General features: G+C 45.0%; 10 protein-coding genes across 28 annotated transcripts; 4 read left to right on the top strand and 6 right to left on the bottom strand.

Moving 5' to 3' along the window:
* Positions 1-3160: 3160 nt before the first annotated feature.
* Positions 3161-13850, bottom strand: RBM18 (RNA binding motif protein 18). The gene is made up of 5 exons (XM_082295472.1): positions 13625-13850; positions 7888-8014; positions 6987-7073; positions 5138-5223; positions 3161-3774 (listed from the first exon to the last, which is right to left on the bottom strand). Exons 1-5 carry the CDS (start codon positions 13735-13737, stop codon positions 3615-3617), a joined length of 573 nt encoding a protein of 190 aa, XP_082151598.1. The 5' UTR covers positions 13738-13850; the 3' UTR covers positions 3161-3614.
* A 16-nt stretch (positions 13851-13866) lies between these two features.
* MRRF (mitochondrial ribosome recycling factor) lies at positions 13867-27031 on the top strand. Of its 6 annotated transcripts, none has more exons than XM_082295467.1 (8): positions 13867-13901; positions 14647-14846; positions 15097-15252; positions 16473-16591; positions 19372-19463; positions 24957-25116; positions 26530-26603; positions 26783-27031. In XM_082295467.1, exons 2-8 carry the CDS (start codon positions 14696-14698, stop codon positions 26796-26798), a joined length of 768 nt encoding a protein of 255 aa, XP_082151593.1. In that variant the 5' UTR covers positions 13867-13901; positions 14647-14695; the 3' UTR covers positions 26799-27031. The 6 variants fall into 6 exon arrangements, with proteins under 6 accessions (XP_082151593.1, XP_082151592.1, XP_082151597.1 ...); XM_082295466.1 differs by having other exon boundaries at positions 14644-14846; XM_082295469.1 differs by lacking the exon at positions 13867-13901 and adding an exon at positions 14166-14324.
* Positions 27032-35423: 8392 nt separating this feature from the next.
* PTGS1 (prostaglandin-endoperoxide synthase 1) lies at positions 35424-47840 on the top strand. Its single transcript, XM_082294973.1, has 11 exons — positions 35424-35558; positions 40881-40997; positions 41127-41267; positions 42012-42155; positions 42497-42678; positions 42766-42849; positions 43153-43399; positions 43926-44212; positions 44880-45027; positions 45331-45706; positions 45787-47840. Exons 1-10 carry the CDS (start codon positions 35450-35452, stop codon positions 45684-45686), a joined length of 1815 nt encoding a protein of 604 aa, XP_082151099.1. The 5' UTR covers positions 35424-35449; the 3' UTR covers positions 45687-45706; positions 45787-47840.
* A 1165-nt stretch (positions 47841-49005) lies between these two features.
* PDCL (phosducin like) lies at positions 49006-54293 on the bottom strand. Of its 4 annotated transcripts, XR_014227009.1 has the most exons (6): positions 54234-54293; positions 53708-53751; positions 53243-53417; positions 52443-52624; positions 50896-51532; positions 49006-49547 (listed from the first exon to the last, which is right to left on the bottom strand). XR_014227009.1 is itself a non-coding variant. In XM_082295225.1 (5 exons), the coding sequence occupies exons 3-5, from the start codon at positions 53412-53414 to the stop codon at positions 50981-50983; spliced, it is 906 nt and encodes a 301-aa protein (XP_082151351.1). In that variant the 5' UTR covers positions 53415-53417; positions 53708-53751; positions 54234-54293; the 3' UTR covers positions 49897-50980. The 4 variants fall into 4 exon arrangements, 3 of the variants coding, with proteins under 3 accessions (XP_082151351.1, XP_082151352.1, XP_082151353.1); XM_082295225.1 differs by lacking the exon at positions 49006-49547 and having other exon boundaries at positions 49897-51532; XM_082295226.1 differs by lacking the exons at positions 49006-49547; positions 54234-54293 and adding an exon at positions 54138-54232 and having other exon boundaries at positions 49897-51532.
* On the bottom strand, positions 53374-81290 carry RC3H2 (ring finger and CCCH-type domains 2). 5 transcript variants are annotated; one of them, XM_082295224.1, is made up of 22 exons: positions 81152-81290; positions 73789-74085; positions 72309-72426; positions 71625-71858; positions 70583-70758; positions 70286-70486; positions 69774-69906; positions 69414-69532; positions 68927-69039; positions 68032-68340; positions 67044-67258; positions 65654-66081; positions 65063-65233; positions 63799-63954; positions 63314-63527; positions 63064-63148; positions 62461-62542; positions 61929-62063; positions 61259-61366; positions 60701-60849; positions 53708-53751; positions 53374-53417 (listed from the first exon to the last, which is right to left on the bottom strand). In XM_082295224.1, the coding sequence occupies exons 2-21, from the start codon at positions 74017-74019 to the stop codon at positions 53745-53747; spliced, it is 3384 nt and encodes a 1127-aa protein (XP_082151350.1). In that variant the 5' UTR covers positions 74020-74085; positions 81152-81290; the 3' UTR covers positions 53374-53417; positions 53708-53744. The 5 variants fall into 5 exon arrangements, 4 of the variants coding, with proteins under 4 accessions (XP_082151350.1, XP_082151348.1, XP_082151347.1 ...); XR_014227008.1 differs by lacking the exons at positions 53374-53417; positions 53708-53751 and adding exons at positions 54733-58416; positions 58987-60087; XM_082295222.1 differs by lacking the exons at positions 53374-53417; positions 53708-53751 and adding exons at positions 54733-58416; positions 58987-59036 and having other exon boundaries at positions 60720-60849.
* An 853-nt stretch (positions 81291-82143) lies between these two features.
* ZBTB6 (zinc finger and BTB domain containing 6) lies at positions 82144-85216 on the bottom strand. The gene has a single exon (XM_082295378.1). It carries the CDS (start codon positions 85103-85105, stop codon positions 83822-83824), a length of 1284 nt encoding a protein of 427 aa, XP_082151504.1. The 5' UTR covers positions 85106-85216; the 3' UTR covers positions 82144-83821.
* A 1029-nt stretch (positions 85217-86245) lies between these two features.
* On the bottom strand, positions 86246-93030 carry ZBTB26 (zinc finger and BTB domain containing 26). Of its 2 annotated transcripts, XM_082295255.1 has the most exons (3): positions 92975-93030; positions 92695-92757; positions 86246-90823 (listed from the first exon to the last, which is right to left on the bottom strand). In XM_082295255.1, exon 3 carries the CDS (start codon positions 90811-90813, stop codon positions 89497-89499), a length of 1317 nt encoding a protein of 438 aa, XP_082151381.1. In that variant the 5' UTR covers positions 90814-90823; positions 92695-92757; positions 92975-93030; the 3' UTR covers positions 86246-89496. The 2 variants fall into 2 exon arrangements, with proteins under 2 accessions (XP_082151381.1, XP_082151382.1); XM_082295256.1 differs by lacking the exon at positions 92695-92757 and having other exon boundaries at positions 92975-93022.
* An 8-nt stretch (positions 93031-93038) lies between these two features.
* On the top strand, positions 93039-156027 carry RABGAP1 (RAB GTPase activating protein 1). The gene is made up of 26 exons (XM_082295254.1): positions 93039-93135; positions 99527-99728; positions 104611-104845; positions 105261-105465; positions 106075-106249; positions 106554-106711; positions 107558-107668; positions 108330-108396; positions 109392-109494; positions 110675-110844; positions 113436-113610; positions 114239-114332; positions 117184-117334; positions 138787-138900; positions 139619-139693; positions 141877-142002; positions 142462-142605; positions 144150-144191; positions 144517-144645; positions 147367-147459; positions 148437-148547; positions 151237-151341; positions 151814-151897; positions 152731-152802; positions 153291-153488; positions 154289-156027. The coding sequence occupies exons 2-26, from the start codon at positions 99579-99581 to the stop codon at positions 154409-154411; spliced, it is 3210 nt and encodes a 1069-aa protein (XP_082151380.1). The 5' UTR covers positions 93039-93135; positions 99527-99578; the 3' UTR covers positions 154412-156027.
* Positions 124514-125649, top strand: GPR21 (G protein-coupled receptor 21). Its single transcript, XM_082295217.1, has one exon. The coding sequence runs from the start codon at positions 124527-124529 to the stop codon at positions 125571-125573; it is 1047 nt and encodes a 348-aa protein (XP_082151343.1). The 5' UTR covers positions 124514-124526; the 3' UTR covers positions 125574-125649.
* Positions 156028-174438: 18411 nt separating the features above from the next.
* On the bottom strand, positions 174439-224320 carry STRBP (spermatid perinuclear RNA binding protein). Of its 6 annotated transcripts, none has more exons than XM_082295120.1 (18): positions 224238-224320; positions 201975-202150; positions 198989-199206; positions 198099-198264; positions 196256-196400; positions 190873-190967; positions 190363-190458; positions 189533-189644; positions 188862-188959; positions 188321-188432; positions 187532-187624; positions 186427-186626; positions 184283-184444; positions 183368-183502; positions 182694-182834; positions 182006-182129; positions 180089-180133; positions 174439-174960 (listed from the first exon to the last, which is right to left on the bottom strand). In XM_082295120.1, exons 2-18 carry the CDS (start codon positions 201975-201977, stop codon positions 174866-174868), a joined length of 2040 nt encoding a protein of 679 aa, XP_082151246.1. In that variant the 5' UTR covers positions 201978-202150; positions 224238-224320; the 3' UTR covers positions 174439-174865. The 6 variants fall into 6 exon arrangements, with proteins under 6 accessions (XP_082151246.1, XP_082151247.1, XP_082151250.1 ...); XM_082295121.1 differs by having other exon boundaries at positions 190873-190964; XM_082295122.1 differs by lacking the exon at positions 174439-174960 and adding an exon at positions 177083-177558.
* Positions 224321-246664: the final 22344 nt, after the last annotated feature.

Raw genomic sequence — 246664 nt, 5'->3', positions numbered from 1 at the left:
CCGCCGCTGCCCGCCCCGACGGGGCGCACGGGCCGGGCCGGCCCCGCAGCCCCCCTCCGATCGCGGCAGCGGGGATCGCGCCCACCGCCGCGGCGTCTGGCCGCCCGCCGCTGCCCGGGCTTCATTAGTAACCTGATAATTCCCCAGCAAAGCCCCGGCAGCGGTGCCACCGCCGGGTAATTGCAGGACGGTAACGTGAGCTGATGGCGGCCGGGGATGGATCCTCGCCGTTATTGATTGTGACAGCTAAATTGTTAACCGAGAGGGAAATCAGATGAAAGCCATTTTAGAATAAATACAAGGCACTAGGTTTAAACATCGAGGCTGCAGGAAAGCCTGAGAAACCCCCAGGAAACGGAGCCCAAGGCCTGCCAGCTTGTCCTCCCCTCTGTCCCCAGCTCTTCAGAGGCCGAGTGCAGGGGGACATGGACAAGTGCAGAGGCAAGATGCTGAGAAAGGACAATTTAAACCCTTCGTCTCACTGGCAGGGTCTGAATTAGCTCTGGCTGCTCCAGAAGAAACACGTAGGAGTTTTCATGGACACAGCCATGAAAGCTGTCTGTCCCCCCTACGCAGCACTGGTCGAGGCAGGGCCGTGTGGGGTTTGTTTGCATCCCCAGAGTGGTGCTGGGCTGTGGCAGCCATGGCTCAGCACCACGGTCCAGCACCATGCACCCAAGCAGATGCTGGCACTGCTCTCATGATTACAGACCAGGCTCTCTGGACCCCACAAAACCAAAACAGGCTCAGGAACTGGGTGACTCCAGCCCAGCTTCTGCCTTTCCGCAGCCTTGGGAGTAAGTCTTGGCTCTGCAGGGTCTCCTGCTCTCACTGCCTGCTGAGAGCAGACAGATCTCCAACACGCATCTTGCACCAGGAGCAGGGTCTGGGCAGTGACTGGTGAACGCAAAGCACTGGAGCTAACAGGTATCAGCACCGAGCCCATCCCTGCTCTTACCCCCATGTGCTCCCTCCACCACTGCTGGAGTTTGTACAAGGCAGCAACAAGGTGGCAGCGTGTCAAGCAGCAGCTCGGCCAGAATCCCAGAATTTTGGGTTGGGAATGTTCTATGTTCCCAGAGTGAAGATTCCACACCAGTCCCAAGTGAGGACGGACCGTGTCCACAGGCAGAATGGTTCAGCTACCAAGGAAAACCCCACACTGGGGCCACGGTGAACATTGCCCTCAGTCACCCACCTTGCTCCCACAGATTTGCTGGAAACACAGGGGAAGCAAGGAACCCCCTCAGAGGACAGGACTGTAGGCTGGAGGTGAGAAACAGCTCCATTCCTCTTCACGGGAGCCAGGCACCAAGCCCTGCTCTCCTTCCCACCACCAGCTGCCAACCTCCCTACTTACGGCTCCGGCGCCGGCCGCAGAGATGCCGCGCTCCCCGGTGCTCTTCAAATCTCTTTTACGACGGTGTTAAGCCAAGTCCCAGGGTTGATGCTCATGGAAAAAAACGTTTCTGAGCATTTCCCTCCTCCCAGCTCTGGGGTTAGGAACTCTGGGTTCGCTGCGCTATCGGTGCTGGCCTGGGGCCGCAGGGAAGCCGCAGCGTTCCCGGGAAGCGCAGGCAGCACCAGCGCCTGCCAGGCCGGCGGCAGCAGGAATGACCAACACAAACACCGACCTGCAATAAAGCTCCCCCAGGTCTGAGTCTGGCCGAGCGACAGACAAGGCACTTCTGTTAGCGACCGTGGCAGTGCAAAGAAATAATTAAAAAAAAAAAAGACTGATGCTATTGTACCCAGATTCTGTCCGTGGACTTCGGCTGATGCCAAGCATTTACCACCCTCACTCACTTCCTGCTTGCCACCCTCGGCTTTCCTGGAGGAAAACATGCATTTTAAATGTTTATTTAGAGCTGTAAGAATTTCAACAAATTGTATTTAAATACAAATAAATATCAAAGTATGTTTCTGATGGGAGCACAGCCACACACCCATTTGAAATCAGGTATCTTCTAAATTCCTAATGGGAACAGAATTCAGAGCTGTTCTAAACAATGCAGATACAGACCCGGAAAGCTACAAATGTTAGACCACGCAGGAACAAACACAGGCTGTTCACAGAGAAATGCAAATGGGTGTCACTGACATTCAGAGGGGTACAAACTCCCAAGAATAGCACTTTTCCCTCTACTCAGGTACCCAAAAACTAGGAAACAAACATTAACAGCACAAGACCTACTTTTGAACAATTCAGGCTTTCAACAATCCTCCACCACAGACAGGCACGGCTCCGTTCCAGGTGCTCGGTTCGGCAGCAGGAAGCGAGCTCTGCCTGGAGGGAGGTGTGCTGCTGCTGCAGGAATACAAACCTCCCTGGGCTGTGCCACTGAGCAACTCCTGCCTGCACAAACCAGGTCTGTTTCCAAATTGTTTTCCTCCTCCTGTTTGAGACCACCATTAAGCAGCTTGGGGGAGCAGCTCAAGAGTGACCGATGAGGTCTGACAGGGCTGGGGAGGGCAAACATTGGAAAATCAGACCAGTGTCACCTGGACCTGAGCACGTGAGCTCTCTGACATCCCCCTGGCACATGCAGTCACAGCACTGTGTGCACAAAGGAGAAAACGCTGCCAGAAAATGTTTTTTCCTCAGATTTCTATTTTGCAGACATTTAGGGGGAAAACGTGCTGCGGATCAGATGGTTCAGAGCAATGCCTTCCATCAGATCTGTGGACTTGGCCCCTGGGGCAATCCCACTCACAGCAGGACCAGCTCACCACAAACACTGGTGCCACCTCACACCAAGAGGCAGCTGACCACCTCGACCAGCCAGTAGAAAGCAAAGCTGGGCAGGACAGGGGGCAAACACCAGGCTCATGGCTTGGCAGATGTCTCAGAGGCTGCAGTTACTCTCACACTGTCACATCTGGCTCATGAGGAGCTGCCACCGTCAGGGACCACTGAACACAAATGCCAAAGCTCAGGGCACAGCACAGACCTCAGTGGTGTGTAAATACACTAATTCCTACATGCAGGCACACACCTACAGCCTAAATGACACTGAAAATACCTGTGCTGTGTCATTAGCTTAAGGTTATCACGTCATAAAGTAACATTCTGGAGTCTGCAAATCAAAATGCAAAATCAATTGGCTTTGGTGCATATAAAATATTGCATGCACAGTTACTAAAGGTGTTGCAAGATCTATTTAAAATGAGTTTTATTGAGATGAAAAAGTTTTTCCATGATAACTACAGCACATGTTAATCAAAACCAAGCGCTTCTCCTTCCATTAAAACACGAATTGGAATACATTTTGTTCAAAAATACTTTAAAAAGTAATCAGTTAAATGGAGTATTTTTGGATGTGCTTTACTCCGAATGCTGGTTACTGTTTCTAATCTGGCTAATGAATGCACACTTAACGAGAGGTTGCCTGTGTGTTCATCAGAGGCTTTGAAGGGAACCTATTTCTCTGAACAGCCTTCAGCTGTGAGCTGCACTGGCAGGAGGCGCAGACCCTCAGGTGTGACAGAGGGCTGTGCTGGCCGTGCCCTGCTCAGGTGGCATCGTCCTTCCCACTCTACAAAAGTACAAAAGCATTGGAGGACTCCAGGTATACAAAGCAGTGTTTCTTGCTACCATCATCCACTCATAAGCATCATCTTCTGGATTTCCAGGCAGCTCTAGAGTAAGGAGTAGTCCTTTTCTTATCCGGTGGTTTGAAGTAAGAATAAACAGGTGCTGCAGGATATTCTGCGTCTGGATTTTCTGCCATCATTTTCAGCTTGGCTTCAATGGCCTTTATTTTTGCACTGACACTGGAAAGAGAAAAAGCAGAAGGGAAATTGAGCTTGATCTTAGCATGAAACCCAACTACAGAAATCCAGAGATTCTGCTGACATGAGAATCCTCACTGCACAAGGAGGGGCCAGACAGCCCCCACTGCTGCATCCACAGTGAAGCAGGAATGCACTGCCCAGAGCCCACACTGCTGCATTTCAACCTCTGCACGGGTTTGCTCCTCCAAGGGACACCTCAGCACCCCAAAATAACGGCCCCTGCACCTATTCAGAGCTTTCTTGAGGACACTGAGTGAGACAAGAACATGACAAGCCTTCCTACTTCATGTGAAATGATGTCATTTCAGGAGGTCTGAGCATGTGCAGCAGAGCACAGCTCGGAGCAGGCTGCTGGGAACAGCAGAGAAATGAAAGCCAGACTTCCTCCCAGCTACAGCCCGCTCGGGATGGGAAAACCCCAGACTCCAATTAGGTCAGGAAGAAACATTATTTCAGCATTAGCAGGGTTTATCCCAAAGGGAGAAGCTATCCTAGGTTACACCCCAAATTCCTAGGACTTTTGTTATTCACTATCCTCCACTGGGTATGGACGGGGAGGAATGTTCCCTTCCCTGCGGTGGCTTCTTGCACCATCCATCCTCACTAGAGCAACCCCTTTGTGCCACTGATGCAGTTAACAATCTGCATGACTCAAACCCCTCTGCTCTTTACCTTCTAGCCTGTTACTTCTGAATTCCAAGCTCATTTTATCTCTGGGAAAATGCATTAATCTGGTCCTGGTTCCTCACAGGATTCCAGTGACAGAACACAGAGGAAAACCACACACCCTTTCAAACAAACTGAATTAGCAAAGCAGCACCATGTGCTTTAGGTAAATGCAGAGGTTGGAGAATTTAACTACATCCCACAGACAAGACCTACACAGGCAAAAAACCACTGACAAAAACCAAAAAAAATAGTTTTATGTAAAGTACTACCCGTGATTTTGTTTTAATCTTCAGCCACTATAGTAGAACTTCTTGCTCATAAGCATTTTGCTGAAACAAATTAGTACAGTAAAAACCCTCTCACTGAAATCCACATGAAGTGCAGTGATTCTGGCCACAGGAGCTGGAGTGCTACACATTCCCAATTCCCCTCCTCACCTCATTCCCTTCCTACCAGCCACTGGCTTTGCACATTAGAAAATAAACTTCCAGTCTGAAGTATCCCTCATCAAGTGAGGGACTTCACAGGCACTGCCCTTTCAAAAACAGCTTTTTTGCCATGCTAGATTTTTAACACAAACAATGCCAACAACTCTAAATCTTACTGAAAGGGAAGAAGCTGGTTCCCTGCCAGCCCCACAGCTGGGTCACCTCTCACCCAACCCATCTCCTACCTTAGGTTGGATTGGGGCGGCTCTGTGCTGGAAGATGGCTCCAGACTGATTGGAAGGATCTTCTCATTTTTATTGTGATCATATCTCTGCAAGCAAGAGACCAAGGACTGAGTCAGCTGCAATTAGGAACAAAGAAACACTTCCCACAGATGGACTTTAAAGCTGGATTAACATAGCCTCAGGTTTTGTGGAGCTTTTGCTAGGAAAGATTTTGGTGGCCAAACGCTGAAAGAAATCCCAACCACAGTATTTGGTTAGTACCAACATGGAATGCAGACTGGATACTGCACAGTTATGTGCACTGTACTGTGGATCCTTAAACCTGTCACTTCTTGTTCCCCTCTATGTAAGGCAGGAAGCAAAGATGGTAAATTTGAAGGTAACTACTGTACTGTTTGCTAAGCTCTTTATGTGCAGAGCCAGAAGGTAACCCGAGCACATGACTGCACGGAACCGGGCAGTGCTGGGAGAAAAGGTGGGAAAGAAAAGAAAAAAGACCAGTTAGGAACCACCTCCTTTCTGTAGAAGGCAGCTTGTGAGTCTGTCATCTCTGTGGGCAACGGGCCTCCTGAACTATTTGCAGTGTTCTGCTTCCTTATTTCGCTTGGCACAGAGTCAGGTTTGTTTTTCAGCAGAGCTGCTCAAACCGACAGCGTCTGGTGAGCCTTGGCCACTCATCTCAGAGCTGCTCAGCACCGTGCTGGTCTTGTCTAAAACAAACTCTTGTTACAATAAGCCAAAGTTTTGTGCTGTTAAGTCTTTCCATTCAGGGATTAGAAAATGCCATGTGAACCGAGGTGATTATTTATGCACATTGCTCCCCAGACCCCGGAGCAGCTGGGCAGATACTCACTCCTCCAGCTCAGACTCCTTTCGTGGCCTGATCATTCCTCAGGCATCTGGAAGCATGTGGCACTCCAGTAGCTCCACGGCTACAGAAAATGGAGACTGGATTTGCACAAGCTTGGATGTGCAGACAAGAGCCCTTGAAGTCAGTAACTAAAACAATGTGGTCTCCTTTAATGAAGATACCTGGTCTGGTTTTTTAAGCATCCGAAACAGCTGCACTAATATACTTGATAAGACAGAGCAGAAAGCTGCTTGGAGGATAATCAACACACGCTAAAAGAGAACTACCCAAAAGAAAATAGCAACAAGCATCTCCTCTCTGCCTCCCCCAAAATCTGTTTATCTGCAAAGAAAGTTATTCAAAATAAATTGCTTTATCAAAGACAAGATAGTAAATAACTGTAGGAGAAACAAGACAAGAATTTTAAAAAATTAAAATAAGGATGTTCCAGAAGGTACTGCCTAAGTCAATCTTAAAAACTTGATTGTTTATGTGACAGAACAAGGAATAAAAGGATATTTAGCTTAGATGCAGAGTATGTTACTTTAAAGTCAAAACTAATTAGAGCTGCTGCCACATAAGTGCTTTCAGAAGTGGAACAAAGTAACACAGTAACCGGTAATTGGGAATTTCCATACCTCTCCTATCCAGAAAACCACAAAGGGAAGGATTCAAACTTCCAGCCAATTACTCACTAAGTTTGGGAAAAGTTAAAACATGGACATTTATAGAAGTAATCTGTTCACACTGCTCTGACCAGAAACCCCCTCCCAAAGAACCCCAGGTTAAAGGGCCTGTCCTCACTCACAGCTAATCCAGCACAGTTTGGCTAGACAGGAGAAGCTGTAGATTGTAAACATCAACTCTCCAAGTTATTTCCTAGAACAGACTGAAACTATTTTTTGCCAGTCCAAGACAGACTTGATAAGAAGGCTTTAGTATTAAAGTTTTTCAATTTTGCAAACTAAAAGCAACTCTTCTTTCCAGCAACCAGCTTACCTTGACTTGTGCGTGTGCCCATCGCACCACCAATTTCTTGGAAAGGGCCAGCTTCCCATTGAGACACTGGATTGCCTTCTCTGCTTCCTGCACAGGAAGACAGCTCCATAAACAAACCAAGCCTTTACTCAAAACTGACTTACATGGAAAGAGCCTTTTTTTCTTTGTTATTCAGCCTACTGTAAGTACAGCTCATTGACAGCACAGAAGGTTTATCCCACTGTATCCCAATCTAGGGATATCTTCAAAAGACTCCCCGTAACCAGACTTTATCAGCCTTGCTGTTTAATTCTTTCATTTGTTTTGGGGGACGAAATGGGGAAAATACTCAATTTTGAAAATACCAAACGTGGAGGCCCTGGGAACAGCATTTGGAGGAAGGTTTCTGGTGCAGGAGAAAACACTGTGACTCATTCCAGAGGTTACCTGTGTGTCATTAACACCTACCCCTGCTCAGTCCAGACCCCGCTCCTGTGCACTGGGACCATGATCCACTCCGTCCTGTTCTGGGCTCAGCAGTTTTGGGACACTCCCATAAAACCTGACTCACAGCAGCCGAAGATTTATGGCAATGCTGCTCCACCTTGCTGTGAATAATTTTCTAGAGCTAATGCACAGTGTCAGGGCTCTTCTGACATCCTTATCACCAGCTGCAAAATGGACCAAAGAACTGGCCCTTTCTGGTTAGCATTAAAAAGCAGGATTCAGGAAAAGACAGCAGAGGAGAATCACTACTGCTACTTCCAGGAGCAGGCACAAAGTGGCTGTGACAGAGCAGAGCTGTTAGAATCTGTGGGTTTGTGTAGACAAAGTACTGAATTTATCCCTTCCTGTTGTAGTTTTAAATAAGGGGAAAGAAGTCAGTCATTTGTATCAGAACTTTAGATAAAGAGCAACTTACCTGTTTGGTTTCAAAGTTGACAAAACAGTAACCCCTCGGCTGCCCTTCCAGAGCACCAGACTTGTGGAAGAGAAAGTCAAATTGCTTTACTTTGCCAAACTTCTGAAGGAGTTTGAGGAGGTGGTATCTGAAGAGAAAAGAAAACATTTGTGACATGGTTCATCCCACTGACAGTGAGGAGACAGAGAGGAACCCCCGACACACACACATGCAGCTCACACTCGGTAGCAATACATTCAGCTGAGTCACACACATTCCCCAATCCCTGCAGAAGTGGGTGCCCTGTGCAGCACCCCTTCAGCATCCACAGCTCTGAGCAGTGTTACCAGTGACTTTCCAAAACCCCAAGGCACAAAGCTCCCTCCCAGCAGTGCCAGCTGAAGGGCACACAGAAGATCTATTAATAGCTGCCTTTTGGACTATTATGCAATGACTCCCAAGGGGTTTGGGAGGGCTTTGCCTCCTGCCTCACTAAATCACTCCTGCTTTTAAACATAACCCCTCCTGTCTCCCCCTCTCTAGCCCTGATGTTACCACCTGAAGCTCCCCCTGTATTCTTCTCCCAGCACAAGAAGTCTGAGCCCACAATCCACAGCACCCTGCATCCCTCAGGATCCTGCTCCTCCTGCTGCCCTCCCTCTCCCTGCACAAACCCATCCCTTCCCTGTGCCAACCAGTGTCAGTGCACTGGCAAGGACACCCCAGGGCACACAGACACTTGCCTGGAAAAGATGGGGATGTAGGAAAACAGAAGAATAAACAGAACAACCTGCAGCCAGGAATTGCCAGTAGACCTCAACAAAAAAGGCAAAGGCACCGGCCAGCCCTCAGTATCATCCAGCCCAAATCTGCCAGTGCTTCTGGCTCAGACAGCTTTTCAGTGACATGTTCATGGAAGTCAGACACTTCTTTAGCCAATTATCTTCCTGCCATCCAGTGGGGAGTGTACTGTTTCCAATAAAACTGGGGAAAGCCAGAGTAAATCTGTCTGCTTAGTATCTACTGCATTGAGCAACTTAAAACAAGGAGCACATTTGCTGTACAGGCCACATCTAATCCTGAAAGTTCTTTGCAGCTTTTTTTGGTTCCCTGGGATTGAAGTGTTTAACAACACTGGCTGGCCTAGGAGAAAAGTGACACTCATTGTTCCTTCACCACCTGACCCCATCCCTGGCCTCTAAGGATTATTTAAGTGTTTAATAAGGGTGTCTTACACAGGACTCATCTCCCAAGCAGCTGTACAGTGTTTGCTAGCAAACCACACAGTCTAACCCCAATCTTTAGTGTTTAAGGTAACACTCAGAGCTCACAGAGCTTACCAGGATAACAGCAGGCACCGGATGAAACCTCCCATGTCCAGACATGAATGGTCAGTAGTGGTCCAAGACAGCCAAGTGCACCAGGCGACTACAGGGACTGTCCAAATGGGAAGGGCAGACAACATTTTTCCTAATAAAGCCTGATAGGATGTGTGAAAAGGGCCTTAGCCCTTTGTTAAGCCTCAGAAGCCAGGCAAGAAAGTTCCAGGAATGTGAGTCATCCCACAGGATGGTCACGGTGGACATTCAGGATGTGCACTTTTAAAGAGGTGAAGGTGCAGCATGTGTACAGATGAGCGGTGCAGAAGGGCCAAGTTATCCCCCGGGGGAACACACACATTGTCATTGATTATGGAAGGCTTCCTACATCCTTTGGAATACAGATGAAGTGCATGGTCTTCCAAGAAGCCCATGAGCTCTCAAACTCTGCTCAGAAAGCAAGGGAAACACAAAAGAGCAGGGCGAAGAAAAGGAGCTGATTACACAGTAGCCAAATTTCACCACCTCACACTTCCAACAAGCAGACACAGATGTGCAAGTGAAAAACTGACTTTGGAGACATGATGTATAAAAAACTCCACATGTTGGACTTCCAGAGCCTCCAAAATATGTAAACGCACCTCAGGTTTGTTTCTGTAAACATACTGCTACAAAAAAGCCCTCGGAATTTCAGCAGTATGGAAATAAAGTCCTTACCACCAGGATGCTGTTGCCCTTTTGGCCATTACAGAGGCAGGGGAAGGGCAGGGAAGATTCTCCCTGAGTTCTGCACTAAAAACCTTGCAGCTGCCTTGCCAAAAGGAACTCTTTGGGGGTGTTTTTTTTCTGAGAGCATCTGTGTTCAAATAGTACTTTCTTAGCAGTGAGGTGATAGTTGCTCCTTTAAAACAAATTTCATCAACAGTCTAGAAGCAACTTATGTCATCTATTTTATTTAGAATCCTTTTTCCAACCATGCCTGCAATTTTACAACTGCAGGTCACCTCCTCAAGGTGGAACAGCTCACAAATCTCGTGTAATTAACGCTTCAGGCTGTGATTATGGTTTGTTATTGTTAAAATAATGAGGGCATTAACAGTAACTCGACAAGTAGTTCTTCAGGCCAAGAGGTACCGAAGAAGAAAACTGTCATGGAAAACCCGAAGCCTTATGAAAAAAAAAAGGTGAGAAGATGTAAAAAGCTTTACTATGGCAACAACGTGGGTCATCCAGAGCTTGGAAGTTGTTGGCACCGCTGCGGCCCCACCACGCTGCACAGATCCCGCGGCCAACCTCCATCTCCACTTCCTGTCATCTGATGTGAATGCGAGACAAACCTGCAGCTCCCCCATTTCCTTTTCCTCCTCTCTTCCTCCTGGCACCCCGAGCGCTATTCAGACGCAGGCAAGGCTTCCTCTGAACAATGCTGTCCCAAGGATCCCGCGCGGGGACCGGGCCACATGCGAAAACTATTATTGTGAGGAATTCTGCCCCACTGGGAGCCAGCGGGGGTCTGTAACAACAGCTTGTGCACACATTGTTTTCTAGGTGAGACTCATCGAGATGGGATCCTCGACAAGCAGCACAACAGCTGAGGAAGTTGAACACCCGCTACTTCATACCCGTGGAAAATGAATGGGCATTGAAAGGCTACGGGAAATCAGATAATGCGAACCAGAGAGCTGAAAATGAAATCTTTGCCTGTCCAAAACCCTGAGAGGTCTCAGAAGGCTCTACAAACAGGAATGGGCACAGGAGGCAATTCTACCCCACCTGCTACACGCAGAGGTAACGAAACCACGTGGATTTGCCCCACGGGATGGGAGCACTGAGGGGTGATGAGATCACACAGCTGAGCCACAGCACAGCCCCTGCCCTGCTGTGCAGCTGGGGCACAAATGCTGCACCAGATGCCCATGGTGACAGTGGTGACACCAAACCACAAGGAACCACCTGCTGCTCTCCTCATGCAGACCCCATGGCAGGGACCTCACAGCTTCTGGATCGCCTGGAGACACCGTCCTTTGTCATCAGCAGCTGTGAGGTCCCTTGGTGCCAGCCCTCCTCCTTCCAGCTGCTAAGCACACACTCAGGAGACTCCCAACACCACCTGCTTCCACAGGTAGAGAATCCCTTCAAGGATGCTGGATAAAAGAAGTCACCCACAAACACTACCAGCAAGGAGGAATGCCCAGCTGAAGAGCCACTGTAACCCAGGGTATGCCAGCACCCCCAGCTGAGTCACAGTCACTCAGGGTGTGCAATAACCTCCCAAAAGCATCAGCTCCCAGGCTGTAATTTGTGGGCAGCCCTACATTTATAAATGCCTGTTCCTGCAGCTTGTGCTCCAATGTGTAACGCCCCAGCACGACTGCAGCTACGGTTTGCTCTTTAAATGGAAGTCTTGGATTGATTCAAGACTTTTTGATCTCATTTCTACTTGAGAGTGTCACAACCACTTATTAACTCTGCCAACAACTCAATCAACCTTACTCTGTCTTAAACAAATCCAACATAGAAATAACAAAGGCAACTCTTTAAAAACAGATAAAAGCAGCAAATGCAGAAACATTTCATTTTCAGGGGTTTGATTTAGTCATGTGAATAGTAACCTCAACAGGAATAATTCAGAGGAACAACTAGAACAAGAGATGTAAGCCCTTAGCATGAGAGAAAAAGGGTCAAGATGATTTATAGAAACTTACTGACCACACACTTTCTCTACATTGACAATGTGTTAAAAGGAGCTTCCTCTTCCTTTATTCACAAGGAAATGGACATACAATATCATTTGCAGGAGAGAAGAGCCATTTTAAAGCAAAACAAAATAGAAGACACAGAATTATAAAGCCTGAAATAAGCAGAAAGCACTGTCACTCATCACAGGGCAAACTTTAAACATTCAGGAGCATGGAAGCCCTTTAGGTTTGAGAACCCTGGAGGAAACACCAAACTCACTTCCATCCAAGTGATGAAAGCAGTAAATTTTGCCATATAAAGCTATTACTTATCTGGCCAAGATTAAAAGGAGCAACCTCTACTGAACGGGTCTGACAGCACTGAGGATCACCCCGGGGAGTGGAGGATCCAATGTCCTCCATTCCTCTCCTCACACTAACCCAGTTCCTGAATCCCTAAGGACCCAGCAAACAACACTCAAGAATTCCTATATCTAATTTTATGTGGTCAGTGAATGTGGACAGACCACAGTAACAGAGCTGTGGGATAGACGTGGTAATTAATGCAGAAACCTCCCCAAGCTGAATGGCTGAAATCACAATGCATTAATGATTCCATTTAGAGGCTATTAGGGAGCTGCTCTGTTCAGATGAACCACACTCAGAATAAAACCCCAGCACCTGCACACACACAAAAAGAACCAGGAAGAAAAAGTATTCCACGGCAGACACACACAATAGTTAATCAAAAATGCTTGTTTGTTATGAGTGTGTAAAGCCCAAATTGTTTTGGTTTGCTTTCCTTTTTATACAACCTAGTGATTTCACAGCACACTATCCAAATATTGGACAGCACATCATGTCCCCTTGACAATTTAGCTGTTCAAATGTTATGCTTGCTCAGGAGATAATTATCTGTAGCCTGGAGAAGACACAAAATGCTCACACACGTGTTTGATTCATGCACTTACCCACCACAGCAGCCAATCCCACCACTCCCCACCATCCACTGCTCCAGCCACTCTCCTCCGCTGAACTCACACCCAGCAAAATACCAAAACAAGGCTCTTGTTTGACACAGATCCCTGGCTGTCAGGTCTTCCCTGCCCACTCTCATTTTTCTGCAAACCCCAACCACTCGGGGTTACAATTTCCAGGGCTGTGCCTTGCTTTACCGTTGTTTGTACTGCTGTCACCCTGGAAGTCTTCAACCTGATATTCTACACTTCCCCACTTTAGAGAACAGGGATGTTTTCAGTCCCTGGGCTCCCAGCCCGAGCAGCGTCTCAGGGGGTGGGTGCTGTTTGCAGGAGCCAAGGACCTGCCTCTGAGCCCCTCGGTCTGTGGGGGACACCCCACGTACAGACACACCCACATTTTAGGCGACTCCCTGCCTGCAACAGCGCCCAGCAGGCACGGGCTGCTCCTCAGAGTGCAAATCTGCTCGAGTGGGCGACTGTCACCTCTCGCTGCGGGGTAGAGGCAGGAGCTGGGAGTGCTACAGCAGCCTGTGCTGCCTGCCGGGCACGGGAACACCCCCAACACCCCGGAGAGGTGCTGGCACCAGAGATGGAGCAGTGCTCGGGCTCAGGCTGGGCCCTGGGGGCAGGGCAGGGCCCGAGGAGGGGCGATGCGGCACCGCCCGGGAGGGCTCGGTGCTGATGCGGGAACACGGCCCCGTGCGGGGCGGTGCCGCTGCGGGGGCGGCGCCCGGGGGGTTCCGCAGGGCGCGGATCGCGGCGGTGCCGCGCGGTCACTCACTCGGTGATCTTGGGGTCGAGGTTGCCGATCCAGAGGCGGTGCCCGTCCTGCAGCGCGCCCTCGGAGAGGATGGAGGCGTTCTCCAGCGGCAGCGCCTGGCGGCCCGGCTCCATGGCTGTGCGGAGGGTGCGGGGGGCGGCCCGGGCCGCTCTCACCACCCCCGCGGGGCCGCGGCCGCTCCGTGCCCGCGCAGGCCTCGCCCCGCCCTTGGCGCCGCTCTGTGACGTCACGCTCGGCCCGCTCCGATGACGCTGCTGGGACGCGCGGGGCTGCGACGGTGAGCGAGGCGCTGGCGCCCGCCCTCCCCCGCCTTCCCCTCCCCTTCACCGCCCCCGGGCCCCGATCCCCGACCCCGATTCCCGATCGCCGGCCCCCGATGCCCGGTCCTCGGCCCGGCTTTCCACGGGGCACCGGGGCCAGCGGGCCGGGGCGTCCTGAGAAGCGGGGGGTGGTGTGGGCGGGGCCGAGGGGCGGGGCCTGTGCGGGGCCGGGGGCACCGGCGGGGACCGGCACCGGCACCGGGGAGGAGGGGCAGGGGTCGGGTGCCCCCGGCGCAGGGAGGGCCTGTTCCTCCGGTGGCCGCCCGCGGCAGCTCCCCGGGGACCGAGTCCCGTCGGTGTTGCCGCAGCTCTGAGCGCAGCAGAGCCGCAGCTGCCAAAACTCCCCGGAGCCTCGAACGGCCGAGGCTGGAATAAAACCTGTGAGTGTGGAGGTGTCAGACTTCGTGAGACAGAAATTAAAGTTTCGGCCCAGCTGATGTGCAAGCACCCGATAGATACCGTGGTGAGCTGTTTCCGCTCAGCAGCCGTGGTTTTTGTGTCAGACCCGTCTGGACAGATGTGTGAAGGCCGTGCTGATACCGTGGGCACGGGCTGGAAGCCACCGACCCCTATTCACTTTTTGCCCGTTGGTCACTGCAGAACCCCAAACCTGCTGCCCACATCACTGAGCTGTCACCTTGCCCCCACCTCACCCCCCCACCTTGCCCGCCACTAAGACCTGAATCTGTTTGGTTTTAGCAGCCCACCTGCCTTTCTCTTCTCCACGTGGATCAGAGAGGAGCTGTGAGCAATGGCTTTGGCACTGAGGTGCCTCCGCCCTCTCCCGTCCCTGCTGCACCGGTCCTCGTTTGCCATGACCAGGGGGCTGCCCCAGGCTCCCAGAGGCTGCCCAGCCTGTGTCCAGCAGATGCTGCTGAGCAGACAGCTGGCTACCAAAAAAGGTAAAAACAACTGGTTTTTTTCATGGTTTTGCAATCTCTCAATATTTATATAATTTTATATATTTATTTTTTTTGGCTAACATGCTCAAGTGCTGAGCTCTTTACTCATTAGAAAATACAGTTACTTTGGTTTTACTTCAGTTTATCTTAGACTCAATTGTAAATCTGACCAGGCCTTTAATACCTTCTTTCTACTTTCTAACTAACTTGTCAGAAGTAGAAACTAATTTTTTTTTTGTGTAATCTGCAGCTAAAGGTAAAGGGCAGAGTCAAGCCAAAGTGAATATCAGTGCTGCCCTAGTTGAGGATATTATCAATTTGGAGGAAGCCAGTGAAGACATGCAGGCAGTCATAGAAGCTCTGAAAGAAGACTTCAACAGAAGTCTCAGTGTTAGAACCTCACCAGGTTGGTAACTTCCTTGTATGTAAATAAGGATACAAATCCTAGTAGCGGACGACTCCAATTTTTCCAAAATTGGTTTTCTTTTCCTGGAATTATCCGCTGGGCATCCAGTTGCTACAGCCCTGACATCCCCAGCTAGAGGCTTTCTTCACCCTGAGCTTGACCAGGAAGAATCCATTTTTGTTAATAGCTTCCTGGAAATAGCTTTTTTAAGTGGGAGATGTCAAAAGTGTCTAACTGAACTGTTTGCAGATGTGATGGAGAAGCAGGTTGTCAGCTAATGGTGCAGTAGGGCAGGAAAAATCCAATTGCCATTAAATTAGCCTTTTGGAAATTGCCATTGGGCTGGTGTCTGGCATATACAAACTTTTTCTCTGCTGTGCATCTTTGTGGGTAGTGACCTGTACAGGCCTCGTTCATGTAGTGGATTTTGTGTTTTAGGAAGAAATGTGGATATGTTTGACTAGGCTGCAGTTACCGTAGCACTCTGAACATACGCATTTGTAAGTGTATCAAGTTTCAGGGATAAAATTTAACATTAAACAATGACCAAGTTTGAATCATTCACCACCCCAGCTCTGGCAGGGGCGCTTCTGTCTTTAATGGAGCTGGAAAGCATAGCTCAGTCTCTTAACTATTTATTTGAACCATAGGTATTTTTTTTAATTGCACTGATAAAGTACCTCCTGTCCCATGTGCCTTTTGGCCTGTTAACATTTTGCAGCAGAAAGTAGAGAGCAGATTAAGAGTAGCTCAGGGAGAAACTGAATACTTTAAATTAGGCAGTGTACAACACCCCTCTGGGGGCCTGGAGAAAAAAAAGAGGAGTTTAAGAGAGCACTGCTAAGTTAAAGACAATATTTGTCTTGATTTTTATGGCAACATTTTGATTTTCTTTAAGCTGTAAGAATTAAAAAATAACCATTTCCCTTTAATTCTTAACAATCCTGCTTAGTTTTCCTATTCTAGCAGCAAAAACAAACAAGAGATTTGTTTTCATGTTTTTGTGCTTTAAAGCAGCTTTGAAATATTTAGCTTGTGAATACACAGGGGATGCCTGAACACAAACAGCACCTGAAGTCTGAATAAACACCATTTTTTCCTTTGTAACCTCTGTATTCTGCATGGCAGAAGGGAAGTGGGACAGTGTGGATGTGTTTTTCTTCAGCGTCGCTGCACACTGGTTTATCACACTGAAACTCCCTGTGTTTGGTTCTTTTGAGGGGCCCTGGATCACATAACTGTGATGACAAAAGATGGGAAGTTTCCGCTGAACCAGCTGGGGCAGATCTCACAGAAGTCACCGCAGCTTATGATAGTGAACATGACCGATTTTCCAGAGGTAAGGGCACATTGGGAGGGGAGATAATTGCCATGGGAACAAACAGGTTGATGCTGAGCAAAGGAGCGTTTAGACAAAATCAGTCAAACGTGGCAGGGCTGCAGACTCAGGCTGGGCTGTGTCACTTTGTGCTGACACAGAACAGAAGGGGCATTTTGCTGCTGACAGCAACTCCCCAGCCCCATGTGGCTCCCAGAGCAGCTCACCTGCAGCAGCACAGGGTCAGAGGAGAGTTACGGAGTGCTGTGGTTGCTCTCAGGGTTGTATCCAAGGAGTGCCATGGTTACAGGGATTTGCTTTGCAGGTGCTTTCCCCTCAGTTGGATCTGCAAAACAACACGAAGCATCATGGACCAGATGCCAGGATTACCTGTGCCCTTCCAGCCCTCCCCATTTCCCATGCATTTATGGGAAGTCCTGAGCACACACAAACTTACCTGAACTGCGCACATGGCTGCAATGCTGTATCAGCCCCATTGTATTTATTTCAGTTCCTTGTCAAGATGTAGCCATGCACAGAACCAGATGTGTAATTGGAGTTTTTGCTGGGGACTTCTTCAGATGCCTCTGAAACTTGCTTATGTATCACCAGGGCTGTGATACCCCAGAGAGTTCATGGGAGAAGCTTCTGATGGAGCCTGTGAGCTTCTGAACAGCTTCCCTGGTGGGACTGAGCTGGCTCATGCTAAGTGCTGTCAAAGAGCTTGACTCGGGCACTGCTGAGGTTGGCCAGCTCCTCTATTGGCAGCACCTCCAGGTCAGAACCCTAGGCTCTGATTTATCTTCTGTGAGAGACAAGTTCTTTTAATTTTCCGCAGGAGCCTTAGACCTGCCCCTAAATGAGGCAGCAAATCCAAATCCCAGCTCAGGATCAAGCCCTTGTGATGCCCTGCAGCAGGTCCCACCGACGGAGCCGAGCACGTGGGAGCAGCAACGAGCGTGAGGTTAACGATTCATCCCGCTCCAGGGCTGGAGCTTTGCCAAGGCTTATCTCTATTTATTTTGCAAAGGCTTTCCCCAATTAATTAAGTCAGCAAAGTCTCAGAGGAGGTCAGTGTAAGGCACTTGATGCCTAAGTGTTTCTTAAAGTGTATCCCGTGTGCATAAAGGCTCTGAAGAATGGAGGCCCCTCATCAGCAAGGTCTTGTGGAGTGTCGGCGCTGAGAGGGCTGGGGAAGCCCCTCCATGGCTTATCCCATGTCCAAGCAGGAGCTCAGGCTGAGAAATGGGCATGTGAGAAATTAAATCTCCTCTACATAGCATTGCCTACATTTGATTTTTAAGCCAAAGGACCACTTGTCACTTGAGCCATTTCTCTCAATACTGTTGTTTTATACCCATACCTGTTTTGTGATAGACTGAACTAAAACCATCACGGACACAATCACTTGATGTCATTATTTACAGCATATAGTCAGTACTTCATGACACTGAGAAGCAAATAAAATTGCTTGAAGAGTCTGAGAAATAAAATAATCATAGAAAAGGACTTGCAGAGCCAGTCTGTTTTCCCAAGAGTTACAAAACCAAACACCACTTTTTTTAAATACAGTTATTTTTTTCATGGGCTGCAGGAGGATGGGGGCAATATTGCAGTATTTTCCTTCTCTCATTATTTTCCTCTTCTTCTATCTCCTCCAATATTTATGTTAAGCAACTCAGCTTTTACTGAGCCTTTCTTTCCTGCAGAACAAGCACTGTCCACGGAATAATACATTTACATTCCTAACGTGCTGAGATCACTTTGGTTGCATTTTCTCTGCCCTTGTAGTTTCAGGGGACAGCAGTTGTCTCCTACAGAACACCAACAGAGCATTCAGTGATGTCACACGTCAGGAACCTGAACAAATCTGCAGAGTTTTAGTTTGTGCCTCAGTTGGCAAAAGCTGAGCTTTATAAATACAGTTTAAGCTACATAAATACTGCAGCAGCCTGGAGCTAAAGTTAATGATGGCAAAAAGTATCAGAAATAGCATCGTGCCTAGTAGGAGATGTGAGTGCCACAGGAAAACAGACTCCTGGGGCTTTTCAGAGTCAAGAATGAAGTGACCTGGCAGAGCCCTGTGGGAGCTTCCAGTCAAACTCTGCTTTAACCCCAAAGCATGGAACACTGTAGAGGACCACCCGCACCCTGTGATGGAGGTGAAGCCTTTTAATCACCTTGCAGTCACCAGGCAAACCTGCCACCCCACCTTCTAAGCAGAGCAGGGTGTCAGCCAGCAGCGGGGGAGTTTCGAGAAGTTAATCCTCAGTAATAAGCTGTAAAATAAACAGAGCTGGGCACAGGCACTGGTTCACAGCCATCTGCTACTGCCCTGCTGTTTTGTGGTCAGGTTGTAGTGCTGAAGTGGTTAAGTTCCTTAAGGTTTCAAAATTGGCACTGGGTGATTTCTAGGGGGAAACATTCAACTGGAATTTTTAAATGCTCAGAATCTTTCATCTCCTTTGCCACAGTCAGGCCCTGCCTTGGGAATTTATTGCGGTTTCACTCTGCGTTGCCTCAAACCATTCAAATAGTTTCAAAGAAGCAAAACAGTTTTCTTTTGTTGTTGCTTCGCTTCCCCTCTCCCCCTCCGTGCCCCCCTACCCCAATACGAGCGGCCGTAGTTTCCCATTTGGTTTGATCAAAGCTCTCTGCACCAATGTAACTTCCTGATCTTACTGGTAACAGAAGTAAATGTTTCCATGTTCCATGGAGATGGATTGCCAACTATTGACAGAGTTCTGGCATATGGGAATGATTATTTCCTAATTCCCTTTACCTTTTGATCTGTTTTACAGAGCACAGCTGCAGCTGTGAAGGCTATAAGGGAGAGTGGCATGAACCTGAACCCAGAGGTGGACGGGACGATGATTCGGGTGCCAATTCCCAAGTGAGTATTGATGCCCGAGCTCATCATCATGCAGGATAACACAGAAGGTTGCAGTGAGTCCCCTTCAGAGGGTAAACATGCATGATTGCTGCATATCCCCATGCAGCTGCTTTCCAAAGAGTTCAGGTTCGGGAAAAAATCAGAGCCCTTAAAAGCATCTTGTGAAACCTCTTCCAAGTGTCTGAGCTCTAAGTCACCACATCTTGGCATCTGATGATTGGTCTTATTTTTCATCTTCCCTCTGCAGAGGAAGCTTGGTCCTAGCTGGCTGCAGCACTTTGAAAGAGAGAGCCAAAGGCTTTTGAAACTGTATTGCTTTAGTTCAGGAACTGATTCTTTGCTGCCCTGCTCTAAATTCCTGGAATTACACCAGCACAGAACAGCAGCAGTGAACCTGTAGTATTAGGGGAGAGTAGCACCTTGCTGCAGAGAGCACTAAAAGGAACTGATGAAAGTGAAAGGCAGGAAATTTATAGCTTTGAAAGAAAAATCTGCTCACACTTTTGTGTAATACACAGTGTGTAACTGATGGCTGTGTGGAAAATTTGGTATAGGGCTGGAAAAACAGGCTGCCCCTGGGCAAGGGCTGAGCATCACTTCCCTCACCCAGCACAAGTGTCTCCCAGCCCTTGGACAAGGCAGGAGGTGCTTCTGCATCCGTGCTTCAGTTTGGATCAGGAGAAGTGATCCTGGCTCTGCCTGGAATGGGGGTCCATTCAGATGAACTTAGAGAGCTCCCAGCAGCTCCACTCGCTGGCACACAGAGCCTGTCACAGGGCTGGGTGGCACAAGGAAAAGTCATGAGTTCCTGTGGGTGCTCAGACCTTATGGAGCATCTGAATACCCTGGGCAGGTGTGGCTGGGCGTGGTTTCACACCATGGTAAAGACAAACAGCTCCCACACAGGATGTGCACAAACCCCTTGCACAAGCAGGTGACTTCTTGGTAATGATGAACCAGGTATTTCTTGTGCTGTAAATCTCCTTTAAAAATTCTGTGGAATTTTACCCAGCATTTTGATCAGAGAAGTCTAATTGCAGCCTTCCGTTGCTGTCGGTGAGAGGGAATGACATTATCATTCTATCTGCTGATTTTCTTTCCCTGTGCTCCCTGCCCTTCCCCCATTCCTCAGGAGAGGAGGCAGAGGAGGAGGAGGGCACCATTATCTTCGTAATTGCTGAGGCTCCCGGGTTGCTGCACAGTGGTTTGATTGTTAATGGGCACTTGGGTCATCCTTGAATACGAATTGCAGGGGAGGAAACTCCAAAACTGCAAATCCCGAGCTTTAACAAAATACCGTGTTTTTAAACAAATGCGTACGGTCTGTCACTATCTTCTGTGGTGCTGCAGAGCGAAAACAAGTCTTCTCTTCCCAGGGAAGCTCTGCCTCGTGTGCTCCCGTGTTCCTCTCCTGTGTCAGGGTTGCAGCTCTTGGTCCCGTCTTGGCTGCTTGGGAGCCTGGGAAGTCCTGAGTTAAGGATTTTGGCGTGAGAGCTGTGCCCTGGGGGTCTGCCCTCACTGGCATCTCCAGTCCCTTTTGCTCTCTAGCTACATGTCCGGGGCTCTGGGAGTTTCAGCCACTTATCAAAAAGACAAACAGACCGTTCCAGCCTTTTAAAGCCCCCTAATGAAAAAGGCAGGGCAGAAATAATTATATCCCTCATTTAATTTTTTAAGTTTTCAAAGTTTTGCATTATTTCCAGCACTTCATGAAAGAATATATGACAGACAGATGCAGTGAAACTGCAAAATTACATCAGGTGTGCAAAATAAGCAACAAATCAGAAATGAAGAGACAATATTAATATTGGTTCTGCAGACTTTGGTTCTTTCATGAAGGGAGGCATAGTAAAAATAAAACCAAATCCAAAGTGTCCTTACCTGTTATTAAAACCACTCTTTAGACTGACCTGTCAGCTGGACACACATGTCATATTTTCCCTTGTGCAGGTCCATCTGTGCTCCAGAGTGTTTCAACAGAGCATTTAAAAATAGAGCTTGCTTTTCAGTATTTATTCTATCAGTTTAGTTTTTGCAATGCAGTTTTAACAGAAAAAATACACTCGTGTCGTTGGTGTTTACTTGTGCCAGGATCTCTCTGCTCCCCAAGGCATTCTCCTGTTTGTGTGGCTAGCACTGCATAGGCAATATTTATTTGTATAAAAAGTAACCTCTGAGGGTTTAAAAATAAAAATTAAAAAAAAAAAAAAAAAAAGAAAAAAAAGAAAACCAGCCATGGGAACGTTTGTATTGGTTGATCTCTTGGCCGAATTTGACCTGACCTTGTCTTTTATGGTATTGCCTCATTTTTAGATTCATCTTTTTTGGACCCATTGTGTTACACTGGATATTGTTTGTAAATCAGTAATATTTTTACACATGCTTTACTGAAAGCCAGATGACTCATTTGAAAGTTTAATGACTCATTGTGAGTCCTTTTTTTTCCCTTTGGCCTTTAAGAAATACGCAAAGATACCTACTGTGGGGAGAAAGGACCAAAAAATGTCATGTGAAAACACCCCAAAGCTGTTTTGAGCTGCTCCTGCTCATCGTCAGGAGCCTCTCGCTTGCCTTTTATTGAGCAATAAATGTTGCACCCTGTGTTTATCTGCAATTATGAATGCAGAGTGTTTAGTTTAGCTGCTTTCCTTTAACTAATCCCTCTCCTTCACAGGAAATTCCTGGTGTTGGAGGTACAGAAATTGCTCTTACCAAGAGAAATGTCTTGTGTTGAGCCGAGCTGGGTCATATCCTCTCTGAGGGTCTGCTCTGCCACACGCAGGGGTGGGACATGGAGGGCTGCAGTGCTTAAACCCCTGGAGCTGGGGGAGGCAGAAAAAAAGATGTTCCTTATGGTGTGGTGTGTGTTGTGACCCCCCTGACATGTCACTCAGCAGGCTTTGCCCTGGTCCAGGCAGGACAAGGCTGTCCCTGGGGGAATGGCAGGGATTGACCCTGGTGCTCCATGGGCTGCAGGGGAGGGCAGCTGGGTGGGACCTTGTCCTCATTCCCCATCTGACACTCTTTCCCCAAGTTCACTTCACACTTTGTTTTGGCTTTAAGAGGGGGTAGGGGCAATGGTTACTAGACAGAAAAGAAAACATACCTAAGAACAGCTTAAAAGTCCCAGATCTCAGGGCAGGATTAAAACAACTGTCCTTAGAAACCTCGGGCCTGGCTCGTGTTGATGGATTCCTTAACCAGAAACAGCATCTGCTTGGAAAAGTGTCCGTTTCTGGCATTATTGGTAACATTGCTGAGAATTTACACACAGTCTGGCTGGAACATAAAACCCGCTGAGAAACTCCCCGGCACTGCGCAGTGATAAAAAGAAATTGGTGTTAATAAAGACAGACAAGGAGGCATGAAAGCTGTGACCCAGTGCCAAGAAGCAGAGGAAATCTGGCAGCGCTGCATAAACAAAAACATTTCCTTCAAGGCTCGGCAGCCCCGGGCAGGCGAGTGATACCCTCGGCACAGCTCGGATCGCCGAGCTCGGGCTCCCACAGCTGAGCAGCCCTGCTGCCGAGCGGCTCCCTCCCACCCAGCAGGAGATGGGAGAGATTCCCAGCTCCCTCCTCCAGGCTGAGCAGCCAGGATTGACTCCCCACCCCCCCAAAAAGCTGCCTGAGAGCGTGACCTCATGCAGACCTGTGCCTGTGAGCCGGCTTTGGGGGTTCCAGATGTGCCGTGGGGCTCTGGCTGGGAGGTCAGACATGAGAAGCCCCAGAGGTGTCGATGTTGGGGTGCAGGGGAACCACGAGGATCCCTGCTCGCTTCTCCTGGTCAGGCATTTGGGCCAGGCTCGAGCCTCTGCTGACCAGAAGCCTCCTGCCACATGAGGCGAGTTAGGCTGGAGATGAGGAAAAGACTCTTCCCCCAGAGGGTGGTGGGGCCCTGCCCAGGCTCCCCAGGGAATGGGCACGGCCCCAAGGCTGCCAGAGCTCCAGGAATGTTTGGACAACGTTCCCAGGCACAGAGTGGGATTTTGAGGTTGTTCTGAGCAGGGCCAGGAGCTGGACTCTTCCAGTTCAGGATATTCTGAGATTCCATGTCCCTCACACAGTCCCTCCACAGTCCCTCAGCAGGAAAGGGACAGGCCGGGCTGCCCTGGGTTCTAGGGCTGGGTGCTGCTCTCTGGGTCTGCCAGCTTTCCTAGCGATCCCAAATTCCTGTAAGTGCTAGCTGGTTCTGGGAAGCCTCTTCCCTCTGGCACTGTGAAATAGGGATGGCTGGTGAGAGGCCAGTGCCTCTGCAGACACTGCTGCCAAACACCTGGCTGTGGGGACGGGCCGAGGGTCCAGCTGTGCCCCCAGAGCCCCCTGTAACTCACACCCACTGTGGAGCAGAGCCCAGGGACTGTCATCCCACATTTCCTGAGCTCTCTGTGGAAAGAGTCCTGGCCCCAGGGTTTTGGTGACCCAGGCTGCTGCAGCCAATTTCTAAATACTCCTGTGAAATGTTTATTTTGCAGTATCACCCCCACGCGTTCTCCTGCTAGTGAGTCTCAGGGAGTGCACCAAGGTTTTCCTTCTCCAGGCAGTCTGAAAACTCCAAGAGCTTTGAAAATAATTTAAATATTATTGTTAAGCACCAGCAGTTGACAGTGGTCAGCTGTAGGTGCTGGAGCTTGACCCAAGCTGAGGGGACACATCAGCCATTCCTGAGCCTTTTTGATGGCCAGACCCACTCATCACCAGTTTTTAGTTTGGGATAGAAAATTGAACATTTTCTTGTGGTCTCACATCAGGGGGAAGGTTCACCTGAAATTCTCCTCTGCTGAGTTACCTGTGGCTTACCATGTCCAGCAGCATCCTCTTGTCAAACCAGGTGTCCATATCATCTTGGTGGGAAATCCAGGTCATGGTGAGCTGGAATAAGATTGAGTGAAAGAAAAGCTCTGTAGCTTCCAGGTACGGAATTCAGGCTCTTCAGCTGCAGGGAGACAAATCTGGGTTTCAGGAGCGGACTTTTCCTCCCAATTTTGCAGGATTGTGCTTTTTAGGGTGACACTTTTCAGTTCCATCTTTCGGGTCTGGAGCTGGATTTTTCCTCTTTCCCACACATGCTTTGGCAGCAGGAAGTAAGGAAAGTCTGAACATTGCAAGATGACTTTCAGGCACTGCAGCAACAACTACAAAGCAAGATTCAGTCCAAGATCCCCAGCTTAGGGCTGGCCTGGAAATTTTCCATTCTAGGCTCCAGACTTGCTTCCCTGGGATGCTGTGCAGAGCTGGCAGATTTTCTCAGGTGGACCACAGCAGAATAAAAACGTGCCCTGAGCTATTCAGTCCCTCTGCCCTATGACACAGGGTCTCCACACAGAGCCAGCTCCATCTAAAACCAGAAGCTTTTGTGTGTCCCTGGGCATTGACAGCACCAGTTGGAGAGGCTCACTCATTTACCCAGAGTCCTTCACAGAAAATAAATCTGGCTGTGCTACATATGACACTTCTTTTCCTTTTGGTGTTTTTCCTCTCCTCTCTCTCCTAGAGTCACGAGAGAGCACAGGGAGAGCCTGGTCAAGCTGGCCAAGCAGTCCACCAACAAGTCCAAAGAGGCCCTGAGAAAGGTGCGAAGCAAAAGCATCACCCAGGTAAAGAAGTTCAAGAACAAAGTGTCAGAAGATACCATCTGGCTGCTGGAAAAGCAGGTAACTTTTCTTTCCTTCTGCCGTATGATGGTGTCTCACAGCTCTGTGGTGTGTTTGTCCCAGCCCTTGCTGACAAATCCCCAGCCCTGAGAACCCAGTGGGAGAATGGGCAGCCCTGGGATGAATTTTTGGAGTTGGCAATGACATTTGTATCTGCTTTGTGAAATTTGGGGCTTCAATCTCAAAGCCAGATTTATGATATGAATGATTGTAAGCTGACACAGGAAAAAAATTCCCCTAAAAGCTTTTATACTATGAGGGATTGTTGCATAAACCAGCAGAATTTAGGGAGCAAAACAATCCATGACCACAGCAGTGCCTGGCCACTGCAAACTGGTGTTAATGAGCTTTGCTCCAGTTGTTATTAATGAAAAGGCTTGCAAGATTATCTCTGTTCTGCGTTTTTGGCTCCAATTCAGGAAAATACTTAAGCACATGCCTAATTCCCTAAGAGCAGATGTCACTAAAGTCAATTACTTGGGCATAAACTCAGGCACAAGCCTAAGTGTTCTGCTGAATTGATGCCTCTGAAGGCAGGCCATTACTTCTTAGCTGTTTGTTTATTAACAGCTAAAGTTAGATACATCACAAATGCTCCAGGACAGTTCTCTGTGTGCTCACAAAAATAAACATCGATATACAGAGCGTTTGTGCAAGCAGGAAAAATGGCCATGCCATTGTAACCAAATCCTGTTGGGAAGCAGCTCTCCCAGAGCAGACAGATGGTTTTCTGCATTGGTAGAGGTAACATCTCCAGTGGAATTTTTTTCCTGTACCCAAATTTTTCATCATGAGCAAAGGTCATTGTCAGACCTTGGGACCAAGCAGATGTTAATCCTGTGAAACCAGTGCATAACCCCTGGTGTGCTCGAGTCTTTACCTGCCTGCACATTTTCATCTCTTCTGCGCACTGGCCATACCCATTTCTTGTTACCGAGAGAGCTGATTCCTGGGCAGGGCTTGAGCAATCACCATTTTCTTTTTACAAGAAATGAACAGATTGTTAATGATGTGTGAATTCCTGGCACGTGCACAGGCTGTTACCACTGTGTTCCGATAGTGCTGCAGGAGGTAACAGCTCCTCTTCCCTGGTGCCAGCACCAGCAGGTCTCTGCCTCTGCCCTGAGTCTCTGTTAAACCTGACCAAGCCACTTAGCTCAGCCAGGAGCTTGTGTGGGCATCTCTTTTTCAGAGCCTTTGACCAGTCCCTGCTCTCACACCTTGGGTGCCACACTGGCACAAATTCCCTGAGGGCTGGTGGGAATCCCGATGAAAAGCCACTTATTGCCCCAGCTCTGTTGGGGTTTTATTGGGACTTCAAGCTTTGTTCCAAAGGGTGATTCAGTCACTCCTTTCCCTTTGAACTGTGGCACCACCTCCCACAGAACTCTGACTTGCACTGTCTTGCCACAGATCCAGCAAATGGCAGATGAGGCTGCCACGGAGATGGACAAGCTGCTGGCAGCAAAGACCAAGGAGCTGCTTGGGTAAACAGCATCCCAATGGCCACACTCCCCCTCGAGGAGGAGTGGACTGCCACACACCCCAGCAGCCTCAGGGATGGGCAGGGGCAGCTCGAGCAGCTCTGTGCCTTGGCTGCTCACTTTGGCCACCTTGGGGTGTGCTGGAGGGAGCGGGGAGCTCTCCTTGCTTGTCCTTCATTTAGGTGGGAGCAGAATTGAAAAAACTGAGATCAAAAATAAAATATCAGGAAGGAGAACTGGAAACTGCTGGAGGCACAGAGGAAGGACTGCCCTGCTCACCTCATGGCCCGTTTGTGCCCTGCACCATCAGCCCCCTGGAGCCAGGACCACGCACAAGAGGAACCCTGCCTGTCCTGCTGCAAACCTCAGCGTTTGTTTTTGCTTGAAATAAAGTCAAAAGGAGGTGTGGAGCAGCAGCCTTGCAACAGCCAGGTCCGGGTTGGTGTGTTCCCTTGGGTTCTTGTGCTCCAAAGCGAGCATTTGCCCCGTGCCATGGCTGCAGAGTGGGAAGGGATGAGGGAGCTCAGCACAGGGTGGGCAGGGGACAGGGGCTCTGTGGTTCCCAAGACTTCATGGGGAGAGAACTGAAACCAGAGCTGTCAGCACAGCTGCTTTAGCCAGATCTGAGAAGACCTAAAGCCAACACAGGAACTTCCCAAAAGCAGCATCTACATCCCCAGCCATTTACAAAAAGCTCGTGTGAGTGTCTGGCACCGCAGTTTAGGGGCTGGAGGAGGTACAAGCAGAGCAGGTCCTGAGCCCATCCCACTGCTCAGCTCCTCACTGTGAGCAGGTTCTTCCCAAGGGCAGCAGAACGGCCTCGGTGGTGGCAGGAGCAGGAAGGTGGTGGCAGCCCCCCAGCCCTGCTCCCAAGGCATTTGGGTTCAAAGAGCAGCGAGTGCTCTGCACTCCTTAAATAAACAACTCCCCAAAAGTTAGTTTGTGTGCCGTGGGGAGGGGGAGGAGGATGAAGGATTTGCTCTGCTAGGGCCCCACATGTCAACAATTTCTCTGCTTTGTGTATTTTGGCCAAAGCCCTTACCATGATAAATGAATAAAGGAAGATGGCAAGCCCAGGGCGGTTCCACAGCTCGGGAAATTGCTTTCAGCCGATTACTGGATTTCTTTTGACATTTATCAACTGGGCTGTTTTTTGCCATTGTTGCAGCCTCAGCATCCCCACAGCAGCCAGGGCTGGAAGGGTTTCCCTGATACCTGCCCAGGAGCAGCAGCTGCTGAGCTGGGAGCACCACAAAGCCAGGGCAGGTGGAGAACTGCTGCTGCTTGTGGAGGCTTCTCCAGCCTCTTCCCATTCTCCAAGCCCTTGGGGTGGCAGCAGGGGGCTGGTGGAGGCAGGCAGTGGAGCTGCAGGAGGTCATTGCACAGAGGAATTTCCCAGATATTTACCACTGCACCTCACAAGGAATAAAACCTATGGTAAAACTGCTCTGGCCCTGGGCTGGGGACGGAGCTGCCTGAGTGGCTGGGGAGCCCAATTACCTGCATGCCTTCCTCAGCCCTGTGTCCTGCATCAGCCAGGAGCAGCCACAGGGCCCACAGAAACTGCTCTCAGTCCTGGTACCACCAAAGCAGGGCAGATGGCACGTGAACCTGGGGAGCTGTGCCCTCATAGTCCATCCTGCTCCCTGTGGGACCTTGCACTGCAGGACAAGCAGAAAAAAACAGCCCCAGTACCTTCCAGTCCCACAGAACCACAGCAGAACCACCCAGGAGAAGAGAGAATAGGCACTCACCACCAGCTGGCTCACAGGGCAGCCCTAGAGAGGTCCCACTTTCCCTTTGCAGTATAAATCACCTGCTGCTCCACATCAGGAGCTGCAGCACAAGCTCTGCCTGCTCCAAACACTCCTCCACTGGCACCAGCAGGAACCTCTCACTTGGTTCCAGCCTGGATTGCACCCAGAGCTGATAAGAAGCTGCAGCTGATGCTGTTGGCGGGTGGGAAAGGAGCTCCAGCTGTGCCAAATAATCCAGGAGGGGAAGGGACATGGGCCAGAAAGCGGCTGGGCTGCTTTCATGTGGGTTGGTGTCGGTGACGCCACATCGGCCACCAAAAGGTTTGGTCTTGGCCGCAAATGCCACAGGCGGTGCAGGGCAGGGGGTGAGGGAGGGCCATGGCCGGACCCCCTGCTGTGCCCTGGGCTGTCCCCATCCTGCTGCCCTCGCAGGGACCCCTCTCCCAACAGCACCTGTCGATCTGGGGCACCAGCAGGTTCCCACCTGGCGGGTGCTGCTGTGGCCTGGAGGGGTGGGGGTCCCCAAGGGGGTCACACTCCCAACATGAGGAATACATCCCTGTGCACATCCCTGCTCGGGACAGACCTGTGCCCTTCCCAGGCTGCCCAAAGCCACACTTAGCTCCACCAGGATGTTCCAATCTGCTCCAAGCTGCTGGACAAGTACCAGGGCAGACACTGGGATCCTGCCAGCTCCTGGACTGAGCCCCGTGGCTGCAGGGACACGCGAAACGGAGGCAAAGGGAAGGAAAAACTCCAAGGAAGCTGGAAGCTCTCGACATAGTTAAAAAACAACATTGCTCTTCAAAATAGATGTGATTGCGCTCCTTGTGAGTCATCGAGCAGAGACACCAAGATTGCTTTGTGCCAGGGACGAGCCGGGCGCTGATTGTGCCGCCCGGGTTTGTATCCAACAGACCCTGGATGGCATGTCAGAGTTTACAGCGCGCATACATTTTCAACAGTGAGCTTTGCAAAATGTATCAATGTAATCTCTGCCTCCTATATTCCGTGTTGATTAGACACGATTTCTGGCTGGATTTTCAGAAAGCTCAAGTGCTTTTTTAATCACTACAGAAGCTCATTATTGCTTTCCAGTGACTCTTATGTCCTTCACTTCTCCTTTCAGATTAGAGTCTATAGTCAGATGAATATTGGATGATTTCATTACATACAAATGCAATCAACAGTTTTGCATAAATTTCTCCTCTTTTCTTGAGTTTCAATTGACCTCAGCACCCGTGGAGGCAGGCGCAATACACATGTAAATGAGCTGGCGTTGCTGCAAAGACACGGATTCGAGAAACAAGATAAACTGTCAGATAATATTCAGGATTTTTAAGAGATCAAAAAATACTTCCTCCTTCAGCCCAGCCGTAAAAATGGCACCTTCAGCTGCCGGGGAATTTGCTTTTGTTTTGCTCGTGTCTGGCTGTGGACAAAAACCAGGAGTGGCACCAGCAGCCGAGCGGGAGCTGAGCAGAGCCGGGCTGGCCAGCAGCGGTGGCGTGGGGATGGGAATGCGGTGTCTGTGGGGTGCAGATGCTGGTGGCACGAGTCTCCTGCCACAGAGAAGCCACTGGTGGAGTCTTGTGCCCCCACCACACTGGGGAGGTGCCCACACAGCCCAGTGCCGGCTTTGGTGGCTCTACCAGTGGTGGTACCAGTGGTGGTACTGCCATCCCCGTTCCTGCCCTGGTGGGACCATCTCAACGGGATGCTGAGTTCGGACCCCTCGGACCCCTGACCCCTCTTGGGCAGTCCCAAGCACCAGCCCAGCAGTGGGGGCACATGCTGTGGCACAGGGCTGTGGCACAGGGCTGCCCCCCTCACCCTGTGCCACCATGCACAGGGAAACCACACATTCCAAATATGTTTAAGCTAACACTCCACACGAACAATCAGGGCTAATTTTAGAAAACTGTAATTAAAAATAAAAGACCTCTTGGTAGGGAAGTCGGGGTAAACTGTCAGCGGTTACTTTGGATGTGAAGCCCTTAATTTTAAAAAAATCATTTTTGTGCTAATGTGAGCAGACCAGCACTCCCACACTCGCCTTCGGGGGGCCTGTGGGGAAAGAAACTCGTGGGTTTCTTTTGATACCTTTACGTGCTAATCTTCTTAACAGATTTTTAATTAATGGGAACAGAGCACTTTGCAGCCGTGAAATCTATTGGTGTAATTGCCTGGTGGATTAGTCCCATTAACCACACAAATTACCTGTCTCCAGGCCGCCAGCCCCACTGGGGAGCTCCCTGTGCTGGACACACCGAGCAGCCCCATTCTGAAGCAATTTTGATAAAATAAACTCTCTAATCAGGTAAATAATTCCATAAGGGAAATTGCTGCCTTCCCGCAGCCCCCCTCCAGCGGGACCTGGCTACTTTCAGGGGAATGCAACACGCCTCCAATTACAGACAAATCTCCAGCTCAGAGACCATTTGGGAGAAGCCCACGGCACACGGGACCCCCTCAAACCACAGCGACTGAGGAATTAAGGCATTTAAGCTGTCAGCTGGAATCTGGCCCGGCCCCTGATTACCTGGGGGGACATGCAGCATATTTAGGTTCGTGTCCGTTGTAATTTCCTGACCCCCAGCGTTGATCCCGACTGACTTGCGTCCGTGTCAGGTTCCTGCCCGGGGTCCCTCCGACACGTGGCCCCGGGCTCGGGGACACCGACCTTTGGGCAATTAAGGACATCCAGGCCAGCCTGAGCATGGAGAAGTGGGAACGTTCAGCTGTCCCCAAGAGCTGCGGGGTGAGCAGAGGCCCCTGTGCCCACTTCACCACCGCGCTCGGCGAGGCTGCGTGGCTGTGCTGGCTGCCATCACCCCTCCGGATGGATACCTGGACCCTTCCCAGCCCTGTCCGTGGGTTTCCATGTGCCATTGTGATTTTGGACCTGAATCTGACAGAGACTCCCACAGCTGTCCTTTGCTCAGGGCCTGAGGTGGGGATGAGCTGCCCCAGGGATATGGTGGGACCCACCATATGTGCACGGCCAGCACAGTAGGGTGCAGGGCCCCCAGGTGCTGTCACACGGTGATGCACAGCCCCAACACGCTTCCCACTGCTTGGTGAGGGGCTGCCCAGTGCCCCTCTGCCAGCCACTCGGCCAGGATGGCTCCAAACCTGCTGTACCAGCCGGGGTCTCTCTCCACCCTCTGCCCGGCACCAGGGAGCAGGGAGGGGGGTCCCTGTTGTGAGCTCCTGTGTGGGGACAGCCTGGGAGGGAGTGACAGCAGTGACATGCTGGTGCCTAGCGCTGGTGGGGATGGCCATATGGTGTGAGGTGGCCTTCAACCATCCCCTGAAGTGCCCGGGTGATCAGTCCCAGTGCCGGTCCCTGATCCGGGTTGGAGGAGCCCAAAGCGCGGGGACACAGGGCTGTTCTTCCCCCTGTAACAGAAGACTGAAACTCTCCCCTTGGCTGCTCCCATCGCTCCTGGCGCTGTGAGCAGAGGGTGATCCTTGGGGCCACCCCGAACAGGAGGGGACGTGTAGGTGGCCGAGCACGCTGTGGCCGGGGCAGACCTGGGCGGGAGGGTCGGAGCGCAGGAGCCGCCTCGCTGCGCGGGGCTGGCCGGGGAACCCTACACCGCGGGTAATTGGCATCAGATGCTCCCTGACCTGCCGCATCCACCGGGAAGCTGGAAGCATTTATTTGTCTGAGCCGGCGGCTCTATCTGCGTGCGGGAGGCGTTGGCGGTGGCGGGGCCGGGCTCCGCGAGCCTAATGAGCCTGAGCTGAAGATGATGAATATGATTGCTGAAAGCGCTTTCCTGAGTCCTCCTTTCCTGGGGCTCAGGTTACGAGTTCCCAGACAGCCTGTCCAGCCCCGGCTTTTCAATTCTGATTTGTAGCCCCCCAAACTGTCTGTCAGCTCCCCATGCCGGAGGAAATGCTGGGTCCTCCGCTGCTGTGCCCGGCGGAGCTGGGGAGGGGGCCGCCAGGGCTGCTCGGCCATTGGGGAGGGTTTTGCCCCCCGGGCTGCCCCGCTGCTGTCCCGCTTGGCCCTGTGCCCCCACAGCCCCCCTGAGCCCAGGCAGGGGGGACCAGCCCTGAGCAATGCCCCGTGCAGGGTCTCCAGCCACCAGCATCTGCTGTGCCCTTGTTTCTGTGGCTATCGGGGACCTTCCCCACGGGGACTTGGCACCAGTCACCTCTTAACCTTACAGCAGAAAAATGCGGGGTTCAGCTTCCGTGTTCTCTGCACATCCCCTGCAGCCCACGGTCAGTTCCCCCACTGAACCCCATCCCAGAGAAGCTGCTCAGGGATGGACAAGGATGGGTCAGTCCGGGGATGCTCCACGGCCATGCAGATCCCCTGGGATTAGGGGGGGACACTCCCGACAGGCACGGCCACCCCCGGAGCACTGGACTGGGGAGGGGTGCCCCTGCCTGGCTGCCCCGCAGCTCTGCTCCCTGAGTGAGGCTCAGAGTGGGTGGTCTCCCTGAGCTGCCACTTTGCCCCCTTTGTCACGGCTGTGGGGCCACAGCACCAGGTGTCCCCATGGCTCCAACATCCTTGGGAAGATGGGGGGAAGGATTTTGGGTGCTGACCCGCCGCAGGTTCTTGTGTGCCGCTCTCCTGTTCCAGTTACATTTCAGATTCCGGGGGCAGCACCACCCCAAATGCGGGGGATGAGGGTCTCAGGGAACCGAAGAGGAGATGCGGGGCGGCCCAAGGCAGAGCAGCTCAGCACCAACGATGCTTCGTGACTCCCAGCGCCTCCCAGCGCCTCCCGCCGCCGCCGCCGCGCTGCCATCGGCGGTGTTCTGCTGCCTCCCTACGGGGGACGCGCCGGCAGCACCGGGGCCCCGCCGCCCCGCCGGGACAAACACGCGTGGCCGTGGCAGGACAGGTCACCGGGGCGGTGACCCCTCACCGGTGCCTCGGGCGGGGCTCCTGTGCATTCCAGCACGGCTTCGAAATTGCCTCCTCCTTCCTATCCTACACTGGAGCCGAAGCGCCGTGGCCATTCCCGTACCCATCCCGTGGGTCTGGCACCGCTCATCCCCAGGGCAGCACCGACAGCCTTCCTGCTTCCCCCCACTGCCAGGGCATGGCAGTGAGGCACACGTGGGACTTAGCAGCACCACACTGGAGATCCTCCTTCTATTCCAGAGTGGTGTCAGGGCATTTGCTGGACAGACCCAGTGCCCAGGTGGCCAAGCCTCTGGCAAACCCCCAGATGTGCCCTCCATTCCCCAGGTGGCCCTGGCCTTGCACCAAGGCTGAGTTCTCTCACACAACGCCCAAGCAGCACCACCCTCCCTTGCCCTGGCTGGGGACAGGAACTCATCTGGGCGCCCAGGCTGGCTCCCATCCTGGGACTTGAGGTCAGACATCGTAGGCTGCAGCTCAGACAGAGTCACAGGATGGCAGCCGGGGCTGGCACCAGGGAGTTCAGTGGCTGCTGGTTTAGAGCTGAGCAACCCAGTGCAGCACTGAGCACTGGAGTGAGGGGTCTGGGTACTCGAGAGATACGAGGAGTGATGGGGGTCTGCAGGGCAGCCCTCCCTGGCCCAGAAGCACGGGGACAGCCCCTCCATGGCAGCCCCTTGGCAGTCCTGGCGAGACAGCCGGTCCCGGGCTGTTGCAACCATTTCCCGTATTGTGCAAGAGAGCGGTTATTAAAACCTGATGAGAGGGAAAGGAGGGGGCAGTGAGAAGGGAGCACTGCTGGAGCGGGACATCCCCAAGGACTGCTGGGCTGGCCAACAGTGGGAGGGGGGTCACACGTGCTGCGGTCAACAGTGTCAAGCATCAGGTGCAGGACGGGAGGGGGACGGGCCAGAGCTGGGGCTGGTGGTGCTGCAAGAGGGAATGGAGAGGAAATACCCACAGGGTGAGCCACTGCTTTGCTTGGGGCTGTGACCCCACAGGGAGGCTGGCAGGGGGCAGGAGCAGCCGTGGCCCTGGCACACACTGACTGCACCAGCTGCACTCCTACAGCAAAACCTGCCCCAATTCCCTGCTCGAGTTCGTCAGTGGGAGGCAGAGACAGTGTCCCCACCCTGCATCGAGCAGAGCGCATCGAGAGCCCGCTGAGCTCATGTTTATGTCATGGCTGGTGCATTTGCCTGCTGAAGTGAGATCTGAGGCCCTTGTTCATTTCTGGACACCTGCGAAAGCCACTTGCCCTGTGAGGACACTCCCTCCCTGCTGCTGAAAGCCTGCAGAGGAATCAAGCAGGATCCACGCAGGAACTGCTCACCCCCAGCTTGCCCGGACTTCCTGCAGCTCAGCAAAACCCGAGATAATCCTCACACACAGCCAGGCCTGTGCTGGGGTCCCTGCCGCTTCCGCAGTGCAGCACAGAAGAGGGTCAGCAACCGCAGGCTCTGAGCTCTGGGTTCCACCAATTTGGGGACATCCCAGCAAGGTCTGCAGCCCACCATGCTCTCACCTGCCCCAGAGCCATGCAGAGCCTCTCCCAGCCCCACACGATTCCTGTGGGGTGGCTGGTGCCTGCCCGGGCTGGGCTGGCTGGATCCTGTCCCTGCTGCCAGCGGCTGGTGCTGGGAACAAAGCATCTGGCAGGAAACACCCAGCGATGGTTTCACCGATAAACTCAGCTTTTCTGGCCACTGGCGGCTCTGGGCAGCCTGGCTCCTGGCACAACCGGGCAGCACTGCCAGGGCAGCCCCTTGCGACCAGTCGGAGGAGTTGAGCCAGGCCCAGGGGATCAGGGGGTGGGCATGGAGTGGTGGGGGAGCTATGATCGGGGTGTGAAACAGGGATGCAGGGCAACGTGGGAACGAGGGCATGGGCGTGGGGATGCAGCGGGATGTGGGGACCAGAAGCTGGGTATGGAGATGCTCAGGTAGGTGGGAACTGGGAGGCAAACGGGGGAACTTGGGGTTCCCGAGAGAGACAAGGATCGGGGCACGGCTCGGGACGCAGGTGTGGCCAGGGGCACCAGGGGAGGGGAGCGCAGCCGGGGCAGCCCCCTGCGGGCCGGGCTGTCGGAGGCGGCCCCGTCCCGTCCCGTCCCGTCGGGGGCGGGAGGCGGCGCGGCGGGGGCGGGGGCGGCGGGGCCGCGCCGGGTGCGACCGCGGGACGCGGCGGAGCTGCCTCTCGCCATGGGCGGTGGGTGCCGGGCCCGGGCCCAGCCGGCCGCGGGGTTGCGGCTGCTGCTCGCCCACGCCGTGCTGTTCTGCGCCGCCGGGAGCGCCGCCGGCACCGGCTCCGGTACGCGGGGCGGGACCGCACCGGGAGGGAGGGAGACGCGGGGGTGTCGGTACCGGTGGAGCGGCGACATCCCGCACCGGGGGCATTCGGCACCGGGGGGCGCGGGGGAGCCCGGACCCGCAGGGTCCGGTACCGGGAGTCCGGGGACGCGGGGGCGCGGGGCGGGCGCTGCGGGATGGGGCCGCGCTCCGGCGGGTCCCGGGCGGGATCGCGCTCGTCACCCCCGGCTGGTGCCCTCGGTGTCCGGGGCGGAGGGCAGGCAGGGTGGGCAGGGGCCGCTGGCGGGAGCCCCACGACCACCGCCCGGGTCAGGGTGCCCGCAGCGCCCGGAGCCGCAGGTTTTGGCCAGTCACGCCTGGCTGGGACCAAAGAGCGCGGGTAGAACAAACTTCTCCTCCGCCTCCCGCAGCGGCCGCGCAGGGACCACACGCAGGGCCTGGGGAGAAATCGCTGGCCTGAGGCAGCCGGAGACTCACGACAGGGCTGGACCCCCGCCAAGACCGGGGCCACCCGGGGCTGAGGGGCAGTGCCTGGCTGCTTCTGGCAGCCTCCCGGCCGGGACGAGGCTTCTCGAAAGAAAGAGGGACAATACCCATGTGTGCTGGCAGCCAGGCCCCTTCCCGCTGTCCCCGAACACACGCCCGGTGACACTGCAGTGGGGAGTGAGGATGGAGGGCTGGGAGCTGAAGGGATGGCTCCGGTGGCCTCAGCCATCATTTTGTTCCCATGCCCATGTGCTGTAGAAGTTCACCACGTGCTGCCCAACCTCAGGCACACCAGGAGATGTTGAGGAATAATGCTGATTATGGCAGGCACCCATGGAGCATGTGGTTCAATAAAACTCTTTCTCGAATCCCATCAGCTCCATCCCCAGCCCCTACAGTGCAGATTCCTCCAGGTCCTTACCCATGGCATTGATTCCAGTTCCTCTTCTGTGAAATGACCTTCCTCCCTGAAGAAAAACAGCATGGACTTGGGGCCCTTGTCAGATTTTACAGTTCCTCTCTAAAGTAACATTCTGAGCAAAACAAGCCCAGGCACATGGGCTGCATCTCTCAAGGGTCTCTGGCCACCTGTGTTCAAATGGTGCTGATGGTGACCCTGTCTCCAGCAGCCTGCTCAGGTCTACCTTCTGCTGTGGGAAGCAAGGTGCCCACACCCAGGAGTCCCCAAAATGTGCACAGGCTGAGCATGCAGAGTGCAGCAGGCACTCCCATTGCAGGGGTAGTGTGACCGTGGCAAAAGCAACCTGAACCGGGTGGGTTTGGGCTGAGCAGAGCTGGGTGCAGAGCAGGGTATGTTGCCCTTCCCACTGTCTGCACCCCCTCCCACCCCATCCTGCTGGGAGAGGAGGGCCTTCTCTGTGCTGGAGCAGCTGGTCCTGTGCAAAACCAGTGATCTCAAGGTGCAGACTTTCCTGTTTTGGCCGTGAACATTCCAGAAAGGGAACATGACCCATGGCTGAATGGATCCCATGGCCATGCAGAGGGCAGCCATGCCAGCTCTGCAGGGGACTCCAGGAGTTGGGCTATGACCTGGCAGGAGGTGGCAGGTCCAGCCACCAGAAACAGTGGAGCTGGGTGACCCCAGTGCTGAGTGACCCCATTGGGTCTGGGCAGGTGGCAGGCACCCCACTGCAGGGCACATCAGCCACGTCTGCTGAAAGGAGGTCCCCCAGGGGATGGCTCTGGCTGTCACCAGCTGGGCTGGACCACAGGTGGTGGAGACAGGCAAGGGACAGCCTCTGCACAGCTCCTTCTCCGGCTTGGCCATCTTTTTGCATGTGTCTTATCTTCCTGAGAAGTTCATCTGGGAGTTGAGGACAGCTGGCCAGCATCTGTGTGTCCTGCTGAGCACAGGACAGGGCTGAGGACATGCCGGGGACCCACATGCCTGAAGAAGCTGGGGCAGATGCAACTCTGGAATGGTGCAGCCGTGGAGCTGACTCCTGCACACCACGATCAAAGCAAATTTCACTATGTGGGGGGAAAAAAGTACCTGGGATACATGATATACATGAAAGGACGGCTCTTTTCCAAGCCTTAATTAGGGAGGGAGATATCTGATTGAGAAATTAGGGGAACTGTGCTGTGCCCCGAGGTGCTGTTAGCAGAGCGTCTGGGCTCTGCTCCTTCCCAGTGTTGTGCCAGGAGGACCACAGCCCTAATCTAGTCCTCGGATCTGCTCTCGAAGACCAAATAACAGGATGTTGGGCTGAGGCTGGGATCTCCTGCTCACTTGATGTTTGCTGCTCAGAGTACTCCCCTTGACTCCTCACCGGCTGCACCTTGGCTCTGAGCCATGGTGTTTGTTCTCCATAGACTTTTCCTCTGGCTGTGAGCAGAGCCAGGCTGGTCCCATGGTGTTTCTCAGTTTTCCCTGCAGATATTGCTCTTGGCTGCTAACTTGCCTTCAGGGGTGCAGTTTTGTTCAAGCGTTCTTGCAAAGTAAACCTGACCGTCCTCTCAGCAGCCATTGCACGGCAGCCACGCTGCCGAACAGGAGCAGTGGCAGCACCCCAACATGTCCATGTGCCCCAGCCACGGGGCAGGTCGGGCACAGGCCCCGTTGCGTGAGGGCAGGGGGAGACCTCTGGCAGAGCTACTTTGCATTCATGCCTGTTTACAATGCCTGTGGTCTGTGCCTCCTCCCTGCACATCCCCTCCGCAGTGCGCCTCACTGAGAGTCAGCCCGGGCTGCAGACTGGAGCCAGCTGCCACAGGAGAGCCCTGGGGCTGTGTCATCCTTGTAGCCCATCCCGGGCGGGCAGCCTGGCTCAGGTGCAGGGGGAGGATCACTGAGACCACGTGGAACACAGCTGTGGTCCTGGCATGCTGCTCCTGCTCCTGGTGCTGTCAGAAGTGGTTGCAGATGACGATCTGGCTGTGGCGTGTGTGCTGTGAACAGTTCATGGGCCAGAGAAAACCTTCCTGGATCAGAAAAACAAGTGCGTAAGCGTTTCATCGTCTACAAAGCCTGCGGCCGTGGGGCCATGTCCCATCGAGCGAGCCCGGCTCCATCCCGGTCATGATTCACGCCAGGTTGCTTTGGCTGCGGTCTGCAGAACGGATGTTGTCCCCGAAATCTGGCATTTTTCAGCGGTGATGGAGCGTGTGCACCAGCCCTGCCGGCACGGAGGGGCCGCGCTCCCCGTGCGCACTGGCAGCGGCTTTCCCCATACCTGGAGCCGTTCTGGCAAGGCCAGCGCAGGATTCCTGGCCGGGGCGGGGAGAAGCACGGAGCTGCTGCAGAGGGCGGCTCCGTAAGGGTGTGAGGGGGTTGGTGTCGCGGGTCAGGACACGCTCTATCCCCTTCCCACCCTTTTGGCTGGAACATGCTGCTCCCACCCCACCTCCGGGACCCCGCGGCACTGACACTGCGGTGAACCGTGGGAGGAGGCGGCCCGGCCGAGCCCGGCGCGCTGCCAAAGCCGCCTCGGAGGAGGGCTCGACACGACTGTCATCGAGCCCCGCACCGGGGAGCGTCCTGGCAGAGCGAACTTCTCCTGACTCCCCGTATCAGCTGGAGAGACGGGGCAGGACCGGCAGTGCCGGAGCCTGTGGCACGGAGCATCCTCCCAGCCCTGTGGCTGCGGCGCCCACAAAAGCCCCGCTTCTCCCGGGTTGCACCGGGCACGGCACGGGGCTGCTCTTTGGGGCTTTTGCTGGGTCTGCAGCAGAGCCGAGTGTGGATCTACCGGCGTGGGAATTGCCCAGAGGATGCTCCAGCTGTGCTGCAACACCTCCCCCTTTCCAAAAATTCCCATCTTGCAAAAATCTGAACGGGTGGTCTGACCTTAATTTGTCTGAGATAAATAAGATTCTGCCTGCTGCCTCCCGTCTGCAGACATGAAAAGATCTGAGATGAAAGGGAGCCTGATGGCAGTGCTGGGAGCTGAACGTGTCTTTGCGAGTCAGGCTCTGTGCCGTGAGGGATTTGGGGCCACAGGGCTGAGCACAGCCCGGCTGAGCTGCCGGCTGAGCCCCAGGCTCCCAGGCCATCCCTACCCTGCCCCGAGTGTGTGGCTGTTGTGAGACAGCAACTTCACAAAATTAGCTTTATTTTTCAAAGATGTTAATTTTTAGCTGCAATTTCCTATGGAAAAATGTGGTTTGTGTTCTGCATGCCCATCTCTCCACCCCAGCATTGGAACCTGTTCCCAAATTCCAGAAGAACCTGAAGCAGGCCTGGCAGGGATCTGGGGAGCTCACGAACCACATGGAGCAGCTGATGGACTCAGGAGACCTTCCTCCATCAGCTGTGACACTGGGCACACAGGCAGTGGCTGTCGGTCTCTTCAGCACTGAGGGTGCTGCCCGTCCCCCCATTCCCACAGCCACCAGCTCCAGAGCTGGGCATTGTGTTGGTGGCACCCTTGTCCCTGAGTGCTGTGTGAGCCCGTGGGGCTGGTGGCCTTCAGTGCACTCTGACACTCAGACAGGTGTGCTCCAGGAGGTCTGGGCTTTAGGCATTTTCCTCCTCCTGGCACAAAGGCTCTGTGCAGGGTCTGTGGGGACAGACCTGGATTGGTGAGGTTGAGGATGCCACTGGTGAGGCTTTTGGGAGGCAGCTGTGACAGAGGACATCCCCATTTCCAGAGCATTCCTAGGGCTGATGGAAGGCAGAGGAGTCTCTGGCCACCATGGACTGTGTTTCTCTTTCTCCCGACTTTTGCTGCTCTTGGAGGGGCTGCAGATGGTGGAGTTACCAGGATCTTCCTGCTCAGGGATGGACTGGAGGGGCTTGGTGTGGATGGTGCTGCCCCAGTGTGGGAGCTGCTCTGTGCCAGGGGGTCTCCCTGTCCCACGGGATCCCACTGCCCTGGGACGGGCGGGAAGGGGCCCTTATCTCATCCCTGCAGGCTGGGCATGAAGGTGGTGGAGGAAGGGGCTGGGCGGGAGCCGGGAGCGAGCCCAGAGAGGCCCTTTCCATCCGCTCGGGGCGGCGGGCGCGGAGGGGCCGCCTGCCAAAGCAAACTGCCCTGACAATGGCTGTTATTATTAACACAGATGCTGTTTGCACGGCTTGATCCTGTGCTGGGGCTCCAGGGGCACAGCAGCCCCCCAGGCACGAAGCTACGCCCCCAGGCATGGGGGAGACCACCAAAACAGGGCAGTGCTTGGCTCCTGCAGCACGCTGTTGACACCAAACTTCTTGGGGTTTGGGCTCATGGAAGTGGCTGCATCAAAGCACCTCCTCTCCTGAGCTGGGCCTGGCTGGGCTGGGTCCGAGGCAGTGTTCCCCCTTGAGGAGCAGGGAGCCACCAGATGCAGTGATGTGGTGGCTGGATGGTGATGTCTCCCTCTCTCTCCCTCCCTGCAGTGAATCCCTGTTGCTATTTCCCCTGCCAGAATCAAGGGGTGTGTGTGAGGGTTGGCCTGAAAGGATACGAGTGCGACTGCACACGGACGGGATACTATGGGGTCAACTGCACCTCCCGTAAGTCCCTCTCCCCAGGATCTGGCACCCGTGGGTGCCAGGGCAGCACTGTGCCCGCAGCACACACTGACAACAGGTGTGGGTGGGCTGGGAGTGGGAAGAGTGATTTACTTGGTCTGTTTCCCCCAGCTGAGTTCTGGACACGTCTCCACAACCTGCTGAAGCCCAGTCCTGCCTTCTACCACTTCATCCTGACCCACTTCAAGTGGTTTTGGGACATTATCAACAGCACCTTCATCAGGGACACACTCATGAGACTTGTGCTGACAGGTGAGGGGTTGGAGAGGGTCTTGGGGTTTAGCAGGACTCGAGGACCCCCTGGCATGAGCAGAAATGTGGGTGCAGATATCAGGGCTGCAGCAATGCTGAGCAGCTCCTGTGGGCAAGGTGGGCACTAGGCTTGAGTCACCCCACCAGGAGACCCAGAAGGCTGCCACCCTATCCTTCCATCACCCTGTCACGCTGTCACTGTGCCCAGGGGGGCTGCCCAGCTGGGTCACAGTGGGGTGTAGGGGGTCCCCAGCACTGTGCCAGGCTGCCAGCTGGCTGGAGAACATGAGCAGCTCTTGGCATGCTGCGCTCCCTGGGCCAAGGGGGCTCTTTCACAGCTGCACAGAAAGCAGCCTGTGGAAATATGGCCCTTGTTACTCATGTCCCCATATTCATCACTTTGCATAAATATTTAGGTTCCAGCTCTTGGAGCTGTAGCGACACGCTCACAAGGCTCCGGCTGTTGGCTTCACCCTTTCTATGGGTTTGTCATCTCATTCATCATCCAAGAATCCTCTTAGCACACTAGCATGAGCCCTCCTTTTCTGCAGGGAATTGCAGCCTTTAAAAGGCTCTGAGCAAAACCCAGGATGCCCACATGCCTCCACTGCTGGTACCTTTCTGGTTTTTGGGGTGCCTGGGGAGGGTGTCTGGCAGCACAGAGCAGGCAGGCAGGGAGCAGTGGCAGAGCCTGTGGGGTGCTGCCTCAAGCCCCACAGTGGTGATCCCCCTCTCTCCTTTCAGTTCGTGCCAATCTCATCCCCAGCCCCCCCACTTTCAACTCTGACTATGGCTACATCAGCTGGGAGGCCTATGCCAACGTCAGCTACTACACCCGCATCCTCCCGCCCGTGCCGGACGACTGCCCCACGCCCATGGGGACCAAAGGTATGTGACTGGCCTGGGGACCTGCACCCTGAGTGTTTCCCACCCAGCCATGGCCAAGCTTTCATTGCCATGGACACATCTGCACGGCACCACTGGCAGTGCCATGTGCTACCACTCTCCTGCCCAGGCTGGCTCCACAGCAGGAGGAGCTTGATGGCATCCAAAATGCTGCTGGGACAGCTCAGGCTGAGCTGCTGGGGCATGTCATGGCCTGTGTGAGAGGGCTGTAAGGTGTCTGTGCAGAGGAGTGTGTGCCTGATGCTGCAGCAGACACAGCAGACAGCACCAGTACCCATCTGGGTCGGCACTGGGCATCTGCCCTCAACCTCCATCCTTCGCAGGGAAGCTGCAGCTCCCCGACCCCCAGCTCCTGGCAGAGAGGTTCCTGCTGCGGCAGAAGTTCGAAGCTGATCCCCGAGGCACCAACATGATGTTTGCCTTCTTTGCTCAGCATTTCACCCACCAGTTCTTCAAGACATCGGGGAAGATGGGACGCGGCTTCACCAAGGCGCTGGGGCACGGGGTGAGGGCACAGGGGCAGAGGGAGCCAGGGGGTGACCGGGCCCCGTGTGCCTCTGAGAGCGACCGTGACGCCCTGCTCTCTCCACAGGTGGACCTGGGACACTTGTACGGGGACAACCTGCAGCGGCAGCACCAGCTGCGACTCTTCCAAGATGGGAAGCTGAAATTCCAGGTACCACCCAGCACAACTGGAACACATCCCAGTCCTGTGAGCCATGGTTGTTTGAAGCCCATGTTCCTCTGGCATGGCCTGACGCCCTGTGTGGCTGCTGGCCGGGGGACAAGCTTTGGGATGCAGCTGCTCTGACAGCAGCAGGGGTTCAGGGCTGTATGAGGGAGATGTTTCTATTCCACTCACCTCTTGCAGGAGAGCAGATGTGGTGCCCTTAGGGAGGCAGCTCCTGGCTGGGCAGGCTTTTACTGGGATGTTTGTGTCCCCTCTGCCCTTTCTGCCATCTCATTTCTGTGTCCCCAGGTGGTGGATGGAGAGGTGTACCCGCCCATGGTCACCGATGCTCCTGTTCACATGGTGTACCCGTCGGGCGTGCCCAAGGAGCAGCAGCTGGCGGTGGGGCAGGAGGTGTTTGGGCTGCTGCCGGGGCTCTGCGTGTACGCCACGCTCTGGCTGCGCGAGCACAACCGCGTCTGCGACCTGCTCAAGAGGGACCATCCCACCTGGAGTGACGAGCAGCTCTTCCAGACGGCGCGGCTCATCCTCATCGGTGAGGAACCAGCACCGCCATGTGCCACCCCCCTGGGCAGCCCCCAAGGACTCACACGCTGGCCAGTCTCTGTTTGAGGGTAATGGCCAAACTGCCTTTGAGGCAGTTCCTCGAGCAGCCTTCTGGGGATCATTGGTTTTGGTCCATATAGCAAAAAATTGGCTTTGGTCCATCGAAAATACTAATTTTGAAAAAGGTTGTCATAATTTGGAATTATTTCTTATTAATGTTCATTATGAATTTGCTATCATCTCAGGAAAAGTAATTTCTGATCAAAATCCAGAAATAAGCCATGTCACCACAGTATCTCTAAGAAATATATCCAGGTCAGCTCCTTCAGGAGCCTTTTGGTTTTGGCAGACTGACTTTTGCTGTTGAAAAATGAATTAACTAAAATTCCCAACCAATTCAACAAGCCCATAGCCAGGAGGAGGTGGATGGGTGCTGGGATATGCTGCTGTGGCAGATTTCAGCTACAGAGCTGGTGGCTCCTGCTGCTGCCAGCTGCTTCTTTTCTCCTGCCCAGGGGAGACCATTAAGATAGTTGTTGAAGACTACGTCCAGCACCTCAGTGGGTACTACCTGAGCCTCAAGTTCGACCCCGAGCTGTTGTTTGGGTCACAGTTCCAGTACCGGAATCGCATCGCGGTGGAGTTCAACCAGCTCTATCACTGGCACGGGCTGATGCCCGACTCCTTCATCATCCAGGGTCAACAATACAGCTACAAGCAGTTCCTCTACAACACCTCCATGCTCATGGACTACGGCGTGGAGGCGCTGGTGGAGTCCTTTTCCAAGCAAATAGCAGGAAGGGTAAGGTCCTGCTCTGCCCTCCCCAGGGGGGACACTCATGCAGCGGGGCACATGTCACACCGAGTCGGCCCAGGGCAGCACCTCATGGGCACATCAGGAGTCCTCCCCACAAGCACCGTGGCAAGGCTGGCCCTGGCAGCCCCAGTTGCTTGCCCTGGGTGCTCTGTAGTAAACATGCCGGTGATGCCAGGAGCCTGTGGAAGCCAGGATCTCCCCGGCTGTGGAGCAGCGGTGCCTGGAGCAGCGTCTGGCACTGTTCTTTGCTGCCATCGCATGGAAGTTTTCTTCCAAGCGATTGCAGCTCCATTCCTGACCCTCTTTGCTTGTGCGAAGCAGCCCAGCTGAGGCTGAGCCTGAGGCCCTTTGGGCATTTGGGTTCTCCCTGTGAGCCTGAAATCTCTCTCCTCCTCCCAGGTCACTGGGTCACTGTCCATCTGGGACTTCTGCACTGTGCCCTGCTCTGGGAGCAGGACTGACCTGACCAAGCTGCTCTAGAGCTGGTTTCTGCACTGTGCACTGGTTCCCCCTGCTCTTGCTGCTGCAATGATCTGCTGGTGTGCACAACATGAGCCCAGGACATGGATGCTTTAGTGTGGTGGCCCCCTGGAGTCGATGCTGGTGCTGTCTTGTGCCTGACATGTGCTTCTCCTTGTGCTCTCCCCTCCAGATCGGTGGGGGACAGACCATCAATGCCAATGTCTTGCATGTGGCCGTTGGGGTCATCAAGGAATCCCGGCAGCTGAGGGTACAGCCCTTCAACGAGTATCGGAAAAGGTTTGGCATGAAGCCCTACAAGTCCTTCCAGGAACTGACAGGTAGGGCTGCTGTGCTGCTCCTGGGGCTTTGCTGGGGCAGGGCAGATACTCTGTGCTTGCCCAGCAGAGCAGCCTCTCCTGCCCATCTCAGCCCTGCCTGCTCGTGGCCCCACAGTGGGGTAGACTGGGCTGATGCAGGGGATGAAAGGGTCCTTCCTCCTGTGGGCTGGAGGACAGTTCCTGGCCTGGAAGTCAGGCTCACCGCTGCCTGCGAGGGAGCCACCCTCCCTTTGCCCACTGCAAGGCCAGTCCTTGCCAGGTGTGATTCCCTTGCTAAAGCACTCTGATGTTCATTTGGTGCAGGAGAGGAAGAGAAGGCGGCAGAGCTGGAAGAGCTGTATGGAGACATTGATGCTCTGGAGTTTTACCCAGGATTGCTGCTCGAGAAACCACAACCCAATGGCATTTTTGGGGAAAGCATGGTGGAGATTGGAGCTCCATTTTCCCTGAAGGGGCTTTTTGGAAATCCCATCTGCTCCCCAGAGTACTGGAAACCCAGTACATTTGGTGGAGCAACTGGCTTTGAGATTGTTAAGACGGCATCCCTCGAGAAGCTCGTGTGCCTCAACGTGAAGAAGTGCCCGTACGTGGCGTTCCGTGTGCCGGACGCTGCGGAACACGGCCGCCCTCGGGCTGGTGGATCATCTACAGAGCTCTAGCACTGGGATGACCCGCCCAGGTAGGGACTGTCCTTGCCCTGGTGCAGGCTGAGCTGAGCTCCCAGCCTGAAGCTGAGTATCCTCCTATTCCTTCCTGCAGGGAACAGCGGGGACACAGGGACCTGCCACCCCTGGGCCAAACAGGAACAGGACAGGAGATGGTCCCATCCTGGGTGTCCTCCACGCCAGCCCTCGAGGAGAGGCTGCTCCCTGCTCTCTGAAAAGCTTGAGTGCCTCGGGAGTGTGGCTGCCACCGCTGTCCTCAGCAGACTCAGTTCTCTTGCTAGTGAATACCTTGCACGAAGCAGCTTTGGGGCTCCCCCGTGGACACTCTGGAGTCCCCAGTGCTTTGTCACCTTCCATCCCCACTGCCTTCCAGCACCAGGCCACCAGCAGCCCCTCTTCCAGAGGGGTCACATCCAGGTTATGCCTGAAAACCATTTTTGGAATTAGTGAAAAGTACAAGACTGAAAAAATTTCATTTTAGTTAACTGGCTAGCACTGACTTAATTCTTACTCACCAGGAGTCCAATTTTTCCTCACACGACATCTATTTCCAGTAAATAGACCCTCTTTCCTGCCCAGAATAGAGGAGCCCGGAGCCCAGGGAGCACTCCTTCCTCCCCTGCTGCACCTGGTGAAGCAATGAGCTACCCGAGGGATGCAGAGGAGGAGGCAGCAGCATGTAGAGGGATGGGAAGGACACAGTGCAGTTCATGCTGCCCCAGCAGTGGCTGAGCTTGCAGTAGGAACCTGTTCTCCCGCAACAGCCTGCCCAGCACACATGCACAGCTGGGAGAAGGAACCAAAGCAGTATCTCTCCTAGAGGAGACCAAAGAGAAGCACGAGGTCAATCTCCAGACCTCCTGTGTCATGCTGGCTTGGACCCTGGCATGTGCCACTGGCTGCCAACCCGGGGCTGCTCAGAGTGAGATGCTACCTCTGTGCACACAAAGGGATGGAGTCTCTTCCATCCCTCCATCATCACCCTTCTCTGCACTAACAGCTCAGCAAACACATCCTCACAGCACACAAAGCCTGCTTCTGTCCTCCTCCCGAAACACACACAGACCTCACCTTGCCCAGTCCAGCCACATGCTAGTTGGCAGCCACTGTCACTTGGCCTTGATCCCCATCAGATCCTGGTTAAGCTCCAGGAGAAAGGAATTTAAAATAATAAATAATTTTTAAAACTCCTCTAATTTCTGGCTGTGCTCACCAGCACTGTGCTGGGCCATTGCTGATTGCTCCTGAAGCAATAAACAGAGCAACCACCCTCCCTTAGATGCTTCCATGAGGGTCTCTGAGTGTCCTGAAGGGGGTTTGAGCTTCACTCTCCTCCAGCCACCCCCCAACCCTGTGCTGCTCCAATGCCACAGTTCAGTGTTTGGACAATGCTCTCAGGCACAAGGTGGGATTGTTGGGGCTGTCCTGTGCAGGGCCAGGGGTTGGACTGTGATGATGTTTGTCCCTTCCAATTCAGGATATTTTGTAATTCCATGGTGACACAGTGCTTAGACCAACATTGTGTATTTCTATCACTTAAAAATCTGTCCACACATAAATCTGGCTGCCTGGGTGTTCTGTAGACATGAAATAGCCAGGGGCTGTAAGAGAGCACGCAGCTGCAGCTCCCTCCTGTGCTGTCCTGGAGGAGGGGACCACTCCTGAGCCTCTGCTCCATCCCAGCAGGACTCCCAGGGAGCTGTTACAGGAATTTTAAACTAGGAAGGTTTAAAGGGCTGGTGCCTTGGCAGGGACGTGTTAGGAGAATGTCAAAGGAAACATCTGCAAGCAGGGACTCCCGAGGCACGAGCCTTCTCACTCGCTCTCTATAACCCTTCTGAAGTGAGATGGCATTACCAGGATACCCATCTGGATTTTAATTTCCTACAGGATGTGGGGAGGCAGAGAGGCTGACACGACCCCTGAAGGCACAGTGGGCAGGTTCAGCTGCTCTGTGCTCCCCTGGGCTGGCCCTGACCAGTCCTGGCACATGGATACCCCAGTGCTCCCACTCCCACCATGTCGTGCAGAAGTGCTCAGCAGCAATCCAAGAGGAGGACACGGTCCTTCCCCACCCACATGTGCCTCCAGCCAGCCCAGCACACTTCCAGCTGTGTATGTGACCGCCCTTCCTGGCGAGGAGCTGCTCCAGCCCCGAGCATCCTTCTCATCCATCCGGAGAGAGGCACAAGGTCGGCTCGTTTCAGTTAAACCACAATATCCTGCATTTGCTCGTGGCTATCACTGGCTGCCAGCACTGCTTTGGGACCAACCGATAACTGCACGAGAGCCCCTCGGGCACGCCAAGAGCAGCCTGGGTGCTCTCTGCCACCAAGGAGGCATGTTCCACTGGGAACCAGCTCAGCTGAGCCAGCACTGGCAAGCCTGGCACCTCTTTCAACCAGTCCAGGACAGCAAAGCATCTCCCTCCCACTAGCAGGAAAAGCTTTGAAGTCATTTCTTTGAAGGACTAACACATACCAACCCCAGGCACAGCATCCAACACGATTGAAATCTCCCCCAGGAGCCCAGGCACCCACAGCCCTGCACACAGAGCTTCTCCCAGCCCAGCTGAGCTCTTGTTTCTGTGCTGGTTTTCCAGCCACAGCAGTTTGCAGAAATCACTCCCACCCTCAGCAGTTTGTCCAGCACAGGGTGCAGCCACATCCAAGGCAGTGTTTGCATCCACACATGAAGTTGTTTGGTGCGACCACCAGCATCACCCAACCATGGCAAGGGCTCCCTGCTGTGCTCTGGGGCTGGTGCAGAGGTGAGCGCTGCCAGAAGTACCCTCTGTTTGAGCTCTTGGTAAACACAGCTTGCAGGACATCCTCTGGATTTTTAAACAGGCCTCCCAGGAGCCCAGCTGCGGCTTGCCCGCCTGGGGATGGAAAGGGACAGGAGGATGGGGCTGCCTGGGTTCGTGCAGCAACAATGAAAACATCCATCTGGGGTTGTGTGGCTTTGGAGGCGATGATTCACTGAGCAGGAGGTGAAGGGCCCTGGATGGAAAAGCAATCTCCCCTTGCGGGGAGCCCCTAGACTCCCAGCCCGCCCCAGCAGGCCCCTCTGCCATGGGAGTCAGACCAGTGACTGCACAGGAAACCTCATTTGGATTTTCAGCAAAGGGCATATGTTGAACATTTTACAAAGAAGAGGCAGATGGGAGGCCAGAAAAACTCAGTATAATCTTTTCTTTGCTAAATCTTGTCCTGCACCGCCTGGCACCCATGCTGGCACCATGATTAAATGTCCATATTGAGCTCATCCCAGGATTTCATTCCTGCCCTTGCCAAGCAGCCGTCTGTGCTTCCTTGTGCACTCACATTCCATGCCCAAACTCTACTGTTTGTATTGGAACATCATTAACTGGGAGCAGAGCCAGGTGATCCCACAACTAGGGCCTGTAACACCCATCATTCCCGGCTGCCTCCCTGCACTGAGCTGCTCCTTCCAAAACAAAATGTTTCCCAGAGGCAGTATACCTACCTGACAAGTGCTTTTTCAACTCCTATTTATAGAACTCCTTGAAGATTCAGCTTCGAGAAAGGGCAAAAGCAGCAGCAGCTTTTTCCCAGCTCAGCCTCCTCTCCCTGCTCACAGCTGTGTGGCCTGTGCATGAACATGCAGCAGGGTTAGGGCACAGCTTCTCTCCCCTCACTTCCTTGTGCTTGTTATATCCTTCCAGATCAATGATTAATTGGATTCAGACCTTTTTTCTTCTCCTTTTTGCTACTGGCACTGCAAACCATCTCTCCCATACCTGAGCACAGGAGTTTCCTCACCAGGAGTCACCTTGCTCCAGGCCACTGGACACAGAGCAGCAGGAGAGGGTTTGATCCTGTTACAATTTTGCTGCCATAGGGGGCAAAAAAAAAAGCACTTAATAAAAATAAAACTTCAAAGCAACTCAAGCAGACAGCTCTCCCTTGATCCCCTCTCCAAGACAGGTTTTATGATGATGCTAAAATGCACCCTGTCTGCACAACAAACTTCACTGAATGTCATCCTGGATATGAGTTACAGTTACTTTGATATTTTCCTTCAGTGTGCTGATATCCACACTCAATGATTTAATTTCATATAACTTACATGGGTTTTTTTCTGCAATTCTCAGATGAAAAGAAATAATCTCTCATCACATTTGAAAACCTGGATTTCTGCCAGTTTCCTTAAAACAGCTACAATCTGTGCCAACTCAGTCACTTTAAATTACAGATTGTTTATTTTTCTGCTCATACTACTTTTTAAAACACAGTTCAAATAGATACAGTTAGAAACTCTCCTTTTTCTAGCCCAAGATCCATTCTTATTAAGATCCACAGACACGTGCATTTCTTCCTGGTGTTCCAAAGTGCTTTACATAAAAATTGCAATTAAATTTAGTCATTAAACATGGCATTACATTGGGTCATGTATTTAGGTAATGATAGTCTACTCACTACTACTGAAGGCAGACAGAAAAGAACTTTAGCACTGATTTAGTAATTTTAGCATGAGATGAAATTCTAAGGTTATTCAAGTCCTAATTCTGCATTTTGCCAACAAAATTCTCCTTGCTGCTGTGCAGCACACACACTGGAGCTCTCTGTAGCAGACAGTCCCTCTGAAGAGGCAGAGCTCATTTTCTGATCAAGTGACTACTGTGAACTCCAAGGATGGGTATTTTAAAACCCAAGAATGTATTAAGAGCTGCATTTATGTCTCAGGGAAGGTTAAGGGAAGAAGAACTCTCTCCAGCTGAAAAGCAATTTTCAGGATGAAGCCAGGGGCTGTAGTTATTTGTAAGTGAGAGAGGAACAAAAATTTAAGGCCAAGTGTTAGAACAAGATACTCCCAGGAAGGAGGCTGCAAATTGTGGAATGGAACATGGGACCCCACACTTTTTACTGGAGCAGTTCAGCATCAGGTTAGTAAGTCTTGAATTTTAAAAACTCTTTTACTTGCGGTCTCAGTTCTTGTCTTAGGGAGCTGGTGGCCACATCTCAATTGAAATGTGTAAGGACACTGAGACATGACAGCAGACAATTTCCTAAGCTGACTGAATTGTGTTAGAACTTCGTGGTAAGTAAAGTACATTTGAATTGCGTAGAAATGAGACTGTTTTAGTTGTACATATGGAATTAATTTAAGAAAATGTTAGGAATCCCTTGTTATTTTTAATGAGCAAAAGTCAAAGTGCATGAAGGGGAGGAATACATACCCACAGGATGGAGGAGAGAGAACAATCCCTAGCACAAGAACATCCCACAGCACAACTACACCTACAGGCCCTTGGCATAAATGGTTCAGTCTATTTCCAGATCACTGTCTTCACTGTAACATGCAGATGGATTATGTATAGAAGTCAGGAGCAGTAGGTCTTTTTCTGGCAGCAAACCACATTCCTGCAGAAAGGCCTCCAGGTCTACAGCAAAAAAATCTTCTCCAAGCTGGTCAGTGATGCGCACAAAATTGCCAATGAGCTCCCCTGCCTTGTAGACCAGCAGAGCTGGCAGGGCATTGTTAGTGAAGCGAGTGCTGGCACCAATGAGCGAACTCTTCACTCTGCAAAACTTCACTGTTGGGTACTCAGCAGCCAGGCAGATCATGCAGCCGTTCAGGGATTCAGTGCCGGGGATATCATCTTCATAAATATGGATCATGATCAGAGTGCTCTTATGCTCTTTGTCCACGGTGTCCAGAAACGCTTCTCCACTGGTGATCTCAAACACCTGCTTGAATTGCTGCCCACTGTACAACTGCTGCCTCATCTCCTCCATCCGCTGCTTCCTGTAGCGCTGCAAGAATTCCTCATCGTCCTCATCGTTGTGGATCATGTTGTATTCCTGTAAAGTCATCTAAAAAACACACACAGAGAGATTCCTGAAAAACAACTGCACCCCTATATGGGTCACTTACATAATGAGAATGTAAATCAAGAGGATTAATGTGGGTCACTCATCTTTAATAACAGCAAAGTGCAACCCATGAAGGCTCAAGCACCCTGTGTATTACACTCCATTCTGATCTAATTAGAAACCATGTCCAGTGGGAACAGTGATTTCAGCCCTGCGTATTCCAGTTTCTACCAGATGCACTAACAACACAAGTGGCTGCTCCAGGCTCCCACTTTAATCCAGGTTAATGGTGGACATGTGCTTTCACCGAGCTGGGAGGGCTGATCTGGAAACTGTGCCTGACCTAAGATGAGCTTCTTTCTCATCAGATTTTCATTTAGCTTTTCAGTTAACATTTCGTGGCACCACTGTGCCTGTAGAACTGAAATTAACAGGATTTTATGTATTTTCTATCCGTTCACCTGCTTCATTAAACTTACCTGCATCACTCAAGATACAGAAGAGCACAGCCAACCTTCATCATCTGAAGGCACAAATACATCTGCAAATTAGTAACTTCTCTGACTGCTCTTCAGGGCTAGTTTACAGCCCAGCTGATTAAAACCATTCACTACCTCCAATATCTTCAATTTCTGGAGCTTGGACTTGAATTCTCAACATCCACTTACTAAATACTAAATCAATAAGGGCTCCTAAACCTGTTTCAGGCAGGGGAGGCAGCATTCATAGGTTTGCTGTACAACCCTTCATATTACTCCCCTGAAGCTGACTTATTTGATCAACAGATGAGAAATCTGGGAGAAGGTTTTGGGCTTCTTTGGTATTGCAGCTAAGTCACTTATTTGTTATCACAGGCAAACAAAACTGTTAAACACTTAGGTGGCATTTTAATTCCTTTGTGCCATCCTACCTTTCCATTGATTTTTTCCTGAAGCTCTTTCTGTTTCTGCTTATCAGCCTCATCATCCAAGTGAGACCTGCACGTCATGGACAGCTTTTTAATGAGCCGCTCCATCTCCCTGCGCTGCTCCTGCCTCTGCTCCGTTTCCAGCTGTTTAAATCTTCGCCAGTCGTTAATGACTCCCTTGGGACCTGCAATTAAGTGTGTAGGCAGGCATTTGGTACAAAAAAGACAATACAATTTTACCTATCATTTAGGAATAATTTATAAATCAGTAAAACGGTGACCCTGTCATAAATGTTCTTGTAACTATGCAAAACACTGAAATGAAATCAAAGAAGTCACCTGCTATTTGCATGTCCTTGAGCATGTATCTATTTTTTTTTAATAAGAAGGCTACAGTTTATTAAACTAGGCTACTCTTATATAAAATTGTCCCAAAGATTAATATCTGTGCTCTTGAAATAGAACGCAGCCCACAAAAGTTCCCCTATTGTTAGCACAGCTTTAATCGGAACAAAAGTAATGATATATTATCAACCAAATTGTACAAATCAGCCTTGTCTCAGCTTTCTATCCAAAGCCTGACTGCTTCAGATATAATGCTGAATCCTCTCAGAGGAGAAATCAAACATTAAAAAAAGAACAGCTATTACAAGTAAGCTTAGACAACAGCCAGGAATGATCAGTCTCTGACTCAAATATGCATACACTCAGGAGTTTCATTTCAAAAAATGGATTTTAAAAGAACATACAAAATTTCCAATAAACAAAGGATTTACAAAAGAAGTACACTGATATGAAGATACCTGTGTTGACAGCACTGCCATCACTGCTGAGCTCCACCTCGCCCACACTTTCAGGAATGCTGCTCTCTCCTTCTTTATCCTCCTTCTCACTGTCTTCATCCTCACCCTCACTGCTGCTGTAATAATACTGCAGCTTCTCACCAAGCAGTTTATCATCTGTAGTAGTCATCATGCTCTAAAAATAAATTAACAAAACAGAGGATGCTCTCTGATCAAGCATGCATCACAATGGTCCTTTACTTCCCCAGGGCAGTTTTTAACCCCAGGAGAACAGCCCCCGGTGCAGTCAGTCACCTGGGTTAATTCTTAAACCACAATTTCAAACTCAATTTAAAACCTTTGAGCCTCATTAGACAGCTCCATCAGGCCGATTCCCAGCTACTGAGTATTATTTGCGTTATTTAACAATAATTTATTTGCGCTGAAAAACTAGCAGTGTAATTAAGCAAATTAAAATGTTCTGACCTGTATTCCTTTCCAGTCTTTCAGAGACAAGCTTCTATCAAGACCTGGAAGAAGAAATTTTAATCAAATCAGTTCATCTGCGCTCACACGTGACCGTGCAGGGGTCTCGCAACCAGCCGAGGCCGTGTGTGTGACACAGACCCTGCCGCCAGCCCACAGGCACAGCCCGGCTCCCGGCTCCGCAGGAGCTAACCCCAGATTCAGCCGCTTACAGCGCCAGATGGCCCGGGATTACCAGGATCGCCCCGCAGAGGGGCCGAGCCTGGGCGGGACACGCTGGGCCGCGGCCGGGGCCGGTGAGAGCCGCGGGCCCCGAGCGAACCGGCTCAGCCGCCCGCGGCCGCCCCGGCCGAGCCCCCGCCCTGCGCCTTCCCCGGGACCCCCGGGCCGCGCCCCCGCCCCTCTCCCGCCCGGAGAGCCGCGCTCCGACCCGGGAGTGTGCGGGACCCGAGAGCACTGGCCCGAGCGGCGCTTCCCGAGCAGAGCGAACCGGCCCCGCCGCTGCGGCCCGGCGCCGCCGCCTCACCCGCTCCCGCCGCCTTCCGGGGCCGCCGCGCGGGGCACGGCGGGAAGGAGGCGGCCGGGGGAGGAGACGGGCCCGGCCCGGCCCCGCTGCCCCCGCCCCGGCACTGGGAACGGCACCGGCACGGCCGGGAGCCTCCGCCCCGGCACCGGGAACGGCACCGGCACGGCCGGGAGCCTCCGCCCCGGCACCGGGAACGGCACCGGCACGGCCCCGCTGCCCCCGCCCCGGCGGGAGCCTCCGCCCCGGGAACGGCACCGGGAACGGCACCAGCCCGGCCCCGCTGCCCCCGCCCTGGCACCGGGAACGGCACCGGCACGGGCGGGAGCCTCCGCCCCGGCACCGGGAACGGCACCGGCACGGCCCCGCTGCCCCCGCCCCGGCACCGGCGGGAGCCTCCGCCCCGGGAACGGCCCGGCCCCGCTGCCCCCACCGCGGAATGGCCCCGCTCCCTCCGCTCCCCCCAGCCCGCACTGACGACAAACTGCCCGTTAAGGTGGACAAATAATTTTTATTCGTGCATGCAAATACATGTCAATACTGCAAACTTCTTCCATCGAGTCTCTCAAACACCGAACCGGGATGCTCTATCCGTGCCCAGCCAAAGCTACAACCTCTGCACGTCAGTGCTACAGCGACACACGGGCCCCGCCGGGGCCCCCCTACTCTAACACGAAGGGAAACATTACCATTGGGAATCAAAACCGAAATAAACGGAATAGAATTTACTCCCCCATATATCCCCATTTCATTTTACAGATTTTTTTTTTTTCTTTAAATTATAGTTTTAAATAGAAGCTGAGAATGCGCCATAAAAATGAGCATTAAATCCATCGTAGCGATGGTGCCTGCTTTATACATGATGGGTGTACACCATCTTTTATTTCATTTACATTTCAATCGAACAATAGATTTGCAAAGAAAATGTCTAATACAGACGTAAAAATATTCACACTAGAGCTTCACAATCGGTTGTACAATTGACAAACAGGCCTCTTTTCCCAAACTTTCCAGCTAAGCAAATTTATAAAATGTAATCAATGCAACAAGAAAAAAAAATTTTCTTTAAAACTTCCAGGGAAAAGAATACGCAGTAAACAGTATCAATGCGACAGCAGATGCTGCAAGCTAACCACAATACTTCGGAGTGGCTGTACAGTGGGTATGTGCAGTACAAATCAAAGCCACGTGTGTTGTATCACAACTACTGTATAATGTACTTGTTTGCCCAGCTAAGAAAACGCATGCATTCCCATGCCTTGGGTAACGGAGATCTACTCTGGAGAAATCCATGGGCTATGTGCAAATGACCTTGGCTTTTGGCAGTAAGAAACGCAGCCAGGCTCTGCTTTATTTCAGCTTTTACAGCAAAATCTTGAGTGATTAAAAGCTTCCACAAGCATCCTTAAATAATGGGCTGTAGAATTATGTTTGGGCATTGGGCACTTTGATTATTCAGATTTGTTTCATCTCATCAGTGACAGTTTTGGGGGTTTTTTTCCCCCCTTGTCCTGCTCCCTTGCCAGCAAAGAGATGCAGGGGGATGACTACTGCCAAAGTCAGCTGTTCATTTATACTGGGAAATTGGGTCATTTAAAAAAGCACATTTATTGTGTTCTGCTTGCAGAAGAGGTCCCTCAACGAGAGGGAACTTCCTAACTAAGGGATTAAACTAAAACATAAAAATGGACTTTTACATCCTATAGATCATCTGATCATTTCTCATTTTGTTACACTCTCAAATTCAACACCTTCCTTTAATACCAGTCTAATAATTAATGAAAAGTCTGTTCACAAATATGATCAAGGAGCTGCTGGCAAATACAGTGTTTATGTACAGCAACAGGTACAACTTGACAACTTGTGCTTTAAAAAAGCAAACAAAACCAATGTTTGGAACTATTCTGAGTTTAGATTGAGTTTTATTTTAAGCGTTCTTTCCTCAGCTGTTTCTGACACTGTGCATTATTTTGTACCTCATCCAGCCTAGTACACTATTATACAAGAACAGCATTCAGCTCTTGAGTACAGGAGAAATTAAAATTTCAATCGAGTTATCAAAGCACTAAAACCTTCCAAATTAGACTTCTACAAAGAGCTTAATTAAGAGCTTATTTAACATAATCAGCTGTGTACAACTGTTTTCTTTTTCCTAAATCAAATGCCAAACTTTAGTGTCCCTGTACTAGACTACCAAGAACCAACGCCAGTTTGCTTTGCAAAGAGTCTAACCTTGCCTTTGAAGGGTCTAGTATACATTCTACAATGCAAAATCTGCATAAACTCTAAGATTCATTTCTTGTCACCTGTTTACAGGAACAAAATATCAGTAGCAGGGCAATCACTCTGCTCTAAGTATATGTTAAGAATGTACAGATAGTTACTTTCTCACACAAGCATTCTCCCAGCACAAGCATTAGTCTCTATTAAGACCTATGTGGGAAATGAGGCAAACCGAGGAATGAATCCAGGTAGTGAGGCAACACAATTAACTTAGATACTAATAATTCCTGTCTCTCTTGCATGTGAAATCCCTGCTGTACCCCTAATGGGGAAAAAAAAAATTAACCAAACCAACCCAAAATGCTTGTCCAAGCAAAGCAAAAGAGCCAATCTCTTTCCCCGATCTGCTACGGGCCTTCTTTTCTGACAGCACAGTAAGTTAGGCCAAAACCTAAATGGGCATCACTGCTATTGACACACAAAGGTAAGTCGCTCTCTCTCAGTGTCAGAAAATAAGCCCTTCCATAGCCCAAAGGCACCTGATTTACAACTAACAAATGAATACATACTTATTTGTAAAGGGTCAAGGGCTGAAACTTCAACAAAGAAGGAAGCCAGAGCCAGGTGTTCCCAGCTGCAGCTTCTTCTCCCTGTCAGGGCACTGGAGGGCATTAGTTTCATGGCAAAAACCACACAGTCAGTGTTAAAACCGTAAGACAAAGCTGGCATGCTGTTAAACCCCCAAATAATTCTTTTGCCTGTCATTATAGGTTAAAAATTCAACTAGAAAACTCTAGCCTCAGTTGAGAATCAACTTTTCATATGAAGTGTATGGTCATCCTAGAGAACTGCTCTATCACGGGACCTCCTGCTGCAGACAAGAGTCTAGATATACATTTGTTCTTAAATATGCCAAGACCTTGGCAGGAATATGTCAGGCTAATGTCATTTCACTGGACAAACAGGCAAATGTGTGTAAGCAGCTTATCCCAACCCCCTCCAGCAGAGCACAACCAAGTTTTTAAAATTGCCATTTTAAAATTAAAAAGTTAAGGTAAATACACAATCAATTTATGTAGTATATATTCACCCTCAGATCATGCTGAAGATGTTCTGTGGAGTTCTGGTGCACAGAGGGCTCTTTCCCTGAGGGCAAATAAGGACTTCTCAAACCTTTATATTTTCTCTATTTTTGTAACAAAATAGCAATTTAAAATTTAAAAATCTTTTAAAAAAATTACATCACCTTCAACATGGAAGATCTCACTGTTTAAATATCCATGAAAGAGACATACTTGTTTGCATATCTGTTTTGGAATTACATTGTACAGCAAATAATAGTATCTCAGAAGCATTTCAAAAGTAATATAAATTCATATTTACAGAATGGTCTTGGTATAAAATATACAACAATCATATTTATGTCTAGCATTCTAAGTTAAAGTTAACATCAATAGGAAATAAGTTAAGGTGACAAAGGTGGTCTGGTTCTTGTATCCATTCACTTCACGTAGCGAGTGAAACGAAGCATCAGTCTAACCCTAGAGTGAGGTGGCACTGGCTGGAGAAGGTACAGCAACAGCCAAAGGAAACTAAGAAAAGACTACTTGACTGTTTTTCTACATACATTCCTTGACATTGGAGTATTAAATAGATGTGTAAGATCTTCCATACTGACACCAGAATATCAAAACTAACCCTTGGATTTGCAGGTATATTTACAACATAATTATTTCATGGACAGGTTCATTAGGAGAGATATCAAACACCAATATTTACTTAGTCTAATCAGTAACCCTCAGGGAAATGCCAACCCCCACCCCCCAGAAGCGTGCACAAAACAGTTATCAAAATCTTACCCGACCACATAGCTGTGATTTTGTAAAATAACAACTCAGACGACCAGTAACATGATCCTCTTTAAGCATTTTGCTAGCAGGAAAAGCCCTTACATGCAGTACACCTGGTGAAAGATCAGCTTGGCTTAAAATATTCCAGTACAATTTTCAGAGTAAACAACTTCACAGAAGTTAATAAAAACATAAAAAAATGTAAAACTTGTCACAAAGAAAAGTAAGAGGACAAACAAGAAGATAGTAATCATCAGGAGGGAGAGTCCTGCTTTCTTAAAAGAAAAAAAAAAGTGGATTTTTAAGCTTCTCAAAAAAATATGCCCAGGGCTCTAATTCATATGTATTTATGAAAACCAAATTTCAGTTGACATGTCTGACATGATTCTCAGTCACCTCTTATCAGGGCATAAATTCATACAGTTTTCAGTACTCTGAAGGTCAGATAATGCTATCTCATTGTATTTTCAAGGTCTTTGAAAATAAGTTGCCACTGAATAAACAAAAATTAAACCTGAATACAAGATTATGATTAACAACATTTAACAAAGGTAATTACAACCACCTTAAATTCCCAATATTTAGTTTAAATTAAAAACAAAACAGTACAAAAAACAGCAATACCATCTTGTTAGTCAGTGCAAACACTAGATACAGGGTTTTCAAAGGAAAGCCAAGAGCACCTGATACTTTTTGCCAAGTCATCTGGATCCTATCATCTCCAAGTTGAGAACTATTAATGAAAAAAAAAAAAAAAGAAGAAGAAAAAAACCCAAAATTGCTGTTACATTAGTGCATAACCTCTCAAAATCGTTGAAAATTTTTTCATGTATAGCTTGGGGAAATCAATACCTAGTACATTAGCTGGAGGACTTAGGCACTTGATTTACTTCTGATAACTTTACTTGGACAAGTAGCCTGTGTATGTGTATCTACAGTACTAAAGCAGAAACTGGGGGGAATGGAAACCAAGAGCTGCAGCAAAGCACTGCCCCACAGACCTGCAAATAACGCAGCAGTGCAAAGCTAATGGTGTGTTAACCCTGTAAAAGCCTCAAGTCCAAATCTCCACCTCTCAGTCTTCCAACAGGAAACAATACTCCATGCAAAGTTCCACAACTAAAGAAAAAGCAGCTGCAACAAGACACAAGTTCTTCTCTCATGAAACAAAATAGAGACAAATAAGTTAGTCTTCCTTTCACTAGATGTATCATCGTAGGATCCTGCTAGTTTAAATAACTGAGTTGTTAGTTTTCTACAGAAGCCATTTTCAACAAGAATGGCTCAGATACCGCACCGGATTGCTACAAACTCATAAAAAGCTGCTTTAAGCTTAAGTAAAACAATGTCCAAATTCCATTCATTTGTGGAAAGTGAACGCCTTACCCTACTAAAGTAAGTTTTTTTTTTCTTCAGAATGCTAATGCGAGAGGGGCTTGAAGTATCAAAGAGTCCACAGGAAATGCATGACCCCAATATTATTTTTTTTAAAAAAAATATACATTATATAATATATATTATATATATAAAAAGCTAGTGTAAATGCTTCCATGGTGTGGTCACAAGCTGGAAAGATGAATGCCTTTCAGCTGTTAACCATCCTGCCATTTGCAACAGGCTTTAAAAAGTCATTTTTATCCTCAGACATAATGTGAGCAGTTTTCAAAATGAGGCTGCCAACACTGACTGATGTGCTGATGGGCAGGCAGCTTGCATTGCTAACAGATGTTGTGATCGGCTGACTGAAGCAAGAAGTTACGGGCAGGATTGTTTTCTGCTCCTCCCTGAGGAGAAAAATAAGTTACACAAATATTAAACAAGGACATGCACAAGTATCCGGAACTGAATTGTGTGCATTAAATAAATACTGGCATAAACTTATTTTTAGCAACAGGCTAAACATCTTCCTCTGGAATGGTATGCTTGAGATGTTAAAGTAGTCTGCCTCATTTTCAAAGGCTGCTTTACTCGTTAAAGACTACAGAACATATAAACCTAAAATAGTGTATTTCAAAATCTACCCCTCCATGGAGATTTGTGCAAACAGTCCGCCATTTAACCTTTTGAAGTTTTTCTTAATTTCTGTTAACTATAAAAATATTCTGCATTTTTTGCTTACTGACTGTGAAAGGTATTTTGAACAGCTGTGACACGTTTCAGTGTGTATGATTACAACGATGCATACGAACAATGGTACCAGCCTGGGACTTTCAGCTTTGTGGCCTAATTCTATTTCTTAACAGGTTCTTCTCACTCCACCATGTATAAACAATGCAGATGTCTAATCCAAGTCTGAGCAGGTACGTAGTTCATCCTTATACAATCATGCTTCCACTATTCTGATGCTGCTGTTTGTCTAACATTGGCAGACACTGCTTTTTTTTGTCTAACACTCACAGAATCACAAGGTCTTCACCTAAACTTTGTCTCTTCTGTTCCATAGATTCTTTCTGGTGCTGCTTTAGCAGATGCCCGTTCTCTACGGTTGTTCCATTGAGCAGCTGATCCTCTTGGGAGCTAATCCCTAGCTGTATGTCCAGAATCTCCTACAAGAGAAAAGAAGAAATGCCCATCAACTCTGTCCTTACCAGCTTTACATTTTCCTATTAAGTTCCACTACATTAAGCTAATGGGAACAGGAGTCTGGTCATAAGACTCCTTAATTTTATGTCATACTATTGGAACGTCTACCACATTTCACTAAAGGAAAAGCCAATTATTCAAAGATGGCTGTGAATGACAAGAGCAATATAAACCGTGAGCTGTTTTTAACTTCACTAGTATTAACTGCCAGGTATCTGAGTGAGAAGTACAAGACCCCAAGTGTTAAAATAAGGTAGATATTGGATGTCATTACTAGGACTAAAACCAAAAGGCTTTACTTCCAACATACTGATCTACAAAGACTAATGAAAGGACCCAGCGATCTCTTTAGACACAGATTTTTGTACTCACTTCTATCTGTTCACCTTGCCCATCAGGTTCGTCTGTATCGAGGGCTGACAGCTCCAGTTCAATGTCTCGGTCTGGTTTTGTGTCTGCACAGTCTTCAGGATAATCAGTCTAAAAAAGAATTAATATGTTCTCTAAATATCAAGTTGGCTTTTCACCTGCTTCACACCACACTGGAATATTAAAATGAAAACAGAAGATGCATTTCTAGCACACAAGATTTCTACAATACAAGAGAGCTAGTCAGACAAAAATGAACTTCAGCCATAGACAACATAGGATACGAGGCTAAATCTAATCCCAATGAAGTACTGTAACAGAGATAAAATGAATGCTGAAGCAGAAATTTGAATAAAGTCCACTGGCAAAATGTTTAGATTTATAACACATACAAGTAAGACAAAAACTAATGATTGCATGAAAATGATTGTCACATTTTTCCCACTTTGTAAATGCATGTTTGGAGCAGCAGCATAGCAGGTGCACCTGCCTAATCTCAGGGAAATAACTGAGTGCAACAACAGTGACTTAACTTGCACAGAAGGTGCTATAAATATTTGGGAGTGTTAAAATTAAAACTAAGTTTCAACTCTTAGTTAAAATTCATGCGCGTCTGTATATATATAAAAACACCCTCAAAGATTTGTTTCATCCCAATTACCCCTTTCTTTACCTCACCATTCCTCAAATCAATTTCCTTGCTTAAAAGATTTAAGGTAAGACGACTGCCTTCATCTAGAGAATTCCACTTCTGCTGCATGGCAAGGGCGTTTGCCTCTCTCTGAAGGAGTAAGGAGTTGCTTTTGGCCTACGGAAAGAAACAGATCAGTTACCAACCACTACACCTAAGCCATGTGTGGTCAGATGGCAAAATAACCCACTCACAAAAGCACAGTTCCCTCGCTAGGTGGAGAACCATGTGTTCTTTTAATGCACTGCATTTACTTCTTTCTGCATTTGCTGACATGCATCAGATACAGCACTTTCTCCCCAAAACAGCCTTCCTGATGCCAGTGGAACAGCTCCTATTAGCAGTCCTACTGCAGCACACCAAGTGCTGCAGGACTCGTGTCTACTTTAACTCTTACTGATCATTTTGCATTTGTACTGTTTTCCAAAAGCTACACTAAGAAAGTGTATTTAAAAGCACTTTACTAAACAATTTTTAAGTTAAAAAACCCTCATGGTATAACAACTGGTCTTACCTGCTGTAATTCAATACTCAATAGATCTCCAGTGCTGGAATGCTTTCTGTGACCAGACAAATCTGTCACTATGAACCTGTCCCTTAAAAAGAAAGAAGGCAAAGCTAGGAATTAGAAACAAGTTCTCTAAATCAAACATCCCATAACTTCATTAGTCAATCAGTGTTAGATTTTTGGACAGAAACTAGATGTGATTAAGACAATGTCTTCTTCATCTTCACTGTGGCTCATAATACCTCAAGGCATTGTATGAAGCAAACATCCTTATTTTACACATGGGTAAGATGTGGCAAGAAAACCTGAAACTACTCAAGATTTTGACATGACAACTTGGCAGCACCTGACTCCAGTTCTTTGATAGGTCTCTCAAGGGATACACTGCTAGTAATTGTGCACTGTTAACTGCATTAAGTATTAAAGACTACACAAGTTTTAACCTAGTTTTTTCCAAGGCTTTATGCTGGATAGGTAAGAAGTCTTTCACTTTAAAATTAAGAATGCCTATTAATAGACATTCCAGATTCCCCACACACACACTGAGGACTTTGAAGAACTGCAAGCTACAGGAAAAGCTGTGAACAGAGCTCGAGAAGGAGTCCGTACCGTTCTGCATAACGTGCTGAGGAAGCAGAATCCGAGCCATAGGCACTCCATCTTGAGTCTACAGCATTGACATAAGGAACATAATCTGTAAAAGAATTAAGATACCATTCACTATCTTCTCTTGTCTTCAGTGGGGTACACATATTCCTTAGCTCTTTGCATTTCATAGCTATAGTCAGCACAAAGAGGATGAAATGCTCCCGGTGTGTATGAATGATGAATTATTGTCACACCAAGCCTGTACTAGTACCTGATACACTGATGGGCTTAGTAGCACTTCCTTGGGAAGCAGTGGCCTGGATCGGATCTGTCGTGTGATAACCTGTGCGGGATGACCTGGAGATTGCACCCCACTTGGAGATGATCGGTCCATCGCTGAACGGAATTATAGGATCCTCCTCCTTTGCCCTTCTCTGCGTTTCAAATAAATGCACTCTCCTTTTAACATCCCCACTGTCCAAATCCTACATATTCAGGAGACAGAAGATACACAGACTCATCAGAGGTTATGCACATTCTTCAGCTGGCCAGTAAGTTTCTCATTATTGTTGCCTATTTACAAAACTGGGAAAGGATATTCCAAACAACTTCAAATGAGCAGAACTACTTTAAAATACTAATAATAGAAGCTATCACCTTTTTTTTTTTTACAAAAAGGCTGGTTTAACCAAACAGAAGACACTTCAGCATGTAAGGATCATCACACTAATGAGAGAACATGCAGAAAACCCCTACCATTAACACGGCATTGGAATTGGCAATCACATCCTTGGGCTCTGAGTCGATAGCATTTATACAAGAGCCAATAGTGCCACAAGACCACGGTGAATAGTGAGAGAGATGGTCTTCCTCAAATTTAGTTCCACTCAAATCACTGACACTCTCTGAGAACTACAGAAAAGGGAATAAATAAGCAATGAATAATAAAAACAGGGAATTCAGTTTTAAAATGAGAAGATAATTTAATTAAATAGCAGTAAATGTATCTCGAAAGTCCATCAAGGAGTTCCAGCCATATTCAAGACTTGACTTGGGGACAACATAACCTGTTTTGGCAAATTTTAAACCAGTGCCCCTGACAGTTGTCAGAGGGCAAACTTTGCCATACAAACAACTGCCTGGCCTGCCAAGATGAGAGACTGGAATCTGTGTTAGTGTCAGGTTTCCTTAGGAAAATGCCGACAGCAACTTAGCTGAGAGGAAGCCGTGTGTTTTCCTTCAACGTATTAGCCAGAGGTAAATAGAAATACAACTTACAACCCTCCAACCTGGGTAAAAATGACCGAATCCTGATCCACCTTGAATGCATGCATAAAGCACTTCAGGTACACCTACAAGATCTGTTCTGAATAATCATTCTTAACACCTCAAATACCACCAAGAAAACTGTCAAACCACAGCTAAGAGTGCCTGGCACAGTGGTTTTCAAACTAGTTTCTTGGATGCATCTAATTTAGAGAGATAAAAAAAACCCTTAAAGTATTTTATTCTTTCTTCAAAAGTGCACTACTGCTGTTTCTTGAGTCCCCATTCTTCAAGACTTATACAGAAGTACACAATGTCCTACCGATGTCTTTCACCACTTTTAAGGGAACGCATTCTTTGGGACTTGATGAGCACTTGAAGTTTGACTCAGGCTACTCATCAAGTAAAAGCCATTTGGAGTATCAAAGGCAGTGTATGTTTTAATGGAAAACACAACTGCTGTTCCCTACACAAAACCATGGAGGTTCACAAAGTGAGTTCAATAAAGTTACATTTCATTTAGTGAGGCTGAATTGAATCACTTCACTTCTTTGACCTTTCTTCTGCAGTCATGTTTAGCATCACCTTAGTACCAAATTGAATGCATCATTATTAGGTATCACCTTCCTTCTGCTAGAACTTTAATTTAATTTTATGAACAATAAGTGGCAGGTAGAAAATCTTTACTAGAAATACTAAATGGCATCTTACAGAAAAAGGAAGGGAAAATAAAAGAGGTTCTTTGGCTTCCCACCTCTGTGCTGAAATCTACACTGAAGAGAGGAGAAGGTGGTGTTGGAGATGGTGTTGCCATAGGAAGCGTTGACGATACCAGAGGAGTTTTCTGTGTGTGGTACTGGGCCCATTGCTCCGGCTTCCGTCTCAGCTGCTCATCATAACCAGTCTTCAAATGACCACAAGGCTCCTAGAAAGAACAAATACAGGACTGGATATTCCATCACACTCTAATGAGAAGGCAAATACTTGCATGGGACACACTTGGATCCCCAAATTTCCTTGGGTCTGTAATCCTCCATTGATATCACTTGAAGACTTTCATAAGAATTTGTAGGCCCATGTATGGCAACTCAAATCTTAAATATACAATTAATTCAAGCAACATGCATGGGCATTAAAGAGGCAGAGGGGCTCTGGTCCTGATGCAGATTAGAATGGTCTGTTTTGCAAGCCCATTTTAAGCTTAAAAACAAAACACGAACTTCGTCCAAGTCACGTGTCTCGATCACTGTAATAAACAGCTCTCTGCTAATTGTTTACCAACTTTGCAGTAATGACCTTCAGAAGCAACTCTGCATAGAGCCTTTCCTTCCTGGCTCTCACTTACCCTTGGTAAAGGCACGGTCCTCTGCTCATTTGGAGGTTGACAAGCCACAGAGTAATACCCATCCAGAGAGTTGTACCTCTCCCGTAATGACGTCTGATAGACAGATGAGTGCATCACATCCATGGGAGGTAAAGAATTGCTCCTAATAATATCATCTCGTGGGTACATCTGTGGGCGCCAGATGCGCCTGCTGTCATAAACTGGAGCATACATTCCAGAGGGGACAGGAGGGACTGGTCCATACGGCTGCGGAGGAGGAGGTTGGTAAGGAGAATTCAGTCGATCTCGAGGGGGAAATGTACTGTAATGATCGGCATATGGCACGGAAGCAGGTGGGAGGGAGGATTCTGGAACGTTATTGGACCTCACAAAGCGAGGAACACAGGGAGCCACACCAGCTGGTACTGTTGGAGGTGCTGGATAATACCCTTAAAAATTGGAAAAAGGCATATTTAATATAACCACAAATGACCAAGAATTTTACACCTTGTAGAACTGTAAACAGCACTGATAAGCACCTTTCAAGAATGAGGAGTCACCCTTTCCAAACCTCTTACTGGCCCCTACCATGTTTCTGTTAAATGTAATTTCAGGTATGACAACCATGTTTGCAGATGCAGTGCTGGCCTTTCACCACCTGGACCCAGTTTGGAAAACACTGCTCCTAAGTGCTACGGTGTAACTATGTAACTGAAAACACAGGATCTTAAGCAATTCTTTATATAGGAAGTTAAAATAGTTCTCACTAAAATAAAAAGCTATATTCCTACAAAATAAAAAGTCTATAAATAACCATTTTACACTTGACTTATTCCTCTTTTGAGAGGATTGCCTGAATGCCTCTACCTTTTGAGAGCTTGTGAATGACTCAGTGCTGTAAACCACAATTGTCTGCTTGAATATAAACATGCACAGGGCAACCCAAAAAGATAACTGGAACCTTCTGAAAACACTTGAACAAGCACAAAGACGTGTAAGCCCCCCAGCAGAAGCATGCTATGTCTCTGAATCCTGCCCATGGATACCCTCACAGATAGGCCATGGCAAGAGCAAGCCTAAATAAAAGCAATTAAATGATAACAAAGGAAAAAGTAGATGAAAGACCTTGAGGTTCAAGTTCTTCTGGAGGCCGATGTGTAAGCTGTGTAACATACAGCACACAGAGACAAGAATCATCAACACTGGGAGCAAACTGCAAGTCCCTCACATACCCAGCAATTAACAAGATTAGGATTCCATTAAGTGAAGATTCGGCTGATATTTAATAAAAATAAAATAGACATTGACAAAACAGATACAAAATATTTCTGTCTGTCCATATTTCTCAGTATTTGGGCTTTTCCAGATGAAAGCTCAGAGCTGTTTTTTACTCAGTGCTCATCTCACTCACCTGTCTGTGGGTACTGTGGAACTTCATATGACAGCTGAGTCCTGGGATCTTGGAAATATTGAACATTATCAGAATGTGGAGGGTAGACGGGTACTCTGGGAACAAACGGGCTGGATTTTGGAGGCACAGAATTAACTTCTGTTCCAATATTAGGAGGACCAGCTGAGGTAGCTGCTGCCTGGCTTACAGGAGTCTTGGGTGGAGAACCAATTTTACTGAAAAGAATTACCAACACATCATTAAGCAGACCTTCACTTATTTCAGTTAGTCACCTCTTCATGTACACTCCCATGTAACATGGAAATTTGGGCCTTGTCATTTCCTCTGAAATTTTGTTTTTCATACCCCAGACTGGTGCTACATCTTAGACTTTCTCCTAGGAGAACTCAAAAGTGGACATAAATGTTTTGATACCCTTTGTAAGTGTATTCTGGTAACGACAAAGGCTTTGAAAAGCTGTTTAGAGACTCAGTGTTTCCTGTAGAATTATCTACGAAGTTTTAAGTGAAAACCCCAAAACTAGAAGGTTTCTAGGAAGTATGCTTTGTGCATCCTTCTTGGCTTTAGGAAATGTAAAATTCTGAGTACAATTTATTGCATGTAATAACATATCTGTATGTAATATGTACATAATTTATTTGTATGCTGTAACTTTTTATTTTTATGTAATAACCCAACAGTAACTAAGATACCAGGCTGAGAACAACTGAATACAATACAAAGGGAGATATTTACCATTTTGTCTACACTGCACATAAGTAATGAACAGCTAAAACAACAGGTGCTGGCTCTGACACCCTGAACCCACAGCCTTTGTGTGACTGTGCCTGCGCTGCAGTGCACTGCGTTACACAGCTCTGCAGCCACTGAGCACCAGCAGTTACTGCAAGCCAGTACCACACTTCACCTGTTGGCCACCCACAAACTCCATGATAATCTGAAAGCAAAATGTTCTTTTTAATTGTCTTGATGTAAAGAAGTCACCTACTTTTCAGGGAGCGATTCTGTGGGGGACCCAGAAGTGTTCTGGCCATTGGCTCCAGTCTTCCCTCCCTTCTTGGTGTTCTCCAGAGCTCTCAGGGAGGTGTCTGCACAGCGGGGGATCAGCTGGGGAACCCCAGTTTCTAGATTAGCTATTCCATTAGTACTTGGCACCATCTTGCCCGTTGCCTCAGGGCTTCCTATGACAGAGATCACGTTGCCCGTTGTGGTTGAGACAGTGCTATTTACGCCAACCTTATTTAGAAGGGGGAATGTTCTCACTGTTGCACTAATTTTTTTGTTCCTCAAGCGGTATCTACAAACAAACGTGCAAACACACAAAAGACAAGATGGTATAAAAAGTGCTTATTGTGAAGTTTAATGGATTTGCAAAACTAGCAAAAAGAAGAGAATGAGAGGAACACGACACTGAAAAATTACACTTATTTTCAACAACTGGACCCAAGATCATCTCTCCTCTTGTAAGATCCATTTTGCAGTTCTTTGAAAATGCACTTGGGTGAAAACAGCTTCAAGAATGCAAAGCTGCATACTGTTCAACAACTCAGTTTATTCCTTAATAAATTAAAATGTAATTAACATTCTCTCTTGTAGGTGATAAAATCAATCCCTGAGAGACACCGAGCTTAGACTCAGTTTCAGAAAAGGAAATTTTACCTCATATAGGGTAAAACCAAAAAAACCCCTGGAATTAGTCTGCAGACATTGCTTTGCTGTACCTTCCATTTCATATAAAGAATTGTCACTTCAAGAGAGTCACAAATCCTTCCAAATGAATGAATGTATGGAAGAGAATGTTTTCAAAAATCTCTGTAGATTGCTTGGATTTAGATTAAAAGGAGGAAAAAAAAAAATAAAAGGAATAAGTCTCCCACACTCACTTTTCAAGCTCTTCCTGAGAATGAGCAAATGTACAGTTTGTTCCTCTTGGGCACCCCCCTTGCTGTCGAAGGTCTCGGCACATACTTGTTTTGTATTTGCTATTTGGTTGTGGCTTTAAAAAAAAAAACAAAAAAAAACCACAAGACATTCCTCTTACCATCTATCAGACGTTCACACAAAAACAGGCTTAAAATACAGAAAATACATCCATGGTATGTTTTTACATTTTGCATTTTTAATCAGAAAGACAAGGACATTCCTTGTTGAGGGGATAAGTTGTCCTTGTATGGATTTCACTATGGCCAGCTCTGCTGTATTCCATATTCACAAATACTAGGTTCTCAAAATCTGAATGCAGCAAATAACAGTATAATCAATCACTCCACAGTAAAGGCCGTAAATATTTCACATCAGCAGTAATTTTTCAAAGTTGCATCTCCCAGAAAATGTACATTAAGATGTAATGCCGTGATCAAGTCTGGTTACCTGTGGAGTTTCATGGCCTTTTCTACTGTAATTCTGAATGAAATCCACCAGCCCATGGACCACAGTCTTTACAGCGACCATCGCATTTTCCAGCTGCTCCCACGTTGGAGATGCTGCATCTAAAATTATTAAAAGCAGGGTTGTCACTCTGCCAATAATCCCAGCAGTATCAGAAATAAGAGGCAAGTCTTGTATTACTTTATAACACCAAGTACTAGGACAGAACTCGGAGAGCCCTGAAGAAGAGTTTATTATGTTAGTGGGAATTTCAAAACCAGGAATGGAGGTTATCATCTTAATAATTAATTTTGCTAGATATGAAGAATACCAAGGAAAGTTTAAAATGCTTGATTTGCATACCTGGATTTGGATCTATGTTTGCCAGGAGCTCTAAATGAGGCCTCAGCCTGTTTAGGTTTGCAGGATCCCCCGTGCGCTGCAAGACAATTGTCAACTCTTGTACACTCTTAGCAAAAGATTCTGGAGATTGAAGCTGAAAATAAACGGAGCATTAGTGTGCTGCATCTTACAATGTAAATTACTAATCTTAAAAAGATATTCATGACATTGGTTCCTAAAGGCAATATATAGTGTCTTCAGATGGCATACAGAGAGGATCAGTGGAGAGAAATTTTATTTCTCAACTCAGAATCTGCCCTATGAAGCTTCATCATAAGACACCAAAAAGTTAATTAAAGTACTTCATATGATGACTATGCTACATCAGGGAAAAAAACTTCAATCTAGTTTTAATTAATATTTGGTAGGACTACAAACAAAAAGTTAATTCATGGAGTTCTTCGATCTTTATTGTAACATCTAATAGTCAAAACGAATCCTACAAAGATACTAAAATCATCCCTTCGACAAACCTTGTCAATAATGGATTGCATGTGTGATTTATGTGCCAGGTCTCCATAAAGAAGGGAAGACCACTGCTCTGGTGATATTCGAAGTCCTGCTTCCATGGCAATGTGAACAATTTGGGCATCGTGTTCTCTCCGCAAAGCCTCGTAACTCCGGAACTCTTCTTTAAGTTGCATCAGAGAAGAATCCTCATCCCTTTTAGTGACCTAATAAATAGTAATAGTTAAACACTCCTTCTTTAACAAAAAATCTCCATGTCCATCATAAAAAGCACAGCACAAACCACAATACTGGTGTTTTACCTTAAAGCATGATGCTCTATACAGTAGCTGCACAACATGACCAATGCTTGTTTTAGAGGCCTGAGGAAATCTTGGTTCCAGCCTTTGCACAACAAAAAGTACCAGAACTTTTCTTGAGAGTGCAGAGCCATCTTCCAGTGCCAGTAATACAAGTTTCAGTGCCTCCTCTTGCATAGCTTTAACACACAAAAATGAAAGTTAAATATATTGCAGAAAACAGCAAGGCTACTGGATTTGAACAGATAAGCAGAAGCAGCTGAATCATCTTGAATGTAACTCCTTAGTGCTTTTTATCTTACTAAAAGAAAGCCTTTCAAACTTCTAAAAGAAGTTGCTAGTTTAGAAGAAGTATTTAGAATCACTCTAAGCACAGCAAACCTAGAGCTAAGACTAACTTTCAGTAATAAACACATCAGCAGTGCAGTTTTTATACTTTTCTCCACTGTGCGGTCTTGTAGCCATTGTCCTTTTGGACACCTCATCAATGCCACACCATGAAAGTATAAAATAAATATGGGAACAGTACTGGAATGCTATCAACAGTTACTGGAATCAAGAGAGGACAACTTCCATTTTAAAGGGAATTTCCTTCTTGTTTCTGTGCTTGCTTCAGCAGCATTCTTAACTATGAATTTGTTAGAGATATAAATGTGATCATTATAAATTTCAGAAGTATGCTGCAGCTGAGGTTAGGCTGATTGTATTGACAGCTATTCAATTCCAATCACAGGCAGCAGTACAGCCAGCCTGCTACACTTACACTGCATTAAAAACTGTGCACAACACGTGCTTACTGACCCCTCTTTGCCAGGCTTTTTGAAATACTTCCTCCCAGTTTCAAAGAACATTTAATGGAGGGGCAGGGGAAACAACCAAACACTTTAAGCCAGCAGATTTTACTAACATTTGGGGGAATTTCTTCCCCCCTTCTCCTTTCTTCCTGGCAGAATATCTTTAACTGAACAGAAGAAATTTCAAAAAAAATTTTGTTCAGAAAAGGTACAGCTAAATATATTCTGTTGCAGATGTAGAGGTCCCTTACCTGGTCCTAGAAACTGGCACCCTCGTGCCCTGACAGCAGCCCAAAGATTGGCAGAAAGCTGCTGAGGATTTTGGTGCTGCAGGATGAGTTCTGTGACAGTTCTCTCTCCCAGCGACCGAGCTGCCCTCATGGCTCTGACCCGACCCTCCTCCTCCACCAGCTGACAATTCACCAGTGTCACAAGCTTCCTCTGCATTGGACGGCTCAGTGCACTCTGATTCAGGCTTGCAACACCTTCAGAGAAAGGGATAAAAGGCTAAGCAGTGCTTCTGATCAAATTCATCTGAGTGAGACAAAAAAATGTCTAACAGTGTATGTGTTTTTCTAGGACTTAGATACCAGTCACAGGTACCTTCCCTTCTCTTAGGCAACTCTGTGTAATTCTTTATCAAAAAGAACTTTAATTAAAATCTTAAACTGACATCAAAGCCATCCTTTGGGGAAAGTTCAGCTTTAGTACAAAGTTAGCCCTAAGGCGGTATTATTAAATACAGTATTTTGTAAACTTAAAATAAAAAAAACCACAAACAAGTGTCACAAGTGTGAATAAGCTTTTAAAGACACAAGGGCAATTTTGTTAGAAAAATTAGAGTATTATCTCACTGACATTTACAATCAGTGCTGAAAACACAATGCTGTTAAAAGCAAGCTACATCAAAATTCCACTGTTCAGCAGAGACTCACCTTTTCCTCCACTTAATGGCTTTAAGTAGAGTGCCAAATCCTCAACACATTTCTTTGCTACTTCATAATGTTTGTTCTCTCCTACATTACTCAACTTTACTGTCTGATGATCAGGTACCTAAAAAAAATGCAAGGGGAAGGAAGGGGGAGAAGAATTACATACACCTGGCTGACCTCTCTGATGGTACCCACATCACCATTAATTACATAACACTGCAGATGTGCACTGCTCTGAGAATAGGGAAACACAGGACCCACTCAGGGCACGTACATGGCATAAGGAACAACAAAAAGGGCCCAATATGAGGATCAGGGGGATGAAAGATGGTTTTTGTTATTACTCAACACTTTAAAAACAGAAGTAGAGTAGAAAACAATAACCAAAGTCTAAAAAATGAAGAACACAAGACTTGAGAAGGTGATCAGCACGATTTACTACAGACACATAAAGGAAGCTATAAGACAAAATTAACTAACAAGAATATAATAAAGCAAAGTTAAAAAATAATTTAAGCATCATTTGGGCATGCTGAAATCTTCCAAGGGAAGAAGCAGGAAACTTAACTAGGTGGAAAAAACCTTTAAGTAGAATAACAAGGTCAGATAAGGAAAACGGAGGGAGTATTAGTCATAATAAACTAATTGTTTGAAATACATTGCAAGAAGTTAGGAGACCATGAAAATAAATGTTGTAAGATCAAGGCAGTGATCTGACACATAAAAAAAATGAAAGGAACACGTGAACTTGAGAAACAAAACTGCTCTGACATAGTGTTATTGCCAATAGCTGTGTCAAGGTATGTGATAGGACATTAAAAAGCAAAGTAAAATACAACTTCTTACTGCATCATCAAGGTGTTAGAGAGAGAGTAACATGAAAAAGCACATGAATCAGCGTAAGGGGAACAGACTTATTTAGTCTCCATAAAGCGCAGTACTGATTATATAATCACTGTTTTGCCACGGCTAAGAGACAGCAAAAGGAACATTCCTGGCCTGATTAGCCAGTGTCTGCAAATTCAACTGAAAAGCCATCATCAGGCATATTTTAAAAAAAAAATTATACACACACACTTCGGGAACTTGTTTAAACAGCCACTTCCAAACATGTGACGTTTAGAAACAAGATTTCTCACAAGGCTATGATGAATGAGTGCAATCTGCAAGTTCACTCATTCTACTGACAGTTGGGACAGATAATTGTCTGTTTCCCAGCAGGGATTTTACTCCAGTCACAGTTCAAAAGCCTTTTAAAATCAGAATTCAGGTTACAATTAGAACACGTTTTCATTTTATGGAAAGATGGTTCTGAAATGGTGCAGGTGCTTTTAGAACATGTATGGACTCCTAGACAGTCCAAAGCTAAGCCTTACCATTTATTCGGGCTAAAATGAGGAAGGAAGAGCAGCACACGTATTGCAACTGGCATGGAAAAGTTAACAACACAAAGTGGGAAAACAGAGAGCTGCTTCAGTTATACCTGGGCTCCAACCAGCTGGAGGAGTGCAAAGTTTACAGGAAGCACATCGATGTCTGTGTTGATGGCAGTCTGGTCAAAAGGACATGCCTTGCGATGGAGCTTGTTCAGGCAGGTCTTGCACACGGTGTGAGAGCAACCTAAGCTGATGGGTTTGTGCACATTCTCATCAAACTCGTTGTAGCAGATTGGGCAGGACAGAAATTCTGTCCACTGAGCTGCCTGCACAGGCATTGTGGAAGCTGGACACTTGTTTAGCAGGCTAGCAGACCATTATTTCACTGTACTATGTTTTGGCAGCTGTAAGTGAATAACAGAGTATTTAAAACATGCTTTCTGGCAATTTAGAATAATTTTTAATTAAAAAAACAGACCAAAATTTCAGTATTACAAAGAATAAAACTAAATCCTTATGCTGAAGTACTCGAAAACCCCAACTTTGTGTTAGTTTAACATCTGTACCAAAAAAGGCTCATGAACTAAATTAATGCAGACTACCGTAAGTTTAACTTATTATAAATAGCATTAAAGGTTGGTTTTCTTTTTTTCTGGGGGGGTGGGGTGGTTTAAAATGTTATTTTCATTTGAAATGAAGTGAATGCCTTCCTCCTGCAGATCTTATTCAGACTTAATCAGACAACAACCCAAACCCAGCTTTGCCTTTTTAAAAACACATTTTCTGTAAAACACAAATCAACTAACAAAAATCAAGAACCATAAGAAAACACTAAAAGAATGAAAGACTAGTTTGTAGTTTTATGATCTCTCATGTTACTTTCACCTTTTCTCGCAAGAACTGGAGCACTCAAGGGCAGAGATTGCTGTGTGCAATTTTGCTTTTCACGTCTCTACCATACACATAACTATGTCCATGAACTCACAGCAAGAAAATCTTTGATGTATGTCAAATCCAGGTATTTAGGACAAAACCTATGATGAAGCAAGCAATAACTTCAGTTGGCTTCCTCATTTCTTCAAACATCTCACTCTGTGCCGTAGTACCAAACAAATTGTTTACGTAAGTGTATTTCAAAGAAAACATGGCTTTATGGACACTGTTCTTATATTTTATATAAATCACATTCCTGAAAAAGGTACCAGGCCTAAGCAGTTCATCGAAACCGTTCTCATCCAAGCTCTCGTCATCACGATTTACATTCAGAGCTCCACCCCGGAGGGAACAGCCCCACCCTGGGCTGTGATGTGCCACTGTGTTGGCTCTCTAGGCAACCTACAGACCAGTTCGGTCACTTCGAGGCTATGAACAAGCTTGTTACAAATGCAAATACACAAATGTTTTAATTACATGCTTAGCATTCTATTTTTTCACTCTGATGACAGAAAAAAGGTAATTGTTCTGAGGAAGCTGAGATCTCCCCTCTGTGTTCAAATTCAGAAACTCCGTACTGCAATTCCATTGTTGGCTGTGCTATGGTTTAATTAATGCTAAAGTACCAGGCCATTGAAAGAATTACTAGAACACCAAATAGACTCTTATCTGTGGATGTATTTTATGTTAATTATGACCATCTGTTTAGAAATCCTATTTAGTACTATGAACATTCAGTGCCCTTTAAGTAACAGGATACTTGTACAAGATGTCCTTATCTCAGCGAGCTTTTCAATATTATGCAGCAATTTTTGCCCCAAATGAATTCCCATAGTAAAACACACCAAACTGAAAGTTGAACCTCTCAAAACCAAACTGCTGAGGTTATACTTTCAACATAAGCCAGAAAATTCCCATGTATTGGACAAATGAGATTTTCATCCGGCTTCTATCAAAGCACAATCAAAGCTCTAGCAGGGATGAACAAACACAGTCACCTTTAACATGCTATTGCTACATCTGTCTTTTAACCAAGGAAATTTAAAAGCAAAACAAATAAAAGCAAAACCAAACAGTGAGCCAACAGGCCTAGTAAGATTCCTCTGTTAAGAATCCCACCATTTCCTTTAGCACATCTGCTTCCCTTCCGAAACAGCAGGACAAGAGATGCACAGAACTGCAAAGCCTGTCTGTAAACACCTTCCTTAAAGCTTTTTGCAGCATTACCAGAAACATTAAGATACCAATACCAACATAACTGCTGACCTAGGGCTGATAGTGGTGCTTTTTCACCTGACTGCAAGACACAGGTAACAGCACAAACTAGACCACTCTGGGAAGTGTGTGACTGTCATGACTCACACGGGGAAAAGTTTAAGAAGAGGCTGGTACACAGAGAGCACAACTGCTGGTATGTCACTAACGAGCTCCTAATAAACAGTCTCTATGTCCACACTGCTCATTAATTATCTCAAACGCAGGGATCTCTGCTCTGAGACAATACCCATGTTCGGTTTCCACAGGTGCTTCAGAGACTTGCAAGAAACCACCTCTCTGTTTATGAGCTTTTAAAATACAGTTGTTTTCCTGACCAGCATAGAAATGAACACAACAGATTCTTCAAGTGTGCACCACCGGTTTTTAAAGATCTATCTCTGGGTGCTTAATCATCCCAAATGACAGATTCTACTAAGCATGTGTTGACCTTCAGATTTCTTGACAGGAAAAAAAATCTAATTAAGTCAGCAAACAGCTGGGAAAAGCTCTCCGCTCCCAAAACTTCAAGCAGCCATACAGGGAGGAATCTCCATACTTTATTGAGCCTGCTAGCTCTCCTGCCACTCTTGTACCGCAGTGTGTAGGAAAACAATCTCACATCTCCTAATTACCATGTCAACTCCTACAAAAACCATAAGCCAATGTTTAATACATTCTTGCTCCTTGTCAGAAACAATGTATTTCAGGGATGTCCTCTTGAAGAACAAATTGCTCCAGCGCTCTAAACTGAGCAAACACAAGGAGAAGAGCAAAATAAAGAAGGTATACTAGAAATCCTTTGGATTTTGTTTTTAACAGGCAGTACACTCAATTAGAACAATTACCCTTGGTCTGTCTGTTCATTCTGGCAGACTTTTATCTATCGCTACACACACACAGGGCTCCTGTTCCCTGTCAAAATAGAAGCACCCTGCAAAAAAAATCCCAAAGAAATGGCAGATACAGAAACTGGCCAAACATACAAGGAAACAGTCTGAAAAGTCATGGTAGTTGCTACTTAAAAGATCATTACGTAGTGAATTACAATTAGTTTCATAGTATTACTACCAGAAGCAATACTTCAGATGACAAACTGAGAAACATAAAAACCAGTACAGCTGAGTAATTTTGTGTTTCTACTACAGTAGTATTTTCCTATTGCAGTAATGGCTGCAATGGATCAGAGTAACAATGATAACTGACTGATTTTCTCATTTCAGACCAGAATATCAATGACAGGCAAAACCTCAAACCCTTCCTCAAACAGCTGTACCACTTAACAACTGATGGAAGTTGTGAGATTTAGATGTTCTTATTTTGTATTAACTTACAGCTACCTAATCCCAAGACATTCTCTACAATTAATCTAAATCATTATGTTTACTCAAGAACCTCTGGACATGATAAATATAATTCAATTCTTATTTTCTGAAGAAGCCAAGCTTAGGTGATCACGCTCTTCTGTTAGTCTGTTCCTCTCCCACACTGCTCAGTCAGGGCATTTGCCAAAATGCGAGATAGGCAAGTTTCACCCCTTATCAAAGAAAGGGTTGAAGGCTTAACTCAGTTCCCCCACAGCGTCAGCTCTGCTCTGCTCAGGCTGACTCCATCAGGTCCCTTGTGGGCCACGGGCAAAGACAAATAAGCAGAGCTTGGATGAGAATGAGACATGGAATAATTCTGTCAATGCTGAACAAAGGGAAGTCTTCTCTACAGATGAAGGAAACGCTTGGAAAACTTGTGAAATTATATGGCATTTTCACAACTGAGGTTCAATTACAATCTTACTGTGGATTTAAGCCTAAATCTTAGAATTCAATTTATTTTTAATCACTAAATTAAAGCGTCCTTGATATTGACTTGCTCTTAATGCTGACTGCGGAGATCACAGTATTTCCTTTTCTAAGTGATTTCCATTAAAATTTTTCATTTATGCAGATTAATGGTTGGTTTGCAGTACAAGGAGGCAGCTTTTTCAAGCTTTCCTTCCTAAGTTACGTAGTTCTGAAAGCATCCTGACTGGGTCAAAAACTTACACATCCACATAATCAAATTATCAGTATTAACGTATTCTCTGGAAGTGCTAGAATCTTTTATTCATTTCTCTTCAACAGCCACCATCTACAGATCTAAAAAACTGGCTTCATTAAAGGCTTAGGGAAGGGCCATCCCCATAACAACTTTGCATCATTCAGCTATGACGGCTTGAAATTAAAATAAATCCTCTTTACAGAACAGACTTACTTATTTCTACACTCCATAATATCTGTCACATGCAAATCTCTTTACATCATGTGAAAATTCTATATGTAAAGTCTTTAATGACCATGAAATATAGTATTTCAACACAATTATTTCACTGAACATTAATGCTCTTGTGAGTATCTGGAGCCCAATTCAAGTTCCAGAAGAGTCACCAATAGAAATCCTGGGGACAGACGAGAATCAGAGAGTATCTCAAGTGGGAAAGGACATATCATGTCCAACTCTGCTTCTCGCAGGAGTATCTGACGCTAAACCACACGTCCGAGAGCATTGTCCAGAGACTCCTTGAGCTCTGGCAGACTTGGTGCCACAACCACTTCCCTGGGGAGCCTGTTCCAGTGCCTGGCCACCCTCTGGGGGAAGAGCCTTCTACCAATGTCCAACCTGAACTTCCCTGATAGCTTCATTCCATTTCCTTGTGTCCTAAGTATAGATTTGAACATTTACATGTGCCCAGACTACATTTTGCAAAAACGCCTACAGGATTCTCTTGTTATCTGGTTTAAAAAAATCAAGGCTTAAATGCCCTCTGCCTCCTTAAAACACGTGGCTGAAGAGTAATTCCTATCAACAGGGGTATAACATAAATTTAAGCTCGTGACTGCCAAAGTTCACCCAGTTCAGGGTTAACTCCCCCCAAACCAACACCAGAGTCAGTGTATCTTCAGCAATTCACACCTGCTCCTCCCTGCTCAAGCCTTGATACCACAAATCATGTTAGTAGATTTTAAAAGTTTCCTAAATACTTATGTAATGCCACAGTGGGTTTTTCCTTGTGTTTCAGAGGCGTCCCTGAAAGGAGAGCCTGTCCTCACCACCAGCCTGATACCAACTCAGCTTCTGTAAGTATTGACTTTTCAGGACTAACTGAAGGGCAAACAAATGAAAAATTTTCTTTGCCACTCAAATCAGTTGAACTCCCTCTGAATGCAGAGAAAGGGAATCCATTTCTAAGCAGATCTGCTTGGACACAGTTACTTCATGAAGAGATACAGTGTAGACCTCCTTACTCTTCAGTAATATTTTCAGAGAATAAGGACTTCCATGTATGGTTTAGTTCTCCAAGCTTTTTTTTTTTTTTTTTTTTAACATGACCTCCATGTTTAAACTATACATTTTTAGAAGAGAAATTCTGTATTCCAATATTTTAAAAACTATTTTAATGAAATACTAATTCTATTCTGAGATGTAGGCAAGAAAACAAAGGGCTCCAGAGGAGCTGGAAAGCCTTTTTAAAGGTGGTACAGAATGACTTAAGATACCCATGGACATATATTTTTTTCCTTTCCTTAGGGTTGTCCAGTCAGCAAGGAGAGACCCTGTATATTCATCCTATCAAAGGTATATAAAATATCACCAAGTGAAATGTAACATACTCCTAACAAATGCTACTAGCTATTACCATCTGGATATACTGTAAATATTTTATTTACTGTAAAGCAACAAAGCCTTAAATAAATGAGATCAACACTCACGACCTATGAGTTCACTTTGGGATATCTAAAGCACTGGCCCTAAAATCTGTTGGAATTTAGTATTTTTGAGATAAATGGCCACAACCTCAAACAAGACAGAAACACAAGTTAATAAAACCACCTTTTCTTGGGGAAAGCTTTGCTTACAAAGCAGAAACAAGAAAAAGTTCACTAAAAAGGCATGAAGGTCTTGGGAAAGCGATTCACTACAAAATTAAGAATTCAGTGTTTCATGGAATAATACTTATACCAGCAACAGAAGTTTCAATTTCTATCATTTCCACAGATGTTTAGGACAGACCAAAGGTCAAAGAATAGTATTTTGATTCAGAAGACTTACAGCTGTATTGGTTGGTTCTCACTTAAAATTAGATTTCTTCTCCCACAATTGCAAATTTACACCCTTGTAATCCAAAGGACTGTTTTTAATTTTGGGTTCATTATTATGATGTAGCTATAATGGTCGTGAGGGAACAACCACAGGAGAAGCTACAGGAACTGCAATTAAACCCAAACAAAATCCTAAGGTTGCACGAAAGTGAAACAGGCCTAGATCAGGAGTTGTCCTGGTTGCCTGTCTAAACTTTGTCATTATTTTCTCTCGTTACAGATCCATACCATTCCCCTCTGAACCCTCAATGAACTGAAAACTCATCACTCTCCCACCACTCTGCTGCCCTTCCTGTGCTTTGTGCTGACTCCTACACTTAACTGGAAACCCTCCGTGCACCTCGAGCATCAGCAGAACCGGGACATGCTTTTCCTGTTCAGTTGTTTTGGCTTTGTTTAAGACATTTAAAACATGACACGGTGGGTGCAGTCCTAGGATCTGTCTCCCACCACGACTCTCCTCCACCATTACCCTAACGCACAGCTCCATGAGTATTCCAGAGTGGGAATACTCATGGCTCCGGTGCGATTCTCCCCGGTGCCAGGGGGCATCTCAGCGCGGACTGTCCGGTGCTGCGGCTCCCCAGGGGCTGCCGGGGAGGGGACCAGAAGCTCTTGCCTCCGTTCGCCGGTGCCGGGAACGCGAGGCGCCTCCGTGGGTCCCCCCGCAGCTTCGCCCCGTCTGCAGGCCGCTGTCAGCCGCACCCGAGCCCGGCCCCGCTCCCGCACCAGGCCCGGCTGCCGCTCCAAGGCCCGGCCCGGGCTCCGGTTCCTGGGCCCGGCTCCTGTACCCGGGCCCGGCCCGGCTCCCGCTCCTGGGCCCGGCCCTGGCTGCCCGCTCCCGCTGCCCGGCCCTGCTCCCGCCGTCATTTCGGAGCCGCCACCAAATGGCTGCCCGGGTCCCCGGGCCGGCTCCGAGGCCTTGGCGGGGCCCGCCGGGCGCCGACAGCCTTGCGGCCCCCGACGGGCCGCACTGGACGGGCTCAGCACGACGCCGCTCCCGCCGGGCTCCCGCAGCGCCGGGAGGCAGAGGAAGGACCGGGGTGGGTGATGGGGAGGGGGGGGCGGGCGGGGCCCCGGCGGGTCAGCGCGTCCCCCGCGGCGGCCGCCCCCGCCCAGCCCGGTCCGACCCGTGCGGTGCGGTCCGTACCTGCGGGGCGGGGGCGGCGGCCGGAGCGCGGTCGGGCGGTGCCGGCCTCACGCGCCATGGGGCGGGCGCGCGGCCCGGCGGAGGCAGCGGCGGGAGCCCCGGCGGCGCCGCCTCATCGCGCTGACAGCGGCACCGCCGCCACGCCCCGCGACGCCGCTCTCGCGAGACCCTCGCGCCGCCCGCCGCACGTGACCGCGCGGAGGGAGGGAGGGAGTTACCATAGAGACGGCGGTACAGATGCACCCGTCGCACGGGCCCCGCCGCCAGGGGGAAGCGGGGATCATAGAGACGACGTGACAGAGTGGCGGCCGGCGCCGGCAGCGCCCTCTTGTGGCGCGCTTCGGTCAGAGCCGCCTCAGCGGTTCCTCGGTGCGCAGCGTTGCCCTCTGGCGTCGATTATTTATTGTCCTTTTAAATTTTAACTGATAACTTTCGCCGCTAGTGTCGATTATTTACTGTTGTTCTATATTGCAATTGATGTCTTTATTACTGCTGGCGGTGAGGAGGAAGAGAGGACTGGAGGCGCGCTCTGGCGCACGTCTGTTGTCCCGGAGCCGCCTCAGGCCGGCGGGGCCCAGCGAGGTGAGGGGAGCGCTGGCGCTGCTGCCCCACCACGGCAGCCCCTGGAGCAACACCCGGCAGCTGCACCCGCTTCTCCGGTCACGCAGAGATAACACAGCCCTAGCCAAGGTCACGGCGGTGCAGGGCTGTGACTCCTGCGGGGAAAGAATTCATGGCACAAGTGGGTCAGACAGAGCCGTCTGAAGGACAGAAAAACGCGTTACTAAATGACCGCCACTGGAACACCGTGTTTTGTTTACAGCATCTTGTTGGTTTGGCTTGCAAGCCGAAATACTAACTGTTAAGGTATGCATAATAAGGAATTATTAACTGTGATCAGAAAAAACGAGATGTATATCTGACACAATGCCTTATTTGCATTTCGTTTATTGTGTTATGACAGGACATGGTTACATGTACGGGCAGGGGAGAGGAAACACCTCTAATGTGAACATGTGCACAAGACCAGGGTTTGTTCACAAAGCTTACTGAGACACTGCAGCCACCAAACAGAACATGCTGGTGGCCTGTCACACAACACAACTCCCTCTCATGTTTACATGCATGACCAAAATAGCTTGGAACCTGCTCCCACAGAAGATACACTTCAAAAGATCAGCCTGTTTCCCCTTTGGCACACAGGGAAGTGCTCATGAGGGAAGTACCCGCACATACACCTGACCATGCCTTAACAAGTAGTAACAGGAAAGTGCACAGTAGACATTGTACACACCCAACCCCTAACCTAGCTGATCAATAAAACCCCAAATGGGCTGATGCACTCACAGACACAGGGAAGGAAAGTGAACTGACAATAAAAACTATTGTCTTGGATTTTAGAGCCAGCCAGATTCTGAAGCATTTGGGCCAGACTTCTGGACTCAGAGCAAGAACTTGGAACAGCACTTCTGAAACTTGAAGGAAAGTGTGATACAGACAGAGTAAGAACTACTGCTTTTTGCTAATTGTAAGTACTATTATCACATATTAACAACTGAAATGACTCTTTATTCATATCACATTAAGTGGAAGAAACATGTACCAGCCAAAGACACAGACTCTGCATCACAGGGCTCTCGATGCTCGTGATGAAACTAAAATGACCTTTGACAAAGCACAAACACACTTCTGCAATCACACATCATTACTGTGTTACCGTGTCACAGAATCAGAGTATGAGACCTCTATGTCTAAGCCATTGCTAGTCAGACAGAAATGCCTGTTTTTCAAAATTAGCATTGAAACTGTGATTACCCAACAGCACACAGATGAATTTCACGAGTGCATATAGCTAAGATCTGTAAAAAAATGAAGGCAAATGTTATGATGCAACAAACAGAACTAAACTTATCAAATACATTGGTATGACAGAAAAAAATCCCACTATTAGAAGAAAGAAGTTTATAAAAATTCAGAACTTGATAAAACTAAAAGCAAGTCCTTTTCATGGGACTATCCAGTTACAAATAAACTGCAAGGCAATACTGCTTGTTTCTTTCTCTTTTACCAATTCTCTATTTGTCAGAGGCAATTTGAGAGCTTCCTTAATTAGTTTTCATTTGTTGTGTGTCCTTAAAACATCACAGACTTGAGTATGAAAACACACCTTCTTTCTGTTGGAAGATCTAGTGAAGTTTGGGCAAGGAAGAAGGAGGTGATTTCACCATGAATGATCCAGAAACTGGATGGGAACAACTGACTCACTGAATAAATACAAACACCCCCATCCCTCAGCTGTTTTCACCAACACCATGGCTCAGGCTTCAGCTTATTGCAGTATCAGTAATAGTCTGAATGTCAGCAGTGCCTGCCCTTGAAACAAGGAATATAAAACATCCTTGGGGGACCAGGACATGCTCAGTATAATAGAAGCATGAAATAATTTCCCGTATTTTGCAGTTTACTTTCAACTAGGAAACACCTTTTTTCACTGACAGCAATAGCAACCTTAACGGAGCAGGCAGGTTTCCTGCTCCAAGGCCTGTCTTGGATCACCAGCCACCTGTTTGTGCTTCTCTCCATTACATGGGGATCTGGAACTGGAATTGCATCTAGAATTTCACTAGCCAGGAGCTTTTTGTGGAGTCTGACTCCACAATTGCCCAGTTATCAATCATAGTCTATTTTAACTTTCGTAATAGTGTTCAGGTTTGGCTTTTCGCTGCTGTTCCTTCCATGAACAGAAGTCAAATGCTTTTTAAGAGCAGACTTGTGTTTAAAGTCCATGTCACAGCAGTGGCACTTGTAGGGCCTGTCCCCGCTGTGGATGTTGAGGTGATCCTGGAGCGTGCTCTTGGCAGTGAAGGTCTTCAAGCACACCATGCACTGGAAGGGCCGGATCCCCATGTGCCCCCGGATGTGCCTGTTGAGATTCTTTTTTTGCGTAAATGTTTTGCCACATTGCAAACACAGGAAGAGTTTGTGCATTTTCAAATGTCTGAGATAGTTCTCGAGGTGCAGAAAGCCCCTCGGACACTTTGGACACTGGTGCCGCCATGAGCTGCCAGAATCCTCCAGGCTCTGGAACCCGTTCACCCCACTAGAAGTTCCTTCCGGATTGTCACCGACAAAAGTCTGAAAGTGATTTCCTGACATTTCTGTATTCCTGCTTTCAACTGTAGAGTTTATCAAGGAGTGCTGGGTTTCTGGGAAATATAAATTTGTTTTAGAGGAAGTGCAAGGCTGAGGAAAATGATCATTTTCTACATTCGCAACGCTCATGGAATCCATTCTGAAGACACAGATTTCATCATCCTTATACCCGATTTCCACTGTTGATATTTCTGGGGATTTTGTGTCCTTCCTTTCCGACACCAAGCTCTGTGCTGCAGGGTGTGGGCCATCCCTATCCTCCTGTTTCACGGGGTATTCTTCATTCTCTGGGCTGTCTTCAGAGATCTCAATTATTTCGCAATCTTTATCTAACACCTCACCCCCGCTCCTCAGTTCAGCATCCGAGGAGTGGCACCCCTCAGCAGCCTGGGCACCGCTCTCCATGGAAGCGTCGATCTCCAAGTACTTGGACAAAGCCTCGGTGCACTTCTCCACAATGTGAACCATCTGCAGGTAACTCGCGGCCGTCAGGTACTTCAACAGCTCCTTCTTCTTGACTTCCAGCGCGCCCGTGTAGCAGGACAGCAACAGCTTCCTGCCCACCTCGGCGCTCTGCAGGATGGTGATCCGCACCTGCCTGGACTGGTTGAGCAGGAACTGATCCCGCATGAAGGTGGAGCAGGCGGCGAAGATCACCTTGTGCCCCTGGAACTCCGTGTCGTTGATGTAGATGGACACGTCGCAGAAGAGGTTCTGCTGCCGCAGGAGGTTCATCTTTTGCAGCACGGCATCGCCCTGCTGCTCGAACTGGAAGTGCAGCACCTCCGAGTCCGCCGCCATGGCGGGACCCGCGGGCACCGCTGGAGCGTCTCGCCGGGCGCCGCCCACCCCCGCCGCCGGCAGGACCCGCTGTCCCGGGGCTCCCGGGCCGCCGGCCGCGCTCCCGCTCCGCCCCGCTCCCCGGCCGCTCCCCGCAGCCCGTGCCGCTCGTGCCGCAGCGCCCCGGAACCGCTTCCCCGCCCGCCCCTTCCGCCCGCCCGCCCCCGGTGCGCCGTGACCGCGGTGGAAATGAGAGGCGGCGGCAGACAGAGTTAGCAGCACGTTTATTAAAAGACTTGGCACTGCTACAGCGGCTGCCGCTGGGGGAAACCGCACCGGCACCGGGGCGCGCCTCGCCCACCGTTCGGTAGAGGTAGCGACGTGTCCGCCCCCGTAAGGCATCCCGGGGAGCGGCTACCGGGGCTCCTCCTCGCCATCAGCCGGGACTCGCCGGGGGAACGGCGAACCGCCGCCCCGAACGCCACCGGGACGAGCTGCTGGCTTCTTCACGGCCACGGGACATCGCCCGGCAGCCGCCGACCCGCCTGCTTTGGTTATCACACGTAGTGTAAGACTTTTGCCCAGTCAGTGAAGAGGTAGCTAATGCTCAGTCCATCGATTATACAATCTCAAAGGATAAAGCGTCCGTCCTGCCTTCTCACCCCTTACCAAGTCGGGAGGCACCACTATGTCCCCCTCTTTGTTTTTAAAAATTAACATTTAACGTGACTTTAGAATTCTCTCAACAGTTTCAGTTTGTATCACATTTTGATTCTCCCTCCTCACTTTTATTCCTCCCAATGACTCCAAAACCAAATCAGCCCCACACAATTAATTTCTACATTATTTCAACGGAAGTTCAGCGGCAGCTAAGTTTTGCCAAAAATCTAGGGGAGAAAAAGACTGACACTTCAAATTTATCAGTTACTAACTTGCAAAGTATGTCTTCTAAAAGAAAAATAAATTGAGGAAAGACTCATCCCTGATCTATGCAGCAGGCTGTGCAGCTGGAGCATGTGCTGCAGGAACACGTGCCACACAAGCTACCATCACTCAGAGAAGTGGTGAGCCCAAACCTCTGGCAAACCTAAATTCTAAGAATTCCTTCTTCTATACAATATAAATAAATAAAATGCCAACATAAAAAAAAATCCTAATATATTGAGGAGTTATTAAAATACTTTTGTAATAGACTTCAGTTATTTTTAGGATATGCAGGAAGTTGTACAGCACATTAAGTTGTGAGACTATCCACTTACCAGCAAATGGTATTCTACACAGTAACACACAGATTATGATAACTGCCATAGTCCTCATCTGAATATGCAGCATCAGTAGCAACAACCAATGGATCTAATCTTTCACTACTCGGGACATTGCAATGAAGACAACATTTCACATACATGGACAATTAAGTTCATCTTATTCTATAATCGAGCTGCCTCTGCATATTCCATTTATCATAATTCTCACTCCATTTTAATCTGTAATTCAGAGAAGCAGCATTAGCCAGATTTTGCTTTTCTAATACCTCTTCTATACTCTTCACTTGTCTTTCCATATAGGGGCAAATTTTAGATGAACTCTACCACCAGTGCACTTTGCATCGGTGCATTGCCCTTAGAGCTCCAGTGTTTCTGGAGTCATGCAGCCATCTCCTGCATAAATCTTTTCGTCTGCACCCTTTTGCCAGGCCAAAAGCACAGACATTAGTAGAAGTCACTTTTCATCCAACAGACGTGTCCATTTTCAGTGAAGAAAGTCTTCTGCGTTTCTGCTTGTTCCTATTTCTGTGTGCCGTGCTCTCACCAAACGACCACACCAGCCTTTAACTGAACAGCCCAGCAGTCTTGGCCTTCGCAGACGTCCAAATCACCACAGCACAGGGTGGACTCAACACCCAAGTATCTTGACCAAATAATTTTTTTTGTTTCTTAGGAAACCCCTTGTCTCTTCATATCAGCTTCAAGTCACCCACAGCTACTTCAACAAGCTGTATTCTCCTTACAGTAACATTACAGCTTCATCATTCCAAAAAAACCAAAACTTTCCAGATAGACAAAACTTTCAATACTGTCCATTTTGCTGCCATGTTTTCTAGCATTTGTGCAGTTTTATTCCTTTCTGTGGCAGAAGACCATTTTCTTTTTCGTGTCAATATTCATATTGCCTTGGATTGTTCACTAGTACCTTACAGCACGTCGACCTGGCTCTGCAAGCTCTTGTTCTCCACGTCTATCTTCATCTTGACATACCACTATAACTTACTTCGTGAAAAATAGATTATCAAAATGTTTGAACAATACAGAAGGTTCTGCCTGAAGACAGAATGCAAGTGTCAGATGCAACTGTCACGGTCAAATTTAGTTCAAAACAACTCTGTAAGTGGGTGGCTTCAAGAGGAAAAACAGTTCTTCCCATGCGAACCTATCTTCTACCCCAGGAACCTGAACAATAATTTTAAAAAGTTTCAGACAGTTAGACTTTAGGCCTAAATATATTTGCTACAACTTGAAAGATCAATGCCCTGATGTAATTTCCATTGCTTACTTCATAGCTGTCCATGTAAGAGTTCATGTAACAGTCAAATACAGTAGTTCAAGAACTCAATTGCAAAAACGGATTCACAGAATCACCTTCCTTTTCTACTTCAAAGTATGTGGATTTCTGAAAGCATTCTGCAACATTAACATGTTTTAACATCCATCAGTGTAATGTCTGCGTGAGGAAATCCTGACTTCTACACACACAGAACTGAAGAGCAAGACCAACTTTTGATAATGACATACACAACACTTGTTGTTCTAACACACCTTTGGTCATACCTGTTTAACATTTTTAACCATACAATAGCAGCCTTTCACCCCCACCCCTCATTCAAACACACCAACAGTACTACATTTAGGTAGGAAGCATAATCTCAGCCTCACGGCAAACCTTGTGGAAAAGAGTTGCATTGGAAGAAATCCTTACTCCAAACGCCAACAGCAGTTCTCTGCTGAGGATCAGCCGTTTGATTATTAGTCTATGCTACACTTCAGTACTAAGAGTGCTGGTCTACTGGGAATGGTGTGCCTCAGATAAATTAAACTTCTTTCAGCCTCAGTGGGATGCGGATAATTCCACAGCACTTTTGAGAAGCAATATGGTATAACCCCAGAATCCCAATAAACATGCCATTCCCGCTACATTTGATGTTTAAGGCGGTATACAAGAGGTATTGCTGAGTACAGTCAATAGCTGATATATTAACCTATAGAAATTGTGCTACCTATACCTCATCCTAGCATCTGTAAAACACTAATGGTCACTTCAAAAAAGTTCAAGAAATCAAAAAACTTTATGTTAAGTTCTTATAGCAGGTATTTTTGTTTAAAGTTAAGTGACATGTGGCCCTTGTTAGACATCAAGGAGAGACATAAAAGAACTAAGGAGGAAAAAGGCAAAAAAAAAAAATCATGGAGTTGTTATACATTGCAGCTTTAAAAATATTCTTTTCACAGTGTCAAAAAGCAGTATTTCTCCACTCCAGCTTTGCTCTAAACCCAACAGCTGTTGTGGTTTTTGATTCAAAACTTACGGAAGATAGAGGATAATTTTTAGCTTTGAAGTGTTTAGCTTGTCTCAGTACATGCACTGGTAAGTGCCCTTTAAAAATCCCAGGTATGCCAGGTATACAAGTCTTATTTGCACTCCAGGCACCAGCTTCTCACATTCCAGAGCTGCAATTTATCCTCAGTTTGAACAGCTCTATGCAATGATCAGCTAACCCTGCCAAATCATTTAGGGTTTCATCTTTTCATAATGCATGTTGAGGTTAAAAACCCTGAGAGTTTTTAAGAGAGCATTGATTGGCAGCAGAAGTTTCTTGAAATAAGTTTAGAAAGGGCAGGGCAAAAAAGTGACACAAAAATACTTCATTTCAACTTCAGGAGTCTAGGGGTAAGATCAGAGAAAGGTAATTTTAAGAGGTAAGTTTAAATTTAAGTATATGGAGTGTTTTCAGTTATCCAGTGCTTTTTAAAAAAAAATCAGGTTATATCACACACTTGTCCTCTTTGCTTTCCTCCATCTGCCCAGACACAGAGAGGCCTCTAACTGTACAGCAGATGGTTTACTTGCAGCCCACAGCAACAGTCTTTCAAAAGGTGTTAGTCTTGAGTCTCCTAATCAGAGAGAAATGAAACAATTAACCCCTTAATCCACAGTAGAGACACAGACAGAAACCTGAAGGAGGATTGCTATTCACAGAAAATATCGAGTAAGACTAAGAGTGATGGCTGAAGACCTGCCAGGTTTTGCAATCCAACCATCTATAGCCTTTTGGGACACACCACTAGTTTAGGGAAGAAGCCAAACCAGCGCTTTGCTCCTCTCAGTCACAATCCCTACACAGGGCAGGTTTTAATTGCTTAATTGACGCAGGTACTATCGTTTCTTAAACTGAGCACAGCCTGAGGCAGCTTCCCTGCATCCAGTACCTGGCTGGCATCAGCCTGCTGACAGACTTTACTGTCTGTAGCAGTGCTACATGTGAATGAATCAAAGTCCACCGTTATGTCTTGCACGTTTCTTTCATTGGCATTGTCAAAGCTATTTTTACCATGCAGCTGTTTAAGGTGTTTCCTCAGAACAGGCTTATGAGCAAAGACCATGTCACAGTAGTTACACTTATGGGGCTTGTCCCCACTGTGCAGGTTGAGGTGGTCCTGTAAGGAACATTTCTGAGAGAATGTTTTCCCACAGATCTTACATTGGAATGGTTTGATGCCTGCATGCACTCTCATGTGCCGGTGGAGATTGCCCTTCTGAGTGAACGTCTTGCCACAGAGCAGACACATAAATAGTTTATGCATCTTTAAGTGGTTAGCATAGTTTTCCAGATGCCGAAATACTCTTGTGCACTTTGGACACTGATGGTGCCATTGGAGGCCTTTGTCTATCCCTCGGTTGTTAGGCCCAAACATATCTTTAGAGGCCAGAATGATGTTATCGCTGCCAGCATATGAAAGGGCATAGTTGTGCAGGTGGTTTTGCTCTATTTCACTTGCTCTGTTCTCAACAGTGGAGTTGATAAGAAAGTGTTGAGGCTCTGACGAATGCAGTGCACTTTGTTCAGACGAAATAAACTGGTTCTGATCCTTCTTATTCCTAACTTCTGTTACCTCCCCGATGGACTCCACCTTGATGATCTGAATGTCACTATCCTCCATGTCCATGCTGTCTTCTGAAGGCTGAATACAAGGCGAGTCTTGCTGCAGAGAGTCGTCATCTCCCTGATGCTCCTTCAGCTCAGAAGAGTCACTTTGCTGTTCGCACTCTTTGCTCTCCAGTGGCTGCTTGGGTTTGATGAACTTCCACAGGGCCTGGGTGCACCGTTCCACAATGTGGCTCATCTGCAGAAAGCTCGCAGCAGTCAGGTAGTTCACCAGCTCCATTTCAGGGAACTCCAGAGTGCCACTGTAGCAGGAGAGGAGCAGCTGCCTCCCCACTTCCGAACTTTGCAGGATAGAGATTTTTACATCTCTGGAGTCGTTCAGTAAGAACTGATCTCTTAAAAAAGGAGAGCCAGCAGCAAAGACAATTTTATGCCCGTGAACTTCAACATCATCTATATGGATCACGACATCACAAAATTTGTTTTCTTCCCTCAGTTTGTTCATTTTCTGTAACATTGAATCGCCATAGTTGTCAAACTTGAAATGAAGAATATCTGATCTTTCTGACATTTTGGCACACCTAAGGAAAAGCAGCAGAAAAAAAAACAAACTATGAGAACTTTTTGATTCTAAAAGGCAGGTTAGAAAGGTTTAAAGTAATAATATAAAGTGGGTGTTTATCAGCTGTTATGTTTTATCCTACATACACGTTGAAGTCCATTACAAATAAAAACAAAATCAAGTTTACATCTCACCTTACAATACCTTTAACTTTTTTTTAATTTAATGAAGCCTGAATATAAAGTAGAGATGCTATGACAGAAATTCTCCTGAAGCAATATCCTAAAGAGTTAGGATGTAAAGGGAAACTGTATTTTTAGCAAGCTTTGGGTTTTGCAGCTCTGGGTTTAACACATTAGATTGTCTTTCAAGTTTTTCTGCAGGAGTTGCTTTGCTGTGGGTTGTTTAGGCTTTTCCTAAGATTACAGAAAAAATCTTCAGAATGGCCTCCACTAGGCTCCCTGGTTTGAATACCTGGGGAATAAAGGAAGCCTCAGTTCTTGCCTTTTTATTTGGAAGATCACTTCTCTAGGAAGTTTCTTCTTGTTTTGATAGTACTTGGAATGAAGAACAGTGGATCTTCCATAAACCAAGTACTGTTCTTTTGTCTTTCAACAGTTGCTTTAAGAATTTGTAAGACTACACTGATTCTGGACGAACCACTGTTCACACAATCCTGCCAGAGCACTGGGATTGCAGGAAGTGAAGAAATAACAGGAGACTAAATGATGCAAGATTTGGTTAGATAAAATTACAAAACAAAGCAAAACTTACACCTCCCAACTATTACAAACACCACATAAAGCTAGAAAGGAAGTTTTGAAGTTTATAGATAAAAGCAGATACTGCTCTCTTGGGGCATGAAGTGTCAGCTGGGTGTACACACAGGGATGGCATCGTGCCCAGTGAAATGAATAAACACACAAGACAACTGTTCAAAGAATATTTTTGGAAGCATCAGTCAATAATCAGGGTTTTTCAGTTTGCAGCTCAGACAGCATTTGGAGACACGACTTCCTCACTGATCACACCCATCAAGCATATCTTCCAATGTATGGCATGCAAAAATTAGGGAAGGATTTCAGAAGCCTTCAAAAACCAGGGACCGTGGAAAGTTTGGAAGCAGGGGGAGCATCATTCTGCAGTAAAACCGGTTCTGCTAAATCTGCAGAAAGCACAGCCACCAGTCTCTCAGTCACCATCAGTGCTGCCTGACTCACCCCCACTTCTAGGGCTGAAAGTTTAATTTTAAGATGCGACAGCCTTTGGCAAATATAAATGACAGCAACAGATCATCCTGGTATATCTTCAGTGTATTTTAGGCGTTATGAAACTGTTTCTTCTTGTGTTTTCTCTGGAAAGTGATGAGGGAAGCCCAGTTGTGAGTCTGTTTTTTCCACCTTGGGAATTCATACAATATGAATGCAGTTAAAGCACCCATGCTATGGTTATACTGTGCTGTTAACCACAGCTACTCCAGCCATTCAGCCTATCTCTGGCAGATTACAAGAGCCATATCGTAAGAAACTGCAGATCGAAAAGTTGTGACTTGCTTTGGCACACATTCAGTTTCTACTACTACTGATCTACAAAAGAGCATCAAATGAACCCCAAACCCTCTATCTCGGGAGGGTGGCAGACCAAGGAAGCTCCCGTCGGGCGTGCATGGCTCCCGGCTGGAAGCACGTGCTTCCTCGGCCTTTGCCGACCGCAGATGGCACCGACTCCTCACATCTACTTTCCGGGGTCCGGGAAAAGGATATTCCAGCACAGCTCAGCCGGGAGACTGCGCAGCTTCCCAAAACAACGTAAACGCGATGCCCTTTGCGAGAGCGGGGAAAGCCGCTATCCGCGCCAGGCCCGGCCCCGCGGGAGGGAAGGGGCAGGTACCTGTAGCGTCGGGCCGCGTCCCCGTGCTGGCACCCGCGGCCGCTCCTGCCTCCGGCTACGGACCTAGAGAGGGGAGGAGACCCGCCGTGAGCCGCCGCCCCAGCGCCGGGCCGGGCCCGGCCGCCCGCCGCTCCCCCCGGGCGGCCCCGCGCCCCGCCGCGCCCCCGGCTGGGCCGGGCCGCCCTCCGAGCGCGGCCCGCGGGGGCAGCGGGAGCCACGGGCCGCTCCGCGCCGCGCTCCGGGGCCGCCGCCCGCGCCCCGCCGGCCCGCCGGGACCTACAGGCGCCACCGCAGCCCAGCACCGCGACTCGGAACCGCATTGTCCGCCCGCCGGAAGAGCCGCGCCCGGAAGGACCGGCGGGGCCGCCCCTCCGCCCGGTCACGTGGGGAGGCGGCGGCGGCCCAGGCCCGGCACCGGGAGCAGCGGCGGCGGCGGCCGGGGTAGGTGCGGCTCGCGCTGCCGCGGGGGTGCGTCCGCCCCGTCCCCGCTGCGCTCCCGCGGCGCTGCCCCGGCCGCCGCTCCCTCACGGTGTGCGGGAGCTGGGGGCCGTCCTGCGCTCCGCTACCGCTGGGTCCCTCCCTCGCCTCCGGGGCCGTGTCTCCCCCCCGGCGCGGTGCCTCCCCCTCCCCCCTGCCCGGCACGGCCGCGACCTCGGCGGGAGCGGGGCCGTGAGACCGCCCCGGGTCCCGCAGGGCCGGGCCGGGTCCTGGGGCGGGCGGGGGACGCCGGGCCCGGTCCGTCCTCTCCAGCTCGCCAGCTGCGGGTGTGGGGGGACAGTGGGGACCCTCCTCGGACCGCGTCACTGTCCCCGGGGCCCCGTCGAGCGTGTCCCGGAGCCGCCGGCTTTTCCCCCGCGTCCCATCCCGGGCGGCGCGGGGCTCCGCGGGGCTGACGCGGAGGGACCGGCCGGGTACCCGCTTTCCCTCTCAGTGTCGCGGGGTGTCGGTTGTTGCCTGTCGATTCCAGGTGGATCCTAAAATGTGGCACTTCGTTGCGTGTAGGCATCTGTGTTTGATTTATGTACCGTAACCTCGGTGGGTTTTGTGCTTTTTTTCCTTCTTGTTGTCAAGGAAGTGTTTCTTTCAGTTGAAACGTCCCCAGTAGATAATTTTTAAGTACTGGTTGTGTCAGTTAGGGGTGAAAATTAAGTATAAAGGGATTGTGTTAAGTTGGTTTAAAAACACTTATCAGCAAAAATTAAGTCGATATCGAACAGCTGGAAGTAAACTTGGTGGTTTATCTCTGTGTAGATTTGCCTGATTAAGATATTTTGGGGGAGAGGAGGAGAAGTAGAAAAAGTATTCAGGAGAGGTTTGGAGAGAGAGAAAAGATCACGTGCGACGTTTGCAGAGGAAAAAGATTGTGTTTATTTCTTGAATAGAAGCTGGAGAACAGGTAGGGCATACAGGTATGGCTTGATCTGTATTTCAGATTTTGTTCAACTTGCAGGTTTTGTTCAAGCGCAACTCAGTAGGATTTCTGAGACTTTTGGCTACTTAGAGAACATGTAATTACAGAAGCTGCCCACTGCTGATTGACTTGCAGAAATGCTGTATTCTTTTTAAAGGCCTCTTCTTAAAAGGTCAAGGACCTGAGCAAACTTACTTTCGTGTGCACAGTAAACAAATTACAAATGGAGCTTGGCATAGGAATTTCCTTCCAATTTCCAGCCCCATATGCAGGCAGTGTTTAATAGCACACACCGAATGTAACTCCTTTTTTTCTCAGTTCTTTCACAGTGTATTTTTAAAGTGCTCTGGTTGTCTGGTGAGCGTAACTCCCTGTTTGTGTTTGAATCCTAACAAGAGAGAAACTCCAGCAGTACGTAGAGCATCATCCCCAGAATTTATTTAGCTGCTGGCTGCACTGCCTTTTTCCCAGCCTCCAGCCTGTGCTGTGTCCTGCCGGTCCCGGCTGTACAGCGCAGAGATGGGGCTGATGCTGGGGGAGCGTCAGCTGTGGCGCGTGGATGAACCAACTGTTCATAGTTAATTCATTCCAGCAACATTCCTGTGCTGGGCTGGCTAAGGCAGTGTCAGCATTTCTTTTATAAACTGCAATTTCCCAGGACCGGCTGCATGTTTCTGGGATGGGGAATTTACTGATTACAAGAGCCTAAAATTAGAGTTTTGTCCTCTGAGCAGATAGTTCAAATTAAGATTGAAAGTAAAATGATGTTGGCAATAGCTGTCAACCTGTTAAGGATTGTTAACAAAGATTGCATTAGCTTAACTCTTGTGTTTGTCTGATGCCTGATTTTGCATACAGTGTCTCATGATTCCCTCATGTTCCTGGTATCTGTGAGGAGAGGGGTGGAATTGGAGACACCATTATCTCCAAACAACAATATTTATTTTCTTTCTGGCTCTTGAAATTAGTGGGAGCATCTGTGGCTGTCACTGTGTTGTAAAATGAACAGAAAAGATAGACTTGTAGTTGTTATTTTTTATTAATTACTCTTTAGTCATCCTACATCTGTGTTTTCACATGCAGTATTCCTCTGGCTTTCCTGCTTCATTTTGAGTACCAAGGACTTCTTGTTGCATTTGAGAGTATGTGTTGCACAGGGAAGGTGGGTAAAGATCAGACCTGATTAAGCAGACTAATCATGATACGTGAGAAGAAAAAAGATTGCTAGTGATTTCTTGTACGCTGTTTTTTTGGTTTTTTTCCCAGAGCTCTGATAAAACACAGGCTTTGACCTGGAGCATTTTCAAGGCTTTTTTCAGGACTCGCAATGTATTTTAAATAAACGAGTGTGCACTGGGTGAATTTTACAGGTGGAAAAACCCACAGATGTCCAAGGCTGTAGGAGCTCAGAGTCTTACAGAAGGCTGGGTTCTTTGTCATAACACAACTCTGCAAAGTGCACTGTAAAGCCTCTGAACTCTGCCACAAATTCCACTGTTCACCCACACTAAGATGCTAATGATGAACACTCAGAAAGCAGAACTTTGTATCTTTAAATTGAACTATACTGGATTTATTGTTAAGCTGTGCACAGAGCCAGAGGAATAGAAACAGAAAATACATTATATTTAGGTATTTCAGCCACCTCAGTGTCTTTTCTGCATGTCACCTTGTTTTCCATGTTTTTTAACACTATACTTAGTGGTTTCATATTTTGGAGGATAGAGGATATGAGTTTATTTTGCATGCCAAGCTTTCTGACTTTGCTTTTTAAAGCAAATGAATTGCTGTTCTTCAGTAATTTAGTTAATATTGCTGTATTGTTCTTTATCTGATGCATTCTGCATCAGATATATTGGAACTTTGTGGAATCACTTTAGGAACTGCAGCTGAGGTACAAAAGCTGAGAAAGATATGAATGGGGAAAAATGTCTCTTTTCCTCTCTAGTTTGCATACCTGTTCTCATGCTTATTCTCCTTTCTGCCCTGGAAACCCAGAACTTATTTTTGTGTTGTATTTCCCTGTAAATTCTGTCCTAAGGGTGCTACATCTGCTGGTGACTCTCAGGTCCAAGAAGTTCATACCTGAAATACTGATTTTTCCATTCATCCTCTGTCCTTTTGTGTGGCTGTGAATGTTCTGAACACCAGAAAATGGGTATTCCTTGGAAATGGAGTGAGACCAGCCATAGTTATGAGTGCCTTTCTTCACTTGTTGTACATGTCTCAAGGTGGCATTCAAGCCTCAACCTCTTCCAGTAACGTAAAATGGAAGGTTTTCTTTTTTCTATATATTGTTTGCTTTAAGCTCTTTTAAATTAATTCTGGCAGAACTTAGAAGGAAAACTTCGATCACAAGTTGCAGGTCAGGTGCCAAATATTTGGGAAAGGGAGGGAAAGTAAAAGATAAATATTTTATAAGTCTGTGTAACTAATCTGAACTTTGGTAGGTTTGCTTTCTAGTTGTTTAAGATTTTAGCATGGTGAATGGGGTCTCTGCTGTTCCTCTGCACATTGTCTTGAGTAGAGAATAAGGCGTAACAGCAGTGAAGGGGAATTGCACGGTGAATTAGAATTTTAAGTAAAATTGAAAGCAGTGACCCAAGAGCCAGCTGTGTTGACTTTCTCATTTTGCAGCTCTTTCTAATAGTTCGTTGTGTGAGGAGAGGCCAGAACACCCATTTAATTACACAGATGAGCAAGGAAAGTCAGGTTGGTAGAAGTTTGCCTCTTCGTATGTGTTTTACCCAGACACTCTGTCTCCCGTGGAGGTGTAAAGACACCTTCAGGCAACACACTGCATTATTGTGGTGTAGTTTTGTGTCAGGAGCTAAACTGTGCTGAATTCAAAAGCTCATATTTTATTTATGCTGAAACAAACCAAAGCCCCTTACCCTGTAAGGGATGAGACACTGGCTTTCTGAAGAACATCAAAACTTGAGCTCTGTGCTTGGCTGAGGTCTTTTGTCCTAAGCTGTGAGAACAGGAACATTTGGGTCTGAGATGAGTTGCAGGTATTCCTAAAGAGCACTGTCACTGCTGCTGTTTGTTCTTGGGGTTTGATTCCGGAGCAGTCATAAGCCACAAGTAATTGCTCTGCTGGTCTTTGATGTGTGCCCTTCTAGGCTGGCCCTTATTTTAATGGGCTTGGAGGCTTTCTGGTGGGGATTCTGTCATTGTGAGCTTTCTGATTCAGGTAAAATGATCCATGTGGTAATCTATACGGAACAATGTGATGGCACAGAACAGAGGAAATTAAATCCATGCAAAGCAAAATGTGAGGATATAGAAAATTTTGTTAACTTCAGGCAATATTTTATATTCGAAGACTACTTTTGCACCTCGAGTGCTTGAACATTAATCCAGTGAACCTCTGTGGCTGATTCTAGCACAGTTGGGTATCTGAGCTTTGCTTGCTGCTACATCACTGACAAAAGCTTCTCTCAGTCACCTGCTCCACTGTCCTTTCCGCTGCTCTCCTATCTTGTGCAATTTCATGAGACTTCTGCTCACTGTTAGACTGGCAAAGTTGGGCTGATTGGGACGTCCTGGTGTTGCAATTCTGTATTGTGACACTGCTGTGGGGTTGGGCTGGGCCAGCTGTGCCCCAAGATCCGCATGGGGTTTGTTTACTGTCTGCGCCAGACATGGAGTGTGGAAAAGCACGGGATGCTTGTTATTTAATTGTAGGTAATGTTGGTGAAAGGTGTTGAATTGAAAGACTTGGGAAATAGGTGAAATTAGCACTTCAAGACAGACACACTATACCAAAATAAAGTGCTAAATTGATCCTTGCCTGGATGATCTTTACAGCTGCTTGTGATCAAAGCCTGCTCCTCTACTCCTGCTGTCAGTGTGGAAGATGAGTTTGCTCTGTTTGAATGAAAACAGTAAAGCCAAAGGGATATTTAGTGTTTGATGCTTATTTTTAGTCTGTGTTTCAAGATCTTTGATTTAGGTATTTTCAGAGATCTGTGTGTTGTATAGGTGGTGCAATAGGGAACTTCTATAGAAACGTTTTAATACGAATTCTTTAAACAAAAGCATCTTTAAGAACTCTGCCTTACCTTTAAGATACATGTGAGTAATACCAGATAGACACATACAGTGTGTAAAACTTCTCAAAATACCTTAATTTCCCAGTGAGTAATTCTCACTGAAAGACAGTGGATCTTAAAATGATTCTGAAAAGGGTATGTAAGTACCACACATGATTTTGAAAATGAAACCAAATAACTAGAGGTGTGTTGTCATTCATGAACAAACCACATCTATTCTTCCTCTTACACTCTGCTTCAGTTGTCCTCTGAACCATGTTCCAGGACCATGAAGTGACTGGATTGGTAGTTGGTTAGAAGTTGTCCTCCTAGCAGACTTCATGTTGTATTGGTGGCTGTGGGGAGAAGGACATTGATAGGAATAAAAGCAGGCTTTGCTATTTTTGGTGCATTGTTCCTGGTTCAGGCAGGAGTGCGATGAGCTGTGCCTGTGGCTGTGCCAGGTCTCTCCGTTGTTTGGCTGCACTGTTGGAAGCCAGGTTGGGACGGTGCTTCCAGGTTGGAAGGCAGAACTTGAGGCTGAAAAGTTTGGTCATGCTTGGGAGTTTGTAAAGACCTGAGCCATTGAGATAAGGGTATATTTGGGTTTCTGGGAAATTTAATCACCCATTTTTATCATGGCAGTCTGTTTTGAGCCATGGATTCTGGGAATCTGTGCAGTAGAGTTCAAGGTGTGCAGCTGAACTTCACCTTTTGTTCCTTTCTTCAAATGCCTCTCAGTGCCAGTTCTAGCTTTTTAAAATCCTCTGTTGGCTCTGCTTCTTAGTACTGATCCAGCCTACGCTGTTCTTCCTGCTTCTTGGAAGTCTTTGCTTTTATTGCTCCTTATAGTACAGAAGATTCAGCATAGATTCATAAAATGCTGTATGTCCCAAGGTTTCAGAGCAACCTTATGACAAAATATCAAGAGTTGGGGCAAACTCTTGTCTGGGGGAAAAGAATGTGACTGCAGCCTACAGTGAGCTCTGACAGATAAAAGTAATTTTTGCATGAGCATAGGTGAAGGCAGGTATTAACTGAAGGAAGTATTGTGCTGGCCTCAATTGTCAGCAAGTGTAGTGTATGTTCCAGGGCCCTGTTTTGTGTGATGTGTAGAAAGTGGTGACTGACATAACCATGAGATACTGCAAAGAGATTTATTAACTTCCCTTTTGTGAGCTGTGGAAACCAGCGCTGTAATAGCATGTGCTGCTTAGCAAAATGGAGGCAGGACTGTGAGTGTGCACTCAGAGAGGAGTTGGAGCTTGGTTGTGCTGTCAGATGAGTTAGTTTTTATAATTAATCAGCAGGTTTCTGAAAAGAAACATTTGAGCATTTTAGCATGGAGTTTTATATAAGTATTTTTATGATTTTTGTTTTTCAGGCATTTATAACATATTTAATCTCATTCATGAATCGAACTTCCTTTTTAAGTCATGGATGACAAGGCTTCTGTTGGAAAAATCAGTGTCTCTTCAGACTCGGTATCCACTCTTAACAGTGAAGATTTTGTCTTGGTTTCCAGGCAAGGGGATGAAACACCATCTACAAATAATGGTAGTGATGATGAAAAAACAGGACTGAAGGTAAGAACCAATAACCTGAGTTTGTTCCCTGTTCTTCTATATCAAACTAACCATAGAGAGCTTAAAGAGGGACTTCTTTATTGTGGAAAACTTGACAGAAGGGAGAACTTGTTCAAGAACCAGTTTTGTCAGTAATTTCTTCATTGCTGATATTAGAGGTGGTAATTAGGTTTCGAGTAAGAGCTCTCTCCATCACTAGCTGTGGGTTTTTTCCCCACTTTGGAGAATCCTTCCTGAAGTGCTTAGGATGAAACAGACTGATTGTCAAGAAAGTGGAACTGTGATTTTATCACAGCTTTCAGGTGGAAAGCAATATTAGCATACATGGATTTGACCTGATCTGTTAATTCAAAGTTACATTGAAGTTTTCCCCAATGTGAAATGTTCTCTTTAAGAAACGTAGAAGTGTAGTTATAACTAACACCTTGGCATGAATCAGAGAACACGAGCGCTGTGTGAAAGGCTTGTGAGAATTGGAAGGGCACTGACATCTTCTCACTTGTAAAAGTGCTGTTCTGAAAAGAGACCCTTGTCACACTCTACTTCTTTTATTTTTCTTTTGCTACTTAAAGCAACTTTCATCCCAATTTGTATTTCAGCGGCTTTTAAGAAAAGTGGCACAAGTAAGGTAATCACTCCAAATTCCATCACTTTAATGTGTTGAAAACTGGATCTTTCCTAGAGTGAGACAAGTTAGTGTGTTCTTTGTGAGAGGTGGAAAGAGATATTCCACCATTAGAAGGACCTGATGTCTGTCTACAGCTGCATCTATATCTTTAAAGATTATAAAAATCTGTGTTCTGCCTGTTGAACTGGGTGCTCCTCTTTTCTTTTGCAGTAGTTGTAACAGAGACTTTATTGAACATTTCTTGATGCTTTTGCTCATCTTGCTTTTACCTCCCAACTGCTTTGTTTTTCTTGTGTTCCTTTGAGTCCTGGGCAAGACATGCCATTATAGTGGCTCTTTTCTTTTGTACAAGACTTCAAATTAATTCTGTTAAGAGTCTCAAGACTGATCTTTTGCTTAACCTGGCAAAAAAAGTTCACTTACGTTTTATGGTTGTTGCAGAAGATGTCACTTCACAGCATAGAATAGTCTAAAGAATGTGAACATTTCTTAAGCACTGAGCCTGGTGGTCTGTGAAACCTGCTGAAAGGCTGCAGCCTCACGCTTGTCTTTCTCGATGCTGCAAATACCAGCAGCATCAAGATCAGTATCAGCATCAATACGTAGGAATTCAGAGTAATCTCATAGTGGTGCTTACCTTGAGAATGCTTCTGTGGCAGTGTCTGTAACCAGCTCCTGAAGCATTGTTTGAGATCCCAGGAGACAGACACTGTCAACCAGATTCTCCGTTCCATCCTGTTATCCCCAACGAAAATTTGGAAGCATGAAATGCCGTAGTCTGCAACACTTCTTGCCCCACATGGGAGCTATTTGTATCACTGTGTGCTTCCAAAGTGGTTTATAAAATGCTGGCTACAGGTGTGCTGTTTCTCTTGATGAGGAAGGAAGTACACGAGCTCTGCTGCCTCCTGATCATCAGTTGTAAAATAAAGTTATGCTGTTCCCTGATTTGGCACTGAATGCCACAGAGCTTTGCAGGTCTTAAAGATAAGCTTCTTTATGAATTTGGTGCCAGGACTGAGCACAAGCCTTGAACAAAGTAATTCACCTTGAGCCTTTCAGTATTCTAGCATGGAGAGCATGTGCTGTTGGTTATTGGCTGCAATCTTGAGTGATTAATGGGAGTTTTATACCTTAAACAAGCACTCAGTGTGCAGTCTAAATTCTCCCATAGAGGGACCTTCCTGTTAAGCTCCTTCCTTCTGGTTAAGGAAGAGAAAACTTGTAGCAGAAGAAATGGGAAGACTTTTTACCTAAGCTCTTAGGGACAAAAATGTGGGTATTTTGGTATTGTTCTACAAGAAAAGAGACATTCTGCCATGGCCTATGGCTTCGTTCTTGGTATTTTTTTTCCTCAGCTTGCAAATAGCCATTCAGTTGCCAGTGAAGTGGAGTAGTGGAGGTTGTCAGAGGTGTGTTAAAAGTGTTGTCGCTGTGATATCCGAAAGTGTTTCAGTAGTGCATGAAAAATTAATGTTAACAGTACAGCATGAGAACTGAGGTTATGTATTTCATAGGAACAAATGAGATTTTTTTTTCAGGCAGAAGCAATTGCTTTGGTACTTAAAACTAAGTTAATTCGTATGTGTCAAACCCTTTTTCTTTGACGTGCCGTGTAAGAAAAGCAAAATATCAGTTCAGGTTTTTGTTTGAGCAGGTGTCTCTTTCTGGTGTTCTGTTTCTTTAGAAAAGCAGTTTGAGGATGTTTCATTTGCTAATGAGCACAGTCTGAGGATGGTGCTGGAAGTTCAGGTTTGTGTTTGCTGAATGTGACAGGCTCTGAAATTTGTACATCGGGCCTAAGGCTCTTCTTTCAAGATTGCTGATAATGCTGTAGTTCTAAGTAATAGTGCTGTAGATTGAGTTAACTTAAGTTTTTGTTTGGCACTTCTTTTCTTCCTCAAGTCCAGACAGAGAAATATTTCTATTGAATATAATTAGGAACTGTATTTTTCTTCAGTGGGTCATAATTCATAATTGTGTTTTTGCTTTTTGTCAGTGCTGAAACACTTGGTTCAGTTTAAAAAGGGGTTGTCAGTGAATGTTTTCCAGAAATACAGTTTGCCAACTGTCTCTGCTTTCCAGTATTGTTCCTGTGTCTGCTTGTGCCCACTAGCAGTGGGACTGGACTGGATTTAGGAAAGCTTCTGGAGCACACTGTAGAGCAGGAGTTCTTGAACTCCCCGGCTCAGCGAGACCTCTCCCAGCAGAGGCTGGCAGCACATGCATCAGGAGAAGGGAACAGATCACAGTTCTGATAAATCCCCTGGTGTGGTAAAGGAAATTTGCTACCTCCTAGTTAAAGGTTAAGTAAAATCAGTTTTCGGTTTTGTGAGAAATGGAGAAAGTCCTGATTAGGGTAATGGTTTCTTTGCTCAGCCTCAAGCATCTATCAGGTGCACCTGTGTATTGTTCCCTTCTGCGCTTGGTGCTGCCCCACGCTGTCAGGCTGGCTCTGGTTTTTGGGCTGCTGCAAGGCTTCAGGCACGTTTACACCCTCATGTGCCCTGTTCCCATGATGTGGGGAATCCATATGGTTGCATAAGAGGCTTTGATTAACATGAAATGAACCTTGGTTTCTGTTTTAGGCCTCGGTTTTGCAGGCAGCTGGTTTGTTGCACTTGATTTTTGGGGCTATGAGAACAGCAGGGCTCCTCTAGTCCAAAAGTGTGGTTATTGTGCCTTTTAAAATTCTTTTTGAGGGTAGTCTGGGCTGAGAAGGAAAGCTTTCTTGGAGAAATCAGTTTAGGTTGCTTTTTAAATGAGGGTTTTGATTATGGTGTTTTAGAATATCTGTGAGATTGTGGTTTTTTATTTTTGCATGCCTGTTTTCTGTAAACAGCTTGAATTTGTGTTTTACCTGTCACTACTATTTTTAGGAAATTTTATTTTCAAGATCATGTTTTATAGCTATAACATCTAGATGTGTTATTCATACTGATTATTTTACCAAATACAGTAGATCACAGTTCAGATTTTTTGTCTCCATACAGTAAAGTAACATCTTCCATCATCATCATCTTTCTGATGAATGCCTGCAAAGACCTGAATAATAAACTTGATGCTTAAAAGCCTTCTGCCTTTGATGACCCCATGCTTGTGCAAGATTTTTTGTTGTTCTCACAATGAATCTCACAAATTAATACTGAAATTGTTGGGAGGAAAATGGAAATCTTTGGATTTCTGTAACTAGTTACAGGTTACAGATGCCTATGTGGTTGTACAGCTGAGTTACCCTGTCCTGCTTCTGGCAGGTGATCACAGCACAGGAGTGTATTTTAATCTGTACAAAAAGTGACATTCTGTTTGCATTAATTTCAAGAGTATAAATGTCTCCTGTTGTTGTTGTTGTTTAGATTCTGTAGCAAAACAGTCACTAGGTTATTACTTTTTGGGGGAGTTGCATAATTTGGATTTTATTAGCTGGCATGTAGCATCTTAAAGCAGTCAGTTTACAGAGAGGTAAGGATATGGAAGTGCTCCTAGGGTTGAGTTTTGGTGTCAGCAGTAATAACCAGCAGCAGCCAAAGTGTTGGCATCTTTTGCTGATGGCATCTGGTAAATACTCTGTAAACTTGGTCACTTCCCTATTAATTGCAGAGGAATGGACAAAGAGCTTCCTTAGAAGCAGTATCTGAGGGTTTCCTGAAATGAATGCCGTGGTTCCCTTTCCACTTTAGGACCTCATTTCACACTGTTGAGGTGGCTTCATGCTTTCATGTTGATTTCAATGAGCTCAAAGTCAGGCTGCAGCTAAGCACTAGGAAACAAAGCAATGCTGTTACTGCTCCTCAGTGTGACGGCATAAGTTTGTTCCAGATGCTTCTCTTCTGTGAAACCTTGCTGTCTTGCCCATGAACCACGTAACATACTTAATTATATTTGTCCCTTTCTGGTACTAATCTGAGGATTGTTATAGCCCATACTGTGGGCATCTGTAAGTTTCTCTGTCATAAGCTGGTCTTTGTAGTTGGTGATTAAAGACTAGTTTGAAAGTAATCTCCTTGCTTTTTCCAGTGCTAGAAAATTCCTGCTTTGAGCTTGTAGATTTGTTAAAGCAGGGAGGATATAATCCATGCTGGTGAGCATGGATTTGCACACTGCAGTTTGTGTTTATGGTTGTAACTGGGTTAAAGTGGTTAACTGGTGTTTTGGCTGGTAAATAAAAAGCCATATGAATGACCCTGAGGGGTGATTTTTGTTGTTTGAACAGTCTTTTTCTTTTTTTGTGTGTTCCAACTCTGTGGCTCTTAGATTGTGGGGAATGGAAGCGAACAGCAGCTGCAGCGGGAGCTTGAAGACGTGCTGATGGATCCACCCATGGAAGATCAGTCCAGTGACCGGGACCATGGAGAAGAAGTTAGAACTGATGGAGATGGGGAAGAACCTGTTGTCCTTGAAGCTTCAGCATCCTCTACCATTAACCCAGTGTCGGTGGCAGGACTCCAGAAACCAGATATGAGCTTGCCAGTGAAACCATCCCAGGGAGGTTAGGAAAAAAAAGGGGGGGATACCTGGTAGTATCTTATGAGCTTGTTTTTTTGTGGGGAAAGTGAAGAGAATTTAGGTACAGGTGTGGCCACCAGCCTTTCCCCATGTCTCACATTATAGTCACTTAGTGCAGTAAGTTCCAGGTTATGTATGTGATGCGAGAGTTAATATCTGCTGAACTGGCCTCTCTTCTGAAAACGCTGCTATACCAGCCTTGAGATGTTTGCACAAATATTCAGCTTACTTGCCTGGCTGTATAAAATATTAGTACAGGGCTTGCAGTATTTTGAGCTGGCCTGACTTTTCTGTTCCTAGCCTCTTTTGTCTTTTATTCAGTGGCAGGTCAGTCTCTGACACTTCACTTGCGGGTGCCTTACCTTGTTTCTCACGTTCCCCCTCGTGTCCCGCCCTAGACTGTGAGGATTTGAGCCCGTTCACGCCCGTGACAGATGAGGACAGCGTGGTGTTCAGCAAGCTCACGTACCTGGGCTGTGCCTCGGTGAACGCCCCGCGCAGCGAGGTGGAGGCCCTGCGGATGATGTCCATCCTGCGCGGCCAGTGCCAGATCTCCCTGGACGTCACCCTGTCGGTGCCCAACGTCTCTGAAGGGACTGTGAGGTACGGAGCTCGCTCGGGTGCTCTGTGCCTCTGCATTTCATCTTCGCTCCTTTGGAAAGCAGACAAGCTGATGGTTTCCCTGGCAGGAGACTTGAGCAACTTGATTTTTGTTTAGTGAGAGAAGTGGATTTTATAGACATCTGTGAAAAGTGATCCTTTGAATTTGTTTACCAAACACTCTGCCAAGAAACCCTATGATGATCCAAGCTGTCCCCAAAGCCATAGTGGGATTGGTTATTGATGAGGACTTTGGAAATAGCCTGGAAAGTAGTTTGTAGAGCTGGAAGTTGTCTGATACATGACGCTTAACAGGGATGAGTCTGTCCACTGCCAAATATTCGTGTAACTTTCTTAAGAGTAATCCCTGAAAACCATGGGGAACTTACTGGTGACAATGTCTGTGGCATTGTACTTTTTTGTGCTGTTCGATTTAAACAATCGTTATTGTGGTCAAGCTTTGCAGTAAATGACAGTCAGGAGCTAGATTTTGTGGTGTACTTTCTCTAGTAGGAATGAAATTGTTAAAGCTTACAAGTTAATGTCTGGCTGAAATAATTCTTCTAAAGGTGCAAGCTTGCTTTTCTTTCCTCCCTCTCTCTATTTTAACAGACTTTTAGATCCTCAGACAAACACAGAAATAGCAAATTATCCAATCTATAAAATCCTTTTCTGTGTACGAGGGCACGATGGGACCCCCGAAAGTGATTGTTTTGCTTTCACTGAAAGCCACTACAATGCAGAACTCTTCAGGATTCATGTCTTCCGATGTGAAATCCAAGAGGCTGTAAGTGCAAATTTTTTATCAAATCATAGTTGTGTACATGTAAATGTTATTACTGAATTTAAAGTGAAGTATTTCAGGCACTTTGGAAGTAATGTAATCCATCCATTTTGGCTTTTTTCTACTCCAAGTTAAGATAATTATAGAAACCTCAGTTATGGGATAAGAATGCATGGTTAACAGTTTATCCTAAGAAGTGCAGAAAAACAGTTCATTAGGTGCTAAAACGGAATTGTTTTCTACAATTCGTTGTGAATTAGTGAAAATCCAGGTAGGTTTCAGCTGATGTTGTGCACTCTGGCTGCAGGTGAGCCGGATCCTGTACAGCTTTGCCACTGCCTTCCGGCGCTCTGCCAAACAGACCCCGCTCTCAGCCACTGCCACCCCCCAGACTCCAGACAGTGACATCTTCACCTTCTCCGTGTCCCTGGAAATCAAAGAAGATGATGGGAAAGGTTATTTCAGGTAGAGAGTCATCTTGCATGCAGCATATGGTTCTGCTGGAAAGTGAGTGAATAGGGACTGTGAGGCTGAGGTGGTCCCTAAATTGCCTCCTTGAAAGTTTCCTGTTATAGTTTAAATGAATCCCAGACATAAATAATTTTGGGAAGTAATACAGTGACAACCCTCTGGACTATGTAATCTTGGTTGTTGAACTGAACATGGTGCTACCTGCGATGTGCTTTTTCTATTTTGTTTTTTTCTATTGTCTTTAAGTCCTTTTCAATGCCTTTTAAGTTGTGCTCAGCAAAATTGCTGCTAAAGCTGAAAGTGCATCATTGTGACTGTGCTGCTGGGAATATTGGTGCTGGGACTTCAGTGTGTGCATTGGCACTGAAGTGTAGTTTTAGGTTTTTCCACTCTTTTTGCAGCATTTAGAAGGGCCTCTCCTAAGAAAAAAAAAGAAGGGAAATAGTCTAAGTGTTGGTGCCCTCCTTGGCTCATTGGTGTCATGTGCCCCAGCAGCCACATCCCTTGTGAGATGCAAGCAATATGCAGTTGCTTATAGGAAATACTGTATGTTACATGGAGAAACAGTATTTAGAAACTGGTGAAATGCTGCTGGAAGTCTCACAATACTGACCCCTACAATATAAGCCCACAGTTTTTGTTTTGTAAACTGTGTCGTTGGTTTTCACCTACATCTGTTGCCATTTCTTTCATGTTACTGATTGCAGCATGCAAGGAAGAAAGGTTTTGAGTGCTTTGGTGTAAGGAACTGCACCAGTGTCTGATGCTGGGTTTGGTATATGCAAGGAATGCAGATAAATGATCCCCTGAGATATTTTTTCCTTTCCTGATGAATAACAGTGCAGTTCCCAAAGACAAGGATAGGCAATGCTTCAAACTCCGCCAAGGGATTGATAAGAAGATAGTGATTTATGTGCAACAGACAACGAATAAAGAACTTGCTATTGAAAGGTAATTTCATCAATTTTTAAAAGATTCTTTATCTGTTTAATGTTTGTATTTTGCCTCTGAGGCAGCAGGTTAGTAATTGTTCTGTGGATGCTCCATTTGTGTGATTTAGTGCCACACTTCTCTTGAGTGTGGTAAACCAGAAGATGAAGTGGGACATACCTGTGTGGGCTGAAAGTCCTTGTGAAAAGGCCAAAATGAAATCATAAAAGAGGTCCTTGTGCTTCATTTGATCCTTGTCCCTACTGAAGGGTAAATTCTATACAAATATGTCTAAAAAGAAAAAAAAAGCCCACCAAAGGAAGGGCAGAAGACTGCGGGCCAAGTGTTGCTGTGGTATAAAGAACCCTTGTTAGCAGTGACTTTATTACATTGTTCTTTAAAACAAAGGTAGTGGAACAATTTCCAGGCTGCTGTAAGCCGGGTTAAAGCATATTGTAAATATGCTTCTGAAATCTTGCTCAACATTTTTGATGTTGGCTTGACATTGTTTTGCTGGACATGCTTGATGCTGCTTTCAAATGTCAAGGTTTGTTGATGTTTGTCAGAGGATTCATGGGCTGTTTGTGGTGTATGACAGCAAATACTTAGATAAGAAATGTTAATGGTTTGTTTATGAGCATGTCTAATTTTTGCAGTTAAATTTTTTTGCCTGGCTTTGCAGATGTTTTGGCCTTCTCCTTAGCCGTGGGAAAGATGTTCGGAGTGGCGACATGCACCTTTTGGATTTGGTAAGGATCTTTCTTCCCAAAATTCAGTAAGAATTTTTTTTATGATTGTGCATGATCTCAGGATAGACAGAAAAGACGCTTCTGCAGTTGTTGATGGGAATTGATGCTGTAGGTTCCACTGCTGAGGGTGGGGCTCTACGCAGTTGAGTTGAGTCCTTGCCTCTGCTGCTCAGTTAGAAGGTGACCTGGTGCTTGGTCAAGGGGCTTGCCCAATTTTACAGTCAGTCATGACTGTTCTCATTCAGAGGCCTGAAATAAGAAACATGGAACCATATTTTTAGACATGCTGAATATTTAAGCACTGTGCTTTGAACATGGAAAGTTATACAGCATAGTTATCACTGTGAGAATCGAGGCCTGAGAGGCTTCAAATATAACTCTGAGAGCTAGTGGGTGCTTTGTTCTCATGACTCGCTTTTCTCTCTATAAAGTAATGATAGAGATCATTTGACTTCACAAGTGTGAAGTGACAACAAATTTGCTAGTATTTATGCAGTACATAGTGAGTACTCAAAAAGGTTTAATACTACATGAATAATTTTGCTTTTTACCAGGCTTTGGATTGCCCAGAAAATAAGGTTGTTGGGAAGACAGACAAGCTGAATGTTAGATAAAGACTTGGTTCTTAATGGCTGAATAACATGTTACTGGCTGTGATCTCACCTACATCTCTGTGAGCTGAAAGTTGCTGTCAAATGGCCATCTCCAAAACTATTGGTCATGCCATGTACTAACAGAATAATTGGTATTACAATACCAATTGTAATAATTGGTATTACAATAGTATTAATTGGCCTTTCTGTGTTATCAGCATGGAGACCAAGGATTGCAGGGGAACTCTGTTATTTCCTTCAGAGATGATCTCTCCTACAGACTCTGTCACATGGACTTGCCCTTCCCTTGCCAGTGCAGTAGCTCTTCTATGGGGCTGGCACCACATAATGTAGAGGTTTCTTTAATTGAAATAAAAATATATAAACTTACCTTGTTTCCAGGAGTCCATGGGTAAAAGTTCTGATGGGAAATCATACGTGATCACTGGGAGCTGGAATCAAAAGTCTCCACACTTCCAGTTTGTAAATGAAGAAACACCAAAAGGTATGAATGTTGCCAGGTGTTTTCCCTAGGCAGCGAAATTACTTCCAGAGTGGACATTGGATCAATTCTCTTTTCTTTTCCGATGAATCCCACAAAAAGACTTTCACGGGATGGGGTATATTCTCAGAAAGTAGGGTGCTAAATGCCACATAAAATCTGAAAAAGAAAAAGACAACTAAAAGCAAACTGTGTTCAGTAATACCTTGTAGGACCTGTGTCCTAGTAGGAGGCTCTGCAGCTGTGGGACAGGATGCAGGTACTGGAGCTTTTTAAGAATCCCACTGAGAATTGCACTAAATGACTTTTGCAGGTACTTGTTTTGCTCAGTGTCTTGTGGTCAGTTCAGATTTTTCCAAACCCAAGTTTTTATTTAAAACAGAAGGATTCCTATACCTGTGAAAATGAAAGTAAACCACTCCCAATTGTCATCCAAAAATAGCTGTTACTGCATTGCTCTCTCAAGTCCTGAAAGAGATCTGTCATTACTACTTTTAAGATGTCAGCTGAATTATCATCTTTTCAATCTTTTGTCACTGTTGTGTGCCAAAGGTTGGGAAGTTAATGGGAATTGACTGGGCAAAGTCATAAAAGTCAGCTGCTGGGCACAATCTGGTGCTGGAGTGAATGCCATCCTGCCTGAAGGACACAATTTATCATTCCCTGCCAGAGAGCTCTCATAGGTCACTGAGCCCTGTTGCCTTCTTTTGGAACATCAGAGTGTGTAGTCAAATCTTCAGAATGTCACAGCTGAGATGGTCTTAAATGCCTTTAATATCATGGTATTAAACAGTTAAGTTACTTCTAAAACCAAGGAAGAATTGAAGTGTAATTAGGCTGGGTGGCCAGAGATCTGCACTGTGCAGTTAAGTGCAGAGATCCTCTATAATGTTTAATGAAGGTATTGGATACATTTCAGTGGGATTTGAAAAAGCAGACATTTTATTCTCTTTAACAAGATCTTTTTCTTGGCTTGAAGGCTGCAGTTTCCTTTCTCTGTAGTGGATAGTGCATAGTGATCTGATTTTCCTATTTTGAGACTTCTTGAGATGTTAAATTAGGGGGAAAATCGATTCTGAAAAGGAAAGTTTCCTTTATTCTTCCATGTTACTAGGAAAGGGGTTAGGGAATATTTTATTTGAAATATTTCTTTTCATACTATGGCTTCATTTTCTCTCTCTAGATAAAGTGTTGTTCATGACCACTGCTGTGGATTTGGTGATAACGGAGGTGCAGGAACCCGTTCGATTCATTCTGGAGACTAAAGTCAGAGTTTGCTCGCCTAATGAGAGGTTGTTCTGGCCCTTCAGCAAAAGGAGCTCAACTGAAAATTTTTTCTTAAAATTGAAACAGGTAATGTGTTAAAGGAATAAAAATGACAATTAATGGGCTGTTTCTCCCTATGATTGCTAAAACTTTTACTAATGTTCATAATGCAACATTTTCCTCCTGAATCAAAGAGGTAAAATAAATGCACTTCACTTTTAGAAGAGCTGCCCTTTATTATGCTGATTGTTGCTGGCTATCTGCAGTTCCCATGAAGAGCCTGAAATAGCTTTTTTGGTAGCTTTGATGAGTCTGTGAAGTTACAGAGAGGCTTATGGATTTTCCAGCCAAACCACAGCAAGAAAAGGAACAGAGGATTTATCTGCAAACTGGGTCTATGCTGAGACTTGCTGCCATAAGGGGATAGAGGGGTAATTTTAATTAAAAAATTAAAATTAAGGGTTAAGAGGAAAAAAAAAAGTCCTTACTGTAATCCTGGTGATATGGTATCTGATATATCACTAAACTTATTTTATCATACAAATTTAACATTTCTTTAAATTTTTTTTTAGATGAGCAAACATCCATATGAAATTCCAAAGGAAATTATTTTTTGTCAAAAGTCTATTTTCCCCTTCTGCATGGTTGGAAACCGATTTCACACATACCCCCAATTTGCCCTGGGGGAAAAAAATCCAAGCAACCACAAAAAATCCCTAGAACTTGTTAAAATTTTTACTGTGTTTTCCAACTTACTTTCTTACCCATCTACTAAAAATGGAAGGATTATTTCTGTCCAGGATATTCACAATAACAGTACAAGGCAATAACTTAGTCTCAAAATAAGGCTGATAAGTTGAAGGTCCAAGTCACTAAAGAGATCATGTACTTGAAGTAGCTGCTGTTCTTCTGCTCTAGATATTATTGTTCTGAAATGAAACTCTTGTTTAAAGAAATGGAAATGTATAGAAGCAAATAACAATGTGGATGTACGTGCTCTCTCAAGGCTTAGTAATTCTGGGTGTGGTCCAAAAAGAAAGCAGTGTTGGGAGTCCTGATTTCTTGATGTGTTCTTATTTTAAGAGGTTTTGAGTTAAGCAAGAGGCCTTTCTTCCTTCTTTTTTACACTTGTCTTTAAGTGCTAACAGAGAATGGCATCTAGGTAGTAACAAAGATGAAGTTCACCAAGGATTCTTTTTCTGTGTAAAAAAACTCCTTTCCTTCAAAATTTAAGGTGGAAAACTTCTTCATGGATGAGCTCAGCCTTTTTATTTAGAATATTTTTGAGGTGGAACATGGAGATGTTGAACAGTAGAGGCTGTTGGGCTATAAATATTCTACAGCCTCCAAAAGGTGCCTTTTCTGTGTGGCAGTTTAGAGGAAGCTTATCTTACTGAGCTAATTCTGTATCTTTTGTCTTACCAAATTCACAGGCATTGTGACTTATCTTGGCCAATTCTCTTTTTCCACAGATGCTGTCAGGTTATCCAGCTTCCAGTGTTTACTAATGGAAGGTTATCAAAACTCGTAGTGGAAGCAACAGATATAGAATGTACTGCCTGATAAGCCTGGAAGGGAAACCTGTTTCTGTGGAGTCATGATTAGCCTATTAAAAATACAGCTGTGTAGAATTGGCTTATCTTACTTTGGCAGTGTTTCTTTATTCGGAAATGGTGAAAGCAGAGGGATTTTATTTGCTTCCATTACATTTAGTGATTTAGTAATTTTTAGTTTTGATGCATTTCTCTTCATTTTTAATGCTCCAAAGGATAAAATTGAGCACTGGGAGCTTAGTGGGGAGTATAATTATAAATCTCACTTCCCTCTTTCATTCACCTTTTCTTTTCTGCTCTATATTTTTATTCAGTTAGGAAAAAAATTCTAAATCCTTAAAATTTTAGAACCACTTTACAAAGAAAAAATCCTTCTTTAAAGGAAAGGAAGGTACCAAAGCATTGAAAATTATGGAGAAACAGGGCCACAGAGTAGACTTTGGGACTCAGCAATTTGTGTTCCTGTAGCAGTGTATACACAGAGTTGGAAGCTTTGCTGAAGACCATTGCCATGGGAAAATCATGGAATCCCAGACTGGTTTGGTTTGGAAGGGACCTTAAAGCTCATCTCATCTTGTTCAAATAAATGTGAAAAAAATTTTTAAGACTACTTTTGCCACCGTCAGTATCCCCAAAAACTTTATCTTTTTTTAACTCTTTTTAGAAGTTCTATTTGAAGAGTAATTTGACATAATTTTAAAGGTTTTGCTCCTGTTTAAATAAATGCAACATGTTTAAATAAAGGCAGCATCACTTCATACTGAGGAACCTTCATCTCTTAGACCACAGATGCATTTATAGCTTTAAAAATCAGTGCATTTGTGTCCAGTCCGTTTATGGTTGGAAAGATGAGTTTCCTGTGGATGGCAGATCCAAATGACAGTTCTGCTTGTGACAGACACTTTGTGCCTCTGGGTGCAGCATGCTTCCTGCACATTCCAGGACATCAGAAGCACTGACAGCCTGCACCTTGCATTAAGTGTGTTCCAGGTGTGAACATTTCTCACTGTAGAATGGGGTGGAAGTTGTTCCTCAGCTCTCCTATTCCAGAAAGAGAAGGCAGAGCCTTAGGAAGTGATCTGGCATTTGTGTAGCTTCCTCAGTAAAATGAAACTCCTTTCCTAGATAAAGCAAAAGGACAGGAAGAACAACTCGGACACGTTGTATGAGGTCGTGTGCCTGGAGAGTGAGTCGGAGAGGGAGAGAAGGAAAACCACAGCCAGCCCCTCTCTCCGCCTGCCGCAGTCGGGGTCTCAAGGCTCCATGATCCCGTCTCCTCCAGAAGATGATGAAGAGGAAGGTAAGAAGCTCCTGTGCTTTGTGGACTTTGAGAAAGGGCAGTTGGTAAATAACATGGTTATAAAAGATGCAGGATCCTTTCCAGTCAGAATGTGCCTGACTGATGGGTTCTTTTTTGCTGGAATACTGCAAGGTTCAATACCCGGTGTCCCAGCATTCCTGGTCAGCCTCTCCCTCATCTGGCACTTCAGTGTCCCTGCTTTTCTTAGCCCAGGCCTCCTGTGTGGTGTATTTGGGACAGTGTGAAAAAGGGCTCCTGAAAACTGGGGATTATCATGTAGCTTCTGCCCCTTCCTGAGCATTTGTGAACAGATTTGAGAGCAGAAAGGAGAAGCTGGTGTTATTTGGAAGTGTCAGCAGGCAGTGTTTTAGTGCAGAGGAGAGTCAGACATCTGTGAGAGATGAAATTGTACCAGGACCTGCCCAGCTTGAAACTTAATGCATTTTCAAGAACTTCTTTCTGCTTTTAAAAAATTCTTTTAAACCAAACCATGACCACTTCTGAGTGTAGAAACATCTGGCCTTACATCCAAGCTGAAATGGAGATAACTTGGGTTTCTGCTTTTCCACTTTTCCTGCTGGCCTTCCTTGTGGCCTTGGCTGAAGTGTCCCTTCTGTTCTCTTGGCAGACAATGATGAACCACTCTTAAGTGGTTCTGGAGATGTTTCCAAAGAGTGTGCAGAAAAAATTCTTGAGACGTGGGGAGAGCTGCTGTCCAAGTGGTAAGTAGCAAAATCACATTCTGAAAATTACAATTCTGAGTATTCTCATTCTGTTTGCTCCTTCTGCTTGGAGTTTTTTATTTCCAGAGGCCATTGGAGATAAGATTAGTATGAATTTAGTCCTCTATCCATCCCCACAACACCCGTTATTCTCTGGCTTGATGTTTTCTGATTCTTTAGAGGGTGTTCTAAATATTTTAAATTTTGAGTGCATGCTTAATGTATAGAAATTCACTTATGCTGTGTCTTCAGTTCGTTCTGTCTTAAAATGAATATTCTACTTATCTTCAGGTTCCTTGGGATTTTGTTAAAGGAAAATCTAAACTAAGCAGTATAAAGAAGATGCAGCTCTTGCTTTGTCTTTTGTACAGATCACTTCCATTCCTCTTTGTAATTCTGACTGGGTTCACAGCCAATTTTTCCTGCAGCTGTCATATCTTAGTGACTGTAGCTTAAGAATATGGGAGATTTGGACTTGGATGGAGAAGATGTTTTTCCTCCCTTATCTAAAGGAAGGCTCCAGAGCCTGCCAAGAAGGAAGTACATGAGCTCTGCTGTTTTCTCCCTGGAAAATGTCAGTGTACAAGAACACTGTTTCTTGACAGTCCAATTGCTAATGCAACACCATCCTCCTTTGATGAGGGATCTTTTATTCATCTTGAAGTAGCCTGAGCAGTTCTAAAGTGATGCTGATTGTTGCAAAATTCAGGGGTTGTAGGATCCCAGGACAGGGATTTTGTTAGGTTTTATTTTTTCCCCACAAAGTGGTGTGATGGGCAGCATGAGCCTGAGCTCAAAACAGGTTTCGTTTTGACTCTGGCTTTAGTTGTGGCCTTTTGCTTCCTAAAGTCAGTGAGAGCAGGGCAAGGGCTGTACAGCAGGTCAGGGCTTGAATGGGGTATTGGGTCTAAGGAGCAGGACAGCAGAGATTGGACTCAGTCATGCAGCTTAGTTGAGAAAAAGCATTGATGTGACCACTTAGCCAGGAATCTCTTTAAGATCATAATTATTTAGTATTTTCTGCAGTTGTTGCTTATTTGAATAAGTATGTCTCCTTCCAATTTGGTTTTGCACTAAATGGAAACATTTGTAAGAAGGGAAAGCTGTGGTAAAATGATGCATAATCCCTTTTCCCTCTCCTAGATTTGGAGAAACATCTTTCCCAGATGAGCTCTGTGCATCTGCTGCTGTGAGAAAGTTTCTTTCAACTTGAATTTTTTTGTAATTCTTCCAAGGGCTCAGAGATAATTAAGCCACCTGACTCCCATTGGAAATGTTTTGGCAGCTCTAAGAGGATATGAAATGCTTCTGTGCTAATGCTGGCAACAACTTTAATATGTGTTAAAGGGCTTTCCTTCTTAACTAAAAACGCGTATTTGGAAGCAATGATCCTCCAGCTTTTAACATAAGAGGATTGAAAATCATAAAAATCAGACTTCAGGTAGTTTCATGCTAGTTTTTTAGAATAGTGTAATTAGATTTGTATAGTAATTAAATATTTGATATTTTATGATACCAAAGAATATTTGGCTGATGTTTCATAACTGCTGAATCACACAATTTTCTCATTTTAAAAATAGTTTGGAAGAACCCAGTAGTGTGTAGTTTTTATTTTACAGCCTTCCAATGACTGTTTTCATTGGAACTGCTGTCGTACTTCCTCTGATCTGAGATTGAGGCAAAGCAGTTTTATAGGCCTTTACAAAAATGTTGGCTATTTTATATATAGGAAGTATTTTATATAAATATACTTACATATTATAAAAGCATAATAAATACTCTATAAATATATGTCTATAGGTATGACTATGTATTGATATAAACGTAACTACTATATAAACTTTAGTTAGTTGATTTATTTTAGAGAAAGCACAGTGAAGGAGGACATGATGGTCCTGGGTTCTGTGCAGTAAATACTGATTTAAATGTCTGCATTGCTAGTCTCTAGGTTATTGTGTCAGAACACTGTAGACTGGAGAAAGGCAATAGGGAGTCCCAGTCTGTGAAAATTACCATCCACATATCTGTTAGAGTGTTACAAACATTAATAAATGCCAGTTTATTAAGAACTTAATGTGACTGATGTGACACAAGTTCATTTTTTTTGTCTGGCTTTGTCTGTCAATTCTCTTGATCATTCTATCCAGAAGTTTGTTTTTGAGTAACTGCAGAAAAATGGTAATTTCTATGATTTAAGGCCTGTGTCTTTTGGGGATTTTTATATATAAGCCACAAATGAGCTGTTCAGGTTAACTTGCTGTAAGTGCATAAACTATATGTAGGTTTAGTTTTTACAACTTGCAGTGCTGTAATTTATGAGCTGTCAGTGGTCTTGCTGGAAAGAGCTGTTCAGTTGGGGCTGGCTGGTGCAGTGGAGGCTGCTCTAATGCAGGGATGTAAGTTAGATAACCATGAGAGGTGACTTTAGAGCTCTGTCTGACTCGTCTGTCCTCCTTCCCTCCCCGAGAAGGTCATCCTCCTGCTGGGCTGTGGGCAGCTGAGCAGTGTAGGCTTCTGCAAACCGCTCATTTTGGGGTTGTTTGAACTTGGAATTTCCACATTGTGCCCTCTGTCCTCTAGTATTTGATGGAGTGTTTTGTTTGTTGAATGTTTTAAATATATATACATATATATAAATATATATATATAAAAATATATATATATATAAATTTAATGGGAATCGAGAAAATAGTTTGGGAAGTAGTTCTCCAAATGTTATTTATTTTTCAAAACTTGAATTTCACTTGGACATCTGGACTGCCTTGCAGTTGTGCCAGGTGTGATGCTCCACACGGGTATGTGTGGTTGGTTGTTGCTGCTGGGTGCAGTAACTGAGGCCTCCCCTCTGCAGGCACCTGAACCTGAGCGTGCGGCCCAAGACGCTGTCGGCGCTGGTGCGGAGCGGAGTCCCCGAGGCGCTGCGGGGGGAGGTGTGGCAGCTGCTGGCAGGGTGTCACAACAACGACCACCTCGTGGAGAAGTACAGGATCCTCATCACAAAGGTACCGTGGCTTTCTTCAGCTCTTTTCCCCTCCATTTCTGAAAGAATGGAAACACAGTGGCTTCGAGTATGTGCCCTCCTGCCTGAGGGTCCATGAGTGTACCTGAGTGTATCAATGAGTGACCATGATTCAATCCTCCAACAAAAAGCCTAACAGAGAGCTGCTGGTAGCATTGCACTGCTTCTTTTTTACGAGTTCTGAGTTAGTTTGTAAAAAATAAGCATCCTATTAATTGCTTTCATAATGAACAGATTAATTTTCTTTGCTTGTTTGATTTTTCTGAATGGAGGCTGAATTTTTTTGTATTGTCTGTGTTTATGATAAAAATCCAACATTAGTAGAAATTGCAGCCTTTTTTGATAGCAAGAAAACAGAACAATGTGGATGTTTTTGCACTAGACAGCAGTTCTGTGACTTTTCATCTTGAATGCTGATCTCGGTAAGGTAGGAAAAGGATATAAGAATTGTGTGTACAGACATCATCCAGTGGTTCTCAAAGTTTGAGTAACAAATGGGTCACAAAATGAAATGTCGCTTTCTTATCCAGAAAACGGATGTGTTAATTTGGATTTGACCATTATCTGTATAGCTACATTGGATTTTATTGCTTTCATCAAACATGCAAGTCTAGAAGGACTGTATTAGAAATTATTCATGATGCAGCATTAGTACAAATATAACAGAAATTAATTATTCACCAGTTAAAAAGCAAAACAAGTGAATCAGCCTTTGTATATCTATATTCTGATGGCACAGATTCACAAGGAGCAATTAAAGACCTTATTCTGAGGGCAAGAGGGCTTCTGAAATTAAACTCAGTTTCTGCTGGAATCATGCAGGAAGGATCCTACGTGATGTGAATGAATCATGTTAGATCAGCTAAAAATGTTCTGCCATAAGTGTTTTCATATACTTAGTGAATACAGAAAAAACTTGATCTGAATTCCTTAATATTGGTTTATGCATTGTAGAGCTGTAACTTGGATTTCATGGTGAATAAATCATATAAGTAATGTGGAGGTTGAGTGCTCTGGCAAGGAGTGATCACAGCTATGCTGTTGTGTTATTTTAATTGCCTGGTGAGTAGCTGTCAGCCTCACTTGTTTCTCTGTTTCAGTGTTTTGGTATCAGAATGCAAAAGATAATGTCTTTGTGGCACAGTTGGTGACACGTTTTGCTACTATCTTTGTCAGCTGGAAGGGGATAGTGTAGCATTTCATTTTTAAACCTGTGAAACCTTTCCACTCGTTTTCATTTGGCTGAGACAAAGAAAGTAACCTGCATCTCATGTGTTGCAAGCATCTCTGGAGTCCAAGTACACGGGAGAGTAGGCTGGTCCAACACTGTGTTCTGCAGCAAAAGCACTGGCTATACCTGCAGTGGTCGTTCAGCACGGAAACTAATTAAGAAATTAAAGAGAATGGGTCCTGATTGACCATTTTCAGACCCTGCTGTAGTCCCATGAGGTCTGTAGTATATCCACCAGCATGCTGCCATAGCCAGCTCAAGCAAATGAAAATGAGGTTTCCCTAATCTGGAAGTGCCATATTAGCCCAGTGCCATGGCTGTTTGTTTTGTTGTGACTTAAATATGGAAACAGGCCGGAACTGTTTCTGTAGAAGGGACAGAGGTTGGTGCTTGAGAACAGGAGGGTGTGCTTGGTTCACAGGGGAATCGGGATTTCTTCAGTCTGCAGGCAGTGGAAAAAGTGTAAGGTTTTAAATAGGGTTATCTCTCAGTGGCTGTGTGGAGGTACTAAAGAGGAGGACAGGCAGAAAATACAAGGGTTGTTTGGGAGGCTGAGGAGAACATGAATGCAAGGCACAGCAAGGTATCGTTTGCAGACCCTTTGTATATAGTCTATGCCAAGAGTGTAATAATGCTGGGCTGGACTTCAGCCTTAAATTTTTGTTTTCATGCCTTTCTTAGGCATGAAATTTGATAATTTTGGAGTTCTAATGTGACTAATTCTTACTGCTCTTAAAATAGCAGCTCAGTTACAGTCAGTATGCAGCAATGCATACAAGTAAATGTTCCTGGGGAAAAAAATTGTTAATTATATGAAGACAAGGGTCCATTACCTTGCTTTACCATCTTCATAATACTTTGCTGTGTTTTGCGTGTCACTAATGCCAATTCTTCTCTAGCAAGCCTACAGTTTATTTGCATTACCATGCCTTGAAGGGGGTTTATGTGAGAATAACTGCTGTGGTGTAGTGCAGGAGCACAAGGAGTCCATATAAAACCTATACCCTGGAATGTGAGCAGGAGATGCAGGAAACCCATGTGAGTGCTCATAATGCAGTCCCCTTTCTCTCTTCATGTTGACCTCTATTCCTGTAGCTGCATTTGATTTCTGCCAGGCTTTTCATGGCCCCGTGTGGCAGCACAGTCCCAAATTAATAAGGATCTGTGTTGACAGCTGCTTCAAAACCTTCTGGCCCATTTCAGGGCTTTTTTTTTCCCTTGTGCACAGGATGTTGGATGCGGCGCCCCAGGATTTCTTCTGGTGTTCGCTTTCCTGGGCAGGCTCAGGGAGTCTCTGGTTTTTGCTTTCCTTTGCAAATTAACTGCTGCAAGGACAGTTTTTTGTTTGCTGTTCAGTTGTGGCTACTGAAGGATTGAAAAGGAAATGCCTCCTGTTGTGCTCTACCATGCAGGAGAGCTCTGTCTAGCTCTCTTCTTGAATGTGACTTAAAAATGGCATTGAAAATGTGCTTCAAGGTGTGCTTGTTGTGTTCTAGTCATCATGACAGCATTTATTAATTAATTTGCTCCGATTTTTTTTGCCACACACTGGCTGGGGTTTTGTCCTCCTTGCTTTTGTTATTGCAGGAAGGTTGAAGTTTCACCATCGTGGTGCTTCCACAAATTACTTTTGAGAATTTGCACGCCATCTGTGTGCAATAATAAAGCTTTTAGCAACTCCAGATTGCCATGCTGGTGGTGGGGAGTGTGGATGAAAGCCAGCCCAGTGAATTAAGGTCATGTCCCTACTGGGGACAGAAAGCAAGCTCTAGGTAAAACGATCTAGACAATCCCTGGGAGAGGCATCTGGTGCTGGTAGCACTTTGGCAATCACAGTTATGGCTGTTAATCTTCAGGCTTCCAGCCACTGAAAGGTAGCAGAAGACACATGGGGACTCACTCCAGGTATGAACGGACACCTGCAGGAAAAATACTGCATGTTCTTGACAGGCATAGGTGGATGGAAGGTGGTGTTGAGTAGAAAGCGCGTAAAGCGAGCCAGACAGGCTAAAAAAGATAAATAATCATGATACCAAACAAAAGAGACAACAGCCACTTCTCAGACAAATTTTAGAAAGGATTAACACAACTACTGAATCTCTCAGTGGAGAAGTTCTTCATAATAGCAGCATTAAAAACCTGACATTTACAATATTGAGGAGAAAATAAAAAGCTTTTGGATATAGGTCTGTGTGGGAGGAAGTAATGTTGAAAGGAAAAAAACCATGAACTGTTGTACCAGATAAATACACTATATTAAGAAAATTACAACATGAGAGGGACATCTTGTGGCACAAATAAAATAAAAAATTATAGTCCAGTGTCAGGAGGAGTATCCTGGAATGTTACCCCGGGGTCACCATTTCTGGGAGAAATCCCAGACCTGGTAAGAGATTAATTTGTTCCAGTCTTTCTTATAGCAGGACTCCTGCTACCCACTTTCTCATCTTCCCACCTTTTTGTCTCCATGAAATGAGGATTATAGAACACAGATGTTCTACCAAATATACTCGTCTGTCTTGGTGCAAATGATGCTAGTTTTTAATGAAGAAATAGATTAAAATGTCACTACCGTTATTTGACTGAATGTGTTGTCATCGATAGCATAAAATGTGACAGAACCTTAGCTGTGGGTGGTTAACACTTATTTTCCACTTGTATCACAATCATATTTCCATATGTTCCTATAAATTAAAAAGAATACATTGAATTTTCAGGAGTACAGAGGGCCATGACTGTGTACAATCAACTGAAATGGAACCTACCATGCATCTGTGCATCACAGTGTGAGATGGTGTAGCCTTGTCAGTGTGCCTGAACTTCAAGATCCCTTGTTTGATTAGTTTGGATCACATGGTGATAAAAGTTTAATTATCTTTTACAAGCAGTACTTTTCCCAAGAGTTTTCATTGTAACTTTGAATAATTTCTTGAGTACTTTTCATTGCCTTAGATGAGGTGGTGCTGTACCGTGGTGCAGAGTGGGAGAAGTCTCTATACCCCAGCAGTATTTTCAGCCTCACGGACCTCAGCCACCTCAGCCACACATTTTGGTGTCTTTAGGAGTGGTTCTCGTGGTGGGCTGGTGGTGCACCCGAGCAGAGAGCTGGGGGAGCAGGCACTGTACCCCAGTTACCTTCTGGGTGCAGTTTGCACCCTTGGGCCACTTTGGGCTGGCTTCTGGGGCAAGGGCAGGAGGAGGAGGTGGAGCTACTGCTGGTTTGGGTGTTTCAAGCAAACAGGAGTAAGTTGGCAAGAGCACTGAGTGGAGTCATTGCTCTCAGCTTCGAAGAAACAATAGAATGTCAGTTAAAGGAAAAAACAGACGTGGCTCTTCTACAGAAATACCTCGGCTCTATGGGCATTCAACTTTTCATAAAAACCTGAACACTGGGGAGTTTTTGATTTCATGGTGCAGCTTCTGTTTAAAAATTTCAGCAACCAGATGTTGTTTTGGTTGGGTTCAGTATTTCCATTGCTACCTCATTTTTATGTATCTGAGATAGAAAGTTTAATGTATGTTGTTTCCTTGGGGATGTTTATAATGTGTCTATTTGTGCCCAAGGATCCAGAAATACTATTCGAATCAATCGGTATGTAAATCATTCTCTGCTTTGGAAAGATAGGAGATCATTTCTCCAGCAGTAATTCAATCATAGCTTGTTTTTTGTAAATCCACAATACCCTGGCCTAAATTTAATTCAAAGTTTATGTTTCCTAGCTACAGTTCTAGTACTTCAGTCATCATGAGTAGAAACACCATAAATTGTAAAAAAAATTATGGACAATAGTAAAGGGATCTTTTCTGGGTTAAACATAGGGCAGAATCCCCAAATTTTTGTTTTCAAACATTTGTATGAGTCTGAGTAAAATCTGCCAAGTCATGCTGTTGTCCAGCACAGACTTTGGCCAACACAAGTGTATCATGAAATGTTTTTTCTACTTACCGGTTAGCTAAAAACCTGAGGGTTGCATCTTGATTGCTTTGACATCTACCCCTTTGGCCTCAATTAATTTCCCGTTAGGTATTCTGCAGAGTGACCGATGTTTAGCTTAGGTTAACGGAAACCTTGGGTTTGTTGGTACTGGTTGAATTCAGTGTGTGGACTCAGGCTTGTAAGGATGCCAGTTGCACACTTTCATGTCTGACTAAATGATTTTGATTGCTGAAGAGCTTCACCCCAGTTTTTTACTGGTTTGATCCATTCAAATACAAATTCCTGTAGCAAGGGGCCTGTCCTAAGCGTTGGCGGTGGAACTGTCAGGGTCAGAGGATGAGCTCCCACATACCATGGGAACGTGTTTTCCAGCCTGTCAGTTGAAGCTCTTGACAAACAATAAACAAGAGCTGTACCTTTTATGCCTCTCCGCCTTCAAAGAGGTTTTTCTGGTTAAATAGTGAGGTGGTATTAACTTAGGGTGTGAATACAAGTTGGAGTGTTGTGCTGTGAATCTCTCGCGTGTTTGCTGGCTGGAATGTCGCTGGGTTTTCTGTTCTGGTGTCGGATGTCCCAGGGACTGTCAGGGACAACAGCGATGCCTTTGTGTTCTGTGTATATATGTATGTGTGGAGGGAGGTGCCTGCCTACCTGGAGCATCATCTGGATTAATGGTGGGACATCGTTCTCAGCTTTGCCCTTGGTTTCAGGTGTCTCCTAAGCAACACACACAATACCTAGGAAAGGCACGTTTATTCCCGACTAGGTATTTCCCCAAAAGGGCTGGGATGGAAAAGCCTTTAAGTGACGACGAACCGCGTGAATTCAGGGCGGTGATGGACGGTTGGCGCTCGCCGTGCAGGGGTGCAGGAGGAGGAGCGGGCTGCGCGCTGGGTGTGTGTCCCTGCGGCACCGGCGGCGCGGGGACGGGCAGGGCTGGGACCCGCGTGTGCTGCCGGGGGCGGCGGGGTCGCGCCGGGTGAGGCTCCCACCGCCACCGGCCGCCCGTGGAACCGCCTCGCCGAGCGCCCCGGGAGTGCGGACCCGCCTTCCCGAGGCTGCGGCCGGCGCTGCCCGGCTCCCTGCGCGCTGGGGCGGGCGGATGGGGGCCGGGGCTGCGGCCCCACTCCCCGCCGGGTCCTCGCTGCGCCGCGCCCTCCCCCGCGCTCCCGCCGCCTCCCTCCCCTTCCTCCCGCCTCCCCGCCCCCGGCTCCGCATCGCCGCGGCCGGAGCACACGCCGCCCGCCCGAGGATGCTCCGCGCTTTTGTTCCCCCGCCGCAGGTAGGGCCGGGGCGGCGGGGCCGGGCTGGCCCCGGCCGGGCAGGGGGCGGCGGCGGGGCCGGGGCGGCGGCGGCGGGGCCGGGAGAGGCGGCGAACAAAAGCGCCGTGCAAAATGGAGCCAGCGGAGAAGGGCTGGACCCCCGCCCTCCCCGCCGCGCATCCCCCCGCCCGGCTGCCGGGGCTCCGGGGAGGCGGCATCGCCTCCCGCTGCCGCCGGCGGGGCGTGGGGAGGGAGCGGGGCTGCAGCCGGGGCCGGCGGGGAGCGCTGAGCAGGGCGTGGGGAAGGAGGGGAGCGGCGGAGGTGGCAGCGCGGGGGAGAGGCGGTTCTGTAAAGCACTTTCCCCTTCTCTCTGTCAGCTTTTGGGAGGACTCTCGTCCTGACTCGGTGGAGGTTCCTCTCCCTCTTCCCCCAGCCTCTCATTCCTCCTCGGCGCTCCAGCCCACCCAGGAGGGCATCAGTATCAGCCCTCTCCCGTGTGCCGGGGAAGTTGCTGACATGCCTGCCGCTGGGTCCCGGTGCACCGGCAGCGGCGGGGAGCCGGATTTAAAGGGGAATTGTGCTGCAGACAATGCACAGCAGCAGCATCTGGAGCAGCCCTGGGGACCGGAGCTCCGGTTTTGACATTGCTGCACACAGAGCACCAGCCGCAATGACAGCAGCTGCCTGGAGTGGCTGCAGGCAGCAGGCAGGAGCATGAAGTAGAGAGATCACTGCAGTGCTCAAGATGAACTCCTCTTTGGTTGGCAACCAGAGTGGCCGGCCCTTCTGTCTCCTGGCCATTAGCTATTTGGAGACCATCAATTTTTGCCTCCTGGAAGTGGTAATTATTGTGTTCCTCATGGTGCTGATTATTTCGGGCAACATTATTGTGATATTTGTCTTTCACTGTGCACCTCTGCTGAACCACCACACCACCAGCTACTTCATCCAGACTATGGCGTATGCTGACCTCCTGGTGGGCGTGAGCTGTCTGGTGCCTTCTTTGTCTCTGCTGCACTATCCTATTGTTTTAAGTGAGTCCTTGGTTTGCCAAATCTTTGGTTATGTGGTATCAGTGCTGAAGAGCGTCTCCATGGCCTCCCTGGCCTGCATCAGCATTGACAGATACATTGCCATCACAAAGCCGCTGACCTACAACACGCTGGTTACCCCGTGGAGGCTGCGAATCTGCATATTGACCATTTGGGTCTACTCCTGCCTGGTCTTCTTACCCTCCTTTCACTGGGGAAAGCCTGGATATCATGGGGATGTGTTCCAGTGGTGCGCCAGTTCCTGGAACACCGATCCCTATTTCACCCTCTTCATTGTGGTGATGCTCTATGCCCCGGCCGCTTTCATCGTCTGCTTCACCTACTTCAACATCTTCCGCATCTGCCAGCAGCACACCAAGGAGATCAACGAGCGGCGGGTGCGCTTCAGCTCCCAGGACGGGGAGGCTGGGGAGGCCCAGCCCTGCCCGGACAAGCGCTATGCCATGGTCCTCTTCCGCATCACCAGTGTCTTCTACATTCTGTGGTTGCCCTACATCATCTATTTCCTGCTGGAGAGCTCCAATGTCTATAGTAACCGCGTCGCATCCTTCTTGACCACTTGGCTTGCCATTAGCAACAGTTTCTGCAACTGTGTCATTTACAGTCTCTCCAACAGTGTCTTTCAGAAGGGGCTGAAGCGTCTCTCGGGGGCCATCTGTGCCTCATGTGCTAGACAGAGGGTAGCTAAGGACTCCTCTACCTCTAGGAGCAAAAGATCTTCCAATGGATGTCATGTCTAGGACGCCTGTCAGCTGGACTGGAAAGTGCAGGGACAATTGCGTAGATTGCAAAGTAACTTAGATATGATTTTAAGATACCCAGATTTGCAAAAAGGTTTCTGAGAAATGCTGCTGACACAGAAGAATCAGGAGCACATATCGTTGTGGTTTCTCTTTAAAAAATGATTGCTGTGGAGGAGGCTGTGGAGTTTCACCTCCACATTCATTTTAAAGAATAAAGCTGTATCTTGACACTTACCTCTCCAGCTGGTGTGACTGAATGGAGTGGGTGTCTGAGAGCTTCGGCAAAATGTAGTCTTTCTTACAGCTTTACTGGGTTCTTTGGAAATTCGTGCTTCACATGTAAATGATAGATCTGAAGTGGAAATGTCACAGTCTATGGTATATTACAGGGATTTTTTTAATATATGCCAAAGTATATTGATACAATGTTCCAGCGTCAGAACAGAAGGGGCCAAACAATTTGTTTTTCAGTGCTACCTAGACAGGACTTGTAGAACAGAAGTGAACAATGTGACCATTTCAGTGTGAACTCTGTTAATGAGCCATGAGTGCAGCGATGTGATCTGGGCAGTCATACTGTTAGGGCTGATCTGGCTTTCGTGCCCCATTCCCCTGGTAGGATGCATGTTTGGATCAGAGTGCGGCATCTGCATTTTCCTGTTTGTTGTGAAGTAAGAAGAAAAACTTGGATCAGACCAAATTTAGCAGTTAAATAAAATGTGTTTTGATAAGCTAAGAGAAATACGTGTTGCTTTATGATACTAGAGTTGTGGCAGCCACTCAAGGATGATGCCAACATGTGAAAATTGTTCTCAAACCAGTGGAGAAATGCCACGGGTTTTTTATGTGGAAATTTTCTCAAGAACAACTTTAAAAATAACATGTCCCCCTTTTTTTTTTTAATCTAAATTCTTCTGATATTTTACATACTGGAACTTAAGGGGAAAGGAAAGAAAACAATTGTCTTCTAAACAGCTAAGGGAACTATGTTGTAAATTTAACTGTAGTATTTGAGTTATTCATAAGTGCACAGAGCTAAATCAGAGACATTTTTCTTTAGCCTTCATGGGATTAAAGATGGTTCAAATATAGCAGGAGCTAAATCCTGTTGGTGAAAGCGTATCTAACTGGTCAGACAAAGGCAGTATCTGAGAAACCAAATCTCATTGACCAGAGCTTGTTCAAGCTAGCCTAGATTAAATGTTTTGAGTACTGTCATGCAGTTAAGAAGGCAGAATGGCCCTCAAGTTGCTGAGTTTTTCCTAAAGAATATCCTTGTCTTTTGACTGACGCCATTGTGGAAATGAAAGTGAACCAAGTATTCCTGTAGTGGTGGATTGCAGTGTCACCCTGTCCCTGGTGAGGGGCTGTCCCTCTGTCTCTCCTGTTCTGAGAGCAGGTTTTGCCCCCGACCATCTGCCTTCCATGTCCCTCCTTGTGCTTCCCGTCACTGCCTTGGGTTGCTGAGTGGGGAATTCCCTGAGCTCCTCTGGTACAGCTGGTGTGCTCTTAGTCACAGTGGGAATGAAAAAAGGATAGGGAAAAATAATGTGATATTTTTAGAATTGGGGTAATTCTCTTGGCCAAAGGGAAGGCTCTGTTTTTGTTAATTGATTTCAAGTCTACGTTTTTCTAGATCAAGATCATATTTTTAATACTCTGCCCTGTCCCTCCTGCAAAATCCCCCCTCCTCTCTGTTGTGCTGTGAGCCCTGGCCTCTCTATGCCTTGCCCCGGAGGATACCAGCTTGTCTCTGCCCCATCACATGCCACGATTGCTACAGCCTGGCCTTGCTGCCCATCCACATTTGCTCTAGTATGGTCTCGTGGGGCTGCCAGTGAGGAAATGGGGAAGGAGAGAGAGAGTAGCAGGATGAAGCATTCCTGACATGGCACGCTGGTACACTTGAGTTCCTCTCCTGGATGTGTGTGTACCTGTTCTGGGGAGCATGGGGCAGAGCCTCCTGCTGCTGCTGCCTCCTTCTCTTGGAGGGCCCTGGGGCAAAGCATGTAAGTGGCATCTTGGTCTGCTTCCAGCTATTTCATCCATAGTCCAAACCTCTCAAGATAAACATCCTCCTCAGTTCATCTGAAATTTTAAGAACACAGGTTGTCTAAACCCTGCTGCCTTCACGCCACCGTTTCTTGCTCTCTTTGTAGCACAGAGCAGAGCGTAGAGCCGGGGTTTGTGCTGGATCCTCGCAGGCGCCCGGGGTGATTTGCTCGGCAGAGCCCTTGCAGTCGGAATTTTGGTTAGACACAGACAGCCGTGGGGGCAGCACAGGGGTGGAGTGACTCATTTGTAAAAAAGTGGGATAATAAGCTCACAGCACATCATGGCTGATTGTTCTCAGGCGGTCTGTGGGTACTATGGCAAAGGTGGGCTTTGGGGAACAATTCAAGGGCTTTAGTCCCTCATGTCAAAGTGTGTGTGTGTGGTATTTTTGGAACAGCCTCTCAGGTAAACTCCCAGTAGCTTTTCTTTGACTCTTCACCTTATCTAACGTTTCCAAGTCTTTGAAATGATGCAGTGTATCATTGAAATAGCATTTGATTAAACTTAACAGAAGAGAAGAATCTGCTGGAGCCTAAAACCTTAGAAATGGCAGTTTCAGGTTTAAGTGGAAGCTGGAAAGCAAAGATTGTTACTTTTGGTGTTTTTTATGGCTAAATAGACAGTTTAAATAGGAGCATTGTGTGCTAGTTTTTGAGAATTTGGAAAGTTTTTGAAACTGGTAAGGGGTCTAAATCATGGCATAGAGATTTGACTGGAGCTGAAGCAGTTGCTACTTCAGCCCTGAGCCTGGAATTGCACTTGGAGCGTGGTGGCTGATCCAGATGCAGATGCATTCTTGCAGCTGTTGCTGCTTTGCAGCGAAGGTTCAGTTCTAACATTCCTGGTGGCCAGGCTGTTTTCAGTTGCCTTACTCATCTCCAAGTCTTCCTCAGTTCAGACGTGTTCTGTAAGAGGTGAAAATCAGAATCTGGAAGTCTGCAAGAGATGAGGATGGAGAGGATTTGCAGCCAAATGATGCGTTCAAGTTTCATCCACTGTACAGACACTTTTAGTGTTGCCTCAGTAGCTTAGTTTTAGTGCCAAATATTTCTCTTTTTGTCTGTGTTAATTTATTGACATTTAAAAATTTTAAATTGTGTTTTTTCCCTCTAAGTTAATTTAATGTTGACGTAGTATGTGTAGTATGTGTTTAGCTGTTTTAAATATTTATAACATTTCAGTCTCTTGTCTTCAGTGAAATTGCAGGGAGCGAATTCTGTTCACTGTGCCAACAGTGAGAAATAATTTTGACAAACATTACTTTGTTTCTCAGCAGTGCATTGATCATCTTTTGTCATGCAACCAGCACAGGCACAGGAGTCCTTCCCATCACAGTCCCTGCTAGGAATGGTCAGGCAGCAAACTTTCCAGTTGGATCATTTTCATCCTTGCACATATGAAATGAATCCTCTCCTGGTGCTGTCTGTGTCTGGGTGCTTTGGAAATCAGTGGTGAGAGCATTGCACAGATAAATGCCACACTGAGGAGAGGACAGAAATCAAATTGCATCTTCATAAAAATGGGGTTGTGATATGATTAAATGAACTAATTTTGACGTTTCATCTCAGACTATAAATTTATTTTTTTATTAGAATTATCTGCCTCACTTTCAAATTAAGCTGCTGGAAGGTTCAATTTGTAGGATGCAATTTGGAGGCTCTTTTTAGTGCCACGGGAAGGATTTCTATACTCAAAACCTCTCAGAAGGTGGTAATTTGCTTCATGTAGAAGTGTTTGTTGATTTTTTTTTTTTTTTAAGATTACTGGAAGTTTAGGTTGCGATTATGTCGTCATTTTCCAAATAGACTGGGAAAATATCTGTGAAATACTATTTTTTTTGTGATCTCAATCAAGGAACAGTATTTTTAAACTCAACAGAAATCTTCTGTGTGAAACAAAAGTTTTGCTATTATCTACTGTCAAATTTTTTTTTAATTAAATGTTACCAGTTTCTACAGTCTTTATTTGTTGTTGGGGAGTTTGTACTTGTTTTTAAGTTTCTTATCGCTCAGAAATGTTTCTACTACTTGGAATTCTGACATGGCTCAGTGTCAGAGTGCCAAGGGGCAGTTTTGGATATTTGTCACAAATCTTTGACAGGAAGAAAGGGGTACAAAGTACTGAGGCACAGAGAATTGCAAGAGACACAGAATACCCAATGGCATTGTTCCCTCCTGCTCATATAAAGACTTTATGTGTGAGAATCCTAAATTTCAGTTTGTCTGTTCTGAAACAAAAGATTTCCAAGGCCCGGATGTGATACGAGATGGAAACACTCTGTGTGCAAATTCAGTGTGCAGAATTTTTGCTATTTATTGTGGTGTTCCCAAGTGCTGTGATGATCAAGGCAGTAACTCCATGAGTCAGGAAGTCTGAAACATTTCAGTCTGATCTTACTTCACATCAGGGTTTGAAGTTGACAGAACTTCTAATTCAGATTGGTGCTTCAAAAAGTATTTCTTAGGAACCAGTATGTCAGCATAGGAATCTGCCTTCAGACTATACAAACAAAAGACCCTTCTAAAATTTTTCTCATTCATCTGTTTTAGATAATTTTAATTTAGTAAGAGGAAGTGGAGGTTTTGGAGGGCTTTTTTTTCTTGTTTTAGCACGTGTTTGGTTTTGAGTTCTTGAAGCACCTGCTGAAACATTTGCCTGACTTGACCCTTATTTTATTGTTTGGTTTAGAAATGTTTCTTCTTCCCTTCCATGACTTTGCAGAATACGACCCATCCTTCCCATGGTGTCTTTCAAGATGAACTCGGATTTTAATCCAAGTTTATCTAAATGTTATCTTTAATATTCCTTATACAGAGAATGCTGTTGTGTGTATGGGGCTGTGGTCAGGCCAGACCTTGGGAGGCTGCAGCTGGTCGGGTTTTACAGACCATCAAAGCAAACAGCCCTTCTTCTGGGAGGATGGGAGAATGTCCCATTTTCACTACAAAGAAGTGTGTTCTCCTGGCTTCTAGGGTGATGTCTCATTTCCAGTTGTTATTTCCATTATTGCGTGTGCATTGCAGAGGTAGTGCTTTGAAAGATGTTCCTGCACATAAGCAAAGGCATTTAATACTAAAGTTACATTTTTGGAAGGGGATAGGTCTCCATAATTAAAATTTAGTAAGCATAGGACCAGGTGCAGTTGTATTTAGAGAAAGAAACTGAAAGTTGTGGCCGATGGAAACAAAGAGAGGAAACCCGCTGGAGGTCGGTCAAAACAATGGAGTATTTAATGGGGGTCCTTTTCTTTACAATACACACTTTTTTAAGAAGTGGAGTTTACCCTTCTTGCTTTTGCTTTGCTGCTCCCTGGAGGCAGCTCCTCTGAGCCTGGGGTCTCCCACACCCAGCCCAAAGGGATTCCCTGCAGACCTGGGGTGACGATCAGCCCCTCATTTGAGTTCAGGTAATGTCAGTCCGTGTCATGGTTATCTGTCTTAGGTGTTCCAGCCACAGGGTGGTAATCTGATGGGATATACTTTGTTTGGTCAGCTTTTCAAGTTTTTTTTCCTGTGACATTGTTTTCTAGACAGGTGAAATGTTTGTTTATATAGGCAGCTTTCCTGGTGGTTCTCCACGCAATATTGAGTTCTGTTATCTGTCAGTTCTTATTCCTATTGCAGAGTGGGAAACAAGCCACAGTCCTTGTCTGCTCTGCAGGAATTCAGTGTGGCTGCAAATGGAGGTGTTTGTGGGTCTCACCCATACCCATTTGCATCTCTTGAGCTTTAGCAGTTAATGAAAATGTTAACAGAAGTGATGTTCCTGTGTCCTGGTCCAGGTTGTTTCTTTACAGCCTCAGATGTCCTTCAGCAATCTGTGCAGTCAGAACTGATCCTCAGGCTGGTGATTTTGTGGTTGTTTCAGCTGAGAAACAGAACTTGTTAAAGTCATCTTTGTTTTGTCCTGAAGCTGTTTTGGGGGAATGTTGCAATCCCTGAGCTGATCACAGGATGTGCAGGTTCTGCTCCAGGAGAGCCCAGGAGGCACCAGGTCCCTGTGGGACAGACCTGTTTGTGGGTTGGTAACCAGTAGCTTTATTTGCTGAGAAGTTTTTAGAAATGCTGAATGGATGCACATTGCATTAGATAATGATTAGAGTAGGGGTTTGGAGAGGCACCCATGTTTGGAAGGGAGCAATCGGGGAATGCTCCACCTGCCTGTGCGTGGGGCCTGAGGTGCAGCACGGGGGGTCGGAACAGAGCAGGGAGTCCAGACTTTCTGTTCTGACTTCTATTTATGAATTTGTAAGATGAGGATAGTAATTTTGTAATTCAAAGCTTTGGCTTCTTTCTGATGGTCATTACTGGAGATCCTTTCATTAAAAGGTGAAATAAATTTGAGTGGCTCCTCATGAAGATGAACTCAGATCTTGCTGTGCATATGCGAGTCATTCTCAGTGTGACAGAGACCATGTGAATCAAGCAATCAAATGCTTAATAAACCAAGTCATTACATTTATGGTAAATTGAAAAAAGTTCTTCTGGGATTTCATCTGTAAGTGAATCCTTGAAAATCAATAATTAGATTAGTAAAGGATGACATTTTAATATGCTGGCAGGAATATAGAGGGATTTGTCAGGGGAAGCAAAACCAGACTTTGCACTAAAGTGGCTTAGGTATATTTATAGTGCTAGTGATTCTGTGTGTGTGTGTGGAATCTTTGGACTATTTTAATATAACGTAAGGCTTTGAGCTTTAGCAAACTCAAGTTGCTCGTTTTATGGAGTTACATTAGTACCACACTGTGAAGTATTTTTAAATATTAGCATTACTGAGTATTAAAAGTATTTCATAAAACATTTTTTAAAACGTTTTCTGTAGATGCTGTCGAATGAATTGATGTTTAGTGTACAAAGAAACAAAACCTGAGGGCTGTAAGGTACCTGTATGTTTCTGATCACCTCGGTTTTTGAGGGGTTAGGTGTTTCTTGAGGTTAAATTGTCATTAAAATCTGCTAAAAATACTGATGCAGTTAATCCTCTCAGAGAACAGAAAGCAGCATTACCTCCAGTCATGCTTTTGAACTGTCTGAAAGGATTTACAGTCATTGTATTGTCTTGACAGACTCATGTCTTTAGAAATGCTGTACAGCACAGTCTTTTGCAAGTTCCTATGCTGATACATTTCTCTCCATATGTAACCTTTGAAATCTAGTTTCTATTGTTATTCTAGCATGTAAACACTAGATTCAATTTTGTATTCCTCTAATGAATGCAACAGGATGGAAACACATTTGCAATTGCTAATGGTGAGCTTTTTTACTGTTCTTAATACTCGTGGGTATGTCTTTTCTTCAGGGATTTCAAAACTGTATTCGTACCTTTTAAAATTGTTTTTTTCACATGCTGTTTACAATTAAACCACGAGCATGGGAGGCTGTGCGTGCATGTGCTTTTAGGTTGCTTTGCTGAAGGAAATACAGTGGAGTGATCTTACTTTAAAACTTCTCTGTTGCCCAGAGAAGCTGTGGCTGCCTCGTCCCTGGAAGTGTCCAAGGCCGGGTTGGACGGGGCTTGGAGCAACTTGGGATAGTGGAAGGTGTCCCTGCCCATGGCAGGGGTTGGAACTGGATGATCTTTAAGGTCCATTCCAATCCAAACCACTCCATGGCTCTGTGATGCTCATTTTTCCTTGTGTCCCACCTGTCTCCTTACACCTTTCACAGTACCTGATACAGCAGAAGCCACCAGTGGGGTTATTCTGGTGTGTTCTGTGGAGATCTGACATTGTCAGAGGTCGTTATAAGGAGTTTTGTTTGGGAGACAATCCAGCTCCTTACACAAGTAGTGTTCCAACTGGTAGTTTTTTCCTGAATGTCAGTGAAAAGGCCAAGAGTAGATAAAATCACAGGTGAGAATGTGTATGTGTGTGTCTGTAAGAACTTCGTGCACCTTTTAATGCTAGAAATTGTTTTGTATTGAAAGATGAGAAAGAGCTGTGAGCGTCGAACCCCTGCTAGGAAGAACTGCAAAGAAACCTCCACCAAAGCAGATTAGAAAAGCAAACAGGTGAATTAGAGGCAGTCTGACCCTCGAGACTCTCTAATTCTGGTTTAGTTCTGACACAGTGGGGACTGTCAGGGTGGGCTCCTCGATGGTCCTTGGCTCTGCTGGGTCTGCTCTGGCTCAAACAAGAAAAGGGTGTTCTCATGCACAAGGCAGCTGAGGAAGAGTTGATGTTGGATCTCCAGAATTACCTGTGTTGTGCCAACTCAGAACTGTTGTTAAAATACGGGGGAGAGGGGTTCTTCCACCCCATCATTTTAATAGACATTTCTGTAGCTGATTTTTCAACTACAACTAATAATAAGAAAAACTACAGTTGAGCCAAAAATGACAGATGTTACTTATTTAAAATAATACTTGCATATTTTTAATTATTAAATGGAACTAGATAAATTGGAAGCATGTAAATATCTGATTCTAAATCTTTGCATAATTATTTCAAAGAGGTAATTTTGCTATGAGCTATTAAAACTCCAAGAAATGTATTACTCACTTTTGAGATGGTGTGTGCCCCAGCTGTGTCATACATCTCTTGGCTTGTTTCCTTTTTGCTGTAGATGTACATACATATATATATTTGTGTGCTGTGCAGCTGTACAGTCACTGCCATGTTAAATTGATTGCTTTCAAATAAGTATATCTGTGTATTTTACATATGTGTGTGTATGTATCCCCAGACAAGCAGTTTAACACCGCAGTGGTTGTACAGCCACAGAGTTTAGGGCTTTGTACAATATGTAATTTTAAGAATGTCAATGTGGTTCTTAGCGGATTTTATAAACACTTTTCTGAATCTGTTATCAGCACTTCCCATCCTATGAGAAACTGCACATTTTTCAGTGATTTTTCCACTGGTTACATTTTTGTCTGCCATTTGTTCTGGATTGATGTAATCTTGATACTACTAAAATTTCAAGGGCTGTTGACGCATTTCACATAGCCTGGGATTGCCTGTTCTCCAAATATATGGATCATGCATCAACAGTACTAAGTAGCCTTACTGTTTTGCCTAAAAGCCTAGCTAATTTATTTAATAATCTCTCTTTAAAGAGAGGTCTCTGGAAGGGATGGCATATTTTAGGATGCTCCTTCTCTTTCAAGGGGAACTCGGAATTGACTAGCAGTACTTGTTGATCAGTGATATTATTGTAGCCAAAGGATGCATGGGTGGTTTAATAGGAAGTTTTTGCTTCAAGTTTCTTGATGAAATGTAGTGTTCTACAGAGCTGTGTGAAGAGTGTAGTTTTTTATTCTGAAATGCACTTGTACACTTTATTTGAAAGGTCTGAATGGATCATAAATACATTTAAGAAATAAATGATACGTCACATGTTTTCACGGCTTGTCTCGGATGACTTTTATGTAACTGTGCTGCTGAAGGTGTGTTCCCTGGCACTGGGTGGGGCTTTTTCCCTTGTCTTGATTGCTCTAAATAGTCTTGTAGTAAGTGCAGGAGCAGGAGAGCCTTCCAGCGTGGTTTGTGTTTATGCTTTACCCATACATGCTGCAGGGCACTGTAGGCAAACTCCTCGCTTTAATTTTCCTGTGGGAAACTTGAGCCCTAAAAGGAAACGAACAGGACCAAAGGGCTGGATATCACAAGGGATTCGCTTTTATTTTTAGAATTGCACTATATTGCCATATTTGGCCTGAAACTATGCTGTATCAATGCACTATTGTATCCAATTGCAGTGTCTAACCAGTCCAAATTTGTCTAAATTATTCAGGTTTTTTACACAAATACTCTTTATCTGTGAGTGTCCTTGGTAAGTGCTGACTCCAGGTAACACATTCTGCAGGCAGCATTCCTTGTGGGAAGTTAAGTACATTACTCTGAAAGCGTGCTTTGTGTCACTTCCTTAAGGTCTCAGTAACAGGTGTAATTCCTCTTACCAAAACCTTCTCCAGTGGTTTGGGCAAAGACAAATGCAGGAAGTGTACTCTGTGTAAAAATGAATGTAAATATTGCTTAATAAAAGTAATTATGGGAATGCCATCAGCCTGCAAAATAGACCTGGTGGCACAGGATCCTGCTAACACTCAAAATAGCTGTCGAAAGACCATTTAATGTTTTTGAATGTACTTAAAACGTACAGATCTGCTCAAAATAACTTATCCCCATCGTATAATATTACCCTTGCTGCTGCCCATGAAAGCTGCAGAGAATTTTGGCTCTCTCTGCTTGTTGGATCTGCTGGAATCTGTCCCTGGTGCACTCCAGGGTTGCTTGTCCATGCCTTGCAGCAACACACCACGTGCTGATCCCACCCTGGGCAAAGCAAGGAAAATTCCACTGATGGATTGAGACTCCAGACCCTTCCCACAGTAATCTCTGACCGTGTGGCAGAATTCTTGCAGTCAGTGGGACCTTCCTAAGGAATAATTGAAATGTGGAAATGGATCCATTGTGGCAAGAGTGAGAGTCAGGCACAGTTTGGGTTGGTGGTGGGTGTGTTAGATAACTCACCCAGTGAGGAAAATTCCAGTTTGGAATCATTCTGCAGGTTGGGGCAGGAGGAACCCAAAGTTTGGTCCCCTCACCATTTCTCCATTTCTGTGGTGGTTCTGAAGCCAGCCTGTGTCCAGGTCAGGGTTTGTGTTATACCCCCAGGGGATTTTCTCCAGGAGCCTGGTTCGACAGAAGCTGATCTTTGGGTGATGAGCCGTTTCCAGCAGGCAGCTTCCTCTGTTCTCTGGAGGTTTCTTATTTCATTTTTTTTCGTCACAGGTCTTGTCCTTTAGCAATTCTTTGCTGCTGCTTCTTCTTCATCCTTTTGGGTTTATGTAGGGGATTAGGAGGAATAAACCTGAGCTGCTGAAAACTGCAAGTAGATCAGCCCCAGCAGGAGGGAACTCCAGCTCTTCCATACCTTTAATTGTGCCTTAAGCTACAGAAAAAGCTTCTAAAGTAACACAGTCTCAGTCTGAATATGTTGATCAAGGCTGTAACTGCATGACATGGTTTGCAGATCCCAGGATGCTCCCTGGAAGATCATGAAAATACATGGAAAATGTCTTTTAAATGTGTCAGGTTTAGGAGGTGGGAGCCAATATGCTTTTATATGCAGCCTGACAGAATAAATGGGCTTTTCCCAGCTGGACTGCCTCCTGGTTTCCATAATTACTCACGTAGTTTCTGTTTAAATCAACTGGAGAGGAAGGCTTCAATATAACTTGCCTAATATTTTAAAGTGCATGAAAGAGGGGGAGGAAGGGCATATTGTGAGTCTGAGCATCTAGATTTTCCTGCTTTCCTTCAGAGCAGTAAACTGTTATGAGAATTTTAATCTTCACTACACTTGCCTCAGTTCTCATGGCTGGTTTCCACTCTGTTTTCTTTATTACTTTCTTTTTCTTCCTGTCATTCTTAGCTTTCTATTTTTCAATCCCAGTTTGTGAAGGGTGTGGGTTCAGAAGGGTTTCCTTCAGTTTCCAGTCCCCTGAAAGCATGAGAAATTTCCCATTGAGCCAATTCTCACAGCAAGGTATAAAAATAGGAGTAAAGAAAAGGTTACACAATGCTTGGATTGCAGCAGTTTGTACTAATGGGGAGATTTCAAAGCCATGGTTTGAAAAACATTTTTTAAACCTTATCATTTCCGTTGATTTTTCTCTCCCCAAGCTGTGTTTCAGCTGCAGGAACTCACATTAGATTGCTTGAGGAATTGTACTGAGACACTGGAGTCAAGTGCTGACCAAGTCACGCAAAGCCAGGGAGGCCACTAATTAGTTCTTTTTAGCCATAATGAGTGATTTGTTTGAGAATCCTCTCTTAAGAGTTTCCAAGCAGATGCTTTGGTCTCTGCTGTTAAATAAGTGGCTTAAAAGGCAAGTGGATTTGAGATTATTTTGCCATTGCAGCAGAACACAGGTGATTCTCAGGAAACCCATTTGTGTGGTACCACAGATGCTGCTGGCAGTGGCCAGGACCTGTGCTCTTGGGGGTACTTCACTGGAATTCAGTCTTGCAAACTTGAAAGGAACTAAAAGTTATCATTAAGTTTGTATTCACATGTTTAAAGTTCTCAGAATTGTTTCTGAGCTTTGTCTTTCCCTGCTTGCTAAACCAGCCGAAGTTGACAGCCAGCCATTCACATAATTGACTTAAAAGGTGTATATTTATATGAAATTTACTGAGCATTGGATTTTGTTCGTTTCTGATTTCCTTATAATGAGACAGACCTCTTTAGCATGTTAATTATTATCATTTGGAGTGCTGAACAGTACTTTTGTTATAATTTCCAAAACAATCTGGTCTTGATTCTAATAGCAGCATAATGCTTTCCTAATGAAATGTCTGTGTTAAGCCCCAGAGAGGAGCATTAACCTTGGATTAAAATCAGAAGAGAAAATGAAGCATGCTGTGGTCATTTTGTTGTTGTTTGCAAAATCGTTTTGTGAAGAAAAAGAGCTACAAGCTGTATTGAATGTTCTTTACACTGATTACATCATGTACTTTTTTTATTATCTTTTACTTCTAACCTTTTTCCATTTGCCTAACAGAAACATGGATTATTTGGATAGATTAAACCCCTTTTTCTTACTGTTCAGCTTTCCAAATGTCCAAGGCATCTGAAACTGATGGCGTCAGAGTGATGTAGAGAACACAGCTGCATCTTCCTCATGCTGAAATCCCAGCTCATACAGAACCAGTCCTTGCATTCCCTCATGTTCTCCTGTGTGACACTCTCTAGGGCTCATACTCATCTACTTTCTCTAGTTGAGTTCTGAGGAGGGGATGAGGAGTGGTTCCTCAAGCTGAACCTCAAGGACAGCATTTTGGACAGCTGCTGCTTACGGCTGACTATGACTGCTGCAGTTGTGGGATAACAGGAATGTGCCTGGGCAGTGCTGGCATTCAGGAGTTTCTGGGGGATGGCTGCATCTGCCCTGCCCTGGCCTGGAACGTGTGTGCTTGTGTGTACTCCTTCTGCCACTCCCTCACTTCCCCAGATGTGCTGAGGTACCCGAATCTATCCCAGCTGTGGTCTGCAGCTGCCAGCTCTGCTGGGGTACACTGGGTTTTGTTAAATTTAGAACAGTGCAGAGAACCCAGTGCTAATCTCCCAAGTCTCAGTCCTAGCATGTTGTAGTTTATATTCTTTTGATGTGTTTTAATTTGCATATTATTTTCTTTTTCTAATAGGAGTCTCCACAAGACAGTGCCATCACCCGAGACATCAATCGAACGTTCCCTGCTCATGATTATTTCAAAGATACTGGGGGAGATGGCCAGGACTCCCTGTACAAAATATGCAAGGTATTCTTTAAATTCTTCTGGGCTGGTTTTGGTAACTTGTATTCAACATCATCAGCAGTGTGACTGTTGGCTGAGAAGAAGGGGGATGTGTTACCATTATCTGTCACAGAGACAGCCACTGGCACCAGGCTCAGGCTGGTCTCCATTGTAGCTGTTGGGCTGGTTCTTGTTATTCACACAGGAGACCTAAAGCCTTTCTGGATTCCTCTGCACTGAAGTGTTTGGTGCAAAGACTTCACATCATTCCTGACCTGTCAGCCCGGATGAAGCAGGACAGATTATGTAACTGGAGATGACTGTGTACCTCCATCAAGGTTATAAAGCCATAGGCATGCACTGAAGCTGATCATTAAAAGGAAGAAATCAGCAAAAACGGGCAGCTCCATGTATTCAGGTGTCTCAGCTGGAATGGTTTAAGCTTCCAGCACTTTCTTTTGAACTCCTCTTCCTAATGTCCCTGTGGCACCTGTTTAGAGATAAAAGCACTCAGATAAGTGGTTTAATAGGCTGCAGCAACCTTGGTGCATCACTGTAACCAGCCACTGTATGCCTCTGTATGTCCCAGTTTGGTTCTCATACAGGTTTTCCCTTTGTTTGAATGGCAGTGGCTGCACTCCATCCATGACAATTGTGTGGAGCTGTGTTCAATGCAGTGTTCTGTTTCATTTGTGTTTGTAGCTGGAGACCGGTACAAGTAAAGTCTTGATTCTTCTTCTAGGCCTACTCTGTGTATGATGAAGAGATTGGCTACTGCCAAGGCCAGTCCTTTCTTGCTGCTGTGCTGCTGTTACATGTAAGTGGTGGGTTTACCCTCAGTTGTTTTAGATTTAAGAATGAGTATTGCTGCACATGTCTAGAGCAGACTTCTGAGCTAATAGGGCCACAGGGCACACATCCACTTATATGTTGGTCAGTAATAAAGTGATTTTAGACAGGGAAGAGTACACTGTTTAAAACTTACTGTGGTGGTTGTAAGGACTCAGCATTCATGCCCCTGTGTTCCTGTTCTAGGACCCCTTCCATTCAGGCTTGTACTCACGAGCAGTAGTAGGCATGGAATTTGTGTATAAGACAACACTGTAAATGTTTTTGTTACAGGGTTTCAAGGTCAGATTTAAGCTTTTTTTAAGATGTTTCTGTTGGAATCAGTCAGGAATACAGATGGTGTTTGCCATGTCCTGTGTACACAGAAGAGTATTTAGGACATTGAAGGGATGTCAGTTCATTAGGTCTCAGTGCAGACTGTGCTGCCTGTGGGCTGTTGTCTTGTAGGTCCTTGTGCTTCTTGGTTTGAGAGGTTAGGGAAGGATACAATAATACCTTCATATTTTTAAAAGAAACTGTATTATGCTTTTTTAAACTTAATTGCTGTTGATATAAGTGATCTCATCAGTGTAATATCCTTTAATTGCTGGTGTGTTCAGAAGCTAGAGAGAGATTTATGGTTGTCAGGAGCAAAAGTCTTAGATTCACTGATGCTTGGGAAATACAAGAGCATTAGAAATCTGTATTTATGTATTTATAGACTGTTCCATTTTAAAGTAACGTCTGCTTTTTGTCAGTGTTTCTGTTGCAAGGGTAGTTGGAACTGCAGAGTACCTGAACCCAGTAGTTCTTTGAGGTTTCTTTTCCCCAGCTGCTTTCAGCGATGTTGCTGCCACAGAGGGCTGAGCATGAAGAGTTCTCTGCAGTCTTTGGTGGAAAAGGAAGTCTGGCCTTCAGGGGAGGATTTTCCATACTGTTGTAAAGTCAGGGGAGTATACAGAAGAGATTGTAAACTCCATTCTTGTGAAACAAAAGCCAAGTGATTAATGATAACAACTTTTTAGTTCTTTGTAACTGTAATCTGAAGTATTTCCTAGATGAGCAATTAATTCTTTATTTCCTCACTGAATCAGATGGAGAAGGGCAACACTTCCTGCTACAAAACCAAATGCTTTTACTGAAACAGATGTGCTTTCTTTTAGCTTTTCATTGTCATGTGTCCCTTGCCTTAGAGAGATTCACTCTCAGGACTGAGCCATGTGTTATTCCAGAGTTCTCTCTTTAACAATACTTGTGGCTTCTGGGAATAATGTATGCATTTTAAAAAAACTAAATTTCAAATAAGTTTCTTTTTATTTGATTCTCTTTGAAGTCAGCCTTTGGAGTGTGGCTGCTAGGGAAAATAAATAATAAAAACAAATCTTGCAGAAAAGGAAATTAAGTTTCTGCGAGTCCTTCACTACTAGTTTGGAATGTTTCAGCAAAGTTTTCTGTTTTAATAAACTCCATCTGCAGATTAATAATAGAATACTTGAGATGGATGTTCTGTCCTTTATAGGAACCAGCAATTGACCTAAAGCCAGACTTTTCAACAGAAATATAAAAACTGAATTTTAAGGGCAGGGAAAAATGTCAAAACACTGATGAGCTTTCAGTGTTTCTTCAGTTTTTGGCAGGAAAGGGGCACTGAAATTTCCCAAACCAGTGCTGAGTTGTGAGATGTGGAACTTCTGTTAGCAGTTACTGGTCTCTCTTACTCATGTAATCTAATAAATAAACATCAAATTGTAATAATGTCATTGAAAAAGGTAAATAGATTGTTAAGAATAAGGGAAAGATCCTGTTTAACATCCTCTAGTAATACTTCTTCTGCCTTATTTACATAGGTGACAAAGGGTTAGGCCGGCCAAAATCTGTAAGATTCAGATTCTGATGAGTTTTGGAATAAAGACATTGGAGAAACTGCTTTGGTCTTGATGTCTGGAAGATGTATTTTTAGTTGAATGATTGAGAGGTGGCTTATTGCACTGAAATGCCATTTGCAACACTAAGCCTCATTTTGTGTGTTAGTACTCTTGTTTACATTTAAACTGGGTTAAAAAGTAGTGGCAATTCAGCCTTTCAGTCAGAGGGAGAAGGGAGGTACAGGCAGATTGAGCTGATGTGAAAGGTTTTAATGCTCGGTGCTGAATCCACTTTCCTGTCTCACAGATGCCTGAGGAGCAAGCTTTCAGTGTTCTGGTCAAAATCATGTTTGATTATGGACTCAGGGAACTTTTCAAACAAAACTTTGAAGATTTGCACTGCAAGTTCTATCAGCTGGAGCGCCTCATGCAGGTGGGGGGCTCACACGAGGAGGGTGAACGGACCCGAGCCTGCAGTTCAGTTCTGGCTGTTTCTCGTGGGGGAATGGTGTTTGTAACCTGTGAGTAAGGGTGGAGAGCGAGCACCATCCCAGGGGTTCTAGCAGAGGTCTCGGGAGCAGTGTGGTGCTGCTGGCAGGGCCTGGGAGGGCAGATGTGCCTGACAGCTGCAGTGGCTCTGCTGTGGCTCTGGTGTCAGCACAGCCACTGCCAGGTCCTGCTGAGGCAAACTCCAGGTCCTGCTGGGCATCCACCCCGGGACAAGCCTTTGGCATCCTGGGGAGGCCCCCAGGCCCGTTCCTGTCAGGCCTGGTGGATGCAGGACGTGCACTGATGGTCACTCTACCCAACTTCCTTCTGTAATTTGGGGGTTCAGCTACAGTTCCAAAATAGCCCAAATTGACTCTCAGTGCTTCTGTGTGTTTTACTCTAGGAATACATTCCTGATCTGTATAACCACTTTCTGGACATCAGCCTTGAAGCACACATGTATGCTTCCCAGTGGTTCCTGACCCTGTTCACTGCAAAATTCCCTCTCTACATGGTCTTCCATATTATTGACTTACTCCTATGTGAGGTATGTGTTCTAACTGGAGACTCATGCAGCTTCCAGCTTTTGACAGTTTGTCACTATCTTGGTTCATGTCCTTGTTACTATCTGTTCTCTCAGAGCAAGGCGTGTGATATTTTTATGTAGAAGTGTTACATTTCTGCAATGACAAAGATTCTCAGCATTTTAAAGAAACAAATTAGGAATCAATAGCTATAGAAAAGATTATAATCTCCTATTTCCTATGGCACTGGTGAATCTATGTGAGAAGACTCCATAAAGTGGGATGAGAGCTGATTGACAAATATGTGGGTTCCTCTGTTCTTAAGTCACATTATACACAACGATAACCTTTTTTTTCCCTATAATATTATTGCATGGAGGCCATGGTGTATAAAATGGCCCAGATAACTCTCATGGTGGTAATCAACAAGCTTGGAGCTCTTTGTCCTGGAAAAGTTGAGGTCTCTCTATATTTCGCAGCTTATATTTAGAGAGCAAAATTCTTTATGTTGAGACGTTGTCTGTAATCATGTTTAGAACACTGTATGTGGTGCTATGTGGGTAAGCAGTGTAATTACAGTCAGCACTTATTACCATCAGTGAACAAATCCCATTTTGTACTGAAGCATCCTTGAGTTATTTAATGATTTGCTGGGTAACTTTATGCATCCATTCTTCTTGGATCTGCACTTGTTCCTATGAAGTGGCCAATTTCCTGCCTTTCCTTGACTGAAGGGTTTCAGCATTCACAAACCTCCTGGTCAATGTTTTTGCCCTTTCCCTGTGTCTGCTGCTTGCTTTGTCTGTGTGCCAGTGGAATAGAAGGCAGCAGATGGCATGGAGAAAATCAGTTCTGTTTGTTTAGAAACACATTTTCAATTCATAAATAGTAAATGTGCTCACAGGGAAGTTTTAAGGGGTTTTTCATCATTTTAAAGTAATAGTGGAAGAATAAGTTGGTGGGAAGAAGAAAGGCAGGATCTTGAAGTAAGATGAGCAATGTGTCATGATTATGAGTGGGACCCCTGAAGAAGGTGTGAGCTACTCCTGACTGCAGAACTGTTTGTATTTAATTGGACAATATAAATAGAACACTTCTAAGGAGTAGAGGCAAAATAGATGTCGTGGGACTCTGTCCTAAAGTGAGTCACTTTCTTTTCATTACATGAATTATCCCAGTTTGTGAAGACCAGAATTTATTATAATGGTGTATATATTCCTGCATTTGAATCAGTGTTTTTAGAAGTTGCTGTATGAAAATTAAATTATCTTGAGCTGACCAACTACTCATTAAGAAATAAAATAAAATCAAGTGCACAGCATAATTTCAGAGTTTCAGACTGCTAAGGAGGCAGTAAAACTGGTGTTGATTGTTTTGCTCTCTACAATGACTCTCCAGTAAAGATATTTTGCCAGTTGTTTGCAAAGTCTTTCTTTGTGCTTTTGATTTATATTTGTTATTTTTTTCACAGAAACTAGACAAACAACAAAACTCACCAAACAAATTCATGTCCCAGCTTGTAAATACTGAGAAATTAATTTATTTTGTCATTATATTTTCTTTCCAGGGAATAAGTGTTATCTTCAATGTTGCACTGGGATTGTTAAAAGTGAGTATACAACGTTACACTGTGGTTTAAGCATCTTCATGCACCATGTGAAAATTAACATGCCTTTTACAAAAATACGCTGGTTTTCTTGAGATGCTAACAACTGCCTGTGGTACCTGTGCTGTAATGTGGCATATCCTGTGCAGCACAGTGCTTTTTTTGGGCGGTGGAATAGAAGGTTGCAGAAATAGAAACACTCTTTGCAGAAGGTTAAGAAGCAGTGATGTTACTGGAGCTTTCCAAAGCTGTTGTTGCTTTATTGTCTCTGGGATTTCAATAACTGTACAAAAATGGCTTTTTCTGGTGTTTCTTTCCTTGTCTTCAGACTACCAAGGATGATTTGTTGCTGACTGACTTTGAAGGGGCTTTAAAGTTCTTCCGTGTGCAGCTGCCCAAGCGGTACCGCTCTGAGGAGAACGCCAAGAAGCTGATGGAGCTGGCCTGCAACATGAAGGTGAGCTGGGAGGGGCTGCTGCAGGCTCAGCCTGGGAGCAGCTCCTGGCTCCAGCTGCAGGCTCAGCCTGGGAGCAGCTCCTGGCTCCAGCTGCAGCTGGCAACCCCTTATCCAAGGGCAAGTGCAGGTTAATTGGCTATGATCATGGAGATTAATTCTGAGTCAAATACACTGACATTTTTCAAAGTGTCCTTAAATTCCTTTGAGGAATCCTTTGTAGTGTCAGTGTGGAAGTACACAACTTCCCTGGTGTGTTAACATTCCAGACATTTTGTGATCCAGGTGTAGTAGCAGTGTGGATACCAATATTCTGCACAGAGTTCAAGCATATCTTGTGTGCAACTCGTGTAGAAATTACAGAATTATCAAGGATAAAGCTGTTTTATCTCTCTAATCATTTAGCTGGAGCCACAGATTAAATGTTCCACATGCACCTGGTTCACATCATCCTAACTGAGTGCATTTGCCTTTTATGTTTCCAAATAACAACTTTCTCCTCTTCCCACTCTGCCAAAATTCCCTGTGTTCCCAGTGCTGTGTGGAGTGCCACAAGCAGTCTCTGAGTGGACATGGCAAGGCTGCCCCTGGCTTCCTAGAGTGCCGGATGTTTTGGGGGCATTAAAGGGGAGGTTGTGGAGGAAGCGCTGCTGGGCTCGGAACAGAACACTTCTGTATCACCTCCTTGGATGGGAGTGCTGCACATAATTGCTTCCCTTGACCTAAAATATAAGTCCTTCGCTGTCAGTAGAAATCTCCAGCTCTGTATTTGGAAGTGTTTCTTTGAGCAGAAAAGGGTCTGATGTCAAAATAAATAATTTATAGGAAGGGAGAAGTAGCCTGGGTAAGGCATTGTGATTAGAACAGCATTCTGCTGGAAAGGGGGTCAGGAAGTCATCAGCTGGAGACAACACCAGATTGTTAAAGTCACTCCTCAGTGTTCCCATCAAGTCATAGAATCACAGAATGGTTTGTGTTAGAAGGGACCTTAAAGCCCATCTTATTTCACCCCCTGCCAGGGTGGAAGGACAGGGACACCTTCCACTATCCCAGGTTGCTCCAAGCGCCATCCAGCCTGGGATGGGGGTGGGGAGTTCACAACCTCTCTCAGAAACACATGTTAGCTGAGCTGCTGCTGCCTCCTGTGCCCCTGAAAAAAGGTGGTGGGACATCAGTGCTCATTTCTGCAAACCCAGAATCCCTGCTGACTTCCCCAGGCCTCCCATGCCCAGAATTTGTGACAATGACAAATCTGCTCAAGATCACCTAAAAAAGGCAAAATTGGCTTAATGCACTTGAAAAATGGAAGATAAAAATGCAGTGGTGTGCCTGCCTTCTTTTCCTCTGGCATGGTGGATGCCTCACTTGTCAAGATCTAACTTTACGTAGCAGAAGGTTTGGGGTGTGAAACCCCAAAATTTGGGCAGTGTTTGAGCAGGGGCAGAGCAGTGAAATAATCTCCTCAAATTACCGACTCCATTGTCAGTGAAGGGTTAATTCTCTGAGTGGGTGTCTGGGGTGCAAGAATAACTCCTGCAGTTGTGGTGTGGTTGGACTGACTCCAGGTAAATGGTTGGCATCTCCAAAGAAATGTTCCCCCGAGAGCAGGGAGGTGTTTCTGATCAGCTCTCACTAGAGGGAGCTTGGCCACCGCTTTCTGCAGCTCCTTCCAAGGAAGGCTGTTAACGATAAAACCAGACTTCAGGGAAACCAAACATGTTTTCCATTCTGCCTGTCATTTATGCATGTAAAATTCAACCTGTTTCTCAGAAAAGAGTTTTTAAAGAGGAAGTCTTAGCTACAGCTTTTACATTTATTTGGTTTACTGAGATAATAATAAACGTTTAGGTTCAACTTTTAATGCTAGAGATTTCATTTAGGTGCATAAAGTCTTGCATGTGAAATGCTCACAGTGATCTTGGCGTGGTCTGTGTTGCTAAACCATTGTGACCTGTGACACAGGTGACACCAGGAAAATGCTGGTCAGGATCTATTACAGCTTCCCTCGTGTTCCCTGTCCCTGCAGGACTTGAACACGGGGCACAAAATACTGAATTCAACATCACCTTTCTGTCCCTTCTCACAGAAGGGGAACCTGGGGGCCTGTGAGAGTGGCTTTGCTGGTGCTGTGTGTGTCAGAGCCATGGACAGAGCACTTGTGCCTCTGAGGTGCTGCTGCTTGCCCAGACACCTTGGCAGCTCAGGGATGGGGCTGTTTTCTGCTGAGCTTGAGTGACACTGGCAGAAATGTCAGCTGAGCCTGCACTTGCCCTTTCAACATTTACAGTCTCATGTAAAGTAAACCAAATACTTCTGTGTGATGATAAATGTTACAGCTGAAAAAGCAGCTGTAGAAGGCTCAGCATCAGGCCAGTCCAAAAATGAACCACGTCTCGCAGGGTTCTGTTCTGCTGAAGCTCTGCAGTGTGTGGAGCACCAGGGAGCTGTGCAGTACCAAGGGGGAGCTCGGGCAGGATGCTCTGGGTGGCTTTTGAAACCTTCCCTGTATTCCACAAAAGGATAAAAGGAAAAGGCTGCTGTCATTATATTGAGTGGAACCGAGTTTTTGACCATCCCTGAGGGTTTGACACTCAGAACTGGCTGAAGCCATGAGCTGTGCTTTGTAGAAGGCAGGAGTTGCCTGAAGCTTGTTCCATAATCCTGTGTGTGTTGTGTTCTTCTATCAATGTTCTGGGCAGGAACTAATGGGCTGCTTTAATTTAGATTAGCCAGAAGAAGCTGAAGAAATATGAAAAAGAGTATCATACCATGAGAGAGCAGCAAGCTCAACAGGAGGACCCTATAGAAAGATTTGAGGTAAGGCTTTACCTTCTCCAGTCTGATTTAATGAACAGGAAGTTGCTACTTGAACTCTTTTTTTTGAGCTGCTTTTGTTTTCTGACCAATTTGGATGCAACAGGGGCATCAGCTCAATGAACGTGAAGGGAATGCCTCTGTATTGGCAATGTTAATCAGGATGGGGTGGTTGTGAGCCCAGCTGTGCAAGAAAATGAATAGGATGAATTTTATTTGGGCTTATAGAACTGTTTCAGTAGAGCCTGTTTAACGTGCTGATTGCACCACAAGCCATGAACAGAAAGGAAATGCCTGACTGATTGTAAGTCTGCCTTCCATGATTATAATCCCACCTTTACTTCTCTTCCTAATTTCAAATGGTGTATATTGCTGTAAGCATATAATTTTATATATAGTTTATTTATCAAATAAATGTAATACAGGGATAAATTACACATGTAAAGTTATGTATGCATATACATACCACAATAACACACACAGAGAGACATATATACAACAAATTCATGTATTTTAATCAGTTTTATGTAAACCTTCTTTAGTATCCATCTATGTGCTAGGAGTTGTAACAGGAAGGAGAAAATAGAGTATTTTTCCCAGAATTCTCCTCTCTTACCTGTTTGCAGCATGCAAATTCAATTTTGAGCCTAGAAAAGCAGTACTTGTAGGAAACTCCTGGCAAGGTATCAGTGGCAGAATGATACCTTACTATTGCAGGCTTCCCAAACATTTCTGTAGCTCAACAACTAATGGCTGAGCAGAGTTATTCATACTTGGTGTCTTCTCAAGGCTAATCCTGTATTTATTTTACCTTTACACTATGGCTGGCTAGTTCTGTTCCAGGGAATTTCATGGAGGTAGAACTGTCTGTGCATACTGGAGATGCACGGTGGGCATTTGTGTGTGAGCACAGGAAGCTCTGCGTGTCAGAGGCAATCCCTGGGCAGCCTTTCCCTGACGGTCACTTTGTGTCCCCGCAGCGCGAGAACCGGCGCCTGCAGGAAGCCAACATGAGACTGGAGCAGGAGAACGACGACCTCGCCCACGAGCTGGTCACCAGCAAGATTGCACTGAGGAAGGACTTGGACAATGTAAGACACGTCCTCATGCTGTGTAGGGCAGACAAGGGATAATTCCTTGTTCCTCTTCTCACTGGAGAGGAGATACATGGAGTACTTCTTTTGTGTGGGACAGGATTCCTTCCTCCACATCCTTATTGCACATGGACAAGTATAGGCCTGTGGCAGAGGTCCATGGGAAAAACAGGAGTGCTGACTGAAACACTCATTACTCTGAAAAGCATTCAGAGTAACTGCAGGGAAAGGAGAGCCTGTACTTGAGTAGTTGCTTTCTCTTCTCTAAAGAAGTCTAGCAGGAGCTGTGTCAAGTCTTTGAACCACCACAGAGATCAAGACATGGATGCTGGACTGTGTTTTCCTGGGATTTTTATGAATACAATTTCATAGCAGACAGGCTTTGCAAAGTGCCTGATAAACTTGAAAGTCTGTCTGGCTCTGCATGGATCAGGTTCTCAGGTACCTCAGGCAACTCTGAAAATGTTGCTGTGGTTTCCATTTGGCTTGTTGGAACGTGCCCGTATGAACTCATCCTGGGATGTTTCCAGATCAGTAGAGCTCTCAGGAGGAAACTTCAGGTTTGCTTTGTGTTACAGGAATTTTTTTTCAACTTGCTGTCCCACTCCCTTCTTTACATATTCAGTTGTGGGAGATCTTACTAGGATATGCTTTTTCTTTTTTTCCAGGACATGCAGAGACAGAAAGGTACTGTCATTTCTAGCACAGGGGAGGCTAGAACACATTTAGTCTGTCTGCTTGGGGAGATGAGGGGAAGAGTTCAAGTGCTCATGTTTTGCCATTCTTGTTCTGTACCAAGATAAGTGCATTTCTGAAATCTCAAAGGAAAATGACTTCTGAAAGTTGTACAGTGCAGGAGCTGACAGGCTTTAAAATGTTTCACTGGATGTGCCTCAGACAATTTAAGGTTTCCCACGGTCTCCTGGAAACTTGCTGTTGGAAAACTATTCATAGTAAATGTTGATGCCAGTGGGTGAATGTTGCTCTTAATGAGGTTTAGTTTATGACTTTTGGGTTTATTACCTCTCCTGTTCTTAGGTGTTAAAATGTGAATCATAGAAGTATGTTCCAGAAGCAGGTTTTCACCACACATTGGTATGTTCACCTCCTCTTACCTGGGCTTTTTCCCTTCATTAGTGAAGCTTCCAGAAGCTCCACACTGATGATAGCCCAGCAGTGGCACTCAGGGGGTGCACTCCAGCAAAAATTGTCCTGAAGAAGCTTTTTCTATCAGTTTTTAACTGTTGTTTGTGGCTGCTTGAGCCTGTATGAGACACGGTGATACTTTTACATTGTTTATTTAAATGGAGAGCTGGGAGAGGAACAAAATTAAGCAAAATTGATATGCTTCATTTGATATATAATAGTCTTGTATTCAAGGGTGGTAAATGATGTTGGCAGCACTTGGGTTATCCCCTGGAGGAGATAGGTAGGTTTGATCCTACTTTAGGACACGATAAATTCTTCTAATTGGATCCTGAAATGGTAAGTTTCATTCTGCCAGCCTGAGGTCTTGAAAGGAAAGTACCAAAGGACACTGTTTAACACACCTTTTCTAATATCTACATGGCATGTCTGAAATCTGCAACCTAAAAGATCAAAACAAAGCATTTGGAAATACAAGAATTTCCTTAATATCCTTTCACTAGACCAGAAAATAGGCTTCATTTTTCTACTGTTGTTGGACTCCTACATCCCAGCGTTCTTTAACTTTAAAACAGCTTAAACCCCATCTATAATGAAAAGATGTTCTGTTTGCCTTTACCATCTTTTTGAAAGGATCAGCAGGACTTTAAGGGACTAAAATTCACTTTTTGATTTTCTTCCTTTGAAGGGAATTGGTACAGGTAGTTTCTGAAGATTTTATATATCAGTTGAGTTATTGATCTATTTTTATGAAGAATCCATACACCTATTGGGAAGTGCTGTGTTGTGTGTATGAGACAGGAAAAGACGTCTTAACTTGGCAGAGTTTTTAGTGGTTTATAAAGAGCTTGAAATTTTTCAACAATATATTTTTATACTTGAAAAACTGCAGTAAAAAGGGATTGTTGGCTTCTGGTGGGACATTTCTTTCCTTTAAGGACGAAGGAGAGAGTGGCCTGATTCTTATGTTTGCTTTGGCAGCTCAGTTTTTTCATGTATTTTCTGGGATGGTATCACATCCATTGGGAAGTGTCATAGAGTTTGGGGGGCTTTTTAAACATTCTAGAGGCATTTTGCATTAATTCTGTTTTCATTGCAAGGGTGAATGTTTGCAAATTAAACTTAGGTCTGAGCTGGTTATTGTCTTTTAGCGATCTTGCACACTTTGAGCTGTTCTGTGCTTTTGGTTGTCTTCAGAATGCATTGGTCACCTTCCAGACTGTATGAGAAAATGAAACTTATTTCTGCTATTGGATTTCTTTGGAGCAATCCCTGCTCCAGTTTTGCTAAAATTAATCACTGAATTCAAGGAGGCATTTTTGGAGGGCTGGAGTGTAGTGGTACATGTGATTAATTTTGATGTGTTGCTGCTTTGCTATTGCAGATGGGAAGTTTTAGAGAAATAATTTTCAGAATAAAGTGGTATTTTTTTAATAACAATGAACCAAACCTTGTAAGACTGGAATAGCTGCACTCTTGGCTCCATCCTGGTGGAGGCACAGCAGGGAAGCCTCTGCTCAGCCTGCACTCTGTGTTTCAGGCAGAGGAGAAGGCAGATGCCCTCAATAAGGAGCTGCTTATGACCAAACAGAAGCTGATTGATGCAGAAGAAGAAAAGAGGCGCCTGGAGGAAGAATCCGCTCAGGTTGGGGCACTTCTGTCATTCTCACTGTTCTGTACAGTACAGAAATGATAAAAATAAAAAGTGACAAGTGTGGGAAGGGCTTAATGTTCTAAGTCATGTTTGTCTCTCTTCTGTGGTGTAAAGGACGTCAGCAAAGCAGAATTCGGCACTTTCCTGCCAGGTGCTTCATAGGGTGGGGAATTTTTAACTTGAAATCACAAAGTCTCAGCCTGTGCCGGAGATGCTGCACAGAGAGGCAGTGCAGGACTTCAGCTGTCAGCACTTTTTGAATCCTTCCTTCCCTTGGCTAGCCCACTGTTCTGTCAGTGATGGCCAGCAAAGCCCCACTTTTCCCTGCCTGCATGGAGCAGAGCTGGGCTCTGGGTCCCAGGGTCAAGCTGAGCAGTGAGGTTAAGGAGGAGGAAATACCACCTGGGTATTTTTCAGACTATAACTAAATAAACCCTTTCTTTTCTTTTTTTTTTTCCTGCAGCTGAAGGAAATGTGTCGCAGGGAACTAGATAAGGCAGAGTCAGAGATCAAAAAGAACAGCTCTATTATTGGTGACTACAAGCAGGTAAGTACAACTCCATGATGATGTGGTTTGCTATCAAAGTACAAGACTTTCAGGTATTTTAGGAGATTTCTGGAAACCAATGTCATCTGTGCCATGCATTTGAGGACACAACTTAGCTGTTCTAAATGGGAAGCCAGTGGCTGGTTTTGCATTTTCTTTGGCCGAGATCCTGAAGTGGTTAGTCCTGTTTGCCCCTGATTGTGGGTATTTGTAGATCAGGAGTCACCACAGCCTCAGTCACAGCCAAACCTTGTTCAAATGGGCTCTGGGACATCAAAGGTTCACCTCATGTCAAAAAAGGTTCTCTCCTACCTTCCCTTTGTCAATCAAATGCACCTAAGAAATAAAAAAAAAGGATGCCTTTTTCCTTTCAAGGCTTTGATTTGGCATTCAAGCTCCTGATCACAAGGTATCAAGGGAGCAAATTCATGTGTCTCTTTAGTAGGCCCATAACAGGTCTCAGGGAATTAATTAGGGTTTTTTTACTACTCTGTCTTGCCTGTTCTTTTCTCCCAAAGGCAACAAAAGGGCCATGCTATTCCTAACCTTTACTGGCTCCTTTAGCAAGGCCAAACTGCTAATAACTTTTGTTGGAACTGCACCTTCTCCTGTGGGGATAGAAGAATATGTAGAAAATGGGGATAGAAGAATATGTAGAGAATGGGAAAATGTACAATGAGACAGCTTAATGCAGCATCCCAATTTTTCTAGCTTTCTAAGAGTCCGTAGACTATCCATGTTAATATTGCAACAGCATTTATTTGTGCTTTAGCATTCATTTGGGAGGGAATTTACATTTATGAATGGTCTGGTAACATAATTTTGCTTGTCAGATTTGTTCCCAGCTGAGTGAGCGACTGGAAAAGCAACAAACAGCAAATAAAGCTGAAATTGAGAAAATACGGGTAAGAGAACAGATAGATCCACAGTCTACAATGTTTCAATCTCTAAGCAAAATCATAGCAGCAAACACACAATTTATTTCCTTACTAAAATGGTGGCTGAGAGTCCCTGTAGCTAAAAGAGAAGATTATAAGGGGGAGACCTGGGAGAAAAGGTGAGTAACTGTGGGCCCTCTCATGCTATAATGGTTACATGCTAATCTCAATGCTGGGGTTTCTTTGAGGGGTCTTTTTTTTCTGGAAGAGTTTCTCTGACTGTCTTTTACCTTAAAGTAACAGGGGGGAGGGATAGAGCCCATTATTGTAGCAAAACAACACGGGTGTTTCCAAAGCCGTGAGTCTGGGGATGGCAAGAGTTCCTGCTTGGCTGTGCCTCCCCAAAGGTTCCCATTAGTGGTTCCTCTGGTGTTGGGCTGCTCGTCCAGAGCAGAGGCAGGACAGGCTTTGATCATAGCCCCAGCACTTCGCTCACAGCCAGGTGTTTACTTTAGCAAAAGGTGGATGACTGCGAGCACTGCCGTGAGTTCTTCAATAAGGAAGGCCGTGTGAAGGTTGCCAGCACTGCTAAGGATGGTTCAGACGAGGACACGGATGAGGAGAAGGAAACACTGAAAAATCAGCTGAGGGAAATGGAGCTTGAGCTGGCCCAGACCAAGCTGCAGCTTGTGGAGGCGGAATGTAAAATACAGGTAATGCTCTGGAGGTTTGTTTTGTAGTCTGTGCAGCGTGTCTGCATTCCTAGAAAAATGTGTGTGTGAGTTGTAGAGGGATTGGAACAGATCCTGTTGGTTGAAACTATAACCTGCTATTTCCTGCATGGGTTATTTAACCAAACACTGTGTCTGAAACTTGCTGTATGCAGACGATATAATTGAAATTGCATGAACTGTATTTAGCAGCCACTACAGCTTCCAGACATCTGCCTGTCTGCAGTGCAGTGCTGGCTGCCTGATCTCCTGCAACTGCTTGGAAGGAGCCCAAGAGTACTGAATCATGCATGTCTTTATCTCACAATCAGTACTAAATGAAGAAGTAACATTGACAAATGTTAGACATGTTTCTTAAAACATGATTGCAAAGCACTCCAGGTACTTGAGGTATTTCTGTAAAATATGACAACACTGTGCTTTTAGCCTAAAACTGATATGTCAGTGCTGCTCTCGTTCACAGAAGGGTAAAAATTAGTTTGTAGAAAGTCCACTTCCTGTGGGAATAGCTCCTCTTCAGATGGGAGAGAATGAGAGAGTTTGGATATACTGAAGAAAGTTGAATGTTTCACTAAGGGCAATGACACAAGTCTTATTTTGCTTTTCAAAGCTTTTTTTTTTTCTTTGTCAGCTTGTGGTACTGCTTTTAATTTATGTAAGATTTGTTTAACTTACAAAGTGGCCAAGAGTTTGTAGATGTTCTGAAGCCTTCTGGGTTTAACTCCTACAACTTTGTGTTGTGAATACATAACAAAATAATGAAATTACTCTTCTGTTTGCAGGATTTGGAGCACCATTTGGGTCTGGCCCTGAATGAAGTACAAGCTGCAAAGAAAACGTGGTTCAACAGAACAATAAGCTCTATAAAAACAGTGACTGGAGTCCAAGGAAAAGAGACTTGTTGAAAAGCAGTTCTGTCAAACACACCTTCTTAACACAACACCTTTTGTTGCCTTCCTTGGCCAGATGTTTAATTCTGTGATGTGAGAGGACCAGAATGTAAATATAATAGAAACACAGCATGTCAGGATTTCAATAGGTCAGTGATAAAGAGGATGGAAACACAAGAGAGGTTTTATTGCTAGACATGGGATGTTCATACTACTGATATTTAACAGGTGATGTAGCTAGATTGAAGCTCTTCAGAGAAACACTCCATTCTGCGTCTGGCTGGAGGCTTTTCACAGACTAGGTACGAGAACTTACCAAACCCTAATTGTTAAGTTTACATATGATAGGTTTTTTTACAGTTATAACCTTTTTTAATATTTTATTTGAAAGGAAAAGTGTCACTAACAAAGTAAAAAAAAAAAAAGAAAAAGAAAAAATGCAACAAAAAAAATACAACTTTATCAAGAACTACATCAGTGCCAGAAAGCAGTCCCCAGAGGTAGGAAATGGAGAGTAGGAGGTGACATGTTTTGCTTTATGAATGGGGATGATTTCAGCATTCCTGTCGAGCAACCCCACTTTGTTCTAGTAGATGCAGCATCCATCTCTCTGTGTTTGGCATTTCTTTCTGTTACTAATCAATTCTATGCAACTCTGGGCTTTTTTGGCATGGACTGCCAAACAAATTCGCCACCGGAGGCTGGGAGACTTTGTCAAAGTGCTAGACAAGAATAATCGGAATCGTTGGCAAATTTCTGTTTCACTTGTGTCATATTGTTTGATCCACATATCAACAGCATTCAAATCCCAAATCAGCACCAGGACTGCTGATAAGTACGAATTATGTGGATGGTCTGACATTCAATGGAGTCTGTCTGGGTTTTGTCAGGTTTCTGTTTTGTTTTTGTTTGTTTGTTTTTACCCGGCTGTAGCAGGCCTTCTGTGGAGCTCAGACAGAGCTCCCAGGTTTTAGTTTTGCACATAGGTATGAATGGGACAAAGAAACAATAAACTGAGATATATATGAGGCAAAAATCACAGCGCGAGTGTAGCTGCGAGCATCTCTAGCTGTCCAACTCGCTTCCCTGGTAGCGTTCTGAGGTGGTGTAGGTCATTTTTCACGCTCAATGCAGTTGCACTAATAGGTGCTAAAAGTGCTTGGAGTTCTCATTCCTTGGATTGTATTGAGTTCTCACCAGAAAGCTGTAGAATGGAGTTTTGCACCTTGTAATTTTTTTAATTTATAATGGTTTGTGTTATGCTGAAGTATCTATTGCATCAGTGGATAAATTTTGTGTGCAGTGTGAGTATAAGCTGGTAACAATAAGAGGCACTGGTTTGTATATAAAGATATTTGGTTTATTTTGTATTTCTACCTTTTTCTTGTTTACTGTACTAATGCTAGCTAATGTACTCTGTAACTACCGGATAGAACATGCTATGTCCAAGCTTTTTTCCTTAACTGCATACATTATCTCTATTGTTTAATACCAAAAAAAAAAAAAATACTGTAACTCCATCAATATTAGATGCGTGGACATTGTGGTAGCATAGTTGCAGTGTGTATACTTTATGAATTGAAATATAAACTAGTAAAATTGTATAACTATTTTGTTGTTTCATTTCATTTGAAGAGGAAATTATTAAATATTTTGCAATATAAAGCTAATTCTCGTCTTAAAGTAGAAGCAGTAGCATCTGTAGGCTTCTCCAAGACTGAAACCATAGTCATGCTGCAAAGGGCTTTGCTAAAAAAGACTGCATGTTCTGAGTGCTGCCAACACTGGTTTTATATAATAAAATCTAGGGTTTGCTTTGAAAAAAGAAACTGCAAAAATGACCTTGTGCAGCTTGAAACTTGTGACTCAGTATTTCTCAAACATGTCCAATTTAGAACTTTTTTTTTTCCATGGCCCTCCAAATTCTGCTTGAATCTGCAAAATAAATGTAGGCTATCTCTGCTTATCACCATCAGTAACAAATTCTGTGGGGTCAAGTGTGGTTCATGTCATCTTCAGCAGGGTTTTGTAGCCGTGGCTGAGCACGGGCTCAGCCGTGCGACTGCAGGACTGCACTAATTGGGTTGTGGGGCAGCTCTGCTCCCCAGCCCTGTGTTCTGCAGAGATAGCCAGGAGTACAAATGGATTCTTGTCACCAAAACAACCAAAGGTGACTCAGGAAGCAGCCCTGCTCTAGGAGGCTGCTGGGATGTCACTTTTCCAGCCATATTTTGCTTTAAAAGAATTGTATTATGTGGTTGTGTGTGGTCTCCACTTCTTTGTCTTCGCAGAGGTGGCTCCCTTGGTAAGGCAGCTCTGCAGTTTCTCAGTAATTGCAAACTTTAGAGAAAGTTTAAAGGTAAGTAGGGGAGAGGAGGAAGCAACCCAAGCCCAGAACACTTCATCCACTTGTCTTCCTCAAAGGGACTGGGAAGTGGTATAATAGTGTACTTTCCTCCAAAAATGAAGTACTTAAAGGAAGAGGAAAAGTTGCTTTATTGTTCAGATTTCTTCAACTCTCTAAATAAACATTACCTTCAAATCGCATGCAGCATATACTCCCCTCTTAGGATGGATGCAGAACATGCATAACTGTTTCACAGCATTTCATCTGAAACACTTTATAGTCAGTTTCCAGTCATGGATTATTTTAGATGCCTACCTGAAGGTTTTTGATCCCTGGAAATAAATATTACCAATGTATTTCACGTCCAACTCCATCTAAAATATCCACAGCTAATTAAGAAAAATGGATTCAGTGCTGAGATGTGCATCTTTTGAACCACAATTACATGTGAAAGACAAGGAAGCAGGTCAGTTTTAAGATGAGGAAATTAAATTTGCAGATGTTCAAAACTATGAATAAGGAAGGTAGAAAACCACATTGAGTCAAAGCTGCTTTAAGCACGAGTATTTTACAGCCGTGTAAGAGAAAAGGAATGAGTGTGTTTGGTAGCATTTGGGGCATTAATGAGATGGTTATTTTCTGGTAGTCAATCACCTTTCTGTTCACATGTGCCTCAGCTGGGTTTGAGTACTGAACTCCAGCTCAGTGCCAGTCTGCTGATGCTGGGATTTATCTCCTGTGCCCCAGGCTCCAAATGCTTTGCGTGTTTGTGCTGTATCATTAAGTTCCGATGGTCTCAGTGTGGGAGCTCAAGTGTCACAATCTCATTTGTGTTGCAGAACTTCTTGGCAGCTCAGGGTCCGCAGCTGGAAGTGGATATTCAGGATCTATCAGAAAGTTTTACCTTTAAGCATTGCTGGTAAGCCGTCTTGAAATTTATATAACTACCTCCCTGACTTTTTTTAGCTGCCCTTCTTATCTGTGGCAGTGATATAAAGTTCCTGTTATCAAGAGGAGGATTTCACTCCATCTGTTCAACAGCTTGGCTCACATTCATCCAGCCTAACTTTAGACACTTCGGAGGTGCCTAACATAAGAGTTTAATCCAGGGAGGTTTTCCAGCCCTCGGCAGGCGCGGGGGCAGCACTGCAGGCGGGCAGCTCACCCAGCCTCGTGCCCAGAGGCCTGATGGATCAGGGAAGCTCCTGTGAACCCACGAACTCAACTGAGAGTCCTTCCTAAATTAAAAAAATATACTGAAAATGAGCCATCACTGGACACTCAGGGGGTTGCTTTCAATTTTTCCTCCTTTTTCCATGACTGTATTGTGCAGTATTTTTCCTTCTGTATTGCCAAAGACTATCAAGGTCTCTTCATACAGATTTTGCTAGAATTTACCACTGCACATCCTAATGCATTTGAGCAACACAGGCTTGGTTTTGCTGCGTTTTCTGCATACTAACGAACACGACAGCATACTCCGGGACTGAGGGCTTTCCCTCAGGGTAGTCTGGCCCCAGGCACGGTAGGAAACTCGAACTGTGAGGCGAGCAGGAGGGCTCTGCGCGGGAGCCATTTTTGTTGGGTTTAACATTGAAGTCAAGTGTTTCCTCATGGTGGTCTAAGTTCCTGCTGACTGGGGGGTGAGTGGAACCAAGCTAACTGAAGTAGAACCGGGCTGTCTGAGGTGGATTTAGCTGAGGACGGCGTCAAAGAGCACCCCGGACCCTCCGGCTCCGAAAACCCGGCCGGGCGCCGCCTCAGCGCCCTCACGGTTCCCGCGCTTTTCGCGGGGGCGGGGCGCGCGGGGCTCGCGGCGAGCTCTGATAGGCTGGCGGGTGATTGGCAGCAGGAGCAGCCTTTGGGCGTCAGGGCGGCCGGGGCGCCATTTTGTTTGCCGTGAGGGTTGGGAGAGCCGAGGCGCGGGGCCGGGGGAAGGAGCCTTGAAGCCCGGCTCGGGCCGGGGCTGCCCGGCTGGAAGGAGGTGCGGAGCGCGGGCACACTGCTGAGCTGGGCTGGAGGGGAGCAGTGGCCCCCGGGCGGGGCGGTGCGGTGCTGTGCTTCATGAGGGAACCATGCAGATCCTCGCAGAGCTCTTCCGGAGACTGTGGGTGTTAGAAGAGCACCAGGGCAGCGGAGGACAGCAGAGCTTTAGATCCAGACAATAACTGGTGGAAATGAATGGTACTTTGGGGAAAACCTGTACAGAACTTGTAGTGCATTAATGGCCCTTGCGGAGAAGAGGTAGAGTTTTCCCTTAATTTGCACGCGGTTTAAATGGCCTCGTCTGTTCTTTTCTCCTTGCAGCCACCCCCCAGGCCCCTCAGGCTGAGGCAGGCAGTGAGTTCTTCCCATGCAGCAGCAGCAGCCTTTCAGCAGGAGGGTGGGTGATGTTCATGGCAGCCTGTCACAGGCGGGTCTGAGCTGAGGCCGCCTGAGGTGGAAACCTTTGAAATAGGCCGTGAGAGCTAATAAAGTGGAGCTGTTTGATCTATAATGTGATGAGTGGCTGCCGTGGGCTGTTCTCCCCGTGGAGAACCTGCATGAGAAGCCAGTCACACCACTCGCTGCTGGTTAAGTAATTCATGGGTTGCTCCAGCCTGTTAGAGGATCTGGTGAATCTTGGTAGTGTTCCAATGCTGGGAGTATGGAAACCTCAAATAAGAAAAAATAAATCCACCTCTATAAATCTTAGAATCACTGAGTTCATGCTTGGACAGATGTTAAAGGGAGGCTATTTCTGTGTAGTAACTAGTGAGTGTAGAAAAAATACTGCCGTAGCTTATAGGTTTATACATGCAGTGCATACAAACACATAGGATAAACTCTGCTGTAAATAGAATTTTCTGATTTCTATTCCAGAAGTAATGGGAGAAGAATATGATTTATCTGATTTGCCCCTGAGAACTGCAGAAGCAGTTTGCTAACCAAATAGTGAAATACCTTGTATTTTTAATTAATTTTACTACAGTGTTTGGTCCAAACTGGCATAAACTAAATTGCCACGGATGGCATTGTAAAAGTCCTGGATCCTGAAAAACTTGTAAAGAACAATGTTAAATAGCAGGATTCTTTACAGAAATCATCTTTGTTGAACGATCTTGTAATGTGGAATTAAATGTTCTCCCTGTTATACAGAGCTAAAGTCTATTTTCGTAAAATTCAGCGGTTAGGTAATTCTAGCAATGAACTAATAAAACCAGAATCTGTCAGGATGCCAAATAGCATCCAGCCAGAAATGCAGATTTAGGTGCTCAGGAAAAACTTCTGCTCTGTGTGGACTCTCATTTCCTTCTAGGAAATTCGAAATCTACAGTGTGAGTGATATCCGGCGTAAAGACTAGAACATTCCATATTGTTCTCCTACAAATCTGATCGGAAAGTTGTATTATGTCCTTGTACAAAAATGATCTGCTAGGAGGAACCGTAGTAAAATTGAAGTGTCTCGGAAGTAAATCTATGGGATGTGTTTCTAATACACCTTGAACTTGACTTAAAGTACTGGTAAATAGTTCTTGTCCTTTGCTTACTATTAATGGTTGAGATAGGAGATGTAGCAAACTTTGTAACAAAAGTTTATCACAAGTTTTTCAGAATACAAAAAACTTAAAATGTGTATTGGTTAAAATGTTAGGGCAAAAGTATTTTTTAGCAGCTTTAGTGGCTTGAGTTACAGCTGAAGGTGGCATGACTTGGTCTCTCATCATCTCACCTGAAGGGCCCTTGGTGTGTGGCTTAACATGGCGGTCACTGGAGGGGATCAGGAGTCCAAGTGCAGGATGTTTTATGGCAGTGAACAGGCTGGTTCCCTTATGGAGTTGCAGAGGTCCGCCTTGATCAACAGCTTGTGTGACACAAGTCATGATTTTTAGGAAGGGGCTGCAGTGTTTAAGATGGAATCGCAGCCACACTGGGCTCTGAGGCTCCAGAAGGTGCAGAAGAGATGAGACTTGCAGGCTGCCAGCTCTGAGCAGAAGCCCTCCTCATGCTGAGCACAGTTAGTGTGTGCCATGAAAACATCCAAGCTCTGTGTTTAAACTCCCTGCTGGGAGCGTCTGTTCATGCACAGAGCTGGCAGTGTGATGGGGGAAAGGAGGGCGTTGGAGCCACATTTGTAAATGTCATTTGGGAGGGGACACTGGAATGACCCCTGATGCAGTTTTCTGATCTGGCTGGTCAGTTTATGCCACGCAGGGAAAAGAAAGCTGCTGTGCAGATTTTATTCAATTGCTGTGCCTGAGAAAAGGTAGTAAAGGACTCGCTGAGATGACAGTGCTGTGCCACTGTCAGCTGTCACTGCATAAACAAAAGGGGGTTATCAGTTCTTTTAAGAACACAACAGCAAACCACTGTGGTTTTGGCACAAGTCTTGGCTGCCAGGAAAACAGGGGAGTGATTTAAGGCCTTCTGTGTCCTGGAGGTTATGCTAGCTTAAAGAAGTGGTTTGATAGTAATTAACGCTGGTGCACCAGAGAGAACGGGTGGGAAAGAGGAGGAGGATGAAGGCTGGCTGCTTGCAGAGCAACATGTATCTGAGCTCTCCACCTACTCAGGGCCTGCCAGGACTGCTGCATAATACCACGGGGAATCACTTGAGGAACAAGATTTTGTCTAGCATGGATGGGAAGGGATGGTGTTTCTGCACGATGACGACTGTGCGTCTCCCTGAGGTGGTCTTTGTGTGGTACGATGCAAACCTGCAGCCAGAGGGGCTGTGGGAGCTTGTGCCAGACTGCTGTGAATTATGGATGACATGGCTGCTGCTTGTAGACATGAACAGCAAACTCCTGGTGTGCCCCCAGCCTCAGCATTACAGGAATAGCCTGAACTCTGAATGTCTTTACAAGTTACAGGTGCTATGCATTCCCATGGTTAGGACAGAGTGAGGAGGCCAGTAATTACTGTAACTGGAAAGTTCTAAATTCCGTTCAAGTTTTCATTCATTTGATCTCAGTGAGAGTAGTAGTATGTACAGACAGAAGAAGTTACTTGTCTTCTACATGTAACAGCATCTTTCTCAAAACCACATAGTTCGTTAAGCCCAGGATAATTGACCTGAGCAGCTCAAACCCCTGTCCACATGCTTGCTTTGTGCTGGATGCAGGAGTCCTGTGGCTACCTCAAGACTTGCAGTATTGGCTGTATAGGAGTTTGTGTGGAACTGCTTTGCAGGGCAACATAATTGGATTTACTGAGCTGTATTTTGTCATCTTGCCCTAGTTTAGCCTTCCCTCTTCTACTGTAATCCAAAGTTACCCAGATTTAAAAAAAAGGCCCCTTTTAATGAATCAGAACCAACAGAGAGCTGAGCCTGCCTTTATTGCAGACAGGAAATCCTACCTTTGGTGTGTGCCAGCACCTAAGCAAAGGGGAAGAGGGAAGTGTTATTCGTGCAGGGTATGTGACCTTTTTTTGGGATCTAAAGGCCTTTTAAGGATTTTGCCCCATGTTCGTGCCCGGAGCAAGAAAGGGCCTTTTGTTGTAACTGTAACAAGAGTACACACAGGCTTTTTACAGCTTTACAAATAAATATGCTGGAACGTGTAGCCCAAAGTGAAGATGAATTCAGGACCCTGAAAGCAGTGGCAGCTCCAGTTTCTTTCAGTTGATTGTACCAAGGATTGGGGTCACAAAAGAGAAGGATAATTTACAGCTTAGCAAATGGGAAAAACTCTTTCTAGCTGACTTGCTGGAACTCAACCCTGCAGCAAACCACCAAAGTCAGCATTATGTTGTGAGCAATTAAGTGAGGTGACACTTCTTGCAGAAAGAGAGAGGGGTGCTGTTCTGGGCAGGTTTATAGATGCAGCACTTCTTTGCACATGGAAGTTACAGACTGGCTTGTTTGTTGCTTGGACATCAGTCAATCAATATTTTTCCCTGCTTCCTCTGTAATCAAATACACTTGTCCAAGGTGATGCTGATTGCAGCAAGATAAAGTGGACATCTTGCTTGTTAAGCAGATGGTTCCTTCTGCATGGATCCCTTCAGTGCTGTGCCAGCAGGGGATGGGGCAGTCAAGCAGTGTTGGGGAGGGCCGGAAATGAAGGAGCTTTCTGCTACAGATTTCACTGTGTGCATTCTGCTGCAGATTCATAGTGAGAGGTTGCCGAGAAAAAGTAGATGGACTTGGGTATTTGTTGGTTTGCAGGGAGGGGGGCAAGGATGGGGGGGGGGGGGAGGGGCTTCCTTGTTCTTCCAACCAAGATACTCTGTAATTGCCTGGGCAAAGTTACCGTAGCTACAGCAGGACAGGAGTAAAACTGAGTAGGAGATGCCAGGCATTTTCACGGTGAAGAAAGAAGGATGTGCCAGCCTCCTTTATCAGTCTAGGCCCAGTAAGTATTGTGTGGCTTCTCCCATGTCCCACTCCCATATGTGCCCCTCTCCCATTCCTGTGAGGCCACAGAATGCCCGCCAGCTCCTGGAGTGGGCCCAGCTCGCTTTGAGCTGTCACTGACCAGCAGTTGCCAGGCTGCTGCCAAAGAGCTTTCAGTCTTCTCAGCACTTCCGAGATGATAATCCCGAGGGAGCTTTCGGAATGACCTCTTAGTGAGCCAGCTAACATCAGGCATGAGCACAGACAGGCGTTATGCTAATACAGTAGGTAAGACTGACTTCAGTTTCAGTCAGGTGTTACCGATGTTTTCTTAAGTGACTCTGTTCAGTTCCTTGTGGATCTTACTTGTTAAATATTTGATACAGCTCCGAATTTTGAGTGACATGTAGTTTAGTTTGGTTTGCTACAGTTGTCCCTGAGTAGCTCTTTGTGCATAACTGACTTGTTTGCAGTACACCAGCAGACTGAGCTGGCTGCACACTGACCTGTTGAGGGCAAAAGTCTCAAGCCAAGTCCTGGTCCAGTTATCATACATTCTAAGTTGTGGGATTTCATGTATCTCATTTCATTAAGAGCAGTCTCAGTTAAGTCAGCTCATAACAGTTTTTAATCCCTTCTCAAGTCTGATCTCCTCTGAATTTGATTAATGACCTCTGCACTCAGACTTCACTTCAGCATTTCAAGACCAGAAAAGCACTTCTAAGAAAAATAAGACTATATGTTCACTGATTTCTCTTCTAGAGTAAAGCTGGGTTCTGTAACTCCAGGCAACTGGACATACGTGTATATTCCAGTAAATCTTACCATGAGTTGCAACCTCAAGCAAACAACACCAGCCACACAATTGTCATGTATCCCCAACTCCTGCCTTCAGTGGCTCCAGAGAAGGAAATTGCTTGGATTTGCTTTGGACCTCAGAGGACAAACTGGGACCACAGGAATTTAATGTTTAAGAAATACAGTGAAATGAGACGGGTGGAGAGAAGTTTGAGAGAACCTTCCTTGTTCTTTATATGTACTTCATCTTTTAAGAAAATAAACATCCAGTTTTTCTAAGTAGCTAAATACTAGGAATTGTCCAGATTTCTTTTTGGAGTGAAACTTGCCTTCCTGTCTGATCTCATCACGGCCTTCTCTGGGCTTTTCCGGTACTGCTTCCAAGGCAAACCCGCAGAGGTACTTGTGTGCAGCAGCCCGTGCCAGTTGCAATCCTGTAATGCTCTATTCACCTCTGTGAAGGAATGCATTCTGCTTGTTCCACCATAAACGTGCTTTATGTTTGCATCTGCAAGTCATCTCTGCTAACACTGCAGCCATCGGAAGCCTGTCTCTCCTTTCTGCTGAGCGAGTTACCTGACTCAGGCAGAATGGACCTCTGTGGTTTGGCTTCCCAGGCTTCAGAAACCCCTTGAAAGCAGTTTGCTCACTGTTAACGAACGCCCCCCCCCCCCCCCCCCCCAACAATCACTAGGCCATAATTCCTGTTTACAGAGATAAGTCTTTATTGGAGCTATTGGAAGCAAATGGGACATGGTTCCGGTTTTATATACAGAGAAGTCTGTAGCATTGGGTTACAACCAGTGGAAATGACCCGAGATTACAGTGCAGATCGTGTTGTGTACAGTCAGTAACAGTGGCTGGCATACAAACCACAGCACAGAAGCCAAATGAAGCCAAGTGTACAGGGTACAGCAGCACGGGAGGAAGCAACTGAAGGTACAAAGAGCGTTCCCTTTACATTTGCAGGCTTTTTTGGCTAGTGAGCAGATAGAGCTCAATTTAAAATTCACTGTGCAGTTATTTTTCTTCCCACTCAACTGCTACCAAATTAAGAAAATTTGAAATGTTCAAATTACATTTTTAGTGCTATAAATAGCCATGGTTGTTGCCAAATTACTTTATTTGAAATTGGTTTATTTATAGTTGGGAATAGTTCAGTCATCATTGTTCTCTACTGATTACAAATTGGGAGAAAACTGAAGTATTTTGAAAGTAGTCTGTAATTAGACCACAAGGATCTCTTGTACTTCATTTGGAAGTTTAATTCTGGGTAACTTCTTTTGAGAGAGATTTATTGCAAAGAAAGATGGAATTGTCCACCATATTACTCATTTGTGGAATTCGTTCATAGTATTTAAGGTTTAGATAGTTTAAAGGTCATACTTCTTTTTATTCAATGCCATATCCAATCTTAGTTTAAAAATAAACACTCCATCCTCTGTGGATAAATAAATCCATCTCTTGGCTGCAGGTCAGACCTCTATTGGTGAAAGAGATTTAGAAAAATAGACCTTTTCTTTAACGTTTAATATGCTGACTCACAAAGGAAGAGTGAAATTCATTCAAGTCTAGAAACAAATACAGTACAAGTGATTTATAGAATTGCGTTCCTTCCCTCTACTAATTTGCTGAGCATGAAACACTGCCCCAAAGCACTGCCTCTGTCTTTTCCTTATCTTGGAGAGGTAATTATCATCAGAAAAGTCACATCATACTGCACTGCCAGATTTCCTGTCAGAAGGGCTCTCCCTCCTGAGGAGTCTTTGCTTAGGAATTCTTTAGATGCATGGATGGATGTGGTTTGGGTTATACAAAGGTGTTATTTCAGCCCAAATTAGCAGCAATTTAAATTGATTGGACTGATGGTGATTTTTGGTGGGTGGAAATTCAACCATTAAAAAAAAGCCTATGAGTTGGCCTTGGAAAACACCAGCTTTTCCTCAAAATCTCCACTTCTGAAACTGCTTGCCATTGATGCCCTTCTCAGCAAGGGGCTGGTACATGTGGCAGTACAGGTTTCATGCTCAACTTTGTCACTAAGAACTGGACAGGACTTTAAAAAGCATACAGCCCACTGGGACTTGCTCTGCTGTAGTACTTCAGTGCTTTGGAGAGCCCCACCCCCAGCAGTGTTGCTCTCTGAGAAGTGCAAGTGTCCCAGCCTGGCTCTGGAGCAGCTGGAGGACGGGTGACATTCCGGAGCAGAAGCAGTAGTTAAGCACCAGTTACTGGCCCCTGCAGAGGCTCAAGAGAACAGAATTGCTTCGTAGAGAGCTGGTCAGCCTAAAAAGCTTAGTCAGTTTGATCAATAAATATTGACTTAGGGTTAGGATGAGAAATAAGACACTGCACCTTGGAACTGGAAGACAGAGTCAACTTCCTCCTTTTTCTGTCCAAAAGAAGACTGGTTCCAAAACATTTGTCCTTAAGGACCTCTGCAGTGCCTGACAGATAATTCATTATGCATGTATGAATGTACCTGTCCCCTTCTGCAGGGAGGAATAAATGTATGACTGGACAAAGCTTAGATGCTTTTTTCTGTGATTTTTTTTAACCATCTGCTCTGTGTCATGTTGTCCCTGAAGTCATGGTTACCCACTCCTAAATTATTCAGCATTGCCCAGAGAATGGCTCTGTAGTTGAATATGCTCTCTGCAGTACAGCCTCCCTTTTCTTCCAGTGTATGCATATTTCCATGCAATAGATGTTATTAGAAAACTGCACTGTCTTTATCCTGTTATTTTGAGCAGGGAAACAGTGATATGAATTTAAAAACACAGGAAAGAATCTGTACTGCAAATCAGAATTTTTAAAATTCATAGGATCACTAACTTTTCAAAAGCTGTACTGCTCTGAATGCCGTTCTCTAGCCCATCATTATTCTCCTTTGAGCAGAATGACCTTCCATCTGCTTAGAAACAGTTCTTTGTGAAAATAATGACAGAAGAATAAATACTGTCTCTCCTACCCTGACTTTGTTACTTTACAGGACACCCTTACAGGACTCACATTCTGTTGGGAGTGCAACAATACACACATTTCGGTATGCATAGATCATTAAATTGTAGCAATGCCAGCAGTAAAGCTAAACTTGCCAAGATGTCCTGTTCCTCTTAATTAAGCTTGATTTATGTGTGCCTGTTGACTTAAGATGCAGTTAGTGTCCACTGCTGAGATGATGCAGTACCCTGAGTAACTTTTTATTGATTACGCTTATGCAAGCTTGTGCTTTTGCAAGAATACAGAAATGAAGCTCGAAGAAAATAAAGAAGTACATCAGGTTGTTTCCATGGAATACTGTTAATCTATTCATAGCAGCTTTGAAGTATGAAGTTAAAACTTACCTTCTGCTCTACTCCCTTGAAACAGATGAGTGCTATGATTAACTCCCCTTTTGCTTAAAAAATAGAAGTGGATAGAATGTCAAAATACACTTCGCTGGTAAGATGAACCTACTTTGTCATAACGAGTTACACCAATATTGGTGACCTGAAATGTGTACATTACACAGGTCATTGTGGGAGCAGTATCTACTTCCCCTTGTTGCCATGCTCCTCTGTGTAAAGGCAGCTTGTCTAGAATACTGTGGGCATTGCAGAAATAACTTAACTAGTATTCCTTCTGAGGAAATTACTATTATTCCTTTCCCTCCCAAAATTCTTTTGCATGCTCTGTCTACCACCTGGAACTGTCTCCCCGTTTTGGGTAGGGCTGCATCAGGAAACAAATTTGGCCATTGGATTTCTCACGTTCCTCCTCTGGAAAACCTGCAATCCTGGACTTGTTTACTGAACACAAAAAAGAAATTAATCTCCTGTAGCAACATCATTAGCAACTTTTAGCCTGCAGTATGGCTACCTTAAACCTCTTACCTAATTTCTCACTAACTATTGGAAAAGCAATTCCATCTCCCCCTGCTCATAGTACACAAGGCTGCTGGCTTTTCCCAGCACACATAAACCTCCTGGTTTTACCACAGACTCTCTTGATGGACTTTGAAAAGGCAGTGCAACTTTCCCTCCAACTTCCTATCCATGGTGCTCTACCTCTAAAACTGGAGAAGGACATTCTACTTCCATTGTTACCTTTTCTCTCTCTCTCCCCTCAGTGCATTCTACCAGGATTAGACACGTTCAGAAATCTGTTCAAGCTGATGCTGCACTACATCTCATGAACTGCAAAGCAGCATAAGACAACTGGTGCTGCTAGATCCTGGTAAGAGGTATGAATGAGGCTTAAGTTTAATTAATTAAAAATTAACTGCAGCTCTTATTCATTCCAACTCTCTTAATATTAACCAATGAAGGACAGCCAGTTACATTCAATTAATGCCTTCTAAAATTGTTATTTGTTCTACTAGAGATAACAGTCCAGAGGTTTTCACAAACATGTAGTTCTGGCTGGTGAGAAAACATTTTGAAGTTGTTTACTTACACAGCATAGAAGAGACTGCAGCTTTAATTATCTTACTGCCCCAAACTTTTGAAGTTAGAAATTAGATAAATTCAGTCTCAGATAAATTCAGTCTCTACAGTTAAAATTTTTATATGCTCTTTACATTCTTACAATTCTCACTTACTGGTGGATTTTTAATTAAATAGGGAAGAGTACTCTCTCCCTGAGAAGGCTTCAGTCTGTACAAGTGTTTCTATAGACTAGGCTTGATGGGTTCTTTTCAAGTATACTTAACTACTAAACTACCTGTGGTACAGTATATATGACCTTAAATTGTAGAGTTAAGGCACCAAATACAAGATAAAACAACATCCAAAGTAAGAGATATGCTTTAGAACTGCACATCTCCACACACCACTTTTGGACATTCAGCTCCTCATAAACGTCAAGGTAAACAATGTTGTCTGAATGTTTCATGCAATCTCAGGAACTGGAGAAAAAACCCCACTTTACTGAATTTAAACCTTACTGTCTGATGAACTTTACTCTTACCTAACTCACAGTAAAGCACTGCCTTGCCTACACAGCATCAGACAGGTCTGGCAGGAAGAGCCCCGTTTCTCCTGGGAAACCCCAGAGAGGAGTAGACAGAGGAATGGGCAGATGTGTCCTACTTGTGCTTTTGTATTACGTCACATATCAGTTACAAACAACAAGTGAATCAGTCCCATCTCTATGAGCAGAAAAAGGAAGCACCAGAATACCTGGACATAAATAGGTATGGATTCAGATGACACAAATAAAGCTAAGGAGACATAACTCTGGGGTTAAGTAATAACAGTTTAGTGATGACAATTCTTTTAATGCCAAATACTTAACCACTAACTTAAATGGTTTATGTTCAAAAGAAAGTACATGTGAAACTGCTGCCGTGGTCCATAGGCACAGGACTTCAGTGCTGGGTTTCTCTGGTGAAGTGCTCTAAAATGACTTCGGCAGAATTTCCACTTCCAGTGGAATGAAACCAATGAGCTGTTAGACAAGCTGTCTCCTGTACTGACAGTGGATTCAGCTGCACTGTCTCTTTGCTTTGCTTTAAACAAGTCAATAAAATATCTCATTTTTCACTGGGTTATTCAGCAGGAAGCCCAAGAGGGTCTGTGTGCTGAACATTTGAGCTGAGTTACTGTATTTTGAGACAGAACAGCCATTCCTAACAGAGCTCCTCAGTGTGCACAGCACAGAGCTCATTTTCATTCTTTTGATGCCAGAGATGGGAGGTCTTAGTCAGCTTCATGACTGAGAACAACAATCTGAATTTCACGTATACACATCTCATCATGTATCCAAAGGAATCCACAGCAGCAGAGCTCCTGTGCTGTTTCCCAGAGCCACCGGAAATAGGGGCTGTTTTTGTAAGCTGCTCTGTGACTTGGAACTCAGTGAGGCTGAGACATAGTTTTCCCTTCATTAAGTAACAGGCAACTGTCTTAGAGAGAATTTAGCTAAAGGCAAGAAGTTCTAATACCAAGTGAGCATATCTTGGCACACCAAGCACAAGAGGCAGAAGGAAACTTGCAATTTTGTCTGAGTAAAGACTGAAATACTGTCTTGTTGTTTATACCGATCTGGAGGGATGTTCAGCAATCCCACCTCTAGACTGGCTCAGAAGTACAGATGCATAATTACAAATGAAGCAAGGAACTTTATTTCAGGGAGTTGGTGGCAGAAAAGACAGGGACTGCCAGGCTCACTCTCCAAGGGACATTCCCGGGACCGGATCAGAGGTGGTATGTTAAAGCTGCTCACATTTATTGCTGTCTTGGAGATAAAGAAGTGACAAGGGAATGATGTCCCATAGCTGAACAGCCAACAAACAGGAGATTTTTTTCCTAGACTACTTGAAAAATCTTTGTGCCCCTCCTCCTGCATTTTCTACATCCTAATAATCTGAGGAACTTGTTGTCAGGGAAATTATTCTCAATAGCTCAATGAAAGCAAAAGCCTCAAATAATTTTAGATTTGTGCACTTTTCCCCAATTAAGTTCTTTCAGGGGCTTGAGGGTACAGTCTTTTATTAAGACACACTTTAAATCTTTTTTTCCTACCAGAAGGCAAGTGTTCTCAAAGAAAGAATCCTTGTCTCCAGAGATCAGAGATACTGGAGCAGTTTTCAGATCTTTGTTAATGAGTAGAAATAGTCCTCTGGCATATGAATAAGTTGAAATATTTGTAGGAAAACTAGTTTCTCTGAAGTGCTTCACAGTCTGATTACAAGTTTTTAAGAATTTAGACACTTATATGTAACAATTTCATAATTTGAGAGAATCAGTTACTTACTGGGATACTAGAAGATGATCAGAAAAGGCAGGGCAGGAGGACAGAATTCAGAGAAGCAAAGGTATTAGCAGTGAAAATCGTGGCAGCAGCATTTACAGCACATTAAGTGAGGAGCCATGACAATTGCCGAATCATCTAATTAGCTCACACTGGCTACACGACAGCAAATTAGACAGATTAGGAACCACCTACCCAGGTACTAAATTGCCTTTGTGAGGGTTGGATTATGCACTGTGTCCAACAGAAATTGCTTGGGCAACCGAGGCCTCGTGTTACACATTCCCTTCAGGAGCATAGGCTGGCCTCCCTCCATCCAACTGGCGTAACGCCCAGGAATAAGGTCACGGTGTTCCAACTCCTGAATATGTGCTTAAGGAAGACAGCAAGCACTGGCAGAGAGAGAACACGATGGCAGGAAGCACCGTATATCGTGCTTTGAGCTAGCCAAGCCCTCCAAACCAGCCTGGTTACTCTAAACCCTTCTCTAGGTAGAGCATGCCTGGAGGAATCTCATGTGGCTGGCAAAGTAGGACTGAAGCAGACCCCTAAAGCTCACAGATATTATTCCAAATTCAATGGTAATGCCATTCATTTCCAGTATAGAGAACACATTAAACAGGTCAATTCTTTATTGTAAATCTCTGGCTTTTAATCCTTAAAGTGCCAGACACCATCTCCCAAAATACACATGATCATCTGGTTAGCTAAAACTAGCATTAAGGTGGGTAGTGTATAGGCACAGACTTTCCCATGTCTCCTATTTATAGATGTACTAATTGAAAGGAACTTTTTCAGAATTCTTTCCATGAACCAGAAATTCAAACTGTAAAATACCATTTCTACTTCATGGAAAAGATACTACAGAATTGGTAACACTACTGGCAGCTGCACAGAGCATACGGAACCAGGTTTACATGTTTGGCTCTTGGGTACATGCAGAAATACAAAGCTCAGCCGTAACACAGACTTCCAACCTCACAGAAAAGGCAATTCAGACCAAGCTCCTGTGAGGAGGCTTTTAAAAGGAAACCTACAAGTATTATGCAGAAGAAATGAGTTTCTAGTTCTGCCTTAGCAAAACAGTGCTTGCCACAACATTGGTGAAGCAGATGTTACCCAAATTACTCATCAGATAATAGCCTGATACTAGGCTAAAACCTACTGATAGAATTGGCTGCTCTCTCAAACACCAGTACATCAGGCACTTCAGAGCCTACTCTGTGACCCTTCAATACATGGGACTATTTTGCTCAAGTTCCACATCAATGAGAGGGGTTCCCAGGCAATTTTGTACCTTAGGGTCTTACCTCTGATTCCAAGTGGCTGCAGAACCCAGGATTTAGGAGTCTTAAGTATGGAAAATGGTTCTCTCGTACTGAAAAGGGAAGCAGTAAAGGCAAGGGGCCATCTCACACATAAGTACTGCAATGCTATACTGCATTACAAACAGCAGGGTATTAGACAAATCTAGAGAAAAAAGATCCAATGAAGTTGAGAATTTAAAAAAAAACAGCAGGAGAGTGGAAAGCTTAGGATTTTAAGAGTTAAAAGAGTGATGACAGAAAAATACCGAAATCCACAGTTAAAGCAATTCTGATGGAAAGAAATACAGATGGATTAAGCTGCCAAGCACAGTCCACAAAGAAGCAGATCAAATGAGAGTCAGCAAGATGTTTTTTAGCAGTCCTTGATGTGGACAGCGCTTGTCAGGCTGACAGCAGTTAAGCTTAGGAAAGGAATATTCAGGAGAAGTTCATTATAATGCACCTTAATGCATATAAAATCCAATCTGAAGGAGCAGAGCAGCCTGCTGCTCCAGGATCAGCACTGCTGGGCCTGCCAGGCTCAAAAAAGGACTGAACTGTAGGTGAGCTGCAGATCCAGCCCTGAGTTTGCACCTTGAAGATAACAGCAGATGGAAACCTGCCCCCTGAACAGCAAGGACGTTCTGATTGCTCATCAGTTGTCCTGCAAATATCATGGAAGGATTATGTGCTTCCAGGGCCAGCCCCTGGAACAGTTCCTCAGTTCATTTCCCAGGGGCAAGTTCCTACTCACAGGAGCAAAGCTGACACTATTGAACAACTCTTTTTCCCTTACCAGCCTATGAATTATATCCAGAAATATCCTAAAGAATGGATAACCTATACATGCAGTTACTTAGTGAATTTGATGATTCAATATTAAAATCAAATATGGTTTATATTTGCTGTTAATATTTTGATGCAGACCTTGGGCTTGATACACCAGTACATATTCTGTACCAAGTGGTTTTCTGCTTGACACCAGTGTCAACTGTTACCAGTTAGGGGTTGTTCATGTTTTCATCTCGGAATTGAGACCCTAAAATGCTAATACATCATCATCAGCTTGCTCCCTTTTGCTTTTTTGTTTTTTAACTATTTTTATATAAAAAGAGTTGTTTCCAGCAACTTCAAGTACTGCAAGTACTGCACTTCTGGAGTACTGTACTATGCAACTTTGCATAACGCAAGGTTTAAAAGACAAATAAAAAAATAGTATTTTAAAACTACACATATCATGTGCACCAATAGGTCATAATCCAAACCCATTTTAAGTAAAATATCGCTAAAACATTTACTACAGAACTGAAAACAATTATTTATGGATGGCTGTATCCTAATTTCCAGCTGTAGAAAACCACAGCTAAGCAAATGATTCACGCAGAGATAAATCCCTGCCTGCCTGCCCTCCTGTCCTGCACTGCACCCACAGGAGGGAAGCAAACCTGGCTGCTTCCTGAATTAATTTGGCCTAATGTAATTTGATCTCTGCAGATTTTAACTGCTATATCATCAAAGTTGCTCATTCCTCATTTGGAGTTTAGCTTTAATAGTTTAGGGAAATAATTTCTCTCGTTATTAGTGTCACCCATCCCACATAGCCAGAACCAAGGTGTGGCATTCAGAGCAGGCCATGGCCTGGCTTTGGTACCTACCCAAGTGTATCCACAGGGATGCAAGGAATGCAGTGCCTGACACAGCAATTATCAACTTAGCTTTTTATGCTACACAGATGAAAAATATTTGAAGGAGAACAGTCTGTTGATAAAACCAAACAATTTCTTAAGTGTTAGGTGATATTTTCTTTTTTAACTGAAACTGGAGTATTTGAATTGGCCTTGAGAAACACAAAGTTGGGATTCAGACCTCTTTAAACACTTGAGTTAACAAGACATAATAAAAACGTGCCATATACAAGATTGTCACAGGTATATGAGATTTTTAGAAAAAAAGCAATAAAAATATTCTTTAAGCTGAAAATAAAATCTCTTACCTTTTTTATCACGATCTCAGCTTACAGTCACTACATTTCTGCTTATTTTATACAAGTGCATATGGCTATGAAGGTCCGGAGAGAATGAGAATAAAGTGGAATTAACCTGCTGAAAACTGCTTAGAAGTCTTAAGCTGCAACATATAGATGTTCCAATACCATTTAAAAAAACATTCACCTTTCAGTTATTGCTGATTGACAATCTCAAAATATCAACATACAAATATTCAAGAGGGAAAAAACTCAGTAAATTTAGAGCAGCAAAGTATTTTGAGCTGGATATTTCCCAAATACTGTGTTTCTTATCATTTGGTGATGATTTTAAGAGACACAAAAGCAGTCCACTTGATTTTCAAGTTCAGGCCTACATTTTTGTGCCTCATATCAATGATGTGGGGAAGAGAGAGAGAGAATACATCATTCAGTTACATTTTGGAAAAAATATGCTATTTTTTTTCTTCTGCCATTTTGCTACATTTCATGTCTGCTGACATGCACAATGGTACAAAGCACTGCTGCTTCAGGAGTGACCATTGCACGGCTCTGTAGCAACTTTTATAGGAAACATGCAAATACAGCATAGTATTAAAATTCTGAAGGACTTCAATAGTGAAAGTAAAGGCAGATTTCACTGCTTGAAGCAGCACTCGACCCGGGTTGTGCCTTGGTTTGGTGTTTGGATTTCCCCCCTCAACACACCAGTCCTTCCCCTTCTAGTGTAAAGAAATAACCAGGAGTATATACACATCTATTGCTATGTACCCAAAGAGAGGACTGTGGCTTGGACTAAGTATTGCTTTTCATTACATGGAGCAAAGTTCAAGAAGTGAGAAAAACTCTTTAAAAAAAAAAAAAAAGGAAAAAAGCTCAGGTTCCATGTCTGAAGTTGAGAAACCTCAAAACGAGCCACGTTTTTCTTGCTTTTAAGACATGTACAAAATGCCATTTGGAGCCACACAACCTGATGGTTCTAGAAGTCAGAGAAGAAATCTTGAGGGCCCAAGTGAATAATAAAAGGTGCGATGCTGAGAGGCTGGCAATAGGGACTGTCAATGAAAAAACCACCTACAGTGGGAGAAGAGCAGAGAAGCAAAAACCTCACGTTAATTTCTGAGACTGGCTGAAGCTAAAGCTTCATTTAAATTTCTCTGCTCTTTCAGCTGCAAGTGGAATTTTCATTGTAAAATGGGCACTTTGAATTCTTTGAAGGTATTGAAACATCTAACACTTCCAAGGTTACCACTTTCTAAACAAAGAACTGACAGCTCATTCATATTTTCAGTAAAGCAGAGAAATGTAAAATATGCAGCAAGGGGGCAAGTTTACAATGTGGTTAGTAACTCCCAACAAATGACAAAAAATAAAAAATGACTTCTATAAATCATCTGAAATGACTGCCATCATGTTGGAAAAGAGCATAGCGCCCTTCTTGTCTTTGAAATAAGAACAAGTTTTTGGCTTACAAATGTTCATTGAATAGAATTGGTTCACAGAATATTTTGTTTGGAATTTTACAAAGCTGGGGATTCAGGAAAAAAAAAGAAAACTACAAACAGTTGCCAATCAGGGGAACTCCAAAAGAGGGGGGAAAAAAATGTGTGCGGAAGAAGGATTCCTTTAATGAATATTTGATTAACAAAAGTGGGCTCTGATCAGCCATGCTTTTTCTGCTCCGTGATGGCTTCCTTTCATCCATAGGCCAGCAAAACAGATCAGTGATTTCTGAGCACCTCTCAATTTGGCTCCATCCCTGGCCCCTGCTCTGTGTTCCATGGGTGACACCAGGCTCACCCTCCTGGGCAATCATCTACGTTTTATTAAAGTACCACCGACACCAAACGGAAGCGAGAGCTACGGCAGAAGGAGAACCATGGAAATGTAAACACATTCCTAAGCACAAACACTTAGCTTAAGAATAACAGCTGCAGTTAATTCCAGGGTAAGCAGCTTGTTCTATAAGCCACCCCTTATTCAGCTTTTCTAGTATTTCTCTCCCTCTAAGGGGGCTGTGGGGAGGAGGAACTTTATGTTGCTTTAAGCACCAGTCTTAAAACACCCTCAACGCAGATAAAGCTCCCCTTGCCTCAGCAGCAGAGTCTGTTAGAGAACAGGGGATAAAGGCAAATCTTTGGAAGAGCAGGAACTAAAGCCAGCCTGTGGAAAAGCAATGGGTGAGGGCTGAGGAGAGAGTGCAACCAACAATGCTGCTTATTTGTGGGGTGATACCTTAATAAAGACCACTGGAATCCCTCATTAGAGCCCACAGCAGTCCACAATCCATGGAGACTCCAATCGTGGAGCTGGGGCCTGTCATGGAATTTCAGACAGGTGCACACACTCGTCATCAAAAAGAGGACTCTGGGTTTGAGCCCCAATTCTTAAAAAAGTACTGGCCTATGGCTGAAGTGTGTCACTTTTCACAGCAGCACTCAACAAGAACTGGGACAATTAAATAGCAAGTTTTCATGGGGACCTTGTTGCTGCTTTAGATTCTTATAAATGTAAGGGGGGAAAGGAGAACCTTTGGTTTAATACACAATTGACAACTAAAATGCTTTCTGTAGAAATGGTGGATGGAAAATCAAGGGTGGGCAGACAATCTTAAAAGTGAAGAAGGCCACAAGAACAAGTGGATTTTTTTTTCTTTTTTTTTTCTCTTTTTTTTTTTGTAAAAACAGAAAAGAAAGGAAAATGTGTAGCTTTTGAGCTCTAAAGAACCTGATGTAACATTATTGTTGTCCTTTCTCTGGGCAATACGGGTGGAAGGTGTATCCCTGGAATTGCATCCTTCTGTGGGAACTTCCTCTGTTTAATACTTGTTTCACAGAATGCAGCCTTATACAGAGACAGACTAATTCCCTTTGTTTCATTTGTTTTTCAGCATTTTGTGTATGAGTGAAAAGTCTTCTTGGATAATTAAGACTGTGTCTAAAATCACAGTTACAATATGCTGATCTATAAGGAAACTCAGGTACTGATGCTTAACTATAAAAAATAAGATAAAACAATATTTTAACCCATATTTTACTAAGTTTATTACACACCATAGTATTTACAAAGTTAAATGTTAACTGTAAAGTTTCTATCGTGTTGTTTGGGTTTTTTTAAATTTTTATTTTTGTTTTTTAAATAACTATGCCCTGCATTTAATAACCCTACAGCAAATACAGGTCATTAACTGAGTCTGTGTGACTGCATTAGGAAACAGGCAGTACTCTTGTGTTACAACAAAACAGTTTATTTGTGATCAGTGTTTTATATTCTATACATCCTTCACAAATTTAATTTTACATAATCGGATACTTCATTTAAAACGTAAGATTTAAGCTTCTAGTTCTTCCCTATAACAGAAGGCTGGTATAAGTTATTTGAAAATGAGGTAACATTTCACAGAACATTTTTTTCAAGTTTTAGAGAACTAAATTTGCATTTTGTTAAAATCAAAAAGTAGGAAAAAGATGTTTCTTTACAAATGACTTTGCTCAAGTATGTGTTCAAAGAAAACAGGATAAAAAGGCTTTTTTTCTTCTAACATTCTGTACTGTACTGTGTTGTTCAATCAATAGGAATTAGCTTCTGCCATTTGCTAAAAGAATGAGTAGTGGGGAACAGGGTAAGTTGGGAATTTCATAACTGGTAACAGAACCATTCTCTTGGGTAAACCTACAGAGAGAAGAAAGGGAGAGGACTCCAAATAAGTTCAGCAATCCAAGAAAGTCAGATAAGAGCTTACAGTAGTGTTCTCATTAACCTTTTCCAGATCAGTCAGTCAATGTGATGTCAGGGTGCATAGTCCCATAAACAGTAACGCTTCACCACTTTGCACTATTCCAGACAGATGGTTATAGCTTGAAGTCTGCTTTATTTTTGTCCTGGTGTTTGATAAAATTAAAGGAAGTGATATTCTCAAAAGCAGAGTGTGTATTTGGACTTGAAGCTCTATTTCATAATCTTTATGGTAATTAATCTCTACTAGCTTGTTCTACGTTGAGGTAATTTCACAGGCCAGTTGCAATTGCAGATATTCTAGACAGGCACTGCTGTGCATAAAATACAACTCACAGGGAAACTGTTCAGCAGTTTTGATCAGCATCCAGGTAGGTCAGCCAAAAATCAAGCACCTACAGTAAATTCTGCATCTGCTTCCTTATTCTGCACTTCCTCCCCTGTGCTGGAGGAGCAAATCTGGAAAGATTGACATCTTCCTGATTGCATTATTATTTTAGAGTTCTTGTGGCCTCACAAACTTCTGCACAATTAAACGTTTGTTTGGTTTTTTAATCTTGCCTATTTAAATTCTAGTATTTAACCTATGTATCCATTTAGAAATCACAAAGCAGCAACAGCAGGTATTCCAGAGCACCAGATGATCAAAGTGAAGTTTCCCAACATGCAACAGCTTACAAAGGCAAAGAGACATGTTTACCTTACAGCCAAAAAGCATTATCCCAGAACTTTGCATCACAATCATAAGACATTAGGAACAGAAACTCTTTATGTGAAAAATGGGGGCATCCAATTCCACAATGCTTTGAAGTCAGTGATATGTCACATATACACAGCTAAGTGCTTAAGATCCAGCTCCCAAAATAGGCACAATGAGGAAAAAAAAAAAAAGCACGAAACAGAAGGAATGAATGAAAAAAGCAAGAAAAGCTTTAAGGAAACTTGGTAACAGTTGTATTCCTGCCTTCAGCAAGGAAAGGATTCTTCATATCACAGTATGTCATTGCTTGTAAAAACACAGACATGCAAATACCACTAATCCTAGTTACAGTATGAGACTGTTGCTTGGAAAAAACCAAGGGATTTTTTTAAAAATCCATACCCCAAACTAAATTTCCTTTCATTTTTCCCTGAGAAAACATGTTGCTGTTCCTTGTGTCATGCACCACAAAGGACAACACTCCATGGGACAGCCCTGCTGCCAGCTGCCCTTGTGTCAGAGCATGGGGCCGATCAGCAGGTATAAAACTGGAGAGGTTTGCTCCAATTCTGAGGGCAGAATTCCACACTGAGCACAGCCTGTGGGCCCATTCTACCTCTCCTTTCAGTATAGAACTGGACCAGCTGGTCCCAGTCAGGCAAAGCAAACATTTTCCATAAAGCAGCAGCATTTTTGCCCTGTTAGAGCTCATACCTCTAGAGAAATCATGTAATCAACATTTCAAAATATTTTTAACTTTTATAATGACATCAGGGGAGTTGGTATTGCCCAAGTTAGACAGATTTGGGAGGAAAGACTTACCACAAATGATAAAAAGCAAAAGTTTCCCATATGAAAAACTCAAGGCCTTGAAACATGCCAGTCATTTGAGCAGCAGACTGTGACCAGTCCCTGCCACAGGACAGGCTGGTGGGACTAATCCTGGTGGGCTCACGTTGTGTGTGCCAGGACATATCACTGACTCCAAACTGCCCTGCTCCCATTGCCACATAAACCTCATTCAAAGTAACCAAAAGGGCCGGTTAGAGGAATGCATTGTTAGTCCAGTGTAAAACAAGCCAGTCGGGAGGGAGAAGCCGAGTTAAGAAAAACCCTTCCATCACAGCTCTCTGGTTATCAGCTCATTTTACAATCTCCATGAAACCAGTGCTTTGCCAGCCTAATATAACATGTTTCATAGTGAAAAGCATTGTGGCAAATGACTGTGTCCTGGCTGCCTCACAGACTGATTGCTACCAGTACTAACTACCCAAAACCCATCCTGGAGTCCCAAGCAGTGGTGTTTTAGCCTGCGGGGGTGGGGGATATTTGCCCATAGACTTCAAAGATTTGACAGCATTAAGGGAGCTTTGTCCACAAGTCACTTACACTTGGGGACAAACATTTCACCAATGTTACTGTAATGCCATTTAGCTAAATCTGGGTCAGAGATGCTGAAATAGGCCCTTCGGTAGTCTTTGAATGGAGCACAGACTGGTTGTAAAAAGTAAAGGGACTACTTTGACTGGGTTCCAGTATGAAGGGAACAGGCAATTAGAACAAGCAGTCCTTCCACAGACCAGGCAAAGCAGAGGCAAAAAGCTACTCCAACCAAAAAAGAACCACAAGGTTATGGCGTAAAAGTGGTGTTGTTGTCATGGTTTAAGAGCTTAAATCTCTTTGAATTTCTCCTTGGACTGTCACATTTGGACTGCCACAACAGTTTCTGCATAATTTCTACCGTGTTAATTACAGGGCTGTACGTACCGTAGGCTGGTGCCGCTGTGCTGTATCCATATGGTGCTCCATAGCCTGCAGGGGAAACGGAGGAGGGAGAGGGGTCATTCCCTGCACTGCCTGTCAGTGTTTGCACACCTGCACATGGGCACGGACCCCGTGCCTGAAGCAGGAGCACAGCAAAAACAAACTCACACCAATAAATACAAATATTGCTGAAAACACTACAGTGTTCCTATGTGGTGGCCTGAAGAACAAGCTACCAGGGACTTCCTCAAGCCTCAGCATCAAAGAGTTAAAATTCCCTATTTCATTTCCTCAGCATTTTCCACCAAATCCCTCAAGTCTGCACTGTCAGAGCATGGAGCTGGTGTGACACAGACATCCCATATTTGCTTATGTTCTTAAAACACAAGTGCAGTCTATGCAGAGAACAGTCATTTTCCTAAATTTTCTTTAAAAAGAGGGGAATGCTGGATGCCTGTGGCAGATGCCACATCCCCCTCAGTAAAGCTCCTGTGAATTCTGCTATCTCTGCTATTTCTAACAGACAGAGTTCCACAGAAGACATTTGAACACCTCCACATAAACAGATCATTTTTCCCCAGAGAGCAGAGTGTGACTCTGAAGTGAGAGAAAAAGCAACACAGGTAACAGCAGCATCGGTTTCTACATGTCAGTAGTTCATGGAGGCTTTACAGGGTTTTTTTCCTGGTGAGACTACTGGTGTCACTCCAAAAAGCAAGAGATTTCTGAGAAGAATAGGGGATGGAGAGAAATAATCTATGAACGCCAAAGCAAATAAAAGCTTAACTACAGCAACTGGGAAATCAAACTTATTTCTGGAATAATTCCACACTGGCAAGAAGCATGCCCCTGGCAGGTTAAAGTGTCTCTTAAATGACTCCTCAGGCAGACAGACAGTTCCAAAAACAATGTTAACAGCCATTAAAAATGAATTACTGGGTTTTAATATTTAAAATGACATGACCATACAGGAACAATGAAGATGACATGCCGCCAACGGTGCCAGGCAGGAAGGCTCCCAAACAACAGGGCTTTGCTATTAGCACGTGTGAGCTGCTGGAGGGTGTAACTAGAGCTCATGCTCTAATCTAAAAACCGGAGCATGAGGACTAGAAGTGTTATTTTTTGGAAGCTAGTACTGGATTTACTTTGACTAAGGCATCTTCAGCATCTCATTCTTACAAATCTCTGGTTGTTTTAGCAAGTGAAAACAATGTCTGGATTCCTTTCTCATGTCACCCACCTCAGACATGCTGTAGAGTCACAAAGAAAGTGCATTTTGAAAAGTAAGAGGATGGAAAAAGTGACCATTTCATTAACATTTTCTTGTGAAAATGTGAAATGCGAACCAGAAGCCTTTGGACTTCAAAAGCTGTTTCTGCTAATCAGAACAATGCAGTGGGGATGATGACTTCCCATCAGCCAGAGTATGAAAAGAAATTCTTTTATTTCTGGCCACCACAGAAGCTACTAATAGATGCTGCCAGGTGGAATTAATGTAGAAGGTTTTTGGGAGCTCAGGGACTCTTGAGCCTGCTGACTTCATGTTCACAAAGGATTTTTGGGAAAGGCATTCCTAATGCTGAACAGCTCATGATCCAGAATGTTCTTAGGTAGGAAGAGAGTTTTGGGAATTGTGCCATGGCAGTGAACTATAAAGACAAATCATAAAATAATAAAGCCAGGAAAGCCATTATGCCCGTAACTGTGTGCTCTGTGCACACAGAGCTTTAAGCTGTACACTCATAAAGAATACACTCTGCCAGCTTTCCAGCTCTTTGATTTATTTAAACCCCCATGAAGCCTTCTGCTTCATCTCAGATGGTTAAAGAAATCACTTGCACAGGTGAATAACACGCATGAAAAAGAACACCCCAGCAGACAAAACCAAAACTATCAAGTACAAGCGTGGTGCCTTACCTGGTGTTATGTATCCAGTAGCAGCAGCTGCCCCAACAAATGCCCCTCGTGTTAAAGCACCCCGTCCTCTGCCTCGAACAGCCTGGACTGCTGCAGAAACAGCTGTATTGACAACCCCTTTAGTCTGCCCAGAGCGACAAAAAATAGCAGTTCAGAGAGTGAAAGTGCTGCTGGAATACAAGGCCACCTGCATTAAATCACCCCCTTTGAGAGGGCTCTGTAAACATGCCTGATGTGCCAGGCTGGCTGAGCACAGACTGGAGAGTGCTGTGCCAAAGGATGTGAGTGACAGGGACACAGTGGGTCCCTGGCCCTTTCACTGCCTGCAGAGCCCAGCACGTTCCCTGTGCTCAGCCCTGGCAGTCCCTTCCCTCAGACTGTGCCTTATTTACCTCGGATTTGGGCATGACTGAACACCACTGGCTTCTGACCCTCTGTCTGCTGCTCCTCCCTGCTCTCTTTCCCACTTCCTTACAACCTTCCTCTCCTCAACTTACAGCACTGGTTTTGCATCTCCCTTACCCTCCTGAACTGACATAACTGCACCAGGGCAGGATTTCACCCCCAAACAACCATCTCATGACAACACTGGCCTGTGTTAACCTCACTTTACTAGAATGCTGCCTTCTGTATCAAAAACCAACCCAGAGCTTGGATAACGGTCCAAAAAGCAAGTGACAATTCTTACCTGAGGAAGAATCTTCTTTTTCTTGTTATTTGCTGCATTAGGCCCAGAAAACAGTTTTTCAAGTGCTGCTAATGCAGCACTTGCTTTTGCTACTTTCTTGTTTGGGCCTGCACCTCTGAACTTCTGCCCATCTACTTCTACCTGAAAATGAAGACACGAGTTTATGCCTAGTATTGATCCATGGGAACACCATGCTGCACCCACTCAGCTGATGTGCCACCCATAAAGAACTTCAGTAGGGAAAAACATCCCCAGTGTTTTGTGTGACAAATTTCTATTGATTCTGGATTTGAAACTGCTAAAGGATACCACGGTGATCTGGGAACTAATGTGTCACAGATACTGGGACTCTGGAAACTACAAGTGCAACTCAAAGATGACCAGCATATCTGTTGGATACTGAATTTAGCCCGTACCCTGGAGTCTTCCTTGTCATGAAGTTTGGAGCTGTCAGAATCCAGTTTTAATTCTCACTGTATTTTCCTAAAGTAGAAAGGCTATTCCTTTCCCCAGCTGAATCATCACAGCAGCATTGAGATACATAAAAACCTGAGAAATCACCACCACAGGTGTGCATTGCAAAAAGCAAAATAGAAAAAATGTGAGCTGCAGCAGCAAGTGACTCTGCTGCACCATTAGTAATCCCTCACCAGTTGCACCTGTGCTCCACTCACCTCCATGACGAAGCGCTTGTCATGGCTTCCCCCCGTCTCGGAAATGAGCTCATACTTCAGACCTCTTCTCTTTTCATTCAGCTCCATCACTGGGTTTTTGCCACTTGCTGTGAGTATGGGACCCTGAGTTCTTACCTAGAGAGACATGCAGGATGTTACTTGAGAGCCTTTCTCTTTTCAAAAGGCAGACAAACCTCTGCAGATCTGTATCCCAGGTAACACTGCCCTGGCTGCAGCATAACCTGCAGTGTTGGCACAAAGGGGAAGTCTCTAAATAAGGGCAGGAGGACAAACAATGGTGTCACAGAAGTCACACCTGTTTATTTCTGTTGGTGAGGGCTACTGTCCTCATGGCTTGGTCTAGTGTGCGCACAAACTAAACACGATGCCAGCTGCACTTGGAATTACAACCCTGAGAGAATCCAAAGCTGAAGGTGGGACCATGGTGTCAAGTTCCTTGAAAATGAAGGCTTTCACACCAAAAGACTGGCCTTCCCAGCCCTGCGCACATCTCTGCTGCTCCATCTAATTATGTCCTGGCACTACCAAGCTCAGACTGAAGAAATCCTCACACCCTGAGTCACGTGTTTCAGTAGAAATATCTGTAGCTGTTTGGAAAGCAAGGTAGAGCTGAGATCTCAGCACACCAGATCACCTGCAATAGAATTTTCTCAGCTATGGATAAAAACAGGGCAGTTCCATTGAAAATAATCCATTTCCCTTTCCCTGGAAATTTCTCAGTGGACTAAACACATGTGGCTTGAGTTATCCGTGATTACACACTGTCTGGAAATTGTTTCCCAGTTGAAGAAATTTATGTTTTACCATCTTGACAAGTAGAACAGAAAAAAAGCCCCCAATGAAAAGTGAAACCCCAACCCTCTCCATCACTTGTACTTTCAATGCAATCCTCACCTCTAGGGTAGCGGAGGTGTCGGCTGTGGAATTTCCAGTATTATTATTGCTTGAGATTGAAGACGTTGTTTCATTTTTACCTTCAGTATCTGATTTCTCATCAGAACTTACACACTCCACATCTGCATCAAAACCCGTTGGATACCCCATCGCTTGTAAAACCTACAACAAAGCCCCATGAAATGAACTGTGACAGAGGCAGCAGAACAGGAACAAATATAAGGCTGATCACAACACAACAGTCCACCATACACTTAGAAAAGGCAGATTGCTTAGAATATTAGTTTTCTCCTACTTGAAATGGAGATACTATTTCAATGGTTGCTAGTGGGGAATACAATATCAATGGGGAAAATAATTTCGGGTTTCCAAAAGTGGAATCAACACAGAGCTGAATTTTAGTCTCAAAGATACTCATGAGCATCATTCATCATCTCAAAAATTCCTGGTAAAATAAGAAATTAAAGACACTGTTTAATGGCCTTACAAGGAAATAGTTTCATGCATCATTTCCCCCTTCTCTGTGTCTGTGGCCAGATCAAGAGATGGACTGTGGGGCAAACATGACAAACAGTCTTGTGAGAATTAAAGCCTTGTACAAGATGGTACTTCTGGAGCTCAGGTCCTTCAAAAACATCTCCATGAGCAAGGCCAGCCTCTCCCTTTAACCAGCTTCCTGACCCAGCTGCACAGAGCTACCATGCATAGGGCAAAGGAAACTGAAAGGAACCTGAAGCTCTGCTGAAAATTTAGGGCCACGAACAAAGTCTGCAAAAATGACTGTGTTCTAACCCCGAGCTGAGAACTGCCTGGGTAACCCCCGGCTCAGCTCCCATGCAGTTGGGACACATCTGGTTGCATTTTCAGGGCTTCTGCATTTTAAAGAGGTCAGATTAGAAAGTGAAATCATCACATTATTCCCTCTTATAAGACTGGGAAAGCACGGTCTGGATCTGCTGAGAAAGGAAATAAAGGAAAAAAAGCAAGTCTTGACCACAGCATCCATTTCCTTTTGGCTTGAATCGCGGATGTTTTGATGTGTAAATTTAGAGAAAACAGAGCTGGGTCGGCACCAGCACAGATCTGGCTGACGCAGAGAGGTTCAAGGGCAGAGCAGTCACAGTTTTTGAGGGCAAGTGGGTTTTTTGGGCTTTTTTTTTGTTGTTTTCTAAACTGCAAGGAGGAAGGCAGAATAAAAGAATGAGGCAGAAGGTCTGGAAGGACACACATGCAGAGAACTAGCTACTTTTCCTGGAGAAATAACACATGCCCTCAGATACTTCTGGGCACTTTGAACTTGAAAGCACATAGGACAATGGGATTTTCAAAACTGAAATCAAAGGAAAGCAGAAAGTTGCCAGATGAAGATTCTAAAAAAGAAATTCTTGTTCAAAACAAAATGAGGCACAGAATGACAGATGGGTCTGCTCCTATCAGAAGAGCAGTTCTAGTAAGAGATGTTCTTTCATAGACTCATTTAAGTTGGGAAAGACCTTTAAGATCATTGAGTCCAACTGTCCATTAACCGAGCCCTGCCATGCCCACCACTAAGCCATGTCCCCAGGCAACACATCTGGTGGATGCTCACGTTGAGCATTCCAGTCTGTCCTGCTGTCATGTAGAGCACCTACAGGAAGCAATAGCACCTTGACCAGTCTCTGAATGATACCAGTGTCCTACTGGAAATTTGACTGGATAAATCATTTACATGGTTTACTCAGTACACAGAGGTACTCTTCAGACATTGAGGACAGAAGTCCGTATTTCCAGGAGCACACAAGCCAGGAATGGACACAGAGAAGGAGGGGGAGAAAGAAGGAGCCACCAACATGCCATTTCCAAACCAACAGGAGGAAGGAGTAGAACAGAACACAGCTGAACCCCTCCCATCCAGGATTTGACCACCACCTTCAGTCCACTGCAACATGAGCTAACCTGCAGAGCCCTGGGCAGTTCTTCTCCCCCACCAGCACAAAACCAGTGATGCTCTTTGAACCATGCCCAGCTGCATTTAGAGCACACTGCAAGTAGCTCAGCTTAATGAATTAAAAAAAAAATGTTGAGCTTGCATATTACTAGTTCTAACCACATTTCATACTCCATCCCGAGATCTTGGGTTAGCAGATTACTTCAGGCTGCCTTACCTTCACTGCCACATGGAGCTTGGCTGTTTTCTTAGAAGGTCCTGAAGCTTCATAAGTCGTACCATCAACATCTACAGACATTGTGAAGACTGGGGCATGGACTGGACCAGACTGTGACAGCAGCTTATACTGAAGCCCTGGCCTGATTTGGTTCAGCCTCATCAGAGCATTCATGAGATCTATTGCTTTACTATCTAGTACTAATACAAGATAGTAGAAGGGGTGGGGGAAGGAAAATGAACAAAACAAGATGAACAGAAAAATGAAACAGTTTGCATTTCAGTGCCTTCTGTCTGTATCAAGGAGCAAAACCACCCCTCACCTCTCAAGAGGGTGAGGAGAGCCATAATGCTGTTAAGTCTTTAATAAGCCATTCTAATTTGGGGTAATAACTATAATGACCCGGTTTTATATTAACACTGTTCTGTTGCAGCTAGCTGTATTCCTCCTGGCTGCTCTAAAGGGAGTAACAAGTTTTATAGCTAATGGGGAACCAGATCCAGAACCGGCATCCAAGTAGCACAGTGGAAATAGCCCCCAGAATGACTGGACTCCAGAATGACTGGACTCCAGAATGACTGGATCCCAGAATGACTGGATCCCAGAATGACTGGATCCCAGAATGACTGGATCCCAGCAATGCCAAGAGACTTCTAGTCTGTGCATATGTGCAACATTAACACTTTGCAGATTACACATTTTATTCTCATTGTGGGAGGTCTTGAGAGACCAACACTTAACTCAGGAAGGGGAAGAGTGAAGAGAGTTCAATCTTCACTCAGCAAAGTCACTGCAGTACTTTAAAAAGACCCCACAATACAGGGATGTTACCAATAAAATATGTCAGCTGCTTAGGCAGCTTCAATTCTGGTGTAACTTGATGGGTAATCCCATATAAAAATGCAAATCATTTAGTTAGTAAAGCATGTCAGGGGATGCACAGTAAGAGAGGTGTTTGACATTCCAAATGCAGGGTGATAGAGACAACAATTTTGTTCCAAAGACTTTTTCACATGCTCTACCACACCAACACAGAGAAACTTTTAAACCAGCTCCCCCTGTACAATAGATCTTTGAAAACAGAATGGAGAAGTGCTGCACTTACTTTTCCTCAGATTACGCTTCATCTTTTTATTTGGATCTTTATCATCCCCAACACTGTCTTCAAACGGTCTCTTCAGAGCAGATGAGCCTGTACCTAGGGTGTAAAGTTCCTTGTAATACAGATATGCCACTAGAAAAACACAATCCCACAGCAGGAGTCTGATTAGCCCCACACTGTTCCTTGCTTGTTTATAGTGAAAAGAACTCCTCCATCAGTCACAGCTTTCTTATTGCTTCATGAAAGCCAGTACTGGTTTACTGCTCACTCTACCAGACCAGGCAGGACCTCTGTGTTCAATACCAGCTGTGGGATAAGACTGCAAACCTGCAGTGCTGTTTTCCACAGTTAGTCTAAGCAAGACTTTCAACAGTGTTGTTTTTACAAAAAAATGCACATGGAATTTTTTTTCCAGTAGATATATATTGTTTTCTAGGAAGAATTTTAGAGTAATTCTTATTGTGGACACTCATCATATGTTTTTTGGCAAATCTACAGTCTCTCCTTCCAGCGTAAGAGCATTTCGCTCTTCAGATGCCAAAGGACTTTGTGGTTAAAGAAAATAATCGGCTATATTGTGGTTGTTCTACCTCTCCTCTCTTGGTATTTCTAGAGAACAGAACTTCCAGATTTTTTCCTCATGATGAAATATTTTTTTAAAAAATCACCCCACATATAACAAAGAAAAGCTTCTACTTAACACTCATAGCACATAATTCAGAAGTTCACCAATTCTAAATTAACTCCTAGTTTACTGCCCAATTAGTGACTTTTGGAACAAATAATACCTACCTTCTTTGTCAGTTACTGACCAGGAATATTTCTGAAATGACTTATTTGATGGAAGGGGATCCATTTCCAAAACTTTATAGATCTGCCCAAAGGCTGATAATCTGAGCGCGTGCTGAAAGGCACAGTAGAAACACAGCAGGATTTCACTTCAGTTGTCCAAGTTTTTTGATAAGTCTTTAGACACAAAACTACTTCTGTGGTTTTGATAGACAGGAAGACAGCTTTTACAGCTGGTCTTTGGAAAATGCTAATGTCTAGAAGCATAAAAGTCATGAATTTCTGTAACACAGAGTGCAGGGCACACTGACAGGGAGCCCACCCAGAGGCTCTGTGCTGGGAGCAGAGGTGGGTGCACAGACATCCCACTGCCTCTGCAAGGATAAGATTCCACACACGTTTTAACTCTTGCACTCCTGGACTCTGGTTTAACCTTTCCAGGATAGCACACCACAAGAACTGTCAGGACTGCCATCCTGGTAGAGAATAAACGGTGCTAATGAGCTGAATTCCTCACTGTTGCAGCACACACAGAGTTCCCTACCTGTGCACTGTGTGTAATGGCTTCTTTTTGCTGAACTGTCATGTAAGACAAAGCGTCCGTGGGCTCGCGCTCGCAGGGGTCGTGCAGCCCTGGGCCCCCTGGCAGGGAGAGGAATGGGGATTACTGAGGGGAACGAGCAGCAGTGTGCAAACAGGGACTGACAGGGCAGCTGAGCCCAGCTGCTGCAGAGTGAGCAGCACCCCTTCTCCAGCAGGGAGTCAGGCCTCACACAAAGCAAACTGACCCTTGCAGTGGCCACAGAACTTAACCAGGGTAAACACTGCACATGGGTGATAACATGAACTGAAAACAGTAGGTTTAGAAGAAAACAACATATAATTTGGACAGGTATGTAGATTTCAAGGAATCTGTAGAAACCAGATAATCACTAAGTGTATTTACTTGCAACCCCTTAATGAGGTAGGGGTTAATTTTTAACAACTCTAACATTCCCCATTAACTTCTCCTGCAGTGGCAGTATCATTCACACAGTGACCACTATGCAAGATTTTTTTTTTTAATTTTAATTTTACAGAAGAAACCATTAATTTCACTCCACGGCAGGTTCAGGGTTCACAGCAGGCATTTCTCATGTAATCCTACAGCAACAGCTAAATGTTAAGGTGGGCTGACCATCTCTTTGTGTTCCTGGAGTTCATCTGGCCCCTTACCAGGAAGCAGAATTCCAGATGCCAAACACTCCATCACTCGTCGCAACGCTTCCCCAGCGCCCAAAGGTCTATTACAAGTACCTATAGATTTTTCACATATAAGCTCGAGTGGCTAGAAGACATTAAATTACGATTAGTATAGACACAAGGGTAACTGTGACTTCAGTTAAATATGGGGGGGCAGAGGGGACAGTCAGTCACATCAGGTCACTTCATTTGTAATCCACTACAGGTCTAAGGGACAGAGACCTACCCCAGAGGAGGCCACATCCTCATGCAGGGCACGTCTTTGTCCCCTGCTCTGAGTTGCCTTTGGAGCAGACCAACTGCTCTCCACCGTCTGCCCAAAAAGTCAAAAAGGAGAGGTCTCTAAAATCAAGTAAGGTGAATGTTCTCTCAGAGGGTTTTCAGTTCCACACTAGAAAAACACCACCTCTGCTGCCCTACAGAGTGTTCCTCTCCGGGCATGCAGAGCAAACCTACCCCAGGAAAGGGGAACAACCACTGGCAGGGGTGGCATTGTCATGGGACCAGAGTAGTTTTGGAAAACTAAACAAGAGGGATGGAAGGTAACAAGTGGGAGTCTATTGCCAAACCTCCGGGATGTGAGAGGCCCACAGCAGCGTGTCCCTTCCCATGGGATCAGTGTGTCACAGACTTGACTACTTGCCTTCTCTCCCCTACACAGGGAGCAGTTAATGGGGAGCAAAGGGACGGGGGTAGAAGGAGGAGTCTCATACAAGACTCTGCTTTCTCCAGTCCAGACACTGCTACAATTCTCAGGAGATCTGACACATGACCTTGTGGCCTTCAGCTCTTTCTGTACTTACCCAGCCTTTCAGTGGTGCCCATGTGGGGACTCTGTTGCACAAATCCCGCAGAATACGAAGGACAATTACACATGATTTTAGTCCATTTGCCCTGGCCTAAAACAAACAAAATGATTCCAATACACCTGCAAAAGCCTGGTCTTCAATTTTGCTTTTCTTTTTAAATGCACAGAGTCCTGGGATAGATTTTTTAAAAATTATTATTACTTAATACTTAATCAGCTTCATGCAAAATAAAAACACTTATATAAAAGTACACTTGAATTTAGAGAGACACATAAAAAAGGCAGTGAAATGTCAAGATTGCTTTTGTAGCCTCATGACAACTCTGGACCAGCTGACTGTCTCCCTGTCATGTTTGCCCTTGCACAGTACAGCACTGGGTTTGGAATTCTAGACCTTTGCTCTAGGAGGGACTAGTCAGAAATTAAAGAGGCATTAAAATTAAAACTGTCTCAAATTAAACCTCGCAAGGCTACAATAACAACAAGGTAAGAACAAAGAGCCAACCTGAAACCATTTGGCGTGCCGCAGAGACGCCAAGGCCTCCAGGCATTTCTGCCTGTCCAATAAGTCCGGAGGATCTTTCATCGCAACATTATCTACTGGTAAAAATGGGATAAAAAGAGACAGATACAATTTGACCAAGGGGTTTCTGTCACAATACAAAAAGAGCGGCAGCATCTCAATGAGATAATAAGACTCCCAGAATTTAAGTGCACGGTGTTATTTAATTTAAACAAGCCATTAAAGGTAGTAAATGTGCACGTGTGCAACAGAAGCAAAGGCATTCACTCCTTGTAAAATAATAGTAATAATAAAGATGGCCACTGCTACAGACAACCTGGGATCTTATTAAAAATGTAGAACACATTGCAGGGCAGAAAATAGCTCTATAGCACTTCTCTTTTTTTTTTTTTTTCTGTTGGGATGTATTGGGCTTTTTTCCTCTTCTTCTTCATGACTTTTATTCCACAAAGGTGGCACAGAATTTCAAAGCTTCTTTGGACAAGAGGAAGATAATCTCAGGGGGTAATAAAAAAAATGTAATAGGTAGAAAGTGAAATTACATCCATGCAATTGTTGAGCATTCCAAAGAAAAACATTGAATATATTTGAAGTATTATTGCATGAACAGTACTAGCCAGTATAATTCAATGAAAGAAATATACAGGAAATGCTAGTACAATGTTTTGGTTTGATTAGTCTTTCATATAATCAAAGCATATGAAAGAGTGGGTTTGGTAACTTCCAGGTCATTAATGTATTCGAGAGGAAGTGCCCTCTTGTAAAAATCTTCCCAACAGCAACTGAAACCAACAGAGGAAATTCAAAGATGGATTTGAGAGACAAGACACTGATACGTTCTGTCCAGGTTTACATTTTTTTGCCTTCCCTCCCTTTCTCTTTTTATCAACCAGCTTGTAACAAACTGCTTTCAGCAGTCAAATCCAATTAAGGGGAATTTTCTATCAGTCCTTTCTTCTGTATTTATTTCATTTTAATCCAAAGGAGTTTGTAACATCCAGATTCTTTGGAAACTCTTTATAAATGACAGATTCTACACTTCTGTGGAATCACATTACAAAGATACTAGTTTTAGGTGATGTTGAGAACAACTGGAATAACCAAATGAATCCATGGCTCAACTAAAATCTTGAATATGTAATTTTCCTATGAATACATAATTACTCTTGACTTAAAAATAAATAATTTGGAAATATACTCTTTTCATTATTCAAAATAGTTAATTCTCCAGGTCTTTAGAGACCTTTGCAGAGCTGAATGAAATACTAAATCCATTCCAAATTGAAGACTCTGCTAGGTGAGCAAAATCCAGCAAGACATTTAAAATGTCTTTAAACCAGGACAAGTTAGGAGAAAAAAGTTCCATCAGTTTGTTAGTGCCATCTCCAAATACATTTTTGTGGGTTACTTTGAATGGGATTGGCTGCATAAGCAATTGCATCTTTAATGTTAAGGCTGCCTCTCCTAAGCTATTTCCTGGGAAGGTTACTCTGGTAAAAGCACTTAATGTTACGATGAATAAAAGAGCCCAAAGCCAAAAAAACCCACAAGTGTAAAACTGAACAGAACCAGTATCTTGTCTGACGGGTGATGGTTGCAGTTGACAGCTGCTGACTCAAGTGCTATAAGCTTATTTTCTAACCCCTGTGAACTTCACAGCAGATATTTGCATTGTTTGTTATTGCCCTCATCAACAGCATTCCAGGATTGGGATTAATCACTCCTCTTGTCTGTTTTCCAAATGAAAGCTGCAAAGTCGCAAAGCTCTGGCTTTCTTTGAGCACAAAAGGTCACTTTGGAACACAAGATTTGCTTCTAAATTTCCTTTGCAGTTTCGTTGTTTTCAGGAGTGATATTTGTGGCACAGGATTACTCAACATCCATCTGGGTAGTTCTCTGACAAGACTTCACTGCAGACAATATAAACATCTGCTTAAAGCTCAAGTATTGTATCAAACAAGTACTGTCAATGAATGATCAGAATCTTATTTTAAAACGTTAGAAAATGGCAAAGGTGACTGACTGCAAAATCATTAATTTTTTGCAGTGAACTGGGGCTCAGTGTTGTACGAGGCTTTGCTAAAGAGTGTTGCAGTCATTGACAAAGTAAATTAATTTTTCCTTTAAACTACAAACCAAACAGAATACATGTCACCTGTCATTCAGGTGAACCAAAAACCTCCTAAGATTTGTTTTGATTTAGAATCGTACTTTTTCTTACAGGATTAAGGCCATTTTCCAAGGTCTAATTTACAAATATCTTGGAGAATTTTGCCAATTGCTTGTTCAGCCCCAGTGTCCTGATGTTGCAGTCTGCCAACTTTTGGGTGCAAGATTCTATTAAACAGAAAGATGAAGAGAACAGGCAGTGAAGAGGGCGAGCGGCTTGCAACGGGCTCCCTTCGGACCCCTTCAGGAGAATGGCATGTTTCTTCATGCTCTGCCAGTCAGGAAAGTGAGACCAAATCAAAATTTTCAAATGGGATTGCAAAGCTTTCCTTTTTTCCTTGTAGTTTTAACAAGGGCAGTGATCCAAGGAGTTTAGTAAAGAGTAAATTCTAAAGCCCTGACGTTAGCTCACACTATGCAACGCAGAACCAATCCCTCAGGAATTCTCTCCCCACTGCTGTACACATTCTCTTCACACAGGAGCTGCCAACTCCATTCATTTGAGCCGTAAGAGGGGCCTTGTCTTCTCCGGAGAGGGGAGGGCAGTCTGGGGCTTGCTGCCCCTTCAGAGGCACTTGGCCCCTTGGGAGCACCACTGGCCATGTCTTGCTCCAGGAGCAACGGGACTTTGGCCCCACTTTGGTGAACCAGCTTGTTTGTAGTTACATAATGTGGTGTTACTGTATGCTCAGTAACAACTGGTTTTCAGGATACAAGGTTCTGGTCTGGAAAGCCTAATTCATATTTGATACTGTGACTAAAAATTCAGTTTCTTAAAAAGTTTAAAATTGAAACTGTTGCAAAATGCAGGCAATTAAGGTGCTTGACTTCTCAACATGAGAAAGCAGAGCTTTATGGGTAGCTGTTTGTGAGAAACACCAAAATGCACACACACACTGGGCCACTATTTATTTTTGCTAAAGAGCAGCAAAAACAAATAGGACAAACACCACGTCTTAAACATGAACACTTTTCCAAAGAGGTGGGGACTGAAGAGAAATCCAGGAATGTTTTTCGATACATTCTGACATCAGGGCATGAAGGCACACACAGCATTCCTACAGAACAATGGGAGCACTGGTAACGAGGGCCGTTGGCCTGACCTGGGTTGTTAGAGAACAGATTAGTGCTAATCCCACCACAGAAACCTTGGTCAGTTTTCCACAGGCTCAGGCAGCCCAGGCCTATCTTACATGGAAGATGAAAGGCAAGTTCAGCAGTACTTTGAGCTCCTTCAGTCAAAAGAATGCATGGAGTCAACTGTCAGGTTTTTAAAACTGCATAGGAAGTGTATCTACATTTGGTCGACATTGTTTAGTGGTACTGAAAAAATATGGCAGTGCTTTGGAGATCAAGGTGTTTTCACCAGTTTCTCCAATTATGTTCCCTTGACACTAGACATGAAACATTTTTGGTCTGAATCTAAGTGATTCTAATCCAAGTATGGTTGGAAAGATTACAAAAAAATGTATCCCTCTGCTTCCAATTTACTTAGTGACATCTGCATAATGCTCCATATACCTTGAAAAGGAATATGATAAATGTCTCTGTTCTTTGTGATGAATCAATGCCAAGGAACCTGGACTTTAAAATGAGATCCATGACCCTATTCCCTGTCCTGAGCAGCTGCACAGAATGACAGTGTATAACCACTTCAGGAGAGGTGGTAAAATAATTTTAAATTTTAAAAATATAGTAGAGACCTTTGAAAATATTTTAAGATACTGAAAAAAAAAAATAGACCACCTACATTTTAAGCATGAAAAAGCATAACAATTCCAATCCTCCTTTAGTCTGAGATGAATTTAGAAATTCCTAGACTTTGGTGGCATAACAGCATCAATTTTCGCAAGAAAATACTTGCACAAGGGCAGAAGCCTTTGTGTAAAACTGTATCCCCTTGTGGGAGTCTCACAAATCTTCACCATTGGAATTTGTCCTGCACTTTGTGCTCTCTCATGAACATGGATGAGCTGCAGCAGCTCCAGGGCTGGTCTCAGCATCTTGTGGGAAGCTGAACAACTAAAGGAATATGCAGTTTATTTTTAATGGTCTTGGAAACAGCATTGTTGCTAATTTGGGAATAAACAGCCAGTGCAATTAGGGGATCTTTGCCATTCATCTGTTCTGTAAGATTTTTCTGCATTCGACTGCTGCCAAAGTGTTACATGTCACTTGGAAAGGGATCCTTCCTGCCATCGCCTCCAACAAAATGAGGAGAAACTGACCAACATTTCTCATCCCATCGGTATTCCATGTGGGAGAGGGAGGAAGCAAAGGACTTGTGGCAAGTCTAGAAATGGGGAGAGAGCGACAGGGAGTTCCCTAGCCCACACGGGCCCAGCTGCCTCAGTTGTCATGACAGAGAGTGGCCAGTTGGTCAAAGGTCTGACATCATCCAGTGGCAAAGTTTCTAGGGATAGGTTTGGGAAGCAGAAGCAGAAATTACTGTCAGGATTTTAAAAATACAACAAAGTATGGCTACATTTGCTCTTCTCTATTGCTCTCAGTTTGTTTCCAGCCTCACTGGTACTACAATCACCATTCCTGCAGCACGGGCACAGAACTGTGTTGGACACCGCGGTGAGGGAGAAGGAACAGAAAGGACTAAGTGACAGTTTTCTAGAACTATTTTGCTCTAAGGACATGAGGTACAACGTTCAATTCAGAAGCAAAAGTGCTGTATCACAGCACCGTAACTTCAATTGTATCCCAGTTAGGAAATTCTTAAAGCCAGAAACATACACATCATCAATCAATAAAAACTGAGGGCCAGGATGACACACTGGCAAGCTTTGAGGAAGAGGGCTTTTACATAAAGAGAAACATTTTTATGAGTGTTTCAAGAAACTATGAACCAATCCCACTTGACTGACTTAATTTGCAAACAAGACTGTGCAGCACCAGGTGCTCAAGAATTAAATAACAAGTCTGAAAGAAAGGAGAACTAAGATCTAATTGTATGTCAAAGTTAACACTGTAGGAATAGTGCTTGCAAAGGAAAACTCGCATATTTACATGAAATTTAAGTGACTGTTGTCTTTTTAAGGCACAAATATGTAACCATGGTGGCAATAGCCAGTCTAGTCAGTACATGATGCACAATTTAAAGCCTACTTTCCAATTAACCCTGTGCTGCACAGTCAGGACATTTAGCTAGAACAGTCTTAAAACCAAGTTAAAACGCTCTGTGTACCTCCTTCTTTCTTCTCTGCTTCATCTCGGATGAGAGGGGATGTGAGTATCACCTTCAAAGTGAGCTTGGGCTCCTTTGTGTTATGAATAACAATAGCTGCCTCATTTACATGCTCCTCCACCAGATACTTCTCTTCTGTAAGTTTCTGAAAGTCACCAAGAAAGATTTCAAGACTCTCCCAATCGACTGAAAAAGTGAAGAATCTGTATATGTGCCTCAGCTAATGAGAAGGCTAACAGGGCATTGCAATAACAAAGGCGGCCTTGCCTCCCTCATTAAAAGCAATTGAAAACATTCCTTTTGTAGCCAGTGCTACAACTGCCTGACAGTTCGCTCTGTTAACTGAATTGTATCAGAGTTCTCTGCAGTGATCTCTCTGCAGGTCTTTCAGCAGCCCTTTGGGACCTCTCTCAGCCTCCAGAAGCACAAGGACAGCCACAGATGGCTCAGTCCTCCAGCCATCCCTTCTGTGTGGAGTCTGGTTCAGCAGGTCGGTGGTTAAGATGTCTATTCTGACCCCTTCCGTGATGCAATCTGCTCTGCGGCTCCTTTATTGTTGGGATGAAAATGGCTGAGCATCTGCTCTCCATGAGCCTTCAAAGCGGCAAAGCAGAAGCTCTTGAGTCTCTGTACCTCACCTGCTCCTTTTGTCCCCTAATAGGCCTAAACCCTCCTTTACCTCCAGCATCTGATCCTTCTGCAGGGCCTCTTGTCTTCCATGCTCACAACAGTTGGAGTATCTCATGAGTCAGAGTCCTCTTCCCTCATCTTTACAGTCCTTCCCCACAGGATCTTACCTCCCTGTCCCTTGAATTTATTCAGTCTTGACATATTTTAATTATATCTAGTCTCTCATTTTATCTAACTTTTTTTGAAGCACATATTAATTTTTCTCCTCACTTTCAACCCTCATTTCATGCCTCACTACAAAATTTATTCTTTAATACTCAGTACATCCCTATAATTTTCAAACAAGTAAAATTTACTCTTTACTACTCAAAAGATCCTTTGCATTTTTAGCTATGGATAGGGCCACATCTCTAGGAACAACAGTAGCTCATTAAAACAAGCCCTTTGTGTGAGAAAATGAATGGTGAGAACAAACAGCTGTCAAGAGTGGTAAAACACAGGGAGAAAAGCAGATCAGGAGAAAAGCAAGACTGAGTTTGGTTGTGGTTTGGAGAGGGGCACTTGCAGTGGAATATTTGAGGGCAGTTCCTTGGCACCACTGTTGCTGAGTCTGGAAGCTGGAGTGATTCCTCAGCTTCACCTCTGTCACAGAGATGGTATCCCTAAACAAGCTGCAACTGCTGCCCGCTGGGTGCCACCATCAGAATTAAGTAGCCATAAATAAAAATAATGTGAGCTCATGATTAACATGAGCCAAAATGAATGACCACCTAAAATGACACATTCCCGCCTCGGCAGCACAGAGGGGTGTATGTGGGAACAGCCCAAGCAAAGCAGCTGGTTCAGGCAGGGCACAACAACAGGGACTGAGTCACACACTTGAGCAGGGAAGATTTCTGCAGTTCAGCTCATGTTGGTTGGACCAGAGCGCCCAAACCCACACTGGCTTAGTTACACACAGGTCAGCTGCCCCCCAGGGGAACTGACAGCACAAACAGGATTAGGCAAAAACAGCATTAAGAGGTTACATTTTGTGGGTAAGAACTTCATGTCACCACATTAAACATGTCACACGCCCCAGATGCCGTCCTAGATTCAGAGTATATTCCTTTGTATCACTTGTCTTTCTTGGTGGAACAAATTCCAGCCTTTCCCCAAATAGCTCTTGCAGTGCTATCAGACATTGTGGGACGACTGCTCCAAATTAACTCACCTGAATTTGAGCTGGGAGATTGTCTTTAACAATACATAACAAGGTCTTTGTGGGTTTTTCTTTGCACATGAGAACCAGCTCCAGATCCATATCGTCTTTGATCAGCAAGCCCTTTGCAACCAAGCCAATTCTCATAACGCCACATAACGTCCGACCACCTTGATCCCTGGAAGTGAAACAATTTAGGGTAATTAAAAAGGGATTTTACTCTCCAGCTACAGTTTAGGGGAGCCACAGTAAAGAATTTTCAAAGCAATATAGGAACACTTAATTTTTGAGTGATAAGAAAAACACTGTGACAAAAACCAGTTTTGTAGACTAAGATGGTTTAAAAGCAATAAATGCTTCTTTGACAGGCCAGCACCAGGTCTTGTCTCGTCCGGTTGTCTCCAAAGCATTTACTGCACACTTGGATTATTTTTTTATAAAAAAATCACCATCTATGTGGGGCTGAGTTGCCAGCTGGGGCTAAACCATGACAATAATGGAAAGTAATGGAGGCTGAGGAAAGTTGGTTTGCTGGATTACAAAAACTTCCTTTTGCGTATCAGACTGCAGGAGACCCCAAGCACACGGCTGTCCATTTGCACTGGTATGTTCTGGGGAATTGCATTTGCTTAAAACTGCTGAAAGGTTTGTCTGCTAAATGCAACTTCACAACATCACAGTAAAATAAACAAAGAAATGGAGAGCAGCTGGGCTTATTGCCATTCCCTGCACTCCTCCCCCGTGCTCCCACCTCAGAAAGTCCAGATATATCCCCCTCCTCCTATGAACATTCATCTGCAGCAGACCCAAGTAACATTTATAACTCTTATTAACTCTTATTTGGAGGAAAGGAGCCATTGAGAGCAGCACAGGGACACGTTGTGAGCTGAGGCTTCACTCACTTGGCAGTGCCTTCTGCGGCTTCCTCCTTGGCTTCCACATCACCCTCACACTTTGCAGACTTGTTCTTTTCATCCATCCAGTCAGAGACATGCTTAAGGGCACATTCTACTGTTGAGACCATGTTCTGGACAGCTTCAAGCTCCTCTGGAGATGGATAAATGGTTGAATGTTTCACCATTACGTGGCGGTCATCATTAGCAAAAGATCGGATCGATCTCTGTTGTGGAGTGGGAAACAGGAAGAAAAGAGAACAAAGTTATTGGATAATTGATAGGACATAGGACATTGCCTGAATGGGAATCCTCCCTGGCAGAGGTAATAATGTGTTTTAGGACAACCGTTGCTTATAATCATGCAGAAGTAATTATTTAAATAAATTTTTAAAACAAAAAAGAAAACAAACACCAGTGCAAAAAATCAGCATTAAGCTAGTAAACATATTTTCATAGTTTTTCTTACTTCTCCCTGTCCTGGCCCACCACCTCTTCCCTTGGGGAAGAGGGCACAGTCTGCCTGGCTGGAGTATAACTTAGAGTGCTGAAGCAGGAGAACACAAAACCCCTGAGTTTCATTTCCAGATTCATTAAGTGTCTCTGACTTCCCTCCTCCTTTCACTTGCTTAGTTATTTACATTAACCCTTCCAAGTCAGTGAGAAATCATTCAGAGCTTATCTTGCTGAGCAACCTCATGGGGATCCAAGCTGTGAGCAACAGCACTGAAAGGAAGAGGGGCTGCCCTACCCTGAGATACCTGCAGGGATTAAGGCATTCCTGAATTTCAGAGATCTTCGTTGGCTTGTGGCAGCCTACAGCAGTTCGATAGCTTGGAGCAAAGGGAAGAGCTAAGGTCCTGATCTCAAAAGGTAACCTTGTGTCAAGGGAGGGAAATTCACGACATGAGCATCCCGGGGGGGAGCAGACTGGGCATAGCATGTGGAAAGGAGGGCGGGCAAGGAGAGATGATTCCTATTTTGCAAAAGGCATTGATACTCTCTAAATGCAACTTTGCATATTCTCTAAGTGCTGAGTGCAGCCACCTCTCCTCTGATTATGTCAGGGACAACAGCAGCACACCTGGAACAGGCAGTCAAAGAGCCAATCCCTCATGGGTTTGCTGCTGCTGCAGATGAAGTCACAGGCAGTACAGAACTGTGAGAGGCTCAGCAACTGCACAGGGATTTACAAAGGCATGAATGAAGATGAGAATAAAGATAAATAGTAAGAGACTGAAATTTCTTTTTTAAAAGCATTCAAATGAATAGGAAGATATTAGAGTGCTAATTTAAAAAGTCTGCAGTGAAACTCAGAGTCCTGAGTGATACTGCTGAGGGAGGTAAACTTCACTGGTTGGGTAACCTGTGCTAGGAAGTTTTGGGTTTTCTGCAGACTATTCAGGTGAGACTTTTTTGATTTAAACAGTGCCCCAGACCAGCTGTGATCACAGCACAGACCTGTGGCAAGAGCAGCAATAGGTCTTGGTCTCTATAGACACATCAGTCACTGCTGAAAGCCTCCCAGAACCTGGAATCACCAACCGAACCCCTCTGTTCCTCCCACACTTTAAGCACCTTAATTCGGTGTAATTTTCACCCCTATTTCATGGGTTTGTAGCTGTACCCATTCCTAAGGATGCAATGGGCCTTTGAACAACCTCAGAGGCCTCTGGGCTGGATCCTTATTAAGGATCTGTCCACGATTTCCTGGTTTATTGCACTCCCTGTGTCTCTACCATTGAAGGTCATGACATCATTCCCTTCCTAATTTTTGTGTTCCTACCCAGATGGATAATTTGGGCAGTAACAATTCATCTGTCAGGGGCCGGTTTTATCCCCTGCAGTTTGATAGGCTGCAAAACACTTCCAGGAGGTCCCTCTTGTGGTTATCCACAACATGGATACAGCCGGAGCTGCAGGGAAACAGCCGAGCTACATTTAACAATTCACCCACCATCTTTTACCTTACGAAATGTCAGTTGCAACAGTGGGACAGAAACAAATTGGTAACTCCTAATTATGAGAGACGTTTTCTTTTCTAATGAAGAGGGGCTGACAAGATCAATTCCTCATTACAATTCAGGGCGAAAAGAATGACAAAGTGGGACACTGTTTAAAATACATTAACAACTCTGCTTTGTAAGGTGTTCTTTCCCCCTTTCACTCTGCAACTGACAAAAGTCTAGGTTTAAGTCTTTTTTGTAAATACAAATATGAACATACAGCCTACCAGCAGCAACCAGCCACACAAACATTAGCAACTGTACTTAAAATTTACTGCATTTATTCTTATTTCCATTCTCTCAGTAATAACCTTAGAGGACTTAAAAATACATAAGTATGCTTAAACGGCTCTCCACTCATATTGTTCAGGAACTGAGTAGGTTTATTGCCTTTTTGTGAACACATTTTCAGAATCTCACCATCACAATACTTCATATTTGCTCACCTTTACAAATCTCACATCTCAGGCATTTCTAATTTGCAGCCAAACCCAGGCAGATGAGAAGTGACTCTTCACTTAAACAATACACACCAGGTATATTTGGCTACACACGTTTCATCTACACAGTTACAAAGTGTGCACAGAGGCACCATCAATCACAGACACATAGGTGTGAATAATCAAAACTTGCTTTTGTGAGGTAGAGGTGGAAGGGGAGTGTGAGCATTTGGTAATGAAATCTGCAAGTTCAAGGTCACTGATGCTGTTTGCTACAGCCTGCTAATGCCAGTTTTATTAGAAAACCTTATGAGCATCCCTTCGTTCATTTTTAATAATTCATGTACTGCAGGCTCACAAGAACACTCTCTGGCTTTAAGAGGCTGACAATACATCAAACCTCACTTGCTTTGCTCAAAGCACACATTACCATCCCTCAGTTAGTGCAAGGTCAGAAAATCCCCTCTGTTGGGTTTGATCAGGCCCCATGCAAGCCTGGCAGCAGAAAACACTTTCAATGCACCCCTGTGAAAGACAACAAATACCTACCATGGTTTGTTAGTGTTTCAGCTCTCTCTCCCTCCCTTTCTCTTTTTCCCTCCTCCTTGGTGTCTTTGCTAAGCACTGTTTTGCCTGACAGAACCTCTTCATAAGCCTCTCAGTCCCTTGACAGCTCAGGAGTTCATGCAGCCAAGGTGCTCTGGGAGTCACTTTCTCTAATTCACCTGCAAAAAGAGAGAAACAACTTGAAACCAGCAGTGATGGCGTGTTGATTCCAGAAGTGCTGGATGCAGCACATGAGGCAAACCACTGATCAGAGCACACCAGCTTCCAGATGGGACAGTCACTGATCCATTTATAGCTGAGCAAACAGATGTCACTATGGAAAGCAACTTTTTATGATGTGCCCACACACATGTAACGACTTTCCCGTGCCAGTTAGAGCTGATCCCAGAGAGGTTTGTCAACCACCTGGCAATCCCAGTTTCTGGGATGAGGATGACAGGAAATCCAACATGGCAAACACGGTCTATGTGAAACCAGCTCAAGAAGTCTCTATTTTAGTGTCACATGCATGTTAGGAATCAGACCCACTACATTTAATTACCAAAAAGTAATTCTCTGTGGAAATCCTCAGTGCAGCCCTCGATCCTGTGTCAGGTGCTGCACAAGAACCAAGGCTTCAGGTTGCAATAACTGCAAGTTGTTATTTAAAGACAGACAAGCACATTCTAACAAACTGCAGACGTCAGACTTGCGAGGAGCTGAAATCACCCACACCGCCTGTGCTGCCCATGCACTGCCTTTCCCAGCACACAGCATGGAAAAGATCCTTCAAGAGCAGCCTTCTTGTACTAAACTGGGAAACAACACCAGCACTGGCACCATAAAACTGCAAAGAAATGCTCTATGAGAGAGAAGAGCAGAATAACAGAGCAGGTAATGTGAGAGAGGGAAGCATAAGCTCACTGCACAGCAAGACACTCCAGTCCTTGCAGAAAATTCCTGTTTTCCTTTCACTACACATATCATTGCATCAGCTCTCCAACAACGTTTTGAAGCAATTGGAAACCCAGTCAGTAAATTTCTGCAGATTGACACACACACACTAAAATGTTTTCCTTTTCTCCTGTATGCTGACCCCCCTTCTCCAGCAATGCCTTGCATATTGTGTGTCAGAGAAGCCTGACATTGTTAGAGATTAAAAGCATGTTTGGCAACAGCAAAGGGATAGGTGAGATGATTTGAAAGCTGAGGAGATACTTAAACCTGTGATGTGACAGGGAATAATTAAAATGTTGCATCCCACAGAGATTTGAATGTGACAGGGGAAAAGGTAACAACAGATCTCGTTTCCCTGTTTCCCTAGTTAGGAAGAAATTAAGCATGTTTACAGGACCAGTAGCTTTGGCAGCAAGGGCCTGATAGTTGTTTTTATGTGACACCACTGAATTTAGGATGTAGAACTGGGTAAAACAAAAAGCCAGACAAGAACACTGTGCAGGGGCCTGTCTGTTCCAGCAGCTGAAAATGCCAAGGAAGAAACCCCAAGAGAGTTAAGTGCAGTCATACTAAAAATACTTGGGAAAAGCAAGCTAATGAAAACCCTGACTGACCCCACTTCTCATCACAGAGGCTCTGTGCCCACCAAGGTGTATTAACACTCTACCAAATTGCTTCCCAGAAGCAATCAAGGAAGGGGATGTTCTTTCTCTTAAGAGATCCTGGAAGTCAGACAGGGGCAGCTGGGAGGAAAACTAAGCAAAGATCACTGCTTTGGCAGTATTTATTTTGCGAGCTAGTCATAAGCTCCTCCACGCTCAACAGCCTTCCACCATCTCCAGAACCAGCCATACTCTTTACAAGGTTGCTCTGCTTTTTAATAATACTAACTTGAGTCAGCAAATAGCAAACTAGAGAGAGTTTTATGAGACACATTTCTAGATAATGTATTTCAAATTATTTCTCTCCAAACTGAATTTCAGCTATCTTCACCTACTCTTCTTCCCTGTCACTCCCACATTTCACATTTTTGGTTTGTTATCTTCTCTGGTAGCTGTAACTTGGCAATTTCAGGCAGAGAGAAGGGCACTGGAATGTGTTGCTGACTTCAGCATATGCCCAGTACAATGTCTCCAGACTCCAGCAACACTCCAGCCCAGCCTCCTTCCCAAGACTACTGCAAGCTGTTGCTTATCAGCTCGCCCAGGCTGTGGCAAGCAGATGGACAGAGATAGCTGGCTGAGCAAGTTCTGGTGCTCAGTAAGTGCTGAGCAGGCTGCTGTCTAGAGGGCAAGTCTGCGAGAGCCGCCCAAGCTCTGCAAACGCACTCCTCAGGGCAGCCCTGGCTGTGCCCGGTGCTTCCCAGCGTTCTTGGAAAATCCAAAACAGGCTGGAATGAATGTGTTACAGCCACAATGGGGGTAATCTCTGCTGGGCTGATGAAGTGAAAACACCACCACCTCTCCATACCCTGCCTTAGCAGGCAGTGACCTGTTTTCTTGTTTTCAAGACAGGTTAAGTTTTCAGTGACAAGTAAAGGTTGTTGGATGAAGGTATTTATGAACTCTGTTTTACCTGCCCTTTTTTTCAGCAGTGCATGGCTGAAGTCAAGGCACAGACAGATGAATTACAAAGGGGTCTTTATTATACAAATCAGAAAGCTGGAAAAAAATCCTGAAAATTGAGTTGAAGCTGATACATGATGTCTTCCAAGTCATTAACATCCTACGAATATTTCAGAAACACGCATAGGAGTGAAACCCTAATTTAGTTCAGACTTTGAGAGAACATTTTCAACAAAAGCACTAAACAGGAGGGAGTTTACTATAAAAGTGCAGACACAATATACAGAATAAAGTACATTTGACAGCACACAGAATTAAATTAAGGAAAACCAAAATCAAATCTGCTCCAACCATATGGACTAAGGCAGCATAACATAGCTCAGCACCAAATACATCAGAAAGCATTATGTGAAGTGAGCAGCAATTCCATAAATCCAACAGCCTCATTCCACTACCAGACTATAGCAGGAGATTTGTTCCTGCATCCTCAGGGAAGTAACAGCTGATGCCCAGATTAAAAAGCACAATATTTAAATGTGCGGCTGTCTTACCTAGGGGCAGCCACCCACACTTGCAAGAAAACTTGTACAGGAAGCTCCTTGCACCACCGAGAGCTTGGTGACCTTGAAAAAGTCACTTCTGCTCTGCATCGTGTGCCCCTAAAGTGTAAAACAAGAGTAAATAATCTCTGTCTCCAAACCAGGTCACAGCGGAGCCAAGCAGAGTCTGCAGTGTGGTTTAAAATCACTGGGGATTTGACACATTAGAAATGTTATTAAAACACCATGACACTGTAGCAACTTCCATTAAACATCCCATCCTTCACAGAGGAAGTTTATGCTTTGGCTCAAGACAAACAAAAAGAATTTCAGATGAGGCTTTTGTAGTAGGAGATATTCCTCCATCTGCAGCTGAATTCCCAGGGGACAGACAGTTAAACAGCCGGGGGTGATGAATATGCTCAGCTACCTCTGAGTGCCTTCGAACAGAGAAGTGAAAAGGCAGGAGAAACAGGTACTTGCATTCCATGGGGACTGAAATATCAGAATTAGGGTGCTCTGAACCTCTAGAAAGGAGATACGAACTGTGTCTGGCACCCCAGTATGCCCTTGCAGCAGCGCCTTGCACAGAAGTGTTACTGGTGCAACAGAGAAGAGAAAATTGGGGTCACTGGACACCAGAGCTCCAAACCCCTCACTTCAGTGAGCTGCTCTTCAGGCTCCTGGCCAGGCCAAGTAGAACACCATGAAAATTGGTTTTAAATGCTCCATCAAGAAGGCACACGCTAACAGTTACTCAGCTGAAGCATTAAAAACACCCTCCACCTTCTGAATCTACCCTGACACCAGTATCTGCCCAGGAGAACTGCAGTTTGCAGTGTGCAGCACACCAAGAGCAGACAGAGTTTATACTGACAGGGCAGCAAGAACAATAGAGGTTGCTAATAACAAAGCAATGAGTATCTAACACAGCCCAGGTGTATCAGACACAGTAACAGAAAATAACTGGAATTTATACAATTTTTTGTTACTTTCCAAAGTCAGAATGAGAGTCTTGCAACTTCAAATTGGAAGTTTATTTTAGCCTCTGCTTTGCATTCAGGAGACAGGTAATTTTTCATCACACCACACAAAGTGCTGCTGAAAATATGTTGTGTTTTTCTGCAGTATAATTTTATTGCTGGCCTTCTGCCAAGAGTCTTTCTGGCAGCATCTCCCACAGTTGGAAACTGTGTATCTGGGTCAGAAAAGACAAGCCGCTTTTCAGAACAGCTCAATACATTTGGCAGAGATGCTGATATTGTAATTGAACTCTTTCAGCAACTCTCTTTATGATGTACCCAGACACCAAACAAAACAAGATCTGCAGTGTTGATTGATGTCAAAATAACTGACAGAGAAATATCAAAATAGTTTTCCCTCATGCTAAAAGTATCAACAAACTGGGGGGAACAGATAAGAAATACAATTCATGAGGATTCAGAGAGGAGCACAGGGCAGAGAAATCTGCAAAATATGACTGACCTGTGCCTTGTGCAGATATTCACTATTTAAAATCCCAGCTCCTTGTATGGAACTTCCTCCTTCCCCACTATACGAAGAGAAATCCTGGCCACTCAGAGCCCCAGCAGCATTCTGGAAAGCAGTGCCCTGTAACACTGGGACACATTTAACAAGGCTCAGACTGCTTCCAACAGTATGCTCATCATCCGATTTCACCTGGAGACTGTGTATTCATAGGAGTTGTATTATTTCCCATGTAATGCATTTCCTGGCAAAGTTGCATCTGGGATAACCTTTAGAAGGCTGGAATTTTCCATCCAAATGAACAATTACAAAGCAACGCTATAGTTAGAAGCTGAAAAGGTACTTCCTCTGGCAAACTCTTATACTTCATACAACAAATACTTGAGTCTGGGATTACTTCTGCCTGTTCAGCTCTCATAATATTTCAAGCAAAGGCTGCTGTGCTTGAAGATCTCTCAGGAGCAGGCCCTGCCACGCAGCCCCCACACCCAGCTTTAACTGCCAAAGACAGGGTAGGCACAAACTTGATAACCAGATCTGGATCCACAGCACCTGTAACCATCAGAATGGAGGAATCAAAGTCACCTTCCAGGGTCCAGAGCTCTGACAATGCTCACAGTGCAAGGAAAACAGCTGCCCACTTGTCAGCATGCAGGAAGCTACTGGAGAGCTCCTGGAGAGAATCCATCTGTGCCAAGGCACAGATGGAGAACCTGGGGACCCTCGGGTCAGAGATGCAACTGAAAATCAGTGAACACATGGATTCCCCTCCACTGTGGAGGAAGGAATGGAAAAAGAGCCAAAAGAAATCACACTGGTACAGTAATTAAAGAAGTTGAAGAATCAAAGGCAAGCAACTGCTTAATCTAAATTAATGCATTAAGGTAAAGGAAACAGGGATGTGCAGAGTGTAGCTCATATTTTTAGCTCCTGGAAAGAAGGTGAAAAGATGGTCTAAGGGGAAATCATTACCAGCCTAACAGGAAGGTTAAAAAAGGAACAACAGAGGCACTGTGTGAGCACATAAGCAATCATTTGAAGAAAAAAATGCTCTATTTTAGATAGAATCACACCATCCAGTCTCAGAAAGAAATAGACATTAGTAGAAATAACTGCAGCTATTGAATTGTAATGTGTAAGAAAAATAACAGTTTTGGAAAGACTATAAATCCTCCGTAGGGATTGAACCTACTACAGACTCCTGATGACAGGAAGGTACTCGCCACACTCACCAGGTGGTCTTCAGAGCAGCACACCAGCTGCAGACCTCGAGGTATTTTTTACATAGATCTTCCTCTAGATTTTTATCTGGCTTCACATTCCCTGAAACCTGCACAACCCCCAGCACAGCCAGAGCTACAGAGGGGCTCTAATGAATTTATTTTGAAATTGCCTTCACCTTCTGCTATGGGTGTCAAGGTGCACGATGGACAAGAGACACACCAAGTGCAAAAAGCTTTAAAAACTTACTGCTGACACTTAAATAACAAACTGACACATAAACAGTTTAATGTTTTTCCTATTCAACCAGTCAGAAATATGCAAAACTGAATTGCCTGCAAAATTGAGCACTGCAGAAAACAAAATATCTTAAAGGGTGCATTTCTTGGCAGGTGTCTTAAATAAAAAGTCACAGATTAGATAATACATAAATAATGAATAGCAAAGTATTCATTTGAGACAAGGTAGAATCACCACTGGATTCTCAACATCTGTGAAACACTGAACTGATTTGTGACTTGAGACACCCTAATGTTGCATTCCTGCTTTCCTGGCTAAAGTGGTGAATGGAAACATGAAGGTACTCTGCAGTCATAATGTGACATCCACACTCAAAATCATCTGAAATTCTTAACTCAGACTGCATTCATTTGCAGTTGAAGAATTAACTAAATTAATAACAGGATTACATTACACTGAAATGACACTCACCATCTGCAATGTCATTTCCCCAGAGACAGAGCTGGTTTAAGCAAAATTCTGGATCTATGCCTGAAATGACATCACATTCTCCAAAAGAGAATCACAGTTCTACCTCCTCCACCCAGTTTGTGCCATGCTGGCTCCTCACTACCCCAGCCCTGTCCTGCATCACATCCCAGCACTAAAGCCTTGCACATCTCCAAACTCCCAGACACTCCCCACATCCCTGGATTTGTGAGCACTGCCTTTACCTGCAAGGCTCTTGCTGGTCCAGAAGCCACCACGGGAAGCAGCCACGATGTTGAGGAGATTCAGAACAGGGACATCCCTTCCCCAGCACCCTTCAGCTTCACCAAAATAGCTGCAATGCCCCAGTTTCTTTGCTGCTGTGATTCATATCCCATAGAATATGGGATTCTGCAGGTGGACTCAAGCTGCAGCCCAGCGACTCAGTCGGGATGGGGGAACTGCCGCCAAGGGGGCAAAGGTACACACATGGAGAAGGCTGGAAAGCATGGCATTCCCTCTGTGTTGGCAAGAAGTAAAATAAAATTTCAACAAAAAGAGAGAGGCTGGAGCCCAAACTGTCCTACAGTAACACTGGATCTGCTTGTGTTGGTGGTTTGCATCAGTTCCATGAGGCAACAGCCAAACACTTTGGCTCTACTGTCTGTCCCCTGCTCTGCAGCCCAGGCTAATGCATATCCTGGGAATCAGTAAGAGGATAGAGAAAAGCAACATAGATTCTAAAGCTCTGGTTATAAACAAAGCAAATTTAGTAATTCTTACAAATAACATAATGCAAATACGTCTTTGAGAGTTGTGTTTTCCCAGTGTTTACATGAAGTGTCAAAGCATAAAGAAGTTTTTAAGAATAAATGCTCTCCTTCTGACTAAAATTCCAGCAACCCTCAATGGTGAAGTTTAAGGAAGTTTCTCCCCAGAATTTCTTCCCTGATGTCAATCATACAGACCCAACAGTTTTCAGTGTTGCAAACCCCCCCCCGGTTACTGTGCCCAGCTGCCTTTCAGCCAGTTTAAACATTCATGACTCTCCCCTGAAATGCATTTTCTAGTATGTCAGTCTTGCTGCCTCAGTGACTTTTTTTTTTTTTAATTAAGGAAAGAAGATTTAAAAGGATTTGGAATAGAAGATCACTAGACTCTGTGAGTATTGTGTAAAAAGCTCTTGTGCTCCCAGCCAGTGCACATGCTCCGTCAGACTTTTCCCATGTTTTAGTTCCACTCTGACTCCTGAACAAGTTCAAGTTAATTTTATACTTCCTGACTAATTGGTGGTTTTGTCAAAGAACACGTTGTCAGAGGTTCTGGGTTACTAAAAGCTTAAGATTTTAAGTGTTTTTTCTTGCCATATCTTGCCCATCCAACCACGTTATTTTAAGTTTGATTCAGTGTCACAACACGCAATGCCACAGAAAGGTCTGAAACAGAATTTGTAACTAAAATCTTGGGCTGTTTAGGGAACAAAATTAGCTCTTTTGAAACCCTTCAGAACCCAGCACCCCTTCAACAGAGAGCAAAGGGGTTTCTCTCTGGGGAAGGGTACCCTGGCTGCCATCCATTTTCAGCCTCAGAACACAATTATTTACTTCAAATGCACGATAACCCTACCAAAAGATTTGAATTAGGTTACTTAGGCATGAAAGCTAGCAACGATATCCATCAAAGTAAAACACCACGCCAGCCTGAGACAGCAGAGAAAGATCTGTCATTTGTGACCCGAGTCCACCATCTGCCTTGGACAAGATCTTGTAGTAGAAAGTCCCAGCTTGGCTAAGAGGAAGAAAAAGAGCCACACACATATTTAGAGATTTACAAAATTAATAAATAAAAATAAAAGTCCTATTCCCCTGGAAAGCCATGAATCCAAAAATATTTTAAATTGGCTCAATCCAGCATCCTCTTGCCTCAGCAGATCTCCATCGCACGCATGTGCTGTCATACCTGCCAACTTCACTTGCAAAACTCATCTATTATTCCTCTCTCCAGTTCACACGGCACAGCACAGCCATGGAAATGAAAAAAAGGATGACTTTGGCAGGGACCATCAGTGGTGGAAATGCTTAGTTTGTAGACCACAAGCTAGGTTACAAGATTAATTTCTCAGCATAAGTTCTGTCCATCAGTCTTACACTGAGGAACATCCTGAGATGAGTAATGAATTCCACAGCCTTTTGTTTGCTTATTTTTAATAGGTCGTTGAAATTTTTTTAAAAATTAGTTAAATTAGGCATCTGCAATACTGTATTCTCCAGTATCTTTGGAGAACACAACTGTGCTAAGTAATTGATCTCCAACTTGAGAAGTTATAGTCAATTTTTTTTTTATCTTTTGAATTTCAAATAAAATCTGGGGGGAGAAACAGGAGCTCTCAGGATAAATGTACCAGTCCCAGGTGGATGGCATTTTTAAGACCACAGACACAACTTTGCTGGTTTGGCCTCTTTCTTTACATTTCCTACAGGGCTATGAATTAGTTTAATTTCTCCCTATAGATAATGATGTCATCTCCATTGTGCCACTCACAAGAACACGAAAGATGCTTCCAGCTCTTCATTTGCTAAAGAAGCTTCCTCAGTCTTCGCATTCTCCACCAGACATCACATCCCGTCCTCCCACTAGCACCAAGCAACAAATCTCTGAACAGCGAAACAGGATCAACATCTTGGAGGCACCACACATGCCAGGAGCCCCAGGAAGCCCCTTGTTCAGTGAGTTTGGGCAGGTTAATAACACCACAGCCAGGCTGGCACAGGGGAGTGTGGCGCAGCTGCTGCAGCTCCTGGAGCAGGAGCAAATCCCAGTTTCTCCGGGAGGAGCACACAGCCTGGCCAATCAATACCAGCATTCAAAGTGCTCTCAGCCTTGCAGGGACATCAGTCCACAACAACAGAACTCTCTCCCCAAAGCTCCTTTCATACACTAGAGTTGCTAAAAGTAACACTTGGAATTACTGTCCAGGGAAAGACTAGAGAAAACCAATCAAAGTTAGTTTATTTTGGGCCATTAGCTGCAGTTTGTGTCTGGCCACTTCAGTTCCCCTGATAACAGGAAACCTGCTGTGCCTAAATGCAACACTGATGGGGTTTATTTTATTTCTCAAAAGAAGTTGCACTTGGGAAGCCATAACCTGTCAGGGTAGGAGAGCACACAGTTCCTGATGCAGAGGCAGGATCAAAACCAGGATTAGAAACCAGCTGCTACACAGACTGAGGGTGTTCTCCTCAGGTGGGCAGTGAGACAGAAACCCTTTCATCCCTCAGTCCAAATTAGGGTGTAAATATTTTTATTGCCTGCTTAGCCACCTTTGGAAATCTGTATCCATGTCAACACCACCATTATATTGAATTCTGCTCTTGTCAGCACAAAAAACCTGCCTGGTTTTCAGTCCAAAACTATACTTTTAGTGATATAAGAGTGTCAATCATAATGCCATCAATCTATCTTATTCCACAGTTCAAACACAATTCATCTCTATAACTTGACAATTGTGTTAGTGAAAAAAAATCCTTTTTTTAAAAAAAAAGTACATAAATGCTTTGTGCACTGAAAGAGCACTTGGTTCTGCTGGTTTATGAGTTCTTCACTTGCACAGCTTCTCTGTTGTGGAAACAAAAGTCCTTGTATTGGACTTTCTCAGTGATATTTGCAACCTCCTACACTTGCTGTAACAGGGTGTTCAGAAACAGTTCTTACTGGCCTGGGAAAGTTTATCCATTATTTATTTTCTGCAGAAATACATTGAAGAAAACAGTAACAAGGTAAAAGAACATTCTTGCAAAGGCTTGTTGCTGGTTTTGACAGAAACAAAGAGTAATTAAACCTAGCTAACACCTTTTCACTGAGCATTTTGCTCTAAAGCATTTATAACTCACACACTGCAGGACCAGGAACAGAACAGCAGAACCAGAACAGTGCAGCACTGTCAACACAAGGAAAGGCTGTCCCTGAAATTCAGTGGACAAATATTACCAGGCAATTTCATGCTTTACCAACACAAAATCCAGAAGTTAAATTCAGAAGCATGATTTCTGCAGACACTCATATGTTTCTGTTCTAAATTTTCTAGAATTTGCAAATTAGAACTTGGGAGACTCTAAAGTAACCCAGCACATGTCTTGTGCAGTCCAAATCGTGGTCTGTCCTATTACTCTGCAAAACTGTTAGGGGAAAAAATCCTGCCTTTCACCATGTGGTTTCAGACAAATGACAGTGACATTCCATTTATCTCTGTGCTAAGAACAAAACTTAAGTACTGTTTTTTCCTCTTGGAATATTGCCATGGAAGTTAAAAGCTAATAGAGGAACCAACATCCTCCCCACTGAAGGATAAGCACAGTTTGGTGAATAACACCACTCACAGAACTGCGGCCCAAGTGGTTGTGGCCATTTTTTCCCATTTACCATGGGGAGAATATATTGCATTTCTAAACTGATCTCATTCCTAAATACTGCAATGAGATATCAAAGCATGCAGGTGTCACCAAGCTGCTTTGTGGAACTAGCAAGCCCTGCAAAGTATCTGCAGCCGCTCAAGGAGTGTTTTTTTCAACACCAAGAACAGTAAATTGAATGAAACAGCTCAGAGGTAACAAACCAAAAAAATCTTGAAAATTACTTCTCTATCTCCCAGTAACCAGACAGTACTGCCCACCCTCCCTTTGCTAGCCTGGGGGAGATGGCAACCTCCATGCTGGACTTTACAAGAGACTGAAAAAACATTACTCAGTCTTTTCTATTTTGATTGCAGTTATCAAGTTTCAATGTACTTATATTAGCAAAAAACCCAAAAGCAGACCTTAGATACACACACAAGCATTTCACAACTCTTCAAACATCACTTCTCTAATTGCTGTGAAAGGTGTAAATGCTGTGCTGTTTGCATGGAGAAGAGACCCCACTGCCCAGAAATTCAAGTGACTTGCCCAGTGCCACAGTAACTCAGTGGTAGCACTTGGAACAGTGTAAGTTATTCATTTACTACACACATCAAGCATGGAGCATCCTCTTCCCCCTTTCTAGCTTTCTACCTCCTTAGGCTTCATTAGTTTAATTTGAACAGACACTGCATTCCTGGCTGCTCTTGTTATTCAATCTCTCTTGCAGGATCATGGGTTCCTCACAGGTCAGCTTGGCAAACTGTCACAGGAAACGCTCCACAACCATTACCTGTCCATTCATGAGAGTCAAATTAGCAATTCAATATCTGAATATGGCACGATTAAACTCAGGAACCTAATTCACAATGTGTCCTACTTTCAGGCATCAAATTTTTTGAGCCTGTGCTCTTTTGAAAGTCAAACTGATGAGGACTCAGGAACCTTGTGTCTTTTTCAAAAGAGAACAATGGAGCCCCTTTTTTGTCAGGCAGCAGGACACACAGAGTCTGTTCTCAGGAAGAACAGGAGCCAAAAAACAAGAACACTTCAGAACACTAGCGAGGGACCTGAGCTTTTCTGCAAGATAAGGGGAAGCTTTGCAGCCCCGCTCTGTAGAGCAGCTAGCTCCTCAGCACCGAGCACTCTGCACACCACATTCCAGCACATCATTTGGCTTTGAAGAAAAAACCCAAAGGCTCTCTTTACCACTTGGTTTTTCTAAAGCTCCAGCTGACATAGGAGCAAGCTGTGGAGAATAAGGGAGTTTATTCTTCTCTCTCTTAAAAAACCAACAAAATAATCAACCAGTCAAAACCCAGCTTTCACATTAGATATTGGGTGACCATCTAAAACACCCAAAACCAGATGTAAAGGATGGAAGGTCTGAGAGCATCTCTCTTACAAATCAGAAAAACCATTGGGAACTCCCAGATGACCAGGAGTGCCCCTGTCGTTGCTTCCCCTGCCTGCACCCAAACCACAGCCCTCAAACAACATCCCTTCAGTCTGCTCCACACTGAGCTCCAGCCATCCAACAGCAGTTTGTAACTCCTGTGAGTTCATTCAGGATGGTTACTTTGATTTTTTCAGGAGATATTTCAAACTTTGCTACAATATTGTCAGCTGGAAAGAACCTACATCGATCACCTAGTCCCACTGTTAACAAGGGGAGCACAAATAATGAAAGCAGAGCAAGAGAAAGAAAGGAGAGGGGAAGTACAGTAAATCCTGAACTCCTCAGCTCTCCGCCAAAATTCAGTCTTCTATAGACTGTGCATGAGACTTGCTACTGTGTTGTGTGATGAGGGCAAAGAGAACTCATTGAGACAAGGTGCACCTGCTAAAACTGGCACTAAAACCAGGCAGCTACTGCAACAGTGGTGCCCAGCACCAACAGAAAGCAAGTCTTTGTTCTTCTGGCACAAGAGGACTCCTTTACTGTGAGTACCACATACAGATCAAACATTTATAAGCAAAAGAAAAGAACCTAGCCAAGGGATTTGTATTAAAATAAAGATTGCAGATCGCAGTGTGAAAGGAAACAGGGAACGTACCAGTGAGTCCCATGCCCAGCCAAGCTCTCCCCGAGCAGTCCTTCCTCTGAAGGAGAACTGCAAGGAGACAGCCTGAGCCAACAGTTTCTACAGCAGCTGCAGAAGCACCAGTTCAATGATATTCAAACCCTGCAGTAACTGCAGAAGCATCAGTAAATGGATACTCCAGAAGGAACATTTGACAGTTTCTCCTGGACTCCCTTTGCCTCCCTGGGCAATCCATTGATCCCTATATCAGCTTAGTTCAACTCTGGAATTGCCCATTTCTCTGCAAATGCTTCTGAATCCTCTTTACCCCTAATATTCTTTCAGCACACTTGCTCCCCTTCAAAACTTCGTGAAACAGCCACCAGAGAAAGTTTTGTAGAGACAGTGCTGGAAGGATGAGTGTCCTTATCCTGCAAGGGAAAGACCAATGCATCCAAGCGTGGTGCTGCTGCAACTCCTCACAGAGGGTGGAATGCTGTTATGACAGTGGCACTGGGCTGCAGCTGCACCACTAAAAGCACACTTGGAAGCATCTCAAGAGGAATCAAAACAGAGGCCAGATACCACCCAACTGCACAGAAAGAGCACATCCATTTGTAACGTGGCTATTTTAACACTAATGCAGAAGCCATATTAAGGAACACAGACTATTTCACCTATGCACTTGGTAAGATCTCACCTAAGAATTGTCATTTACTGAAGGATGCTTAGGGCAGGACATCTCTTATTCCCTTTTTAAGAATCTGCTGTAATAAATCACAGCACCTCAACAGTCACAGCTTCATCAGTTCCATATTGCAAGAGTTTTTCCTTTAAAGTCTGCAGTGTTACTTTGGATCACACTGAAACTTGGTATGAAGCTCAGGCTCCTGACCCACAGCAGAAAGTTAAACAAAACTGCTCGTTTGTTTTTAAAAAGGTCAGGAGGTTTCAGTTTCAGGCTTCTCAGTGTTTGGGGTATCTACAGTCACAACTCAGGGACATTCAGTATTCAACCCCTCTGCAAAGAATGGGCTTTGACACCTGTCAAAAATGCACTTTGTAAACTGCTCTCTTTTATTAGTTTACTACTAATAAGGCCACATCCACAAAACCAAGTTTTTGGTCAAGAGATCACTACTTATATAATGCTGACTCCCAACTACCTGCTTTAAAAAATATCCTTTATCTCCTGGGCTAACAAAAGGAAAGTTACTAAATTCCCCCAAAAGATAAAGCAGACCATGTGAAAATATTCAGTGTAAAAGACAATCTCATTCCCACACTAATGGTAGAAGAAAAGAAACATAAAGGCAAAAGTATTTTGTTTTTATCTTCATGCCTTTTACCACGATTGATCCAGATCACACCATCACTATTGTGACTGTGACAGTTGTTACTTCTAAAATATGAAGTACTATGAAATCTAAAGTGGAAAAGCATCTTATAAGTTGCTAAAGTATAAGCATGCAAAGATGACTTCTGGATCAAATATATTCCATAGCAGGCTAGTTTTGAAGGAATAAAGACTAGATTACAGTTCCAGACAACCATCTTTTAAAATTTAAAAAGTTATTTATTTAGCAACTATGAACAGTGTCAGGTTCCACAAAATTTGCTAAGACTGAAAATTCAACCAAATTTTTAAAATTGTCAAAAAGCCCCCAGTTACAGGAGGTTTTTATGTGCCTCCAAGGTGGGAGTCATGATTCTTTTCTCTTACACAAATTTAGACAACTGTGTTCTCTCTTCAGCCTTCTGGCCATCTGTAGAGATGAGGAGGTGTGTACAGATGTGGGCTCAGAGCAGAACAAGCTACTTCTCTGAGCTCATATTTTTGGCAGTCACCAATTTCACCCTCACCCACCAGAAGCAAAGAAGTTATCAGTCTTGTCTCCCCCCCACTTTCCCCGTATTTGCCTTTCTTCCTGGCTTTTCTAGAACACTTGTCACCATATTTACCAGAATACATTTCTTACTGGTTTTAAAATAACAGTTTTTGTGAGACAGGAAATCATTTCAGATCTTTATAGGGGGAACTTGAGACATGAAGAAATGAAATTGTGTGGTAAGTCAGCAGCAGAACCCGAAAAGGGGCCAAATGCTGCCCTAATCAATACTTGCAGGTTAATTACCAGACATTCTTCACTGGGACACAGTGTTGCTCAGTGCCTGCTGTTGAAGAGTTTCACCCATTTCTAGTTTTGGAAGGAGCGCTCCCAGTTCTCCTACGCCCCATCCCTGCTTACCACACACTGCAGTTCAGCCCCGGTGATGCTCTTTAGGGTCACCCAAATGGCACAGCTGAGCACTTTAAAGGAACAGATTAAGTCTCTGCATGATTGAAGACTTGGGCAGCATGACTGGGTAACCAAAGAAGCCCTAATCTATTTGCCAAGTCCAATTACCTAGACATCGAATCAAGAGATCATGAAGCATTAGGACACAGAGTAACTGCTCACCAAACAGTTTAAGCTCTCTGAAAAGATGACAGTCACTAAGAGCCTATGACATGGAAAAGGCATCCTACAAAGCAGAGGTGGGGAGAAATCAGTTCTTGGACATTTATGTTTTTCCCTTATCTTCTGTTGAGCTATACCAGCTGTTAGAGCAAAGGGGAAGAGATTGTGATTGGAAGAGCAGTAGAAATCCAAATGTTCTGAGTCTCTGTATCTGTTTCCTTGAAATCCTGTCAAGTATCCTACTTGGAGATCCATGTTCTCTACTTGTTCCATCATACCACAGCCCCTAGCTTTCCAGTGGCTGTGTCTATTCTCCAGTACTTCACTCCCTGGAGTCACAGCCTGTACACCTACAGCTCCCCCTTCTATTCCAGAGGTTCTTCCATTACAGCAAATCCCTCCAGATTGTCACATAAGACACAGCAATCAGGCAGAGCAGAAAAGAAAAAGTAGAAAAGCACAAGGAGGGTCACAGAGCAAACTCAGCCCCCATACCTGGAGACAAAGAGCAAGTTTCTATATGCAAAGACCTGCCCCTTTCAGCACATCCGTATCAAAAACGGGAATAAATTACTAACTGTTCTCCTTGTCTTCATACTGGGATATGGCTGTCTTCAGCCAGCCCCAGCATCAGTCACACCTGTCAGAACATCACACAGCTGCCTCAGCTGGGAAAGCCAGCCACGCAGGTTGGGCCACTGCCACCATGGCCAGGGAAGGAACATCACATAAATAGCTGTTATGTGCATTCAGCTTCAAAACTGATTAAACCTGCGTTAGTCGGCACTTCCACGTTCACTGATGTTATTTGTTTTATGATTAACAAAAACATCTGCAGCCCAGTCCCATGGACCTTACCCACACAAGGTGCCACCACTGGACCCTTGATGATCATGCTCCGAACTCTATCAGAAACACAGCACCAGCTCACTGCCATGGGACAGCTAACTCAAGTGCTTTTTATTCTCTCTTTAATACAAGTTGTAATTTGTTTGTTGAATGGATCTATTCATACTGTCCTGACTGCAGGCCTTTACCCAGTCTCCAGGTGATGTATTTGGTCCAACTGATCAGTGTCTTGCTAAGCAGACTGTAAAAAGACCTTGTAAATCAAACACCTTTATTCAGGTATATACCAGCTGGCAATTTTAAAACATCACCTGTTTCAACAATGGCACCTAAATTCAGTGGAGCGCAGCATGTCAGCTTGTTTCCTGCTGAATTTTGTACAGTCTCTTTAGCAAGCAAGATATCATATTTATGATTTCATGTCAGTTCATGTTATGAAGAGAGATACCATGTTTATGGAGAGGGTTAAATTGGGAACCATGCCTTGCCTGCTACACCATAACCAAAAAACACAAAGCCCTACAACAAGCGAAGAAAATTTTTATGCCTCCTTCAAGATCAACCATGACTTACCATAATCCTGTTATGGGACCCATCCCCTTTAAAATAGAGACTAAAAAGGATGTATTAATTTCACAATGTCCGTGGAATTATGGTAAACCATTTTTTGGCAGAATCTTGCTGGAAGGAATTAGGTGCTGTGTGCCCAAAAAGCCCCTGCCCACAGCCTCAGGCCTCCTCAGCCTCTCGAGGGAGTGTTTTGCCAAAGCTCATTTCTGGAAGCACAGACCAGCTACACAGAGGTTGTGGGGTTTCCCACACACCTGTGGGCTGTGCCAGCCTTTCCACAGGGCATATCCTGATGGCTGAGAAGTGAGATTAGGGAACATCTGGTTTAGGGTCATTATCAACTCAGTCCAATAGCTCCGGAGGGACATTTCCCCGTGGAACATCATCCCTGGGGCTCAGAGAATACTAAAGACTCTTAAGGGCCCAACACTTAAGATGCTGTGCCAACACTCCAGTCTCCTGTGTTGCAAGTCAAACAAGAAATGTGTTCAGTCAAAGTGTCCTCCCTCCCAAGAATCAGAAGAAAAAGAGAAAAGTACAAGGCCTTAAACTCAGCCTGCCCTTTTCTGCTCCTACTGGGGGGCAATTTCTATGGGGCAACACCAGTTTCTCACCATTGAGTTCATTTACTCCCAAGCCAAATGCCAAGTTCTCCTTTAAATGAATTCTGGTTTATAAGATTTCTTCAAGTTTTGTGACATCTCACAGCTACCCACGAGTAAGACTGTTCTTCCCAACCAGATACTCAAACATTAAATTTTTCAATAAAGACAATTTAAACTAAATGCACAAAAAGAACAAGAAACAGCAAAATTTAATTTACTGGCATAGCCATACACACCCCAATTTTATTTTCTTTTTAAGCATACAATTAAGGGTAATTTAATTCCCCTGTGTAGGCATTACTTGAAAGAGAAACATTATTGTAAGAAGATCTCAGTACTGTTGGTACACAAACCTTACGACAGATAAATTAGACCTTAGGAAAACAGCATATAATTTACATTTTGTTATGTCAATCACCAGTAGCATCTTAGGGCTCTTAAACAGCACACCAAACCACAACATAAGGGAACTAATGTAAATCAACACATGTGGCAGGATCACTTAAGTTTCCACAATCCAAAAGATCCCTAAAATGGATTTCATAAGATTATTGCTCTTCAACCTCCACTTACACCTTTAAGTTACCAGCAGGTTATGACAATATTTTACTACAGACAAGTCATAAAGTTTTGCATAGTTATAAAAAAATCAACGACATAAGACCACAAGGGCATAGGGTTTACTAATTAATTCCTGGTCTTTATTACTTGAGAAGCCAGTGGGCAGATGTGCAGGTGGCCCAGAGATACAGCAGCCTGGCTCAGCTGCACGGAAAATCCAGCCTTGGGTTAGTCCCAGAGTTCTTGGGTTTAGCAGCGGAGGAAGGACAGAGCAGCCCAGGGCCATGCTTTACATACCCTTCACCAACAGCAGAACAAATGACATACCCTGAATTTGTTCTGGGGCTTCTATAGCCAGCACCTCGTCCACATTCTGACACTGCACAGGAAATGAGCGGAAAGGTCAGGATGTGCATTGCAAAGCAGAACTAGGAGCACAAGGCAACAGACCAACGGGGAGTGGGCTCCAAGAATTCTGTCCCCTCCTATTCCATGATGACCAGAGTGAGAGGACCAGAACATAAGGTAATATAGCTACAAAATAAAGTCTAAAAATCTGAAGTGCAAGATGTTTACTCACTTACATCATTCATAAGAATTCCTCTGCAGCTTTTTTGTTAAGGGACATGAATTGAGGTTTTCAAAGAAGTTAAATAGGAACACTGTCCCTCTGTGAGCTGACACAAACTGTGACACTGTTTTCTGTCATCAGTGCTCAATGAAAAACTTGCACATAAGAAGGAAAAACTACACAAGTGCCAAGAACTGCAGAAATGCAACTGGAAAAAATACTGTCTTCGGCCTTGTAGCTTGTAACAATTACTGCTTTTAACAAAAGATACCAGTAATAGCTTTCAGGTAAGGCTTTTCCCTCCTTAAACATCAAGTACAAAGTTTCTGTTTGTCAAATCACGCTGCAAGTACAACAAACGTTGTCAAACTATGGTTTCTACAGAAGGGTTTGAGACTTGCATTCTTCTGCTCTTTAAATCTCTAACACTTTTTTCATATTGCTTTAAACAAGAATTTTCCTTTTGATTTCCTCACTGCAGCATATTCAGTAGCAAAGCAATCTTCACTTGCCAATACTGCTAGGCTACAGCAAATCCAGCACACAGCACCAGCCAAGTGCTCCTCATGTGGCTGATCTCAGAAAAGTCCTCGCTCTCCCCACCCCAGTACAAAGTAAGGTGCAGACCCCAACATGCTGAAATCTGCTGTTGGCACAGTGAGAGGCACCATAAACCCAAACTCAGCAAGAGCTGGAGGTGAGCCCAAGGAGGTGCAGACAGACCCTCTGCATCCTCATCCCCCCAGCATCTCCCTCAGCAGCCGGAACATCCCAGGACCTCCCTCCCACCTGCCCCAAGCGCTCCCGTCACCCAGCCCAGCCTGTAAAATACACAAACTGCCACTGTTCTACCATTTCCATCCTTATACTTCGACAGATTGGCCACTTCTAGGTGTATGTACCTCACCCCAGCCCAGGACAGACTTCCATGTTTTAACAGACACCTCACCAAGCATGTTCACAGTGGCTTTTCACACACTCAGAAGCTTGTTAACCAGCCAGAACCTTTCCCTCTCCCCCTTTCCAGCCATGGATATGCTCTTCAAAGAGCTCTATTTACATGCCAAGCTACAAAGCAATGTGGAAAAACTGCAGCTTTTATGATTCTACAGTGAGCTTTTTCACAACATGAAGCAGCTTCTTAGACTACTTTTTTTTACATTTTTTTTATTTCCAAACAAGATTTCACAGTTCAAAAAAAAATCTCAGTCCACCCACAGGCTTTTGAGGAACATTAACAGAGGGGCTTCAAAAGAAGAGAGCTCTGTGACCTTAAGCATTGCATTCTGAATGAACATCCACAGAAAAATGGCGTACAAGTCAGAAACAAGGGTCACCAAAACCCACATATCCACCAGAGTTTAAGCTACTTCTCTCATGTTTAGGCCTGGCATGGCTTGCCTTATGCCATCTTCTGTTGTACCTTTCCAACCGCTTCCTGTCTTCTCATTTACTCTGAACCTTTGGTTTGAAATCAGCTGTCTTGAAATTCCTTCCAGGACAAACCGCAAAGCTGGATTTGGTCACTTCCTCAGCAACATTGCTACCAGTTACCCCTGGGGCTCCCCCAACCCCAACGCACAAGTATTTCTACATGGAATCTTTCTCCAGTTCCCCAAGAAATCAAGTCCTAGATTTCCACCTCATGTGTAGCCTGTCAACTACACAGAGCAAGAACTGGTGCTTTATCAGCATCTTCTTTGTGCAGAGATGAAAAATACTGCCAATAGTTCAGCCGAAACAACGAGTCTGGATGAACAGCCTGTGCAAATAAAGCCCCTTTATAAAACCAGGACTAACCAAACTAGCAAGACTAAAGATTCCCTTCGAACTACAAATGCCAAGGCAGCACCAGACTGGCACCGTCAATCATGGGATTCTGAGGAACAGAGAACTGAAAACATTAAACCCTCGCTATTACCCATCCTACCCGCTCTTCTCCACATCTCTCCCTGCTTTCTACACAACGTGAAGCAAAGGAAAATGGTTGGAAAGCTTCAGACAGAAGAAAATTATACATGCCAAGAACTTCCAGAGACGAGTCTAACTTCCTAAAAATGACCAGGAATTAAGGAGAAGCTACAGCCAGCTGCAGTTTGCTGACACAAATTTCTCCTTCCTCTCTACACTGGCAGGAAATAACTACAACCCAGCTGGTACACCTTCCATGGAAGAGGTGGGCTGGTTAAATTCTTGGAAAAAGCTTTTGCTCTTCAGAGACTGAACAATGACCTTGAGCTAATACAGGAATACAGCAATGCAACATCTCCAGAGACACTGCCAGGTCTTCCTCTCTTCCCATTCCAAAAGTTTTGTTTTAAGGCCTCCCCTCCAAGTAGACAGCACTGCTCCATACTCCTTCCTTCCTTCCTCTCTGCCACCACTGCTGCTTCCTTTGGGTCTCAAAAATGGTTACCATGTCTTTAAAAATCAAAGGCAACTAGACTAAGTTTGCAAACAGTCCTTTCTTCTCCATTCTTTCTAAAGATGTTAAAGTATTCTGCATGAATGGAGGAAATTATTTTAATTTTCTGTCTTTACCCTAGAAGGCCAGGCTTCAAATGTTTGCTAGAACACACAACTATTTTAATTTAAGTTAAATAGCCCAGCTATTTTAATTAAGTTACAGTTTCATAAACATGTTTTGGAACTGGAGATCTGAAATATTCCTGACAATAATCCCCACTTAAGTCTTTCTTTGTTTTAACCATACTTAGCATTTCTGAGCTGTCACGACAAAGTACAATAAAACTTTTTAAAACTGTTAACAAACTAGAGGACACGAATATAGAAAAAAATTAATTCCAACATATCTAGGACCCCCCATGTCATAAGTTTTCTCTTCTGCCATACCCTGTGCAGGAGCCGCTTGGAATGCTCCACTGTTCTTTCTGTAAATCACAAGGCACCATTTTCAGAGCCACGTAAATAAATAATAAGACATTTAGCCAGATAATGCATTTTTCTACTTTGACTCAAAACTCAAGTTTTGCTGTACTCGGTGGCAGGCATGTGACTCCCTGGTTATCCCTTTCACGCTCTCACTTCCCGAAGGAATAGTAGGTTAATGATTACAAAATCCAGTGCAAAGCAAATACAGAATGAAAGAGAGAAAAAAAAAAACCCAAACAAACCATGGACCATAACACTGATGAGTGTGCTCAGACCCAGGAGGAGCCTGCCCGGGGCCCGGAGGGAGGCGGCTGCCCCGCAGGGCCGGGGCGCGGAGGGCGCTGCACCGACCGCGCCGGAGCGAACTTCGGGCCGAGCCCCGAGCCCCGGCGGGAGCCGCCCCGCGCAGCGCAGCGCAGCCCGCACCTGGCCGGGACCGCCCGGGGACACCGCGCACACCGGGCCGGCTGCGCCCCAGCCCCGCCGCCACCTGCGCGCCCCGCGGACAGGTACCGTGCCCCGCCGACAGGTGCGCGCCCCACGAGCAAGTAACGCGCCCCGCCGCCGGCGGAGGGGCGGCCGCCCGCGCATGGCGCCGCCGAGCCCCTCACCCCTCCCCACCGCCCCCCTCACCCCTCCCCACCGCCCCCGCCCGCGGCCCCTCGAGGCGCGGAGCCCTCCCGCCCCACCGCGCCCCTCCGCGCGCGCAGCAGCGCCCCCCCCCCCCCCCCCTGCGCCGCCCCCCGCGCCGTGTCCTGCCCTTGCCTCCTGCCCGCAGTGCCCGGTGCAGTGGGAGGAGCGGTGCGCGGGGACGGACGGGCCGCCCGCCGCCCCGACCCCTCCCCGCCGCCCGCCCTCCTCACCCCGCTCGGCGCCGGCCCCGGCGCTGCCCCGCGGCCCCGTCCCGGCTCCGCGGCCCCGTCCGGCTCCTCCGGCTCCGCAGCGCCGAGCGGGGCTGCGCACGTGACCGCGCCCCGCGCCCCCATAGGCTGCGGCTGCCGGGCAACGCGCGCCCGCCCCTTCCCTGCACCTGAGAGCGCCCTACGCCAACTGCGTACGGGGCGCCGCGCCGCCCTGCGCCAGCTCCGTAGCGCCACGGACCCTGTCGTTTCCTGCAGGCCGGCGCAGCCTTACGGAATCGACGTAGGGCGGCTCGGCCCCGCGCGACTCCCCACCTGCGGCCGCTGCTCCCCGCGCAGCCCGCGCGGTCCCACCTGCCGCCTGGGGAGCTGCGCTGCTGCTCGGAGCGCGCCGCGGCCACGCGGGACGGGAGCGGCCGAGCCGCACCTGGAAACGCCGCTTGCGTAGAGCCCCGAGAGGTCGGTGTGTGTTACGGACTCTCCGTAATGTCGTCAGCGCGAGCGCCGCACCTGAGGGCTCCCGCTGCGCAAACGGCGTAGCCGCGAGCGTGCCGGGCGCAGAGTGCGCAGCGCTGAGGGCGGGGGCCGGGCAGGTGTGTGAGGGCAGGGCCGGCCCGGACCCGGTCGCGCTCGGAGCTCCGCGGCGGGCACCGGCAACGGGGCGGCCCCGGCCCTGCGGCGAGCGTGAATAGCGCCGGCAGCCTCGGCCCCGCCGGCTGAGGGGGGCGCCGGGCGGGCCCGGGGGTAGGGCTGAGGGGAGGGGGCCAGGGCAGGGGTGCGGCAGGGCCTCGGCCCCTCACGCAGCGCGCGGCCTTGGTGGGATTAATATCCCGCTGCCAAATCCGAAGCAGTGCAGAAAGAGCAGGTTCCTAAATTGAGTTGGGGAATAGGGTTTCCATGTGAGCGGTTGAGCTCCTTGTGGAATCCTCAGTGGCTGAGGACAAATCAAGGCATCTTCATGCTGTGTTTGGGCAGGTTGGGCTCCACAAGGGGTGTGGTGGTCAATGATTTCCACCTTTCTCTTCTAGAAATCAAGACTAATGGGTTTAGTTTTAAGCTCCCTGCAATAATTTTTCCCAGTCCCAGACAGGTGGCTGTTGTAGATGGGCAGTGCAGTGGAGGTGGAGAGAGCTCCCGAAGCTGATGTTCATCGCACTCCAGAGCAGCCCTGACAAGCAGAACCTTTAGGTATGAGGAGAGAGTTGAATCTGACGGGATTTTCTTTCTTCTCTGTATGTGCGTTACATAGAACAGTTATGGAACTTCATAATCCTTCAGCATTCCATGTGCTTCAACACTTCAATGGCCAATATAGTCACTTGAGTGCTTCAAAATTTCTGCTAGATTTTCTAGGTTAAGTGCCTTTTCGAACTCAGCTTTCAGCATGCAAGTGCATGGCAATCGTATTCAATATCACTTTTTATACTTTTCAAAACTGATTTTATACAGGCTGTGAAGATGAAAGACTGCTGACTGGGGAGCTCTATTCCAAAATAATCAGTACACAATGTGCTGTGCTGAAGCAGCCCCTGAGGGGACTTTGGCCAAAGGCTGTAGGATCAGGAGATTTGTGGTGCTGAAGTGAAACAGTAACTTTCATTCAAAAGAGTGATTTCAGCATTAGAGTGGAAGTAGAAAGCACGTGTGCATTAATAACTTTACATGTAGGAAGAGGTCCACCTTGTTCCAATTAGACTTACATTTTGTATACTGCTTTGCAAGCCTGTGGCTGAAGTGTCACCCTGGTTCTGAACAGTCAGACATTGCTCTGCCTTTGTAACAGACTTTTATCTTGTCGTGTTTGAGGATTGAAAGGAGAAACAAATATGAGGAATCTCAGTTACTGCTTTCATGTCTCGAATTGGGAGATTTCAAAGCAATGAATGAATTTATCCAAATCTCCTGTGTGACCTTAAAATATTAGTGCAGGCCTTGAAAAGAGGCAGAAGATAATAGCTGGAAATCAAGGACTGGTCCAAGGACTCAATGTGAGAACAGTTTTATTTGAAATTGATTGCATCAAATAGAGACACAGCACACATACAGCCTGGAGAAAGGATGCTGGGGGGATGGCAGGATGGGAAGGGGCAGCTTCCCATCCCAGCGAAATGAATGGCTGTGCAGGGCAGCTGGAAACGTAGTGAGGAGGGAAAAATCTGCAAGAGATGGCACCTCAGGTAATGAAGTTATTGCAGAGGTAGAAGAATGTTTTCAGCTGTGGTCTGAGTGAAATCTTGAATTTTTCTGTTGACTCCTCCCTTGGGCTAATGATTTGCCAAGGGCAGAAACACAGAGGAAAGGGGATTGATGGATTAATTTAGAGTACAGGGGATTGGAAGAGCTTTGGCGCTGCAGTACAAGGATATACATTTAACAAGGAAAAGAACATCTGAGGCTTGGAAAAGAAGTTAACATCTGTCTTTAGGCTTCATGGAATAAAAAGGAAGAAAATTGAATTTATAGCTCTAAGTATAGTCAATAAAGTATGGGGATTGAACTGTGCCAAAAGCAACATGGAATTAAGAGTTACCTTGATGAAAGTTGAAGTAATTAATGATAATTGTGCTCTTTCTTGGGACAAAATACTGGCATAGAAAAAATTATTTTTTAAAATGTATAACGACAATGGAAATAATGTGTGTTTCCTACAGATTTTTTCATAGAAATAGTTCAGACATTGTCATGTGTTCTTGAATGTCACCTGCATCCCTGAGACAAACAAGGGGCCCTCTACAAGAAGTTGCTGGTGGGTGCCAGTGTTAAGGTTGGAGTGAGGCAGGTGCTGAGCTGTGCAGTGGGGCAGCCCCACGGGATGGGCACTGAGGGATGTGGTGTCAGCCCCAAATGCTACACTAAGGACTAAGTGGCCATTAGCTACAGGACAGGGGAAACCCCTAAGTGAGCAAGGATGAAATGCAGCCTGTCAAATTTCAAGTGTTTGGTGTTGTTTACAGACAAATGGGAATGCTCATGTAGTGCCCCAGGGAAGAGGGATTTCTTTTCATGTTATAACTCAGAAATCTCTGTTTGAGACTTACCATTGTCCAGTGACCCAGTTCTTTATGGGTTTCAAATTCTGCCTTTAGACATATCCTAAAGTTAATGGGATTTGTGCAAAGATAGCCGAGGACAGACTTTGAATTGCAAAAAATAACTTTCTGTGCATGTCTTTTAAAAATCTTCATAGCAAAAGCTGTGTTTACATGGGAAATTAGTCTCATAAGATTGATAGAGCAAAGAGTTTTATTTTAAAAAATGCTTAGAAGACCTGTATTAATGTTCATTTTAAAGTGTCTCTCAGGCATAGAAGGGAGAGAATCAAGCAGGTAAGTATCCAGTGTAGAGGATACTTGAAAATTGAGAATTTATGCTGCAAAACAGAAGATGATATGATTTATGCTGGGAGTCATTTGTGTACCTAGCTCTTTACCAAGTTTTACACAGTGCTTGCTTATATCTGTTGCAACCCTGAATGATTCTCTGACTTTGAGCTAGAGCAAAGGAGATAAAATAGTACTGGAGGAAAATTAGTCACCAGGAGAGGAGGATTCACACCACGAAATGTTGCACAGAGCTCCTCAAGTCCCAGAGCAGGCTCTGCAGGGTAACATTTCAGAGATCTTTTAAGTGACAGGGATGAGGACCAGCTTGAAAAGCAAGCAAAACTGGAACTAAGGAAATGGGAAATACTTTCAGGTTATGACTAATGCAATTATTAGAGAGGCTACTGCAGGCACTGTGGTGGATTTAGCTTCGAATAAGAATAGAAGTTATGCCATGTGTGATTGATTCCAGGTTGGGTTACAATTTAGAAGTGCAATTAGTGAGTCATCTGTTACTTTATATCAATTATTAAAAACAACAAAGGTCTAAGTTTAAAAAAAAGAATGCATGTCTCAATATGTGGTGCTCTACTTGTTAATTTTCTGATTTCACTGTCTTGTTTGAGGTGTCTCAGCTTTGCAGAGTTGTGGTACAGAGTGTTCCTTAAACCAGTGCGTGAATTGCTCTCAAGCAAGGCAGCACTCACCTGCCAGCCCCCGTGGTGTGGCCCTGTCACACCATCCCACACTTACCTGCTTTGGCCAGAGCCAGCCCAAGGGCAGTGTCTGTAGTGACCTGCAGGCCAGCAGCTTCCTGAGCCATTTGTAAACACAAGTGCTTTAATCTTATTTTAATAGGTACTGTTTAGGACAGAGTGCAGCGCAGCTCGGCATTCCTGACAGCTTGGTTGTTGTGCAGTGCTGCCCTCAGTGCTCTGGTTGTGTTCTCACCCCATCTGGCAACTGCTGAATATGTAAAACTTTTCTTCTGGTGGCCATGACAAAACTCATAGCAGTAAACATAGCTTTGAGGGACAGAACCAGGCTCCATGGGAGAATTGATCTGAGCCAACAGAGCATTCCTCGTGAAATAAGAAGGCCTGGAAGCAAATGATATTACCAACCTTCACTGGGCATTTAATTACAGTTTCTAATTAAGGTGATGCCCTAAGTGGTCATGTGAAGTGTCCTGATCTGTAACATGACATATCAACGTGGAGTGTTGGTACTTCATCTGGACTTCAACATTTTTGTTGTGGATGAAAGTGCTTTTGCCTGTTGTGCTCACGGGAATGGAGGACAGCAGCTGTTTGCAGGGCATCTCTGCTGTGTGGGCTGTGGGGGAAAAGGGGCAGAAAGAAAGTTCTAGGGTCCGTTGTCACTGAGCCCATGGGGCTGGCAGTATCATATGCAACAAGTTACGCACACAATTTAGGAGGGTGAAGTTGCAAAGACCAAGCACTGGTCTGCAGCTCTGCTCTCTGGACACGCCTGGACTGTGTGAACAGACATCTAAAGCAGGACTGAACTCCACAGAGCTTCACAGTTTTCAGTCTTTGTAATACACATTTGAGATGGGATTCTCTGATTGCTGAGCACTCCCAATGATTGTGGTTTATATGGTTTGCACTTCTGTGTTACTGGGCTTGCAGACATGCTGAATCAATTTGGAAATGAGCTCTTTTTTCCATTTGTGGGTAGGACATGGTATATGTTTATCTCATATCAAGATGAGATAAGTATTTCCATTTATATCAGTGGCAAGTAGATAAATATTTGGGGGTATATGTACGTCCTTTCTAGAAAAACAGAGATACAGTTGTAAGGATTGTTGTTTTAGGGAAGAGTGTGATTGGACCAGATAAGGGATGACAGGAGTTTGGTGCAGGTCCTTAGACAGATATGTTAGGGTGGGTTTTTTTCTTTTGCTTTGAAGTTTAAGATTGAAAACCTGCCATCGTTCCAAAGCAGAAACAACTTGGGTGGCCTTTTTGTCACTAATAGGCAGAGCAACTAGGCAGGACTGACTCCACTGAAAAGAGGCTCTGTCATACAAGAGGTTTTCCAGGTCAAGATTAAAAGCAAAACAGCTCTCATCACATGAGCCTTTGTACTGCACCCATATTTTCTAAATGCTTTTGGCTTATCCTTAATGTTTATGCTGCTATCAAAAATAAACCCAGCTTCTCTCTCCCCAGGTGTTGTATTTAACATCAACAGTGAATAGGCTTTTTCATTCCTAAATGCTAATTTCCTTTCTGTTTTCAGTCTGTTTCTGGTATGAAATTTTTTTGTTTTCAGTGGGTTTGGTTTCTTCCCTCTTTGGTTTTTTAACTGCCTGTTTTCTCCTTCCCATATCTGTTTCTGTCTTGTTAATCAGTATTTTTTTGGTGGCAGCAGTAGCTGAGTGTCTATCAATGACCCTGAAGCCTAGAACTTGAATCAGAGTTTGTTTGAGTGCAGCTAGCAGCAGTTATAATAATCTTTTTTAAAAAAAGCTTTACCAAGATTAATTTTTCATCAACAGACAGTGGAGAACTCTTAGGAATAACTGTAATTGTCTCACTTTGAACTGTGGTCAGAAATGCGGTCTACAAATCTTGCTATAATGAGAATTTTGGTTATAATGAAGTAGCGTTATAACTTCATCAAAAAATTTGTGATATTAGAGCCAGAATTCAATGGCATTTGGAAACTGCTCCCAAGCTGTACCCTTGGGATAAAACTGACCTTGCTGAAGCTGGTGAGAGTGTTTCCTGAGTGCGCCAGTACGCAAACCCAACAAAGAACGTGGCTCGGAGCAGATTGTCAGCCTCTTGTTGGTTCATCTCCAAGTGGCTGAAGCTCCAGAGCAGATAGAGAAGGTCAGTACACTGTACCCTGCATGTGACAAATGGGTGTTGACCAGCACTGAGGACTCTTTACAGTCTGCTTCATCTCCTCCGTGATGATGTGCTGTCCCCTCACACTGCACAAACTAGAAGTAACCTTTCCATATTTGAGACTCTTTACTCTGTGTACCCATGGAGCTGCTGCTGAGCTAACTAGTTTTGTCACATAATGTGATAAATGGAAAACAGATCTGCAGCAGATACAAGTCATATTCCAGACTTTAGGCATGTACCTCAAAATTTCATCAACTTTGATATGCCAAAATGTTATCTAAATGTGGATATTTAGTAGCTGGAGATGTCAGTGAGCTGTGACTAGCAAATGAGCTGTGTGTCTGCTGAAACACTGAGAAAGATTTGGATGCCTGTGTCGTAGGAGGTATGGAGACTGCAATGCTGACTATCAATTTTGAAGTGTATCAGATTTCTCTTGAAGGGAAAATTGAGCCCAGTCTGTAAAGATGGTTTCCTGGACAGCCCAAATGTTTGGACAAGTAGTTATCCTTGTGATGAGCATTTACCAGTAAAGGATCTCCCAGGGTCTACTCGCCCCAATGCAAGTCCAAAATAGTCAGATTAGGCATTTGAACAGAATTGTACCTGTATTTTGGGGAGAGTATATTTTACATGTACTTTCCCATGTTTAGTGTAGCACACCTGTGAGTGTAGAAATGCCTCTTTACACAGAATGTTTTCTTGGCTTCCTGCCTTAAATTAGAAGCTTCCTGTCAAATCTTTGCTCTAAGTTTGCTTGCACTAGGAGTGGGAAGTTGAGCACTGTTGGTGTATCTTGTATCCTGGTTGGTTTTTTTTGTTTTAATTAACCTGCCAAATAATTTTAATGTGGGCATGTAGTGCCATCCTATTCAGCTTTCCTGTTACAGAAGCTGTGCAGCAGTTCTGCCTCATGCTCTGGTGTTCAGCCTTTCTATCAGTTAAATAAATGCAAAAATTCTATTAGATGCAAGTGTTCACAGAGCTATAACTTTTTATTTATCCTTCTTGTTCTTTGATGGCCTAAATTATTTCAGCTGTTCTAATTACTTATTTAAGGACAATTGATCTCTCAGGTTTTTTTCTGGGAGGGCTTAAGGAATAGTGTGTCTCACAAGCAGAATTATAGTTGCCCGCAAATTAAGGCAAGCAGACAGACTGCAGTAATGCTGTAGTAACCAGGCAGGTGGCTTATTTTAGGCCAAGTTTTATGTGAAATATTTATGTACTCATTTAAATACTGAAGAGCTGGGGTTCATGCAGTCCTGAGAGCACAGCTGTATATCAGGCAGCAGTTGTGTCCTTAGTGGAAAGCCCCCCAGTTGTGTTCTGAAGGCATTCAGCAGTTGAGGCCCTTTGCTAGGGACCTGGAAGCTCAGCTGCTGGGACTTTTAGCCTTCTCTGTCACTGTGGTTTGTAGTGTGTAACACTAAAATCTCTAAATTCTTCTGTGCTTTAGTTTGTCCTGGCTCTGAAATGGGGGACAGTGGGGATTTCCTGAGGGTTTAGAGGGCTTGCTTCATAATTCATGTGTTTGAAGCCAGCATGGTGTGTTTGTTGTAGATACTGTTTAGTGTAACAAGGTTTTGTTAACTGGAAAATTAAAGTATTTTTAAATTATGGGGAAATGTAAAATGTGACAGCCAAAGGAAAAAAGAGATTCTCCCATTTCCTTTTGGTTTTGCTGCACTGTGCATCTTCAGTTAGTCCCAACCTGTGCTAGCACTCCTGCTGGATAACGATCTGCCCTCCTCCCAAGGGACAGCGCGATGAAGGCAAAGCTGCTCCTCTCTTCTGTGCTCACTAATTGATCTCTGGCTTGGCCACTTCCAGCAAGGTCACAGAACTGGCAGCTACAAAAACAGTGTTCTGTGGAAAATTTAAAGGGGAAGAGTAGAAGTACCTAGGATGGGATTATAGGCTTTTTTAAAATTCACAAACATTTTAATTTATTGGATCTTCTATTTTGTTTCTGCAGAAGGCTGAAACTTGGAAAGGACTGACAGCAGAAGATTCTTCATTGTGACCTGTTCCTGCAATTTGTGAGTGAGCTCTATCCTGCAAATTGCTCTTTTCTCACTTTGTAGTTCCACTTCCATTTTTATTAGAACGCAGCATGAATATTCCTATTCAGATCCTGTAAAGGCAAAATGATTCCTAAGCAAGTGTAGTGTGATCTTCTCAATTTTTTTTTTCTATGCAGAAGATTTGTCATGCTGGCCTTGAAAGGCATCCATGTGTTTGGTTTTTGTTTTCTTTTTGCAAAAGTGCTTTAAATCATTCATCCTGTTTTCTCAGAGCTGACTCTTGATTAGTTCAGGTGCTTTACGATTAGAAAGATGATGGAAATTTGGGGTTAAAAAACCTCCACAAGCACCAGTGCCAGACTGTCAGTGTGGCAGGGCCGTGGTGTGTCGCTCATTAAGCACCGTGCCAGTCCCTGGCATTGTCACGGCAGGGGCCTCTCTGGGGCTCTCAGTGCCGGGGCTGTGCTCGGCAGGAAGGGCTCGATGTGTGGGGCTGGGGCTGCTCCCACAGCCCTGCCCAGGACATTGCACACCTGGCTTAAAGCTGGGTGCTGTACTGCATGGAGCAAACCCAGGGAGACCTGCAAATGAAAAGATGCATTAGCACAGCTCGAGTGCTTAATTACTTGAAAAGCAGAAGAGTGTACAGGGTTTGATTAAAGGAAATGGGCCAAACTGTGTGAAGGCAAGGCTAGAATACTGAGGGCAGAACAAAGCTGTGCCGCATTATTAGCGGATTCATGAATGGTGTGGCAGAGAGGGGAAAAGGGGTTTGGTTGGCCTGGTGTGATCTAAAAATACAGAGAATGTGCTATATGGAGTCATAGCTGTTGTAGCATCTTTAAAGGATAAAATATGCAGCTTCCTTTGAAGTGGGAGGATGGCAAGGTCTCACAAAGCAGAAGCACCTTGTGTGGAATACTGTGCATTCACATGATTCGAATTGCAGTGAGTAGCATACAGTGTTTTTGTAGTGGCTCTCAGTAAGCTGGTAATTGAATTATCAGCTGAATACTTAAAGATTAGACACAATGTCTTTGGGAGAGGGGTGTAGAAGCAAGCCTAACTTGACTATTGCATCAAATCAATTTTCTCTTCATGGTGAGTTGAAGCAAATAGTTGATGGTTCAGAACTCCTTATGCTCCTTCTGTTACAAAGAACTCTGCTGGTGTTTGGCATTTTAACTCTTGTGTGAGACATGATACCAGAGAGGGAACAGAAAAAAAAGAAATTGTGTTAAATTGTCATAAGCCCCCAAGCTGATGAATTGGTTTGATACTGTTTATTCCACTAGAACTCGAAGCGATTAATTGTATAAACGCTTGTTTGAATTCTTAATTTGTCTATAAATACGTATAGTAATTAATGAGGAGGCACGAAATCATCTTGAGAGTCACCTTGAGCAGAGAATAAGCGTTCTCGGTGCATTCCTAGGAAGCGGCGCTGTGGTGACGGTACCCAACCTCTGCCACCGCGTGGCAGCTGCAGCTCAGTGCCGGGCCGGGGCTGGCTGCAGAGGTGCGCTGCTCCCGCTCAAGGGAAGGTCATTGTGCCTCAGGGAAAGACAAAAGCACAAATATTCCTTCTGCAAAATCACGCCTGGAGTTTCAGAAGTTTTCCCAGCATAAACCAAATGTCAGTTTGTATGTGGGGCTGTATCTGAAGTTGACAGTGTCTGTTTTCTGCATGAAACTTGCTTCAGGGAGCAGGGTTTAGTGTTTTGCCCAGTGCAAGGTACAGTCTAAGGAGGAGGTAGGGTGGAGGTGGAGAGATGTTCTTTATTGATGTCTGGCTATGGAAATGCATAAGGACAGACCAACCTGTAAAACTGTCTCAGAGGATTAATCCTTTATCCACTATCACGTCTCTAAATAGTCTGTATTCATTCATGTGTAATACACAACTGTGCATTCAAAGTGAAAAATAGTAAATAGAAAACAAAAGTAAATGGAGAGAAGAGTATGGAATTAAGGACTGAACATGGAGTTTTTGTATTCATGCATGATTTGTGTATGTGCACATTCATTATAGATCCACTACAGGTAGCAATGGCAGAACTTGGGATAATGGTTAGTAATGGTAATGGTATGAGGATATAATGATTAAAGTTGACTTTTTTTTCCAAGGGACCTTATGGCCAGATTATATGGCATTGTAAGAGGCAATTAATATCTGTCCCTCACAAAAATGGTGAAGGTGTAAATACTGAATCAGAGTAGCAAAAACAATCATTACAGTCAACAGAATGGTAAAACTGCAGATTAGACAAATGCAATACATTACAAAGCCACTGACTGATATGAGAGGCATGATGTATTTAAACACTTGACATTAAGTAAGTTAGGTTTTAGAGGTTTAAAGTACCTATGGATTACATTATTCTTGAAGAGTACTTGGGCTCACTAAGAGCACAGCAGGATCTAGGGGAAGTATTTGCTCACCAGCAATGGAAATGTGCTCCTCTGAGGGGGCAGCAGGGGATTGCTGAGCTGGATGAAACAACTCCTTGCCGTGAGAATGGGTATGCAAAATGTCTGCGAAAGACAGGCTTCCATTAAACTGGAGAGAGCCTGGTGCAGAGCACAGTCCTGTCTTATCCTGGGGAGGAAGCGCTAGTGCACTGTGCTGCTTCCTTCCACCAGAATTCCTGCGTGCCTCTGCTCCATACATAATTCAGATGCAATGCATAATTGAAGGACTATAAAGCCACACTTACTTTCATGTATTTAAATTACTTGATGAGCCATAGATGGGTTTTGCCATGTCTGTCCTTTTGCTTTGCCTGTTTCTGTAGTTTGTTGAAACAGTGGGGACCATGGCCCAGTGAGTCAGCAGCTCCTGAGAACCGCTTCCAAAATACTAATCAGTGCCAACTGTCAGGATTAGTATTCCATTAGAAAAAAGTACAAATGTATGACAAAGTCTAACTAATTTGCAGTGTCAGATATTCACTTCCTCTGTTGGCAACATCTTTGTAAAGTACAGCCTTTTCAAAGTAAAAAACCCTAACTTTTGAAGGGTACAGATGTCACAGTAACAGCAAAAAATCTCTGCCTTGAATGGCCTAGACTGTTGTACTTCCTAGGAGTAGTGTCTGTGTGCCAGCTGAGTGTGTATAACATCTGTTTTCTCATACAGGTCTGCAACAAAGACTGGCTTACACATGGAATTAAAAGGGAAAACATCGATTATACATCTTGAACTTTCTCACTGTTCCTTTCTGTTCTAGATTCCTTCTCTTTAGATCAGTAGTTTGTGACTGGATCACATGATGGTATTTCCAGTACTTCCAGTGCTATAATTGCTCTGTGTGGAAAGCAGTGCTGAGGTGCCCTGGGCCTTTGCACTTCAAATATTGGATGTGTAACATTTTATATATTTAATCACCATCGAGTAGAGTGTTTGGATCCAAGCTATTTAGAGCAACTGTCTGTGCTATTGCAACCCACTCAGGGCCCTGAGGGAGACCTATGAACAGAGAGAAGGCTCAGATTTCTTTGAGTAATTCAGTATTGCCAAATACTTTGGTTTGCTATGGCTGCTGGGTTATGGAATGGAGAAGTATTGGGAAAATCTGTGCAGAGAACATGGTGTTAAAAGAGATCTGTTTAGAGATTCAGGAAAACGTTGTTGCTTTCTGCTCTGAGCACCAGAACTGTGAAGAAAACATAACTTATGTTGAGTATGAGGTAGAAATCAATATCTGAAACATTCTTCAAAAACAGAATTGGAAGGCTAACATCCTTTTAAGCTTGTGGAAAGAAGAGCCTCTTCTTTGCTAGAACAAGTTACTGTTTACAGCAATTTTAATAAAGTATCTCCTGGTAAAAAGACTAAGTTGTAACATCTCCAAACCTTTTATAGATGAAACAGTGTCCTTCAAGGTCCATACTGCTCAGGTAAACCTTGTTTGCATGTGTAGTGATGGAGATACATTGTCAGTGATAGTCTATATTAAACATTTTCCATTTTATCTTGGTAACATTTAGTTCCTTCCACGTAGGGGATGCTTTTCTTCCTGTGCTTTTTTTTTTTTCTCCTCCTGGAAGCAAACAACCCAAAGCATTATTCTGTCACTTGACACCTCTCAAGAGCCCCACTACTCAGAATTTACATCAATACTCCTGCAAACAGTTTAATTCCAGGGCTGCTTCCAGCATCAAGCCATGGGTCTGCTGTGGTACTGCTGTAGCCCTCACCCTGCCCCATGCCAGGACCTGCCCTGCTCCATGGTGTGGATCCCCAGCCCATCCTTGGGGGTGTCAGACCCTCTGTCTCTGAGGTTAAGTACCTGTGCTTATCCCAGCCTGTAGTAATTGAGGCATTTTTCTGACAGGTCACTACAGACAGGATTTCACAGCACAAGCATCTCAAGCAGAGGGTCTCACTTTATTCTTTCTTGTGTTTCACACTTTGTTATGACACCTCCATCTGTTTGCTGTTCTGTGCTTGTATCATTGCTGTGAAAAAATAATGCCATCGCATCTTTTCTTCTCTCTAAGACAGAACAGATGACATAAAATTTCCCTCAAAGCTTGCATGATCCAGTGGTTTTGACTCACTGAACAGCTGTTATTCAGGACTTATTCCCTCTCTCCATAGTTTTTCTGACCTTTGACAATCTTGTGACCATCACAACCTGCTGGAATGTGGAAGGACAGAGCTCCCTAGGAGCAGCTTCTCCATTGGCATGAACCAAAGCCTACTGTAACTGCCGGCTGTCTTTAATTGCTTCTTTGGGCTTTGAGTCAGATGCTAAGTGTAGAAGTCATGCAGTAATTAGGGGTCTGTCTGGCTTCTCCTGACGCTCTGGCTGCTACCTGTTGTCCCATGAATAGCCACTATTCCCAGCCTTTGAACTGGGATGAATTAATCTGCTTCTCTGCTCCTTCATGGTATATTAATTGATACTTGCATTTATGATACCAACATTGTATAATGCAGTAAAAAACTGAAACTGGGAAAATGTGCAATATGACAGGAAAGTGAGAGCTTGCCAATGTGTTTCCATACTTCAGTCCCTACCTCTGCTTTGGGAACACTTGTGCTATAGAGAAACAAGGACTGAGAAAATGCACTTGCAGGTGGAAGGTACAGGATGGAGAAACTGCAAGTGTGAGGAACGTACAGAAAACCCCATTTCTGTATCCATGGGTTTGTAGTGCCGTTCTCTGTGTCTCAGTTCTTCAGCAGCAGGGTCTGATCTTAACGATTCTGCACTGATGGAGAATTTGGAGTATTCTGTTTCCCGAAGGGGATCCTTAAAGAGTGTGGTGTGGATTGTGAAAGGTTTTGCTTTTCCTGTAGCAGCATGTAATTGTTTTTGAGCTGCCTTTCCCTAAGCAATTGACTTTAGTTGAAGCACTTGCAGTTGCTGGGTTCATATTGCTGCTCATGTCGAGGCAGGTGTTGGGGCAGTTCCTGTGTTTGCAGAGGCAGAGCAGAGGGGGAGGACACTTATGCAGATGGTGCTGCTGAGGAGTTGGGGAGCAGCACTAACCTCCCAACCCCGTGGAAATGCAATTGCAACAGCAGCCCTGGTCAGATACTCATCTGAGTGAGGCTATGTGACATTCGTGAAGGTTTGTGGTGAGGGCCAGGCATGTCTGTTGTGTTTAGCACTGGGTAGTCTGCTTCCTTCTCCTCAACACTTCACAAAAAATTGTGAGTTTTTCTTGTCATTATTGGTTTTGTTCCTTATTAACTGTTAGTCTCTGTGCCAGCATACATAATGATTGGGCTCTGTTGTGCTCAACATTGTCTCTGCTGTGGTTTGGTTTTCAGGATATGAGTTTATTTTCTTTCCCATCCAATGGTGGGCCACAACGGGGAGGGGTTATTAAGGCTGAGTCAACAGATCTCTGTGCATCAGCTGACGCTCAGTTGCAGATGTTACAGCTGCCAGTCCGTCCCATAGGCTGCTCCTGAAGCAGGACCTTCTGCAGAGGCACTGCCTTAGGAAAGGACGTGCCATGTTTCCAGTCTGTACTACATCAAAAGGACTACATTGCTCTTGCATTGCTATCAAGCTGCATAATTCAGAGCATTCTCTGAAAAGTGAAATGGTCAGAGCAAACACAATAACAGCTCCATCAAATATTGATAAAATAGGATTATTAATTAGAATAGGGGTGTAGGATTAAAATGTCCCTTGAGTTGCATTCCCCATTTGACGCGAGAGTGTGGTTTTGTGGTCAGAGAGTGGGAAGCTCAGGATAACTGGAATCTTTTCTCGTCTCTTCAATGTGTTTGCTTAATGTCCTTAGTGGTTCAAGGGATATATAACACTATTGACCAGAGTTGCTGGAATTCTCATATGCTCCTATGGTGGCACTGCTGGGAGTGAACTTTACAAGGATCTCTCTGTTAGTGTAGCTTGGTCTGATTTGTAGCTCATAAAAAAGAAAAACCTTTCTGAACAAGCTGATAATTTGCAGTCCCGTTGTCCTGGAGTGTTGTCCTTCAAAGAGCTGCATGTCTTTGTGAGAGGGTGAAAACACTGGATCAGTTCCATGGAGCATATGCCACTGGACCACTGGGCCCTCAGGTGCAGTGGAGGATAGCATTTTGCTTTTGACAGTGTGTATAGTGCTGAACCAAATAGATATCAAAGCAAAGAGAATGAATTGAATTTCCCAGTTACACAGCCCTTGTGTAAAAAGGAGCTTTCAATGTCTCCCACTTGAAAAAGACACCGCAGGTTAGCTATGAGATTTCCTTTTAGAACAAAGCCCTGATCTGCATCACTAATAACAGCTGAGGTCATTAAAATAGAAAGAATTTCCCTTTGAATTTCTTTTGAACAGTATCTGCATTCTCTGTCACTGGTGTTAGCTTTTCTTTTCCCACAGTTCTGGTCCATCAGGACTGTGCAGTAAGAATTTATTTTCCTCTTTAGGTTCTTCCTGGTTCTAATATTCTACCTAGAAGAAGTGTTTTAGACCTGTTATAATTATACAAGTTCTGTAAATTCATTCTTCCATTCTTGTGCACAAATTGTGTATTCTTGGGTCCCTCAGAACGTGTCTGTGCAGCAGCAGTTTAACACCCCTGTGAGCCCCAAGGCTCTTTTAGTGGATAAAACTCTCAAATCTGAAGCATCTCTTTTTTTTTTTCCTCTTCCCCTTCCAAGTGTTTCCCTGCTCTCTCCAGAGCCATTAGATGCTCTGACTATGCACTTCAGAGATCAATATGCTTTTGGCATTCACAGGCATTATTATTCTGAGACTGTGCGACTGGTGTGTGTTCATCCTATTAACATCTGCTCAAAATTCCCAACATCCCAGCACAGCTAACAGAGAATGACCGTGTTGTCCTTGGTCAGGCTCTGTGCAGCAGGCATTGACACCTGGTTTATTGTTGGACAGATTCTATTTCCCCTTTTACTTCGTTGTGACCTTATCTCACCCCTGGAAGCTCCATTTCAGCTGCAGATGGATGAATGAAATGGGAAGCATTTTGTCCACTGCTGCTGGGACAGTTCCTCTGTGCTACTGCCCAAATAAGTTATTTAGTTCCTATATTGTAGGGGCCAGTTCTGACCTAGGAGCGAGATTCCAGCAGCCCTCGAGGATGTGCCTGTAGTGGAAGCACCGTCTCTGCAAAGCAGTAGAAAAGGAAAAGAGTCTGTTGGGCAGATTCAACAAATCACTGTCCTTATGGCTGATGTAACAGAGGATTATGAGCTTTAAAGTCATGGAAGGGGACGAACTGTGGCTTTGACTTCAGTGATAACTCTGTGGATATTGGGTGGTGGGAATACAATGTCAGCTTTCTGGTTGTAACAGATCGTGGCAATAGGGAGGGGAAAGGAACAAGGAACTGGAGTTAAGTGTGTATCAGTGTGGAAGTTAATAGACAGGAGTGGGATTCACTGTTTTAAACTCCTGTCTGAAGGATGTAACTCTTATGAATGGGAAGAAACTGTTTTAAGGGGAAACACAATGCGTTGACATTCCGGGCTTTCCCCCCTGCATTTTGGTTGCTTTGGATTTCTCACTCCTGCTCTCCCAAAAGTTGGTTGCTATAATAAGAGGTTTGTTCAGATTGTAAGGCACACTCTTGAAGATTACTTAGGGTTAACTCTGACTAACAAAATAAAATTAAAAGTAATCATTTGCTCATTCAAGATTTCAGGGAAATGTCTGTATGATTCCTCAAGTTAAAAGGAAATGTTGTAACAGCCCACAAAAGTCTTTTTAAAAGGCTTTTTACCTTTCTGAGTGAAAGGAAGGTGTGAAATCTCATAAATACTGGGTACTGGGCACTGATTAATCTCCATTATCTGGCCTGAATCAAAGGACATGCAGAAGCCAAGGGAACCTGTGTTTTAACAAGATTTACAGGAGGCAGAAATGGAATTGAAGAAATCTTCACTTAGTCTCATGTATTACAAGTGAGAGTAGTTTCTCATTTTCTCAGAACACACACACACACACACACACACACGCACACACAAACCTAAATAGATTTTCTTGCCTCTTGGATTCTATTTTCTCCAGCATGCTTGCCATAGTGACCTCCTGGGAAGGGAGACTGGCAGAAATATGCAAAGTGCCCTGGTTCAGAGTCATGCACTTAAAAGGGGTTTGGATCAAATGGAGTTTAAATCTTCAGCCGAAAGTTTTCTTTGAAAAGCGCTGATAGGCCCTCATGACCCTCCAGTGGCTTGCTGAAGGTGTGGGTTAGCAGAGCCAAGGAGCCACACATCGACCGGGACCCACTACAGCTGCTCTCTGTGATTCTGGGAAGCTCAGCCATCTGTACTTTGGCTTCCCTTCTGCTCCCAGAGACAGCAAAGGAAATTCTGCTAAAGTCCTGTAGCAGAGGGGGAGTTAAAGCTGAGTTGGAAGCAAAAAGGTTCATCATTTGCCCAGAGAGTGTATCTAGGCTGGCATATGGAGTAACTCCCAAAGCTAATGAGAGTTAAATTGTCAGGTTTGTGACTTCTGTCTCATAAAGCATTCAAGCATAACAAATGGTGCTGACACACTGGCCTTGGCATGGAAAACTTCTTTAAATATACAAGATGCTGCTTCTTACTGGGGTATATATAAAGTTGGCTTAGATGCAGTGAAGTTTCTTGGGGATAAAATGGATAGCGTTCCAATAAGCTGTCAATTATGTTTCTTTCCAGAAATGATGCATATAATTGGTGAATGGCAAGGCTGGCTTGGCATTAAATAGTTGACTTAAAGTATTATAAATCTTTGGAGGTTTTCTCCAATAGTTCTTGGGAAGATTCTAGAACCATCCACTTCAATATTTTGTATACAGCCTTGTAAGAAGCCTTATATGTGTTTCATCAGAGAGATGCTTTGGTGTTTATTCTTGGTCTTACTGAAACAGTTGTAAACCAGATGAAGTGGTGCTTCCTGGTGCTTTTACCAGTTCTTAGAAAGTTTCTAGATTCATCCACTTGAATATTTTGTATACAACCTTACCAGAAACCTCAGTTTTTCTGTTTATTTTTTTTCAAAGCCATTGAGCAGATTTTGTTTCAGACATATTGATGAGCTCCTGTGCACATTCAGCACACCGGTTAGCAGAGCAAGAGATTCAAGCACTTGCGCTGCTGATCAATATCTCCTCTGACGGAAGCCCAGCAGGAGCTCAGTTTGCCTGCTGTTGTGAGACATGAAGTAGAAAATGTGCATAAGCCATGCTGGCTAAGAGGAGTAGAACAGAGCTTCCCTCAGGACAGAAGGAAGTGCTGAAGCCCTTGTCTCTGGTCCGGTTCTGCAAATAGAAGCAAACAAGATACTCATTTGGAGACCATGAGAACAAGCTTGAATGCTGTTAACACTTACGTGAAGGTCTGCATTGGTCATTCTTAGAGGTTTGTTAGGCAATCTGACAAATGGCTGGTGATGGAAGCACCGGGATTTAGCATCCCAGCAAAATGGCAGTGTGTGCTGTGGTAATCCCTGCCAGACCCTCTCATCCAAGCGAGAGCACATCCAGCAACTTGTGCACACCCACCTTAGGTAGGGCCCTTACTCTGGGGAGTTTGTGAAGTAGAAACAACTGACTCAGGTGGGAGCTTCAATCTGTGAAGTAATAATGCTAATACTGGTGTGCAACATGGCCTAGAAAGGCAGGAGTGTGGCAGCCCAAAATCCTGAAAGCACTGGAGAATATCCTCACCTCTGAGTCAGGAAACTGAATGTGGGACTGTTCCTATACAGTTGTCCCTTGCCTTCATACTGACAAATCTGTCTTTAGTTACCTGGATTAGATTTGGAGCTAATAGAAGTGTTTAGTGTTCATTAAGGTGCAAATAAATGAAAGTGAGCCCCAGATCTTTGGCATCTTGGAGAACGTTATTCATTCTTCAACATTTGGCACATTCATGGTCTGCATCCATTTTACTTCCTGCCACCTACTGTGGTGACAATGTCCAGTTTTCCCAGAGGGCTCATTACTGAGCAGACTGTGTGAAGTCTGTGAGGGAAAGCAGAGATTGCAGCTGGAAGGAAAATGAGGCAGAACTTGCTGATTTTGTGCAGAACTCAAAGGTGTCATTTCCATGGCAGAGATAGATGTCAGACAGGACTTTGAGGCTACACTCATCTTCAGAGCTCACAGCTCACACAGTGCAGCTGGATGTGTTTGTTTTCTAGGTTCAAAATTCCCCGTTCTCCCACTCCCCTTCACAGAATGCAAACTTCAGCATGAGGAGGTTCCTTCAGCCAGGCTGTGCTGCAGGGCAGCCTCCCTCCCTCTGGCTCTGAGTGTCGGCTCCTTTGGTTTTCCCCTGAAGCCCAGCCTGGCTCCACGGCTCTGGCAATGCAGAGCTCTGCAGCAAACCCTGCTAATCCAACCTTTGAAGGCTGCTTTGGGGCTGGGAGCACAGACCTGCCCTGCAGCGGCACCAGAGCCTCTGCTGAGCCCCTCTGGAAGGCGGCTATTTACAAACGTGTTGGATCAGTTTGTGACAAAAACAGCAGCAAAAAGGCCTCTCAATACTCAACGTGCCTTCAAAACACCCTCAGATCCTGGCAATGTATTGGGCACATCCTTCCTGCTATAACATTTTACTGCACAAAATCTTGCCTGAGACCCTTTTTACACCATTTTGGCTGCCTCCTGTGAGGTGATCAACATTCTCATCTTTCCATCTGCCAGAGAGGCCCCTTGGAAGGGATTCACCTCCACCAGGCAGCTGTAAGCAGGGAAAGAGGATCAAAGGGCATGAAGCTGACCTGCAGCAGTCCAGCAGGGTCTCACGTAGATCAAAGGGTACATCCATGGTCAGAGCCTGACTTCTGAGACTTCCTCGAGAGATAACTTTGCAAGAGTGTGGCCCTGTCTTTACCACAGCCTCGTCTGTGTGTGTTTGAATGGTTTATCCGTTGGAGAGGAAGGCGGAGATGCTGTGCACATGCTGGATATCTTTGTTACGGTCCTAACAATTTGCTCTTTTTTTGGGATGAGGTGTGTCATGAAGGTCTCTGAACAAGCAGCCAATGCTGCAAGGCAGAGAAGGTGATTTTAGACTTCAGGCAAACATGTTCATTCTGCCCTTGTCCTGCTGGACTGCCCCCCTCCTCTTCCTCAGCACTGCAATTTTATCTGGAATCAGTGATCATACTCCAGGAAAGTGAGACTGTGCCCACCTGTGCCAGTGACCAGACAACAACCCTCCTGCTCTGCCTTGTCAGCCCACTTTTTCCACTGCCATTGCCTGGGACTGACCAGTATCACAGGCTCAGGACTCTGTCATTTATTAGGCAGCATGATTTGCTTGCCAGAAGTTCTGATTAGCAGTGATAGGAAACTAAATTTATTGTGTCTAAAAATGTGATTAGGATGTCTCAAGACTGGAAATTTTGTGCAATTTTGCCAGGTTTTAATAGCAACTTTAAAGTTTTGGCTCACAGCCCAAACTCTGCCTTGGCTCCACTGTGGGGATGTTGCAACAATGTCTTGCAGCATCCAGGGTGCTGCTGGCACAGTCCTGCAGCAGTTCAGGATGTGTCCAGTTGCTCTGGTTCCCCGGCACTGCTGTAACATTAATTTCTTTCCAGCTCTCCCATTTTCACATGGGGCCCTTTGGTGACTTTGGCAGTGCAGAAGGGACATCTAGTGGGCTGATGGGAGAGTGGGGACAGTGCCTGTTCAGGGCAGCAGGAGAGAGCCAATTTCCACTTAGAGATTGGACTCTGGGGAACCCTTGAGCGTTACAGCACCAAATTGTATTTGAACATTTCAGTGTACAGAATTGGCCTGTGAGTCTGGAGGCTTGAAATTCCAAAATGTGAAGTTTTTAAAAATATTCCTGGCACTTTTCAGCTGTGACAGAAAACAGGAGAGTGTATGGAAGCAGTCAGGTTTGGCACAGTTTTTGAGTGGAACCAGAAGGTTTTTTCTTTACTAACTCACCTTCCCAAGCCAGCAGCGACTGTTAGTATGGACTCCTTTGTGCATGGTTATGCCTAATGACCCTTGGAGGAAAAAGTTGGGAAAAAAATCATGGCTTTGATGCTGTTGGCTTCCACTGTTCAATTCAGTAAAATAGATTTGTGCCCAGTGGTTCCAGGATGGTGAGGAGGGAAGGTGAGGCTCTGTCCTCTGGGGCAGCTACAGCGTGCACGTGACAGGAGATAGGAATGGCTTTATTTGTGCCACTGATACTTGCCGGCCTGTCACACGCCTCCAGTATCCAATCTGGAGTATTAGGATTATTTTAAGCCCTGTGTGAGCAAAGATTGTGAAACTCGTGCAAGTGTACATTGTTCTTCGAACGAAAAGCAGGCTTTTGCTGAGGTACTTTGGTGCGTGGCTCTCTCTGAACTTTTTGTAGAAAGAGGTATAGGATTGTTTTGTGATAAGTGTACAGAAAAGTATAGAATAAGTGGGCAGCAAGGTTCTGCTGAGTACTCCAGACCTACTTTCTCTTTTCCCCCTAATCCAGCTTGCCCACTGCTGCCCCATTTCCATGGCATGCGTTTCCGGCTTGCGAAGGTTCCTGCTCTGGGCTGAGAATAGAAGCCTTGCTGTTATGCTGTCCTTAAATCTCTCATAATGAGTGTTACACCAAGGAAAGCAGCTGTGTCCTTTGGCTCTAGTTTTAATGCTATGTTAAAGAGCAGATTATGGTGACGTTGGACAGCAGTGATGCAGAGGTAGCACAAACCATGACCAGTTTGGGGAAGGCTTTAGCAAGGATGACTAAGGGCTCGGAGCTTATGCTTTAGATAACAAATCCACCCAATTGTGCTCCTTTGGAAATGTAGTCAAGCCTAACAAATCAGGGCCTTAAAAGAGTTGCATTAGGTTCCTTTAATTGGACTAAGCTGGTTAATACCCACATTGGCTTTTGTATGCCCAGGGGTCCAGCACAGGAATGGTTTGCTGTTTATGCTGGCAAAATCTCATAAAATTGCAACCATGAACATTGATAAAATCAAATTCTAATATCCTCACAGGTAGACAATGGATTAAGGTATTTTGATTATTATAAGGAAGTTGGATGTTTTCCTCTTCCCTCAGTCTGGCTAGTGTGCCACAAGTCATGGCTCTGTCCAGGGTTTGGGGTGTCACAGGCCACACAGCACAGCAGGAACAGCAGGGCTGCACAAGACCTCAGCCTCTGTGGGACGACCTCCACTTTCTGTGGGGTGGGGGGTTTGTCACACTGCTTCTGTTCTATGAAAGCTGAGCAGGTCCTTCAGGTAGCCCAAGAGCCATAAATTACCGTGGGTCGGTGTGTTTTCCAGGTGTTGTGAGGTGTTGCACTACTCAACTTACAGCAGTGCCTGGCTAAGAATGGTGCTTTGTTGCTGTGTTCATTGAGCAATGATTCATATGTATTTGCTGGGATTTGGAAAAGGTGGACTGTTGGAAGCATAATTCACACAGGTGAGGCAAAAATATTCTGAGTAGAAAGATTCTGCACATGTCAGTGTTTGGTTACATCCCCTGACAGCAAAACAAGAGTCTAAGGAGATAGAAATGAGTTCCAGATGGTTGTGGTAACTGGCAAGAAACTAATACTGAGGCTGATCTTGAGAAAACAGTCTGAGGACACCAGAGATGAAGGAGGGGGCAGGGTGGTCCAGATAAGGTTGATAACACATGATATATCATCTTTGGAGCATTCCAAGGCAGGACAGTGAGATGAACCATTTGTTCCTGACCTGCAGAGTCTGGGTGGCTCTTGCTCTTGCTGTGTCTGTTCTGCTTCTGCACT

This window comes from Coloeus monedula (assembly GCF_965178545.1).
Source record: "Coloeus monedula genome assembly, chromosome: 21".
Classification (NCBI taxonomy): Eukaryota; Metazoa; Chordata; class Aves; order Passeriformes; family Corvidae; genus Coloeus; species Coloeus monedula.
This window is presented reverse-complemented; position numbering and strand designations above follow the sequence as displayed.

Bases quoted from the DNA above. Each gene is read 5' to 3' on its own strand.
- RABGAP1 (XM_082295254.1), top strand. From the start codon at position 99,579: ATGGATGACAAGGCTTCTGTTGGAAAAATCAGTGTCTCTTCAGACTCG. The intron at 114,333-117,183 runs GTAAGTAGCAAA...TCCCCTCTGCAG, and splicing joins GGAGAGCTGCTGTCCAAGTG to GCACCTGAACCTGAGCGTGC. The intron at 147,460-148,436 runs GTAAGGCTTTAC...GTGTCCCCGCAG, and splicing joins ACCCTATAGAAAGATTTGAG to CGCGAGAACCGGCGCCTGCA.
- ZBTB6 (XM_082295378.1), bottom strand. From the start codon at position 85,105: ATGGCGGCGGACTCGGAGGTGCTGCACTTCCAGTTCGAGCAGCAGGGC.
- GPR21 (XM_082295217.1), top strand. From the start codon at position 124,527: ATGAACTCCTCTTTGGTTGGCAACCAGAGTGGCCGGCCCTTCTGTCTC.
- MRRF (XM_082295467.1), top strand. From the start codon at position 14,696: ATGGCTTTGGCACTGAGGTGCCTCCGCCCTCTCCCGTCCCTGCTGCAC. The intron at 16,592-19,371 runs GTAAGGGCACAT...TCTGTTTTACAG, and splicing joins ACATGACCGATTTTCCAGAG to AGCACAGCTGCAGCTGTGAA. The intron at 19,464-24,956 runs GTGAGTATTGAT...TCTCTCTCCTAG, and splicing joins ATTCGGGTGCCAATTCCCAA to AGTCACGAGAGAGCACAGGG.
- STRBP (XM_082295119.1), bottom strand. The intron at 198,265-198,988 runs GTGAGTGAAGCC...TTTCACTTCCAG, and splicing joins GCCGCAGAAGGCACTGCCAA to GGATCAAGGTGGTCGGACGT. The intron at 188,433-188,861 runs GTAGGGAACTCT...TGTGCCTTTCAG, and splicing joins CCATTACACACAGTGCACAG to CACGCGCTCAGATTATCAGC.
- PTGS1 (XM_082294973.1), top strand. From the start codon at position 35,450: ATGGGCGGTGGGTGCCGGGCCCGGGCCCAGCCGGCCGCGGGGTTGCGG. The intron at 42,850-43,152 runs GTACCACCCAGC...CTGTGTCCCCAG, and splicing joins ATGGGAAGCTGAAATTCCAG to GTGGTGGATGGAGAGGTGTA. The intron at 44,213-44,879 runs GTAAGGTCCTGC...TCTCCCCTCCAG, and splicing joins CCAAGCAAATAGCAGGAAGG to ATCGGTGGGGGACAGACCAT.
- RC3H2 (XM_082295221.1), bottom strand. From the start codon at position 74,019: ATGCCTGTGCAGGCAGCTCAGTGGACAGAATTTCTGTCCTGCCCAATC. The intron at 63,149-63,313 runs GTACTAGTACAG...ATTCTTTTACAG, and splicing joins TAAGCCCATCAGTGTATCAG to ATTATGTTCCTTATGTCAAT. The intron at 62,543-63,063 runs GTACGGACTCCT...TTTCTTTTTAAG, and splicing joins TCAGCACGTTATGCAGAACG to GGACAGGTTCATAGTGACAG.
- RBM18 (XM_082295472.1), bottom strand. From the start codon at position 13,737: ATGGAGCCGGGCCGCCAGGCGCTGCCGCTGGAGAACGCCTCCATCCTC. The intron at 8,015-13,624 runs GTGAGTGACCGC...TTTTCTCTTCAG, and splicing joins CTCGACCCCAAGATCACCGA to ATACCACCTCCTCAAACTCC. The intron at 5,224-6,986 runs GTAAGCTGGTTG...TCTTGCTTGCAG, and splicing joins GGGCACACGCACAAGTCAAG to AGATATGATCACAATAAAAA.
- PDCL (XM_082295225.1), bottom strand. From the start codon at position 53,414: ATGATGACTACTACAGATGATAAACTGCTTGGTGAGAAGCTGCAGTAT. The intron at 52,625-53,242 runs GTATCTTCATAT...ACTTAATTGCAG, and splicing joins TGGCAGTGCTGTCAACACAG to GTCCCAAGGGAGTCATTAAC. The intron at 51,533-52,442 runs GTAGGATGGCAC...TGTGTTTTTTAG, and splicing joins AGGAAAAAATCAATGGAAAG to ATGACTTTACAGGAATACAA.
- ZBTB26 (XM_082295255.1), bottom strand. From the start codon at position 90,813: ATGTCAGAAAGATCAGATATTCTTCATTTCAAGTTTGACAACTATGGC.